This window comes from Ptychodera flava, chromosome 1 (assembly GCF_041260155.1).
Source record: "Ptychodera flava strain L36383 chromosome 1, AS_Pfla_20210202, whole genome shotgun sequence".
In the NCBI taxonomy this organism is placed as follows: domain Eukaryota; kingdom Metazoa; phylum Hemichordata; class Enteropneusta; family Ptychoderidae; genus Ptychodera; species Ptychodera flava.
The window spans coordinates 45,794,108-46,082,465 of record NC_091928.1 but is presented as its reverse complement, the minus strand read 5'-3'; the positions used below and the strand labels follow the sequence as shown (position 1 = coordinate 46,082,465).

Genomic DNA, 288,358 nt, shown 5'->3' with positions numbered 1-288,358 from the left:
TATGTTCTCTTTTAAGATTTTACTACTGAACAAGAGTTTTACAGAGAATTTTGTTCATCTAGTTGGTATACAACAAAGGTGAAAACACCACACCTTCTTTACAGAACAGAGAGCAATATTATATTCAAAATTACAGCGCTTGTCTTTTGAGTTTGGAGTTTCACTGTTTGGCACACATTGGATTTCTAGACTGTAACATACTAGTTGTTTTACTCTGACACACAACATCAAAGGATGTGAAAATTGCCGCACGTTCTCTTATCATGCCAAATGTTTGAAAATAGAAACACTGTAGCAAGAGCTTTTACCTCTCGAAAAAGCGACAGTTACAGTATTTTTCCGATTCAGGCGTTTGATTGGCTCAAAACTTTGCAGCCCGGTCAACCCATGGAGGAAGCTTATAGGGCGTACTACCTCACAATGGTCAACCAATACCTCAAGGTTCAACCATTTTAACAAGGGGCGTTATATTTTTATCGGGAATATCGAAATGTAAAATTGGAGCTAGCCTTTATGGAAATGACCAAAATTACATGTGTATTGAACCCTGAAACGTAGTTCAAGGTGTGCTTCTAATTTGTTGTAAGTTGTGACTGACAGCTCATCAATTTTGATAGCTGCAATAATTGTTGCCGGCCGGGGCTGGTACGTGCTATACACAGCCAACACGACAGAAAAAAACGGCGCACAGCCCGTGGGCGACAATTATTGCAGTTACAGTTTTGATGGCTTCTTATGGATTCAATGTCAATCAACATCAAGTGATACTCATCGTCGACCACTGCAATGCAGTTGTAGTTTCTCAGAGTTTGTTACTGAATCTGGTCCGGCAAAAACATACCGAAATGTTCTTTACTGCTGCCAATCAAAATCTCTTTCTTTGTCATTTCTATGTATGATCGACAAAAACGATCTCTTTTATCACCACCAATGTCTTTGTATTTTGTGAACTATCAATTGCTGGAGGATCACTGTTGTTCGTCTTCTTCCCTTTGTATTATGCATTCTTTCGATGGATTACTCCAAGGCAAATAAATACCGGTATGAGGAGTTTAGCTCTGCGTGGCAAGGCTGTGTGTAGTCCTGCATACAATGCTGTGTGTTCTGGGCGGTATAAGGCTGTGGTGGGAGGCTGTATAACACCGGGAACATACAGCATCATACGCAGGGCTATGATTAGCCCTGCGTACAGGTCTGTGTGTTCCCGGCGTTATACAGAGGCCGTATAATGCCAGGAACACACAGACCTGTACCCAGAGCTAGGCTACGATGTGTGTAACCGGCTACACACACAGCCCTGCCAGGCAGAAATATGAGAAGGTATGACGATAACAGTTAATCAAACATCACAAAGAAATTTTTTATTTTGTCTAAGACTTGCTCAGAGACACACAGAGACATATGCATGGGCTGACCGAGACTGCAAAGTATTGAGCCAATGATACACTTGAATCAGGAAACATTAATTTTTTGAGATTTAAAAGTTCTGCTACTGTAACAGTGTATTTATTTTGTATGATAAGAGAAAGTGTGGCAATGCATGGACACATCCTCTGATGTTGTGTTAGACTAAAACAACTTGTACTTCACAATAAAGAAATCTATGTGTGCCAAATGATGAAACTCAAAACTCAAATGACAAGCGCTGTATAGCATCAATTCCAGCGAATTTTGTGACACCATCCTCCCCAGATTATTACTGATAATGTATCTGATTATCCAGCATTGTGGCCAAAGATGTTTTCTACATCCACAAATTCACAGGCATCTCAAAAAACTATAAAATAATAGCAATGATGTACCCCCTCCAAGCCCATAATGACTCAAGCAAACTTTGCACTCCAGTATGTTGTTCACATTTGCAAGCCAACTGAAATTTATGCAGACGTAAAATAATTGTCCTTTTGGGAACAGATTTATCCACATTTACCAGTACCAGAATATTGGCCTACATAAATTTACTGTCCTTTGTGACCTCTGACCTGTCAAAGTTCAAAATGGTAATTTGAATAATGGCATGCTGTTTCTACTGTTCATGATTTTCCTGTTTTTTTTTATGCATAAGAAGGGCATATATGACACCACTTGCCATTTTAATCATCGAAGAGATCTTCACTATTTATTGGATGAGCATAGGGTATATGTACGACGGCAATGGAAAATAACCAGTGCACGGCATTTTTTGACATCGCTGTTAACCAATGTATAGATCTCTTACATACACTAGCTGCTGTGAATCGAATGACATGGTTTTGCTTGCGGAGCAAAAGTTGGTGGGAAAGATATAGTTCCGTGTAAATGGGATGATAACGACTCACTGGATTGAAAACTTTCGATAATTGTAAACTTTAGTTTCAGATGCCGTTTGTTTTGTGTGAATAGGGTGACTAGTTCAACTTCGATCCATGGCGCGGCGCAGGGCCTGGTCAACTGGGACCAGGGCCGATGTAACGTGTCCACACATGCGGATTTGCATCGGCCTAAATTTTGCGTTGGGCCAGGATCAAACTATGTTGGCCCTAGGCTGACGGAGCATGTCCACATTGGTTATTTTATGTTGGCCCTGGCCCAGCACCGGTGCTACATCGACACAAAGTGGTCAATCTGAACAACACACATAATGTACTTGGCTTCACCTCCTATACGACATGCAAAGTTTGCTTTCATCTATTATGGGCCGGCTGGGGGTTACATTACTGCTTACATACAGTAAGCCAATTGGTCAACGGTTCCAATTATGTTGAGTCTACTCTCCCAATCAGACTAACCAGTCATTGGCATTCCTTAAGGCATGTATACATAGTTGGCAGTTTCATTGTCCTCTGACTGGTGGCTGGATACCATTATCAGCAATTTATCTCACCTGACTTCTGTTCTTTGGCCAGAACCAGCTCAGAATAGCAGAGCATTTACTCAGGAAAGACTGTCATAAGAGGAATATTGTACTTTGGTTTTCCTGGTGGTCAAACTTTACAGGCATAGAAAGTGTATCATCGCCATGTGCTGGCAGCATTTCTGTCTTCTTTATGTTTTTCTTCTTTCTACGGGTACGCACCTTCTCATCAGATTCATCTTTGACAGTTGTCCTGTCTGTAGTCACTTGTGCCATCTTTTTAAGGTGTTTCTTCTTTTTTGAAGTTCCAAGTATCGGCCCAGGCATAGCTGTGTCTTGGTGTACATGTTCTGTGTTTACAGCATGGTTTTCCTTTCTGCAATTCTCTAGTGTCCCATCAGGTACATCTTCAGTTGTTCAGGTCTCATTGTGGGTTATTTGATCCATTTTCTTCATGACATTGTTCAATTATATCAGCCTCGGCTTGCATCACGCTTTGCTCATCTGTACCAGATACTGTGTCCAGTTGAGGTAGCTCTATCACATTGATGCGTTGATTATCAGCAATTAGCATCCTCTGTGGTGTTTCCTTGGTTAATGCTATATCACATGGAAGTTTATCCTTTTTCCAGCGATAATCAACTTTGCATATGAAGTGACCTCCCATCTCAAAGATCTGTATGCAAGTTTGATCACTCACATAGACATGGTTCTTGCTGTCGATGGCGATTAGCTCAGGATAGTTAAGATGACCCTTATGTGTACCTGTGCTACCAAATTCATAAATGAATTCGATGTCTTCATTGAATACCTGGATGCGATGATTATCTCTGTCAGCAACAAAAACTAGGCCTTGGGTATTTACAGCTATGCCGGAAGGATTCCTGAACTCTCCTTGACATTTACCCTCTGACCCAAATGATTTGAGGTATCTACCATCTTTACTATAAACATTGATGGAATGTAAGTCTCTTATGGTTACATAAGCATTTCCACTGACAGGGCTTACTGCCATGCACCTTGCATATTGTAAATCAAGGTCTGTTAATGTCTTGATGACTTTTCCATCATCTTGGTTAACTGAAAGTCTGTACCTGTATGGGTACTTGTTTGTATCAGAACATATGCTGAAGTAAACATTTTCATTTGAAACAGCTACATGTCTTGCTTGCCCAGGTGTGTAAAATGTTTGCTTCAAGGTACCATCTGTACAAATGACATGTACGTTTGATGGAAGTCCACCGCAGGTTACTATGTCACCAGCTCTGTTTACATCAATACTACATGGGCTTACTTCCGATCCTTCAAACCTGACTCGTATTGATTTAACCAATTTCTTTTTTATGTAAGGAATTACAATAGGTGAGCTTGGTATCTCCTCACCACCAACCGTCACAGTTACTTGATAATTACCCATCATGCTCTTGTCAGCAGTAGCCGTGTATGTGCCATCTCCATGGTCTAGTATCTCCATGGTTACCAGTGACCCATCAGGTCGCAACAACTTGGCCTTGACCTCTTGTCCAGAGACAACTTGCCTACCACCAGCATCCCGTGTTGTAACCAAAACCTTAACATGCCTACTGTCTTGCTGGCTCACAGCTGTGCAATGGGATAGACACACATCTTTTCTGAACAAAATGGTGATATCACAGTCATCATTGAACTTCTCACTGATGCAAGATTTTGTGTCAACATTGTCCAGTATCAATTCAGAATCCTTAGCAAGCAGCTCTTTGATGTGTTCAATGTTGTCCCTCTTGATGGCAGAGAGAAGCTGTACACCATTCCCATGATGCATCAGTGTTTCTAGATATCTGCATGTACCTACAATATCACCATTTTTCATTTCCAGTTCATCGACAGCAGCTTGGGCGCATTTCTTTTTCTTTTTGTGTTCATCATTCACCTCTTCAATTAAGGTCATTTCTTCAACTCTGGCTTTATCGATGATCTTCTGAACTTTTCTTTTTACTACCTGAATGTCTTCTTGATGTCTGTCATCGAGTTCTTTCAAAACTGCATTTGTAGTTTGTCTTAGGGCACTTTCCTTGATTTTCAATTTTTCCACTACGTCAGCCAGCTGTTTCATGCACTCCTCGGCAGCTTCTTCCAAGTTTCGATGTGAGTGCCCAGGATCATGATGCTCACTGGCTGCGCAGTCAGCACATACGGCTGTCTCACAGGTGTCACAGAATAGAGTCAGCTGTTTTTCAGGATGGGTGACACAGAGATCACTTCTTTCAGTACCTGCTTCTGCTTTAGAAGGCTCTTCTTGGTCGTGTCGTTGAAGGGAGACAATACGATGAGCCTTCATTGCAGGAAATCTACCATGTGCCTGTACGCAGTCATCACAGTTCAGCTGTTGGCAGTCCAGGCATTTGTGAGTGGCTTTTCCCGCTTTGCAACCACCACATTTCATCTCATTCTGATCTGACCTCTTCTGGAATATCTCAATCAGGTTGCCGATGAAGAAGTTTGTTTTTATGTCCGACACTCCTTTGTTTGAAAGCTGACACGGTGCACTGCAAGTTGGACAGTTCAGGTGTCCTGTCTTTTTGACTAATGCGACCAAACAATGCTGACAGAATGTATGCAGACATGGGAGAGTTTTGGGACACTTAAACTGCTCCAGACAGATAGTGCATGATAGGAAATCATCACCAATCTGATCAAGAATGTCTGTTTCACATGCAGTGGCCATGTTGACGTTCCTGGGTGTGTCCGTTTCAATGCTGAAGTTATTGTGGACAATTTTCGGTTGAGACTAGTCTCGGTTTCCCCAGATTGCTCTAGCTCTGCGGAGCTCTCTCTCTGTCTTTCGCTCTCTTCATCAGCGGCGGCCGGAAGAGAGCGCAGCAGAGCAGTCTGGGTAACCGAGACAAGGTTGGGGGCCTAGGATGAGGCCAGGTATAAGGGTGTTGTGCAAAGGAGCTGCAAGGAAAATATCATTATTTTGTGGGGAGGACAGAGTGGTGTGAGGGACTGCAGAACTGGTGACAGTGGAGTGCATCGATGAACGGAAGACTTGCCGTCCAGGACAACCGTCTAAAGAAGAAACTGTAAAAAATATTTGAATAGTTGTTGTGTGTGTCTGTTTGTTTGTGTTGGTTAGGTTCCCAAAATAGTAATTAGTCAAACTTCGAATTGATTGTACTCGGGCGACTGTACCCAATCTGTGGAGTACTCTGGATCTGATTTTGATCAGATTAGACTGCAGATTTTACACAGCGCGGCGGTTGTCGTTTTCGTCCACGGTAGAATGGCCGAGGGATATGTGGGGGAAAGGGATTGGTATATAATTTTCATAACAATTCCACTGGTGAATAAAAAGAGAACTACCAATGACCTAGCTGTGATATCGCAGCGGTACTTGTGGCGTGTATCGAACACGCTCGGGTCAACGCCACTTTCATCGCCACGATTTCAGAAAAGGTACTGCACACAATTTGATGAGATTTGCTACAGATGTTGATCACACCACAATATATCAGCCTTAAAAGCTAGTGACATGAAAGAGAACTTGCATATGTAATGAACTTTCCGAATTATTGATATATATATCTGAATTGACTTGATCAAAATTAATGACACTTTATGATTTAACATTATTGAAAGCTATTAAGCATTTTACTTCAGCCAACTCCTAATTTGCACACTTTCTGAATCTGAATTGACTCAATCTGAATTGACTCAACCAATGATGAAACTTGTTATGTACATTAATTATACTATGATAGTAATAACATTATTGAAAGTCAATTAGCATTTTTACTTCAGCCACCTCCTAATTTGCATATTTAATGATATTTCCTAAGTAGGGATATATATATGAATTCACACGACCAAAGTTGACGAAACATGCTGTGAACATTGAAAATACTGTGATACAACATTATTGAAAGTTGTTAAACATTTTTACTTCAACCAATTCCTAATTTGCATATTTAATGAATTTTCCTAATTAGGGATAAATATCATGCAATGTGCTACGCACATGGAAGAATCTATGATATGACTATTGTGCATTTTTTCTTCAGCCATTTCCTAATTTGCATATTTAATGAACTTTCGTATTAGGGATATATATTTTGATTGTATACTCCACCAAAGATGATGAAACTTGCTATGTACATCAAAGATAATACAAAATTATTGAAAGTCATTAAGCATTTCAATTCAATCAATTCCTAATTTGCATATTTAATGAACTTTCCTAGTTAAGGAAATATATCTTGATTGACTTGAACAAAGTTTACAAAACTTGATATGTACATTGAAGATACTTCTGTACAACATTATTCAAGGTCATTAAAGCATTTTTACTTCAGTCAATGCCTAATTTGCATATTTAATAAACTTTCCTGGTTTGGGATATATACCTGGATTTCCTTTCTCAAATTTGGCAAATCATGCTATGTACATTGATGATAACAGTCATTTTGCATTTTCATATCAGCTATTTCTTTGGCAATGGGAAGCACTTAAAGCACCAGTACCATGATATTGGTGCAGGTTAGCCTGGAAAAGTTCAAGTACGAGGCATAAAAATCTATAAAAGAATGTCTCTTTATGGGAGGGGATATCACGTGTTCATTTATGATTGTAGACTAATATAAAAACAATATTTCCTACAAAATGAGTGATCAAATTACAGTGCTGTCAGACTTTAAATGAAAATAAGTAAACAAACAAACAAAAACGTACTGATGAGAAAAATGAGAAATAAATACATGATTAAAACTAATACGAGAAAACAAGCATAACTTAAAATACACAAATACACTCACATACAGATTGAGGAAAAAATACATCATAAACATGGACTTTAAATCAACGTGTATAAATACAGTAGAAAATTGACAGGAACCAGTCAATAGCTTTCAATCTTTTGAGTTCCCAGGGATGTCCTCAGTCAAATGAATTAAACTAATCATCAGTGAAAACTTCTTCTTACTCAAGATTCATTTATATTCTATTAATATCTGAAATGACCTGTTACAAGAATCGCCTAAACACTGAGCTATTCTATGTGTCCTCAGGCTCTGATTTAGTTTTTTCACAATGTCGATATTTTTTAGAATATTACTCACCTGTAATTTCAAACAGTCCAAAGTCATGTGGCTTTAATCGTTTTTCATTTTCTTGTTGTAAAATCACAGTAGAGCTATATTGGTTTCAATATTAAATTTTCTATAAAATTAATATTGAATAATGACACAAAACCAATGGGACAAGAGTAAATGGGCATACAATAACTTGGCATTATAAATATAACTATGTGCCTGCTCAGTAAAAATGATGTTAAAGAGCTACATGATAAAACATGCAATCTTCTGCTTTACTGTCTGTGGATAAACTTTATAGCTTTCTAAATTCACCAACTAGTCTTACAGTGGAAGTTTATTATATTCAGAAGAAGATAATAATTTTACATTAGTATCAGAATGTTATTTGATAGTTCTGAATCTACTCTGAATTACAAGTTTACGAAACTGATCTACAGTCAAAACGGGATGACAAGGCAACATACTGTTTCACACATTTCTCAAAATACCTTTTTGGAGGCATTTTATACTTAAAGCCCCAGTAATGCAAACTATTTGATGATATTTTCATTATTTTTATTTTATAAATCAATCCAAAGAATGTTGAAACTACTTTTTTTTACTCCCCAATATTGAACAAAAAGTATGCACAACAAGGAATGAATTTAATAAAATACACTCATATCTTTAAATTTTCAAACAACGGCTTATCCAATCAAATTTTTGATAATCAGTGCATGCTGTCCATTTCCACCTATCAAGTATGCACACAACTTTCTGTGGTAGAAGAAAAGGAATTGTTTTTCTGCCGGAATGTCTCTCAAGGTTGCTCATTAATATTCCTTGTGCAATATAAAGGCACATCGTTCTCTGGCTAATATTAGCAACACCCATTTGATCATTGGCAAATCGGGGCATAGCGCGACAGAAGCCCAAGCCGCCTGGCCCAGCCCCACCAGGGGTACAATTATTGCAGCTAGGTGCTATGTAATATTACAGAGACACTTGCGGATGTCTGTAAGTATTGTCTGTGGTCAAATGCAGTTATCTTTAATAATCGAAACTTGGGCTTTAAATTACACTTACTGTCTGTGACTCCAATACTACTAATAAAAAAATATTTTTAGCATCGTTCAACAGCTCCTGACCTGCACCACTGGGAACAGCAGTCAGTCCCCTGGAGTGGGAGAGGGGTAAGGTTCTTTGTGGAACTGTTTATTTTATTGATTTTGACTATAATATTTCAAATATAGATTTCAACTCCAAACCGTCTGACTGCTTTAATTATTACCTACAAGTCCTTTATCTCCTCTCCAACCTGTGTACATACTTCTGTAATTGCTCTGTAAACATTGCCAACTGGCTATCGGCTGTCCGTATCAGTGGATTAATTGATTGATTCAGCACCAAAGATGTTCCGCTACTCGTGGAACATTAGTAGAAATCAGATTATACTATCCTTGTCCAAAAAAATTATTTAAAAATTGATCAGAAAACTTGAAAATACTCTTTATCCATGAAGGTATATAAACTGCTATAATTTGATGATTTTGGAACATTGCCACATCGTCCCTCTTTGATTGCCAGTTTTATGAGGCTTTCCCCAAACATAATTGCACAGAGGGCGCCCTTTACAATGCTTGTGTACTGGGTAGTTACTGCAATGAATGCATTCATATGATGATCTTTGTAATTAAACAGCTAATTATTTTTTTTGTTTTCAGACAAGACGCATTGTAATTTAAATGCATTCACAGTTATGTAGATTTGTTTTATTTGTGACTATGTGGAAATAAATTTATCTTTTTTCGAAAAAAAAAAAGGAAGTTACTGCAAAGTTTATTCTGTTCATTGTTACCTAGTATTTGAATGAATAAAGTGAACTGAATATTCAGATCTGGACTGTGACATTATAGCTCACTCATTGCCATATTCCATTCACAAGCAAGTTGCCATTTGCATTATTTAGCGCAATGATGAAGCATCACTGGAGGCTCAGGATTGTTCTTATCACAATACATACATGTAGGGGTGGACAAGTAGAATGCTGTAAAGGACAGATCACAGTTCAAACCCTTTTTTTGTTAATTGGTCATCTTTTATTAGTGCTTGTGCAAATTTCCATGATACATTTCATGTTGAGTGACAATCTCTGCTACAAAGCATTTGAAAAAAGAACAAATGTAGACAAAAAATGTAAACTACACTTCATCAGTTATTCTGCTCTTCAACTGTCAATGGTCACCATCACCACTTTTGTCTCTCTCTGAGCACTGACAAGAGATCACACATTTTGCATATCTCCATGACAACAGTGATGACAATCAATATAATAAATGTCTTCAAACAAATATATCACTCAGTTGGCTACTGTAAAACCATTAATTTTCAAAGGGATTTAATTTTTCCTCTTTCAAAGTTTGTACCATATTCAGAGGGAACTTAAATTTACATACACTCATAATTGTAGTGTAGAATCTACTAAGATTAGATGTTTCCACTGACATTTTATTTACTTATCAGGAAAACATAATTAGATCCCAGTAAATATAATGCTTTTGAAGTATGAACTTTGAACTGAGAACCATCAGGCACATTCAATTACACGCTGAAGCCACAAATTCAACATTTTTGGCTGCCTTTTTAAATCTACACACATTATTCCAGTGCAACGTTACTTTATGAATTACCCAAGGCAAGTTGTGAGCACTTCTCATATTCTCAATGACACCAAAAAGTAAAATGTTTTCTAAGTTTCTTTTGAAGTGCAAATCCCTTTAAAGAACTTATTTTGGCCATTACCTTGTCTGCCACCAAACATAATGAATTATTCCCCTGTATACACAAATCATTAGATACATTAGTGTACTACATGATAGATATGTTATTGTCAAAATCAATGTTCACCAGGCGTATCATATTGTCACCTTAGTTTACCTTAATACTTTTCTTTGCCTGAAACCTAATTATCTCCATCATTTCTGACGGGCAGGTTTGTACTGATGTACAAAGGATCAGGTAGTTACTTTGCTGATCATGCAGCAATATGTGACCTCTGACCTTTTAATAAGTACTTCATTGGTTGAAAGTACAAAGGAGCATTTCATGATGTCATTGTCTTAGAGTCTTTTTTTTTTATAGAGATGACCAGTTCTATGAGGACACTACATAAACATACACCAACCAATCAAGTGTTTCATCATCTCACACTATCGGTACAATAAATAAAGTAAGAAAACAATGTATGTGATAGCTGGTAACTTTTTGGAAATAAAAATCAGCAAAATGTCATCTATACTGTTTTAGTTACGGTGGTGAGGATGTTAGTATTAAAGGTATACAGTCACCTGTAATCTAAATATGCCAATATGTGGTCAAAAGGGCATTCCTTGGCATTCAAAATGCCCATATGAGGACGCTGCTTTTAAAAAGCGGCCACCCGCTTAAAATCTATGATTGGTTAGATTTTCTCTTTCCATGGTAACTGTGGCAAAATTGGAACAGGTGACAGCATACCTTTAAATTGTGACTACTATATATATTTGTGACAATCAGCAACGTAGTATTGTAGTTCTATAGACTGATATTTGATAAATCTAATGCATCTAAGTTTATCATACTCAGTGTTTTGACAAAATGAACCTTGGATCGAATTAATACACTATTTGGACAGACTTGTGGTAAAACGAAAATTGCATGAAAAAATATAAATTGCATTTTCAGATGATTTTCTAAAGATATCTGGTGATACAGTAAGCCACCAAAAACATCAACTTTGTCCCTTTGAACATGGAAGAGCAAGTTCAAATATTTCAGCTAGACAGTTTTAAAATGGAAAAGTATTTGTGTCATAATGTATTGATGATTACAAATTGTCAAAAGTGGCACATTGCCCATGAAAACAGTTACTTTGCTTTATCAATCTGCATGACAATGCCCACTTTAAATAGTTCCATAACAGAACTAGGTCACCTGTCTCGTTTGTAGCCAATCACAGATTTCACTTGGAGGCACACAGTAACACAAGCATTACAAATAGTGCACAGTGCTATTGACGTTACCATGGTACCATTGCTGGCAAGCCCCTTTTACCATACATGGTATTAATATGCAAATTTCCAGTAACTGAGTACCTTCAGCAAAAATAGAATGGTGAAAAGTACAAAAAAGTATACAATATGTTTTGCAAATTTAGCAATCTTTTGCAGTGCAATACAATAATGTCATATCAGAGCATAATTTCTTATAATATCACTTAAAAGAAACATCAGACAATGTATGTATACATATACATTGTCCTTTTTTTGTTTCACTGTCATAAACCTATATATTCCCTTAATTATTCATATAATAGAAACTGCCTACATGTAATCAATATTCATTTTTATAATTGTTTTTGTGGCATAAATTAAATTAAATATGACTAAACACATTAATCAGTCAAATATTTTCTATTTATAACAAGTCTTGCCATTTTTATGGTCAAGCAGTACATAACAGAAAGAAAACTTGCTTTGTGCAAGAATATATTCCCTGTACTTTAACAAGAAAATCTCTTTCACCGTCAGATTTTGTCAGACCCTATTGTTCTGAATAGGGTGGTTGGACTCAAGTATTATAAAAGTGGGTGAAAGAGTCAACTTTTTCATATGATCACACTGTGTGATGTTTAGAAAAGTGTACAGGCTCTATGTACAGTGCAAAGCTATTGCTGAAAGGTTTGAGTCTTGGTTCAGCTGAGTTCTGATTCATCTGGACTTAATACAGCAAGTGTGTTGAAGTAGTATTACCAACAGTTTTGGTGTGATGGCGCTTGATGTAAGTGAATCTGAAGTGTTTGATTTGCTGAGTGTAGGCTGGGATTCTTGCGATTCCCAAGACAGATGTTCCGCTTTAGTTGACATTTAGCACCAGTAGGATGTATGGATATCTTCACAAGAAAAAGAAATCTTGGATGTTACAATGTCTAAATTCTCTCAGCTTTGATATGTACGCAGAACAAACACGTTAAGTCCCTACAAGTCACATTAACTCTACTATGTCAAAACACATGCCACTGTAAGGGATATACTAGTAGTCGTCTATATTACTGTGAAGAACAACCATCATAAAGGCACAGAAACCAAACAGGCTTTTTTCCATCATGTGTTACATAGCCACTGGAAACAATATTGTTTACAGTCTGTACGACTCAAGCCATTGAGAAGAGAGTACAAGAATCAGAAAATCAGACACTCAGCTGTCCCACTGAGAAAATACAGAGAAAGTTCTTATTTACGAATCAAGCAGATCAAAGTGTTTTTCAACATTAGCAAAATATCAAAGCACCAATAAATTGGCCAAATATGGCCAAGGTTTCTGCTACTGCTGACTAATTTTAGCAAATCCTTGGACTGGCCCCAAATTTGATATAACCTTTATATGCAGAGTGCCTGGGCTAATTGTTATAAATAAAAATACAAAGATTCAGAAAACATAATGATGTGTTAGTTAAAATGTTGCTTATCCCTTTCACCTCTGCAACCAATGTCATACAAACTCTGCCATCCCTATTTCCTAGTATGTGGGTCCACGCAGTGTATTGAAAACAATGGGGGTGTACCAAAATCTGATGAGGAAAGGGGTTGACCTGTTCACCCCAATTCCCTGTAGGCAGATCTGTAATCATTATAGGTTACAATAGGTTTGGGCCAAACCATTGTGGTGAAAGGGTTAAGCATGCTACCAGGGCAAGTATTTCTTCCCTAGCATTAATCAATTTGTTCAACACCTCCATTCCTGTGGATGGAATAAACACGTCCATACCAGTTTTTGTCTATTACCAAATTAGTATGCAAATCTCATTTCAGTTGGGTAGCCAAGCTTGTCTAGGTTAGGTGTGCAGGCAAAGTTGATCATGGGTGGGGGACCACACATCAGAATCAGGGTGTCATCACCAGGGGGCGGTAGATGCTCCTTGATCATGATGTCGCTCACAAAGCCTTCACTGTATTCCCAACCTGTTGAGAGAAACAGACATCAAGACTATCGTTGGTGGATGTTGTGTCTGTAAAATGGCTGGTGACGGACAGATTGACGTAAAAATGTGCATATGAACAGTGATCTGGAGTCTGAATGAAGACAATACTCAAGAATCCAACTCTGATAGTGTTGGCAACCTCTCTAAAAGTGAATTTATAACTGTGGTCAGTATTATACTATGTATATTTCTTTGCCACAATGTCTACAATAGATAACTACATATCGCACCAAAACTGATATCTGAGTTGAGTTATCCTGTATTCCTTTGCAATAAAATACCAAATGTCATCTTTGGATGATATTTGTAACTCTCTCAGCAACCATTGCTTCGCTGTGTAAATCTGAAATAACCCGAATTTCTTAATTTGAAAATCTTACATTACTCAATCACACTTCATTATGCAAATATTTCACACAGAAAGTCATACGATATTGTAACATACTCCGTGCATATCTCCAAGTACACAGATTTTACCATAATGAATGTACAAAGTATAATACTGACCACAGTTATGAAATCTTTTGTAAAAACAGATATACTGTCCCTAAATGAAACTGAAAAGAATTGAATGTCCCTCAATAAAATCGTAAACTCAACTCCATTGACAGGACTTTCACTGGATCTGATTAAAAACTTTACTCAGGTACTTCCAAAAGATAAAGATGATATGCTAGTCAAACCTGACGCAAAGAGATTTTAGGGGAATCCTAGACTTGCCCAAAGTCTGTGGGCTTAATTATGTTGTAATAAAATAACTACATTTCAGCTAAATTTGTCTTGAGTAAATTTTACTTGAGTGGTGTGATCGCATAACGGTTGTGTGATCGCTTTGAGCACACAAACCAACACAAAATAGTTTGTTCGAATGGGAGACATGGAATGACTGAATAAGCTGAAAATCTTTACTTAAACGTCAAAAGCGAAAACACCAAAGCGACTAGTGGACTTGTCTAGGGAAAATTCATTCCAAACGGTAGCAGGGCGTCCTGCAAACATAGCTGATGAAATCTCACCTTCAGGTGCCTTGTCCAGTGTGTACCATAGCTTGAACTGACTTCTGTTAGCTCTCTGACAGTCTTCAAGCTCCTCACGAACCAGGATATCCTTCTCAGTCTGTGATGACAAACATTTGTTATATACTGTTACAACACTTGATTATACATCCCGTTTATGGATATACATGTATCTGGAACACCACATTTAGTGGTAGAAGTAGCGTATATCATTGTACATTGAAGATATCAATATGTTTATATAGGTAACGTAGATCTTTGCACACCAAGTGTACACTGTACTTGTGCATTTTATTTGTATACATAAGTGAATACTTAGCGTATTTGACAAATGTACACAATCAGTATATACATACGTACATTGTCGTTTATGAAGCATTTTGCCAAGTTCAATCTATGTAAATGCACAGACTCCACACGGTTCATTTTTAGTCATAAAACAACATTAGTCACATTGTGGTCTTGGTACTGAAAGCAAACTCTATAATTCTGGCACACACAACAGTCACTACCACTATCAGTACTCATGTGACCACTATCAAGCAATCTGTGCATGACTCTTTGAAGCATACATGGACAGCTTCTCTTATTAAACGCAATGAACTTCATTGGTCGTGGTCATGTGTTAACCCCAAGTTGTGACCATTTTCACCTAATCAAAATGACAGTTATCTGGCCTGCGATAGGGTCTGCGATAAATACTGATTTTATCTATAGGCACATTTCAGACCTCAATTGTGCTGCTTGTTATACTGATATATAAAGAAACATAATAGAGAAGAAACTCATAAATTTCAAGGTGAATATTACGCACCTGGTTGGCAAAGATGAGGTGGCATTCAGTGTCGTCATCTGGATCTTTGGTGATGTGACGGATTAGTTGTAGCATGGGAGTGATGCCTATGGAGGGACAAGATTTAAAGAGATGAAATACAGTAGATATCTGACACAAAACCATATTGTTTTGTTTTAACCTTTTCATCAGTACCCTCGAGTAAATTTGATGCCTGATGGTGTCAGTACACAAATAAATAAAGGAAGTGGATCCTGAAAGAGTTAAAAATTTACAATGTTGGATAAAAGCATAACAGAACACAAATTATAGCATACCGGAGAGTACCGTATACTGTATGGTTTGATATGGGTATAAACTACAGTGTTAATACTGAAGGAATGCAGTCTTTAGATTTTGACATTAACAGCACATAAGTTTCCTTTACCAAAGTCACTTCTGTTTTCCATCAGTTTAAGTCTTAATCACGGTGAGATTTCACAGTTTACATGGGGCCTACAGAATCGTATGTGCCTACATGTAATTGTGAATGGTTCATGTAACTAGGGTACTATAAATCAAATTTCTTCACTGAAATTTGACATTATTATTACCTGTTCCTCCAGCAATCATTCCTAACTTCTTGGCCTTCTTCGTGACAGCGGGAGACTTCTTGTCAGGTTTGATTGCAAATTCACCTGTGTATAGAACACCAGCATTGATTAGTATCGGAATTTCAGTGACATTCGATAATGGTTTGAGAGGGTGAGGACGCCATGTTAAGGTAGAATGTGCCTAGGGGACAGATACTCTCAAACTTTTACAAAGTTCTTTGGCCTACCACTTGTGGGGGCTTATTTTAAAGCTTACCGCGTTAGTTAGGTTCTCCCTGGCTTACTAAGTGTACATTAGAAATTCATTTCCTTCATAGAGATAACGCAGTGTTTGCAACCATATTGAATTTCAAATATCAGTAAATATTGGGTAATTTGTTTCTCAAGTACCAAATTTGCATGGAGATCCCAGATTTTTATTCTTGATTTTGAAAGACAGTGGTTTAAAGTTTGCTTGAGGAAAGTTTGGGAAAAAGGTTAAGTCTTTCACTTTTGAGGCACTAAATGCCTTAGTGTAGAATGTGCCTAAAGGACAAATGCTCAGACACTCAAATTTTTACAACACTTTCTGGTCTACCCTAACTCCTAACCACTTGAGTAGGCTCTCTTTGAAGCTCAGGAGTAACTAAAGTTTTCATCAGCTTATTTTATGAAAATTGGCCACAGCTACAGTATAGAGTTAAAAAAAGAATGACGACCATTTTGAGTTTCAAATATTGGTAATATTAAATAACTTGTACCAAAATTTGGGTGGTAACCCCCTATTTATTCTTGATTTTGAAAAGGAATGGTTGGAAGTTTCCTTGAGGAAATTTTTGAACAAAAGGTTTATATCTTTCAGTTCCAGTGCATGTACTACCTTAACACTATAATACAACATTCTGCTAAAGCTTTTTCAATTTTCAAAAATGGAAGTCAAATAGGCCTAATCATAATCATTTACAGAATGAGAATCATTTTACACGGACACAGAAGACAGAACAACTGGTGTAGGAGTCAGGTCTGTATCATACCTTGGCCCTGATAGACCAGCAAGCCAGATGGCCCTCTTACATCCATGTAGTCACCTACTTCCATTTCTTCCAAGTACTGGGACATCTTGCCACCGTCAGGGAATTTGGGATGTACGTTCTTGAAGTATACCTGAAAAGCAAATATTACATGCATGGATATAATGAAGCAAACTGATTTAATTTGAATCATATTATACCAGAATATTAATGAGACAAATAAAGTGATTTGATTGGTTGTGATACAAGAGCAACAGCGCTAAAAAGTTGCGATTTTGCATGGTTTGAACATGCAAGAACTCTCAGCTATGGTAAAATTCGTTTTCTGATGTATCAAAAGAGAATTTCAATATACTGTTTGTTATGCTATAATAGCAATAAATCACCTCAGCAATAGGTAAACGGTGAAATTTTGACCAGTTTACAACATATATGCACTTGCTATCGCTCATGCATATATGTCGTAAACTTGCTAAAATCTTGTGGTATACTGTCTTTTGGTGTGGTTTATTGCTTAAATGTTTCACAGATTAAAGGGGAAGATATACCGGTACATGTGATTTCATTTCTTACAAACACTGCCTCTCAAAGACTCTGGAAACTCTAGTAACTATCTCATGTTAAAGCATGGTCTTTCAATACAATTTCTATCATTTGACTGAGCTGTGCATTAACACTGGCTTATAAGGGCATTACTGTTCACATCCTACTTTAAGAAACTTTGGAACATACTAAACTAAAAGGCTGCATCCGGATCTCTCACAGTGATTTATCTATTTCCATCATTTTGGCCACATTGATCAACCCAAAAGGGGTTCTTATTCAACTATCCCTATTGTTTGCCAAGGGCAATGGATTATACCAAATCAAAACTCAGGGGGAGAGCAGACTAATCTATGCTAGAAAATTCCATGTAAAGAAAAGCATCACGCTACAAACCTTGATGACAAGGTCCATGAAACCCTTGTCGTCATCACTGCTAACTGGTGTGTATGGTCTCACTACCAAGCTACCAAGAATCCTTGCACTCAGATATATGTGCTGGCCTGGACGTGTCACCAGTGTTTGTACCAATCAAATAAAACATAGAAAATATAAAAAAGATGGTTTAAAAATATGGTCTCAAATAATTTGAGCAGTCAAATTTTATAGTGTCTGATTAGAAGTTCCATGCTGTTTATGCTTATTTCATCCTTTCAAATTAAAACATTCAAAGTCTGCATAAAGATACCCAGACTATTGCTGTTGTGACAGTGAAAATCACAATGTTGACAATGTATGTCTGGCTCACTGAGACAAGGCAGTCAATATTACAAGATATATGTATGTTGTCAGGGGTCTCATATAAACACCTTATTCAGGTACACTAAATGAGACATTCAAAATCAGTACCAACATATTATGGATTTATGGATTTCATTAAGATACTCTTCAAATCTGTTTTCTTTTACATCAGTTGCCTCTTTTCACTGCCCAGCATTGAGATAAAAACAGTACTGAGGAATAGAATCATCTTGAACTGAATTTTTTGGACTCACCTATTGGTAGACCTAGGATATGTTCCATTGATGGCAAAGCAAATCTGAATCGTCTGGTGTCATGGCTGACAATCTGACAGGAAGAAATACACGTTCAAATGAAAAAACCTTCCACATTACTTAATTCATAAGTTTTACAGGAATATTTTTGCTACACCCTATGATTAAATGGTGTGCTTAGACCAGACATCCACATCTGCTAGTGCCATTGTGACCCTTGTAGATTGCTTTGTGACAATTAGAATTTTGTGCATGCAATACCCTTGCTTCATTTTATAAGTGACAGTAAAACATCTGTGCAGTTGAAATGTTTTGCTGGGCAAAAAGCAAGTTGCTTGTGTCTTTGGCACTTGCCTGTGAGATTGAGGCTCTCGGCTGTGAGGGAAGGCATAAATAATTCATATCAATTTTACAGCACCTTTCCACACTGGCTTTGTAAGTATTTTAGACCAGGATGGCACGAGGGACTGCCAACAGTCTGTGCTTAAACATATACTTAAAGATATATGTGTAAATCGTAGTTAGCGGGTTAAGGGTTAACAATCAGATTGTGGTACATCCCATTGTTTTAAAAAGGTTGAGTGGACCTATACACTGGGAAAAGGGGTGAAATGAAGGATGAAGCATCTGAAGTATTTTGTTTCACATTCACTTTATACGTCAAAACCTGATATCAGTAAAATCTTGGTAAACCAAAGTATAGCATGTTAAAGGAACACGGTCAATGTATATTTGCATATTCCATATATGGTAAAGGGGCGGGGCTAAGCGTACTACCCCCTGACACCTCTAGCTGTTGGTCCTCCATATTTGATACTTCAGAGGACATGCAGACGACACTGCTAAGTATGCCATGGCTGGTCGTGTGGGGGCGCCATTTTTTAGAAGCGGCTACCCGCGTAAAATCTGTGATTGGCTATTAAACCACAGGTGACCGAATACCTTTAAAGTGTCCCACTGTTCCCTTTACAGAATAGTCAATTAAACAATCATTTCTGCATGTTACATATATGCACATTGTAAAGTCACCTTTTTTGATGTCTAAATCTGCATCGAGTTTTTTCAGTGTCAAAAACTGCAAATCACACACTGTATGTTAAGTGTTTGGAACAAAAAAATGAAACAGGCAGATTGACCAATGGGAAAAAAGTATATTGATTTGGAAATGATCAATTTTAGAGTCACTTGCCTCTTTATCCACCAACTTAAGGGGATACTTGGTTTGGTCATCAATCAGTGTCTTAGGTGGTCCCTTCTTGCCACCAAACACTTTCTTGGCCAGGAACGCCGTGATGATAACAACGCCTACTCCAATGAGAACTGGAACACCCTGAATTACAAGCAGAATAAAATAGAACATAATATACAGATGTCTACTTGTGTACTGCATGTTTCTCAAACAACACAATACAATCCTCTGCAAAACTCAATACAATCCTCAGTAAAAACTGTCTCATTTCTTCAAACCAAACTGTGGAATTATTGTACATATTATAAAACATCTGCTAATCCTAGTAATAAATTATTTATTTTGCAAACTGATAAATAAAACAGGATCACACTTAAGCATTCTAACCATATGGTGTGGTAATCCGAACTTTCAAAATGTAATTTGTGATTTTACTTTATTTTCATTAGTTCATTTTAAATATGCAATTTGTTCAAATTTTATAGCTGATTGGAAATGTCAAAACTATCAATAGCAGTTACATGATACATGATTCAGTGGATTTGACAAATTACCATACAGGCATTATGTTAAGCATTGAACGTAATTTGATCTACACTTAGTGTTAAAGTCTATTTTGGTTTCGTGTTTACTCACGCAGTGGGCGAAACCATTGAAATACTGCCATTTACGGAATTTTCCTCTCACATTCATTATTTTTGTTGCCAAAAATTTTCTACATTATATTAAGAAGTCTACATTATTTGGCAGCATTAGAATAGCATGATAATCATTAGTCTCACGATACAAATACCAAGAATGAATGTCATAACGGAGGATATTTAGGATGACGTCACAGCCAAAGAAAAGTTGGTGCAAAACATAAAATGACATGCTTTACACACTGGTGCATGGGTTTCAGAGTTTACACCTCTGTCACATGTTCAATAGAGGCGCCAGGTGGAGAGGACATGACCTTTGAACTTTAGGACTTTAGCCATTGGGCTACAACAAAAACTGCACGTAGGTGTGAGGCCTTTCGTTTCAAAGTCACCAGACTTTGGTAAATGGACTCAGCAGAGAAAAGAATACAATATTGTAGTGCTGTTTGGTTTTTGATGACCTGATGACAAAACAACCTGAATCACATTGTGAGAATGAATAACCCTATTTTCTTATTTGGTAACAATTTTACTACTGTACCTAGCTATCTCTACCAACTAAAATAAGATTTTAAAAGCACTTGTTTTACAGTAAATAGGATTTGGTCTCTAAGGGTGGTACAAATGTCAATGAGAGTGTATTGAAACAATCAAGACAGTACCCGATCAAGCAACTAATGTTAACCCTTTGAGTGCTGTAAATTGTTCCCACCAAAATTTTAGTGCAACATTTTTACCAATTTTTGTGAATTTTTCTGTAATTTTTTTACAATTTTGGACCAAATGGACATCACATTTCATTGGCTACAGTTTGTTATCAATGTTTTGACAAAAATCTGAAAAAATTGACTGAAGTATATTTTCTAAAGGTGACAAAGACAAACTTTGGTGCTTAAAGGGTTAATGTAACCCCATGATAATCACGATTGGCTGGCAATTTTTAAATCATATTCATATACAGTATGACAAAACAACAGCTAAACTCAAAGGTAATGAACCAACTTTTGAACCCACAAAAAGATATTTAACATCCCAAAATACAAATTCCAGTTTTGTTTGTATGTATTTTAATCCTGATGATCTATTACACAAATGGCACCCAGAATAAATGTGATAATCTGGCATCCACACACTAGTGAGCCCTCCAATGTTGACACAGTGCAGGCAAATAAGACATCAAAATATCAACTTTAGCCATAGACCCTCGAGAAAAACTATGCTTTAACACTGCCAAAGAACACAAGTACTACTTGTGAAATAGTGCATACATATGTTGTGGACATAGCGCTACAAAAATGTTAATATTGTATGCACTGTGATTCAATATCACTTGTGTAAACATATTCAGCCTTATGGTGATATTAAATACACATGTGGGTGTGAGCAAACATCACACCAGACTGAATGATTCTATATTATACAGGTACTCTGCTTAGTGCTGGAGTTAGTGGTTCAGTCCAACAACACACCTGTTATCATATATTTAGAACTACTGCGCTACTCTGCAAGCTAGCAGTTTTCTGGCAGTTTAATATTCTAAACATTTGAATATCCACCTAACGTATTGTAATCACTAGATGGTATAACATGTGATCTTTGATTAGATCAATGTACAACCATAGACAAGGAGAATTTTTTCTCCCTGTCTGTGGTACAACCTGTGATACATTGTGTATCAATGTCTATTCTGTAAATTATGTATTCTGTATATGTACACATCATCCCACTGAGAGGCATGATGTGTGCATATACCGGTACAGAATAGGGCAACTTCTCTGTGGCTGTATATCTTGTGCTTTATTCTTTCATAACCATGAGATTTAATGTTGCGTTGCAATTACTCACAACAGATTTACACATGTTGAATTCACAAAGGATTGCGACACAGTCCTTTGCAATTAACATTTTGTCAGGTTTTGAATAATGGATACCCAAGGTTTTCTGTTTCAACATTCCAATTATTTACAACTGATCTGGCACTGGCTACTAGCGAAAGTGAAACAGAGATCTGAAACTGCAAGTGAAAATATGACACAGCAACCAATGGGTGACTCACCATTACTTGGTTGTGCTTCATCAATGAATTTCAAAGAATCAAAATGTTTGTGGACAGTTCACTGAACTTATGAAACATATTAACCCTTTGAGTGCCAGTCATTTTTTGTTGCCTACATCAAAATGTACACCTGTCGATTTTTTTCTAATTTTTGTTTAAAATTTGATAAAAGCCTGAAGCTAATAAAATGTGATGTTCATTTGGTCCAAAATTGTCAAAAAATTACAGAAAAATTCACAAAATCGGTAAAATGTTGTACACTATAATTTTGGTGGGAAAAATTGCAGCGCTCAAAAGGTTAAATTGTGTTTGCAAAGTTTGAGAATACGGGTACATTTATTGTGTAATGGGTCCACTCATTTGATATTGAATGCAGGAACATATTACTCTATCTCAACTGGCACCTGAATATAGTGCAATGCCTAAAATGAAATATTTTCAATATGTACTACATTAAAGAAGTAGTAAAAATAAAAATAAAATTACGCATTCCTGGTAGATATAATCTGCTACTATATTAAATCTAATAGACACGACCCTTTTCCAAATTTAGTCCATTCTTTTTAAATGTATATTTCAACATGGATTTTGTTCTCGTTTTAATAATTTTAAGTTGTTCATTAGCTTTCAAAGTCATCTGTAAAAGCACTGATTTTTTCCTGTTTCGATCTTTTTGAATGAATTCTGACCAAACATGACTGAAATATAATTTTACATTTTAAGATACTTAACTCATTGTATTAATTTGACAAATGAGTCACCATTTTGAGACAAATAAACAAGTGCCATTGTTGTTGTTTCTGTTAATATTTCAATTATTTCATTTTTATTGTCAATATAATCACTTTAGTTATGTACATGCTACCTTGTTACAGTTGCACAGCCTGCCAGGACTTGCGCTATAAACTGCTGCAAATGTTCAACAACACACATCTGTTGATACTGAAGGTTTCTGACTGTGTATTTTACCAGAATAATCCTTTAAAAGATGCCATTAGGGAAATATAATCCATTGTTCCATTGCACCAGCTGATGAAGCTACCTGGCATTGTTGTCTTATTACAATCAATTGTGATGAAGGACTGCTCCATGACCTTTGAACTCACAGCGACCTATCTAGGGTCGTCATCTGTGCTGTATTTGCAACAGACTGCACTGCAACTTGTTTTTGCACAGACCTTAGCAAATAATCACGAATGGCAAATATCAACTTTTTTGACCCGTACAAGCTGTTTCGTAAAAGATTTATGAGTGATCATCACTCTTAATACGTGTTTTGGTTTTCCAATTATATCTGCTAAAATTTATCTAGCATTTATAAATTAAATACAGACACTCAAAGTTAATCAGCAGTTACTTTCATTAGAACGTTCTTCAGTAGAAGCCTTCAACTTTGCATGTACATGTGAGCTAACAATTTTTCTAACGCAGATTTTCACGGATGTTTAAAATTCTACACAGACAAAACAAAGCAATGACTAGACTATGTACTTTTCCACCCTGCAACTTGAACAAATTTCAACAGAACCATGGTTTCATTTCTTCTGAAATTTGGAAAACATGAATTTAATTCTGTCAGGATTTACTGAAGAACAATGTAATGACAAGGGATCAAGGAATGAGAGACTTCACTGCTTTAACCCTTTTCCTGCCAGACAGTAATAGCTGTATCACTTCCCTATCAGCCAAGTCAGTAAAAAGCGGTATTGAGCCAAAACATGACGTATTTTCACCCACTTGGCTTGGTATGTTATAGCATCTTTGTCCCAAAAAAATCAACTTTACAGTATTATGTTTTCAACAGCCTTCAAATGTACAGTATTATGTTAAAATACATCACATGGAATACATTGTGTTTCATTAATTTTAACCATCTTGACCTGGTGGTGAAATATGGACTTGGCAGGAAAAGGGTTAACCTGTTTACCCCCAATTCCCTGTAAACAGGTCCACACTCACCATTGATTACAATGGGTTTGGGACAAACCATGGTGGTAAAAGGGTTAAAAGAAGGGTGTGCCACATGATAATATTTTTAGAACCCTAATTTGCAAATAGTGGCTATTCGGTATGCTGGTACTTGACTTCACACATATTTAAGTACGCATCATGTATCTGAACCATAAAATTTTATGTAGAGAGCCATTCCCATTAACACAGAACTAGCTATCAAATACCATTGTCACAGCTCCATATCAATCTTAAAGTCTCTCAGCTTGAAACCAGCAATGCTGAAATGAGGTCATCAAACAGTATACTACCATCAGTCCTTTTCAATATCTGCAATTCAGGTCACAAGTCTACAGTGTGTGTCATGATGAACTAAAACAAAAGACTAAATTTGACAGTTCTGATTTTTTTTTACCTGCTTTCCTGCGGCAACCCAAGGCCCTTAAAATACCAACAGATTTCTGTCACTCTGGATTCAATCTTACCAGCAGGTCTAAGAAAGCCACTCCCTCACTTTGTTTGGTCTCACTGTGACATGAATACTTTGCAGAAACTTTCAATGCCTGGTAGAAGTAATTGCGTTGAGGCGATGATGTTATATAATAACACCTTACTGGACTGGTTTTCTCTGAATTCAAAAGGCTGATCTGAGGCACTGCACTGTCTAACAGTTTCAAGTTACTAGGTACAACCACTATTTTAACAAAGGTAATGCAGGATATGTTGCCCTTGACCCTGAATATATTTTGAGGTGACGTTGTCACTTTTGATGGCATAGAAAATCTGGTACATCCATCCATGGATACTTAATGTCGGTGGGTAGGCTGAACACTTACAGAATGAGTATGCGTAACACAGAATGTACTCATGAACAGTGGACAAATTTCAGAATTGGGTCAAAGTTGGAGATTTCTGATGCTGACAAAACTCTACCCAAAAACAATACTACATCAGAATTAGCAGTTGTGAACAAAAGAAATGTTAAAATAAACAATTATGAAGATTGGACGAATTAAACTGCCATTTAATCCATAAAAATAATTTTTCAGGTCAGTGTCTGATCTCTAGTTAATCATTCAACAATTTGACCTTTAAACCAAACCTCTCCACCATCCCACCACCAATGAAAGTTTGAAATATAGCAAAAATCTGACTACAAAATATTGATTTGAACTTCTTGAGACCATGATAACTTGCTCAAATCTCCACTGAAACTTTTCATTGCTGAAAGGGTTACTGAACAGTTAACATTTTTATGGTGAAGCCCAGAACAGTGATTGAGTGTCAAGCATACACTCAGCCTCAATGGCATAACTGTGGCATAACTGTTGCTGCAAATTGGCACACAATGAACAATTCAAACAGAACTAAACCCTCTAACCTCTATATGCAAATGAGTTTTGATTGTCATGCAAGTGTTTTAATTATGAACACCCCTCATTAGAGGCGTAGTCTGCAACAATATTGCAGGTGTAGTGTATTTTATTTCTGCACACCAAGAACTTTTGGTCCGCAGAACCTGCTCACATGATGAACGAACTGTAACATAGGCCAAGAAGCAACTCAACATGATACTGTAAAGATTAAGACAGTGCATGAATCAAATTAAAGACTGACTGTAACTCTCGGTTTATGGACACAGTGATGATTAAATGACAGAAAACTGGCGAAGTAGACAGGTACAAGAATGTTCCCTGGGTATGGTTACATCATAGCATGCATAAACAGTCATCACCTTGAGACATGTAGACAAAGCCTACAATAGCCTGTGTGATGTCTTCCTCATTTGTGTTGGTATAAACAGCTTTGAGCCTTTTGGAGTCTGAACAGCTGGCAAACATTTCAGACAGAGAGAATGTTGCTCTGTTATGCTGGCCTGCACAATAATGAAACACTACTGAAAATCTGGGAGCATACCACTTTACAAAAATCCAAACATTTCACATTATTTTATTAAGCTACAAAGTTTTGGGCTTGCATACTCTGGGAAATTAAGATCTATTTATACCAAATTAGTGCTACTTTCCACACATAAAGAGTGAAAAATCATGTCATATTTTTGTTTCACAAGGGTGTTTTCTTTGATACCAGTACTTTTAACAAAGTAAACGCAGCTGACCATGCCGGAAGGAAATGTTCATTGAGGTGACTAGCGTAATAAAAGAACATGGTAATGTAAGACATGAATAAAACATTAAATTTGGCACACATGGCTAATGCCAATTTTGACTTTCGTAAAACTTTTCTGATATCAAAATATTTTTTTCCACTGATATGCAAAAATACATGTTGCCGTGCCACATACGTAAAGTATGAATGGCAACAGGGCAGTTGTCCAGAAGCCGTGGTTGCAGGATTATTTTATCTTACTCAGGAATTAAATGAATGAACAGAAAATAAACACAACTGCAAAAATACAGATATGTTCTTGACTATTGAAGTAACAAGTCCTTGGTGAGTTGTTCATACAACAGCATATACAAAATAATGACAGAATTTTTACCACTTCAAATTCTTGACAGAATTCTGTTAGACATGTAAATCACAAAACAAAAATGTTTGAAATTTTCAAAGTGAATAAATAATCATTCTAATGCATGTTCAAAAATTAAGTAATTCAAGAAAATATTTACAGCTTAAAAATTTAAAATAAAAAATATTGTGCAGATGATATTATGCTACCCACTGCATTTATATTGGAAAAACTATGAACTACAATGTTATAGGTCTCTGTGTCTGATGTCAAAAGGCTCCCCTCCTGACAAAATGGTACCATACCAGCACAATTTTGCATGTGAATTATGGCAATCATGAGCGCTGGGAGACAATAATGGTTCAATATGTCTGCTCAAGCTTGGGCTCTACCTGCTTACAGCATAAAAGCTTCATGTATTTATGATGTTTAGCTAGCATTAGCTTGGAGCCTGCGCATAGCCACGGTCCCTCTACAAGGAGGAACCGTGTCTTTGGCAAACTTACGATATATACATAGCCATTTTTTTCAACACCATGATATCTCTTACAGTTACACTAAAATACGTAAAAATTCACGATGGCATATTGCCAAGTCAATAGGTAGTGCGAGTCAGTACTGCCTTTATGGCAAAACAGAACATGCAAATACCAGCGAGACAGTCTGACAGGCGAGAATACAAAAACCCGGGTGGTTATGGTTGCCCTGCCCACATGCACACTCGCTTGCCCAGCCTTCAAATTTTACAAATTCTAAGTTTGAATACTACTAAAAGCAAACAGACAAAAAAAACAGTGCTGAAATATTATATACCTTGAGCTACCGCGGAAGCCGCAAAGTCCGATGTCGGGTGATTTAAAAGCGAATTCGTTAACATCCCGGTAAAAAAGAATGAAGAAAGAGTACGTATGTGAGGAGAGAATAGTCTATGGTCGACCAGACGACATGACTGGCAGGACTTCGGTCAAACAGAATCGACCGAAATTCTGTCGAGAATTACCATGAAATGGAAGGATGATATGTCTATGAATTTGGATGGTAGGAAAGTCGCTCATTTCCAATGAGATGCATGCAAAAATAGGAAACAAAGGGCAGAAAAGACGACGACAAAAGTTTTTAAATCGAGGATACACTGACCAGGTAGTCGGTGGCAGCCATCTTGCAGACTAGACGACTCGAACGAATATGCGAAGGGTGAATGTACTCGTTCGATATGATGATACCGTTTTGGTTCACCTTTGACCTCGGTGTGAGGGCGCTATACTTACTCACGCGAAACTTTTCCCCCTTTTTTCAACATCATAAATCTCACCTCAAATTTCAAATAACAGTTAATAGGTCAAAAGAAAACTATATGAACCACTGAAGGCAGTGGTTTAGATGTTGTTTAATTTCAAGCATGTATTGCATGACATTGTTATCCGTTGTTACGGATTTTATATCGCTTTAAATGCCTACCTTCTGATACCTATGCAATAATAACCGAATGAAATAAATGAAAATAAAAATGAATCAAATGTTCTATACGTTGGAAGGTGTTTTCTGACATGTAATTGTCATTTAGTATCAACAGTATGATATACACCTACAGGAATTCAATAAGGTGTGGGCGGCCTGGTGTCTATGTCTGCAAATAACAGTATTAAAATAAAAAACTCGATGCTTTTACAAAATGCCGAAATATAATGAAACACCGAGAAAAGCGGTAAATTCTTACTATCAATTAATTACCTGAATAATCGGATTTCTTAAAATGGCAACCGCTGCTGGCCCCATTTCACAGTTATCTTAGGCTTCACTGTTAGCATTTTCAATTTTTAGCGACGAAGTTACGTAACTGAGGAAGCTTATAGAGTTGGGAGAAGCAAAGTTGACGTCACTTCCATCAACAACTTCCGTAAAACTATTTTGTCACACCACGTGATCAGTGTTATCTAACGACTACAGCATACCATTCACGCTGCACACTCACTATCAGCGAAAATAGTATCGTGTTGGATTGACATTATAATTGAACCTAGAGCGTACGTGTGAGTGTATTGGCTTACATGAAAATGCGATAGACAATGATGCATTTACGTTAGAACGTCCATGCTCGATCAAATTGTTTTTGTTCTGTCGGTGTAAATTACGAGATTGGTGGATGTGGATGGACATCTTGCGTGCGTTTGGTCTTTGTCTGACATGCATGTCGTTTCGATCTCCCTTTTACTTTGCAGGGGAGAATGAATTACGTTCCTCATGGGTTTCAAATATGTAAAAAAAATACGAAGTTTTGAGTGGATTTACGATTTCGTTTGCAAAATTACGAGCGAAAATTTCAGCTTCCCATTTCATCGGCGCGACCGTGCAAGAAACCTCAGTCTCCTACTACCTCCATGATCACATGTACTAGCCCTGCGTACGATGCTGTGTGTTCCGCTACAGCTAATCGCCCCACACACCACAGCCCTGCAAAGACCCGTACGTAGGGTCGGTGACTTCAAATCCATTTTGGGACTTGACGTAAAAAGCCAAATTAGTGCCGAAATTCAGCATTCTTGGGCCCAAGTCGTATCCCAGCCTACCTCAGCTACTCGATCGCTTCCAAAAATGCCAGTCTTTTATTCACTTCTCGTAAATAACCGTCGATGCATGTCGGCAACTCTCTCGCTAGCCCTGCGTACGATGCAGTGTGTGAACTACACCTAACAATAAAATGTTGTGAGATGTTGAAACAGTTTACCCTCCTTCCTACAAAGTTGCAATGTATTGAAACACTTTACTCTCCTTTCTACAAAGTTACAAATCCCCTGGTACGTAAAACAAACACTGTTCGATACTACAATACATCATGAACGTAACGTCCATGAATACACTGAGGCCTGCTTTGCCTCTGTGAGTCCTGCAGGGTCGTCCTTGAGTCTATCAAAAGTGTTACCTACTTTGCTGTATCAAAATTTGGCCTGCAACTACTCAGTTTGATAGTAAAAACCATTATTTCAAAGGAAACTTTCACAAATGGAGTCATAATACAAAGGAAAAGGAGAAAAACTGAGGTTATCTGAAAGGTCAAGTCTAGGTCATCTCATCATGTGATGTCAGGCATGAAGACCCCCTAATTACGCAATTATGGTTCACAAGAAACTACCTAGGGTGGTCCAATAGGTGAAAGGTAATTTTGCTGCCTTCCAATTTAAATGGCATTCAGCTTGATTGACTCCCATTCGGCCTACTTTCAAACTGCTATAACTTAAACAAGAAATTATGTGATTCTGAATGATTTTAATATTATTGTAGATTCCACCAGTTTAATGATCTAGAAGTGAACATCACCAGACATTTCTTGATGATATCAAAATATCAAATGAAAATATATCTGGGCTAAAACTTTTGAGACTGAATTTGTAAATTTACCAAGAATTTTCGGAAGCTAGAGGGGAAACAGACATAACAGTGTGATGGGCGGACCAGAAAGTCCATGGAAATCAAGCAGGTTGTTCTTACATGAACATTGCTGTTTGGTGTGTTGATTTGTAACACGTACACTATGCTAACATGTTTCAACACCCAAGGAAACATTTGCAACTTTATAGTCAATGCGACATATTAATAAAATTATTTTAATTTTGTATCGGAATATCACAAACAATGTTGTGATCATCGCAGTCCAGCTGTTATGAGTAAGCATGTGTACTTGGCTGGACCGATCAAGTTTCTGCAAAAAATCATTTCACTGTCATTGACAAGCTAAAGTGACGTCTTTAATAAATGTGTCCAGTCAATATCCAAAGAAAATCAAGGCCATCAATGACACGAAGAAAGTTTGTCAGTCCCCACGGACGAAGTCTGGGGGGACTTATAGATTGGGTCATGTCCGTCTGTGCGTGCGTGCGTGCGTGCGTACGTCCGTCCGTCCGTTCACGCAGACATCAGACTGAGACATGCCCTGGTCAGTTTCTTTCAAACTTTGCACAAGGATAGTACCCTACCCCATACAGATGCACGTCGATTTGTTTCACAATGCGATCAAATTTGGCCGTGTTAGACTTGGAGGACTTTTTAGTTTACACCTCCATAGACTCCCATGTATAAGGCAGTTCTCCATAGACTCCCAGGTATAAGGCAGTCCTCCAAAGACTCCTATGTAAAGGCAGTTCTGCATAGACTCCCATGTATAAGTCAGTTCTCCGTAGACGCCCATGTATAAGGCCAAGAAAAATAAAAATTTAGTTTCTCATCGTATTCTAGTGCAAAAAGGATGCAGTGACACAGTTTTTAGTCCCCACGGATGAAGTCCAGGGGCTTATAGATTGGGTCATGGTGTCCGTGTCATTGTGTCTGTTCGTCCATCCGTTCGTCCATCCTTTCACACAGATATCTCAGACATTTTGACAAAATGTCACGTGACATTGGTGACCTTGACCTCAAATATACATATTTCTCCATAACTCAGTAACCACAAGTGCTACACCCTTCATATATGGTATGATGGGATGACGCCACATATTATACCTCATTAATTATGCACATATCTAATTTTGAGCGAGCCAATAGAGCTAGAGGTCTGATTTTTGGTATATAGGGATAACTTAGCAATACATTTTTTTTGGACATGTCACGTGACCTCAATGACCTTTGACCTCAAATATACATATTTGTCCATAACTCAGTAACCACAAGTGCCACACCCTTCATATCTAGTATGATGGGAGACCTTATGACGCCACATACTGTACCTCATTAATTATGTGCATATCTAATTCTGAGCAAGCCAATAGAGCTGGATGTCTGATTTTTTCGTATATAGGGAAACCTATAGGATAGAAATTTTTTGACAAAATGTCATGTGAACTTGATTATTTACCTAAAATATACGTTTATGTCAATAAATAAGTCCCACAAGTGCTATGTCCTTTATATTTAGTAGGATGGGAGACCTTATGACAACACACGCTTTACCTCATTTATTATGCACATATCTAATTCTGGGCAAGCGAATAGAGGTAGAGGTCTGATTTTTGGCATATAGGGATTTATTAGCAATACATTTTTTTTTCAAAATGTCACGTGACCTCAATGACCTTTGACCTTGATTATACATATATATATATATATATGCATATCTCAGTAAGTTCTATACCCTTCAATTTTGATAGGATATTAGACCTTAAGATGTCACATCTTGTACCTCATTTATTATGCGCATATGTATTTCTTGGCTGGCCAATACAGCTACAGGTCTGATCTTTTTTCCCAATTTAGAACAATAACTTAGACATGCCTCATGTGTTTCAAATTGGGAACAACGACATAGACCTATGTGCCCATAGATCTCAACATATCAATCCAGTGATACTTCTTAATGACCACATTTCCCTGCCCCATCAAGACTAATACTCCTATTACTTTGTCATTGTCAATGACTTGTTTAGAATTATATTTTCGTTTTAAACTACAGTTCTGGCAGTGTGGTCGTCTGGCAATCCATCATCACGGCAGATGTAGTGCATCCAATACACAGTCCACACTGTCCAATCATGCGTGCATGTTTTCCTGTTATAATTCAATAGGGTCAGAATTTTGTAGCAAGGAACATACAAAATCTTGCAGATAAATCAATTTTGATGATCTATGTACATCTATGCAAATTCCAAGTTTGGTGGACATGTGAAAATTATGTGTTTTGCCTTCATGTACAAGATGGCATGTTTACCAAACTGGACGCTCACTGCTAAAAAACCAATAGGTTTTATTACAGTTTCACATTTCAACCCTTTCTTTGCATCTTTCTCAGCAACATTCCCAAAACCTCTCTCCTTGCATCCCTACCGCTAAATGCACTGAGGAGCACAGTGTCATCATTGACGCTATTTTTTATAGATCGACTATATATCAAATTTGAAATTTGGTTTTTCATAATTAGCGCTCGTCATTGTGTATGCTGGACCATATGCTTGTATAACGGTAAAAACGGATAAGAATGGCCAAGTTCACCAAAATGCATGGCAACCACACTAGAATTTCAATGACCTAGGTCTGAAAGCTTTATTGTGAATTTTACCTGAAAATGTATCCGTTCATGTTTTGGCCGGCAACCTGGAGGACATATCATTTCAAGAGATTTATTTCGCTATCGTTTATTTCTTCATCTATTTTCAAATTGCTTTACTAACTCTATTCATGTCAGTGCCGAGCCAGCTTTATACAACAAAATAATGTCAGGATGATGAAGTGGAAGGGACCGGTACAAAAATACCTGATAATCAGAAGTAGGCCGTCTGAGGGCACTCTCACTGGGTGCTGATTCTTGTAAACTCGCTTCCCCAACAGGGTCATATATGTAAAATATATGCACTTGCAGTGCACAACCAATTGTTATATTTATCCATAACGTGTGAAAGTTTTCACGTTTTTGTCATACCTTGCTCAAGGAAGTGCATGCTCTGTCATAATCAAGGATGAGAATAGGGGCATCCTGCAATATTTGGATCGGAGACTGTAAATAGATAAAATTGCCGGTGTTCGAAATTCAAAATAGCCAAGCCCTGGAAAGACATTTTCGATTTTTCATAGTACATGGGTCAAGATAAGCAATAACAACCATAGGCGACCATAGGAATTGTAAGATATTTACTTAATTTGTGATTCCGAAAAATCGGGGCATACAGCACTCGAATCTTGAATGACGATCAGTGCAATGCTATTGCTGTAAGTATATTGACCATATTTCTGAGGGTCTGCCCTACCATTGTATGAATTTGGCATAATTACTGATCATCATTCAGAACTCGAGTGCTGTAGGGTACTTTTGTAACTATGCAATTATGACAGAAATATTAATTTTTTATCAAGAATATTCAGAATCATAAATTTATAAATAACAGGGTTTATACCGCAACTGCATGAATTTGGCATGAAAACTTATCGTCATCCAGGATTCAAGTGCGGTAGGGTACTTTTTAAGTATACAATGATGATAGATATATTAAAATTTAACAACAGTATTCATAATCATAAATTTATTATTTTTTTACATTGTTACTATGACTAACACGCTTTATGCACCTTTGGCACAATTTGCTTAGTTTCATCGCATTGTTCATTGTAATGGTTCATCCCTATCGGTGATACTAGTGTCCCAAACTACAGAGTCAACGGGTGGCTATGTCCATGGGAAAATGTTCCAAATTTATCGTCCTTGATTTGTGATCTGCACATGAGGAATGAAACATGTGACGCGTTATACACCACACACTGAAGTGCATTTGGCACTCACACATTGGTTGAGAGCCAGACACGAATGGTGCTTGTGTGTTGTCTAAAGTTGTGCGGAATCGCTCTGCCGTTTTACACATATAAAAAGTAGTCTGTGCTCACATGCTATTGAATATACAGCCGCAATATCATTCTCGTTTTCTTTTTATTTTCATGATTCAGGTAACCATGACAATACGGCGGTTAATAATATTGTGCTTTGATTTCTACAACGCTCTTCCCAGTTTCGACTACTGTTAGCAACAGTTGCCGTTGAGACAGTATGCTCATACGGTGGAACAAATTATTGCAACATGCACGTTCATGGAGAGAAAATTTACTCCAATATAATTTAGCGTTCGTCTGGTACACTTAAACCGCTGATAATATTCGAGGGGAAGTTTTGTGTGAGTTACATTACATACAATCTAATATTGACGCGTCATTCAACAAACATAACTGAAATCAACATTAGCTTAATGTGCTGGTATACTGTTATTCAAATGAAGACAGGTTACTATTGAGCCCGTAGGTAACCATAGTTACTCGAAAATATGTTTTTCATTAAACCATACTTATTTGTAATAACTGGCCGTATCTGCACGATTCCAGCCCATCGAAAATATTACTTACCACGACATCACGGATCTGTCCAAACAATGCATGCACACAGCACAAATGCATAGTTAAGGGGTACAATCTCCCTTTCACGGTTTGTGCCAGATGTTCCAGATCTGTTAATATATGGTATTGATGCAGGGAGGAGTGCGATGACTGTTTAGAATCTGTACGTACTGTGGCTTCAACGCTGGGCTTCGGTTCCGCGAGTTGAGTTCCTTTGAATTGCAGTAGAAAATGATGACATGTAAGCATTATCTTTCGTCCGCTAAAAAGTCTCCCCTACAGAGAGAGATACGTTACCATGCCATTTACTGAGAGCGTCAAAATGGTCGATACGCCAGTCGTTTGCCATGCAGTTTATATTATGTACACGTATTTTTCAGTTGAATATAAAGAAGGATGCCTTACCTAATTCGTGGTCTTACCCGCATCCTTCGCCAACCAAACATGTACGCTTATGACGTGTACCGTCAGAAAGACAACAGCATTTTCGCCACGTAGCCGTTGGTCGTTCGTGTTCCTGTAAGCTTACACGTGTAAAATTCACTGCAGGAGGGCCATGAGCGAGAGAATGAGGACAATATGCCAGTCGCGTTGCTCAAACCTTATGGGTCGATTATTTTTTGCCGTACGTTCAAGTCATTTATCGATAGTTTTAATAGACTCTTATTATACCCGTGACCTACTACCATACGATGCTGAGTTAATGATACATGAACAATTTAGTTATAAAAACCTAATAATACGGTATAAAAACGAAATCTGGGGGGGCAAAATCATCTATGGGGTTGGTGAGCAGCTTTGTATCTAGTATGCATCGTATTTTTTGTGCATGATATTTCTTTATTCGATTTGTATGACACAGACAACGGATACAAGATCCGTGAGGACCAAATATCACGATTTTCTATGACGTGTTTTTACGATATGTCGTTAAGAGCTCATAAAAAAGTGGGTACCCAAGGAATCATTCTGAATCAGCTGGTGGAGGTAGTGCCTCCTCCGTGCTCAGTCAGAGGAAAGTTACTGCAGAGTACGTCCCCCCAAATGACTTATGGGAGAGAATATGGGGTTTGCAATTCAAAGACACACGGACATTTTCCTCTGAAATATAATACAAGCATAGAGACGGATCGAGATACGCACAATTTTGGAGCTTTGAGCTATTAAAAACGTTAATATTGATATTTGTTCATCGTATTTAATGAATCAATTTACTGTTTGCCGCCGGACCTTGTACCCAAATTGTACTAATTATTCAAAAACAAACCCCCCCAAAAGCAAATAAATAAATAAATAAATAAATAAATACATAAATAAAGAAGCGTCAGGTTTACAATTGTAAATATACAGTATGGAAGAAATAAAATATCTTTCATATGTAAAAGGTTAGGGCAAAAATAGGTGGAGGCGTCTCATGAAATACCAGAATGAATGATTAAATTATAAAGACTTGGGAAATGATTCTTGAAAATCTTACAAATAACACGTGGAGATGATCGATGTTGATCTATGTTGACCATAATTATACTGAGACCTGTGATTTTTGACCATACTCACTTTTAGACCCAAGTTCTGCAAAGACTGCTAAGAGGTCGGGCACTATATCTATTCAATCGACTGGCATGTAGAAATACAATATCGATGTGGAGTCGTCCGACATTTCCTTGATGATTTTCACTAAAGGATTTCCAAGATAAGCCAATTATGTTGAAAATATATAAAAAATAGTTTCATCTTTCTTACTCAAACGAAGATGTTACAAGTGGACCAACGCGGACAGTTGACGAGATATTTTGCCAAACGGTTGAGAAACTTTGCAATTGAAAGCACGGCCTGTGCATGTTTACTTTATGGAAAAAATAAAATTTTCAAATTTCGAAAAACCAAGACAATTAAAAGGTTTTCTTCACCAAAGGCTTTAAAATATCTGTCCTCAAGGCGTGATCTACCCTAGCCTAAGTGGTTGGGTATAATTAGAAAAAAAGACTTGTCGAAAATTCAGGATACGTACTGCAAGAACACATCGATAAACCGAAAAAGGTATAGGTGAACGTCGAGTTAATAAAGCCTTTTCCGGTCTTGTTCTTGACATTTTTGCCCCTTCGTTTACTCAGACGGAAATGTTCAGTAGACAATGAAGTTCGGTTACCTAACGAATGTCATCAGTTTTTCCGTGCCCCTCGGAACAATTTGAACACACGTCCGATGCAAGCCAGGGTATCGCGAGCAATATTCGTCAAGAAGTTATGAATATGATCAATAAATGCCATGTATTCAAGTAACTTATCTGTGTCTAGTGTGTGCCTATTACTTTACTCTAGCTATATCTGTATGGTATTTCAATGAAAGTCCATAAGTTGCCCTCCCTATATAACCCCTTCATTAATTTGTTCTGCCGATCACCAACGTGGGGCTTTAATCGCCCTGAACAACTCGTTAGCAGCTACCTTATGAGCTGCTGACGAGTTATTTGGTCATTTCATAACTTCTGGACGAATATTGCTTCGCGATACCCTGTGATGCACGGTGCGTTGAACACAACTATGCATTCACGGGAGGTCCTTGTTTCCTGTCTGTTCGTTTACATAAGCTAGTTTGTTTTGCCTCCTTTCTGTTTGTTTCTGAATACATAAATGTAAAGTGTCACCAGATTTACGAATGACCTCTGGACATGGCTTGTCAGAGTTTATCCCCTTTCTTCTGTTTAATACTGTGTGTAGTGCCGTTTTATCCCTTGCCGATCTATCTAGGCCTACGTGCGAACGATCCAACCATAGGGGCAGGCTCCGATGATGATGATGATTAAACATTTAAAAATGAAGAAAAATAAAAATATATTTGGACTCAGTAAAGTTAAGTTGTTATTGTTGTTGTTGTTCTAGTTGATAGTGTTTGCAGAAAAGGACAAATTATGCGCTGCAAAATTCAATACAGCCTCACTGTACACATGGAGGTAAGCTACCTCCATGCTATACACATGCGAAAGTTAGGCTGTATTGATTTTGCAGCGCATGTGTATAGCATGGAGGTAGCTTACACATACCTCCATGTGTACAGTGAGGCTGTATTGAATTTTGCAGCGCATAATTTGTCCTTTTCTGCAAATACTATCAACTACAACAACAAAAACAATAACAACAACAACAACAACGTTACTGAGTCCAAATATATTTTTATTTTTCTTCTTTTTTAAATGTTTAATCATCATCATCATCATCTGAGCCTGAGGCCCTAGGATCCAACTTGGTTTCAAATATAGATATGGCCCAGGTACTAGGTATCTACTACCGGAACCTGAAGCCTCTTTCTGTCCGACATCATTTTCTTTATATGATATATGATTCGTATCCACAAGCACTCGTTCGGTGTGTAGTCCGCGCTAGATCTATCGATCCAGTACTCAATCTACCCGCCACTGCAATCTACTGAATCTAAATACTATTTAGGGAGTATTTAGGTCGCAGTGGCGTATACTTCCCCACATCAGCTACGGCCTAGAAGTCTGGGGAAGTACGTACTCTACACGCTTAAACTGTATCTTAGCAGCCCAGAAAATGATTGTTCGCACGATGATGTTCAAATCAACCAAAGACCACTCAGCTCCTTGTTTCACTTCTATGGACAATGACGAATACGTTTCTTGGCGAAGCAAAATCAAAACAGTGCAGAAGTACATGAAGTAGGTCATGGCCTTGGACTCTGTGCACGAACCTGATTGGACACTTCAATACCTTTGACCCAAAGTTATTATTCATCAGCACTTCCATGCCATCAGGCTAGGTAGAGAACGTATTAGCCCTGCGTACGATGCTGTGTGTTTCCGCTACAGCTAATAGCCCCGCTCACCACAGCCTAGCCCTGCGTACGATGCTGTGTGTTCCGCTACAGCTAATAGCCCCGCTCACCACACGGGCTATTAGCTGTAGCGGAACACACAGCATCGTACGCAGGGCTAAGAACGTATGTACTCATTTCTGGCGATCGAGCAGCGAGGGAAACAATCAATTACCAAGGATAAAGCTAATTTGCTAAACGATATTTATCTTGAATAGTGAGTTGAATGAGTAATAAAATATCATATTTTTAATGTTCAATACGAGGTTGAAACACGGAGGGACCGTGGTTGAAACCAGTGCTATCCAGCTGTAGCCAACCTGGACAAGCACATTTCACAGCGCCCTCAAACAGTCGATTGTTTTCACTTGTCATACGCGGCGTAACAGAAAAATTAAAACTTTCATAACTTCATTAATATCCAAGCCACGCCCACCAAAACCTTTTCAGTTCTAGCCATTTGAATTCTGAAGATGTCTACCAAATTTGACTGAAATACGTTCAGCCGTTTTGAGAAAATGGACCAACAGACAGACAGACAGACAGACAGACAGACAGACAGACACACAGACAGACAGACATCGCTGCGACATATGCTCACGTGTTCACACGTGAGCAAAAAAGGGCAACAATTGTCCTAAAAACACAAATATTGAAATTTCACCACATTTTTTGCAAACAGCTTCTCAGCTTGTCGAAAGATGATCTGCAACATTTTGTAAAATCTATCAGCAATATAAATCACTAGCCATATGTATGTTGGGGTTACAGCACACAATCTTATTTGCGCTAGTGATATAGATATACATTGTATCCTCAGACAACGTCGAACTAAAAAAATTATTAATCTGAAAATTTACCCAGAAAAAAAATTAGCACAGCTTTTCTCATTTGGAAAGTTTTTTTTTTCATAAATTTACAATTGTAAAAAAACATGTTCACAATTTCATTGTGACCACCTCCCTCCCAAAATCTAATGGTCCGTCCCTTAGTTTGAGCAGGTCTGTTAATATGTAACAGTTCATAAACAATGACAGGAAATGAGTCAAGATCAGTGGAGTTGGCCTCTTTCTCGGCACACAGTCCATGTAGCCGACAATGAGATGCAAATGATATGCGGTCAAGTTCTCCTCAACTAACTTTCAGCTGGTTCTTCACTTTCTACTATTTTTATAGTATTTTTTACAAAGGCACAGACTTACTCTACCTGCAACTTAAAACTGATAGTGATTTTGTAGCTCATTCTTGACTATTTTTCATAGTTTTTGGTAGCCGGTAACAGACACTTCGTGTTCGTGTCGGCTACATGGACGATCTGCCCATTGACATGCCACCACTCCTGAACATTTGCAGGATTTCACTTTTTCTTGCCTCATTTGCACATTTTTGACACTGATGTGTTCATTTGAACAAATTCACATCTCAACCCCTGCATCTACCTGTACATCAAATACTGAGATGGTAGCTTAAGCGGTATGGGAGCCTTTGAGTGTGTCGGACATACATCCGCACATACATACACACATACATACATACATACATACATACATACATACATACATACAAACGCCACCGACACACCATATAAGCTTTTTGGTATTTATATAAATACCAAGTATGAGCTAAAAAGAACCAAAAGGTCCCCTGTAGGCAGAGAAAAACTTTCAAGTCCCCTTTACTACCCCAAAACTTTCATATCCCCCTGAATTCCTCCAGCCCCCCCCCACCCCACCCCCCCTGTTTTTTTTGTGAACGCAGCCTAGTAGCTGGGGGTAACTTATAGATTGTACTTACAGAAGTTTTTCATATTTGATGTAAAAATATCATACTTCTGACTTGGTAATTGCGTAATCGGAATGCGCGACTTTGGAGTTACGCATTCATACTGTCGGTCGGTCTTATGGATGTCTGTGGACGGCATTTTCTGGTATGTTTAGACTTACAGGCGTCATAGATTGTGTATTTATCTTGCATCTCTTTCTCCTCTATGTTAGAAAAATATCACATTTCGGCAAATAACTATACAAGTAAAGTAAAGTAAAGTAAGCCTTTATTGAAATCGTATCCCAGTTGGGATCTTGATCATAAAGTACAATAAAGGTTTTGCAAAAACAACAATGAAAGAGTATATATAATATATATATAAATATAAATATCTATACATGAGGTCAACATATTAAAGGTTCATAAATAGTTTACTTTGTCTTTTTCATTTTGTCTTGTCTGAGTTTAAAACATGTATGTATGTATTTTCCCAATTCACATAGTGATGCTTTATCTGTCCTTGAAAAGATGCTTACAAGGTCTTGTGTGCCTCTGAATGCGTTTTTACAAATGTTTAGTTTACTGAAAAAATCATGCCTAATGTCTGTGTATCCTTTGCAATGAAAAAGAAAATGTATCTCATCTTCTACTTGTTTGTTTTGGCAAATTGGGCATGCTCTGTCTATGACATCAAGGTTTCTATATCTACCTGTTTCTATGTGTAGTATGTGTGCACTAATGCGTAACTTGCACAGGGCTGACCTGTGATCTGGGTTTTTTATAATATGAAGGTAGCTTTCGAGAGAGAAATCTTTTTTCAACTCTCTGTATGTGCGAAGTTTATTTTTATGGTGCCCTTTACGTATCATCATGAATCAATTCAAATGCACATTTTTCAAATAGCTGTTTAACTTTTACATTAAAATTAGTTTTAAACTGTTTGTCATTTTCTATCTTTACATTCATGGCATCTCCAATATTTACGAGCAGCAACGATTGTTTAATTCCTGACACCCAATTATCTGTATGTGCATTGTCCAGTTGACAACCCAGATCATAAGCCTCACGAGTCAGTGTTGTATCTGCTTTCTTACTTATTTTTAACCAATATTTGACCATTTGTGTTATGCTTGAAACAATTAGAGGATATCTACCCAGTTCCATTAAACATGCTATGTTGGATGCTTTGTTATTCACTTTAAGTATGTGCTTGCAAAATTTAATGTGCAACTTTTCAATTGTGTTTGTTAAGTTTGTGAGTATGGTTTTTGCATTTGTGCATATGTCTGCAGTCCATACTTCTGTACAGTATAGCAGAATAGGTTTTATCATGGCATCAAACATTTGTAAATGGACCTTAATTGGAATATTTGACTCTGCAAAGAGTAACTGTCTCAATTTAAAACATGCCTTCATAGCTCTGTTTTTCAAATCAATTTGTGCTCTGTTTAGTTTTCCTGTAATATTTAACTTTATGCCAAGGTAAGTATATGTTGACACATTTTCCAACTCATTACCATGTATAGTAAATTTAAATTTGTTGAAAATTTTCCCCGATTTGTTGAAAACCATGATTTTTGATTTGAGAATGTTTATGCCTAAATGCCATTTTTCACAATAATGCCCTATTGAATTTATAGCATTCGGTAGCCCTGTAGGTGTCTCAGATAGTAGAAGTAAGTCATCGGCATAAAGTAGACATGATAAAGTACTCCGTAATAAAGTTGGTGGGTCATTGGTGACACAATTAAGCGAATCTTTTATGTCATTAATGTATAGGTTAAAAAGCAGTGGGCTTAAGCCGTCACCTTGCCTTATTCCTCTCTCCATGGGAAACTGTTCAGTGAGTCCCTCTTTCACCCTAATGCAACCCTTCGAATTTAAATAAATTGACTTAATGATGTTATAAAATTTCCCTGTGATACCATACTTCATTAATTTGTGTAGAAGCCCCACATGCCAAATTGAATCAAAGGCTTTCTGAAAGTCTATGAAACAGCCAAAGATATATTTCCCCTTACTCAGTACGTCAAATGACTGAAAATTTTTCAGTCATTAAAAAATCGCGAATAGATATAACAATTGAAACCAAAGACTTCAGTACTGTCTTAGCAAATATCATGTGGTATGCGGTATAGGTCATTTAAGGTCACAGATTAACAAAATTTGTACTGAAATTTCAAAATTGCAAGATTGCCCAAAAACAATTCATGTAGGTCATCCTGAGGGACTTGTTTACCAGCCTGACCATAACTTTTGCAGAAGAAAGATTTGACCAAAAATGACAAAATTGCACTAAGATTGCAAATTTGCATATTTCATCAAAATTTCAACAAATGTCACTTAAGTAATCCCTTTGGACCTGAATACCAAATCTGATGAGCAATTTGGAATAAAAAAAATTTCGAAGACTTTTTCCCTCAAAATAACAAAAATTGCCTTAAAATTACAAATTTGCATATTTCATTAGGATTTCAACAAATCTAAATAAGGGATTCCTTGTGGACATTTACATTAAATATCAAAGCTTTCTGACAAATGCTTTCATAGAAGCAGATGATTAAAGCTTTTTTGACCAAAATAACAAAACTTACCTTAAAAAACAAACAAGCATACTCAATTACAGTTTGACAAACCTGAGTCAGGTCATCCATGGGGATCTGTATACCAAATATTGAAGCTTTCGGATCAGCGGTTATGGAGGAGAACATTTTTTACCAAATATGCATTTGTTTCTGACCTAATTTGCATATTTTTTGACATAATCATTAAAATAAAATAGGTCATCATTGATGACACAGTCCCCAATTGTTAATGGGAACTCTGATTACGAGTTCTTGGCGAGGATAGAGTCCTGTTCATTAATTGGGTCTAAGATTAAGAATGAGTTCCATGGTGATGAAAACGTAAAACCAAAGTGGGCTGCCACCCTTGTTACATAAGGTCATTAAATAAGTCAATTAGTAATTAATCAACAGGATGTTGCCAAACATTTTTGCATTCTATTATAACACTGACAGATTATTACCTGTACCACATTTCATAAACGTGCACAGTCAAGCGCACAAAAAATCATGCAAGGACAAAGTGAGCATTTTCTTACAATTTTCCCAGAAAATCAACAAAAAAACATCATAATCCAGAGTTGGGTTACATCTAGCTCCTCCCTATAGCAGGATGCCTAGGGTACATAGATGTCAATTTTCGTCTCTATTTCGTGACTTTTTCCGACTTTACAACAGCTGCCATGTAAAAGTCTGCCATCTTGGATATTACACTGTTCACCACAGCTGCATATCAAATTTCAATGCAATCGGAAAGCAGTTTCAGAGAAGATTGTTTGACCAAAAACAGCAAGAAAATGCCCCAAAAATACAAATATGCAAATTTCACCATGATTGAACAAACCTAACTTAGGCCACCCCAAGTGAACTGCACATCAAATTTCAAAGCTATTGGAAATGCAGTTTCAGAGGAAAAGACAATTTTTATGTAATTATTTATTCATTAATTCATTTTTTCACCAGAATACAAATGATTCAAAGATACAAATACAATTCTTGATGTATGACAATGGAAAAATTAGCCTATTTCACATTAAAACTCCGCATCCTTGACAGCAGAGCTAAAAAGTTGTCCCAAATCCCCAATATACCTTCACACAAATATCAAAGTAACACATGCAGGATTTTTCAAGATATTGCAGTGGACGGACAGACAAGAAGATATACAGACAGACACAGGAAATGGGCAAATAATACCCACATCTATAATAACATATGATCTACCTTGTCATAAATATATGACAATGGTAGCTCATGAGACACCAAAACATGTGATATCACATAGCAAAATGAAATAAGCAGTACTAATTGTATTGAATGGCCCAGAAGGCATTTATGTGTCAGTTTATAGGTGGGTCACGTTAATTAATTGCAATATGTGAACATTTCAAGCTGCATTGTTTGCACATGGCGAGGTGATACGTGCAACCTCTCCAACAGCATTCTTGGGCATGTATCAAACATGATTTGCATTACATCAGCTATGGTCATTCAAGTGGGCAAATTCTTTTAGAGTTTTACCCTATACACTGTCTCAGACACCAGCTCACAATAGGCTTTAAGTAGACAAGGCCACTTAGGGTACACGACTCAATTGTCACTGAGGTGCATGACCCTACAACTGAGAATCATTTTTATGGACTAAACAATACAGAAATATGCAATATCTTACTGGTTGTGATGACAAATGTGAAGTTTTACAACAATATACAGTGTAAAATTCAAATATCTGATTATAAAATAGTTGGAGCATATATGTCTTTCACTCTTGGTGTTCCAGTTTGCTGAATGCACTAGTGCACTTTGCATAAAAAGGACACTTGAGTCTCACTATTTACAGCCTACGTATAAATCTCTCATGCAAATTTAACCTCATTCAACTTGTTTCAACTTGTCTCACTGTCATTTAATTTCACAACACGAGTGAATGCTAAACAATGCTGTACCTACCGGTACTACAGATATGGGTGTGGATTACCTGGATGGAAACGAGTTTAATTTCGCTCTTCTTATACCATTATCATGTCATATTCTGTCACATTCAAAACCAACACCAGAATGAGAATTGATTTGAAAATCATGGGATGACAATACACAATGTAAGGTAGGTTGTGTTGTGTCTGCTTACCATATAGGAATTAAAATTTGTTAAACTTTACTAACTTGTGTAAGAATTTGTGAAAATAACTGTCCACAGAAGTTTGAAAACAACGGACTGGCAGAATTTAAGACAAACAATGTGTCAATGTCAGACACTCGGCGCACATTTCGGTTCAATGTGGCAGGCCAGAGTGAGTGTATACGACATTTAATAGCTTCTGTGGGCCTTTAATAATTATGTCAAGTGCATTTGAACACATTTTGATGCACTGTCCATCAAATTCCACGGCAAAGTAATATTGCAACTTTTGCAATGGACACACAGATACGCAACCACCATGCAGCCTAGTACATAAAAATTAGTGATACATATCTACCATACCAAGGTAAAGATGTCCTCTCGTAATGTTGTACACCACAGAATTAATATTAACAACGTTTGCTGTAATATTTATGAAAACAACTTATGTTTCTGTACAAATATCACAACAGGGAAAATTCCAACTCACAGTTACTGACATTTTCACAAACTTTACACTTTTGCTGCTCGTTAGGGACTGGTCAGTTTCTTTGGCCGGGGGGGGGGGGGGTCACCCTGTTTTTGACTTGGTGATGGGTGAGGGGGGGGGGGGGGTCACAATGTTTTTGAAATGCCCAATGGTGGGGGTTAGTGTGTTTTGAATTTCAACATGGGCTTATACTTGCCTAAAATGCATCTTGCAAGCCACAAATTTCATCATTCAGTTGCATTTTTTGGCGCGCCCTTCAGGTGCATAACTTTAATAATATGACATATTTTTCAGAGCCCCTTTGGGCCTGTTACTTTAAAATATCAAACATATTTTTCAGCATGCCCTTCAGCCACATGACTTTCATATATCTGATATGTATATATCAGGGATATCTGGATGTTTAATATTTTTCGGTGAGCCCTTTGGGTGCACTACTTAAATATATCAGAGATATATGTCAGAAATATCTTGATGTCTGTAAATTGAAAGTCTGTTTTGCAAAGTGTACTAATCATTATGAAATCTGCAGTTCATATGAAAAGCACGACAAGTTCCTGATACTTTTCTGTTTTCTGTATGAGAATTCAGTATTAGAAAACAGCATGCACTAATATTTCACTATCACATTTTTCTTACAACAGTTCTGGACATCTGCTTATGTATAAAGAGAGTTGGAATGCATACAGCTCATTCAAAATACTTACTCAAACTTTAGAATTGACGCATTTCAGTTCCTATCTTACAACTGACATGACAACAATTTCATTAATACACAGAATGACTGATCAATATTTAAAATATACCCCAAAAATTATATATATATATATATAATATATATATATATATATATAATATATATATATATATATATATATATTATATATATATATATATATATATATATATATATATGTATGTATGTATGTATACATACACACACACTGAATTGAATTTATATTCCACCTTTTGTTTCACCTTTGTCGCCTAGTGGTCATCCTGTTTTCGAAAGTTGGAATGGGGGGAGGGGGGTACCATCCAAAAGTTGGAATAGAGGGGTCAGCCACTTTTTGATGTCCGCAAAAATAATCCACTGCCAACCCCACCCCCCCTCCAGGCTGAAGAAACTGACCAGTCCCTTAGCATACTTTTCACCCATGATGAAACTTCATTCAAACAAATTCCAAATTACAGTTTAGCATGCACCTACACACCAAATACAAACTAGGTGTATTATGCAGCGGTTCTCAAGTTTTGCAATTCGACCACTCAGAATTCAAACAGAGAGATCTGACAGTCTGAGGCCAACCCTATCATGCGTACAAAGTTTCAAAGCAATGGGGCAGAGCAGTTTCAGAGATTTTTTGACCGAAACTGAGAAAAATTGCCCTGAAAGTACAACTGTAGAAATTTCACCACAATTTGAACAAATCTTAATTAACTTAATTAACACAGATTAACCTTAAAGAACCTGCACACCAAGTTTCAACCAAATCTGGCCTGTGGTTATAGAGTTTTAGCAATCAGCTGGATTTTTCTCTTATTTACCTATTTGCATAATTTTGGCAGTGACACGTTCATTTGAACAAATTCATATCTCAACCCCTCATGTACACCAAATACTAAGATGGTAGGTGCTGCGGTTGTCGAGATTTTGATATGGAAGCACATCTGCACATACATACCAGTACATACAGACAAACAGACAGACATACAGACATCGCCAACTTACCATAATAAGCTCTCTTGGTACAGGTATAATTACGTATACCAAATGTGAGCTAAATACTGGTAAGTGTAAAATAAAATATTGTAACGTGAAAGCTCCACAGGCAAATAACTGAAATAATGGCGGTTGATCAATGCTAACCAATATTACACAAAACCTTTACTGGCTGAGCAGGCCAGTAACTTTAAAAGTCACTGGCCTGGAAAGAAACCAACTTGCTTTGACATGTTCTAAATCTGCAACCACTTTATTTGTGCAAAGTACAAAAAATGTTTTTCAGCCAGGAGGTACTTCATTGATTTTTCCTTACATAGATTAGGAGCGATGTCAAAAGTTCAGTGTTGGATAAAAAATTTGATCATTTTAGTTTGGTGAGGTTTAAGGGTGGGGTGGGGATGCGGTAGGAGTTTGACCCAAAAAAGCTTCTATTGACAAATCAATTTAACGTCAATATTGCTGGGAAAATAAATATTTTGAAAAAAAAAAATACAGCAGAAATTTGTACTTTGTTTTGAAGCCAGATTTTTTTCAACATGTGTAAGACCGCTCCGTTGTTGTGTAGATGCAAAAAAAAATCTTCTCTGAAACTGCTCTGCCCCATTGCTTTGAAACTTGGTACGCATGATAGGGTTGGCCTCTGTCAGATCTCTCTGTTTGAATTCTGAGTGGTCGAATTGCAAAACTTGAGAACCGTTGCGCAATACACCTACGTAAACGTAATAACAATGCAAACTATATGTTACACTTGTAACTATATCGACATTTTACATGTTGATGTGATCTGGTTTCTGCAATAGCTCAATATAAGTCAAATACTTAAGTTTTTTTCTCTCTCTCAGATTGTTCCAATTGTGGTGAAATTTTTGTATATGTACCGTATTTTGGGCAATTTTTTGCATTTTTGGTAAAAAAGTCATTTTCTCTGAATTAACTTTTCGCAATCCTTTGAAACTCAAGTTGGTATGCAGGTACCTAGGGTCAACGTTAGTTGAGAGTCTTCAAATTGTGAACTTTTCATATTTGTATGTTTTAGACTTGTGATCAAAAAATCATTTTCTCTGAAATAGCTTGTCAGATTGCTTTGAAACTACGTATGCATGTTCTTACAGATAAACTTAGTTAATATGTTCAAATTATGACAAAACATGCAATATCATATTTTTGTAACAACTTTTGCTGGTTTTGGTTCAAAAACATGCCAAATATCTCATTCTTGAATTCTCCGGGCGAATTGCAAAGCTTGAAAACCACTGCACACTATGCCTTTGTATTTGTGTGTAGGTGCATGCTAACTGTAAATGGGAATTTTTAAAATGATGTTATCATTGGCATAAAGTTTGCTAAATAAACCAAATATGAACTGAAAATGCTCATGTTTCATTATATATTGCAGTTATGTGTGAATTTGAACCTTTGCCACATATTTGCAACTTCATTGAAAGAATTATGATCAACATCATGAACAATATCAATGAAGCCATCAAATGAGTACTTTTGAAAAAAAATTTTTTAACTATAAATGACAAAAATTGCCCAAAAAATATAAAATTGTAGATTTCATCATTATTTGAATACATCATATTTCGATCATCCCTATGAACCTGCATACCAAATATCAAAGCTGTCAGACAAGTGGTTCTGATAAAATAAATTTTGACCAAAAATGACAAAAAAATCCTTAAAAATACCGCAATTATACGGTGTCGCTCACATTTTATCAGAATTGGTACATACCAGTATGGGTACCAAAGATCAACCAGAAAAACAAGAATGACAAAAGCAAGTAAGGTCTGCATTTTAGGTACTGGAGGTAAACTTTTGAAACATGCATACCAACTCTATAGCAATGGGACAAGCAGATCCTACATACATAAGCAAATGTCAACAAAAAATTAGCTAGAGAAGCTTGACAAAAAAAAGGTGGAGAGGGGGGAAAAAGAGTGGGAAAAAATATAAATGGGATCTTTTAAAAGGAATGCTACCTCATCAATCTTCTATCCCCTACCCCCTCCTGAATATCAAATGTTCCACCCCTTGGTTGACCATGTTTACATAAGACCAGCTGGCAGTATATTTACAACTTTGGGGATGTTTTAATTAATGCTATGAGTGCTATCATTCAAATGTAAACAGCACTTAAATCAGTTACAGATAGTGAAATTCCTTCCACTGAAGGGGGGGGGGGGGATATGACATCTGGAATTATCCTGGATCCAAATTTCTCATCAGTTCTTGTGTGTCTTACGTGCAAAAATTGCAAAATTGGTTTGCAATGAAAAAATTTACCTCAGCTTTGTTTTTGGATCAAATTTTACTACAAATTGATATTAAACATGACAAAATTATGTTCACAGCCTTCGAAACTCTCTCACAACAAATCCTTGGTTGGTGTAGGTCATTTAAGGTCACAAAAGAAAATTACCTAAAATATAACTATTGGGGGTTTCTCAACACTTAGAGCAGAAAATTTATCTAATAACATCCCTCGGGACTTTTGTACCAAATTACAAAGCTATCAGACAAGTAATTTTGAGAACAAGTTTTCTTGACCAAATATGACAAAATTGTCTTAAAAATACAAATTTGTATATTTCAGGACAATTTCCACATATCTGACTATTGTCATTGGGTTATCCCTAGGGACCTGTATACCAAATAACAAAGCTGTCTGACCAGTGGTTATGAAGAAGAAAATTTTTTACCAAAAACACCTTTTTTGGCATTAATTTGACTATTTTCAACAATATCAAAAATTAAAAAAAATAGTTTCTCTAAATCATATTTTTCATCTACACAACAATATAAAATCAGTAAGTACTGCGGTTCTCAAGATATTTGAGTGGACGGACGCCTCACAAACGGACATACATACCTACTACATACATACATACATACATACATACAACTACAGACTGACGCCGGATGCCGGACGGATACCCATCCCAATAGCTTCTATAGACTATAGTCTATAGTAGCTAAAAATAAGAAGGGGGAAAAATGTACAAAGTATCTGTAAAAAAGTAATGCTACCTAATCAATCTTCTAGACCCTACCCCCTCCTGAATATCAAATGTTCTACCCCTTGGTAGTTAGCATGTTTACTTTAAAAGAGCTACAATGGCCAGATGGCAGGAAATGTATTTACAACCTTGGGGATTTTTATATAATGCTATTGGTGCTATCATTCGGATGTAAACAGTACTTAAGTTAGTTACAGATAGTGAAAAGCCTTCCACTGTGGGGGTGATTATGACATCTGGAATTATCCTGGATCCAAATTTCTCATCAGTTCTTGTGTGTCTTACATGGAAAAGTTGCAAAAATTGGTCCGCACTGAAAAAATTAACCTCAGCTTTGTTTTCTGGATCAAATTTTACAACAAATTGATACCAAATATGACAAAATTATGTTCACAGCCTTCGAAACTGTATCACAACATATCCTGGGTTGGTGTAGGTCATTTAAGGTCACAAACTGAGAAAATTACCTAAAATATACAAATTTGGGGGTTTCCCAACACTTTGAGCAGAAAATTTATCTAATAACATCCCTTGAGACTTGTATACCAGATTACAAAGCTATTAGACAAGTAATTTTGAGGACAAGTTTTCTTGACCAAAAATGACAAAATTGTCTTAAAAATACAAATTGTATATTTCAAGACAATTTCCACATATCTAACTATTGTCATCCCTGGACATCTGTATACCAAATATAAAAGCTGTCTGTCCAACGGCTTTAAAAAGAAATTATTTTTTAAAATTTTTTGACCAAAAATGAAAAAAATAGTGACAACATCACTGTTCGCTCCCATATAGTTATCAAAACAAGTCAACAATTGTATGAAACATGGACATACATATACAGACAGACTGACATACACAGACTGGCACAGAGTGATGACATTGACCCCAAGTGTGCCTTGGCCCATGGAGAGTGATAAAGACATCTGAATGTAATGATAAAATAGTTAAGTATAGGCCTATACAGGCACTGAGAGTGAATATGTTACAGCAATTTGATTAGTTTCTTTTCCTTTTCTACTTCTGTGATAATATTTAAGACAATCAATCTGCAAGGCAGTTTATGTATTGACAAATATGTTATCTTTTACAAGCACACAGTAAACTGTTCTTGATTTTCATTTACAATATTTGACATAGACTGAAATACATAACATGCAACCGATATTTACACTTTGCCCATACACCAGATACATGGAGAAATTTCAACATACAATCATCAACTCAGAAACCCTACAGGAAAAAGTAAACATTGTTTTCTTCCAGAACTGCTGGTACATCCACATCTGGAACAACTTACAAACTTAACCAATTACACAAGGATGATGACACAAGAGATAAAGTTAAACTGCGGTGAACTTGACTATTCCTTTCAAATCCTTACCTAACTTGACATCTAAAACTAAAATACACTGCATGGTTAATTGTGCACAAAAATACATCGGGTTGGACCATTTGATAAGGAATGGTGTCTGGAAGGTCGATGAGGTACATTATCTTTTTTATCCGATCCATTGTACATTCTTTTTTCCCCACTCTCCCACTTTTTCTCTTTGTCAAACCTTTTCTGGCTGAATTTTTTATTGGCATTTGTTTGGAATTTTTTCAAATCTGCTAGGATTTTTTTACTGCATTTCAACACCAAATACAGTTTACCATATCAAATGCTTACTAAATAACCACATTATATTCTCTTAGTTCCAGTAGGTATAAAATTACCAAAAAAAATCTTAAAAATACAAAATGAAAGATATCCCAGTAAAACTGAAAGTTTAGCAAAGTTGCCCCAAAAATTCAAAATTCCGGATTTCAACTTAATTTCAATATATCTTATTAACAAAAACCCTAAGGACCGGTTTACTAAATATCAAAGCAATCAGACTGGTAAATTTTGAGAAACAAATTTTTTGACCAAAAATGAGAAACATAGGGCCAAAGTCCCTGAAGCTACTATAGACATGGATACAAAATTAAGTATTTCCTGACTGTATGAAATTATCTCACTTAGGTCATCCTAGGGACTTGTAAACCAAATATTAAAGCTGTCTGACCAGCCGTTTTGAAAGAACAAGCAACTCAACAGTTGACAGAGCTCTGCTGTGTTATGTAGAGAATAACCTTTTGTGACACATGTATTGATGAAGAAGGTGGATATCTTTGATTAACATTGTAAGTGAGTTCTGTTGAATAAGTTGAGACTGTACATACTCAGAGAAAGCACACTGAAGAGACAAATGTTTGAAACTTAGAAGTTCAAGGTCATCAAAAGCATTATAAGGAATCATGTAACTTACATTGCACTGTTTACACAGATTGCATAATTGCTATAAATAGCACATGAGGAATCTTACAGCTTTGCTTTACCATAAAAACCCTATCACTTTGACCACTCTTTTAATTGACCACTCTATTTTTTTCCTCAAAAGGTAATTTTATTTTATCCTTACCAAGTCAACCATAAATGGAAATTAGAACTTTCTCTATCTCTATTGACTATTTTGAGCAATTTCTTTTAGATAACATACAGGGCACAATAAATGAATCATTCACTATGAATTGTCAAAAAAAGTTGAACTTTCTGATAATTCTACACTAAAATTATTTTGGCTTTGATGATTTCCTAATTAATTCAATTATTTAAAATCATATTAATTATTTTTTTCTGGGTGAATTGATAGGGTTTATACAGTACAAGAATTAAAGACAATGTAAGTCAAATTTTGACCAAAAATGACAAAAAATTCCTTAAAAATACACATTTGCATATTTCATCACAATTTGAACAAATCTAAGTTGGGTTACCCCTAGGGACCTGTATACCAAATAACAAAGCTGTCTGACCAGCGGTTATGAAGAAGAAGATTTTTTACCAAAAACACCTTTTTTGGCATTAATTTGCCTATTTTCAACAATATCAAAAAATTAAAAAAAATAGTTTCTCAAAATCATATTTTTCATCTACACAACAAATATCAAATCAGTAAGTACTGCGGTTCTCAAGATATTTGAGTGGACGGACGCCTCACAAACGGACATACATACATACATGCATACAGACTGACGCCGGACGGATACCCATCCCAATAGCTTCTATAGACTATAGTCTATAGTAGCTAAAAATTGCCCCCAAAAATACAAAATTACAGATTTCATCCTAATTTTAAATATATCTAATTAACATAAACCCTAGGAACCTGTACACTAGATATCAAAGCTACCAGATCAGAAGTTTAGGAGAAAAATTTTTTGACCAAAAAAGGCAAAAATTGCCCCCCCCCCCCCCAAAAAAAAAAATTGCCAGTTTCAACATACTTTCAATACATTATATTGAGATTAATCTTAGATACCTGTATACCAAATACATGTATCAAAGCTATCAAATCAGCAGTTTTTGGATTAAAAATTTTTTTATCAAAAATTGGGAAAATTGCCCCAAAATTACAAATATGACAATATCAATACAATTTGTACAAGCATGACTGAGGTCATTCTGAGGAACATGAATATTAAGTTTCATAGCAATCAGACGAGCGATTTCAGAGAACAAGATTTTTTGACTAAAAACGGAAAAAATACCCTAAAAATACAAACATGCAAATTTCATCCCAATTTTTGCACACATAATTTAGAATACCTAAAGAAATCTGCATACCAAGTTTCAACCAAATCTAACCAATGCTTACTGAGTTTTAGCCATTTGCAGGATTTTTCCTTTTTTCCCCCTCATTTGCATATTTTTGGCACTGACATGTTCATTTGAACAAATTCACATCTCCACCCCGAGGTGCACCTGTACACCAAATACTAAGACAGTAGGTGCTACTGTTTAGGAGTTTTTGATGTGGACGGACTAACAGACATACATACATACATACATACACACAGACCCCATTTTGCCACCTTATCCGAATACCTCCTATTTGCATATATACATATGCATATATGGAAGCGCAAGTTTCAACCAAATCTGACCAATGCTTACTGAGTTTTAGCCATTTGCAGGATTTTTCCTTTTTCCCCCTCATTTGCATATTTTTGGCACTGACATGTTCATTTGAACAAATTCACATCTCCACCCCTAGGTGCACCTGTACACCAAATACTAAGACAGTAGGTGCTACGGTTTAGGAGTTTTTGATGTGGACGGACTAACAGACATACATACATACATACACACAGACGCCATTTTGCCACCTTATACGAATACCTCCCATTTGCATATATACATATGCATATATGGGAGCGTAAAAATTGTCCCAAAACAGTAATTTTTCCAATTTTGTCGTAATATTTCAACAAACTAGAAGGGTAACACCCTTGCAAATATCCAACCAAAATTTGAGAGCAATTGGGCCACCATTTTTAGAGAAGAACGTTTATTTAAATGAGAAAAATAACAAAAAATTGAACAAAAATACAAAATTCAAGATGTCTTCACAATATTCATAAAACTTGATAATGTTCACCTAAGGTACTTGCATACAAAGTTTCAAAGCAATCAAAACATCTGTACTTGAATTATTAATTCTTGACCATTTCACATTTTTAAAGCTCATTTGCATAATTTTGGCAATGCAAACTTCATTTGAACAAAATCCCATCTATAGCCCATGATGCATCCACACACCAAATACCAAACTAAAAAGTCCAGTAGTTTGCGTGTTTTTGATGTTGATGGACATACTGTACATACATACGGTACATACATACATACATACAGTACATACATACAGACGCCACTGACTTCAGGTTATAAGATAACCTCACATTGGTATACCAAATGTGAGCTAAAAATGGGAAAATATATTAACCAATTCGATTTCTATCAACATTCCAAAAAGTCAAGACTGGAACAGGTGCATGTACCGTATATCAACAATTCCTCAGAACCTTGTTTCACATCTGGATTGAATTTGAATTCAGTAAATATTTTCATGATATAGAAGGAAATATCGGTGGATACAATATGCTGAATATACTACAGTAGTTTATTTCATCTGAAGTACATCATCAAATGACAAAAGATATTTGTTTCATGTATGTTATTAACAGAAATATATTTATTTCATAAATATCAATAACTAAAACAATACACTTAATGATATTTTACGGACATCATGAAATAAACAAAAATGCAAACTTATCACAAAAAAACACTTAAATTATTTAAAAACAGACTGCAATGGTCTACACTAAGTAAAACCTGAAAAGGGCCGGTGAGATGTCATTCTAATAATATTCTGCCTTCATTATCATTTTAATAACAGTAACTTAAGTCAGACAAGTATTTCTTGAATGGGCTGATCACATCTGCTCCTGTTGATATATACGCCCTAATGCTGTGAACAGTCATCAAGTGTCAATGGACTACTTCTGCAAATGAGAAAAAAAACATTATATCAATATCACTTGGAAATATCATAACTTTCACAAAATTTACTGCGTACCATAAAGGCTGTAGCGATCCCCAAAACTCTAAACATGACAACAAAAAACAGGCTGTTTCAACAGGTCTTGATCTTGATTCACATTGTAACCAGCATATATACCGATACGTCTTCAGGAGATGACTACAGTAAAAAATTGCAAACAAACCCTGCTGTCTACCTTTTTGCCCTTTTTGTCAAAATCATCTTCTCTTAAACCACTTGTCTGATTGCTTTGAAACTTAATATGCATATGCATATTTGTGATGAAATTTTGTTTATACTTTTGGGGTCAATTTTGATTAAAAATCTTATCTCCAAAACTGCTTGTTGAATTGCTTAGAAACTTGGTATGCATGATCTTACAGTTGACTTCTGTCAGAGTTGTTGAAATCGTAGGGAAATTTTGATATTTATATTTTTTTGGGGCAATTATTCCCAGTTTTAATAAAAAAAAACATTGTTTCGGAACCACTCGTCTGATTGCTTTGAAATTTGTAATGCGTGTTCCTAGGGACAACCTTGGTAGAATGTCTTCAAATTTTGGTGAAATTTTCATGGGGCAACATTTCCCATTCTTGATCAAAAATCATCTTCTCTGAAATCGCTTGTCCGATTGCTTTTAAACTGGTATGCATGTTCAAAGGGGTAAACTTAGTTAACTTTGTTCAAATTATGTTGAACTTTGCACATTTGTATTTTTAGGTTATTTTTTCCTTTTTTCAGTCAACACATCTTCTCTGAAATTGTTGCGTCTAATTGCCTTGAACATGAAGGTTCTTAGGGCTGGCTATACATACTGTATATTTTTGCTCAAATTTTGACAAAAATTGCATATTGTAATTTTTGGACAATTTTGATGTCTTAACAGTCTAAAACAAAATGCCTAATACCTCATCCTTGAATTCCCTGGTCAAATTTATTGCAAAAACTTATTGAACATTTCACCTTTATATTAGGTGTGAAGATGAACGCGCAACCCTACATGTAAATGGGGATTTGTTTTAACGAAGTAATCATTTACTCAAAGTAATGAAAGTGTGAAAGTCCAAATAACTGCAAGTCTTGTACATATTGGTGATACTTTGTAAAGAAACACAACAAAATACCTCCAAGCCAATGACAACTTGTGTTCTTAAATATTACTGCTTGATGAACTGCAAATTCAGTTTTCATTAATTCCATGCACTATGATATTACAAGAGGAAATGTCTACTTTGGTATGGTAGATTGTGCCATTTAATTCAATGAATGCTGCACATGGTGTTACATATGTGTGTGTGTGTGTGTCCATTGCAAAGGCTGCCAAACATTACATAATTCACCTGGTATTTGATGAATTGTGCATCAAAATCTGTTCAAATGCACGTGACATTATATAGAAGCTATGGAATATTATATGTACTCTCAACAGAGCCTGTCACACCCAACTAAATTGAGCAACAGTGTCATTGCCGCTATTTTTTACAGTACAGGGTAGTGAAATTCGCTCAAAGCCGTTTCATACATGACGAACAGTATGAATCTTATCACCATACCCTTCGAAACTTCATCGTGCTTATCCTCAAACTGTTAACACGACGGATAGGGGGGTCAAAGTTGTCTAATTGTTGACCCTATGTTGAGTGCGTAGTAATCGGACTGCTATCGCAGTAATCAGATGTCGTATTTGGAATGTGATTATAGGGGCTAAATATTGATATTTCGAAACTTCAAACCCCCGATTTTCAATTTCGATGTGTTTAGAAAACTGTTTGTAAAAATTTCGTGATAAATTATTTACGTTTAATCATGGACGATGCAACTATATTTCGACATGTATGACTCTTAGATATCAGACATGGGCTGTCTCTGTGTGTTGCTTTTGCACACCTTGTATCATATGGTGTGGCTTACTTCGCCAAGTTTGCAGCTCCTGAAATAGCTTCTACCGAAAAGAAAACTATCCAAAATGTGACAGCAGCGTCACCTGACTATATATGCTGTCACATGATTTGTAAAACGCTTTCAATACAGAGCAAAGTGAGTACAACGAACAGCATGTCATTAAACGTCCCAAAACTGACGTTGTCTGAAAACTGTCAAACTGAGTGTAAAGAATTTCAGTCTAAGTTGTTGGGAACAGTTATTGTCCATACAACATACCACTAACTTTGGACAGGTACATGAATAGAAGTTTTAATATGAGAATGTTCATAGTCATTGTTGAACAATGTTTGCAAAACACTAAATATTATTGTAGCAAAAGATTTTAAATAATTTTGTTTCCCCTGTTGGTGAATTTGCATATTAATTTGTTTAAATCAAAGTATTCTGCTGGTGTGCACCATGCTTGGATGGTTGTATCTGATTGGTTGATTGTCACTAATCACAGCAACTTGAGAGTCTATTGTGTACCGTATTATTCAATTATAACAGTAAGATTCAGTCAACCAATTGGATAACAGCTTCCGAGATGCTGCACATTAGCCCAAGTTTTCAACTCAAAGTTGACAAATAAAGTTTGATGAACCTCTTAGATATTGCTCACTGAAATATGTATGGGTGAACTGAAAGAAAACTCACTCAAGTAAAAAAATTCAGATTGGCAATTTGGATAAGACAAACTTATACAACACAGGATCTGGGAAGACTATGTGTTGCTGATATATACTGTTCATTACAGAAAGATATGTGTTAGGTTTTCAAAGACATTTTCAAATTTCCTATGTTAAATCCAAGCAACAAGACACAAATAATGCTATACACATCATATGTATTACAATGATAATGAAATTTCAGATAACTGTGCATAAAGATACATTATAAACATATTTACTTGTACACTTGAGTGGTATATCTTTTTTGCAATGGATGTGTGAGAAGATAGCTAAATGTCTGTTTCACAAAGCTGTAGACTGAGGAAGACATCTGTTTGGGCGACTCATAGCCTAAGAAGAAATTACAATCATGTTGTTACACCTCTGGTATTTTAACATTGTCAGTACATGTACTGTATGTGTTGTAATATTACCTAAGTTATAAATCTTCTCACTGAAAAATTACAAGAATATCTCCAGTACCATTCATCTCAGTTTCAGACAACACCATCATCTATTAATTATGAGTGAACAGCAGTTTAAAACTAGTTAGGCTACAGTTGTTTGAACTGTTACCTTCTTGGTTTACAGCTTCAAAAGTGTTAAAATCAAATAAATTTTTGCCCATACATATCAGCTAGTGGCCACAATATGACACCCACCTTGTGACTAGAAATTGAAGACTCACAACAGCATCTTTTAACTGGGTATGTTACAATTTTGTCACGTTGTAGGTAGTCACTCAAAGTAAATTTTAACCCTTTCACCCCCAGTTCCCTGTATACAGGTCCAAGATCACCATTGATAACAATGGGTTTGGGTGGAACCATGGTGGTGAAAGGGATAAGGCATGTAGGGTAAAGAATTCTTGTTCAACTGCTTTGAATGATTCCCAGGCTTTGCTTTTTTCTAACAGGGTGAAAGTATGCCATGGCAACACCTCACAATCACTCGGCATTAGTTATACTGACATCATGGGATATTGAGGCACATGGTACAACTACTGAACCAACACGTTTTACGATTAAACATTTGAGAGAAAGGACACTGCAGTTTCAAAGAGTCTCTCATTTATATTGTACTGTGCTTGACAATATTGTAAGTGAAGAACAACAGAAAGATGCAGAGAAAGCTGTGTCACTTTGATCCCGGCATCAAAGAATAAGTGGTTAGATCCTCATGAGGACCCAAAAGGAGTACACTGGCTTGTCAACTTCAACGTATATTACCCACTACTAGAACAGTTGAAAGACATAAAATATGTGGTTGGATATATTCCGAAGACAAGAAATGCGGCAACTGCAATTTACAGACAGCTTTTCCCACATGCTCAATTCCATCTTATTCACTCACCAGCTGCAGCATTATTTGTGAATGATGACTGGGATTCAAACAACTCTGGCTTGACAGGATTTCACTGTACATTATCCAGGAATTCCGTGCTAGAAAAGCCAAGGTCAAGCAAGCTGTAAGGGTTTATGCCACAATAGCTCATACTGAAGTTAGTGACAAACAAAGAAGAGATGCTGAAAACTGCGGGGTTATCCTGATTCCAGCAAAAAGGAAGGGAAGATCTAAGCCAGCGGAAGATCAACCAGAATTAAAGTGGTTGCTGAATCATGAAATCTATTTTCCTGATCTGAAGAGTTGGATAACATCAAACATGTTGTTGGTTATGCACCAAAAACTGCCTTAGCTGCAGCTGATATCAGAGAAAAAGTTTTCAAAGATGCAGAACTAGTCATGATCAACCATGCTTATGAAAATAAAAATTGTCTTTGGGAAAATGACACAGAAATTTTCGGTGACAACATGCTGAAGGTAGCTAGTGAAGCCAATATAATCTTTTCTCTTGGTCCTAAAATGTACGACTATTTTATAAATGAATATCGGGCAAAGTTTGAAGAAAGAGAACTATCTACAATACCCCATTCAGAGATTTTCCCAAAGCCAAAGAATATTTTCTTCCAAAGAGATCCAGTCTTACCAGAAAGTGAAACTGCTACTCATTGCATACTGACATATGGACAATTAGATACAGCAGAAGCCTTCAGGAGATGTGATGAAGAATTAGCAGCTTCTGTAGGGATCTTGGCAAACAGGAGAAAAGAATTTCACAATATGCCACCAGAATGGTTAATACATGGTGTCTCTCCTTCGGTACAAAGGAGGGAAAAGAGGGTATCAAAGACAAAATTCTGCGTGCTCATGTACAGACAAAGTTCAAACAGGATAGTTCAGTGACTGTCTTACTAAGAGCACTTCATCAATCTCACCTCTGCCTGCCAGCATCCTGCTTCACAGACTACGGCTTCTGTGGTCTAGAGGCTGTGGCAACTGGGATACCAACATTTCCGGCAGAAGATTCAGAACTTGGGTGGCTGATCAGTAAATATTTTCCAAGTTACGCTGACATTTGTGTCATCAAGAATGATCTTGGGCTCACAGAGAAAATTACACAGGTCTCCAAAGACATAAAATCTGCTTTTTTCAGTGCAAAGAAATTAAAGCAAGCATTGAGAGATTGTAGAGATGTTGACAAGAGTTATGCCACTTTTGTCAGTTTGTTGACACCGAAGAAAACGAGCTAAAGAATGATCATGAGAACAAGGAAGGTATGAAAAACATATTTTTCAGAGATCTGCATACCGTATGTTTGTAGTTGAGAAACATAATGCAACAGCAAACTCAAAAATTCAAATCAATCAAGGTAATAAAATTACCAGGTTGCATAAACACAAAAATGACAATTTCAGAATGGACCATCCTGAACCACGGATATAAGAAATACATGATGGTTCCAGGCGTCCAGAATTGGTAATTATAAGCGTACCCTGCCAGCATATGCGACACCTGTCAAGAATGGCCAAGAAAGAGAACATTCTTTGGGGGGGGGGGGGGGGGGGTATGATCAGTGACTGCATGAACAGTATATATGTGACTACATTGATAAAACTATAAAACTGACCCTCCTCCATCCCTTGAGGGAAAAAGAAAAAAAAAAAAAAAAAATAAATAAATAAATAAATAAAATTCGCGTCGCCGCACGATTTTTTAAAGAAAGACCTGACCAGAAACATTTCTTTTTTTTGGCCTTACGACAGTAAGTATGACATTCAACTCTCCTTTTCACACACGTCTGATAATGTCATCCTTTTCTTGGTTTCTTTTCTTAAGAAATCTTTCCGCAATAATGATGAAAGTTGAGAACATTGATGCGATTTTTGCAAACAATGATTGATGCGTATGCGATACGATGTGTATGCAATCGCTGCAATTCATGAATGATGTGATGCTAATGTGACCTATTCATTGTGGAAGCGATATGTAGCCCACGAGATGCAGATGCTACTGTGATACGATGCGGATACAACTGTTCGGCAATGCATGCGATGCAGATGCAATGTGATGCAATTGGTTATGCAATACGCGTACTGTACAGTATGTCTAGATATCTACCATAGAACTTGTTAAATGATCTTGCAAGTCTACTTTCTGAGAAGCCCTGCCTAACTAACTTAAATCGCCAATTATGCAGTCTTTCTGTAAAGTCTTTAAATGAACCGAACCGCAAGCGTTACACACACTAAAACACACTCAAACACACACACACACACACACACACACACACACACACACACACACACATATGGTATATTATATATATATATATATATATATATATATATAATATATATATATATATATATATATATATATATATAATATATATATATATATATAATCAAAGCATACGGCTGTCGTTGTGGGAAATTACAGTGCTCGATGCTAAAGCAGAGCGTTATAAATAATAACACAAAATTACATCCTGCAATCATCCAACAGATGAAGACACATGAATCATCTGTCTGATGATTGCAGGATGCATGAAACTTAATTTAGTAACAGATACCATTACTTTGTACTTGAAGTAATTTTGTGTATTATATATATATATATATATATATATATATATATATATAATATATATTATATATATATATATTATATATATATATATCATACATGCTATGCCTGTATTGCCATTCTTCTATTGTTCAGACGGTACTGATATGAACCCATATTTTAACTAGTGAAAATACGAATTACATTTTCACTGTAACCGAACTACTTACAGCGACGCGTACGCGTGACCTTCGCTGGTATGCATGACCTTCGTTGGTATATGTACATATAAAACAGCTGAGCGAATAAGACAAATGACAATCCGAAACGTCATTATGATTATGGTCAAAAATCTGTTGTTTGCAGTCACTTCATGGGCATTGCCCTTAGGCACAAGTACAGTTGTACCAAAAACATACAAACAAACGTATTGAAAATTTGTATAATTTGCCGACACCTGTCAATTCACAGCCGGTCCCGTGGGTGGCGGTGCACGGTGCAGTGTTTTCGTGTCGTCTACGCTGCTGAAGATTACACCATGGAAGTATCATTACACGTAAAGATATCGGTTGACAGAGCATCATGATAGAACCGCTTTACGACAAGTTTCCTGTTGATGAGCTTAAAGTATCTGGGTGGTGAATTACATCGTTTACAGTTGTAAATGAGCCATGAAATTCCAACCGCACTGAAAATACTCGCGACAGACAAGGTTGAAGGTGCACATGATATTTCCGATTTGTACCTGTCAGTTCACAGGTCATGATCGTGTCTGGTGGCACCTATGCGGTGCGGGTTTCAGATACAATGTACCATCTAGGGAAAGTCAAACTTTCGCTTCGGCTGTTAAAGCGGCACTTTTCAATCCCAGGTTCTCGCATTAGTGGAGTTCTCCTCCCATTCAAACACTTGGCCAGTACGATGTTTGATTTCTATACCATTGATTACACAAACTGATCTCAACCTTTTGTCACATTTTGCTAATCCTGCAAACAGAGTTTATGCAAGCTTTTGATTGACGGTCGGTTCAAATCGCCAACGGTCATTGATTCCCCACCACAAACGCTTGAATTTCCTAAAAATTGTCTTCCAGTCGCGTTAGACTTTGAATATAACCACAGAGTTCGATCGGCAGCATCTTCGCGCTGACCGCTTGGTAGTCTGTCTGTGTTTTTGCGGCCGGGGAAAACTAAAAAGTTGCATTTTCTGGAGCGTGTGCCTGCATGTTGCCTGTTTGGTGTCCACTTACACAATGAACGCCGCCATAACTGGGCGTCCTTTTAAAGGGAGGCTCCGCCTTTAAAGGAAGTTTAGTTCTATTTAGGCAAACAGGAACGAAAATATACGAGCAGACGACGGAAATACCTTTGAAATGTACTTTTATTCGTACAGCAACAAAATCACGAACGAGTTACGACACTACAGCTTACAGTGTACTCACTTCATGTTTTCACTAATCCGCTTACTGAGATGGTAAATTCGGCATATTTGACGTCTGGGAACATGTATAATTCTTCGAGATAAACTGACTGGTACGGGTATTATATCCACTGTATGTGCATTCATAGATGTCGCAGAGCTGCTTGCTCTGTGCTCTCAGCTGTTCATACTCGATAAGAGTTTGAGCGTGGCGCGAGTATTTTGACCCGATTTTGGCGGCCTCATAACTTTCACGCAGGAATGAGGTTATGTGTCAAAACACGAAAACACACCCATTTTGTGAACTCACGCCTATGTTTTACATCCACCGTCATTTTAAACTAAAATAAATCTTCTTCAAATTGTGAAACCTGAGTCGACATCGTAATATTTAAATTGTTTGCTGTAAAAGTGCTCCATAAACCCTCCTTTGCAGTGGAATGGCCCAATAGCGGAATAATATCAAGAAGTGATACGGCTGTCATCACTCCTTAGCAACCAACTTTTTATAAGTACAGCCTGGAGGAAGCAAGGTCAATTTCAAGTTGATTTCGTCGCTAATTTTGGAGCGTCTGTAGGAAAACAGTCATAACCAAAGCATGCATGTATGATAAAGGGGTTATTACACGAAGTTAGGGCGATACCGCGTCGTATTCTCGTGATGTGTCCGTATTTTGACTCGTTGCTGCGCAACTTGTCAAAATACGGACACATCACTCGAATACGACGCGGTATCGCCCAAACTTCGTGTAATAACCCCTAAATATATATATATATATATATATATATATATAATATATATATATATATATATATATATAATATATATATATATATATATATATATATATATATATATATATATATATATATAAAGGTGTGTCTTCAATGGAAACTGATGGAGCTTGATGTAGTCCCACATAGCAATTTAGAGTTAAGTTATAGTCAAGTAATAATGATAAACTTGTTCTTTTGAGACTTAGAGTTTCGAACGCTGTTATGCAATCATATCAGACAGCTTGTGACCTCCTTGTTAGCACAATACGGTTATTTACAGATTGATGGAATACATATCTATTGTTATGTAGGTGAACTCGTGAGGTAGAATCTATTCTCGTGACAGCATTGGGAAGCTATTTCTTTCAGCATTGATTATGCAGATTTTTTCTGTGAGGCACAGGTTGCATTGTTTCGTTTGGTTGGTTGGTATGTGGTGTTGTCTTGGTACATGCATACCAAGTTTAACCCTTTCACCACCATGGTTTGTCCCAAATCCATCGTTTTCTATGGTAAAGTTGGACCTGTAAACAGGGAACTGGGGTGAAAGGGTTAAAAGCAATTGGAATAGAGAAAATGATTTTTTTTTGACCTAAAATGCTAAAAGTTGCCCAAAAAATACAAATAAGTAAATTTCTCCACAATTTTACCAAATCAGAAAGAAGTCAATCCTAAGGTCAAGCATATCAAGTTTCAGAGCAATCCAAGAACTTTGGAAGAAAATGATTTTTTGACCAAAAATGGGAAATATTGCCCCAAAAATAGAACTATAAAAATTACACCAAAATTTGAACACATCTAACAAAAGCCACCTTAAAAGAACCAAATCTGCCTGAGGTTACAAAGTTTTAGCAATTTGCAGGATCTCCCCCTTTTTTATCTCATTTGCATATTTTTGACACTATCATGTCCATTTCACATTTCAACCCCTTGGTATGCACCTATGCTGAAGGACAAAACTAGTGTCAAAATGCAGTCATAATAGAAATTTTACCTAAAAACTCAGTGCTCAAAATTAGTGGTAGCCCCGCATCCACAGACTACCATTTTTTTCTCTCGGACTACCAAAATCCATGAAATGGTAGCCCACACTGACTACCACTGAAAGCCTGATGTGAGACATGAACCGTCAGTTAATACTTGGCAATCGATGTCCGTCACTATGACTTTGTTATGCAAATTACGACGACAGTGCAGTTGAAGTTTTGCAACAAAGTTTTAATGTCTGAACTGATGTACTTAGATGACAAGCACATGAAAATGATAGCCAATAAAAATACATTTTCATTGAATTTTGATCATATAATGTAATATTATAAAGGCTCAGCCCATGGTGTCACGCCAGGGGTTAAGATTAGATTTTATGTTATTTGTATTGATTCATTGTAAAATAGAATTAATTGTTACTTGCTATATATGTTTGTAACAACAATACCCAGTTTACAGACTGATGAAAACAGTTCACATTCACTATGTCAGACCCTGCAGGTATTGATTTCTGTGTAAAAATGTTGGACAAAAATTGGCCAGTTATACCATGATAACTACGTGTTTAATAACGAATGTATTGTGCCATCATTATCGTTGCAATAGTAACTGCACTGCCCAACTTCCATTTGCAAGCTGAAAACTAGCCTTCCGTCTAAAACTGGCAATTTTGATCTAGTTATTGTCACAGAGGGCGCTTTTCTAAAATTCAATTCCAGCATTCTTTGTGTATGTCCTCGTTCATATGCACGACAGTTTTCTCTGTTTTGTTTTTTAAGCGTGATATTAATGATATTTTGTATCAGTGACAAGCTGGAAAATAAAACTTACTTGCTAGTAAAAAAGATATATTTTATTAATATGGCATGTCATAAAGTATCTAAAAATCACGGCGGAGCCCATGAATAAGTAGGCTACACTTCCGATTACTCGCATAGTATATTTTATGAATTTGCGTATGCGCAGTCAGTAAGCCGCTGGCGTGACTATTAATCACAACTACCGGTATGTGAAAATTATACCAACCAAGTACTGGTATGTCTCGATCCTCCACACAGAAAGCCCATGGTCTATTTTTAGCCATGCTACAGTATGTCTTCATGCTGAGTGAAAGTCATGGTTGTCATCATGGCAACTATCAAAATGTTTATACAAACTCAGATTATGAAATGGGTTGTCAATGGGTCACCAGATTTTTGAGTGTCACTGTTATCCATTATACCTGTGTTTCATTTGGGTAAGGTCTGAATTAAAGTGTTCACATCAGATGAATAGAAAATTTACTTCATGGGCAGAATCATGAAAAATAGGCCTTTAATATCTGGTTTAAAATAAAAAATATCCATAAACAACAAATACATGGGCTACCAGACCTTGTCTCTGGCTACCAATTTCAGAAATGGTAACCCAAGTGGACTACCAAGGAAAGAAGTTAATTTCGAGCCCTGAAACTTTACCTACAAACCTGCACCAGAACACTGCATTATCGATATACCGGTACATAACACTTGACCATGTATATATATATATAATATATATATATATATATATATATATATTATATATATATATATATATATACCCCGTATATGAGACACTTTTATTTCACAATTAATCTGTCATCGGATCCAAACTGTAGCCTTAATTTGTGCAATTTCTTATAGTCCCCTCAATCAGAACCCAAACTGCAATTAACCAAGATTATAGCAAAGCAATTATCATCCATTAAAAGTTTCCACCTGTAATTTTTTGTGTTATGATCTGCAGATTCTCAGTCCATTCAAACTATTGGAGTTCATGTTGTATTCAGAGATGACGTATATCAGCAGCAACAGCACAATGTGGGTGATGCATGGCAGCAGATGGTGGATAGTACTTGGAACGAGTGCATGAATGCTTGAAAAGGGAAGCGGAACAGACAGTATGCCATGAAGCAAGCACCAATAAAGTCAGCATGGTTTGTTCTGATCAATTTGGTAATGGTGCAAGAGTAATTGGAATGTCAGTGAAGTCACTGGCAATTTTGGTAGACATTCCTGGAATTGCAAATCTCTATCAACTTGAAAGAAGTTGCAATTCTGGAAGTTTTAGTGAAGCACTGGAACCAATCCTCATAACTGATGATATGAGAGGAAAGGCTGCTAGAGTTGGACTATCACTAAAATTGATAGCTACTTATGACCAAGCAAGGTTTGATGAACTTGAACTGTTTTTTCAGAATGGTAAATCTCGTTGATTTATTCGTAAATATAGTATTATCACATTTGTCACAATGTGTGACACATACCGTACATACCCTTTGAGTGTGTCAGATGTGTGATGTGTCTATATTATCCATTAGTGCATGTATATAATTCTTCTTCTGTAAGACTTAGAGCTTCTGAAGATCAAGTTTGTTGTCTATCTTCCATGTTAATTCTGATGCTAGGGCAGAAATAATTTATAAAATCTATTTACTCCACATAGTAAACTGAAAACAACCTAATGTTATCCCTTGAAGGTACGCTACACCCAACTCAGCGTATTTTGCTGAAAAATCACTTTTTTGCAAATATTCATCAGTTTTAATTAATTTGCTAACCCAAGATTAAAATATTGGTTGGGTTCACCGTTTAACTTGTCAAGCGGTCATAAGTTGCTTGATGAAGAAGTGTTAATATATGCAATTCATCCGATTTCCTGGCTTATCTTTTCTCTCAATTTCAAGATTTCCAAAGAATTTAACATTTAACTCCACTCTGGCTGGGTCAAATTTTCTGAAATTTTCACATTATGTTCTTTAGATACTCTATAACAAAACAACAATTTTGTTGGCAATAAAGTTTTTACATTTTGAATAAGAGGCATTTTATTTTGCTTATCATGTTTTTAATCATGTATTGAGTGTCAGTCTTTCAACCATTGCCATTTTAGAATGACGATAGATAATGCAAAATAAAGAGTTGTTTTTTTCTACATATACATTCTTTCGAGTGAAATATTACATTTCAGAAAATAGTGTCAAGTTTTTGACTTAAATTAATGTTAATCATTAATACCAAAATTGAGGTTTTCATCCCAAATATAGGGTACATCCCCTTCATCCTTCGAGTAAACTATCATACTAAACTTTAGATTCTTTGCTTTTTAGCTCCCATATGGCCATACATGTTTGGGCCAATAGAAGCTATTCTTATAGGTTTGAAAACTTGCCTGTCTGTATGCATGTGTGTAAATGTATGTATGTATGTATGTATGTATGTATGTATGTATGTATGTATGTATGTATGTATGTATGTATGTATGTATGTATGTATGTATGTATGTATGTATGTATGTATGTATGTATGTATGTATGTATGTATGTATGTATGTATATGTATGTATGTATGTATGTATGTATGTGTGTGTATCCGTCTACTGCAAACTCCTAAACCACAGGACCCACCATCTAAGTATTTGGTGTATAGTTGCACCCTGGGAGGGAGATGTGAATTTGTTCAAATGAACATGTCAGTGTCAAAAATATGCAAATGAGGAAAAAAAGGAAAAATCCTGCAAATTGCTAAAACTCTGTAACCCTTGGTCAGATTAGGTTGAAACTTGGTATGCAGGTTCCTTCATATTCTAAATGAGATGTGTACAGATTTGGGTGAAATTTGCATGTTTGTATTTTTGGGGTAATTTTTTCAGTTTTTAGTCAAAAAATCTTCTCTGAAACGGCTTGTCTGATTGCTTTTAAAGTTGGTATCCATGTTCCTCTGGATGACCTCAGTCAAGTTTGTATAAATTGTAGTGAAATTTTCGTATTTGTAATTTTGGGGCAATTTTTCCAATTTTTGGTCAAAATTTTTTTCTCAAAAAACTACTCATCTGATAGCTTTGATATTTGGTATACAGGTTCATAAGGTTGATCAAAATGTGATGTATTCAAATTCTGATGAAATCTGCAATTTTGTATTTTTGGGGCAATTTTTGCCATTTTTGGTCAAAAACTTTGTTTATCAAAAACTACCTGTCTGATAGCTTTGATATATTTTAGTCAGGTCGACCTGAAGTGGCCTATCAAAGATTTCCTCCTTCATCAACTCATGTGTCACAAAAAGATTTCTCTGGCTCTTTTTTGGCTGTGAGTTTGCTCATTTTAAATTTTCAGAGAAATATCTTCAATTTTGTATTTTTGTGAAGTGTTTTCCTAATTTTTGACAGAAAAAAATTACAGAAATAGTCCACTGTATTGATTTGAAATTTGGTTTGTAAATCCCTACAAATGTTCTCATACATATATTGCCATGTCAGAATGAGATGAACAATTGTAATATTTTTTATTTATTTTTCTTTTTTGTTCTTGCTAAAAATATCTTTACAACAGCCATTTCCAATGCTGGTTTGAAATTTGGCATAAAGGTTCCATTGAGTGGTAGTACCATAAATTATTCAGATTGTGTTGATATGAACAAAATTAATATTTAATGAAAAGATTTTCTCATTTTTGGCGATTTTATATGTACAGGAGCATAATCTGGTGTTTTTATCGTAAGCATTTGCTATAGTAAACTGTATTTGGTGTTGAAATACAGTAAAAAAATCATTAGAAAGCATAGCTGAAGGTGATTTTAGCAGGTTTGGTCTCCAACAAATATATTCCAAAATGTTTTCAATGTTTAACCCCTTTCACCCCCAGTTCCCTGTACACAGGTCCAACTTTACCATAGAAAACAATGGATTTGGGACAAACCATGGTGGTGAAAGGGTTAAATGTATCAAGGTTCTAAATAGTTGACACACTTCCTGCCATCTAGTCATATGTAAACATGGTCAATACCAAGGGGTTGGACCATTTGATATCCTTGGGGGTCCATAATGTGTATCAAATTTTGTTCAAATGCATCTGACTATGAATATCATGAGCTAAGGTCCATAGAAGCTATTAAATATCGTACGTACACTCACTCTGGCTTGAAAAATGTAATCAACTGTTGGCAAAGTGTCATGACTCTATATGTTTCATTAATTGTTTTAGATTGTTTTCATAACTATATGGGAGCAAACAGTGATGTTGTCACTATTTTTGAAAATATATGGTATGAGAGGGTTTCCTTGTGATCTTTGATGAGAAATAACTCTGAAAAAATATGTGTTTGCAACATGCAGCTTAATTGTTGTCTTTTCATTACAAATTCTCATAACCTATAGCTCGTGATCCCAGGACAACAATTCAAGTCAGTGTACAGCTTGATGATGATGTTTATCAACGGCATCTACAAGGTAATATGAATGGAGCAAATCAACAGACAGTTGAGACTATATGGAACAACTGCAAAGAGGCGATGAAGACAAAAGTTAGTGAGATAGTCAGTAGTGATGATAGAACTCAGAAAGTCAGGAAAACCTGCGCCAGTGAACTTGGTGATGACATGATAACAACAGTTACTGGTGTGGCAAATGATTTATTACAAGTATCGGTGTATATTCCAAGACTTGCAGCCCTCTATAGACTTGAGGGGTGTTGCCAATCAAGCAGTTTCAGTGAAGCGTTGAAACAATGTTAGTGCCAGAACAAATGAGAAAGCAGGCTGACACAGCTGGAGTACCACTGAAGTTGATAGGCACCTATGACCAAGCCAAGTTTGATGAGCTTGAGCTGATCTTTATCGATCGTAAGTGTCGCCTAATTTGACTCAATATGCAATGATTCATCAAACCTGAAACGCATTTTCTTCAATTGTGGGAAAATCTCCCTTTTATTAACAAAAAACTTTCTTCGTTCTTCATCAATTTCATATCAGGAGATGGTGGGGGAATCCAACCAGTGGAAGCATATGGTAATGCCGAAGAAGAAGATCATGTTGAAGATTTGCAGGTAAATAAACTTGGATTTGTATTGGTTGACAAAATTCTAGGCAGAACAGCTATATTGGATTTTTGTTTGTATCACATCACATGCACCAACAAAATTCTTGTGCCAAACCTTTACCTTACCGGGGAACTGATACATTCCTTGCAGACATTTGTCCAGGTACTTAAAGATTGGCACTGTCTTTCAATGTATCTGGACCAAAATTTCTGACATGAGTGAATACTCAAATCTAAAGCAAGGATAATACACTTTGACCTACACATATTAACATCAATATATTTCACCATAATGATCTAATATGCCTGTCAAGGGCTATTTTTTGACAATTTGGTTTAGAGTGATCAAAAATTGTCAAAGTCCAACGAAGGATTGTTTCGGATATGTTTGGACTGACAAAAATTTTCCTTAGTCTTAGATAGTGTTTTTGGAATATTGTAAGAGTGGTAAGAGTGAAAAGTCCCAGATTGGTGTGTTTTGGTGGGTATGTACAATATGAATTTTTTAAAGTTTGAAATAGGTGTTCAGGTTGGTTTGTATGACAGGAATTTTTCTAAAGCTTAGATTGGTTTTAGGTGTTTTGGAGTATTCACAAAATTAAAAAGTCCAACAGTGGTGTGTTTCAAGTGGAATGATAAAAAAATTTTAAATCCAGAAGTGGTGGGTTTTAGGTGTGTATACTAGTATACCGGTACGGGTGTTTCAGGTTTGTACCGGTAGTAGGTGGTCGAATAGCATTTGGGGTGTTTCTGATGGGTATAGGTGCACCTAACAGGCCATATTTTGGTACGGTATGTGCTATTTGTATGGTCTGAGTTAAACTTAATTATACATGTATTTCTAAACATCCATCAAGCTTCATATATACATGTAACTTGTGAACAACCCAGCAATAAAATAAACTTTGTGTGTATGAGCGTCATTAAAGTGAATTTGTTATAACCTTTACTCTTCTGTTCTCAGTTTTCCTGTTAAGAAAATGTATATATGATTAGTCAACAAACCTCTACGTAACTTAGATAACTTGACTCAGATTATTTGACTTTAGAGTTGTTCATATGAAGGTAAATTTGTACAATGCAAAATTTGGGGTGTTTCTGGTATTACAGAGATAACATTCACTTAAAAGTATAATGGACATGTGTCCCAATGAGTTTGATCTGTAGCTTTCTAGGCAGAGACTTATTATATTTCTTTATTTGCATTTGCAAACTTATGGAAATTTTTTCATTTTGTTTTTCAAATACATCCCTCACTGAAATGACTCTGCAAAAGCTACCACATCCTGTAGGGTGGTTCCTAGGGATGTTAATTCCTTAATCATTTCTATTTCAATGACCAAATTGTTAAGGTTGTAGAGGATAAAGAATGAGTATTTGTCATGTCATATCGATGCTGAATTTGGATGTTTAGATTGTAAGGAAAATTGTCTCATTTTTGTATATTTCTGCAAAATCACTTGTCTGATAATTTTGAAATGTGATTTTGAGTTTCCAGGGATCAGCGTTTAGCCTTTGTTACATATGGGGTACTAAGATCTTTACTTTTTCAGAAGAGCTCTGCAACTTCTTGGATCATTCCTTGGAGAGCATTTTCATATCCATCATAAAACTGGTTTCCAATAGTATCATGCCAAATTTTGAATTCAAAAAGGAATTTCATGTTCAGTCATATAATTCTCATTCTCTACTATAGTTCATTAGATGTAAATATTTAGTGCAAATAAACCCTGCAAAGCCTGTTGAAATAAAGCTGACCACTGCCATCATTATTGCAGATTTATGAGCCAACTGTCAATTTGCATGGAGGAGAAGAAACCACAGTTGTGGATACTGATATGACTTATGAGAGTGAGTAGAAAATATAATGTAATTTTTTTTTAAAAACCCAATACAAAATGCACAGGCTTACATACCCATCAATGATAACTTCATGTAGATCAATTTCATGATGTATTTAGGAGAATAAAAAAAGGACCAAGTGCAGGGCATGCAGACTGTACCGAGTAGTATTTGCATGGGACTTTGTGGGACATCCCACAGTGTGAAATATGGGATTATAAGTGAACATCCTGCGGAGAGTTAAGTATGAAACTCTGCATGACTGGGTGCCCTCAACAATACTGTATGAATGGGACCCAATCATCAAGTATGACTACATTGGTATGGGCTAACCATTCGGACTCAGTCAGAGACCAGCCCTTAAGTTTCATCCAAACAAGTTATTTACAAAATTTCCAGCTACTGATTTATTACCATAGATATGGTGAATGTAAAGGTAAATTAAGAGCTCACTTGGATACATTACTGTACAATTGTGTTGCATGATCAGATGGATCTGCAAGGCTCACCGATTTTCTCATGCAGTGGCTACCCTAAAGAAACTGATGGGCAGTGACTTCTATAGAGCACACGATTAGAATAATCTGCTTGTATTTTACATTTATCGTATTATCAGCTTCACATGAATGAATTTTAGAAAATTATTTACAAGGCCTGATTTACTCTTTGCAGCTGGTAAAAACTACACGTTGTTGCTGGAGATGGAGAAAACCTTGAAATCAGCGATCTCTTGAGAAACATGCACCTGTGATCCTCAACAGTAAAAAATACATTACAAGAAGGGCTCATCAGACTGACTATGTGCTACTCACTGTGGAAATGACAGATAGAGTTCAGCATATCCTTTCCAGCAAATCTGAAATCCTAGAATTGCTTGGTGTTAGCAGATATCTTGTGACAAAGTCAGACAGTGTTGACTTAAGAGACTCAGGTGATAAAATATTATGCATTCTCTAACTACTCTGGATTTAACACATTTGGTGCCTTTACTATCAGTAGACGGTCTGCAGTATTGAAGTAGACGCTCCTTATATCAACAGTGCTAATTTATCAATGAAAACCCTAAACTCTTCATTTCCAAAATCGTTTCCTAATGGGCTAAAGTCTTTCTGCTTGTCATCTACCCATGTCTACCTTTCTCAAATTACTATCGTTTCGCAGCATACATGCAAAATTCAAGTTTCCCCTATTATTCATCCTTTGTTGTCATTTTCCATCATAGTACCATTGTTGTGTGACTTTGAATTAATGACCTTTTGAAAATTATGCATAAGGTTTGGCTCATTGATTATAAGCTAATTTGCACATTTATAGAAAACTAATCCTTAATTGGATAGCAAACTATTATTTAGGAAATTTGCAAATGGTTAAGAGTTTGATATGTACATTGTAATTACCACTTGTATACGGTACTTTGATTTAAACTTTTTAAATCTGATCTGGCGTCTGTCGATCAGCGTGGTGGATGACAATGTGCAAATACAACCAAGAAAGCTACCGGTATCAGTGATAGCATAAATCAATTTCTGACATAATTTGTAATGCACCTGAAGGCATTTTACAATAAACCAATGACTTCAAAAATACTAAATGAAGTGATAATGGCAAGTGACAAATTCAGCATGTGATGTTGAAAACCTGTTGAATTGCAATCTCAGCAAACTTTATAGTGGATTTATCAGTCTCTTGGTACTATGACAATTATTAGTGATTGTGAGTACATCTATAATTTTTTCAGTTTTTTGACCAAAAATAATACATGTCAACAATGTTTTCAATTTTTCCATTATTTTGAACTTTTACAATTAGCTAAAAGTAAGTTTTAATCTCACATGTTGACTGCAATTAAACCTGACTATACGACAATACCCTGTATTTCAGCTTTGAAGGAAGAAATTACAAGACATGGACATGTTACCAACTTATCCATAGCAACTGGCACACACTCCATCAGTTTACAGGCCAGAAGTTTACTTCCTTTTGAAACGTGTAAAAAGGAGTACAGCAAATTTGATATCAGATACCACCTGCAGTTGGCTCAAGGAGGATCATTCCCATGGTCCTCGGAAACAAAAATGTCAAAGCTACAACAAAAGTTAGCTGTAGCTATGCAGGAAAATTCATCGATACTGCAGAGCAACAAAATCCTTATGGAGAAAGAAGCTGATGCCCAACAGAAGAACTCTATGTTAGAAAGACAACGTGAAACTCAAAGCCAGGAGCTTAAAGAGCCGAAGAACTACATGCAAAACAACAACTGCAGCTGAAAGACAAAGACAAGAAATAGCAAACCTTGAGTCTACGCTGTTGAATTTACATGATGTATCTGACAAGAAATCTGACAAAGAGTTGCAGAAAAAACTGCACGAAGCCTTACAGAAAACATATCAAAGATAAAAGCAGGAGAAGGTAAGGGTAAACTGTGCGAGTTCTGCTCTTTATATGCATGTCTATCCACTTATCTATCCATCCATAATCAACCAACCCACACTTGATTCATTGATATGCTTACAGTCAGCGACAAGACCAGCATTGTCGTTCTCATGGCAAACCATAGAAACATAAGCAGGCAGTGGACAGTACAGCCTCCGACATACTGCTGATGATGGTATGTCAACCCAACAAACATGGAAAGTTCAAAGAAAAATTGTGTATGCAGGATGATTGCTTTTGAGCAAGAAACTTGAATGGAGAATGGAAGTACTTGATATGACATTTTGGCACAACTGTGTTCATGTTTTTGACTCTTTATATACTTACAATATAAAACAGTCAAAAAACATGAACACACATACTTGGAAAAGATAGATAGGCTGAAAACATAGCAACTAGTGTTTAAAACACTACTGGTAGTCATACCTGGATAAGCATTGTCTTTTTAGCTTTATTTCTTATGTGTTCTTTCACTGACACATAAGATTGGACTGTTATCTCATTTCTGAGATAACAGCCTCCTGGGTCTTGAACCAGGTCTTGAACTCACCATCCTCTGACATTGAGTCTGTTACCCTAACCACTGGTCCACGGTGCCTCCTTTATAATAAATAGAAGAAGACTTCTTTAATTTAGCTTGAAAATGCCAAGCAATAAAGTTTACAGACAAAAATCAATTTAAACAGGCAAATTACAGGGTTAGAACAGGTTAGAATAACAACAGCAGGCCCGGAAGAGAGGCTAGGATATAATGGTTGTTGCACTCGATCCGTAGACATGATTTTGAAATCTTGCGTGATTTAGCAGTTTGAAATGCATTAACTTTAGCAATTTTCAGGAGAGTTGGCTTTTTCAAAACACAGAACAAGGCTTGTTAAAGTGACTTATATAATCATTTTGAAGTAAATTTCCAACCCTCTTTGGAATAGTGAGAATCCATCATCAGCAAAACCCATTAATTTGAGGTACCAGTAGATAAAATCTGTTATTTCATGCAATCCATGACAAAGTAGTCAAAATGGTGGCCCCCAAAACCAGAAGTGCGCTTTTCAAACTTGTAGGTATGAGGACTCCATTTCCAAAAATCTTGTAATACATTATCCTAAGTGCTCACGTTGTGAGTGGCCTGGGCTTGCTATTATTCATGTCATTTATGCTGCCTCAGACACTTGACTTTGTCTCCAGCTGATGCAGCACAAATGACACCCATGCTGATATGACACAGGAACAAGCAATATTGGATATAATAACCTATAAATACTACTAGTACATCACAATTTACACCTATATACAATGTTTCTAATAATTATGAATAGCACATGTACTGGTAAGTGGTATTAATCCAATGACCACTTCCAATTTTTTACACTCATTACAAAATGCAACAAGTTTGCTGAACCCAAAAACAGCTCTTTTCAGTGGTCAGAAATTTGGAAAAATTGAAAAATCAAAGATATCATGGTCTAGACATGGTTCTCACCAATAAGAGCACTTGGAATAAGCATTCATCTTAGAACGGTGCACTGGTTTCATAGTGTCATAATGAATTTACTGAAACTAGTACTTGTAATGCATGGACATTTTACAAGTCTTATTCATAGCAATCTTTTATTGATATCTCTTCACTGTTTAGTGGTGATATACCATTCACTATGCATTCTTTTATGGTAAATACATTTCTGCTTCACATATTTCTTACTCTGCGTTTATATTTGCTCTTTCAGATAAGTGGACACCAAAGACACTGCAAAGTCGAGGCAATTTACAGCCAGGACAGAAATCCAAAGATATAAGAGGTTAGCCTTTAACAATTATGGTCAACTTGCGGTGTGTGACCATGCAAACAGTACTGTACAGATACTGAACCAAGCTTACACGTGTGATAAGGTGTTGCGTAGCACAAAGGGCCAATTTGCTAAAGCATTTAAGCCAGTGTCTGTAGCTATATCTCATGACAACCTCTACTTCGTTCTTGATGACAATAATCTGCAAATTGTTGTTTATGATCAAAGTGATAAAATTGTCAAAATCATTCCCCTGCCAGTAGGCTCAAAACCCAATTGCATAGCTCTTGTGAAGAGATTTGTGTTGGTTGCAGAGGTAAAAGGCCACCGTATCCTAAAATACACCCAGGATGGAAAGCACATTTCAGAGGTTGGTGGTCGAGGTCATGATCAAACAACATTTATTGAACCTAGCTTCGTGGCTGTCAACAGCAAAGATGAGATCCTGGTGTTGGACAAAGGCAATCAGTGTGTCAAGTGTTTTGACATTGAGTTCAATTACCTGTACCAGTATGGTAGCTCTAACGATGGCAAAGGTAAACTACCTGTCTATGGCAGTATTGCAGTAGATGGTGATGACATGTTTACGTTGGTGACTGGTACAATTGCAGAATTGAAAAGTGGGGTAGCAATGGCAAGTGGATCTGTAATCTACTCGAAAGTGAAAGGATCAGACCTTTTACATAGCCATCACTACTGCTGGTGACAGAATTGCCATTCGGGATATCCCAATGACATGATTAAAGTATTTTCTAAGTAGACTGAAACAGAGATAATATGCATGTTTGCATATCATGGGAATGTGTGCAAAGTTATGATGCACATAAACTTTAACCATCATGCAAACATGATGATAGGTAAACTGAACTTGTGTTTACATCATAATTAATGTACAAATATGGCCAATTGGCAAGTTAAAAGTGACTCAGATGAATTTTCACGCACTATGTTGAGAACTTCTGATACATTATATTCCATGATAAATGGTTGTGATATAGAATATCTCCTTATAACAAACAGCTTACTCGGGATTTGACTACAGTGGAAATTGCGTTTTCATTGTGGTAGCATAACCATAGAGACTGGTAAGTTTCCTAAACCTTGCAGTTGGTGGATTGCTTTTAGTGGGGGGTGGGGGTGGAGGGGTCACAAATGTGAGACTCCCACTTGCAAGTATCCATAACGGGGTGGTTCCAACTTCCAAAAAAACAACTGTTTGGTAGTGGGGCATCTTGCATTGTTATGTGGCTAGTTTGGTCCCAAGCTGCCTAAATCATAAACCATCTCTGTAACAATGAAGAAAAAGTCCAAATATTGTGCTGTACTGTGATATTAGAAATGCCTAAAGATATATTACGGTATAGCAAACTACTAGGCTGTTTCATAGTATTACGATAAGAGCTATTATGGTAAACAAATTTGATAATAGTATTGCAGATGATTGATGTAGACTCAATGGTAAAAGCTCTTAAATGTAGATTAGTACCAAGAATTGTAAATAGTTGTGATGAACTTCTGAAAACAGTTCCTAAATACCCGTAAGTAAATTTAGGGTCTGTGTTCATAGTGATACAGATGAAGTTAGGCTAAAATATAGTAAATACAGGTATGTGGCTAAGTTTACCCGCACTTTTCAAAGAAAGTTTACTTGTAGGGTATGAAGCAATAAAAGTTAAAGACTTAAAGATTTGGGAGTTATTTTAACCTCAAACTTAAGTTTTTCAGATCATATTTCTATTACCGTAAATAAATCTTTAGAATGCTGGGTTTTATAAAACGAAACTCTCACAATTTACTCAGGTTCAAACTTTTAAATCTCTTTATACTTCTCTTGTAAGGAGCTGTCTCGAGTATGGTTCTGTTGTCTGGAACCCTTGGCAAAAATCAGATATGGAATTACTTGAAAATGTTCAACGTAAATTCATAAAATATTTGTGTTTCAAAACACATATTTCATATCATGCTGACCAGTATGAAGCTCTCTGTACCTTGTTTAACTTACCAACTTTGGAGAAACGTCGCTGTTATCTTGATATGATGTTTTTACACAAGTGTGCAACTGGATTTTATAATTTACCAGATGTTTATCAATGCTATGCTTTAATGCACCTGGCAAACTTTTTCGCACCTGTCCCACATTCAGACCACCTTGTAGCCGTATCAATATATTTAATTTTCTCCTCTTAACAGATGTATGAGTAATTTTAATGAATTGGTTCGTAATAACTACAATATTGATATTTTTATAATGACTCATTTAAGTCTGACATTAGACATGCTCTTTTGTAATGGCTGTTCTTGTTGATTTGTTTGCTTTGTTTTTTGTCTGTGTGTGTCCTACACTTGATTTTAGTTTGAAAATACTTTTGTTTGGTGCTGTCTTGTTCAGTGTTTTTTTAACCGTTTTCTTTTGAGCTTTATAGGAACCTGTAAATGGGACTTGATCCCGTAGGATTTCTGAATATATAAATAAATAAATAAATAAATGAATAAATAAATAAATAAAAAGAACAATGTGGTAAAAATTATATTGGGAAACAAAAATTTATTGAAAATTCAAGGAATGCTTTGATCCTAGATAATTTGTCAGAGGTCATAAATAGTGAGATTTTATTCTGCTCGTGAAGTTGACAAGATTTTTAAATATTAAAGAAATTGGACTTCTCAACCTCGAAAAGGGATAAAAATAGTGATTCAGAGGAGGGTCTATGTAAAATGAAAAAAAATAGATGTAATGAAGAAGTTTCAAAATATGTCACATTTGCTTTTTATAGTAATGTTAATTGTTATGAAAAAAACAATATCTTTGCTCTTAGAATTTGGATAAGGTTTAGTGGGAATATGCACACATAAATAAGATCTATTACATGCCTCGTATATCAAACGTCGCGCGCTCCATAGGATTCAATGGTAACTTGTTGATGATGTCGCGGGCCGCATAGTCCCATAGTCATCACTTGACTGAATGTGAACCGGAACTACCGATATTTTCAATGACAACATTTGAATGTAAAAATGTTGAAATTTCATGTTTTGCAAAGGAAATCCAGTTTTTGTGAAAATTTGCATAAAAAATTGATAAACCGCATAACTGTAGTTTACATATCAATGTGGCATTCGATGATGAAAATCATTCCATTTCTTTATGGATTTTTGTCTTAGATGGAAATAAAACATTCGGTTATCATTTGTCAATAAATCTAAATATTTTGAGTGAAAATTGTGTACGAGAGGCATGTAATAAAAACATTATAGCCTAAACAAGGGACTATGTACCCTCAGGGCAGGAGACCATTTGATCTCCTCATGTCAGGCACATAGTCCCATATTTGGGCTATAATATATAATGTCTTTTGAGAATGAAAGAATTGTATGTAAGAAAATGAGAACAATTTATTTTTTTGTTTGACAAATTACTGCATAGGTATAATGTGTGCAACGGAAAATAGCAACAGCATGTTTAAAGACCAGTAACTCAAACTGTTGAAGATTTTTTTCACTAATTGTTTTTAATGTCAATCATAATTTCCGATATGACGCACTCGGTGACCTGACCTGGGAAATGATCCTTTTTTGGGGCCTAAGGGACAACAGTGAATACTAAAAAGTTTGGTGACTATTGACAACTCGTTTCACTCAGAGTTGTACGCAAATTTTGACAGTCGTCATGACAACGACCACGACCTTCTCAGCACGACTAGATATACTGTAGCAGGGCTTAAATAGACCATGGGCTTTCTGTAGGGAGGAGGCATATTGTCTGTGATTGATACATTATGATCAAAATGCAATGAAAATGCGTTTTCATTGGCCATCATTTCCTGTGCCTGTCATCCAAGTACATCAGTTGAGATATTGAAACTTTGTTGCAAAGTTCCACCACACTGTGGTCTTTGTAATTTGCATTAAAAAGTGTCAGTCTGGCCTAATAGGCATGTTACTGTGTTCAACTGCATTTGACTGCAATTTAGCTCGTTCCAAAGTGACGGACCCGACATGGCATGCCAAGTACTGACTGAATTTTGTCCCGGTCTTTGGTAGTCCGTGTGGGCTACCATTTCATGGATTTTGGTAGCCCCAGGGAAAAGTTGGTAGTCTGTGGACGCGGGACTACCGCTAATTTGAGCTCTGTGTATTCTTATTTGATAAATTTCTTGAAAACAAAGTTATTGTTTGTTTCTGTTTGGTGATATACTTACTTGGCATATCATCATAAAATATCGGGTATGATTCGTTAAAAAACTTCCTTGCAGCCTCTCTTGCATTTCAAGAAAATCAACAGAACAATATTGTTCTGGCTTTTGACACACCTGCCATATATTTTATTTTCTGTTAATATTCTTTGCCATTTGACGTTTTGGAAAGTGATGAAATATTAGTGTATCTGGCAAGAGGGAACAGAATCTGCAGCAAAAAACAAATATAATAAATGCTAGTAACCCTGGTTTCCACATACACACAGGACTCTTGTTGTACTACTGAGAATGAAAATTATAATGCAGAGATTCACCTGTATTGTAGAACATCTTTTATATTGGGTGGGCATATTTGCTAATCAAGTGATATTGAAAACAAAATAAACTCATGCAGTTATCAAGAAAATGCAAAAAACATATCACCTTGTTTTATTTATATTTTCAGAGATACAATTTAGGGTGGGTTGGGCTGTTCTGTGTGGTACGCATTTGCAGGGCAGAGTTCTGCATGATCTTTCTTGTTACCTACTACACTATTAAGACTGCATTTCTAAAGCAATTAAGCTGTAAAGATTGACACATGACATTTTAACATAAGCAACTGCACAAGATTCCTGTCGAGGGCACTGAGGTTGGGCTTTCTCACTTTGCTCAGGAAGAGTGTCACCTCACAAGTTTCTGGACAAGAAAAGTTGAATTCACTGCCATTTGAAATGAAAAAAACGACCATATTTTTGGTTAGCTCTATATTTAGGAACACATTAAAAGGTTATCTTTCGACACTCTCCAAAAGAAGATGGTCTTCAATGCAAGCAAACCGGACTGATGCAAACTGTATCTATCTGCATCAGGACGGTGACGGTTTGCCTGCATTGAGTCGATATCCCGGGTCGATATGCCATGCCATGATGGCACTGAAGGCTAAGTTAAATTCCAAAATGAAGTTTCTTTTACATATATACCCTTTTATACTCAAGTGAAAGAAAGTATGGGTGCGGTTTGCAGCTGCGTTTGGTATGAAAACTTACTTTTGTGTCTTCGATGTGTAGCCGGCGATATAAGAATCGTGCAGTGCATGCTCGTGACCGCAGGTGACCCCGGAATGTGACCTGCATGACTGAGAAAAGTAGTAGCGAACGAACATCTGACCTCGTTCTCACATGAAATGCCAAGATGTCGGAGCGATTCAAACTCGATGCTCAGAAAATGGTGAGAAATTCTTCAGATTTTTTATCTTTTAAAAAACATGAGGACAAATGGTATAGTTTCGGATGATGCTTAAAGGACTAATGACCGTTGTCTCTTCGCTCAGTTTGCGGCCAAGCATGTATTTTCGGTGTGCATTTGTTGGTAGCTAATGACGCTATTCGGAAGTCAAGGACCCGGGGCTAGATGTCAAAGTGGCTTGTTAATTTCCTGTTTACAAATGATGTTTATCTTTACCATCTTTGATCACAATCACCCTCCCAGCAAATACATAGAAATTTGCGCAATATACACAGGTATGAGACCGTAAGCCAGTATATCGGTGCCGATCGATCGAGCCATAGTACACGCTGTTATCAGTTCGTGTTCAGTTCAGTTTGCGGGACTAGGGAGCCTCCCATGGTTAATCTCAATAAGGATGTATATTTTACCTCATTTGAACAGAACTGAAGATATTTTCATATTGTTGAGCAGAATATTCGAAATTCCATCCATTCACAATAACTGCAGGGAAAATAATTTTTCCTGATGTCACACTTTGCATAAGTTTAATATATGGTGATAAATGATAGGACAAGACAAGAGAGACACAGCCCCCCCCCCCCCCCCACAACATGACTTGTATAGTATCTTATGTAGGGTTTACAGATCCCCAAATATACCTGACAGGTACTAGACTAACATTATAGCACAGAGGGCCTGTAACTGAAATACAGAAAATAAATAGATGACTTTTTGTAGGCACTGTATATTCATGCTGATACTCCATAAAATATTGAGCTATCTTTTGTAGTGATGTGAATTGCCAGTTTGTTACAGATGTGTATAAATAGAATATAGCCAAATCATAAAGCAGCAATCACTTTAAGTATGATAAACCAATCCCAGTCCACAGGTCAAGGAATAACAGGGTTTACTAGTAAACGACATCAACAATATTCCTCCTCTCAATGCAAGTTCTGTCTTTAATTCACAAACTCTGTATATTTGTTTATTAATATTAGAATAGGCAGCAGGAGGGAGACTGCCTATAACATTCGTTAGTGCAAATTTATGGCTAAACTGTTCAAAAACTCTCGGTCTAAATTTCTAGCTGTATCACATTTGGCAATGGCATAAGATGACATAAGAGAGTAGAAGAATAAGAAACATAGCTGTTAGGAGTTCTTGGGAACTTCTTTTTATCTACTTGACATTGACAATAATTCAGTTTTGATCTGTGTCAACAAATGTTGCTTTATACAGTTGTAATGTCACTCAGGCAAAGCCTCTTTTTGCACTGAAATGTAGATCACTAACTTTGTTAAAACAGACAAAAGAGATTCTTTTTAGATTGTATGCCAATTTTTACAAGGAGAGTAGAAGAGTGTAAAAGTTTGTTAGTTTTAAGGTGTTATCACAGACAAGGAGAATTGTCTGTGGTGTTATGTACATTGCCGTGCTGATGATACACAATTGTGAGAGAAAAGAGAGTACTTACTGTACCTGTCTACAATAAGCCCCTAGTTTGGCAACAAAAAAACTGCGGTTACACTATGGGAGGGGTTTATACTTGAGCCCCCAATGTTATCTGCCATAATTTAATTTATGCTAATTTATATATTATTATTGAACACCACATGAACTTTCAATCACTAACTAAAAAACCAACGTTCATCAAAAGAAATTGTAAAAGACAAAAAGATTACTGACACTTTTTAAAATCTCCTCACTATCTCGTTAACTGGCATTCCATGATCACATTGATACTGACAGACAACCATAGCCAAAGGGGAAAAACTTAGGGACTATTTCTGAACTCGAGTGGCACAGGATTTCATATTACCATGTCAAATATATCTGATTACACTTTCCTTGGATACAGAAGTGACAATTAGTTGAAATTCCTGCTCAAGTTATATCTTATATAAAAAATAAACTTGGAACAAAGACATTATGTATGCTACTGATCAACATCATGGTGTGAACTCTGAACCAGCATGTATTGGCTGCACATAAAGCAACTCAATTTTCCAATATCAAACAGACAAATTCAGTTAGGCAATCAGAAACCAACATAGCAGTTAAAGTTGTAATAGTCAACAGTAAAAATTTTTCATAGAATGAAAAGATAATTGCTTCAAACAATTGGAGGATGAAAACACAACTGTCAGTGTAATGACCTATTATACTCTGCTAACCATTCCTTATATGAGTTAAATTTGGAAAGGGCGTATACATGGATCCACAACATTTCAAAACTCCTCTGAAATAGGTGGAGGGGCTTATACACAAGCCTTTATACTTGGATATGTAATGTATTAGAACTGATCAACCAATGTGAAGAAATAAGTTTTAAGAATAGATGCATGTGTAAGAAAAGAAAATTATCACCTTAACGAGTATGGTCATCTCAGTTGGTTTTTCAGTAATTTTGAAGACGCAGTGCTAGTGTGTTTATTGTGCATCATTCAAGTAGTAGAAATTTGCATTGTATGGCTTGTTGAATCTGCAAGATATTCATGGAGTATAGACTTACAAGATTCTTATCAGTGTTGAACACAAATGTATCCAGATTTATTTCCCTGAACTATGGACAGCCATAGACAGTACAGTTCCTACCCCCCTCGACTATTTATGGTAGTACACAGTTGTCAAGAGAGGTTGTTCTGTGGATCAGTGTAGAACTGTACCATATTTGCACAAATGTGTTAGTTTTAACTGTGAAGAGGGAACATGTTTTGATCCCATGAAGATGGCTGTAGCTTGAAGGTGAATCCAAACTTGTGTACACATACAGCAGAGGTTGCACTTGTAAAATTAAGTTGGTTGGTCAATTTTGACTGCAGCCAACCATTTCTCATCCTAATCTTCAAGTTCAATATCATATATTAATACTGACAGATTGCAGCCCACCAGACTAGGGGGCGACCCACCTCACCGGAAAGCAGCAGCAACTGGGATAGTTCCGAGGCAGACGAAGAAGAAGAAGAAGAAGGTCCCAAAATAGAAGAGACAACTTCATCAGATACTGACGATGATAGGGGGTCTGTGAAAAGATCCCCTATTAACATGAAACCTATACCAACACCAGCATCAAGAGGTGAGTAGGCACTGTCCTAGCATGTATGTGTGATAGTCATTTGGTATAAATTCTTTGAATTATGATGGTGACGGCAGGCTGTTGACGTGGATATCGGGAGGAAGATGAAGCCTATACCAACACCAGCACCATCAAAGGGTGAATTGTTACCACCCTTACCTGTGACAGGTAGGTCTTTGGTTTAACCCCATTGTTTTGAGGCGGCCCTGTACTCTGCATAAACAAACCAACCTACAGTAGTAAGATTTGTGAAGAAAGACTTGGGACAAAAAAGCGAAATACCAAAACGTTTGTCATAAAATATTTTCACATTATGATTGATGGTCACAAATAATTTTTAAATCCAAGGGTAGAAAATGGCAGTAGTATAGTATTTGATGATATGCCTGGTAGTGTAAATGACTTGTAGAATTGTAAATTTGTAGTTGTTCATCTATAGTTGAAGATAGATATTATCCTATGAGAAGCTTGTCTCAATGTAATATTGTCTCATCATGTATTAAACTATATAAATTGTATTTACATGTACATGAGTACTGAAGATTTGCACACAATAATTTCATTTTAACTCCCAACTAAACAGCTGTTCACAGTGGATTTCAACTTTCTTGCCCACAGCCAATGTCAGTAATAATAGGAGTTTAAAACCAGAGTCTGCTAACAAGGGAGGAAGCCGAACACCCCAAGGAGGTCTGACACCTCAGGGAGGAAGAACACCCCAAGGAGGTCTGACACCTCAGGGAGGAAGAACACCAAAGGCATCGCCATCACTCAGTCTTAAAAAGTGAGTTTTTTAACCAGGACCTACATTTCTTAGAGCTCTTTCAGCTGTAACTGGTATCTTTTCCTGGTATTTGCTTGTGCTCTACACCACATATTTTATGCACAGCACTGTGTTTGCAAGGCTAATACTTAGCATTTTAACATACTGTAGGGAGAAAAATGAGAAAATCTACTTGTTTTATAGAACAATTCTCATCAAAATTTACAGCTTGTGTCCTTTTAAGGTAGATCGCACCTCAAAATTAAAAGACCTAAAGTTTTGCTCAAATAAACTTTCAACCATTCTCTTTCAAATAAATAATAAAAATCGGTGGTCACTGTGCAAATTTTGGTACAAGAGAAACACATTACCCAATATTTAATGATATTTGAAATTCAAAATGGCTGTCTTCCCTAAGTTCTCTCTATGGGGAAAATAAAATTCCAACTATTCTCAAAACTAACCAAATGAATATGTTATTTACTCCAAAATCTTCAAAATGAGCCCCCACAAGTGGTAGGCCTACTATAATGTGATAAGCTGTCTACAAAAGTGTCTTGACCTTGAATTAGTAAAAGTGCATGATATCTGGTACATTGAAGTAAAAAATCAGTTTTTCCTGGCACAGTTGTGGAGGAAGAGATGTGTAAAGATTCATTTCAGGGTGGATGGGCTCAATGCTACAAATTTTATCTGCATATCCACTTACTGAACTTATTGAAATGTTCAGTGGTCGACAGTTGAAGATAGACGTTCAGCTTTTGATGTTGATGTTTATTGAAATGACACGATACAACATACAGTTTCTTGGCCAGTGTCAATATCAGATAGAAAACTACTGTGTTGTGTGTGAACTCAGCATTGACACAATGGTCAATACTTTGTTCTCATAGTCTGTTTATTTGTGGGATAGAGTTTGGAATTTAAGTAATGTATATTTTAATGTTTAGCTCTTTGAGACCAGGTGTCAACATGTTTGTGGACAGATCAAGACACAACAGTGATGATGACAGTGACAGTTACGCAAACTCCGTTCCAAAACAGAGAACTTCAAAACATAATGAAATGCCTCCCTATGATTTCCGAGGCGTTGTTAATGGTGAGTTTACATCAAATTTCATTTTACTTTCAATGTTAAACATTTTTACTAACACATGGTCCTAGCCTCTCCCACCACATTATCTACAGTCTCTCTCTCTCTCTCTCTCTCTCTCTCTCTCTCTCTCTCTCTCTCTCTCTCTCTCTCTCACACACACACAGGCACACACACATTCTATCTCTGTACCTCTCACACACACTCTGTCTCACTCACTCACTCTCTCTCTTTCTCACTCTCTCTCTCTCTCTCTCCTCATTCTAACTGAAACTATGCCTGTCTTACTTTTGATCTATCTGACTGTCTGTCTGTCTGTCTGTCTGTCTATCTCTATCTCAATACTACAAGTTATACATCAGTTAATTTGTTTGAAGTTGATCAATTGTGTTACATTCCTAACAGGAGACAGGGACGTAGGCCGAGACATTCAACCCCCTGGTAAAAGTCGGAAAGGTAACAGTTATGATCCAGGTTTCAGGAAGACATCAAGTCCAGAGGTAGAAGGTATGAGTTATTCTCTCCATTAACTTTTATATCCAGTAAATATGTGTTCATGGAAGACACAATGCCAAGGTTTTGTAAGCAATGAGAGATACACAGAGAATGTCGGCTTGTCCCTTTGAATCTCAGATTTCAGAAATAGAAAGTAGATTTTTGGAAGAACATGAAACAATTTTAGCATAGTTGTATAAAATAAAATTTTATCAAGAGGAATTCTGAAGATGGTATTTATGTTCAGTTAGACCGTGTGAGCTGACAGTTTTCCCCAGATAAACAGGCATTGTTTAGCTGAATTTGAGAGAGGATTAGCATGTTTAGTAGACAATACTTGTTTGAATCAGAGAAACTTTTGAACAGTGTAAACTGAGAGGAACCTGTGATTCTAAAGGAGTTGGTGTGAACAGTTCTGTGTCTAAGTAGTCAAAACAGTGTAGAGTAGGGACAGAATTTATCAGTCCTCTTCTTTTCACATAATCATCTAAAAGAAAAGACCATTTTCCTGTGAATTCTGTCACTTCTGATCCATCATTATCTCCAGAGTGTCTCACAATAGATTTCTGTCTTTATTTCAGTGTTTTAAATCCACTAATATCTACAGATTATTATGCCGTGTTCTTTAAAGGGCCAGTCGCTGTAATTTTTAACAATTTTGTCATTGGTCTAGTTCCAACAATACTATTTGTATTTCATTTATAGACACTGTGTATGTGATGTTTCAACATGTTTTGGGGAGTATAACAAGATTTTGCAAATGACATGCAAAACATAAATCGTGAAAAAACAATAAAAACTGACAGCTACTGACCCTTTAATTCACTTGTTGTCATCATAAATCTTCTTCACAGCTATGTCAGCCAAGTTATTAATCCGTATCACAGTTTTTTTACTTCTCAAACATTTTTTCATCATCCAATGTACCTCAGACAGCTACCACAAGAGACTAGAGATGAAGCTTATTGTTGTTACGGTGATTGACACTTGACTACGTGTAGCTTGCACATCTTATCTTGATCTGAACAGTGAAACTGGAGTAAATCAGAAAAGCTTTGAAATTATGCAAATGTCTTGTACAATATTGCAATGTTGGATGCAATGCCTAAGTCATTCAAGAAAGCATGCATTTATGAACTTGGATTTCCGATTAGACTGACACAAAATAGCATATCTCTACCTTGAGTGTGCCAAATTAATATTTATCAGAAATGATCATTAAAATTTTGCAAATTGCATAATAGAATTGTGAAAATGGTGGCAGCAATTTGAGTGCAGTACCATTTCATCATTCACATGAGTGTTTCTTTTCTCAAATCACTGCCACTTATTCTTTGACAGAAATCCAAATATGAATTATCTAAGTCTTAAACGATGAAATGCGTCAAAAATTTTTAGCTAGTAGTTGTCTCCTAAATTCCCCCACTCAGTTAAAATCAACATATACATGCAATAGCTACATTTTTTAACTTGATGACTTTTGATATGAAACCTGTATTGAAATTCTGTCAAAAGTTTTTCAGCAAAATGCAGATATGAAATAAAGTGGAGAAGAGTTGAATGTGTTTCTCAACAAATTCAACTCTGATCCGCCTTCCTTATACGTCCCGATAGAATAGCTATTTTGATTCGCTTGTGGGTAGTTGTCTGAGGTTTCATCAACCTATAGTGTGAAACCTTACAATCTTTATCACCGACTGACTGACCTGTCGTTGACCTCAGATGACTTTTCATGGGCTGACTCTGATGCAGAGGCACGCACTCTGAGAGCACTGAGAGCTGAAATGGACAAAACCAGTCCAAAAGCAAAAGGTAAAATTCGAAGTAGTGGCTTCAAGTTTAGATTTTAGCTCAAAACCCTTGACGTAGACTTTAGCTTGTATCTGTTCAGAGCAAAAATAGAAAAAACACTCCAAAACGAGAATGTGTAGCAGGTTCAAATGGCATAGAAAGTAGAATGTAGAATTTAGTATGTGTCAACTTTGAACTCAAGAGGGCAGTATTGCACATTCAGAGGTCAGGAATTCTCAAAATGAATTAAAATTCATTTCTTGGGCATCTCACTTTGGCAGCATTTTTTTTCTTGGAAATCAGTTTTCTTCAGAAATAACTTGTGTTTATTGTACAGTGTTACAGTACAGTTTTGTATCAGGTATAGGAATTTTAGTGTTAGTCTAGATAATTAACATACATTTGATAAACGAGATGGTTGCAAGGGTAGTAATTCTTGTAAAATTAGATGAAGACGTATTTGTTTTTATTCTTTTCACCTCTCTCTCTCCATGTATATAAGTTCACCCATCCTATGGAGAACAATTGGGATGTACCAAAATCGTGATGCAATGGGGTGATACATTTCACTGATTATCTTCCCACTCTCTGCAATTTACTATACACCATTCTATGTCTACACACATATATTGCATCTCTTGTGTTTACTAATATAAGTCAGCACCATGTTCTCTAATCCTGTCACCATGGTTTTTGGCTCAATCCCAGTGTTTTCAGTGATAATGTGACTTTTATGCTGGTACTAGTAACGAAAAGTGATGTTAAAGTGTCAAACAGGAAGTCTGTAAGTTGATAAAAGGAAGTAAGATAGGATAAAGTTGTAGGGCCTATAGGCACTTGCAGGGACTTGCTCAGAGTATTTTGTTGGCATAAAACTATTTGAAGGTGGAAAGTTTACCATTGTTTTTGTATAATTTGAAAGAAAAAACAAGAAATCAGGAGAAAATATGAAAAATTATTAACTGATGCTCTGAAATGCAGTAAAAGAACAAAATGAGAAAGGAAACTTCACTAAATTCAAAATTTTGTTTACAAAGTATTTACTTCTTATTTTGGTTAAGAAGACTGACATTTTGGACATGAGCTGTGAATTGGTTTCAGGACAGACACTGCTAGGTATGCTGTGGCCAATACAATAGCACTATTTGCTGTTGAAATGTTGAGAAAAAGATTACAAGATTAGTTACATTAATGCAGTATATGCCTCGGGAACAGATATTCAGACTTTCAAACTTTATAATATTCTTTTGGCCTGCCACTTTGAGAGCTCATTTTGAAGCTTATGGAATACATGTAAATAAAGTTTTTACCAGCTTAGTTTTGTGAAAATTGAGAATTCTATTTCCCCCCATGGAGATAAACTGGGGTTGGCAGCCATTTTGAATTTCAAATATGAGCAAACATATGGTAATTTGTTTCTCTAGTACCAAAATTTGCATGGTGACCCCTGATTTTATTCTGGATTTAGTACGAAAAAATGGTTGAGTTTCATTGAGGAAACTTTGTAAGTCTTCAAATTTGAGGCGCTAACTATCATAAGGATAAAGTAGTAATTTTTACTGTGACTGAGAAATGTTGTATTCTTTCAGCGATGAGCAGTGCTGGACCGTCAAAATCTTATCCTGCTGGCCTCTCCGCTGTCGAACTTAGAGAAAAACAAAAACAAGAAAAGGAGAAAAACAAAAGTATGTCTCAGCAGCAGCTGGTGGTGGCGTCCCCTCCCACAAATTTGAATGTCAGTGGAGGGCTGAGCAACCCAGCCTTCCAGGATGAGTTTGTAAATGCAGATACCGAAGACAGGCGAAGCTTTGCTTACTCAGAAAATGAAGGGTAAGTGAAGTTGTTTTTCAGAGTGGTGTAACAAATTGTTGGTGGTTGTTAGAAGGGATTTTTATTTTCAAACCATCTCTTTTGTGCTACAAGACTTGGAGATACACAGCTGATACATGACTGCAAAGAGTAAGACAGTTCTAAATTTTTGTAATTTCACATTGAATGTGGTTTGTACTTTGCAATCAAAAATTTTAGAAAGTTTATGTCACCTTTTAAAGGACAGATTATTGGCATCGGACAGATTATTGGCATCGTTGTTGCATCATTAGTGGTAGATCCACATTCATACATTTACGTCACTGCTGTTTCAAAAATTTCCACACTCGCTGTGTCCATCAATAAAATGCGATGATCAGAAACTTGAAAATTCTAGAAATCAAACACACATCTTTCATTCATGCCTTTATAGTCATAAATGAAATGATTAAATTTGGTGTATTGTGGATAAATTACCCATCAATTTCATTTTGTGTATCACTGGCTTAGAGCACAGCGGTCATATGCAGGAGTTGTACCATGTGATAATGTTAATTTCAAGATTGACATTAGTAGTTTAAAAGTTTTTTTTTATTTGCAAAAGCATCACTGTAGAAAGTTAAAAAACTGTGCAAAAATGTAGTTGCTTCTTTTAATTTGAAATGTTATGTTTCTTTTGTAAAATTGCATTTTTCATGGCACTGCAGCAAAATAACGGAGGTATCAGAAAAACGGTAGGTTTTGCTTGTAGAGAATAGATATAAATGTGAACTTCTACTAGTGTAAAAGTAATTGTGTAACACTCATGTTATGATCAGCTAACCTCTGGTATCAGTAAATACATTGGTATTTCATCTCTGATAATTTATGCATAGAAGGAGGAGATTCGTTCCTCAACATGTTCTTACCTGTTGTAAGGGTTACTATAAGGTGTTTGTAGTTCTTTTCTATACTGTGACCCTGGTTGTCATTGACATCTGCTGCTCATGGTCATTAAAATCTATCATTGGGGTCCTGCTTAACTTATCTATGAAATTTCAGCAACATGTATCACACAAACATGTAACAACATACTGTATCATTGAGTGTTTGCTTAGCTTTTCTATAAAATTAATTTCACCTAATATAGACAGCAACATAGTCTATCATTGGGGTCCTGCCGTGCTTTTCTATGAAATTTCAGCCATCATAGACAGAACATAGTATCTCTATTAATCTAAAGCTGTTTTAGACTGCATTCTTCAGTATTCTGTGAGAAAATAAGATGTATTTATTGGAACACTTTGAGACACAAACACTTTGATGGAACAGTTCATTTCCTAATGATTCCTAGAGCTGTGTGAATACTTCTACAAATTATTTATTGATCAGTTTTTTTGCCATTGATCCATAGGTATCTTTGGCTAACTCCTTTACTGTCAAGTTCACTGCTGGTTCTATTCTTACCAATGGTGGAATCAAATCGTAAATGTGAGACATTATTTAGGAGGGTCCAGTTGTGAGAGTGTGTTCAATATAATGAATGATAGAAGGTAGTGACAACCATGAGAAAATTTCAGTATTTCAGAAGTTACAACCTTGTTGAAATAGCAAATTGGGAGAAGTATGTTTTATACTTTTACTACAAATATCTATAGATCTGATTGTAGAACACACCAATCAAAAACTTGCAAAGTAGCTTTGCCATTTAGGATCACCCTGTCTCTGTTTTAAAATGGACTGTCCTACCGTAATAACGGTAACTGACATATTCTGAAATATGAAGCAAAGGAACGGGCCTACAGCAGATGTCTTGACAACTGTATGGTGTCACTGCTTTTGCATGCTTACTCCTGTCGTTTTCTATACTTTAGTCATAATGTATCAAAGTCTATTGTCACATCACTAGATATCTTCCACAAACTGATACCTGATCAATCTACAGCTAGAACCAGTGACCCTTTTACCCCCATTTCCATGTAAAATGGTACAGCTACCATAGAAAACAATGCGATTAGGCCAAACCATTGTTATGAAAGGGTTTCTATGTACTAAAAATGACAAAATCTACTGTCCAGGTAGTGCATATTTACACATTTGATGGCCACTCCACATTATGCAGAAATTCTTTTTATCACAGACATAATCATGGAAGATATGTAGGTTGTGTTTTTATATTCTCTGTTGGTCGTTTGAGTTGTAAAAGGCACATCAGGAAAGACTTGCCTGTACACACAGACAGCATAACAAATATTTGCTGCTGTACAAATGAAGAAGTCACCAGCTGTCTGTGTTACCTGTGTCAGTATTTTCATCTTTTTGAGTGAGAAGCAAGTTCTTTGACTTTGTTCACTATGGATTGTTTCGGTCAGGGCTTTGTTAGTATTTCAAGCTTGAGATATGATTATGAATGTGTTTCTCCAAAACACTTTTGAAATTTGTAATATCTGTTTATAGAGAATTATTTAAGCCCAAAATCTTTGTTGTTTTCTTGACCATGCTTCTGATGGAAACTCGAAGGAACTATTAAAGGTAGTTTGTGTCAGATTAGTTTCTGATTGGCCTTTCCATGAACAGCGCCACCAAAGTTTGATTCTTAAATTTCATTTCTTTTCTCCCAAACAGGTACATTTACTATTTTGAACATGGAAACAGACGTTACTATGACGGCAGGGGAGCCATGAGTGATGCATACATGGCTGATATCGCTGACAAGTAAGTCAAACTTCTTGGCATTTTTCTCTGCATTTGATCAAAAATTTGTCATGTGAATCTTTGTTATTGTAAGTCTGTCTTTACTGACGATGTATTCCATATGTCTGAGTTAGAATTAAATTATTCAGTATAATTGCAGTTTGTTGAAATGATGACAATTTGAGCATGAACACAAAGTGGTCATACCACCAGGGTTTGCCTGAAGATGGACTGTGTACCAAACTAACCGACTTGTACAGTTGTGTAGGACAGTGCTTAAAGTTTTCAGTAGTCTATGGTTCACCACGCCCAACGACGGTATACCACGAGATTTTGACCAGTCATGACCAGTCATATGTCATGACCAGTCATGACATATGTACACGAGCGATAGCGAGTGCATATATGGAGTGAACTGGTCAAAATCGAGTGGTATGCCTGTTGCTGAGGTAGTTTATTGCTAGTAAATAGAAACTATGGTGTGAACGTCAAAAAGGGAATTTTTCTCTAGCTGAGAGCTCCTGCCTGTTCTAACCCCAGTATGTTGTGAATACAGCACAATTTTCACGTCTCAACCAATCAGCTTGCAGTATTTGCGCCATCAAATTCTGGTATGATGTAATGTTGAATATTGAAGTACTCTAAATATTGAACTGTAAACTATTTTGAACATGAATTTGCAACGTTTGATGAGATGTCTTTGGAAACAAAATTTCATTGAGACTCAATTCAGCCAAAAGAGAATCGACCCTGAAACTAGTATATCTGACAAAAATTGTCCAAGAGGTAGTCATTATTACTTGTTTTACATAAATGAATTTCTGTCATTTTCTAATAATTTCAGATCGGCAAAATATGTGCGGAGAGGTTTACAGGAATTCTTTCATGCTTTGCGTATTATCCTGGAAGCAATCTTACTCCTTGTCCTAGAGACCGCCAGGTTCCTTTTCCAGAACATTTTCCAGTTTTTCCTGAAAGAACTCTTCATCGTGGTCGGTGATCATTTCCTGCGACCAGTACTCTCATCGCTGTACAACCACGTGATGCAACCGTCTGTCGTATTCCTCTATAACTGTGGCTATGGCTTGAAGCGCGTCCTCTTCCCGTGTATCGAGATTCTCCGGGATATCATGAACGTTTTGGCGATCCCACTCCGGGCTTTCCGGCTCTTTGAGTTGAATTGGAGAGTGCCCAGTGATGTGGGGGTCCATCAGTATGCTCAAATACAGCAAGTGTAACTCACTCAACATGCCCTGCAAACAAACAGTCATCCCTCCAATGTAATGGTATCACCCAGCAAGCTTGACAAGAGGCTGGATACCGATTTGTAACAGTGCCTGTGATTGGCTGAGTACACCCACTTCAGGGACAAAGTAACATTTTTTCCGACAATATGACTATTTTATTTCATGTACGTTATATCCATTTCTAACAATGCCTGTGATTGGTCAAGTACACCCACTTAGTAGGTGCTTAGTGCAAGATGCAAGGTTGATGAATATTCATATATGTAAATTACATAAATGCTTTAGTATTCAAATTTTATGTTTATAATTCCTTATCAATGTGGAATATTCATTCACCTTGTGTTGTGCACTGTATGCAAACATAAGGGGTATAGTTACAATTTTCTAACATTGTCTATATTCATTTCATGGTGAAAATGATTGCACATACATCACAAACTGAAACACAGTCAACCATTGACCATAAAAGCCATGTGTGTGCTCACTACCATGCAGACTGATATCAGACACAAATACTTCATTCATGTGCTTTCTTGTATATTGTTAATAGAAATAAAATTATCAAATGACAACACAATAACAAAATAACCAGAGGCCAGATACAGACAGGACATAAATGACATACATAATGTTTTTATATTTATCAAGTGATTGTCTCTTTTATTTGTTGACAACTTAATGCCGTGATTTAATGATCAGCAGTATTGTAATGTAAGCCTGTATTTTAGGGTCCAAGGGTTTTGTAATAAGCTCTGTGACACACTTTATGAATCCAAGACAGATGTAACCATCATATCCCAAAACTTTGGTCTACCCATGGTGTGTCGAATTATCTGAATTGAACTACGGAGACAGAAATAGTGGTAGAATGTCAAACATCAACCGTATGAGTTCAAGACAGATTTAACTCTCAAATCCCAAAACTACCTATGTTGTTTGGAATGATCAGAACAGATCTACAGAGAGACACGAATAGCGAGAGTATGGTTGTAAATCAGCCTTTTACTTTCTGTGCTCCTTAGACATTCTAAGTTTATAACACTCAGTGATGTACAGTATTTTTGAATATTTGATTTTTAGTATTTCAATGAACTTTTACCATTATTTACATATGATTTGGTGCAGTGCCATAAGAATATAGATGAATTCATTAACCATTTAATTGGCAGCTTTGTACGGTACTTCACCGCCAAAAATATAGTTATCAAGAATGAAAGCACATGTTACGTAATTTTCCAGAGTCAAAACTTAAAACTTCTCAACATTTCACGTTATTTATCAAGCTTCACACACCAAAGCTCAGAATTCTCAAGTTTTTAAACTTTTAATCACAAAATTTAGTTATAATGTAATTGTTTATAATGTTTCACATTGTTTGATACATCACCAAGTATTTATTTTTAATGTACCTCTCATTTTTGAGTATTGTATTATTTTTTGTACTTTTTTTTCCACTTTTCTAATATACCGTCCACATTGACATGTCACATGTTGTTATATTTTGTTTCAAATCTTTCATGTAACTGTTGATAGAATACCGTTGATACAGTATTATTTTGTCCTAGACTGATTTTGTTATCAGTAACTCTGACAGAAGTGAACGATAATTATTCGCAGCTTTTTCAATTGATTAGCAGGCTCCAAGTAGAGAAGAAAAGAAAGACAAAATAAAGGACTAAGGTGTTGCAGTAACAATGATTTACGAGTAGTTACAAAATCAAATTTAGTTCTAATCTACTAGTGAAAGTTGAACGGTTTTTGTTACAGTGGATCAACTTGTAAACTCTGATGCTTTTTCCAGCAACATTGATTTGCCTGTCACTGATGCTGTTAATCTTCCCGTCCCACACTGCAGTTCAGTGCCTTCCGATTTGTGCATTACACAGGGGTTTTATATCTGTCCAAATGGTCATGTATCTCATTGTTTCATGATTTGTAAAATCAGTGAATTTATAAAATCAGTTTCACCAAGAGCACAAGATCTGCCAGTAGGTGACATTTTAGAAGGGGATGAAGTCATAACATAGTGCAACTTTATCTATACATATACATGTATTTACTGTATTTCTTTTAGTAACACCAACATGTTTAATCTAATAGAATGAAAGTATGTTCCAATATGTATTTCACAGAATTGACTGGTACAGCGGTAATGCTTTTGCCCTGTTTTTGACAAGAAAAAAATATTTATTTCCTGTAATGTGACCTGGTCTATCCTGAACACACCAACCGTAAATTTTATCATATTTTCTGATAAACACAAGTATTTACCAAATTTTTTAGGCCCCAGCCAGCACAGACCAAAAATTTGAGTTCCTGACCACCCAATTCTAGGACTTTAATATATTACATTAAACATGAATAGTTACAAGGTAGCGACATATTGAAGAGCGCCCTCAATGCCACTGTTGAATTCCTCATTTGTTCACTGTTATTACAGAGAAGTAGAGTATATTGAGGCACAATTTGTACATTATATTTTGACAACTCTGGTTTTGTAATTTTAAATTCTCCTTGTGCGAAAATATAAACTCAGCATAGAATACTACACAACAGAGTTCTGAAATATCAAAGGCAATACCATCGTAGATTCCTAATTGACAACAGTTGTGTAAAGATACGTTACTGTACACCCAGAATTTTGAAACAATTCTTTTACATATGTTTTACTTGCCTATTATGAGAGCCACAGTTAGGGACCATTGACGATTAAGACATGAGCATTACAATTGAAACTCATTTTATTTGACCTCAAATGACCTCAATGTAAGCACTTGTACATGATTTCCATGGAGTATGTTAGACATATACTTTGGAAATTCCCATTTGATAATTAACATAAAACCAAACCTCCTTCCATAAACAGTACATTTTTTCTGTCACGTGCATTCGTGAAAGAGACAGTAGCTGCAACTTCTGAATATTTTTTTCTACTGTATAGTTTATTGTTCTACTCTCAAAAGCATATTGAGATACTCAGGAGTCAGCTTGTCAACTCAGCCTGTCATTGTTGACAAGGGAATTTTTGTCTGCACAAAAATTTAAATGTGAACTATAACAGTTCACTTCACACGTATACAGGCTGTGTTGACAAGCTTTTGGAGCCGGTATTGTTGGAGGTAGAACAAGATCTTGCAGTTGACATAAAATGCAAAACTGTAGTGAAAAAAATTACCAGAGTTAGATCTGTCGCTATCTACTTCTATGATCCCTCAGGTTAACATGATAGCGAGAAGAGTGTCTATTATTAGGAATGATGTTTCAAATCATCCATCAGCTTCATATAAAGAATTTTACTTTAGTATGTCAGTTGTAAATACTGGTTATCTGTAAATTTGTAAATGCATATTTGATGAGAATTGTAAGAGTGCCTTATAGCAGGACTGATTGTGAGGAATGTTATATTTTAATGAAAGTGAATAAAGAATATTTAAAAGTATCGTAATTTTTTTGTCAGTGTCAGGTTTTCGTTAGACTGTTCAGACGAAAATGATTGATATTTTCATCCTGTAACAGTGAGTATCCTGTACAGTCAGAGACTGGAGAACAGGTTTGTGAACAGAGATTTAAATTATTTCGCGATGCCCTGCTGTGTCACGATGATGTCTTCAATGTTTCTATGCATGATCAGGAACTCACCGTCAGGTTTTATTCAAAAATTTGAAATTGAAAGCAAAGACACTAGTTCTGTTTAGCAAAGTTCAGTTCGAAAGAGAGAGAAGACATCTGGTTAGGATAATTAAAATCCCTTTAGGACTGTTGTGTAGGCGGTAATATTGTTTGGCAGGCAGGCTGTTCCATTTGTCCACAATCCTGGATATAAAGAAGTATTTCCTAATGTCCAATTTAACTGTAGGTAAACAAGCTTTAAGTTGTATCCTCATGTTATGGATGAATGAAATAAACCGGGTAACATATATTCATCATCAACTGCACTACCTGGCCTTGATGTAGCTACACGTGAGGACGCCACTCTAGCCCATATCGTACTATGCTTTCGTTTTGAAGCGCGCCCTCACAGCATTTCACGATTTACGCGTTGATCCGGTGTCGTGAACTTCAACATGAGTATCCCTGCGTTTATAGACGTTGGTGAGAGTGACCAGGTACGTCTTTAAAACATTCAGAGCGTCTATCACATTATAGTTTCTATAATCTGTACAAAATTGTGTCGATTAGCCTAAATAAACGTTCACTTGCATGCTTGTCGAAAATTCCCACAACCGGCGTGCTCCAAGATGGCGGCCTCCTTGGTGTCATGCTCGTGAACATATGGAAATATAAGTCAATTTTCATTTGGCAACCATTTCGTGTTAGTGATAAGGGGACTTCAAGCGTGTTTTTTATGGATTTATAGTGTTGGTGAAATATAAAACTAAATGGCCCCGTAAATGTAAAAGGGAATGGATGTCGTGACACCATTTCATACCTCTCGGTCCCTACTACGGTACGGAACACGGTACACTCTGGGTGTATATGGATTCAAATGCTCTCCCATGTCAGGCTAGGCTTGGCTGTTTGTGTGTTCCCACACATCTTCTGAAGTATATGGTCGAGTATTCAACAGTTACTGATCCCTAGTTGTAGACCACGATATACTCCTACCAATCGCATACAAAAAGACCCCTCGAAATAAATCAATCGACCCATGACAATTTAACTTGACATTCAGTACATGTAGTACATTGGGTTTCTAGACGTTTCGGCACCAAGTCGTTTCGGCCCAAGACATTTCGGCCTCCCGATTTCAGGCCCCAAGTCGTTTCGGCACCGCGACCCAAGACGTTTCGACACTGCTCTGGGCTATCTGAGAGAACTAGTGCTGGAGCGTAATGTTGCACATCCAAGCACAAAAAAAGTATAGTGTCAACTAACATTCACGTACATCATGCTTCACTTCGTGAGAACATAGTAAGAGACCGTAAAAAAAAAACTTCATATCATTTTCAAATCTGTGACACATTTTAAGTTTATCGATAGCAATAGCCGCCGATACGGCAAATGTTTGAAAGCGGTGCCAAAACAGCACGGCAAATGTCACACAAATGCACAGAAAAGTACTGGTCAGAACGCAAAGGTCACGCTTACGAATATGACTGGTCAGTCAATTACTAAATAGTTTGAAAACAAATCGAAACAGGGATGCCGAAACGTCTTTGGTTGTGGTGCCGAAATGACTTTGGGACAGAAATTGCGAGGCCGAAACGACTTGAGCCGAAACGACTTGGTGCCGAAATGACCAGTTACCGTATATTGTACATTGAAGATCTGTACTGTGCGTGATCGCGATAAAGGTCTCAGCTTCTGAACACCTTGTTCTGAGCCAATTTTCTACAAGATAGTTTACAACTATGTCGACACAGTATCTTGGCATTGTATACAGTCCATTGTTTGTCTTGCCGGTTATTTTTTTGTTGTTGTACTCCTTTTATAATAGAATTACAATCATATCATGGGGCAGAGTAGCTACAGAGCAAAATAGTAACTCTACGGTGAGGCGGTCGGTGAGTTTTGGTTTTTGCGACCTCACTCACCAGTAGAGCTACAATGCAGCAGCTACATGTACTCTGCCCCTGTAGTGTTCAAAATAAGTGCGTCGCACATGACGCGGCATTTTGATGTGAAATCCCACATATTTACTGCATTTGGTCGTACTGATTTATCACTACTGAAGACTAAACACTATACTACACTAACCTTGTCGTTTATTGGGTTTGGTATTTGTTCAAACACATTGATCGCGTTCCAAAAACATTTCTGGTGGGCAAGTATTTTGAGAAAACCTGCTTTTCAAGTGATGTTTGTCAATAGACCAAAGAAATAAAAAAAACCTAGCTCTATAGATATACTACAACTACTGTTTGGTCCAGTACCAGTATATTTCTCTTCACTCTCCTCAGCCCTGCAAGCCTCTGTGATTTTGTAAAACAGGAAAATAAGTTTTGATGCAAGAAAGTTGTTGGATGAAATTAAAATTAATTATCGATATTGATTTTATGGATTTCTAGACTGCAGAGTTGCGTGGCTACCTGAAGTCGCTAGGTGCAGAGATATCGGAGGAACTGTCTGAAGTTGGTGTCTGGCAGGATGTGTCACACATCATAGAGGCATCTGATGTGATCTGGAAAAATGTACCAGATAGCACAGGTATCAAGCATAGGAAGTACTTAGGTGGGAGAACCTGTACAAAGTGCAGGGGTTTAAGATTATTCTATGTGTGAAAACGCATGCACTTGATGCACCAAAATAAGTTCAAGGGTAATATTTGTGCGATCTATTTTAGCCGTAAAGCATAAACTTTTATCTGTTTGGTAAAACCCTGTCAAACTGCTATTATGTTAGATGTTTGTATTTCTAGTTCAGTGTTAATCTAACTTGTCTTGTGAGTAACTTAACCTCCTGCACCTATCAAGTTTTGTCTGTCTGCCATTCTCAATCTTGAACCCTTTTACCACCATGGTTTGGCCCAAACCCATTGATTTCAATGGTGATTATGGACCAGTCTACTGGGAAATGGTGGTGAGAAGGTTTAAGAAAGTGAGAAAATGTGAGATAACATGTTTCAACCAATAATTGCTGCTCTGACCTTGGGTCACGTTATTTCTTTAGCGTTTGCTTGAAGGACCGTGTGTACTTGATTTGGACCTGTAAGTAGGATAAGTGGGTGTATATATGACTGTCCCATCTGTAACATGACCATCAAGATTGGACTTTTCTAGCTATATTACCTTTACACCACCATGGTTTAGTCCAAACCCATTGTTACCAAATTACCAGTGGTGATTGTGGGTCTGTTTACAGAGACTTCAGGGTAACAGGTTAACACTATGAGTGCCAATTTTTATTTTTGTTCCCTTTATAAAATAAACCCCAGTCAACTTTTCTCAGATTTTTGCCAAAATTTTGAGAAAAAACTGTAGCCAATGAAATGTGATGTCCATTTGATCCAAAATTATCAAAAAATTACAGAAAAATTCATAAAAATTGGTAAAATATTGCACTAAAATTTTGGCGGGAAAAAATTACAGTGCTCAAAGGGTTAAAGAGTACATATCATCACAGAACCTTACGTGAGGATGACCAGCGGATTCTGTGTGACAAAGGAGAGCTTATAGATACAGATACACTGGGGGGATCATTTCTGAAAATCTAGTGAAAGGAAGAAATATTTAAACTTAACTACCAACAAAGAAGGAAATGGTTCTGTTTGTGGTATTTTACTCTGAATATTTAGTAGTGGAACATCGACTAAAATATTGCAATTTTGTATCTTGTCATCAGAGATTGAAGGTATCTTCAACAGTATTCTGTCACTACTGTTGTATGTGCCGCCGGAAAAGATGGACGACCTGGTGATCACACTCTGTGAGAAAATACTGAAAGCGGACAATGAAGGGAGTGGGGAAATGGGAGAACTTAGGCTGAAATTGTGAGTACTCTAACTTTTCACATCTGACCTGACCTTTCACTGTTTACCCTTTCACCTTTGACACAAACGTTCACCATCTTTGGCCCATGTTCCGCTAGGGTGGTACTATGGATCAATGCAGAAATTTTTGCATATGAAGACAACAGGGTATTACCATATGGAGGGGGGGGGTTAAGGGTTAAGTACATATCAACATGCGAAAAATAGGGCTGATTTGAATTATATATGATATCTGGAATATTTATCTTTTTATCTCAAAATGTCTTTGAAAATTGCTGAAAGATCCCTTGAAAATTCTTGAATTTTAAGTGAATTTTAGTGACTTTGTTTGGATTATAAGTTTGTTTCTAAATACATGGCATTGAATTCACGACAAAGGCTGCCTTTGGAAGAAAAGTTTTGAAAAACTTCTGTTATCATGCTTTGTCTGGGTTAGAAATCTTTGAATATTACTTCAACAGTTTCAATCCTAGCATTAGTAGTGACAAGTTCCCACTTTGGCCAACCTTGTAAGTGTCATCCCCAAAATCATGTGAAGATATTCTTTCAAACATTTTTGCGTAGTAATGATATAACTGTGACATCATTGAGAATAAATCATAGGAATTGTTTATTTGTTTTTATTTTCAGACTGACCAATTTATTTCACGGCCTGGATGAGAAGAATCCACTGCGATACAATGTGTACATCAGTATGGTCAAGCTAGCAGGACAAACAGACATTGTGGAACACGTTGAAACAAATCTCAATACAGTGAGTGATGTCTTGCACCCAAGTAGTTGCCAATATCAATGTAACTTTGACAGAAGCATGCACAAATGCTTTCACTAATTATTGATCTAGGCGATATGCACAGTCCATACGCTCCTGGAAAATCCTGGAATTTTAAAGCCTCCTTGAAGGTCCTTGAAAAGTCTTTGAAAATGAAATGATATCATAAATATTATGTGTAAAATCATATTTAAAAGTGATATCTCCTGAAAAATGACCTCTGCAAAATGATGTTTGGACCTAAAACATTACCAAAAAGTCTGCAAAAGTCATTGAATTTTAAGTGACTTTAAGTGTATGGACATTGTAGCTTATATACTAAATGTACTAGGCTGCTGCAAATATTGTCTGCCATTGGCTTATCAAAATACAGAATTTTTAAAACACTGCATCAAAATATGTACATGTAGTAACCAAATAACCTCTTCCAAACGAACGCTCATACATGGCTGTCATTACAGCTATTGTTTCTACCTTCTGTGATGTATGCATGACTGTTACCTCCATGAAAGATGAATACAATGAATACACTGTACAATCACCGTCCGGTGTGAAAATGTTTACAGTACCTGTACATTGAGGGCGCTCAACTGATGAAAATAGCATCCTAGGCTGCAAGGCTAAGTAATGCTGTAGATCTTACCATTACACTACAATTGTTTCTGACAAATGTTTAGATGGATTGCCACGATGGATATGACAAGTGAGCCCTCTAATTCGTCAAATCTTTGAGTCAGTTTCATAATTTCGGGAAATTTCTGGACGTTAGAGCAAAAGTCAGGAAATTAAAAGAGTGCCTCATCTTTCTTTCAGCTTCACCAGTGGATGTCTATGTGGCAGTTGAGTATGGACAAACAGCAACACTTGTTACGACTGCTTCATGATGCTCTACAAGAAACAGACAAGAGGTATGTAAATGAAGGCAGGACTCTCTGATCTGTGCATTGCTGTACTTCCATATTGTATGACCCAGTCAGATAATTGAAAGCCTGCTCATCTTTAACCTGTTCACCCCCAATTCCCTGTATACCGGTCCACAATCACCATTGATACCACAATGGGTTTGGGCCAAACCATGGTGGTGAAAGGGTTAAGTCTTCTCTATTAAATGTTGGAGGACTCTATCTGTGGGTTGGAATTAAAGGTCAATGTTTTACGCCCTTTGCATGGCACTTGTATTCACCTTAAAAATGTTGACGATAGACAAGCCGCACATATTTTTGCAATCTAACATTCTTGTCACTTAAATCAAATCAATCGCGGTGGCCGACAAGAAACTCAATCAATCTGACTGAAAGGGTAAAATAAGTTTTGTATAAGCACAGTCCCTCAACGATCCACAAGATTGAGTAGTAAACCGGTAATTTCATAAATTTCAAAAGGATGGAAGTAGTGACATGATTGTTGATGACATAATGCTGGTCAAATTTCATATTTTTACACTGAGACAGACACACATTCTCACTTTTCATCAAGCAATTGCCAATTGATATCTATACAACGCAGTAAATCGTGAGTGTGACTACATTTGATGTGTTAAAATTTGAATATTGCTATAACCTTAATTATAATATGCTTGGCTGGAATCCGGCAATCTGATTGGCTGGAGCCGGGGTTTATATTCTCAACAAGAAGACCTGCGCGCCGCGTAACATTTTTGAGCTCGCGCAAATTTGGAACGCCAACTTAAGAGTTCAACGCGCCGTAATGTCGAACAAGTCTATGGCTTCAGATTGTTTTTGATCGTTAAATTTTAGGCTAGTGCAGCTTGACGAACCAAAATATGAAGAGTTTCTGTAAGCAGCGGAGTCTGTGTGACAACATCACAATTTTTTAAAGTTTTATAAGCGTTTTTTTTTAAGAAAAATTCTTCAAGTTCGATGTCTAATCGCGATATCGATGCGTTGCGTAACCGTAGTTTATGAATGCAACTGTGCACGCGCGCGCGCGTTCTGAAACGTTCTTTTTTAGAGTTTGTATAAGGCTGGGCGCTCCTGAACTGTTGTTCCAACTTAGGCCCTAAATAACGAAATTGTGCACTTGTTTTTAACTTCAACATATTATAATGAGGTTATAAACAATGCGCTCGGGTATTTGGTTGCGGATATAAGACCTCTGGGCTGAAAATTAGCATATTTGGGTGAAATAATCACCTCGCTTCGCTCGGTGATTATTTCCCGCCAAATATGCTAATTTTCAGCGCTTGCCGTTTATAACCTTAATTTCAAAATACTCTGAAAAAGTCTTAAATTTGCATTACTTAATTTTGCATGATTTGTGATAGTCCTCCTCAATCAGAACCAAATTCCCCCTAAATTTTCAAGCAGGTCGCGACATTCAAAGTTCATATGTCACATAAGGTCAAGGCATTCATGCCAGTGAAGCACAACATGTCCAATATGTTGCATTTTAACCAAAGTTTTGAACATGTGCAAGCCCTGAAAACATAAGTACTGTAAAACATGACTTTGCTGCTGTAAGATACCAAGCCAAGCAGATGACAATTATATATATGGTTTTGGCTCAATACCACTTTTACCTATGTTTTCAGGGCCTGCAAATGTTCAAAACTTTGGTTAAAATGCAACATATTGAACATGCTTTGCTTCACTAGCATAAACGTCTTGAACTTTGCATGATAAGGGTGAAGTGTTTCTCTGACTTTTTGTTGTTCCACCACAGATCTGGTATTCATAGTTCTACAATGTACCCTGTCAAACCTGGAAAGCATCGCTAACTAGTATAGATGTTAACCCTTGGAATGCTCTAATTTTTTCACACCAAAATTTTACAGCCACATTTTACAAATTTTTTATGAATTTTTCTGAAATTATTTGATAATTTTGGACCAAATGGACATCATATTTCATTGGCTAAAGTTTTTTATCAAAATTTTGACAAAATCTGCAAAAAATTGACTAGGTTATACTTTATAAAGCAGACACAAATTGATGTTAGCACTCAAAGGGTGTAATATGTTTGATGGCTTTCCAAGTCTTCACTAAAACTCTGAAAATTTATATTTGTGATGCATTAAGTGCATGCTTGTTAGCTACACAAAGTACATGGAGAGATTAATGTCCTATTTATGGTAAATTTTTAAGAAAATTTTCCTTCTTTTTTTATACAGTGAAGCAGCAACTAAGATAATGGTAGAATTACTGGGTACATACACTGATGACAATGCATCGCAAGCAAGGGACGACGCACACAAATGCATCGTCACATCACTCCGAGATCCAAAATGTTTCCTCCTCGACAATTTACTGGCATTGAAACCAGTCAAGTTCCTAGAAGGGGAGCTTATACATGATGTAAGTGACACTAAGATACTTGTAGCTCATTTTCAGTATGTTTCAGATAACTACCTAATTACAGTACTTCTATTGCTGTTTTGAGATAATAGGTGTTTACACTTGACAAGCTGGTATACAGTTTTGGAAAAAGTTCTATACTTAAAATAAATACTGGAAAAATGTAAATTGGATGGATAATTCTTGCTAAGCATATAGTGGGAAAACATATACATGGCAAAGGTCATGACCTTTCATTGCAAGATTTTAATATCTATATCACACTGTTGACTTGGTAGAGAAATAAAATTATATTGCAGGGCGTAGCGTCCTCTGTATATTTTATTTTTCTTCATGAACATACAATCATTGTAGTTCTCTGTCTCTTTTTACAGCTTTTAACAGTCTTTGTGACCGGAAAATTCACACAGTACATGACCTTCTACGAAACCAACACAGCTTTTATCAAATCCCTCGGTAAGTGAGTTCAGGGGTCAGGGGTCAGGTTGCAAGTTGATATTAATGATGTGTAGACTGCCTACTGCAGGGCTCGAACTTAACGGTTGCCCGCTTGCCCGGGGCAAGTAAAACCTGACATCGGGCTGGTAAAAATAAATTGCACTTGCCCGGTCGGGCAAGTGATAGACTTTGATAAAATTTACATGTTCTGGGAATAAAAAACTCAAGAAATTTTGTTAAACAATGTTCGCTGTTTCAAGTCACTGAAGCGGGTATCACAACCGACAAGCTGGACGTCAACATTCAGCGAGTGATATTCAGCTGTTGTCTTTCCTCCCTCGGGAAGTCTAATCTCACTTGCTTGTCGCTACTGACTCCAAGGGGGTGTTGGTCAGTAATTTCAACAGCCACTTTGCACGCGGTGACCTGACTGAGACAACGCAGACTGTACGTCATAGCGAAGCAAACTACCCTGTTTTCATGTAATTTTTTGAAATCTACGCCTGACAAAGTCACAGATTCCGGAACAGGATCTGTGTCAGGGGATACAATACGTGTTCAACCGGCCGGCCACTCAGAAATCGACGGTGATAAAGCTATAGCGCGGTCGCAGCATCGAGTTCAGTGGAAAGTTAGTGAAGAAGCAGAAGTGCGACATATATGAAACTTTGAAAGGAAATGACAACGGAAGTTTCAAAACTTCTGGAAAAGAAATTTGCTGATGCGAATATCGATTGATGGGCCACCCTTCAACTGTATGACCCCAATCCTGCACTAGAATATTGGTGGACGAGTGGGCAGAGATCACGAAGACCAACACTAATGGATCGTAACAATTAACACGATTATCAATACAGACAAAACGGAACCTGCATTGATATGATGCCGTCAGCCACATTTTGAGATTGCTTGGTCTTCGTGATCTCTGCCCAAACAATGCAAACAGACAAAAAATCGGGCAAGTAAGTTTGTTCCTCGGGCAAGTAAAATTTCTGGAAACTTGCCCGCAGGGCAAGTAGGTAAAAAAGTTAAGTTCGAGCCCTGACTTGTCAGCTCGCATCTACAGAGACACTGGCAATTCGCCAGGAGACATCCTGGCAAAGTTATAAGTACCCGTAATATGCACGCAGGGTCACAGACCCTGGCAGCCGTAGTAGCCTAACTTGGTGGTCCCTTGATGCCAGTGTTTGGCACCCTGGAAAAAAATGCTATTTTCAGCAACTGATATAATGTCCATAGTATACGTGGACTCCCATATTTTATGAACTTTCCTGAAAAAAATTGTCTTCGGTTTATACATTAGGCAAGAAAAGCGTTTATCACTCATGTGATCTGCAAAGAAATATTAATTCCCTCATTTTATGAAGTTTTCTGCAAAAAACACTTTCTAATTTTGTGTGCACAGGTCTGTCACATGAAGACAGTATGCATAAGATGAGGATACTTACCTTAATGAGCATGGCCACTGAGAAAAAGGAAATGACCTTTGACACAATCGAACAGGAGTTAAATCTTTCCTCCAGTGAAGTTGAAGGATTTGTTATTGACGGTAAGTTGACTATGTAAAATGCTGTTTTATGGTGTGTAATGTATAAACATGTGAGAAGAACGAAGGCAGTTTGAATGATATAGCAAGTGTGGATGAGTTTGAATGCAGAACAGTTATGTAGTAATGAACTAATAATTTGGGTGGGGTTTTGTTCCAGAAGCAGTCAAATGTAAGAATGAAATTTGAAATTTTTTGATTCGCCATTTTACGGCCAGGTTTTGTAAAATCAATAAATAAACACTTTAATTCTGAGTTAGAAATATTGGCAGGATGCCAATTGTACCCAAGAGGCATTGCAACACTTTAATTCAGAGACTCATTTTGTCTGCCAAGTTTATCCTGCAGTGTCAGGTCAGGTTGGTTTAGACCAGTAAAGTGTGAACACACCACTGTCACGCACAGTATCAATATTGGGTCAAGTCTATTTGAGTAAAAATCACCAATCATTATATTTCAGGGTCTTCAAACAGGTGTTTCTATTAACATATGTCAAGGTGACATTTCATGCTTCGTAGGATTATTCAACTTGACATGATGGGAACAAATAGACCTGGTAGGAATGTGGGGTTAATGTGTGTATACAAACCATAAGTTAGGTTGCCTGCAAAATGATTTATCTATATGTCATATTTCTATTTTCACAGCTGTCAGAAGTAAGATGCTGCAAGCAACAATTGACCAGATGCAGAAGAAAGTCATCGCATGGTAAGTCTGTCTTTGAAGTGTTTTACTGAGATAACCATCACACAGTGAGAAAATATGTCATGGCTAAATGTGTTCATAAAAGTTTTGATGAAGGTATGTTCAAATGGGAGATTTGAGGGCCGGGATGAGGGCAGCCAGGGGAAGTCAACAGACACAGATTTCTGCAAAAAATGGAATAAAGGAAATAAGATCAGAATGCACAATTATCTCAGCTTGGTCTGCTCTTTCCACTCTGGCTGTTAAAAAATGGTAAGTGTTCAGGAGAACAGTGATCAAGATAAACTATAGGTTAAACCCAGAATTCAAATGGACTCCAGTACAAACCAACCCACTTGAGCAAACGTGCACAGAAATACATGTTTTTCTGTACACGTTTGTACACATGGGTTTGTTTGTACCGGCATCATGTGATCTTTTAGGCATACAGAGTCTGAAGAACTCCTCTCATCCTTTTTATTCCGGAGTAGAACCATTTACATGTAATAAAGTGATTACTAACTATGTTTTACCAGGGATCACATCAACCCCACATTTTCCTCCCATTACTCCGTGTCTTTGGGCTGAATCCTTGCTTTTTGATAAGGAGGGGTTCCATATCAAATAATTGCAATGATAACATTGGAATTTCCTGTAGAGACACTGGCAGTTCCAGTACCAGCTATTACTTAACAAATGTGGAATACTTGTTTTTTCTCCAAATTTAGACTACGTGCATCAAAAACTAACATTGAAATTTCACCTCGGTGGACTCAGATTTGAAACACTTGTACTGAATTTATTTTTGTTGATTTTCTTGCAGTTCAGCAACATATCGTACATTTGGTAGGGCCCAGTGGCAACAACTTAGAGATCGTCTTGAATTATGGAGGCTCAACTTGAACCAAGTCAGGTCCAGTCTGGAATCTTTAGGCCCAGCGTCATGAAATCACAACCCAATTATGACAAATTCAAACCAATGATTGTGTACTTCTACCCCCTAATATCTACATGTTCAAAAGATCCCCATTACATTCTGTATGGAACATTCCATTCTGTAATCAAACAGGGTAGGGTCAGGGTGGGAATATTTACCTGTGAACAGTCACAATGAGGATGAAACAAAGTGGGCATTTTCAGCAGGGATGGGGGAGGGAGGGGGTTGGAAAAATGTTATTTTTCAGAGAGATATTTGTATGTATCTCTGTAGCAAACCAGAAATGTCAAAGGTCAGTTCTGTGGTGCGATAGATCTGATTTTATTTGACAGTCACTGAAAAATGCCTGGCATTTGTTCCATTCACTGGGGAGACACTTTGCCATGACTATACCTTCTCTGTCATCAATTCATGGTTTTCTTTTTCTGGAAAGACTTTATCAAGGGAAACAAGACACGAACTTGACTTTTATCACATCTTCATCAAAATGGCTGAACAAAAGCCACTTCAGGCATAGCCAGAATATGGCGAAATTGTAAAGAACTTTTCTGTTATGGCCATAAGACTGCTTTCTCAGAGGTACAAGATATCCAAGCTTTGTCTAACACCCATGTAGTACCATTCTCACAGATAATGCCTGAATAAGCCCACTTGATACAAAAGGTACAGCATTTCACAATGTTGTTGAGTGAAAGGGTACAGTTCAAGGCATGATAGTACAACAGTATCTGTGACACAATGATTTCTGCAAATCAGAACAATATAATCAGTATTTGCATTATCTGTCTCTGCTTCAGCCTTTTTCAGATCTAGGAAAAAATTTGCAGTCCCACTATTACACAAACTTTATCATTTCTTGTAAAGACTTCTGTGTAAGTAATAAAGTTGTACCGACAGCCTCCTACACATCTGCTGTCCTTGTCTTTTATTACGTATAGGAATGTACCATTAGATCGTGGGGAGGGTTGATCAGAATGATTTGTACATGAGATTTGATAATTGTTTAGAGAAAGAATAGGCAAAAGCATGTACTTGGCTTTCACTGTGAAGTCCAGTTTAGGCTGTTCAAATTATTTTGCCAAGTCCGCAAGTTGCTCAGGAGATTTCCTTTTCTTTTTGATCATCCCTTCCAAACATCAAATGGTACATCTGGTATTTATATTTGCCCATTTTTTGTGAATTGTCAATTCCTGCTGTGTCCTGGTGAGGGCAGTCTATTCAGACTGGTCTACAGACATGGCTTTGGAAGTGTTGCGAACGGAAAGGCGAGTAAATGTACCTCATCTGTCTCCCTAACACATCAAATATTAGAAGTCCATGACTAGAAAGTGGTGGTTTGATGATATCAAAAATTCCATTACATGTACATTATGTATACATGGAAATAAAGTATACATGTACATGCAATACACACAAGCATCATAATCATGTACTGTGGACATCAACATAACTTAATACTAACTTCACAAGTCTATTAGAAATAATTTAACCATCAGAAGTCTTGTGATTGTGATGGGAAGCAAGTGAACAATGTGGTCAGCTGTGGAGATGACACACCGGAAGTTTACGCTGTACTCGTCATAGCAAATGCTTTCAGCTGCTTTGCTGTCAGTGAGTGAATTCCCAACCTACAAAACCAATATTAAACACCTCCCCTCGCCTGGTTCATCTGGTAATTTCGAAATGTCAGGGGCCCTGCTAGACTGGAAGATCCGTCACTTGAGGGCGCTCTCTACGCTCCCCTCTCTTGGAGTGTAGGGAGTGTCCTCGAGCGACAGATCGTTCAGTCTAGGGCCTGCAGATTGTTTCCATGTACATTACCAGCTAAAACCAGTTCTTAATTTCTGGTTCTTTTGTTAGCCTTGGGTGAATATTTATATGGTTCATATTGTTTTTGTAAAAAGCTAATAAACAACCTGTGCTGCTGTTTTTCTGTAACATCCACCAGTATGCTGGGAAAATCTGACATGTAATCTGAATCACATAAAATGCTACTCTATATGCGTCAAAGAACAACAGCAAGTGAACTCAAAGTAGACTGGTTCCAAGCTCCCAGTCAAAACAATTTTCTTTCACCCCTAGGATTAATGCTGATTGGTAAAATAGTACGGTGTGGTTCCAGTGTCCTGCAGTCTTTCTCAAAAGAATGCTGAATGATTGTGAATAAAAGAACACAATTTTATAACTTCAGACTTGTTTTTATTCATCAAACATAGAAAATACCATCTTGTGAAATAATACTGCAGGTGGAAATTGCTACATCCAGCAAGTGAAAATCTACAAAAGAACAAGAATTACAAAAGGTCTGAGGGTGCCTTCTATAATGAATAAATACAGGCATACCCCCTAAGTTGATGTTGAATTATGCGATAGCTTAGCACTCTTTTAATCTTGCGCAGCATGTTTACTGGGGTTTCATTTATAAAGTTTCTCGCCAAAACTTATGATTACCAGGTTGAAATCAGATGGTACAAGAGTCGCATGTTTACACTTTAGGTGTTATACTTGTGTTTAGGTGTAATACTTGTGTAAATTTTACCAGTGCTAAAGCGACAGTAGCTGTAACTTCTGATAATTCACTATTTTTGTTTTGAACCCTTTGAGTGCTGTAATTTTCTTCCGCAAAAATTTTAGTACAAAATGTTACCAATTTTTATGAATTTTTCTGTAAGTCTTCTGATAATTTTGGAGCAAATGGACATCACATTTCATTGGCTACAGTTTTTTCTCAAAATTTTGGCAAAAATCTGAGAAAAGTTGACCGGGGTTTATTTCATAAAGGGACAAAAATCGATTTTGGCATTCAAAGGGTCAACAGGAACTACAGTTTCTTGCTCTACCCCACAAAGCATGTTGCTTTGGAGAGTAGAACAAGAAACGGCTGCCATTAAAGGCAAAAACAGTAAAAAAAAATCAAAGATTACAGCTACTGTCTCTTTAGCACCTTTCACAAGTCATACACGGTGGTTTCAACCTTACAGAATATGAACAAGCTTTGAGAGTTTGTGCTGTGGCTTTACATTTTGTATCCTTCAACAAACAGCTGTCCGAGGAGTGAGCAGTTGTATTGGATAGTATTGTTTGTCCCAACATTTCTTGGAAGTACTCTGAATTGAACATTTTACTCAATAATGACAGTGGAAGAGAGTGCCAGCATCGAAGAGATTAAAAAAATGCCCACCAATATCACATATATAAAACTTTATCTGTGTATATGTCAATCATTTCAAATACATATTACACATACCGAACAACACATAGAATATATCCAAATAGTAACAAGACTTTGTTTAAGTAAAGTAATAAATATAAAACTTGCGTAATAAATATAATTTATTCCAAGTTTCAAGATAAAACTCCACAACACAATACTTTAAACCATTGAATTTTAAAACCTGTCTTCAGTTAAAAGGACTAAACAGTCATCAATATTAGTTTAAAGGTACAACAGAACTTTGTAAACACTCTTCATTATTGCAGTGTCATATTTGAGGTTTTTCAAAGTACAATCACACAAACTCATGAATACTGTTAGGCATTTCATTTGAAAACATATTTACATGGTTCAAACTTTTCATGAAATTTCATTTTTTGTTGCAAAACAAAACTAGTCACAAGACAACTGTAAATACACTTACAGTATTCATACAGTCATTTCATGTTTGACTTAACAAAAGTGGTTCTTCATAATGACCACTGTGGTCAAATCACGGGTTAGCCACTATCACACCACATTGCAATGTTGAATTCTATGTAATGAATCATTTATACAAGAGTTTCTTAAATTTATCTCATTTCCAACTTCACATGAAAGCGGCATTTTCTAAGTATGTACAGCGTGGTTGTCAAAACTTATTATCGTAACAAATAATAATTCACTGGGGTTTATTTTTGCTATTTTCACTGATAGATGAAAGCTACTACATCAAATCACCGCGAAAAAGAATAAATGACATCCTCTTGTTTTCCTGACAAATCTGTGAATTAACTTCAAGTGAAAACGTCAAAATAGTGAAATTAACTATCATTAAAAATTTATACTCTGATAGTAATGTTCTGTTCATCCAGCTCATTTAAGTACAAATATATGCATAGTTTTGTTGACAAAACTAATCTTTTCAATAACATCAACGAAATTAACTGACTTTGATGTTTATCAAAGTCATGAGGTAACCTCATAAATTCCAATAAATGTTCACCATGCATGATATGAGTGTCAAATACATCCTCTAACAATATGCAGAGGTTTGTTGTGTGAGAGAGCAACAAGAAGCTTATTAGCATATGCAACTGGACAGTTGCCAAACAATATTGTTATTACAGAATATTTCAAGAGTGATGATACACATGGCATATCATTGTGCTACAAGTTAACAAAGATAATGCCTAAGGGTTACAAATTTGTTCCTTTAAATGCCGACTTTAGGAGAGAAAGACAACACTTTTGTTGAAAGTTTTTTTTATCAGGAAACACAACCTCAATTATCTCAGCACCCGCAAGTCTTCATATTTACATTGAATGTGTGTGTATGCATGTATGTGTGTAAACTGTGTTGCAGAAAACAAGCTGAAAGGTTTATGTACATAGCATATGAAGGAAACAAATTTCCTTTCTTAGCAACTTCTGATCGAAGAACCAGTATTGCCTGGCTGAGGAAGGTCACTGGATCTAATAGGCATTATCAAGATTTCGGTGAAAAAATGTGGAATCTGAGTTGAGCATTAATTGCCCAATACTGCTTGCTGCAAGTTTAAGAAGGGGAGTGGTTTTCTCAGTGTCTGGTGAATCCTTTGACAACTTTGAACCCAAAGTTCCTTTTCATTTTTTTCTTGCTTATACTTGACAAGCTCATCAATATGCATAGTTCTTTCCCTCACTGTGTGTCTCTGGACATCTCAACCACTCTATGATTGGGACTTGCTAGCAGTACCATATCATCTGAGATGTCTGGAACCACTTGTAAGTCGTCAAAGACGCTGTCCAGGGACTGGTTGGAAACATTTGCTGTTGGCACCTGGTTCATCTCAGAATTTCCAGACAGCTTGATATGGAAATAAAAGGAAAAAATGACATTACTACAGAATATCATGAACAACAGCATTCAGTATCTTTGTGATCAAAAAGAATATGCCAATATGTCAACAATATCATTGACTCATCAGATGATACCTGAACACACTGTACAACTGTACCCAGAACAATTACCTGTACTTGCAAATGACAGTGGTCCTAAGCAAATATTTATGGAAAACTGCCCCTCTAAGGTAATACTTGTAGACAACTGTGCTCCCTAAGCAGTTATACTTCAACGCAACTGTATCCCCTAAGCTCATACTTGTCAACATCTGTACCCAATTTATTGTCAGTATTTAATCTACAAGAAATACTTTTTTTACAGTAAAAACTTTCATTTGAGAAGCATAGCATTAAAGCAGCTAGGTATTTTTTGCTGCAAGCATAGTAGTTTTCAGTGCATGAAAAACTGAAGGACATTTTACTTTAAGTTTGGAAGTTTGCTAAAACCTTACATCACTGTAACTTACCATTGGAGAATATGCATCACTTCTCCATTTTTCCCTCTCGCCTTCCTCCACTTTCAACACCATATCAACGACTGCATCATCCACGTAATCCATGATGTAATCCTCCACCTTCTTGGAATCTGAGTGTTTCACCCAACCATCCCCGAAGATGTTTTCCAACTCTTTCTGGACAAGCCACTGTCCCTGGAGCTCAAAGACTGGAATGTTGGGCACTGCTTCTGGCACCAAGTCATACAGATCATGATTTTCTGTGCTGTTGTCGTTTTGGTCTGGGTCAGGCTTTATTGAGATCACCGAGCTGTCTTGCAGCGGTAGGAATTGGTCTGAGTTGATGTTCATCAGCTCCTCTCTGTCCACATTATAAGTGTCTGCAAGGTCTGACAAAAAGTGATCACTCTCGATTTTAATGGTCTTAGGACGTGCAAAGCCAGTAGACAGATCTGCCTCATTCACACTGTCCATCTGAGCATCACTGGTTTCCATAGCAACCTGTCCTCTGTTCTCCTCACTGGCCATGAGTGCCTGCAGCTTATCACCCAGGTCTGCATCTTTGGCGAAGAATGGTTTATCTTCAACAGGGCTGACCCAAACATCGCGTGCGGAGCTGTCGTAGTCCAGGATGTGTGATTCTTGTGAGAAATTCATCTGAGGGTCAAAGTCGCTGGTTAGCAAAGATGGTGAGGACTGGTAGAGTTGATAACCATCATCACAGGTGTCCAGAACTCTATCCTGGCTCTCGTCAGTTTCTTGGGACAGGATGTCTGAGGGCAGGCTTTCATCAAGACTCTTACCCATTTCTTGAAGTGCCTGGGCCGTCATGATCAGATGAAACTGCTGTTCCTCCTTTAAGTCATTCCACATCTTGGAAATCGTGGACGGGAAAGGCTCTTCCGAGATGTCGCTGTCCGGAAGCAGCTTTTCCAGCTGTTTCTGTACTTGATTGTAGAAAAGCATGAAGCTGTGGAGAGGAAGGGTTATTATAATTAGACACCAAAAACGAAAACCTGATATGACATTATAAAGAACTTCACATATACAATGTGAGGAACAAATTTCACTTTTACTGAAGGTAAGTCTGACATAAAGGTGGAGTTTGATTTTACATTTTTTTTGTTGCCCATCTTTCCAGTACCCTGTTTAACCTTTTCACCACCATGGTTTGTCCCAAATCCATTGTTTTCTATGGTAAAGTTGAACCTGTATACAGGGAACTGGGGTGAAAGGGTTAAATTCTCAGTCTTAATCTGTTCACCCCAATTCTCAGTGAACTGGTTGACAATGCCCATTGGTAGCAATGCATTGGGATCAAACCATGACAGGGTCAAAAGGTGTTGACTACTGCTTGAGTATGTACAAGAAGTGAGCCTCAGTACGAACACTTGTGTGCTGTTGCATTAAAAATAGCAATATTTCATTTTAATAAAGTTCATTTTTTTTGGTAACATGCTTTGAAAAGTGAGGTTTTCAATGCAAATTAGTTACTTTTACGTCACACTGACTGTGAGTGGAAACCACAAATGGCCCACAAAAAACCTCTTTGAAAAAAAAAATTGAACTTGTGCAAATAATGATCAGCAAATTGCCCCTTGACCATTTTACCACCATGGTTTGACCCAACCCCTTTGTTATCAATAGTTTTTGTGGACCATTCTACAGGGAATTAGGGGTGAACAGGTTAACTGAAGTTGATTTCATGTCTGCAACTATCAATTTGTTTACTATTTATGAAATTCACACAAAACGCTGCACTTTAAATCTGAGAGAGAGAGAGAGAGAGAGATAAAATGCATGCTTGGAAAGCACTTGACTCAGAACGACTGTGACCAATGACAAAATCTTCTTACCCATTGGCTTCAGATTCTGTCATGTTGGATCTCAAAGCAGATGGAAATGCAAGCTGAGCAGGATTCGTAGCAGACACTGAACTGGTATACTGCTTGTCTTTGCTTTTGTATCTGCAGAGAAATGTCAAGTTCAACTTACAAACTGAACAAAAATTTGAAAAGTTATCAACCACGCGTGCAAGATCATTTAACACCTTTTTGCCTATGTGCTATTATATGTACCAGAGAACTACGCTGTAAATGTTGGTATGTCTTCACTTGACAACACTACCAGTTGAAGTTTAGACCCTTCATCCCCTGCTCCCCATTTTTGGATCAATCCTCACTACTGAAAACAATTGGGTCGTACCAAAGTCTGAGAGTGAACGGGTGAAAAGCAATTAAAGCCTTTCCTTTTGTTTTTCATGAACCCTACTGGACATGATCGCTGTTACTGCTCACAACTAATAATTAAACCTGTCCAATTACCCAGATACATACTTAAGTCAATAATTTATCTCAGACATGTTTCAGACTGGTTTATACAAGATACTTGGAGTACTTTGTAGAGATAAGGCCTAGTGCTTTGGGCACTGATCAGCTTCTGTACTCCAAGACTGGTTGGTTTGCAAAGTTCAAATTACGGCACATGAAACTTGGTTATGTCATCAGACGTTCATTTTGATTTCCTTCACTGCACAAATTCATGAAATTAAATCCATTTGATAAGTGAAAATTCAGTATCCCTCGATAATTTCACTGCAAAATCTATGAATCAGAGTTAATTCTAGGACGCGCCATTGCGCAATTTGCGCAAAAAAATCTCGAATGGCCCTCATTTCTACCTTTGATGCGCCACCAAGGGCGCAACATTTTATGAATGGGTCGGTCGATCACGCAGAGTTCACTTAGTTCATACATTTACGTAGCTCCCCGAAGGTCATTACCTCAGTCATAGTGTGCCATGTTAAACGATTCAGTTACCCTTCGACCTTTGCCCACTACGGCATATATGGTGGTACATAGGAAGCTGGGTAAAAAGGACTGATGTAGGGGCAATGGTGTATTGGAGCCGTGCGCATGTGGTACGATCGATGAATGTAAACAACGGCTCCGGCCGCGGCCGCCGCGTTATCGTGAAAAGCTAGTCGCCGCTCAGATTTTTAACGCCAGTACTATATAATAGTTGATGAACCCAGGATGATCGGGCAGTCCCTTAAATTGAAGCGTTTGCAACGTCTATCGTCCAGTCAACGGTGTGCTTACTGTCTATGTCCAGCGAAACGTTGAACACTGCAAAGAAAGCATTCATGCTTGGCTGGCCATATGATCGTTTTGAAGAGCAACACAGTTTAGGTCGGACATATCTCGTTATCCAGAGTAGCCAGATCAGAACCAATGATCGTAAATTTGCTAATACATACAAGTTATGTTTAAAAGTTGATGTATCGATCACTTTATGTAGGTCGTACGGGTTACACTCTTGTGTTGTATCATGTGATAGTGTGATAATTGTCGACCAGTACAAATCGGGGCCACTCGGAGAAATCCTACCGGTGCGCTAAGCTTTGATCATGATCGTTTCCAGTCAAAATCACAGTCCGTAGTAATTTGTGCAGTTGTTAAAGTCCGACATCAATAATTCATCACATAAGTTACGTAAACAATTGAATCAAACCAAAACGGTTAGTTTGCTGCTGCCATTGTTGGGCCTGTTGCGTATACGGAGCACAACTTTGCTGTACGCTTCGTTGGTTACAGGTGGCCCGATCTCTAGTACTCTCCTTTTCTTGACTTGATAGACTACAGTATTTTCAGCAGAAAATTCAAGGGTTTTACATGTGTGATCATGACGGCCCCCGATTTTATAAAATGGCCCCCTCGGGACAGGAGTAGGGGCCCAAAGTGGCCCCTTGTTTTTACGTCCTAGAATGAACACTGATGAATGAAGCTGAACACACCTCAAGGAGACAGACTACCTTTTAAACTTTAATTATTTTTGGAGCTTTTGCATATTCATTTCAAAGCTGGACAGACTATAATATTTCCATGCATTGTTTTGTTTTTGTGAATGTTTCAAATCTAAATTTCCCGTCTAAGTTGACAACAGAGAGAAAAGCAATCACGAAATGATTAAGAGAGCTGTCTGCATGATCAGCCTAATTGACACTCCTCACCATGCAGGAAGAAAATTACCATTATAAACTCATGAGGAAGTATTTTGCCAATTGGTTCACCATGACAGAAAGGGGTCACCATACACTTACAAAGAAGCGTCCTTTTTGGGAGACATCTCTGTTTCCAAATCGATATCTTCATTGTCACAGTCAGTTACTTTCACTTTTGGAGTGCTGGTTCTGAGAGGTCTGGTCTGAACCTTCTTGGCACAATCAATCTTCTTACGATGATACTCGTTGAGTCGGAAATCTGGGTCATCGCGCTGACCAGGGCTTGCGTCACATTTCTTCTGCTGTTTCTTGGTGGAATTGAAGGCACTGTACCTGTGGAAAGGGATAAAATAATGCAAGATTTAAACTTTTTGGATTTTTTCATAGTTAACTGCAGATGTTGCCATACTCAGAAAATCTTAGAAATGCTAAACGTAACAGCTGGTCAAGTTTGAAACCACAGAGTTGAAATATTGTACAACTGACAAATCAGTACAAACCCTGTAAAGTTGTGACAGAGGCCATACAAGTATGGTAAAAGTTTACAGGTTACTGCCTAGAAAATAAAAGGTTAATATAACAGATCCCAAAGCTACTTAGTTCTGAAATACATGATAGTTATAAGATCATGTATAAATGGCTCTCACATACACCCTAAAATATAAGCCACATCAACCAATCCTCTGCGTTCTCTTGCCTCTTAAACCCTTTCACCGTAATGGTTTGGCCTAAACCTATTGTTATCAATAGTTAGTGTGGACCTGTTTACAAGGAATCCGGGGTGAGCAGGCCAAGCCTGTCCTGGGAAAGTGAGACAATTGAAGCACAAAGTAAACTCTACATTGCCCGGTGATTCTTACCGAGCTTAGTATCTGAAATATTGGCAGATATTATTAATTGTCACAGATTTAGTTAAAGCCCCTGTAGCTGTAACTCTTGAAATTTGTCGACCTGAAAAAGGCTTTCTTTTTTCTCTGGTTTTCTTTAAATTCTACTAATTTAAAGGATATAGTCTTTTACCACTGAAAAATTGGACAAGCAAATTTAAATTTTAACCGTTATTTTGATTTCCCGCCATTTTTAAAAATTGATAATATTACAAAGAAAACATAGCATATGGTGTCCCAGTGGAAAACATTCGGCACTATGCATTATATTTTGGACTACTCTGTTGTTTCTGTGAAGATTCCAATGCATATATGCATTGCGTACTGTGTTTTTGCTTTATTTGCATGAGGGCGCCATTTTCTGTTTGGGCAAACATTTATTATTTATCATGCTCAAAATTGTACATGTAGTCCAGTGACAGTTTATTCTACCTGTATAAACACCCCTCAATGAGTACATTCCCATGCACTTGTTTTAGTTTGGAAGTAAAATCACAGTAATAATACGAAAAAGATACAGCTATCGGGCCTTTAACTTGGTGAACATGATTGTAGACCTTTATTAGAACAAGATTTCTCACACTTTTAAACTGATCCATATATCAGAAGTATTGTGAGACTATATATAGTCCTAAATTCAGTAAAAGGCTCCCAAAAATGGCATAAACATTGCGCATGATGTATATAACTCCATATTTCATCTTTTCCAGCAAACTTTTCAGAGTTATGAAACGTGTTATCTTTTAAGCCAAAACTTTGATGAATATAATCACAAAGAGAATGAAAGTAGTGCACTTACGGTAAGACAGGACTTTCAACTTTACCAATGGTTGGGTTCCATGGCCTGACACGAGCTGCAGTGGCTCTTTTCTTGTATTGACGCTTCACCTTTCTCCTCAGTCCGTCGCCATCAAGACTCAAATAATCATTGCTATAGACATCCTATCACACAAAAGAAATGTTAGTGTACTGCCTCATATTCTGATGCAACAAACTGAACAGCCATTGCATGCACTATGGGAAGAAGTACTAGCAACAACTTATCTGAATTAACCCTTTGAGCGCCAAGGTCAATTTTTGTCGCCATCATAAAATGCATCCCAAGTCAAATTTTTTTCAGATTTTTGCAAAAACTTCGATGAAAAACTGTAGCCAATGAAATGTGATATTCGTTTGGTCCAAAATTATCAAAAGAATTACAGAAAAATTCATAAAAATTGGTAAATATGTTGCACTAAAATTTTGGTTGGAAAAATGTGAAAATTGGAAATTTGATTTTCCCAACAGATTTAACAAGGGGATGGCGACCGTTTTGAATTGCAAACATTGGTAATTCTTGGGTGATTTGCTTGTCTAGTACCAAAATCTGCATGTTGGCCCTAGATTTTTATTCTTGATTTGGTTTGAGAATGGTCAAAATTGTTTCCTTGAAGAAAGTTTGAGCAAAAGTTTCAATATTTTAATTTGAGACACTACTACCTTTAAGTATATTAGAGGTCAATTTTCATTACAGTTGCAAACTTACCTCAAAGTCTAGATCACTTGACTGCATGTTTTCCCTTTCCTCGGCAACATCTGTGTATGACAGTTTCCTCTTCCGCGAGCTGGTCAATTTACCGCTCTCATAACGGGTACTTTCTGTGATCTGTGTGGATCTGGACTGATCACCATGACGACCTGATTTGTCTTGCCGTTTTGAAAGCACTGGTTTGGGTTTTAGCTGCTCTACAGGAGTGGCATCCTTGACTGGAGTTACAAATGACAAATTTGGCACCATGCTGAAACAAACAAAAATACAAATTGAAGCTGTCATTATTTTATTTCTTTGTATTCTGATCAAGATTTAACAGTAAATCCATGGAATAACTCCCTTTACAGTACCCTGCAGCGGTAAAAGTTGAAAATTGTTAACATCAACAGATTCCTTCGGGATACAAACAGTAGCAAACATGCACATTCAATATGATGCTTACTTTCATATGAAACGTGATTTTAGACTGAATAGTAACACATTCTTGTTATTACACAATGCTAAGAAAAATACAGATATACAGATACAGACATGCTTCTGTTCCCAGTGGTGAGAGAGAGAGAGTGCAAACAGGAGCTGAAAAAAACTATATTGTAGGAGAGATACCCTTCAGAGACTAGTACAACCATATACTCTGATTGGATTTGATTTACACAGAGGGAGAACACTCTTGTTATTTACACCATTCATGCTGTACCCACCCCAGACCACCAATGGCTTTTTAGAACATGGTGTCACAGTCACATATCCAGCTGTAGTTCTGTTAAAGGTAGGGTAGCATGTGCCTCAAAAGTGAAACTTGAACTTTTGCTCAAACTTTCCTCGATAAAACTTTCAAAAATTCTCTCATCAAATCAAGACTAATAATCGGGTATCATCAAGCAATGTTTGGAACTAGAGAAACAAACAACCTATTATTTACCATAATTTGAAATTCAAAATGGCTGCCGTCCCTTCGTTAATTGTATGGGGAAAAATTAAAATTTCAAATTTCACAAAATTATGAGGGCAAAAATTTTTCTCACTCCAAGAGCTTTAAAATGAGCCCCCACAAGTGGTAGATCAGAAAAGAATTGTAAAAAATTTAAAAGTCAATATCTGTCCCTGAGGCACAGTCTACCTTATACCCACCTGTCTTCCTCAGTTGGCAATGATGAATTTGGATCCTCCTGACACAGCAGGTCAGGGGTCACCATCCTCTCCTCCTCAATGTCAAAGTAGTCATCCTGCAGTTTGGCCAGAGCTTCTTCTGCACAAAGAAGGCTGAAATCTTCTGTCTCTTCGTTGACAACCTGAAATACATATGAATTGAAGAAACTTTTTGTTAATTTTCACTGACACAAACCTACTCATTTTCCTGCGTAATATGCAAATATTGAGCCATTACAGCTAAATAACAAGATGTCTGGTTAATGTCATGTACCACAGTCATATCGCCAGTTGCAGGTACTGTAAATTACCCTTCATGTTATCTTTGTAGCATGACACAATGTAGCAGAGTGTCACAGCAGTGTACCACAATTTTTCGAAATGGTATATATATAAGGTTTGGATAATTCTGATTTATTTTTAAGGAATGCCCTACACAACACAGCATTATCTCTAGAACAGACTGTAATTGGTACATCTGAAGTAAAAATGTCCAAGAAACAGAAGCAGGGCAAAAGAAAGCTAGAAACAGAAGCAGGGCAAAAGAAAGCTAGTAAATGGCATTGAAATTTATAAAAGCACCCACTCCCCATTTACCATCTACTTTGTTACTTTCTCCCTCTTAATTTCATGTGTTATGTAACTGCCTTTTCAAGTTGGGTAAATAAACCAATTATTTCAATCATTTCGGTGGGTATTCAACAGAGGTTGCAAGATTCATGTAGGTATGCGGATTGAAGTCATTCTGTATGGACTATGATACTATGGATCAGAGGAAAATGAACAGTGAATTATATCTGAAGATGTTGTTAAATGATGAGTAACATTTTGAAAATTGGTCAAACAACAATCTCTATGTCACAGAAAGAGGTATTTATGTTATGCTAAAATAAAAAGACAAAATAGGAGTGCTAACATGGTTGAGCTTCTTCTCTGATGTTGAATTTCAAATGTTGTCTGAACACATTTTTGACTATCTTATATACTGTACCATTAACACATATCGCGGAAGTTTCAGCCATGCCCATTACACGCTTTGAAAACTTTGATAAAGTTGTATCATCATTACCTGATCAGAGGTGGACTTGATGTCTTCTGTCACTGGAAAGTTGTTGGGTGGTGTCACCAGAAGTCCATAGCTATCCTCACCTGTTGCCATGGTAATATACTGTGTGTTGACCAATTTGGGTTGAATGGGAGGGTGCTTGGAACCATGGGTAATTGTGCTGATGCTAAACGTGTGAGATGGTACGTTTGCGACTGTACTCATTTGCTCAGCTGGTGATGAAGTCCTCTTGTTCCGCTCACTTTTATGGTACCGTGAAAAGTGATATAAAAGATAAATAAAAGTTATTCATGACCGTTCCTGAGCATGTGCACTTGAATGTCTGCCAATCTCTTCTCTGAACATAAAGATATTTTATGTTGGAGTCATTTTCTGTAAATGGCTAAAATTTTCTCATATCAGCCCTATTCCACTTCATCTGATATGAAAAATGTCCAAGATTTAGGAAGAACTCTGTCGAACCACACATGGTATGAAGTTGAGTTAAAAGGCACAAAGATTTCTTAAAATGTCAGTCTCCAAACTTACCTGGTTGTGGCTTTGTTTTTGATATTGTCCCATTTCTTGTAGTATTCATTACAGAATTCTTTCCTAAGGCTGTCCAAACTTCCCAAAGAAGCATCTTCTGAACCTTCTGTGCTATCTCCTTTAGTCAAACAAGCAAACACACACACACACCATTAGAAAATAAACAGAAAAAATGGACCATCATATAAAATTATTACATGGTACACTTCAAAAATGTCAACCCTAGGTGCTTTCTGTTCTAAGTTTTTTTCCAGCTTTCTTTCACACTATTGACTTTTAGCTTCAGACCTTTTGTTTTTGCCAACTATCAATTCTTAGTACACTGAAATTCAAAACAGTACCTGCTCTCTTGTTGAGAAAGTGCACCACGTTTTCCAGATTACTGTACATACTTGACAGTGTTGTGCAAAAACCATCTCCTGCAAAACAAGATGAGCAGTGTACAAGAGAAATCAATATTAAAAAAATTTGATACTCGCTATTCATTCTTCCCCTCATGCACTATATTAACATGAAGACTGAGCAATGTAACCTTGTGTTGACTTTAGAGTACTGTATGCTGTCGACAGAGGCCAGGTTGGTTGTGTCTTATCAGTAACTTAAATTCTTTTATGAATTGAATCTGACCACGTTAGCACCACCTGTACAGCATAATTTTTCAAAAAATCATCCAATCTTAAGCCTAAGAGCTCCGTTTCTCAACATACAGGCCCCAATATATTCAATGGAAAATTGGGAAATGTAATGCCACAGAAATGCCATCTTTTTCAGAGCACATAAACCTTGCAAACTTGCTGCTAATTTCAACATTTCCCGCTGCACAACAGAAGCATCAGTGAAATGCACAGTATTCAGCTTGTCAACTTAGACTGTATATGTGTAAACTGCATTGTTATTGTTGACAAGTGAATGATGCAATTTTGACTGTGAATATTGTTTTCAAGTTGTGACCACTTCTCTCCCAAGATCTAAAGATGAATCTCAAAGGGGAACAACAAAACACACTGTATTATTTTCTACATGAAATAATATGTAGTGAGAGGCAATTTTTCTTTGTTAGCTCACATGAATGTGGCCCTGTAAAGAATTACTTGCTAAATTTCACCGATACATAGTGATGCTAATACAACATACCTTAGAAAGTGGTTTTTTACTTTGTCCTTTCAAACCTTTTGGAAGTCTACATCGCAGTCTGTGGTAACAGTTGGCTAGATTGGCCCTGCATTTGGCATCGCTCTCTCTCCGCTTTTGAACACGTAACTTTTCAGCTTCCACAGCCTTGGCAAGGCTGCTGAAGGTGGGCTTGTGTTTCAGTGGTTGCAATGAGGTCTGTGATGCAGTACTCACTTTGAACATTTTCTGAAAGAGAAATACTTCAAATTTATATAAAGTGTTTTGTCCATCTCATGCTGAAAGGAAAGGCCAAGAAAAATTAAACATACCTACCCTTTGTCTGCTCCTGACAAGCAATCCCTCAGTTTTCTTCTTTATTTTTGCAGATTATGTGTCATTGTTCTTTATTCTCTTTCGATTGTGCGAGCTAACAAATTATAACTGAAAACCCTATACTGATCGACTAAATCTTCAAGAAGCACATCACAGGAAACAGCCATTTTTATGCTGCTGTGTGTCATCAGAAAGTAGCAGCAATAAATGTAAACAGGGATTTTCCACAATTAAGCAAATGTATAAATCTGTTACTGAATACCTTTATCGATATGAGTTCACCGAAAGTACATAATATTATGTTCACTGAAATAACTGAGTTATTATGAAAATGAACAAAATAGAAACAAATGGCAAAGTTTCGGCAAAATTCTTTGTGACGGCCCATGAACTGCTCAGCAAAAAACACTGTTGGGCATTGTTATTTTAATATTTACCGGTACAGTTGCCCTGTTAATTTATGCAGGCAAACGTTTACGCCGAACTTTTCAGGGAAATTGTAACTAAACGTGCCCTTATAAGGACGCTCTTAAAGTAATTTTAGAGTAATTTGTTGCAAATAATTCCGGGGTTCTAACTTTTTAAATACCGGACATCCAGGGTAGCCCTGGTCCATACAAGTCCAGCTGTACATCTAGCCCGAAGCGAATCGGAATGGTGAACGTTATTCCCTAAATGTAAAATACTGCACCTTTACAACAAGGTTGAGAAATACATGAACATCGAACGCCGAATTTTCTCAACCTCGAAGTGGTTCCATTACTCTGTTGATGTTGAATCTTTTAACATTAAAACAAATACTTGTACCATCATTATCAGCAGACTCTATTTTTTCTGCCTTGAAAATACGATATTGCTTGTCCTTAAAGCTAAATTGTACGTCTCCTGAAGCATCTTAACCGTAACAGTAAAGAACGGTTATCAAATTGCGATTACATTAATTTAAGTGCCAACCAGTATTCTATCAGGGTAACATTTTAACAGACTCACTCAGCCCCGGAATTCGTTCACATGTGAATGAATGCGGAATACTATGTACTAAACAGTAAACTTCTTCTCAGAGAGCCGCCTTTTGCTCTCACATGAATGAATTACGGAAGTTTTTAAGCACCCATGGATTACGCTCCTTCCAAAACGGCATGCCTTCTTATGTTCTGTAGTAAATCGAAGACAACATTGCACAACATTCAACAAGATGAACCGTTCTGTCTGCTCGGTGCACCGTCACTCACAACTACACAAGTCTAATGGCCAGGACTAACATCCAATTAAATAAGGCCTCCCTTGAGGACTTATTAAGCTTCATATGGTTAAGATGCTGTTTAAATGTACAATAAAAGTAAAAACTTTCAGAAAAGTTGCATACTCACGGATATACGAAGATTCTGCAGAAAAATTCACACAAGACGTACTATCACATCAGAGTACCGCTGAGTAATTACAGCCGAGCCTGAGTTGAACGTCCCGTTCTGAAGCAGTTACATCACGCATGCTCGAAGCATATGTAAATTAATTGACGCCATGATTGACAGGTCAAAACTTTTGGTCTTACCCTATTGGTTTAAAAGTTTTGGATACACCAGCTTTGTGGGCACACATTGCGTGACGTAAACATGAGACCATCTTGACAGAGGTCGGGAAAACGGGTCAGGAATTTCACCACTGTGAACCAACACCGCGCCTTAATTATTGAAAGCGCTCATCTTTTTAGTTGCATAGCCGAAGGTAAGAAAGATAACTGACACAGTACCCGAACAAGAGAACGGACTTCGAGTAATTGATGTCAGAAATGAATCCGCGAATTTCGGGGGGGGGGGGGGGGGGGGGGGGGGGCACTCGCGTTATGCAACGCTCTATCGAACAAACAGGTAAGTTTGGACGAAATGCAAAATGCAGGGACATACTGCCACTCATGCAGGGGGAAATGACACAATACATGTTTCACTGTTATCATGGTATGATAGTTTTTCTCATATGCTGAAAAGATAACATTTCATCAACATTTGATCGATCGACGTATTTGAATGCCAGCCTACCGTTGCTTCGCATTTAGCATCGCACTTACACGTAATGCCATAGGCAAACTAGGAGTGAATAGTCTAAAAAAATTAAAATATGATATTATTTTCGTAATTATTAAAAACAAGAAATTACAATCATGAAATACATTTATATCACTAAATCCAAGTCAGTATTTTATCAGGGCTGAACTTCCTTTCTGCGTAGGAGCACTCGATAAAATCACTGTGCGTGTATATCATTGTGCGTTGTGTGTGAAAAATTAGGCCGGGCGTCCAACATAGGCAATAAACGTTACCTTCCTAATTTTGCAAATGCAAGAATGACTAACGCACTCAAACGTACGTACGCAGTCAAAGGTAAGTTTTTGACTTGGTGGAAAAATCTCGCTTTTTGAACAAGTGTAATAATCTAGGATGGTCTTTAGAATATCATTCAGGAAGAAATCCAAAGCAGCAGCATTTCGTACATTCCAACGTTAATTTACAAAACTCAATGAAACTTATGGTACATGGTAACTTCAGTCTAACTGAAATACTTGCAAAAAGCAAACAAAATATCTGAGAGATAACGGGTCCCTTAGCTAAACACAGAGGCAGCCAACCAACCTATATCAGCAAAATATGTTTTAAGCTTTTGTAGCTGAATAATAATAGCATTTTAGCTCATATTTGGTAGGTATATAAATACCAAAAAGAGCTTATATGGTGAGTGTTGGTGGCATCTGTATGTCTTTTGTTATTCAGGGCCCAAGGGATGACCTTATGTTAATGTGTTCAAATTTGATTTAAATATGTAAATTTGTATTTTTTAGGCAATTTTTGTCTTTTTTAGTCAAAGATTCTTTAAATATCATCTTAAAAACTGCAGACAGCTTTGATACTTCGAATAACTGTCCCTAGTAGGAATGACCTATTGCAGAGTTGTTCAATTTTTTTGCAGAAATATGCAAATTTGTATTTTTATGGCAATTTTTATCATTTGTGGTCAAACATTTCTTTTTACCAAAAGTGCTCTTCTGATTGCTTTCATATTTGGTATACATGTTTAAAGGGATAATCAAAATGTGATATAATCAAATTATGATGAAATGTACAATTTGTATTTTTAGGGCAGCTTTTACCATTTTTGGTCAAAAAATTTGTTTCTCAAAAACTACTTATCTGACAGCTTTGATATTTGGTGTACAGGTTTCTACAAATTAACTAATTGTAATATATTGAAATTAGGATGAAATCTGCAATTTTGTAGTTTTGGCCAATGTCGCAGCCATTTATAGCTTTGATATTTAGTATACAGGTTCCTAGGCATTATTTTATTTAAAAACTATCTACTGTTGATTGACCAATCAGAGTGCTCAATTCAGGGTGTTTTATCTACTCGTAAAGCCTTGGTCACCAAATTCCAGAAACGAATGACTGCGCCATAGTAAAGTCCAATCAAAAGTGAACATGTCATATTCTGTAGACATCTGGTACGTTTTAATATTCAAATTTGGTAACACAGCGGAAACCAGCTGCAACACAAAATCTGCTGTGGTACAAACATAAACTAATGTGCCCTAGGGCATTTAAACTAATGTGCCCTAGGGCATTTATAGGATGTTCCATTACATTGGAAGGCTATTTCACAAATAAAAGTTTTAATTCATATCCTAAACATGTTACATTGACAAAGGGGACGGTTGACGTAAACACATTGAAAACGAAAATATATCAGTTAGGGGCGATAGTTTTTAAGTCGGATAAAGCCCGAGTACGAGGGCTCTTCTGGTATATAAAGTCCAACCCTACGATAAAATGTCTCGGCCTGCGGCCTCGACATTTTATCATTGGGTTGGACTTTATATACCAGAAGAGCCCTCGTACTCGGACTTATCCTATACATGACATTGAAATATGAAATCTGTAATTTTTTATTTTTTGCGGCGATTTTTCCATTTTTGCTCAATCTTTTTTCTCAAGAAATACTTAAGTCTGATAGCTTTGATATTTGTATACAGGTTCCTAGGGGTTATCCCTAAAGGGGGGGTGGTCATCGGAACTGTGCGTGTGAGACATTCTTGTTTATAAACAATGTATTTCATGCATGATATCTATATGATCACTTCAACATAACTGCAACTTATAAAGTTTACGATATTCATTGTTAACAAGCATGTTTCAACTTTCATCAATCGCCAACGTACCCCAGATACAGTATTTACATCAGTCATAGGGGTCCCTGGCATCCTTTGAGCAGAGTTCCAATGACCACACCCTCTTTAATATGATATATTGTAATAATGATGAAATCTACAATTTTGTATTTTGGGGGCAATTTTGTCATTTTCGGTCAAAAAAATTATTTCTCAAAAACTACCAGTTTTATAACTATGATGTTTGGATAATTTGGTAGACATGTTCCCAGGGATGATCTGAATGTGATACGTTCAAATTATGATGCAATTTAAATTGTGTATTTTTTTGTAGCTTTTCTGCCATTTTTGGAGAGACCATTCTGAAACGAGCTGTCAAAGATTTCTACGTTCTTCATCAACACATGTCAAAAATACTTATTCTCTACATAACTCGGCAATCGACGCTGTATCGGCAGCTAGGTCACTTGTTTAAATTACAAACAGCTTCATTTGCTGGCCCTGTAAATATATCTATGAACAAAGAATGATTTCATCATTTGTATAAGAGAGACAACTATACATGTCATGCTAACCATACATCAAAGAAAAGAAAACTTGCATCAGCAGTGTTGTTGAATTAAAAACAAAACCAGTTTAACACTAATCAAAGGACTTTCCAATATCTTTTCTACAGCATCATAGGTAAATTTATGACTTTCTGTAAAGAGACAACAAAACAGAGAAATTGTTTTCCCATTTTCATGTTTCTATCAAAAAGTCTATTTCAAACAACAGCTATTTTCTCTGTTATTGACAATATTCAATGGTTCTCAAGCTCATGTCAAATAAGACATTTTCATATAAGTTCTATGAGAGACTGTATGGTTTTAGTTCTTATTGATTTTGTAGATCAGATGATTGTGTAACCTTTTCTTGGCATGTCCACTAATGAGGAGTGTAATGTATTGAAGAAATGGAAGCCACTTTTTACGTTCATTCACTGAAAAGAAAAAGAATGAAAACCAGGCAGAGTGAACTACCCAATGTGATAGCAAAGTATCTTTATTTATATATATGTTTAAAGCAATATGAAATCTTAAAAAGCTCAATTTTACCATGATAATAATTGTGGACAAAATACACTGACGAGCTATGACATTAAAAATACAAAATATACATACAACCTATGACATTAAAAATATAAAATATACAGACAACATATGACATTAAAAATATAAAATATACAGACAACCTATGACATTTAAAAATATACACACAACCTATGACATTAAGAATATAGAAATATACAGACAACCTATGACATTAAAAATATGAAATATACAGACAACCTATGACATTAAAAATATAGAATATACAGACAACCTATGACATTAAAATATAAAATATACAGACAACCTATGACATTAAAAATCAACGAAATTATGCATTCACAATTGATGACAAGAATATGAAATAATCTGATAGTATTCTTAGAATATCTATTCAACTGAATGAATTTGTATTTACGAAACCTTACATACAATTTCTCAAGTCTCAGGGAGAAGTTTTTAATTTATACACGATGAATTGACTAACCAGCATTCAAGAAAGTAAAAATTTCTTCCTGTAGTTTGTCCTGTGAAGGGTATACTAACATTTATGACACACACTGATAAAAAGGTACACTTTTTTGCAAACTTCTATTTTTCCAACTCAAAACTACTCCCTCTGCAGAAGCATCTCTGTGGTATCTGTTGGTACAGTAGCTCCTGCAAATAGATAAAATAACACCAGAAATGTGCTGATGATGCTTGTTTTGCTCTGATTAAGTTCAATTAATAGCTGCTTTCCATGCTACTTCATATTACATTTCATACTTACAATACACAAGTTTACTCCAAGATATATTTTAACAGGTGACATTGTGCTTGTAAGTGAAATGTTTGTACAACCAATGTCATGAATGCACATGCCTACTTCAAATCACTTTTTCAGTATTTGGAAATGGTACCTTGATTGGTAACCAAAACAAGCAACCTAACGGCCCATATAGCTCCACTGTGTTTATGTAGAGAATAACTATTTTTGACACATAATGGTGAAGAAGGTGGAAATCTTTGATAGCTCATTTCAGTGGCCAGAAAAAAGTGGCTAAAATAGCTGCAAAAATACACAATTGAAGATTTCATCATAATTTGAATATATCACATTGGATCATCCCTAAGAACATGTCAATCAAAGCTATCTGACAAGTAGTTTTTTGAAAATGAAATTTTCTGACCAAAATTGCAAAAATTGCCCCCCAAAATAAAAATTGCAGATTTCACCATAATTTCTATATATCATATATTAAAATAATCCCTTGGAACCTGTATACCAAATATCAAAGCTATCATCTCGGAGTTTTTGAGAAACAATTTTTTTTACCAAAAATGGCAAAAATTGCCCCCAAAATAAAAAAAAATGCAGATTTCACCATAATTTCAATATATTACATTCAGTTCATCTGTAGGAACCTGCATATAAAATTTCAAATCTATCAGACCAGTACTTTTTGAGAAACACATAAATTGCCCCAAATTACAAAATTGCAGATTTCATCATTATTTAAATACATATCATTAAGATCATCTGTAGGAACCTGTATACCAAATTTCAAAGCTATCAGATGAATAATTTTTGAAATACACATTTTTTTACTAAAAATGGCAAAAATTGCCCCAAAAGTACAGAATTACAGATTTCATCAGAAATTCAATATGCATTACTTAGTTCATCTGTAGAAACCTGTATACAAATTTCAAAGCTATCAGATGGTACTTTTGGAAAACACATTTTTTGACCAAAAATGGAAAAATGAAAAATGCCCAAAAAATTCAAAATTGCAGATTTCATCATAATTTCAATAAATATCATTTAGTTCATCTGTAGGAACCTGTATACCAAATTTCAAAGCTATCAGATGAGTAGTTTTGGAAATACACATTTTTTGACCAAAAATGGCAAAAATTGCCCAAAAAATTCAAAATTGCAGATTTCATCATAATTTCAATAAATATCATTTAGTTCATCTATTGGAACCTGTATACCAAATTTCAAAGCTATCAGATGCGTAGTTTTGGTTTACAAATATGCAAATTTCACCACGATTTGAACAAACTTAAGTGAGGTCACCCCAAGTGAACTGCATATAAAATTTCAATGGCAATCGGACTTGCGGTTTCAGAGGAGAAGGCAATTATTGACAGATGACGGACAACGACAGACGCCGACAGAAAATCAACCTATTTGATAAGTTCTGCGTCGCTGACAGCGGAGCTAAAAAGAAATCATCATTGTCATTGACGACCGCAAAGATCCTTAAGTAACAGCTATTACATTCAACTATACATTTGTTTACATAACTGTGAGAAGGAAATATGAAGTCTTGAATAGTTCATTTTACCATGATTGTGAATTGAAATGGATGGATAACCCTAACCACTCAAAATGAACCATGAAATTAAAAAAAAAGAATATGACAAAATCTCACCACATTTTGTATTATTTAACCAAAATTTATAACTTTGTTTCTAACAATAAGTTACATTAATTTTCTAAAAACAACTCTCCATGCTTAAAATATACACAATTCAATTTTTCCTTAAGTTTGCATTCATAAAATTTACAGTTATTTGTGTGGGTGAAATTTACATCAATATTTGTAACACTCTCAGTCATTTTAATAAAAGTTACCTCTGTGTATCTGTTGTACTTCAAGCTACCTCTCTCTTTGCAATATCTCCTTTTGAGAATCCTAGGTACATGTATGATCTTCTGTAAAAAGACATAGGCGTGAATTTGCTGACTATGCTAATATAGCTTTTATAGGATTAAGTTCAAATCACAGGTTCTTTCCTGAAAGTTCATGACATTAGATTCCTACTACCTTTATATAGCCATTATAAATGAAATAACCTATTTTTTTGGCATTCATCTTGAAAAGATTGCTGCCACTAGTCACCTTAATAGTATTTGAATTTGGAAATAAAAAGCAAGATGATCGCCTAACAAAGCTGCCCAAAATTACTAATGACACTGTTAAAGCCTCTTGGAAAAACTTATAATACATTCATTTGAATAAATTTATGAAATCAGTATTCAATCTTAAAATGCTAAGCCACACCATGGTTGTACTGGCTTTGTAAAAAAACTGTATTTGCTTTTCCAAAACTCAAAATAAAATGCAGTTAATACCTTTGAAAAGGTTTTATCATAATTGAACTGTAAAATGAACTGCCACTGCACCACTTTCCTTAAGATAGAGTACTCTCTGTTATTACATATGTACCACAGTTTACTTGCATCGAAGCGCGCGCGTACTACCTGTATTTGCACTGCAGTGCAATACCGAAAACATTATGCCATTCCTTTATGTTAATGAGTATTTACCAATTTTGACCCGGAACTATTTTTGTTTGTAAACACAAAAAATGTCGTCTACAAGATTTCATTTCACTTTGGTTCGATGCTAGTTATAGTAAAATGCATGACATTACCGATTAAAAACTACGACAAAGAAAATTGCATGTACTTATTATAGTGTGAGGATGATTTTTATTATCCGGAAGAGCAGTTTGTTTGTCAGCGAAGCAAAAACACTGACAACGGGCGACGTCCGTTTCCGGGGTCCGTTTCTAGCTCCATGGATACACAGATACATGGTGGCCGCCGTACCATGGCAGCCATCATACATCGAAACACACGTAAATGCAGGCGCAGCGAAGCCAATTAAACAGTAAACATTTGCAGAGACGTTTTTGCCAGTAGTTTAATCACCGGACATTCCCTTTTTGCAATAGAAAGTCACTTTTGCATGCAGTTATTCTGTGCTTGTGTGTCCTATACGCTATTGATAACAGTGAGCTCTTGTGTGCCACGGTGAACACTCGTTCGACAAGTTACGTTTGCCGTATCTTACTCTTAAATTTCCCGTAAAAATCTTCAAACTGTTATTTGTATCAATCATTTAGAAGAATTTCAAGCTCAAAATGTGAAAAAATCAAAAGCGTTCCATGCTCAAAGCTATGTTGCTACTTATGTGTGAGCGATCACAAGCAGCGTTCGAGCCTTCCGACGTTCCTCTTATGTCATCATTAATAAATAACTAAACAATAGTTTAGCCAATCAAAATAGAGGGTGTGGCGGCGTTGACCAATGAAAAGTGAAAGCTGATTCGATGCCTCATTACAGTGATGTCAATGTTATATAACTCCGCAGGGTCGCCCTGAAGCTTTGACAGACAAGTAGTACGCACGACTAATCGTCGATTCTCTCGATAAATGATGCAAATAAAAGATAGAACATATGTAATAATAACAGAACCCCATGGCCTGTGAGTGCAAGCGCGCCGTACTAGCGGTATTTGCACTCGTGCTGCGGTGTATTCGGCTGTCCTTTCACGAGCAAAGCTCATGAAAGGACTGCCGTCGAATACACCGTAGCAAATTCAATACATATTACTTAGCTCACTGTAGAAACCTGCATACCAAATTTCAAAGCTATCAGACCAGTACTGTTTGAGAAACACATTTTTTGACCAAAAATGGCAAAAATTGCCCCAAAATAAAAAATTGCAGATTTCATCATAATTTCAATATATCATATTTAGTCCATTTGTAGGAACCTGTATACCAAATATGAAAGCCATCAGATGAGTGCTTTTTGAGAAATAATTTTTTTGACAATAAATGACAAAAAATTGCCCCTAAAATACAAAATTGTAGATTTCATCATAATTTGGATATATCATATTTTGATCATCCCTATTAACCTGTATATCAAATATCAAAGCTGTCAGACAAGTGGTTTTGTTGATACAACAATGACCAAAAAATTCCTTAAAAATACAGATTTGCATATTTCATCACAATTTGAACAAATCTAAGTTGGGTTATCCCTAGGGACCTGTATACCAAATATCAAAGCTGTCCGCCCAGAGGTTATGAAGAAAAAGATTTTTACCAAAAACACCTTTTTGCTCTAATTTGTATATTTTTAAAAAATATCAAAAAATAAAAAAAGATAGTTTCTCATAATCATATTTTGCATCTACACAAATATAAAATCTGTAAGTACTGCGGTTCTCAAGATTTTTGAGAGGACGGACATCCTCACAAACAGACATACATACATACAGGCTGACACCGGACGGATACCCATCCCAATATATAGACTGTAGTCTATGGTCGCTAAAAATGAAGACATCATCTTCCATCCGACTGACCAAATTTAAATTTTTTTGGATAAGTGCTCTGAAGAATATGATATTTTGACAAACAATTTAGCCTAAAAACACAATAACACAATATAGATTTCATCACACAGTAATAACACAATATAGATTTCATCGCCATTTAGACATAGGATAGGAAGATTATCTTTAACATGAGAATTAAGTCATTTTTGAAACCAACTGAACAGGTGCATTTATCAACAGAAATGTCCAAAAATAAATATACAAATTTTACATGAATTTGAATCAGGGTATGCTTTAAAACACATACTAGTGTAAAGCAAAAAATCCATCTGAATATTTAGTGTACCTAGACTCGTCACATTTGTTTTCTTACTTTTAGAATTACTGCAATATCGGAACAGCGGGAAAGACTGATATAGTGATAGATAAACACACATATAGACTACGGTAGAAGAGCAATGGCATTTGCTCCCCCCAGTGCTTCAGCAAGCCCAAAATCAAAAGTTGCATCATTGAAATCAGGGCAGAAGGAATGAGCAAAATGAAGAGGAAGATGCATGGTGACTGACACTTTTGAATTCACTTGGTCTTTACGCCACCTGCACCTCTTCCTCTCCTTCGTTGTATCCACTGTCATCTGAAGAGCTTCCATTACAAATTTCTCCTTTAGATTTTTGTCTGTCATAGTTTTTTGTGAGAACTGGTTCACTGAGTGTTTCTGTTGGCAACATCAGATGATCATCAGAATCCTGTTGCCCATATGTTCAGAACATGCTGTATCAACATCCCTAGCATGTGAAGTTTCATTGCATGTTCTGGTATCGTTTTCAGATTTCCCATGACTGGGTAGGTCGTTAATTTTTATAGCATCGTGATCAGTTCCCTGACAATTTTCACTTTCTGATAAGTTGTGTCATTTGCCATGGCGCAAGGTTCGTCATCAGATGTCACACTGTCAATGTCAAAGTCATTTTCATCCTTAGACATTTTTGAATCAGAATCTGAAACATCAACTTTTTGATCTACATTTTGCAGTCGACTTACATCTTTACCCTCTAATTTTAAATTGTTGAATTGCAATTGTAATGACTCTGATGTTGGCACACTATTTTTTCTTGAATTATTAATTTTGGAAGTGTGGCCTCTGATAAGAGAAAAGTATGCAGAATCATTACAAGCATCTGCCTCTCCTTTCTTCTCTTGGCATCCCTGTTCAACATCTGTACCAATATCATGATCATCCTCAAGATCTATTGACGGGGCTTGAATTTCATCTGGCTGTGTTTCCTTGTTTATCTCCTTCCTATCACCGCTTCTGCATGGGTATGCTCTGGTGGTACACTAAGAGACTTGCTAGAAGCACTGCATGCCTGAGGAGGATCATTAACACGTTCAGTAGTAAAACCCTGGGGTGTCAAGTCCTCCCCTTCATATAAGTGGTCACATGGTATTTCTGCATCCTGATCTTGCCGATGATTATGCATTAGTGCTATATTTGTTGTGTTAACCTCTTTTGAATCCCTTTCATTATATGTTGGGAGGCTTTGGTGAACAGTGGTACGTTGAGAAATGTTAGCTGAAGGTTTCTGTGCATCTGAAAGCAGCCAGCGTCGTGCTTCGAGTTCATTATCTCTAACTTCCTGAGAGAAAGTGCGATATGGGTTAGTTCTATCACCATTACCGCCATAGCTACCTATGTAAACTTGATCGTCATTGCTGTCATCCATCCATTGATGCTGATGTTGGTGATGAGATGTGAGATGTTGAGATGAAACATTGTGCATAACCAAGGATTCTTCTTTTGGTCGATCAGCATGAACAAAGGTCTCTTGTTCCATGCCAGATATACGCAATGGTGCATTTCTAGGAAGATGACCAGGTGCATGAACAGATTCGTCATGATGATCTACCAGTTGCAATGGCAATTGGCATGGAGATGAAGATATGGAATGTGCTAGTTCAGTCCTTAACTCTTCAGCTCTGTCGCAAACTGCGACCCCTTGGGAAGTTTGATCGTCTCTATGCAATTGACGGTTGGTTGAAGAGGCTATGCCATCAACTGTGTAGAACCCTTGATTACACATTTGAGCATGTATGTGAGGTCGCACTGCTGTATCTGCATTCTCCAGACCAGCTTGGTCACAAAGGCAATAAAAACTTATCAATTAATTCAACAACATCAGTTCTACCAATACTTTCAAATAGACCTCTAAGATCCAAAATATTCTGAAGAGAGAAACCTCTCCTGGGAAGCTGCCATATGCTCAACAGTGTGTACGTTGGACTTCGGTCTTTGAGTGCTGCTCCAAAAGTTTCCTGTCGGAGTCAATCAGGAATTTGCCATCCCTGGTTATCTTGTCTGCTAAAAGTCTCCAGTCGCGATTACATGGTTCAAGGGGATCCATCAGCTGACATATGGCTATCAAAAGACCTTCTGGTAGGGCAGGAAGGACACGATTACTGCTCGTATACTCACATCTCGATGTATTCAAATGCCTTGCATCAGCAGACTGCAGCAAGATCAGAGACAATATAAGTCAGAACAATACAATGTGAACAAACTAGCATGACAAATAGCTTTAGACACTGTGCTTCCATTTGAATGTGCTGATCTGATACATTTCACTGACTTTATAAATTTGCTGAACAGAATTGATTTACTGATATTACATTTGAAACCTAAAAAATCATTCAGCCTTATTCACATATAAGTTCAAACAAAGTTTTTTGAATGCAAAGTCGAGGTAGATGATAAGGTGTGTTAAATCAGCACTGTGATATGTTACATATCATAAGGAGGAATCATGGTACAAATTGCCACAGTCAATACTTCTGTATATCAATATAGGGGTGGGCATGGCATGGCGTTTTTGTGATTATTTTAAGGAGGATTTGATTAAATAGGGCTGCAGGATTAACACAATCATGCATTTTGTATTATGATGCACACCCAATTTTAGACCTAACGTCTCATTATTTTGGACCCAATTTTAGACCTATATGGCTGGTGAAAGTCATGTGCATATTTTTTGGGCTCTTTCTGCACTGATAGTATGCAATTATATCACAGGGTTTTACATCACTTTTAACTTTTGAGAGTCCCTGGGACTCCTGGTGTTAGAAAATGGGAGTCCTACATCAAAATATGGGGGTCCCAATTTATTTCACAAAAATGTTTTATAGTTTATCAATGCCATGGTCTTCACTGTGTTCAATTAGTATTAATTTGCATACACAGAGACAACAAGGTTCCATATTGTACATGGAGGGGTAACTATTGTGCAACACATGCACACAACTATAGGGCATATTCAACTGACTCTGTATAGTTTGAACCGCCTGTATAACTATAATGAAGAGTTGAAGACAAAAACACATTTCACTAACCTTTTTATCGATTAATTTGGTGTTTGACCCAACTTACATTAGTTTAATTCACGTACGCGTGTGTAACTATCTGTGGCTTATCGAGTCACGGACTCGTACTACCATACATACTAGTCAATCCGTTCGCCAAGTTTGATCACATTTTTTGACAAGCACGCCACAAAATCCGCCACAAAATGGAAAGAAACCACTAAGTATCGAGAAAAAAGTTTCATGTCCGGTTTATTTCAGTTAAAAAAATGCGTAACACGTAGGAAATGTCTCGCAATGTCAACAGTTCGGAACAACTACATTTCATTTACAAACCAGGTCGACTGTCATGGCCGTCTCGCTTCAGGACGGCCGGAGGTCAAATATCAACAGTTTAAAGGGGCTTTTTGGCAGTCAAACGCTTGAAAATTCACAAAATACACTTCAATTTAACCGAATCCTTACAAATTCTCAATCTTGCATGTTTTGGACTTCGAAAACCTTAACCTCGGGTTCCATGTCGAGAGTTAGGCATCACACAGTGCCGCCATCTTGGCCGCCGATACGTTCGAAGTTCACTATCGCGATCGATTTGGTCACCAAATCGCGTCATTTTTCCATAAAATATTCTCAAAAAAACTGTAAAATCTATCATTTCTATCACCCAGAGGGCAGTAGCTTGGCATAATATAGTTGTCTTCCGTGTCTACGGCATGGTAAAGCTTTCAAAACGTACGTACGTGTTTCGTTCAATGCACTGTGGCCGTATCCATATCCGCGTACGGGTGAAACTGCAGACCTGATTAAATATTCATGAAAACCGCTGACCTCTTTTGAAGAAAGTTCGCATAAATTACTGGAATTTTCGATTGTTAGGCTGCATGATGTCATTATTTTAGTCCTTATATGGTACTAAACTGGGTTCAAAGGGTCAGGAATACCCTCCTTCTGGCTGAGTTCGGCAATGCATAGCTAAGTTAGGCATAAGCATAGAACGCAATCACTGTCGGTTTATATACCGACGTGGCGCTGAGAGCGAGAATGCCGTGTCGTTTATAAACCGACGCGGCACTTTAAGGGTTAAAGTACGGGGTCGCTAAGGTTTACTGGGATGTGTTTTACGTGTTCAGCAGCTTCGCAAGGTGTACACCAGCAACAGATATTGCTGCGTCCCAAGGGACGCGTGGTTTAGTTTTGAGGGGTCCTGCGTCCGGTTTTATGCGTAAAGGACGCAGAAATGCGCGTCATGTAAAACCCTGATATCAGATATAATCAGACATTACATAACGCTTAGTCAACAACTTCAGATACCAATAGCTTGGCCGGTACCATTAGGGGACGTTTCCATCTAAAAAACAGTGCATATTCAATGCACATTCACCCCTTGAAATAGGGGTTCAAGGGGTATGGAGCTCCTAATTAAAGTTATTTGCCATCTCGTAAGCTGTTTGCAATATGTGATTAGAGATAGCGATTAAGTGGGTGTACAGGGAAGACATCCTGCCTTACACACTTCACTCATACAGATAATCGTTCGCCTTGAACTTCTTTGAACATTGTACCCTAATTTTCACAGAATAGGACCTATAAATATACTACAAGCCATATGTTAGTTCAAATTAATAAAAGAAGGAACAAATTCTGATGTCCTGAAATGATAATACTGTTGTCAAGGTTTACACAGACTGAGTTTGTGCCGCTTCACTGTACAATACCTTGGCATAAAGTAGTACCGGCTAAGCTATTGGTATCTGAAGTTGTTGACTAAGCAAGTTGTTGACTAAGCGTTATGTAATGTCTGATTATATCTGATATAACTAAGTTAGATTGCATATTATCAGTGCAGAAAGAGCCCAAAAAAGTGTACTGTTTTTTAGATGCGAGCATCCCGTCATGCTACTTTATGCCAAGTAGCTTCAGCTCTTTTCTTTTTAACCTGTCTGCTTGACAGCATTATCATTTCAGGATATCAGACTTTGTTCCTAGTTTTATTAGGCCCCCAAAATAATAGGTTTGTTTCTGGTCATTGACATGCGACAAAAATGATGCGGTGACATGATTTTTGTTTTCAATTTGTTTTAAATTTTTGGTGGAATTTGATACAATTTCCCGTTTTCCATAGGGGCAAATGAAAATCAGAACAAAAAAAAAAGTTGATGCGCACACTTTGAAATGATGCACGCAATGACCAGAAACAAATCAATTTTTGGGGTGGCCTTAATTTGAACTAAATTATGGCTTTCAATATATTTATAGGTCTTATTCTGTGAAAATTAGGGCACAATATTCAAAGAAGTTCAAGGCGAACAATTATCTGTATGAGTGAAGTGTATAAGGCACAGACTCCTGTAATCACTATCTCTAATCACATAATGCAAACAGCTTACAAGATGGCAGACAACTTTAATTAGGATGTAAAAACCCAAACAATCCTTTGTTCTCCTCTGGGTATTTGTGCTCTGTTTTTAGATGGGAGTGTCCCGTCATGTCAGCAAATATCCTAATGCCCGAAAATACAAGTATGCAAATTTCACCATGATTTAATGATTTCTATTTTAGTCATTCTTAGGAACCTGTAAACCAAATTTTAATGCAATAGGATCATTGGTTTTCAATAGGTTTCTGACAAAAATGGAAAAAAATAAGAAAAAAAACCATTTGAAAGAGAACACAACCAATATTGGCATCAGCATCACATCAGTACTGCCAACCCAGTGTGGCCTAAGGTATTTAATAACCAAGTATGATGATGATCAGATTGGCATTTCCTGAAATCTTGATTTTGTCCATTTTTACATTTTTTGCACCTCGAATGTTTACGATGCTGACATGTTCATTCAATGGCACAGCTACATCATATATAGCACCAATACATCAAAAATCAGCTGGACCAATGCAGCTGTTCTCAACATTTTGCTGTGGATGAACATCCGTACATACATATATACATACATTTCATTTCATAAAGGTGCGGGATTGCTGGATAGCCAAAATAGCCAGCTTTGACATATTTAGCAGCTATTCAGCTAAGAGGTTTACAGCAATGACTCAAGGGATAATTAGCGGCTATTCAGCTATTATGTTTGGGACCTAATGACGGAAACTTAATAGCTGCTTCGGGGTTGTTGAGCAGCTATTCAGCTATTCTGCTATGATACCAAAATCCTTGGCTATTCAGCTATTCAAGCTAATAGCCGTTTTTAGCCGCTATTAGCCAATGTTAGCTGGCTATTAGCTGGCTATCAGCTATTTTCTTATCAATCATATTCATGCAAAGTCACTGTCATGTTTTCCCGTATTGATTTTGCCTTGCCTAACACGCCGAATGAGGTGACATACAATTCGTACGTGTATTTTCTGACTTTTTTATTACATTTCACATTTGCTTTAAACTCGAGAAGTCTCCAAATGTCTTACGGTGCGATTACTCTTGCAATGCAGCACCTGTTTGTCGATATCTCTCTTATTTACACCTATTATTCCCACTGCCGATCTTAGTGATCTCGCAACTGCGCTTCCGCTTTTCCACATGAACTTACTGGTCGCAGTTCTTTGTCTGATTTAGAACCTGTGTAATCAGTCATTCATGTTTGTCGCCGGGATTAGTATCTGTTAAAACTGTAAAGTGGGCATAAACATTACCAATTCTCATGTACAGCGTGACTTTTGGCGTGATTGTACCCTTCGCTTATCAGTACCATTTCCTCCGTAGAGCCCCGCTTGACAAGAAATGCACAATGCAATTAGGTATTTCTGAAGTACCGAACATTTGATATTACTTTCTTGGTTCTACCCATATTCTTGCACATCTTTCATTTAATACAGAGGCCAAGCCAAAACAACAGCTTATCGTCCAAACGCTTGTGTACTTGTCAGTTGTGGGAAGTCTTCTACAAACAATTTTTGTGTTCAGCTGCAAACTGACATGCATATTTAATAAGTTTTGAACAAAAGACAATGCAAAACCCGTCACTGGTATTTGATTAGCGTCTGCGTGAATGTCGGTACAATTAATCACATGAAACTTTTTTAGACACAAGCAATCACATGAAACCTTTTCAAACAGAGACTAACTGACCATAACTACTCTACCGCTCAACCAGCCATGTGACTTAATACATTTCTTGGTCCTACAAATTGCAAGATTCCCTGATCATTTCGTTTCATGCCAGTGAATGAAATCCTCAATACGTACAATTTGTGATTTCTTCAGCTCTCAATGCAGAAAAAATGCCATGTGCGGTGGTTAGTAGAAACTTACACTTGCATGAAAAAAATATCTTCCATAAAGAACTCAATACTACGTTCTTGGTTCTACAATATTTATTCAGTATATTTATGAGATGTCTAATTCTTTGTACACCTAAGTGAAAGTCACGCTCGTAACTTCCTTGGTAATAAGTAGTTGTCAGGCTTTTTCAGACAAGTCCACTGCTTAGCTTGTAGCCAGCTAATAGCTAGCTAAGAGTGGCTATTAGCGGCTAAAAACGGCTAATAGCTTGAATAGCTCAATAGCCAGCCCATTTAGGCCGCGGGAGTTGTTAGCTGGTAGCCAGCTAATAGCTAGCTAAGAGTGGCTATTAGCGGCTAAAAACGGCTAATAGCTTGAATAGCTCAATAGCCAGCCCATTCCGACTGCGGGAGTTTTTAGCTGGTAGCCAGCTAATAGCTGGCTAATAACAGCTAATAGCGGCTAAAAACGGCTAATAGCTTGAATAGCTCAATAGCCGGCCCATTTCGGCATCAGGAGTTTGTAGCTGGTAGCCAGCTAATAGTAAGCTAAGAGTGGCTATTAGCGGCTAAAAACGACTAATAGCTTGAATAGCTCTATAACCGGCCCTAAAATAATCATTTATATTTAGCTGAATAGCTACCTACTACGTTTATTAGCAGCTAAAAGTGTCCTGTGGAAATTAATAATAGCTTCAATAGCCACAAACAGCTAAATATAAGCTATTCTTATGGCTAACGTAGCTATTAGCTACCTAGCTATTTAGGGGGCTATTCAGCTATCCAGCAATCCCGCACCCCACTCTTTCATTTTACAGCTTTTAACCTCCAACAGCAGACCAACCTATAAATATCTGCTTGTTCAACTTGATACTGCTGGTTATAATAATATAAACAAGAGTTAATTACATTCTAATTAAAGTAAACATGCCTTGCTTATTAATCTCACATCATAAGTAAAACAGCATGTCTGTCAGGTTATAAAGAAACTTCATCTGTCACTGTAAATCTTTTTTACCTCTATTTTCGTTCTATTAACTGAGAACATTTAAACTTTCAAATTATCATTGCTACTTTTTCACAAATTAAGTCAGTCCTGAATGAGTTGAGACTGTAGGTAGAGAAAAGCACACTAAAGAGAGAAAAATGTTCGCAACCTAAGAAGTTCAAGGTCATGAATCATATACAGAATCATGTAACACTTTGATCACACTGTTTACACAGATTGCATAATTGCTATAAATAGCACACAAGGAATCCTATAGCTCAGATTTACCGTAAAGACCCTATCACTTTGACCTCTCTTTTAATTCAACCACCCTATTTTTTCCTCAAAATGTAATTTTACTTTATCCTCACATTTTGCACAAAGTTTAACAGCAAAAGTTGTTTGGTGTAATAAATTTAATAACACATGAAAGGGTGGGCAAGATCACGATGCCTGCATTCAGTTGGATGCTCATGATGGTAATATTGATGATGCCCGAGCTGAATATTACCACAGGGCAAAGAAAACAGTCCCCTGGGGTGGGGAGGGAGGGGTTTTTGTGCAACGGTTTACCTTATTTGATTTTATTAATTTTGACTGTGATATTTCAAATAAAGAGTTCAACTCCACACCGTCTGACTGCTTTATATATTACCGACAAGTCCTTATCTCCTCTCCAACTTGTGTATACACCACTACAATTGCTCCGAAAACATTGCCAACTTGCTAATCTGCTGTCCGTATCAGCGGCTTAAAGGCAGGGGGAGCCTATAAATACCCCCTATCTCCCTGGGGATTCATAATCCAACATGAGTGGCACATGGTAACAACGTCCACGAATGCTCCCGAAAATCTGGATCTTTCAACAACCATGGTGTAAATTAAAGCACTGTTCCAACATATTACGTTTTGTGAATACTTGTGGCATCACCCTGTTGGCGAAATTCTCTCATTTTTTCCATTTTAAGTTGATTTTTTATGCCAAAACTGCTTCGATGCTGTGTTCGAAGCGTCCAACAAACAATAGATGAAAGCATTCAAACAGCTGCCAATCACGAGGGGACGCGCAAAGGTGCAAACGATCAAACATTTGTTGTGTACATCGGATCGATTACGATGTCAACAATGAATAAACGATTCTTACTACTGAACGAAAAAACTTGACCAACGGTTACTGAACACGCGCCTCAATGAATTCAGACACAAACGGACAACTTCATGGTTTCAAGCAGATTGCCTCTCCCTTTTTGTTCGTTGATATGTGTACCTGTAGGCCTATGAATGGGTGATGTGTGTGTTGACCTGCAGTACGATATTTTACGATAGATCGCTTTTGGAAGTGTGTTGTGGCCTAGCCCTGCGTACGATGACGTGTATTCCCGGCGTTATACGGCCTCCCATCACAGCTCTGCTGATTACCATGGACAAAACCGGCAACATGCGGATCCAATTTGGACGGAGCACGAAAAACTACTTTCTAACTGTTTTCGGCCGAAATCAACTCGATTCCGATCTACATGTATGCAGCCTACCCAAACCACTCAACCGCTCACAGACTGCAAAAAAATGCTCCGTTGTTTGCTCGCGATGCACGGTCAATGGCTCATGCAGTGGACGGGCATTGGATACGTTCATGCCACGATTACATGTATACAGGTGCCCATGAGCTTCATTATTTCCTGTCGGGTCGGGGCGATGAAACTAAATCGTGATTGATTCATCTCTGTCGGATTTGACCAAAAAGAGACACTTGACATAGATTATGGCATCAAATGTTGACCGTTCAGACTGAAACATGATAAAAGGTCTGAAGATCGCCGTGATCGGTGATGTCGTTCTTCTCTATACGTTTTTCTGAGCTAGTTTTTTACAAAATTGTTCGAGTATTAGCTGACGTTTTTTTGAAAACTTAATCAACTTTTCTTTCCCAACCAGGGCACAACATTACCTTTTTTACTTTCATGGTAACCTAGGATGAATTAAATCGCAGATTAATAGACTCTTATGTTCTTCCTCGATTGTCTGTGACTGATTTTGCTATCCCAATATCGATATTGCGTTCGCACTCGGGTGTCTTGAAGCTTACGTCATTCACTGAAATAGTTTTCGGACAAACTCAAGAAATTCGACAACTACTAACGAATAGTCGGCAAAATTTACAGAGACAAGCAATAATAATTATGGTAATTTTACCGTCTTTTTTACCATTTTTGCCGTCTTTAGATAAGCGGACTCGCTTGACGGAAACAGTATATAACGATCTGAGTTCCCATATTTTTACCCTACCGTGCGAGTTTAGTATTCGAATGAGTGAGATCATAATCTTACGCTGTTCCGAGTGCTCTGGAGATTTTTTATAATATACAATAAATTGACCTTATCAAAATTACTCTGTTTTACATTGCTTGGATATTGATATTTTTTCCGTACGTTTTGACTGTTGATTTGAAGTCTTTTGATTCTCCATTGGCAGCAGCACATGTACGGTTACAACCGCCATGTGATGACCAGAGTGTGATTGTAAAGTTGTCGGGAAGTTGTTCAGAAGAAAAATCATTTTGTATTTAGAGGCTTCAGTTCGGGATTTTTCAAGATAAACAAATCATTATACATTTCCTACATCTTTGAAACGGGGATTACGGTAATTTGATGAATGTGACGAAAATTTTGTGAACGTCTTTGCAATGTGCTCCCACGATGAGTGTGAACTGATTCTTTGTCAGTAAAAATCGTCAGAAATGGTCCAGTGACCGTGATAAAATAAACACAGATGTAAAACCATTGCGAGGAAGATAGTAAGAAATTCACATTGCAATATTTGCTGTCGTATTTCTCAGCAGGAATAATAAGTTTTTACACGTTGTGTATAAGAACAGCAAGCAGGTGTTCGGCGGTCAATTGCTTCTATCATAATGATCTTGATCGCAGCTATTTGGCGAGAAGACAGCGGGTACTTATAATCTCGCAAAATTATTGATATCATGTCTTTGTGTTGACAATTTTCGATCGGAGGCAGCTCAAATCAACAGCCGTGATATATTCGGAATCGTGTTCTCACTGGACACCGAACTGCCTGCTATCAACAGTACGTTATGTACCATCGGCGGTAATACATTGGTCGTAATCTTGTCTAATTCTGCCCCGCCGTTTGTACCGTCCAGAAATTTCAAAGCTAGATTTTTTCACCCTGACATATAATACAGCGACCTTGCACACTAATGATCATTCCACTGTTTCTGTTGGGGTTTGTTGGTTTTTTAATTTGCTCCGTGGCCCCGGTAAGATTTTTTCAATACGATACACAGTTTGAAATTTTTTCAACGTAAATTTAGTATATTCCCAGTTTGTGGAGTAAAGTTTTCGAGAGTGAAAGTTTTTGAGTTGACGCTGATTGAGTAGACGTCGAGCCCGGCACAGTTGACTGGGACCCGGTCGGTTTGGGGTCGTTTAGTCCAGAAACCTGCAGCAGAGTTCTGTATGATCACCGTTCGGCATTTGGGTAATTTTTTGGTCAAAGTAATGCAGTAACAATGTACGCCAGATTCTTTGTGTTGTTTTTGTCACAACCGTAATACGCGTATACGGACGGTTTTCGATTAAAAACGGTAGTAATATCCAGTGCTCGTAAATGCGTGCAAAATTTATTCAGTGACTGTTTACGCAGCAGTCGTAAATACGACTAGGATTTACAACCACGTAACAACTGTAAACACCGCATCAACAGTCCATACGAAAATTTTGTGCTGAATCGAGGGATATAACAATTGTGGTAGAAAAGGTCAGTCCATCATCCGTCAAAGTTGTTGATCGGAAAAATCTTCACTGAGCGCCAACTACATGAGTGGCTGTTATAGTTGTACACGTAGTTCTATTGGCTTTCCACTGTCCCTTGTTACGAGTATTTTTCAAAGTGCGTCAAGCTACGAATATTTTCATGTACTGAGTTACAGACATCGGTGAAGTACCGGGTACATTGATTTTGTTCAAAACCACTGCCTGTTTGTTCCTCGTGTTGTTTTTTGTGTCCCTAACGTCGACTGGCTCTATGTGCGTACAAACATAGCAGTCGGGATTAAGATTTCCTGGATAAATAGATTTATTCCGCCTCTGACGCAAAGATACACAATGTTTTACATGTGCCACTCCTAGGCCCTGGGATCGATTTCCATACCTTTAAGTGAATGAGTCAACACCACAGCCATCCAACACGCATTAAAATAAGGAAGGGTTGAAGATCTCGGACACAGTGTCAAAAAAAAAGTCAAAGCTCGAAAGCCATAACCTCAAAATGTCGGGCTAAATTGAACACTTTACAGCCAAGACCTCACGACCGGTCGTTGAGAAAAATTACCTGGGAAAAAAGTCAAAGCTTGAAAGCCTTAACCTCATGACCGATTGTTGAGAAAAATGTTGAGAAAATTCAACACTTTACAGCCACGACCTGGGCGATCGGTTGTGGAGAGAAAATATTGGGAAAAAATCGAAACCTGAAATCTACGACCGTGGACGCTTAAAATATTCTCGTGGAGAGAAATTGAAGCTCCTTGTCTGTGATGAAATCTACTAGGCTACCGTCCGACCGATCAGGAGAAAAAATGTAGAAAAGTTAAAAAAGTCAATAACAACAGCTATGTGGAGAGTCAGCTCAGAAAAAAAAAAAAATAAATCTGGATGGCCTGAAGGAGAACAGCAACGTTACAAAATTTTTGATGACATAGATTAAGTTCCTGACTGCATTTTCCTACCCTAGGACTTTAAAAAGCTAAGTCCATGCTTTTAGCTCATTCATATTATGTGCTGCTGTCGTTGAGTTGTGTGTTTGAAGAATGATAATGGTGGAAAGTGCATAACAATAAAGCGAAAATATATACAAGTCAGCGTGAACCCTTTGTTGTGCCATGCAACAACCTAAACGCAGCCGCTGACGTTTTTACAGACAGAATACATAGACGATGTATCAAATACCATGAAATCGTTTTTATTGAAAAGGCGTGCTTGCAGTACCAGCACCTTAACAAACAAAAAACTGAATAAAAAGTTGATGATTTTATCCATCTAGTTCTCGGAAACTGAAGCAAGGGCTGTCCGTCTATGGATGCGGAACGGAAAAAACACACCCACATTTTAAAACGAGAACAGGAAAGAAAATGTAAGCAAATTCGTAAGCCTGGTAATACTCAGGGGTAATACTCAGGGGTAATACTAGGAAGTCTAAGTCTTGTTTCCTCGCCATCAAGATGTTTTGTTGATACAATGTGCACATGGTGGAGGTTCTTTGGAATACCGGTAGGTGAGAACTTCATTGGTATGGATAGTCGCTGATGTATTAGCGGGGAGGCCGGGCAAACGAGTCGGTCACAGTCGATGACGGTGTGCTACGTTTACGATAGACGCTAGATGTACGGTGACGATGGTGGCATCGAATAATATGGATAGTGTATAATACTGGCATACACGATGACATCAATCTATATTGAGCTGCCTGCAGCGGTGTTCGTTCGGTTGATGCTGTCCGAGCCTCGCTACAAGAGAAAAAAAATTCTCCTTGTCTGTGGCTGAAGAAGCTACCACCTCGATTGATCAAGGAGGTTTGTGTAGATGCATGTGCAGGATGCGAGAGGCAGGAAACGTGATACCTATACCTCACCTTTCATCTCTTTCTATGCAGAATTTTCAGAAGTTTTGTTAATGTTCTCAGACTCATCGTTAGCAGCTTTTTGTGACAAAAAGGATTCAAATTGAATCCTTGTTTTGATTTTGTAGGATTGATTAAAACCAGTCGTGTAGCGTGCTCATATAAAACGTTTGCTCATTTTGAGCATGATGTATGAACTTTGACGTTATATAACATCAAACACATCATGGGAAATATAAACAGGTTTGAGGTCAAAAGGTTCTACTTCCGACTTCCGCTCTCACGGACGACATCAGACCATGACCGACTAAAAATGTAGGTTAATTTTCTGGCTCAAGATGACCATTTTAGACGGCGTACTTTGGCATGTACAGTTCATCGGTATAGCGATGCTTTTGGTAGTCGTTAAATTTCGATTGACTTCTATATCTGCTCAGATTTGCGTTTTTTTGTGACACTGTGTCTGTGATCTTCAACCCTTTCCTTATTTTACTACGTGTGTGACGGCTGTGGTGTTGACTTAATCAATTAATCCGCTGATACGGACAGCGGATTAGCAAGTTGGCAATGTTTTCGGAGCAATTACAGTGGTGTATACACAAGTTGGAGAGGAGATAAGGACTTGTCGGTAATATATAAAGCAGTCAGACGGTGTGGAGTCGAAATCTTTATTTGAAATACCAAAGTCAAAATTAATAAAATTACTCGTAGTAATAAAGAAAGCAGTCAGACGGTTTAGAGTTGAACTCTTTATTTGAAATATCACAGTCAAAATTAATAAAATCAAATAAGGTAAACCGTTGCACAAAAAACCCCTCCCTCCCCACCCCAGGGGACTGTTTTCTTTGCCTGTGGTATTACTGTCAAGAGCACTACCAGTCCTCTTGAGTGGGTGTTATAAATTGTGAGCTTGCCTTTGCAATCATGCATTATTATGTAACTATGGTATAAATAAAAGCTGGTGCTGACTTGCAATGAAATTTATAGTTAATGCAATTTACTTTGGAAACCTACCTGAGGTACTCTTACAGAAGCATTTATGTAAACATGATCACTTTTATCATGCTCCGGTTGAGTTACCCTTACAGTCAATCGTAACCGTCCGCTAGCTTTCTGTCTGGTTATGATTATGGTTTGGTGGCAGGTTTGATGATCCAGTATTCGATTCATTTGAATGCGCTGGAATAAAAAAAATTGAAAAAATTATTGAAAGACTGGCATTATGTGGAATTTGTATTTTATCACAGATGTAATTTGTGAATATGCCTATCTGGCACCCATAGATCTTCACCTTCCCCAAGCCAATCAGCTGTTCTATCTTTGACCTTTACAAATCTGGCCCTGGGCAATCAGCTGACTTTTGCACATGGCACTTTGCATCAATGAACCTATGTCTCGTACCTTTCATTCATTTATTCATTCATTCATTCATTCATTCATTCATTCATTCATTCATTCATTCATTCGTTCATTTGTTCATTCGTTCATTCAGCTGCTGGATTCACGTCACACCAGCTGCAGTCATGCAATCCCACCACAATCCCCTTAAACTCTACTTCCCTTTCTCACCAGTGTCCGGGCCTTAGATTCCATCCTGACTCTCATTTCTTGGGAACACCACTACTTTTCTCACATTTTGGCCCGGCAGGATGGTTACACCCTCAAGGTTGTCACCAGACCTTGACCTAAAGGTCACCAACGACCTCTTGCTTGGTTGCATGACTGAAGGCCCCCTCCCTTATGTCCGTATGTTTGTTAAACATTTTTACTGTAGGTTATTTTGCTGTTAGTATTATTGGACCGTGTTTAGTCTTGTAACTTTCATAGCACTGAGCTTTTTTTTATTTCTTGAGATTTGCCAATTATTTTACCATACCTTGGCAGTGGTGTGTTCACGAAACTATCAAATATTGCAAATATTGTGGTGTTCATGTGTTATATCTTTCTATTGAACATTGTACAGATGTCAGACAGAGGTGAAGTTTGATTTCTGAATTCCTATTTGACACCCTGATTCTGACTTAGATTGTCAATTAAGTGAACATTCATGGTACTCAAGACTGACTTTTGATAAAAAAAAAATTAAGAATATAAATTTGTGCATATTTTGAAACATAGACCTGCCTTAGCCAAGTGGAAACGCAATTTGACAAGTGAAGCTTTCAGAGAAAATGATGCTTTGTCCAAGACTAACTACGAAATGAAAGTTGTTGTAAATATGTGTTCCAGAATTAAATTATTTTTAAGCACTCATTTATTCTGCCTGTAATCTTATGTTTGTTAGGCTTAACATCACAATAGGGGTGCTCGAGCCTTTAGGTTTGCGCAAGGAAAGATTGGAATTGTGTTGATGACCGGCTTCACAGGCTTCATGTATGGTAACTTTTACTGATCAGGGCATAACAAAATTTTTTAGCGTGAAGACAGTGCTTCTTGTAACAAGTCATGATGGCTGCTGGAATACAAGGTTCTATCTAGTTATTATATACAAATGTGAAATTTTACCAGTACTGGTTTCAAAGGCTGCCACTCATTGTTACATTCCACTGTAACTTGTACATCTCCACCTGCCGTATATGCAGTAAACAGATGAGGTGCATCAACTTCTGTTCCACCCAACCGCCTTTCAGTTTCCAGCACTTCCTGTACACAGCACAAATGAACGTAATATGAAACAACTTTTGTGTTGAAACTCTTTTGGGAAAATAAGGTATGAACAGAAAGTGCTCCTGTGTTTCTGTATATATTGCAGTTTGTCGGGAAATTGAAACTTTCACACCAAAATTTCAACTTCATTGAAATTGTTATGATCAGCATTGATCAGCATTGTCTTTCTTCATGAAAAATAAGTTGGCACCCAAACATTTACTACTGTAAAATCCTTATCTTCCAATTTCTTAACCAATTTTGATCATTCAAGTGTCATTTTGCTTCTTTTGCCATTCTCTATCCAACAATTTTTTTGATAATGGAAAGTATTTTGAAAGTGCTATTTTTTTCAGCACATTTCACACACAGTTGACTTTTAAAAATATTTCTGACAAAATCTCTTGTCAGCAGATGCATCAGTGTGTGGTTGTCTGTGTTTTCTTTTGTGATAAACTTTCTACACTCACTGTAGAAAGTTTGGTACCAGAGAAACAAACTACCTAACAATTACCAATAATTATGGTTGATTAGAAAAGAATTGTAAATATTTTAGATTCTGCATATTGGCCCTGAGCTGCATAATACATTCAGGAGCTCTCTATATTGTAATGTTTATAAATCTTTGCATGTTGACAAATCATAGGATAGGTATAACAGGTGTGGTGACTATGATCACATCATGAAAATATACTTTGTTGATGTATTGTTGTTAGAGGATGAACAGCAAACAGCTTTTGCTCTATCAGTTTCCACTTTTCCATTTTATAATTGTGTTACCGGTATATCACTTTTGCAGAAATCAAGGTTTATCAATTATCAAAAGTATGTGCAGACTTATCATGAAAGTAGCTTATATATGTAAACCACTTTGTAATATTTTGCTGCAGATGTAAAATGCAGGTTTATCAGAGGACATAGAGCTCAGCTCACACAAATTTGCCAAAACATGATAAAACGGGCTGAAATGATTCTATAAACCAAAACCATATATCAAATGAAAGTGTTGTTTGCCTAATCAGATGAACCCCTACCTGTTGACTGTAATAATCTAGACACCAGATTCGTATCTTTACTTCTTCTTCATCATGAAGATCTGCAAAGATCATAAACTTTAGTTTTTTAGCAAAGACGCTTTCTCCTTTCACAGTGTAGTCTGAAAAGTGATTTAACAGCATGAGACATCGGCCTTCAGTATATAGGAACATTCCATCTTCAGTATTGGACAAGTCAGTGAATTCGTGAGACTGGCCATCTGTTCTGTCGGAATTTGAAATTAGTGGCTTCAATTTGTAGCCTTGGCCACTGGCAGAATGAGGGAAACTCAACAGAACACTCTTCTTGAAAGAGAGACCATGAGGATGACATGTTACAACTGGACTGACAAGAGACTCCCCTTCTGCCAGTTTAGGAGCACTTTCATGCGTGTAATTTAGCTGAATACTGATCTCCTGCTCTCGTCCCATTTCAATTGCTCCAGGAGGTACAAAGAGTTCCACACTTGTTCCAGGAATGGTTAGATACCCGCCTCTTGAATCAAACATTCCAGTGGTGTAGTTTCCTTTAGAAAAGTTCAGCGGCCATTCATCAGTCAACTTCACTGTCTCAAGGTGAACACCATCAAAGTGGTACTGGGTAGTATTTATGACTCAATTCCACATCCATATGTTCATATTCGTTTGGAGTTGGGGAAGTTTCTGTCTCATTCTTAAGCGAAGGATTTCTTCTTCAAACTGCACTTTTTCAAAGTCACATTCAATTGGAGTTCGGGGAAGTTTCTGTCTCATTCTTGAGCGAAGGATTTCTTCTTTTAACTGCATTTTTTCAAAGGGCTCATCGATCTGGTGAGGGGTAATATTAGAAAAAATTCAGTAAATTCTCCATCTCATTCAAACAAATAATGAACATTACCTATTCACCTAGCAATATCATCAGCTATGATTAAAACAACATGGCTAAATCCCCAACTCAAAAAAGGTTATTCAACAGCTGAACTTAATTATAGGAATTTTCTAATTGTGATCCCTTCGCACACTATGCATTGGCAGAATTAGTGGCCTTGCAGCCAAATAAGGCTGCATTCACAAACGACTCTGGAGGGGGCTGGAGATTCTAAGAAGTGTTTGCAGATTTTTTCAATGCCGCCCCCTAATAAACTCGCTATTCATGCTCCTAATTCGATGTTTGTAACAATTGTTCAGATGTAGTAACACTGACTACAAAAGCGCCATAAATCAATGGCATTTGATGAACCTTAAGGAAAGCCAATGAAGAATTACATTGTGATGCCAAAACAAACAGGCAAGTTCTCGCTATGCTTACATAAATCCGAGTCTACCCCCTGTTGTAGACGACAATATGCGTTGAAACTGTGACTGTATAGCCAGCAATAGAGCTTGCTTAGTAGCTTGTTACATCTTACTGATTCTCTCTGCTTTTTTGTGGTGTCATGTTATCAGTTCGAAGTTGGGTGCCTGATTCAAACACGGTCAGGCAAAAGTAACACAATTATAAGGATTTGGTAATAAACCTGTATGGTACCCGTTTAATGGTTATTTTGTTAATATTTAAATGTAAAGTCATGAACGGAGGTTGATAATATGTTTATGCATACCCAACAGTATTTTTGTCTACATGACCCATCGTACTTTAAAAATAAACTCCTGAAAATAATGTCAAAAGTTACAGCTATTTGGGGTATAGCTGTTTTTTAGTGTGACATGACAAAGATTATGATGGTATTGTCAATCTCATGGCAGTGTGTTAATTGGGGCCGGCAAGGCTGGTATACTTATGTTGAAGGGGTGTAAGGAAGACTGGAGGCAGAGAGTACCGGTACTGTAAATCTAAAATGCTACTGTATTCCACAATACACAACACTACAGTATACCGGTAGAAGCTGCATTATGACTAGCTGAAGTCTAGCTTAAGGTAGTATGCACCTCGAAAGTGAAAGACATAAACTTTTGCTCTAACTTTCCTCAAGGAATCTTTCAATCATTCTCTTTCAAAATCAAGAATAAAAACAGGGGGTCACCATGCAAATTTTGGTACTAGAGAAACAAATTACCCAAGATTTACCGATATTAGAATTCAAAATGGACGCCATCCCTGAGTAAACTCTATGCATGGAGAAAAATAAAATTTTCAAATTTCGAAAAACCAAGCCGGTGAAAAGTCTCCTTTCACAAGAGCTTTAAAATGAACCCCCACATGTGGTATATCAGAAGAGAATTGTACAAGTTTGAGAGTCTGAATGTCTGTCCCCGAGGTGCGTTCTACCTTAAGACTAGCATGAGACTGACCAGTACATGTAGTGCCAAGACAGATATACCTGGCCTCATGAATAATAATAACATAGCATTATATCACATTGCAAAATTCCCTAAAAATTTAATAAGGAAGAGAAAATTCACAAAAAATACAAAATTGAAGATATTTCTATCAATTTTTTGGAATTTACACAACCCTGCCTTATATAACTATTAATTAAAATCAGAGGAATTTGACTAATACACTCCGAGTTCCAACCTTTTACCATTTTCATCTTTTTCACCTTCTCGCATATTTGTGACAATGTTCATTTGAACAAAGTCACTTCATCTGCACACCAAATGCTAAAATGGAAGTGTTTGATTATTGACAGACATACAGACGACAGGTATTTTTTCTAGCCTACATGTACATGAATAACTTCCATACATATGGCTAAATGGCAGCTAAAAACCAATCTGTGACTGGTCCAAGATTACAAAATAATTGCAAACTGTAAACTCTGAGTCCTGAGTTTATGGTCTTAAATTGGCCTTTTAGATACCCGGGCCCTTACCAAATCTGCTGACCGGAAGTGGCCGGTATCTGCCCGGAAAGTGCCCGGTTTTTGCCTGGTATTATTGCCCGGTTTGCGGCCGGTTATGGCCAAAAACGGTCTAAACCGGGCGCCCGTTCAGTGCCCGTGTAAAAAAATAAAGTTTATAATGGTGACTGGAAGATGACCGGTTGTGGCAAAAAAAACGGTCATAAAACGGTCATCCATTTGTTTCTGTGACCAGAAAGTGCCGGTTATGGCCAAAAACGGTCAGAAAACGGGCGCACGGCTTATGCCCGGTTTGGTGTTGGTGACCGGAAAGTGCCTGGTATTGGAAAACAAAAATGGCGCCCGTTTTATGCCCGTTTTTTTTATATGACCGGAAAGTGCCCGGTTATGGCCAAAAACGGTCAGAAAACGGGCGCACGGCTTATGTCCGGTTTTTGCGTTGGTGACCGGAAAGTGCCTGGTATTGAAAAACAAAAATGGTGCCTGTTTTATGCAGTGTTCTCACCAGAAAAAAATTTTGTGGGACATTTTGTCCCGCTGACCAAAAAAAAGCGGGACAACGGATGATTTTTGTGAGACAATATATAAATATGTTAAAAATGTCAAACTGCAAATACGAACCTTATTCTATGCATGGACAAAATAAAGGACTCAACAACTCATTCAACTTAACAACTTTTTTGTAAACATTCGGTAAACATATCAACTGATATTGAATATCAGTGCCTTTTAATGAAAAGTCTATGGGACTTTCGTTCTTTCCAGTGTGAAAGTCCATTTCGGGGCCCTCTACAATAACAGTAGTTGCTAGAGTGTCCAGCCGTTCAGCTCCCAGTTGATTCCTGTCATTAGTTACTTTTTTTTTCGCACACTAAACCCCCTTTCACAACCAGCAGAAGGAACAGGCCAAGTCAGCATTTATTTAGATCAAGAAACATATCCCTATGATGTTTGTAAACAATCATCAACTTTTGACGTGAAATTTTGGTCGCCAGCCAGGCTACAAATTTTGTCAATTGATCGAAGCATGGAAAAAGACGTCTCCATGTTCTCACGTATAAGTTCGCCTGGAATAATATACTTATCACATGCGCAAGCCAAGAATCGATATTTTTTTGCATAATAAGAGAACTTTCCTCCAACTATTCCACATTTAAACCTCGGAACTACTTTTGGAATAATATTATCAATCGGCAGTGGGCCAGTTGTCGATCATTTCCAGTCGTGGGTACTAGGTCGCGTGGGCGAGGAACAGAGCAAATGCCTGATAACATCACAGAACACGTATCTCCCGCGAAGTTTATACATGATTCCAAACATAGCAAAGACCTAAAAATTATCTTAGACAAAGTTGCGTTATTTTTCGAGAACAAAAATTCACTGAATTTCAATGGCATGAACACTATAACGTCGTTCACGTCCAGACCCTGGTTGCCATGCGGAAGTCACAGTATATAATGCTACCAGCTTCGAGTTCGTTGTTTTCGAAAAATGTTCATGTAATTCCTTAGGGATATACAAGCTTTACATTCTTGTGTTTTCGTAGTTCGGATTATTGTTGTCGTAGCCTATGAAAATATTTATCGTGCCCATGACGCCTCCAGCTTCCGCGAATTCCGTGGACATGTACCGGTATGCATGCAAGGCGAACACGTCCAGTGCGTCAGACTACCACAGTCTCGTGTGGTTCAATACACGACGGCTGCTGTGTTGTATACGTAATGCATCCACACATCGGCCATCATGTGTCGAATCACAAGTGACTGTGGCTTAAGTACGCCCTCTGACGGGTATTGCCTCCAGATTGCCTCGGTTTCAACCAGGAAGTGTAATTACTCGTGTCAATCATTTACGTCCATGGTGAAAAGTACTGGCTGCTTGATACGGCCGGCCGGCCGTACGGCTAGCACCACGAAAGTTTATAATTTCAAAGGCGCGCCACTATGGCGCGCACGCCCAAGAAATCCGCGACAAAACAGAAAAATACGCGAGAATGTCGCGGAATCGCGGCCTGGTGAAACGCTGTTTATGCCCGTTTTTTTGACCGGAAAGTGCCTGGTTATGGCCAAAAACGGTCAGAAAACGGGCGCACGGCTTATGCCCGGTTTTGCTTTGGTGACCGGAAAGTGCCTGGTATTGGAAACAAAAATGGTGCCCGTTTTATGCCCGTTTTTATGACCGGAAAGTGCCTGGTTATGGCCAAAAACGGTCATAAAACGGGCGCACGGCTTATGCCCGTTTTTTTTGTTGGTGACCGGAAAGTGCCTGGTAATGGAATAGAAAACTGGTGCCCGTTTTATGCCCGTTTTTTTCCTATGACTGGAAAGCGCCCGGCAAATTATTTTGCATGTTACTGCAACTTTGCTGAAACTACACACGCAAAATTCCTTCATAAGATTAAGTTGGCATGATTCCATAGTAGTCAGCTCCGGAATAAACTTTTACTAATTTCAGCAACAGAAAGAAAACTAAATACATTATTAAATAGATGAGAGATACTGAAAATAAAAGAAGCAACAAAATTAAGCGACAGCAAAATTTCTTGTATTGTACAAGTTTCATCATTTTTATCTTCTGCAACAATATAATAAGTTCAGATCAGTGACAGATATGTACACAGATGTTGTAAAATCACGTGTGTAGACATGGCTAATGTCAGTGACACAGTTAAGAATGAAAACCTGACAAATCTTAAGGCCGATTGTGGACAGCACAAGATGTGTTTTATCCAACTAAGCTCTGAAATACCAGCTTCACAAGAAACAATGGTCAGCGCAAATTAAGTTATTGTTTCATATAAAAAGACAACAGAGAAAAAAAGTTTAAATTTAAATTGTGATATGATTTATTTTATATGCCACGTTCATTTCATGCCACATAAGTGTCTTCAAGAGATTTTCTTTTGACCCAAGAAGTTTCATGTAACATTTACATTACTGTCAAAGGCTGCAATTTGGCTTTCTGTTCTCTGAATTTCTTGTCCCAGCACCGGCAATGCATTCTGAAAAATACAAATCGTTCAGGGAAGAGTGTAAGTCTTTACCGTTTGACCAAACATTGTAAACATCGCAATTTGATGAAATAAATCAATTGTTATTTGAAAATGAGACAAAAAATGTTGAAAAATTGAAGTAGAAAAATGCATAAATATTTATGATTGTTATTAAATTAATAATGATCAAAATGTCCAACAGCTGACAGCTCGCGTATGTTGTTTATTGCATACACGATGGTGACAATCTGCAAAAATCTCAGCACTATACTGTAATAGCTGTGGAAACGAAGCTTTATACTGTTGGTGGGATGGGCTAGCGTGCGTCGCTATGCGGGTCATCAAAGGTCAACACCCCCCCCCCCCCCCCCGCCGGGTTGACGTTTTGATTACCCGCATAGCGACACATGCTACCCACCAACAGATAGCTGCATTTCCACAGCTATCACTGTAAGTATCAGTTGTGAAACGAAAGTGAATTCAGCATGAATCAATACTCAACGAAAATTTATCTGTAGGTAAACATAGCAATACAAGGATAATAGCGACGTACAGACGGACGGTACATTGACTTACATTTGTGAACGGCTCGCAGACGATTCCCGGTAATTGCAGGTCTCTCCGGGCCGTGTGTACATAGAAAATATAGTCGGCATCTTTACTGCTGTTCACGTTCACAAATTTAGAACTTTGTCTGTCCCTGGTACTGTATACACTTTTTGCAACAATATGACATCATTTGACTGGCGATTCCATAGAAAGATCACGAAATTGTCCACTATTGGTGACGCGCCGGCCCAAACGTCGCCCCCAACATGTAATTGGGACAGCAAAACCGGTGGAAGGATGCTCGCTAAAGGTAGTACGTCCTAATCCTCCATTTAAACTGTTTATCACAAGATTTTCTCCGACAACAACTCCCGAAGATGTTAAACATTACATTGAAAGTCACTGCAAGACTGAAGTAAAATGCGAACAGCTCACTACAAAATACGATACGTATAAATCTTTCGTGATTGAAACGACACGGGATTTCGCTGACGCAGTTCGTGATCCTGCTCTGTGGCCAGACGGTATTCTTGTACGTAAATTTTATTAACTATTTCCATGACCCTACGGCTTGCATCCTATAACTGTCGTGGTATAAAATCGTCCATTGATGCTATCAAATCTCTCTGTGACATCCATGATATTGTTTTTCTTCAAGAACATTGGTTGACAAAAGCTGAACTTTCGTTGCTGCCTAACATTCACAAGGAATTCAACGCTTGCGCTGTGTCTGCCATTGACGACACTTCTGGTTTTCGCGTCGGACGCCCATTTGGTGGGGTTGCAATTTTGTGGCGTAAGTCATTGGGACATAATGTAAATGTAAAGTATTTAGATGACACTAGGTTATTGGGTGTTGAAATCATTACATCCTCAGCGAAATTATTCTTTATTTGCGTTTATTTGCCAACTTGTTCACATGATAATTACGATAGTTATATGTCATATTTAGCGAAAATCAGAAACATTGTTACTGATGTAGAAACTTCTAATGTTGCTATTATTGGTGATTTCAATGCCAATTTGGGTACTTTATTTGGTAATGAGCTTGACATTTTTTGTCGTGAAAACAATCTGCATATATCTGATGTTGAGAAGCTAGATAATTCTGCTGATAATTTCACCTTTATAAGTGAAGCACATGGTACTACGTGTTGGTTAGATCATTTTGTGAGTACTCATGCAGTTCATAACTCCATCACTGATATTCGTATCCTTCATGATTTTGTGTCGTCTGATCATTTTCCTCTCTGTGTAAACATACAAACTGGTGGATTAATTCGTTCTGATCCTTGCAAGCATGGTATGCGCAGTTATAATAGCAGTTTTAATTGGAGTAAAGCGACCCCTCAAAATTTATTCATTTATGGAAACGAAACTGGGTTTTTGCTTCGTAATCTTGAAGTGCCAAGTGAAGCTTTTGTGTGCCGTGACCCCAACTGTAAGAATGTTGATCACATACGTGGATTACAGTCATTTTACTCGAATGTTGTTTCATGTTTGAAATTAGCTGCCAATAGTTGTATTCCAACTTCATCATCCGGCAAGTCCGGTTTTAATTCTGTCCCTGGATGGAATGAACATGTGCGTAATTTTCACAACTCTGCGCGGGATGCGTTCAAAATTTGGGTGGTAAATGGTAAGCCAAAATCAGGCCCACTCTTTCATCTTATGAGTAAAACTCGTGCTAAATTTAAGTCTGTCTTGCGATCTTGTAAAAGAAACGAAAACAAAGCTAGGGCGGAGTCCTTGGCCCATAATTTAACACGAGGGGGTACACGCAAGTTTTGGAATTCTGTTCATAATGCAAAGGGTGGCCATGCCGCTATTCCAACCAGTGTGAGCGGTTGTACTGGTCATGATAATATTGTTGATATGTGGAAAAAACATTATGAAAGTTTGCTTAGTTCTGTCAAAACTATTCGTGATAAATCATCTGTTATGTCTTCGATAGACAGAATAGATTTTCATAATCAAATGGTGGTTACTGTCAGTGAGATTAAAGAATGTATAAACAAACTTGAAAAAGGTAAAGCCTGTGGTAACGATGGTATTGCTGCAGAGCATTTGATCTATGCTGATCAAGTCCTGTGTGTCATTTTGAGCCTTTGTTTTACTGGCTTTTTCGTCCATGGTTATTTACCAGATATGTTTATGCATGCAGTTATTTGTCCAATTGTTAAAGACAAATCTAAGATCTTACTTCGGTCGATAATTACAGGCCTGTGGCTTTGGTGACAGCGATTTCTAAACTTTTTGAATTGTGTATCTTATCACGAATTGAAACTTTACTTGTTACTAGTGATCTTCAGTTTGGCTTTAAAAGAAGTCATTCCACAGATATGTGCATTTTCACACTTAAAGAAATTGTAGATTTTTATAAGAGACATAATACACCCATATTTTTGTGCTTCATGGATGCTACTAAGGCATTTGACAGGGTAAATCACTGGACTTTGTTTAGAAAATTGATAAATAGGCGTATACCATTGTTTACAGTCCGTATTTTACAGTATTGGTATTCAAATCAGTTATTTTTTGTACGATGGGCGTCTGCTTTGTCAAACGCATTCAGTGTTATTAATGGCGTACGGCAAGGCAGCAATCTCTCACCTATGCTCTTTGCTGTGTATGTAGACGATCTAAGTACAAAGCTACAATCAGCCTGTGTTGGATGCTGTTTGGTAAACACAGTTGTTAATCACCTATTTTATGCAGATGACTTAGTTTTGATTTGCCCCTCGGCAAAAGCATTACAAAAATTAATTAACATGTGTGAACACTATGGGGACAAGCATGATATTGTTTTTCATCCCACTAAAACAGAATGTATGGCTATTTTCCCGAGGTCTTGGAAATCTAACAGAATTCCTATCGTATTTTTATATGGAAAATCTCTTAAATTTGTTAACACTAAAAAGTATCTCGGATATATTGTTTCTTCGTCGGGGGAAGACAACGCTGATATGCACAGGCAACTTCGATGTGTTTATGCTAGAGCTAATTGGATTGCGCGCAATTTTAGCTGCTGTTCACAGATTGTGAAATGTACCCTTTTTAGAAGCTTTTTATATAGTATGTATTGTCTTAATGTTTGGTGTAACTACAGTGCTAGACAGATGTCAACTCTAAAAGTGGCTTATCATAATGCATTGCGAATAATTTTTGATCTTAAACGTGATGCGAGTATCAGTCACAATTTTGTATCAAGAAATATTTTGAATTTTGCTTCATTGCAACGAAAGTTACTATTGAACTTTTGCAAAAGATTAACAGAAAGCAAGAATTCTGTAATATACAGTTGTGTTAATTCTGATTTTTACTTTAATTCAACTTTCTGGCAGCATTGTAGGAATGTATTGCATTAGTATTTTCAGTAGTTTTTTTATTCTTTTATAAAATTTATTTTTCGCTGTAATGCCTACATTTTAATGTTTTTCTTGGTATGGGCCGATGGCCTGAAATAAAGGTAATACTAATACTAATACTAGATAACTCCCTGATCACAAGTACACAGCCGACGGTACTAAAATCTAACTTCGCGCCGATCAAGCCTCATGACGTTCACGGAAGTGCGATCTATAAATTATTACGCGATTGATAATGTAGTCCCGTTTTGAAACGCTGGAGTTGACTCTACATCTGCACCAATCCGTTATGTTTCATACTTGATATAGAATTTAATTTATAAGTTTAATGAAAATGGATACTTTTACCATAGAAAGACTCAAAAGAGAGTAAAATTTCTTTCAGCACAAAGAATCAATATCAATGCGCGAACTGATCTTGATGAACCGTGACCTCCATGCGTGCGTGACCTCGTGTGTAAACATGTCGGCTGGGGCTGCAGTGCTCACGCTCGCTGCTCATAGCTGGCTTAGGACGCGTTGAAAGTTAGCGAGGTAGCATATTGGATTTTCGTACAGCGGCTCGGGATGGAGTGTAATCCTAAACCTCAAATTTGTGCTCGGCAATCTAACTCTATCGCTGAAAACATGGACAAAAGCCTTCACATCAATGTCATCAGAAGGCGAGATTTTGTTCACGATGACGGGACACAGACTGTACATAGGGCACTGTACGCACGTCGGGACGCACGTACCGTATTCTGCTTGAAGCACGGCCCTGCTCTGAGGTAGTAGTAGCCCTGCGTACAGGTCTGTGTGTTCCCGGCGTTACAGGCCGTGTAACGCCGGAACACACAGACCTGTACGCAGTGCTAAGGTAGTAGCGGGTCCTTGCTTATACCATGGAGGTATGCTAATACCAACATTGACATTTACTTGGGGCATGTTTCTACATTGAAAAGTTCTCATCTCTCGTTACTTTTATGGTACAGATTTGCAGTAACAAAAGTCTACGCGTCCTTACACAGATCATCAGCATGATCAGACGCACTTTCGTTCAAAACTGCTTGCATTTTGGTATCATTCACAGAAAATACAGGGTTTAACTTGCAAGACAGACAAGTCCCTGATTTAAAAATTTGTTTTCCTAAAAGTTCAGTTGTCGATCCAACCATAATTTACCCGACCAGATTGTTGCTTTCACCAGCTTAACTGTGCTTTAAAAGCTGTACATTATCTACCAGTTATTATAATTTATATGTGCATTGTCTGTTATAAAAATACATAAATATAAAATATAAATGAAACGTCAGTTTTGTTTTCTTGAGTATGAACTGTCACAAACTGCAATGGTTCACTGTACTCCCTTGGAATGCAATAGTTGGCAATATGTCCAGCATGTGTTGCTGCATATTTGCAGCAATAATCTTGTTTGCAGCAAATTTGCAGCAACTTAGCCGTTTACTGCAAATTGGCTGCAAATTGATCTAAGGGTTTGCGGGAGGGTCATAGCTAGCTGTAAACTTCTGCAACTCCTTCCTGCAAGCTATGCTTGCTGCGTATTTGCTGCAAACTTGCTATAGAAATAATCTTCAGTAAGGGAAAATATTCAAATTTTATTTTATTTGAAAACCAGGTGCAAAGCAGTCACCTATTAAGAGTCAAATTCCATTTCATTTGCACCAGCCATTCCCAGGCATTCCGAAATGATCAAATTCTATTTCATTCACAAACCAGGCGCAAACTGGTCATAAAAAATACTCAAATTCTGTTTCATTTGCAATCCAGGCATAAACCGGGCATTCCCAAACGGTCAAAATCAATTTCATTCACAAACCAGGCACAAACCGGTCACTTAAAGAGTAAAATTCTGTTTCATTTGCAATCCGGGCATAAATCGGGCATTCCCAAATGGTCAAATTCAATTTCATTCACAAACCAGGCACAAACCGGTCACTTAAAGAGTAAAATTCTGTTTCATTTGCAATCCAGGCATAAATCGGGCATTCCAAATGGTCAAAGTCAATTTCATTCACAAACCAGGCACAAACCGGTCACTTAAAGAGTAAATTCTGTTTCATTTGCAATCCGGGCATAAATCGGGCATTCCCAATGGTCAAATTCAATTTCATTTACAAACCAGGCGCAAACCGGTCATAAAAAATAAAGAAATTCTATTTCATTTGCAATCCAGGCATAAACCGGGCATAAATGTCGGTTAAAAATAGCTAAAGTCATAATGCCGGTCGCTTTCCAGTCATAAAAGTTGGGTAAAAAAAAACTAAGTCCTAATGCCGGTCGCATTCCGGTCAAAAACGTTCAGTTTTACGGTCACTTGTGTTTGCTAAAAAATCAAAGTAAACACTAAAACGGGCACTTTCCAGGCAGTGAAAAGGGCACCAGGCACAAACCGGGCACATACCAGGCACAAACCGGGCACATACCGGGCACTTTCCGGTCAACAGATTTGGTAAGGGCGTTATTGCATAATGTAAATAGTTGATATATAGAAGCTACTTATAGGCTCACAATTACTCTGAAGTCTTACCTTAACGATTTGTTTGTCAAACTCCGTTTCCTTCAATAGACCTTCATTAGATCCATTTACTGATACAACAGCATGTCTTAGGTTTGTCCTGAAGAGTTTCCTTTCTTTCTCATCTGAAGGCCATTTCAGAACAGTATGAAATGATAATGCATATTTAAGGCTTTTAGGTGCTCTTGGGAGAATACCATTGATAGGTTCAGTGAGTATAAAGATGAGTCTAGAAGTATTTTGGTGATCATATCCCTGGCCAGTTCCATGCCTAACTCACAGAGACACCAATAGCTCTGTAAAAACTCTTGTGATACAACAAAAACAACACATGAACTTCGTTCCATGCAATAAACTATATTGTCAATTATGTGTCTTCCAGGGATAAAATCTCGTCGACTACATTTTCTAAATCCGAGTTTGTTAATTTCTGAATCTACTTTGATGGCTAATTTAGAATCTTGTTCAGTATAGCTCACAAAGGCATCAACCTGTACTCCTTTAATTCCAGAGACTGCAATTTTTGACGCAATTTTAGATGCAACTTTAATAGTCTCATTGTATATATAAGGCTAGGGGTATATAAAAACTATTTATAAGAATTATAAGTGAAATACTTATAACAGGAGCTAATATAATTAAATATACTATTTGAGCACTGCATAGGAAGTTTTGAGGAGAACTATCATCTCCATGATGTGGTTGAGAGAGATTCCCGGAAAATAAAGTTACTTTATGTGATGACAAGTTAACTGAAGCTAGTGAGGACATATTTTCAAATATGTGTGAATCCAAATTTTAATGAAATTATTACTGATATCAAGTTGTTTTAACAAGTTAAATCTACTAAACGATTTTGGAGCTACTGCATGTATCTGTGAGAAACTCAAATCTAAGACCTCTGTCACACTTATGAATTCAAAAGTATCTTCCTCTATTGATGAGAAATAGTTTCTGGACAAATTTAAAGTCCTTACTGTAACAACTCCACATGAGAAGATGGAAAAAATAGAAAATCTTGCATGAAATTTTGGCTAAAATCTAAGCTTCTGTACTTTCTGGATGAACATGGTATGGTTGGATATAAAAGTTTGTTATTAGATAGACTTAGTGAGCTTAATGATTTTATAGAACTCAACACCCCAATTTTAATATCTGTAAGATGATTGTAATCCAGGTTGAGGTTTTCAAGAGACTGCAGTCCAGAGAAGGCACCAGATTCTACATTTGATATCATATTGTTACTCAGCCAAAGATCCTTTAATGACCATAATCCCATAAAACCTGCTTTTGTAGCACCGTGATACTATTGAAACTCAAATCAAGTAGTTTCAACTTCTTCATGTGAAGAAAGACAGAATCTTCGATGAAAGTGATCCTATTATGTGATAAGTCAAGATGAAGTAAGTCTGCAAGATTGGATAATGAGTCATCAGTTAACAGCATCTGCAAGTTGTGACTAAAATCCAGGTGGGTGACTTGCATGGATGCCGTCATTGGTAGACTTATCTCTCTAAGCTGCCGTTCGCTACAGTTGACAGAGGTGTCTTCAATGTCACAAACTGTAAAGTCTTCACACTGAACCATGACCAGAGAAGCGGAACAGAACAAACACCACTGGAGGTGCAAGACACCAGAATTTCTCCATTGTGCTAGTTTTCTTGTACAGTCCACTGCCTCTGTAATACAACAAGTAAATCAGTACTTGGAGCTTCAAGGACAATGTCGAGATTTTTGAGTTTTTATAGGGCTCAGATTTTGCACTTGTCTAAATTATTGTAACCAAGAATATGTCTGGCACATCTTGATCAGTGATTTCAGTGCTTGGCTGGCACAAGCGACTGTGTTAAGCTACAGTGCACAATCAGTTAAACTGGTTGTGCGCTTTCTCGACATATACCTTTTTTAACCTGATGATACCGAACATGAAATTACATTGACTCACAAGGATTTAGTGAACTATACATGTAGCATCTATTTTGTGGAAATTTACTTATGTCTTTTTTTAGATTGGTAATTTATATGTATAAGAAAATCTTCATATCAGCCACCAAGGTCATGTGATCAACTGAAGTCAAAGTGAACCATATACACTAGTATAAGTCTCTAAGTGAGATGTTCCATAATGATTCTAGCAAAGGTTTTTGAGATTGGGTCCAACAATGGTACAATCACATGTTTTGCTCATTGCTTTTCTCTCTTCACACAATACCATTTGTTAGAAAAAGTCTTCAAAAGGAGACCAGATATGAACTGAAAATGCTCCCTGCGTGTTTCAATACATACATTGCAGTTGCCAGTGTAATTTGAAAGTCTTGCCACGAGTTTATGTATGACTTTAAATGACTTTAATGAAATTGTTATGGTCAACATCCTGAACAATGTCACCACGGAGTAACTCCATATATATATATATATATATATATATATATATATATATATATATATATATATATATATATATATATATATATATATATATATATATATATATCCCATGGTATTTTTCTCTGTTTGACGTCATCGTATACGAGTGTTTTTCGCTGAGCCGTACAACTTCGGCTCGAAGTTGTATGGCTCCGCGAAAAACACGAGTGTATGATGACGTCAAACAGAGAAAAATACCATGGGATTATATATTTATCACATGAACAGTCTTCTTATTTTTCTTTTGACGTAGAGGAATCAAAATTATTGTAACAAATTGCATGAATTCGTCGCGATTTGTCTTTTATTTACGCGGATCACTTTCATTTAACGGGTAAAGCGGCCCGTCACCCAGCAGATACTTTCATTCATAAATCCCATTAAGTTCAAATTTTGATACATGGAACGGTATTCCTACCAATTAGACATACGGATTCGGTCACGTGAACGTGTCAATCATTGTCTCGCGCTGTCGATGCCAGGCAAGTCGTCTATCGGCGGACATGGCTTTCACCACGCTAGCGACGGATAGCCATAGTATTTAGAATAGTTACGAATAGATTGATGAAGTAAAATGCAACGACACGATCGAAACAGTATTTCTCATTCTAAAAGATGCTGTGGCTTTTGAAAAAATAGCGTCAATGACACTGTAGCTCCCATCCTGGACTATTTAGTGTTTGTTCTCTGGTCAGATATTTGAACATGTGTGAAAGGATAAAGTGCATGAAGTGAAAATACTTACAGCGAACGTCAAAATGAACCGGAGATCAACTTTGATAAGCCCCTATCAATTTCCCTCGCAATCTTCCAATATCCTTTGGAAAACACCGAGGTACTTTAGTTAGTGTTGCCCATAAACAGGCAATAAACATACAAGGCGCCTGCTGTGTTACCGCTATTCGATCTCCCTTCTATTTCTGGCTCCCTTTCCGGAAGAAACCATTTTGAAGCCCAAAGTGGTTGACAAGAAATGAAATAAAGCATGCAATTTTAAGACCTTTAATTGTAATAATAATTTCAAACTCGATTTTTCACAGAACTGGTTTTGCATTGTTACATGCGTTGATCCTGTTATCGTGAAGTATTTCCCGTATGCATTCATGTCACATGACATACTTTGCGGTTACCCAAACTTGAATAGTAAATTCCATTAGCTTGCAAAGTAAACAAATGTCAGTGTAAGAGCATATCATAGGCAATGGCAATGTTTCAAGTACAAGTTGAGTTCCACGGTAAAATTAGAAACATTCACACGGAACAACTGAGATACAGCCAGTATGTAGTATATCTAGTGAAAGACAATGTTGTTGTACTGAGTGAGGCCCTGATTTGACTCTCGGCCGGCCGGTGAACTTCTACTCGTGGAAATGCCCAGTTCTCCGGTATTTCATTATGACATCGTTCACAGTGCTGCCCTGAGCATGCAATGCATTTCTGTGGCGATACTGGTTTGGGAAACGCCTGTCAACCATTTTTCTATGATGCTCTTTCTTGCCTAAAAATCCATTGTAAGGCAAATCGACGTCGACAGAGAAAAAAATATTCTCACGATTTTATGAACTGGCATACCTTGATTACATCAGGGTCTCTCTATACAGGCCCTAATGCAGTGCACATACTGATCGACAACCATAGATAAAAGACAGCAAAACTCAGCCGAAATTTCCGAGATTAACTGACACAGTGTTTTATATCGCTGTTTTAAATCAAACTGATTACACAATCTCTGGATACAGAAATGGCATTTTGGTGAAATTTCAGCATCAAAAAATCCCAAAACTTGACATGAGGACGTCATGTGCCGATCAACAGCATAGTGCACATGTGAACTGGCATTTATTGACTCATGGACTGTAGAGTGTAGAGAAACTGTCTATGATTGACTGCACGGAAAAGCAGTCTGCATCTTGTGAAAACAACAACATAGCAGTGAAAATTGTAATAGTCACCAGTAAAACTCTTCACAGATGAAAGGATAATTGCTTCAAACTAAGAAACGTCATGTTCAGAATGAAAACTAACATCGTGGTCCGTGAATGAAAATAAACAATGGCGGACGTAACTGTGTAATGAACTATACTATTTAGGTGACGGGGGTGGGCAGGGTCAAAGGATCAAGAAAGTACTGGGAAAACATGTCATTTTCCTAACGATACTGTCTCGGGAACTCCAGCTTCCCATTGTTTTGTAACATATAACAAGTGTGCCATGGGCTTCGTTGAATACACTGATATCAAACAGCCATAGCTGTAAACTGGCGCTAAATGGTTTGATCCATGAAGAAGCTTGCATAGGGAGATGGAGATAGCACAGCAGGCAGCACAGCAGGCCAAGTGTATGTTTACTGACCAAAGTACCTAGGTGTTTTCCAAGGGGTATTGGAAGATTGCAAGGGAAATTGATAGGGGCTTATCAAAGTTGATCTCCCGTTCATTTTGACGTTCGCAGTAAATGCGTATTGAAATGTACTGGAGACAGTGAAATATGTTTAATGTAATTATTCAGAATATAAAATGGAAAAAATACAGAATTAGATATATCGAATACTGTGATACAACCATTAACTCAACAAGTCATTTACAATGACATAGTCCCCACTTGTAATAGGAGTATTAGTCTTGATGGGGCAGGAAAATGTGGTCATTAAGAAGTATCACTGGAGTGTATATGTTGAGATCTATGGGCACATAGGTCTATGTTGTAGTTCCCAATTTGAAACACATGAGGCATGTCTAAGTTATGGTTCTAAATCGGGAAAAAAGATCAGACCTCTAGCAGTATTGGCCAGCCAAGAAATACATATGCGCATTATAAATGAGGTACAAGATGTGACATCTTAAGGTCTAATATCCTATCAAAATTGGAGGGTATAGAACTTGTGGTTACTGAGTTATGCATATATATGCATAATCAAGGTCAAAGGTCATCGAGGTCACATGACATTTTGAAAAAAAAAATTATATTGCTAATTAATCCCTATATGCCAAAAAATCAGATCTCTAGCTCTATTCGCTTGCCCAGAATTAGATGTGTACATAATTAATGAGGTAAAGCGTGTGTTGTCATAAGGTCTCCCATCCTACTAAATACAAAGGACATAGCACTTGTGGTTACTTATTTATTGACATAAACATATATTTTAGGTAAAAGGTCATCAAGGTCACATGACATTTGGTCAAAAAATTTCTCTCCTATAGTTATCCCTATATACCAAAAATCAGACATCCAGCTCTATTGGCTCGCTCACAACGAGATATGCGCATAATTATTGAGGTACAGTATGTGGCGTCATAAGGTGTCCAATCATACCAAACATGAAGGGTGTAGCACTTGTGGTTACTGAGTTATGGACAAATATGTATATTTGAGGTCAAAGGTCACCGAGGTCACGTGACATTTTGTCAACAAAATTGTTTTGCTAAGTTATCCCTATATACCAAAAATCAGACCTCTAGCTCTATTGGCTCGCTCAAAATTAGATATGCGCATAATTAATGAGGTACAATATGTGGCGTCATAAGGTGTCCCATCATACCATACATGAAGGCTGTAGCACTTGTGGTTACTGAGTTACGGACAAATATGTATATTTGAGGTCAAAGGTCACCGAGGTCATGTGACATTTTGTCAAAAAATTGTTTTGCTAAGTTATCCCTATATACCAAAAATCAGACCTCTAGCTCTATTGGCTCGCTCAAAATTAGATATGCGCATAATTAATTAGGTACAATATGTGGCGTCATAAGCTGTCCCATCATACCATACATGAAGGCTGTAGCACTTGTGGTTACTGAGTTATGGACAAATATGTACATTCGAGGTCAAAGGTCACCGAGGTCACGTGACATTTTGTCAACAAAATTGTTTTGCTAAGTTATCCCTATATACCAAAATCAGACCTCTAGCTCTATTGGCTCGCTCAAAATTAGATATGCGCATAGTTAATGAGGTACAATATGTGGCGTCATAAGGTGTCCCATCATACCATACATGAAGGCTGTAGCACTTGTGTTTACTGAGTTATGGACAAATATGTATATTTGAGGTCAAAGGTCACCGAGGTCACATGACAGTTTGTCAAAAAATTGTTTTGCTAAGTTATCCCTATATACCAAAAATCAGACCTCTAGCTCTATTGGCTCGCTCAAAATTAGATATGCGCATAATTAATTAGGTACAATATGTGGCGTCATAAGGTGTCCCATCATACCATACATGAAGGCTGTAGCACTTGTGGTTACTGAGTTACGGACAAATATGTATATTTGAGATCAAAGGTCATCAAGGTCACATGACATTTTGTCAAAATATCCGAGATATCTGCGTGAACGGATGGACTCACGGATGGACGAACAGACGGACATGACCCAATCTATAAGCTCACTGGACTTCATCCGTGGGGACTAAAATTGTGTCACTGCATCCTTTTTGCAATATGAATACGATGAGAAACTAAATTTTTATTTTTCGTGGCCTTATACATGAGAGTCTATGGAGATCTGCCTTATACATGGGAGTCTATGCAAATTTCACCACGATTTGCCCAAATTTGGGAAAGGTCACTCCTATGCACTTCCATACCAAGTTTCAAATCAATCGGACTTGTGGTTTCAGAGCAGGATATTTTTTGACCAAAAATGGGAGAAAATTACAAAAAAATTCATGAAAAATAGCAAGTCCAAGATACTGACCCAAGATGTGCACAATCATTTCATGTCAGCCCAAAGTACTTACATGCTAATTTTTCATGTAATCTGCTCAGTGGTTATTGAGTTTTTTCAATTTTCACTGTTTTTACATTTTTTCACTTAATTTGCATATTTTTGGCAATGACAACTTCATTTGAACAAAATCTCATCTACAGCCCATCATCCATGTACACACCAAATATCAAGATGAAATGTACAGCGGTTTTGGAGTTTTTGATGTTGACGGACAGACATACAGACATACAGACATACAGACATACAGACATTTCCCTAGCCTATAAGAATAGCTTCCATTGCCATATATACATATGGCTATGGGAGCTAAAAATCACACAAGTTTTCGACTTTGGCGAGCGCGAAAGATTCAATTCGATGACACAAATAGTAGGCCACATCGCATGTTTGTTTGTGTGCGGCCACAACGCCGGTGTCAAATCGGATCCCGATCTCGGTCGTCAATGTTTTCGTCTGACGGACTTTGATGTTTGCAGTGACACATATCTCGCCCGTAGATACATCCTAATTTTATTACTTGACGGAAACTCCGTTCTGATGTGTGTGTTGTCTGAGTCAACTCTCGAAATACATCGGATTCCACGGCGCTGCACTGAAGAGTTATAGTACAGCTCGACAGCTTATGTCTTCGCTACAGCCTTACGCTGAGGGTTTGATTCCGAGCTACATTACGGAATTTTTTGTGTGATGAAGGACATTTATCGTTGTTAGTCGAATGACTTTATGCTTTTGCCTCCTATGTCGCTTTCCCAAAGATTATACTGTACTCATTTATTCAGTTGAACCTACGTTGAGGTTCAGGTTCACAGGTGTCCGGAGTTGCCGGTGTACATGCCAATCTCTCTCTATGCATGTACACAGGCGACCCAGGCACCTGTGTTCAGGTTTATCGCCAAACGGATCGCCAGGTACTACAGGTGCGACTTCCTTATTGAGCCTTGCCTTTACGACTCGACTGGAGCCTAGCCGCGACGCGACGTTACTGAGCCATTAAAAAACGATCAACGGTATCCCCATTTGATTCTCGGTAATAGCTATAGTTTTCGCGGCTCGAAAGTTCGTTTGACATGCCGTCTATGTTTCCATGTGCAGATTTGTCGGGTCACCTTTTTTGTAAATTGTCATTAGAGCACGGCATCGATCATGACAAATCGGTCTGTGTTCGTCGCGTCGCGACGTGTAGGTATGAACGGTATCATGCAGGAAAAAAGTTCCGGTTGATGACGTACAACAGGGGTAATATGGATTTCTTATCTGTGCTGGTGTACGTCACACAGGTGGAGATACGGGCCAGTTCATAGGATATATATATATATATATATATATATATATATATATATATATATATATAATATATATATATATATATATATATATATATATATATATATATATATATATATATATATATATTGGGGTATATTTAAACATTCAGCTATTCTGTGTTTTAATGAAATTGTTGTCATGCCAGTTGTAAGATAGGAACTTAAAAGTGTCAATTCTAAAGTTTGAATACAGTATTTTGAATGAGTTGTATGTATTCCAACTTTATGCACAACCAGATGTCCAGAACTGTTGTAAGAAAAATTTGATCGTGAAATATTAGCGCATGTTGCTTTCGAATACTGAATTCTCATAGAGGAAACAGAAAAGTATCACGAACTTGTCATGCTTTTCATATGAACTGCAGATTTCATAATGATTAGTACACTTTGCAAAACAGACTTTCAATTTACAGACATCAAGATATTTCTGACATATATCTCTGATATATTTATTCACTGCACCCGAAGGGCACACCGAAAAATATTTAACTTCCAGATATCTCGGATATATCTGATACATTAAAGTTATGCATCTGAAGGGTATGCTGAAAAATATGTTTGATATTTTAAAGAAATACGCCTGAAGGGCATGCCGAAAAATTTTAAACATACAGATATCTCTCTTGATTCATCAACAGCATATTTAAACATACAGATATCTCAGATACATTTGCACTAGGACAGGGCTCTGAAAAATATGTCTTATTATTATTAAAGTTATGCGCCCAAAGGGCGCGCGGAAAAATGCAACTCAATGATGAAATTTGTGGCTGGCACAGTGTATTTTATGCAAGTATGAGCCCTTGTCGAAATTGAAAAACACACTGACCCCCCTATTGGGCATTTCGAAAACATTGTGACCTCCCTATCACCAAAGTCAAAAACAGGTTGAACCCCCCCCCCCCAAAGAATCAACTCCCCCCCCCGGCCGAGGAAACTGACCTGTCCCTTATCATTAGCACAAACATGCTTGCTATGGACTATGGACACAATGTATTGTCTACTAGAACGAAGGAAAGAAAGAGTATGCATATTAGACCTTGCCCTCTGATACACATAATTTTATAATTAATGCAACAATATTTATTTTAAATTCAGTAATGTGATACGTGTAGTCTAACAGTTCGGATATGTCTAAACGGCAATTAGCTGAGTGAAATGATGGATGCACACTTTTTATATCATTAAACTAGATAAGCCATTGTGTTCCGTACGCCTGGAAAGCATACAGATGCTGACATAATATTGATAATTGATGCAAAGATTGTTATTAAGAAGCAAAGTATGTGAAATCTGGGGTTTAGGTAGTCCACCTAAAACCCCTGACGCGAGGTTTTTCTACAGTGTAGGCAAGGTGGGATGGAAGTTGTCTATGGTCGACCATTTTTAGACATCTATGATCAGATCAATAAGTCGAACAACATGAGCAACTGCTCGTTTGCAACAATATTGGTGAAAAAAGGGTCAAAAGATAGCGATAATGTCCCTTTAACCTAAATGTGCATGCACATTATTGCCTCTCATGATGTAAGACCCAGTAATCTAAAATATGTATAAAATGAAAGCCAAATACGTAATTCGTCACTTACCTCGTCACAGTATATATTCAACACACAAATGTAGGCAGAGCGTGACCAGGGAGAGGCGAGAGACACCTTCCACCATTCGCGATATGAGACTGGACGTCCCAACTCCAATATCTCGGTAATCTGGCCACTCTCGAATCACGGAACTTGACAGTGTTTGTTAAGCTAATCTCAAAACTTCATAATAATCACACCTAGACGTCGCTTAAATCGTGTTTTCAAAGGATCTGGACATATACATGCACTACAGGCTTCACAGCTAAGCTCCAAGAATTTGTACCGCCGAGGCGTAAATAGGCTGTGAAACTTACAAGATTTAACGTTTATATTTGTACAGGTAATATCACTCTGATAATATCCAAGTCCTTATAATAAAGAAAAAAACATCTTTCTTCTGAGCAACCAAAGTTAAGATTCGTTTCTTGTAAGACAATGGGTGACGGGAAGGTAACGGCGGAAACATGCAGGGAATAAATTTTAACTGTGTGAAATCACACAGAGCCATGTTGTTTCTTAAGTCATGACGATGGAATGCGGGATTTACCGTGAGGGTTTTCCCCGATGACGCGGCCGAACAGGAAAGCATCATAAGGGGAGAACCATTCGATTTTGGGAGGGCTAGAGGATTTTGGGGGGGATTGTTGGCAGGTGAAGAAGAAGAAAAAAATTGATCCAGTAATGTTTTTAGAATAAAAATTGATCATAGCAGACCGACCAAAGGAAAAACACTTTGTCACAGAATTTGGCAAGTCTCTCGACCCATGCTTAGGGATTTTTATGTGAAAAAGTGACCCATCCGGGCAGCACTTACCCGTACACCATTTCTATCGGAGTACCCCCCCCCCCCCCGTGAGCTACACACAAAGTCTCAGTTCAGTGCGCCCAAAGGACAGATTTTCGACTGTCAAATTTATAATATTTTGCCGGTTACAGGTATGCTACACAGCGTGGACTCGTTTTACTTTTTTCTTAGTTCATCAACAGCATATCTTTCAAATGATGAGTTGACCGTTATATAGAGATATCATCATAGGGAATTCAGTAGTCATGAATGATAATGAATAAATATGAAAATTATTATTATTGTTGTTATTATTATTATTATTATTATTGTTATTGTTATTATTATTATTAAGAAATATGGAACATATGAAAATTATTAAAGAAATATGAAAAATATGAAAATTGTTGTTGTTGTTGTTTGTTGTTCTTGTCATCATTATCATCATTATTAAGCACCATTGGCAATGTTGAATTCCTACCAAAGTTCGCCAGCCTAGCGAAAAGTACTCCGAGGGTATGTGAATGGAGTACTTAATTTTCGCTTGGGCTGGCGAACTTTTGTGTTTACGATCATTACAGCTAGCGTACATTGTTAAAATTCGTATACTTGAAGGGCATTACTCTCCACGGGTTACACCACGGTCCCTCCACCGTGGTTAGGGACTGGTCAGTTTCTTCGGCCCGGGGGGGGGCGGTGGATTCATGGGGGGGTCACCCTGTTTTTGACTTTGGTAGTAGGGGGGTCACCATGTTTTGAAATGCCCAATAGGGGGGGGGGGTCAGTGCGTTTTCGAATTTCGACACAGGCTAATCATTGCCTAAAATGCATCGTGTCAGCCACAAATTTCATCCAGTTGCATTTTTCGGCGCGCCCTTCGGGTGCGTAACTTTAATAATCAGACATATTTTTCAGCACGCCCGACTTTAACATATCAGGCATACATATATCAGAGATATATGTATGTTCAGCGTGCTCTTCGCGAGCATTACTTTAATATATCAGAAATTTTTCAGCACACCCTTCCTGTGCATGACTTAAATATATAAGCCTGAGATATATATCAGAGATATCAGGATGTTTCATATTTTTCTCCGCGCCCTTCGGGCGCCATACATTAATAAATCAGAGATATATGCTAAGTGAAAGTGTACTACTATGAAATTTGCATTCATATGAAAAGCATGACAAATTCCTGATATTTTCTGTTCTCTCTATGAAAATTCAGTATGAGAAAGCAACATGCACAATTATCAATGTTACAAGAAAAGGTCATCTCAGACTCTGCACACATCAGATTTGGCGAAAATGCCTCTCTATGGTTCCTCAGGAGATTTAATTGGATATCTGCGAAGTCTTAACACCCATCAAAGTTTTTGATTTACTGCTTTTTCCTGTTTGATATTAATGATTGACATCCATTTCTGTACAACAGTTCAGGACATGTGGTTAAGCATAGAAAGTGTGAAATACATTCACAGCTCATTCAAAATGTACTGTATTCAAACTTTAAGATTGACACTTTGAAATTCCTATCTTACAACTGACATGCCAACAATTTCATTAAAACACAGAATGACTGTTAAAATAGGAATGTATAGGAATGTATGTAAAATTTATATATATATATATATATATATATATATATATATATATATATATATATATATATATATATATATATATATATATTCAATTCAATTCAATTCAATAGAACTTTATTTATCCCAAACACGGGCAATTAAAAAGCGTGGCTCAAATTAATACAACATCAAAAATATATAATACAAATTTACAGAATGGTAGCACTAAGGACTATACAAAAAACAGTTTAGGAATCATTTAAAAGCCGCACAGCGGTTGGAATGAATGACAACTTGCGCCGGTTTGACCTGCAAGCCGGGTATCTAAAACGCCGACCAGAGGGAAGTGTGTCGAACTCTGCTGATAAATGTGATCACTAGACAAAAGAATTGAGCGGGCTTTCCTGAGTACTTGCTGATTATAAAACGTAGAAAGACTTCTCTGGGGTATACCAATTAGTTTTGAGCTAAGTGTAACAATTCTATCAAGTGAAGTTTTGTTTTTAACAGACAGATTTTGATACCAACAAATGAATGAAAATGAGATAACGCTTTCAATGTAAGATTTATAAAAAAGAGATAAAATTTGTCTATCAACCATGAATGAACGCAGTTTCCTTAAAAAGTACAATCTTTGCTGCCCCTTCTTCAGTATAGCATCGGTGTTATGAACCCATTTCAATTGTTGTCAAATATTGAACCAAGGTATGTATACTTCGAAACAATCTCGACTTCTTGATCGTGAACAATGGACGTAGGAGGGTTGCGTTCTTGCCTCCTAAAATCAATTATCATTTCCTTAGTTTCTTAACATTTAAGTTTAGATACGAATTATCACACCACTCAACAAACTCACTAAGAGCGGGACCATGATGACATTCTGATCCCTGTAGAAGTGTAAGCAGAGCACTATCGTCAGCAAACTTAACAAGATGGCTACCTTCATGTGTACTTCTACAATCGTCAGTATAAAGGATGTACAACAGAGGAGACAGAACGCAACCCTGAGGAGAACCTGTATTTGTTTGAATGATACTTGACAAAATACCATTGACAAACACCATTTGTGATCTATTTGTCAATAATCCAAAGTACAAGTTGATTGCTAAAATTAAATTTTAAGAGTTTTTCTGCAAGGATGTGGGGTTGGATTGTGTTGAAAGCACTGGAGAAATCTGCGAAAAGGATTCTTGCATGAGCACCTGTTTTTTCTAAGTGTTTGTACAGTGTATTGAGAATGAAAAGCTTAGCATCTTCAACACCTTTTCCCGGTCGATATGCAAATTGTAGGGGGTCTAGTTTGTTGCCAACCTTTGTCAGAATAATGGACTTAATTATTTTCTCAAATGTTTTCATTACCAGGGAAGTAAGAGCAACAGGTCGAAAATCATTGGGTTCTTTAGGGCTAGCTTTCTTTGGGACTGGTACTACTATAGAATTTTTCCATATGGCAGGAATACTAACTGTATCAAGAGAAACTTGGAAAAGGTGTTGTAAGATAACACTAAGCTGATCAGCACAGAACTTCAGGGTGCGACCACAAATACAATCAGGACCTGGACTTTTGTTCACATTTAATGATTTTAAAGTTTTAGCTACTTTCTCTGTCTCAATAGACATCCCTAACTCAGGAGATAATGACTGTTTTAGATTTGAGATTTGAGATGAAAAATCCTCTGTTTCAAAACGAGTGAAGAATGTGTTCATATATATATATATATTATATATATATATATATATATATATTTATATATATATATATATATATATATATATATATATATATATATATTGGCTTGATAAAGATATGCAAGTCATATCGAAACGTTGCCAATCAGCCTAAAATTTTACTTGGGATTGGAGGTGAGATCGACTTGGAACAAAACACCAGTTCAGCAAGTCACTAGAGTTATATATATATAAATATATATATATATATATATATATATATATATATATATATATATATATATATATATATATATATATATATATATATATATATATATATATGTATTACAGTATTATATTATTACATATTACAGTTGTCGCGTGCGGGGGGGTCACCCTGTTTTCAAAATTTGGAATAGGGGGGTCACCCTGTTTTCAAAATTTGGAATAGGGGGGTCAGCCACTTTTTGACGTCGGCAAAAAATAATCCACCGGCCCCCCCCCAGGCCGAAGAAACTGACCAGTCCCTTACACCTATTGGTCTGTGTACTTATCTAATGCGTAACTTGTGAACCTTTGTTTTCCAATGAATCCTTTGGAGAAGTTTAATCTCCCCTGGAACATGTTTCTTTAGTCAAATATTCTTCGTGAATTTGCGTTTCTGCATGGCTTCACTGTTTGATCATCCGTGTAAGTCAAAAGTTCCTAGCTTCACAAAGCATGCATTTATTGATGCTTTCCTGTTAACTTTTAGTAAATATTTACCCAAAAATTAATCTGCATTGTATCACATATGTCCTTTCAAACTGTGCTCGTATCGTTGTTGTTGTTGTTGTTGTTGTTGTTGTTGTTGTTCTCGTTACCTGATGGGAATAGCAAAGAACAAGCTATTGAGGGGAAACATTGCCACCTGAACATTTGAGATCAGATCGATTACAATGCATCTTCGACTAATACGTTTTATTCGAATACTCTCTGTCAACGATACATTGTTTGCTTCAGCAACAGAGGTGTTTCCTGATATGGCATTGCTCCTGTATATCAAATGCCCATGAGCTGCAATTCTGGGACATTTCTCCCCACTCTCAAGGTACCTCCAATTTCCTCAGATATTCATTGCAATCTGCAAATTGAACAATATAGTCATTAACTATGCCTCAACAACGTTTGCTTGTGGCAGAATAGGCAAGAAATTGAACAGATTTTTGTTCATTTTAATTCCCGCCATTTTCAAAATCTTGCCATGTTATGTGAAAAACGGAGAATTTTTTTGTCAAAGTGGAGTGAATCCCTTTCCCGTCCTTTCAGTGGGTTGCACCATGTTGTATTTGTAAAGATTCAAATGTGTACATGCACCATTACGCTGTTTTAGTGCGTCACCCGTTTATTATTTGTCTTACTGAAACCTCCCCATGCAGTTCCACTCAGTGGATAATTATACTTGAGTAAACATCTTTGAGTAAGAACATTTCTATGAACTAATTATACTCTAAATATAAAGTCATATGGAAATAATGCCAAAAGTTGCAGCTCATGTGCCTTTAATGTTATGATTAACTTAATGTTCCTTTTCTGTATTAGACAGTCTTACCTAAAAGATGCAATAAAAGAGGACTTATCGTAAAACTTTCAGGCGTCGCCAACGGAGCGGTCTGTGCAAAAAGGTACTATGATTCTTGCGCAGATTTTCAGCGGGCGGGCATATTTTGAAAACAAATCAGCGGGGGGGGGGGGGGGAGAGAAAAATCAACGTTTACTGTGGATGGGAAGAAATTTAAGTTTTTACTTTGGGCAGTGAAAAAAAATTATGGCAGTGGGTACAGGAATATAGGCAGAGGGATGGGAATTCCGTGGTTGATAGAACTCCAGGGAAGATTTTATATGTGCTAAACTTCGAGGGGAGAAAATGTCTAAAATATGAAATGACAAGTTCGGTAGCTTTAGGCCTACACTGAACACGATTGTATACATCCATGCACGGGACGAACCCACACTGCATGGGTGATAGAGAGACAAATAGTTGCATAAATGAAATGTACAAGTGGGAATACGTACACCCCCCCCCCCCCTATAGTGGGCAATTGTGAACTTTCAGTAGTGGGGAGAGGGCAGACGGGAGCTTGAACTGTTGTGGGGAGTGGGGAGCTGGCAGACCATGGAGACTGATGGTCAGTGGGCATCACAATTCAGTGGGAGGGAATGTTTTCGGAGATGCTAGTAGGAATTTTTAACTGCTCTTCTTTCCCCTCAAAATTTTAATGTCAAGGTCAAAAATATGTAAAATCAGTATATCAGCCTAAGAAACATATTTGTGATGACTTGTAAACTGACAGAATTTAAAAGTTCGCTGCACCCGAATCATTTAAAGAGACAGCAGCTGTAACATTTAACCTGTTCACCCCCCATTCCCTGTAAACAGGTCCACAAATGCCATTGATAACAATGGGTTTGGGCCAAACCATGCATGGTGAAAGGGTTAAAAAGTATTTTTGTTGTGTTGGTTGCGCAAATGAAGAGCAAACGCAGGTTATAGGCCTAGCATGCAACAATAGATATAAAAGCTAGTGTCCCTTTCAGATGTCACCAATGAAAATAAACATATCGTACGGGCTATGTTCGACAGGGTAAATACATTGGCAATTCGGCATGGCTTGTGAGTAAAATATTCTTAAAATATACAACTGTTCCAAAGAACAGGGTGTCATCTGCTGTAAACATCTTTAAAATCCCAGAGAAAACTAAAAGCGAAATATACTAAAAAGGTTAATAAATGTTACTGAAAAGTCACCACAATTTTAGTCTAATAATGCTGGCTTAATAAATGTTTGGATATGTAATAGAGGGGGATTTGATCATTTTTTTTTATCATAGACAGGGATGGGATCTAAAACGGATCAAGATTTTAATTGATATTTCTCCAGCCGCCTACCTAGTGCAGCCTTGGTGCGGTCGTGGTCAAATACGTGAGATTCCTGAATGCCCGGGGCATCGATCGCTGATTGTGTTCGTTGGGCACAATGGAAGTTTCTTTTCTTGTGTTAAAACTTATTACAGTACAGTATGGCTAAATAGGGTTGTTTGGGGAGACCACAGGTCAACTGAAGACCAACGTTCGCATGCATATTGGACTCCAAGCCCTGATTTACAGGAGTGTCGTACAAAATACACCGTATTGTATGGTTCGACTCCCTTCAGTGGCTGTAGGGTAAAAAGGCGCTGTTATAGTGATGGCAGTGTAACAGCTGCCATCATGTTACTGACCACGTCACTCGTTGTGTCGACTGTAAAGGTTGGCGATGAATAATAGTCGATTAATAGCTCTTTTATTGATAATCTGGACACTTTCAAACATATGTCCACATGCAGTCAAATCAAGTCATTCAGTTTCCAGAAAAGCCAACAAAAGTACATGCATTCCCGGACAGACCTCAGTCCATATTTATCTGACGGTTGTTTCGCGTTCTTTAACTTTAATATTACGAGAAATCACAACAGCGTATAAAAACGCCAGAAATGTTACCGGGCTTCAAAATCATTTTATCAATGTAACCCTTACCTTGCAAAAACACTGCATAATTTCAACTCGACATTGCAGACATTTCAAATTGCCAAAAGTTTTTGCGATTTGATAAATTAATTTTGATGAAGAATTTCCTTCGCTGTTCCCCACTCTGACAGCTTTGGCATACCAAGGGAGACCCTGTTACATGACTGGGAAAACCTGCTAATAGAATAATCTGTTTAGATGTGTCAAACTTATGATTCATACGCCACAATGAAATACAGTTAACAATGCAGTATTTGTTGTGACTGGCCGACCAATATTATTGACAGACATAAGCTATAGCCCCTTGAGAAGCACCAGAAAATTTGTTCAGCAGATCTTTTAGCGCTATTTACCATCAGCTAAGGCCAATTAAAAATATTTCTCCGGGTACCTGACCGACCCTAGACATTTTGTTTCACATTTTCAAAATAAAATCGAGTAAATTCTCCGAATTTTACAGTATTTTATTGGTCTCCATGAACAAGAAAAATAAGAAAAAAATTCTTCCGTCTTACCCAGCCTAATTTTCGGAGGTTACCAGGACACACTGTCATGTTTTTTTTTTCACTTGGCTTAAAGTAATCGGCGGGACAGTACCAGGTATACCTTAAGAATAGTAGGCGAAATCATAATATTTGCTGGTAACATGCCTGGGGTCGTGTAAAGACGCAAATGAGCTTAGCGAATGGAACTCATTAAGTGTCATTTAACTCGGTCCCAATCCCTACAAAGAAAGTCTGGAAATGCCAAACCCCAACAGTGAAATTATGATTCTAACTTCTCCTAAAATACTTCCGACAGGGTCAAAAACATTTTATAACCTAAACGGTGACTTACTATCACGCACTGTTTCCACATTCCCCGGGTGTAAGCTGGGAATACAGTTTGTGCGAATTTTTATACGACACTCGAAATAGAGCTGAACCCCCTCCTTAAACCATGCAATGGTTTCGTTTCACTCCCGTCCTTTACTCATCCAAGGCGCCCTATAGGGTACATGTCTTTCAAGATCAAAGACAAAAACATGGTACCTAGATACCTGACCGTTGTACGTTTGACAGAACTTTCCAATATTGAGCCCAATGTAAGCCGTATTAAAATCAAACGTCCCCTGTAAGCTTGGGACGTTTAAATTTGATTTTAAACCGCTTATATTGGGCTCAAAATTCGAAAGTTCTGCCAAACGTACAACGGTCAGATATCTAGAGGCAACGCGCTTTTTTATAGCAAGAAAATACAACTGTCATATCAACGACAAGTCTTAACTGCGTGGCGGAAAGCTTTTCAAAATATGGCGAGGAATATTTTTTTAAAAGGCATTGACAAATGCCACGTTACATTACGCCTACCAATTATTGTAGCTCGTTTGCATAGACGGATGCCTAGCTCCTACTGCTGTCTAGATCTGTTATCTAAACTAAATATACTTCTTTTGACCAATACAACCCGCTGCTGACGCACTTCAAAACCCAATATCATCTTTGCTGCCACATTTCGCGGTTCTTGATATGTCGATGAGAAATACACAAAGAATAAGTGAGATAATGTATAACACGATTGGAACTAATTTGGGATAATTGGATCTTTATATTTTTCAAATTTCTCAAAAGTGTTAGGTACCTTATAGCTGAATGCTGCAATATTACAAATTACTCATAAAAACAAGTATGTAATTTAAAAGAACAGCAGACGAGATTACATTTGTAGATTAAATCGACATCACTTCACCATCCAATTATCCCAAATTAGTTCCAATCGCGTTGTATACAGTTTTCGTTGTTCTGTCAGAAATATGATCAGAATTTTCTTAGACAACTGCTTGATGGTAAAACTAATAGTTGGCCGAAAAGAATGTCGACATTTTACGCTTGCATTGATTTCTTCCTTTGTTGCCTGTGAAAATTATTCTAATAAGTGTCTGATGTAACTTTTCTATGGTCAGTACTATATACAACGAACTCAATTGTCCCAAAATAGTTCCTATAACGTTCGAATTAAAAGTTTCAGTTAGAAAAAGAAAGACCTGTCGCGATCATAAAATATATTTGTCGTCATACATAGTTAAGAGTTCTGTGATGGTGAAAAAGGGAAATTAATCGCCATGTTTAGGCTAAATTTTCTTTATTGTAGAATGACCCCTTAGCTTAGTGTAAGGCATGTAGATCAGCTTTAACCCTTAAACGATAACTTACCGACATCAAAATTTTGAGTGGGAGTACAAATTAGGAAAGACTCAGTGACATAGCAAGTGCCGAGATGCTTTACACCTAAGCAATGCAGCGAATGTTTAATTAATTGGACCCTGCGATGTAGAAGACTTTGTGATCTGCAATTCAAAGTTTAGGTTTTATATAATCCTTAAAGGAGTACGTTTGAATACATTTTACTGCATAATTTACTATCATTTCTTCACTAGGGTACTGCCTTACTTGAGCTCAAAATTGATTGAGAATTTTCTGAATACATACACAACACATACACATAGATACATAGCCGTGCATACAGATACTAGATAGAAAGACATACATACATACATACATACATACATACATACATACATACATACATACATACATACATACATACATACATACATACATACATACATACATACATACATACATACATACATACATACATACATACATACATACATTATGTGCTCTTTGAACAAGTTTACAGAGGCCAAGTAGCTCTGTATCAACACGGGACACGCGTACCTTTGGTCTTTCAACTTTAACCGGTCCGGCCCAGAAATTGATGACAAAAGTAAGACATTAGGCGATGCGTTAAATATTAAAATTATTTTATTTCCAACATTTTCAGGCTTTTTGTGTACACAAATCTTCACCAAACTGAAAACATTATCGATATCATATTACTGCTTTCTCATGAAGATTATCTGTCAACCTTACCAATCTGTCCTGAATCGTTTACACTGTAGACAAATAAATCAATGAAAAAACCTTTTAATGCATTACAAATGTGCAGTGAATTAACATTCTCGTAAGTAGATTGCGGCTCACAGGTAAACACATATATAATCATGTGTAAATCTGTTGCTGAAAACAAATCTATGCATCTCTGAAGCGGCAAAAAGTGATCCTTTTATCTAATAAATGACCAGAAAAATTGGTTTATCCCTTAACCCCATACGCGCCATTGCGAACTTATTTACAAGTTTCTTCAACTCTCCTAAAGGTATACAGGCATCTGTAATCTAAATATGCCCATATATGGTCAAATGGGCGTTCCTTGGTATACAAAATGCCCGTGTGAGGGCGCTGTTTTTAAAAAGCGGCCACCCGCTTAAAATCTGTGATTGGTCAGATTTTCTCTTTCCATGGTAACTGTAGCAAAATTGGAACAGATGACAGTATAGTTTTAAGTTCAGCCTGTGAAGACCAATGAAGTTCTCTGTCGCTTCGGTTTGTGTTTTGAAATGATGTGGTCACGATTGTAAAATATGTTTAGAAACTAAACATTGACTTTTAAATATTTGTTTCACTACATTTGCAAAACAATGACGATGATAGGGTTAATACGATCGCATGGTCGAGTTTGATGATTTAAATTTGCATATCTGCCAGACCGTATTGTCAGTATAAAAATATGAAATAGATGAATTTTCTTTCTTAATTTTATACTTTGCAATCGTAAAATGTATGCATCTTTCGATTCCGTGTCTAGGCAAAAGAAGAAATTTTACCTTGTTTAAAACAAGGACATTACTAATGGAATTTCCACGTGTCTAACATTTCTTGCAGTACCCTATGCAAACGATCTGTAACAATATAAAGCGAATCAAATTGACTGCATGTGTAGTTGTGGGTGAATTAATTAAAGTGATTTCATATAAACTTTTTGTCGGAAATCTATGTGTGAGTTATCACTTTGAAGAAATGGTGGCAAAGCGATAATTACGATGTCTACGTCTTTCTCCTCACGTAAAGAAGATCTCTATATTTCGAACACCATTACCTGACGACGTTCTGGGTAATTTTTCAAAATTTGTAATAATTACTCCCCTGTGTTTCGCAAAAACAGTCATTTAAATACCATTTAGACTTTCGATACAAAACGCGGAAGATAAGTCGGTAATTTCCGAACAGGATCTCCAGCGAGCAGTTTCATTCTAGTGGCTGTATATTTTTACCCAACATACTGTGTGAAGATGGCAACGATGATATATTACACAGTTCACGTTCCTAACCGCAGACAACACTTGGTTTAATATCCCTGCAATACTAATGGTTTCGCCCCAGATATTTCTGTTCTCACTGTCAGCTGTCGCCATACCACAGTGGATTTCGTTATGAATATGAATATCAATCAATACAGTCAACGTGTCATACTATAAACACACGATTGGAACTAATTTGGGAGAATATTTTATTGTAGGCTAGTCATGTTGGTTTAATCAGTAAATTTGAGCTCATCAACTTTTCTTTCTTTGCTATACACTACTTCTCACGGGTAATTTGTAATAGTGCAACTTTCAGCTATAGGGCACCTAACACGTTTGATAAATTTGAGCAATTAAAAAATCCCATTCTCCCAAATTTGATCCCATCGTGTTTATAGTGAATTCGGCAGCACAAGGAGGACATTTTCACCAAGGCACTCTTCTATCTGCCGAGCGAACTCACTGAGGAACATCAGAAATAACAATTACTCTATAAGAAATTAAAACCGACAGCGCTGACAGAGGAGGAAAGCCCTTACATGCGAGTTGTTTGCAAATAACACCGGCATGGAGAAGCCATCCACATGCGACAGAGGACAAGTGTACGAAACACGTGATCAAACCCCAAATGAGCTGAAAAGTCAATCATTTTAAAATCCCATTTTTTTCAATTTTCTTTGAAATTTTATAAGCATCGCATGATGACTGACAACTGTAATCACACCGTACTGTCATCATGACAGAATAAAATATCTCATTTCAAGAAACTTGAAAAAAGTGGTCACAATTTTCAAAAATTTACGAATTCGAACTTAGAGAGATGCTATTTTGAGAGTATTGTGACTCCGATAGTACCGACAGATATGAAAGTTCGGACTCGTAAGGCACTGCTGGCTTCTTCGTTGCAGGGTTATGCGACTTTCTCCATTTCTTGACGTTTCAGTTCAGTCTCCATCTCTTCCTCTAGTTCTTTCAGCTCTTTTTCAAGTTCTGGGTTTTGTATACTGCTCTCCGCTTCGCTTTCCCCCTCCCCCTCGCTCTCCTCCTCTTCATCAAAAGTCTTGCTGGGCTCTTCGGGGATTTCTTGCTCTTGCAGGGGTGCGAGTTCCTTCTCCTCTTGGTCGATTTGTTCCAGCGCTTTAAGTTTGTCGAGTATCTCGCCCGTTGGCGCGCCTTGTCCTTCTTCTGCCCCGGGTAACAGTTGCTCTCCAGCCTGGGCTTCTGCGTCGGCCAGCTGTTCCATTGACTGCTTCTGACCCCAGGTGAGATCCTGCTTGAAGTAATCTTGCAATGTGCGATCGAAGGGCTCGAAGAATTCATACAAACGCTGTTTGACTTCGTCATCGACCTTTGGCCTGGGGGCAAAGTTAGAGGTAGATCTGGGACAGACGTTTTGTGGGTAGGCCAGACAGAAAGCATCAATCCTTTCGTTGAAGGCGAAGTGAGACTCCTGGTAAAAGTTCGGGAGGCCAAGGAAATCTTCAAGTCGGCGGAATTCGTTGTAGGTTCTATGTTTAAGATTTTTACCGTCTACCACATAGATTTGAGATGTTGGGAAGTAGCGCATCCAACTTAGGAGGTGCTTGAAGTAGATACTGTTATCAATTAACATATTGAGGTGGGCTACATTTGTCTGCTTGTCCTCAAAAACGGATTTTTCAAATGTTTTCTTGATGTGATTTTGGATTTCGTCGATGCCCTGCGCCTTCGAACTCCATCGGGCGTACTCGGCGACCGCCCTTCTGACGGGATCGCACACGACGGCGATTAGCTTGGTGTCGGGAGATATGCCGAAACGGACCTGTCTGGGCGCGTCTTCGGGAAATACGAAGTAGTTCGGGAGTTTATCGAGGGTGATTTGCGCGTCGTTGGTGTATGGCATCTGTTTAGCGTACCATTCGAATCCCTTTTCGTAGATATCGGAATAGTCAATAGGAACATCGTTACGCACCTCAACCGACGGATGGAATCGGAGGTAGCGGACAATCCGGTCACTGCCACATTGCTTCATCCCGATGATGAGCGCGTGCGGCAACTGCTGCTGGCATCCCCTCTTTTCCAGGTCCTTGGGGTTCCTCAAAGACCTCTGAGTGAAATCGTCCCGCCGCTTCGCCTGGTAGCACGAATTCCCGAACTTGGCGTGCAGGTAGTCGTTCAACTCGTGCTTGGCCGCTTCCGGAATCTCCTCAAAATTTCGCTTCGGCAAGGGCGGGACGTTCGGGAAGAAAATGTCCCTGGGCGAGGATAAATTTTTCGGCACCGCTGCGAAGAGGAAAGTGATGAGGAGCCATGCTCCCACGATCAAGGCGACCAACGAGACGCACTTGAGATAGCGACGGGAGACGATGGTCAGCACGCTCGCCATGCTGGTTACGGAATGACAGCACGACAGGGGAAAACCTCTCCTGTCCTAACAGACTGCGGAGCCACACTCACTCGCGCAGCAAGCCACGTCATGGGAGGCTAAATAACGCACCAAGCTTCATCACAGCTGTCAGTGCCCCATTCAAATCGCGACTCATAACCGGCTTAAAAAGCTCAACTATTCTTCTACGTTGAAAAATCATCGCCAGACTGCCACATGCGGGAACAATTGAATAAATCTGTGCACACAAATCGCCGATTTTTCAATAGTGGACGTGTACATCCAAGCCTTTGAAATAAACAAAAACTGTCAGTTTTTATGTTCTTTGATGCACAGCACCTTCCATAAGTCTATTCATTGAGCTTTTTTCTCCTCCAGTTCCCAAATTTGCAAGTCTCTCCTTTTGCAAATATAACATTTTGCAAAATAGAAGTATTCCATACACGTATCATTTTTCAAAAATAAAATCATGAATATGCAAAGTAAACTGTCTAATGTGTTTGAAATAATTCAAAATCAGTGACGATAATACTCCCAGCTGTCGAGTCACTCATTTATCAAAAGTCTATTTAAATGCTCGGTTTACTGAAAACGGATCTTGTGCTCATCAAAATTCTACTTAAATGCTCGATTTTCTGAAAACGGATTCTGGGCTTACCCTTACAATGACCATGGCGTGAAACACTGGCAATAAACCTGTACAATGTAAGCAGTGCCATGACAACCAATGACTAGGAACTATAGCCATTTGATGTCGTTTTATCTCGATGTAAAATAACGGTGTATTTGGCAGACACGATGGGCCGGCTGGCGCCCCAAAACAAAACAAAACAAAACAAAGGTAAACAAACATAGTTGACTGAGAATCTTTGCTTGCCAAGGTCTCTTGTCCGGGTCGCTTGATGCTCCCCGAAATCATGCATTGTAGTCGAACTGACGACAAGTGCGAGCGAACAATGTTAATTGAGTGGTCATGGGTCCAGGACCACCGTGTTTTTCGGAATGGAGAATCGCCAATTCTCCGGCCCGGGTTGGACCAACCAGTGTTTAATACGACACCACAGTCGAAGTTATGCAGGACTATACTGGTCCGACACCCACCAGATACTGAATGAATTTAATCACATCTCTAGTGAAGTGTCATCTTAAAGGCACATCTGTATACGTTTATGATATATCCCAATCTTATTGCCGATAATTATATATAAATCAACATTTTCTTCCGCACCTTGCTGAAGTATGTTAAAACAAAAGCCCTATCAACACAGCACATAGTGTGTAATTAGCAATATTGATGGTGACAAACTTTCAGTCTTTAAAGATGGCGTTGGATATTTATAATCATGGAGGCCGTGTTGGGAGGTTTAACACAATGCAAGGGATTTCGACATATTTTTCCAGAGGGAGTCAACAAGCATGACTGCACCGACAGAACAGAAATATCGGAAAATATATCGATAGTTACGGATAACGTAGCTTTATATTAATGGGAAGACGTTCTCCTTTGACGTCAAAACATTTTCCGTTCAATATTATAGATCAAATGGGGAGAGAAATAATCCAGTGAGAGAAATAATCCAGTGGCATTCACCGGAAAAGTGGGCACTCATTACCTCGTCGGAACTGCGCCTGTGCGAGTTTCCTGTTTACAAACAATGCATTTTGTGCACGATATATATAGATGCACCTCACCATCATATCTGCAACATTTAAATTATACGATGTAGATTATGACAGACATGTTTTAACTTTCATAAGTCACTATCGTACCTTGGATACAATGTTTATATTGGTCGTATGGGTCCCATACGACCTTTGAGCGCAGTTCCGACGACTGTATCCCTTTAAAGTAAACTTGTTTTGTTACAAATCCGTCCATGAAATATGAAAAAAACCCCCGAAATATACGCTTTTCGTTAAAAAGCTTTCATGAGAGAACCATTAAACTGTCATCGGTAAAGGGAGTTACGGGAAGACTGCTTTGTACATCAAATAACACATCCATGTCAGGGTGAAGACTGTGTGATATTTGCTGTGTGAATTTCTGACTGAAGTATAGGCACACAACCGAACACCCATATGCATCACCAACATGTTCACCTTGCGCCACCTCACACACATAATAGCCACGTTCAACAAGCGTAACATGTGTTCTAAAAACTGGCTTCTCCGAAATCCTGGGCATGTAACATTTGTCACCAAAGGTCAGCACAACTGCTGCACATTAGTATTCAAACAACAAATCCGGCGGATAACTCTCTTATTAGGCAAACAATTTTATTGTATGCCCTTGGATTACGCTGAAACGTTGGCGTTTAACTTCTAACAGTTGTCTACATAGCGTAAAGGTATTTCTCAGGACAACGCATGTTCTTTCAAAATAGAGAATCAAAATCGGGGATTGTCCTGTATACTTTGGAACAAGGGAAACGTTGCATAAAATTTAATTGATATTTGGAATTAAAAGAGGCCACTTTACTTTCTCTGCAAGAGAAAATTAAATATTCAATTTTCACGATACAAGACAATGAAATCTTCATTGACTCTGCTAGCTTCAGAATGGCGCCACACAAGCAGTAAAACTACAATAGTGTTGAACAAATTTGATAGTCCAAATGTCCGCGAGGTTCTCTCTTTCTTTAACAGTAATCTGAGTTTGTGTCAGGAAAGATTTCTTACACATCACATAATCACGTTTCCAGAAGGATGATGATTTTTTATGACGTCGCAGAAAAGGATATCTTGAAATTTCGGGATCGAATTAATACGGGTACACAGCATTTTGTGATCAACACTACCGGCATTCTGTAAGTGTATGTGCATATGTGCATAAGCGATTGTGAGTGCATATATGTCATCAACTGGTCAAAATATCGTGGTATACCCATTACTGAGGTGATTTATTGCTAATATATCATAACAAAATATTGAAATTCTGTCATGAAATGTCAGAAAAGGAATTTTACTCCAGCTGAGAGCTTGGGCGTGTTACAACCGTGCTGTATCATGGATATAGCATGGTAATTTTCACAACTTGACTGATGACATCACTATATTTTTGCTATCCATATACTGGTATGATATAATTTTCATTATAAGTTGAAAAGGACCGACAAAATTTGTATCAGGAACCAGTTGCACAGGTTTTGTAAATGGGAGCTCATTATGTGTTTAGCTGTGGTTGTGTAACTATACCACATGCAACATTTGAGTCCAAATATTAGTTTGTCGTCGACATGAGGCCATTAAAAGCTCTTTGGGCCGAAGTTCCATATGTGGAACCCGCGTAAAACTACATGACATCTGTGGATAATGTTTACTAAATTATGTAGTTCAATCAAACTCATTCCTAAACGAGAGGTTTACAGTTGTACTTTTTTAATGAATTACTGTTATAAATTAAGGTGGCATGTGTCTTTGGGCAAATATATCGATTTCTCAAATTTTTACAATTCTTTGCTAGTATACTGCTTCTGTGGGCTGATTTGCAGCCGAGTCAGTAAAATTTTAAAGTCTTTTTTCCTGAAAATCAGAAATTTTTAAGTCCCCCCCCCCCCCCCGCATAATTAAACACAGGAGTAACGGCCATTTTGAATTTTAAATATTGGTAAATATTGGGCAATGTTTCTCTGGTACCAAAATTTGCACGGTGACCCCCAATTTTTATTCATGATTCTGAAAAAGAATAATTTTGAGTTTCCTGGAGGAAAATTTGAACAAAAATGTACATCCTTCAATTGCAAGGTGTGTATTACCTTAACCCTTTCAGGCCTGACTTTCTATATACCAGAGCTACCTTATATATAGGGGTTTACGACTGAAAAAAAAAAGAGTTTCCTGGAGGAAAATTTGAACAAATTGTACATCCTTCAATTGTGAGGTGCGTATTACCTTAATGTGAAATACAACCTTGGGAGCGCAGGCTCCAGAATATACCAGACATGAATCCAGTTTGACACATCTACAGATTGATCATTTTCAGTTTGAAATTACACAGCGCTACCAGCTGCAAATGATATATCACAGTCACAGACATTCTCATTGTTCTTTTCAACATTTTTTTTATTATAAATTGTAGCAATAACGGTTATAAGGTCACAGAAATCAGAATAAAACTCTAATCTGTCATTTCAAACAAAAGAATGCTGATTTAAGGATTTCCACGACTGCAGAAACAATAATTCATATTTGGAGGCCTTGTTAGACTGACTGTAATTGTAGGGAGAGACATCTACCTGTATACAACCACATGTTGGTTTGACCCATCATTGTGTCCTATGGTGGTTTCAGACCAGTACACTGTGGATGGGGGTTGCAGGCTGAAATTTGAATTTTGGTTTTGACAGCTGTGGTGCAACATTGAAGAGGCTTGGAGAGGAGAGGCCTGAAATTAACCCCAGAGTTAAAGGTCAAAGGTCATCTACAGGTCATATGTGATTAAATAGCTGTGCATGCGATTCTATGTACATGATCGATCAGCTGAAGCTGTCAAAGGAATTAGCATCATATGGTGGGAATAACATTTCACTTGGTACATCTCTCACTCATGAAACAAAATAAAGTTAAATAAATACATTTGACTTTTTAAACAATTCATGGTTTCATTTTAATTTCAGGGAGAAATGCTTTGATGCCTGTTCATACCTGTACAGAGAGAACCTATTTTCATACGGGCAGGTCAAACACGACTAGATTTTACGAAATGTCAAGATTTCAACCAACTTGCATTGACATATGTGATGTCAATTCATGATTGGCTAGCTGGCTGGCTGGACTCCTAACTTGAGTATTTACACAGATGGCCAATAGGTGTTAAGCTAACAGGAGGTGATGATTTACAGGAGAAATGATTACACAACTAGGAAAAGCTTGAGAACTAAGATTCCCTGAAGAAAGCTGCACACAGTTAAGTTTTATTTGCACTCTCCATTCCAAAACCACATTGTGACGCAATTCCTGTTTTATCAAATGGTGAATTTTGGTGAGATGTGGGTTTTCGTTCACAGAAAATTTCCTCCACCTTGAAAGAATGAAGTCAGTCATTGTCTATTTTGCTGCGAATTAACGCTGACGGACTTGGAAACCATCAAAAGTCCGATTTCTTTGGTTTATATTGAAACTTGAGTTGAAACAGATGTACACAAGGCTTTTTAAGTTCTAAAATGAAAATATTCAAGCAAAAAAGTTGTCGGAAAAGCATGCAAAGTTGTGCTTGTATTTGGATATTTGCCTTTCAAAAGCATAAAAAGCGTAACAAAATGACAACAGTGATGTCTACAATTGTAGGATCCTCACCAGACACAGCAACGTGGGTGCCATGCCAAACAGGCCGCAGCTGACAAATATACAGACAATTTTTTTTCAGATTTAGTACCAGTATTTGTAGCTGCATTCCTGAACCCCCAAACCAGATTTTCAGTCTTCCTCGACACATTTGTAATTATGATTTCACTTTCATTTTCTTGTACCAGTAATTTCTTCAGCGTTGAGGCAAATTTCAGATAACTTTTTTTTTGTTACATTCTCTCTGACATACATCAATTGTGCAATGAAAAACTGCCGACGAATGACGAATGAAAGATATTTGCACTAAAATACCAAACACAATGTAATAACGGCGATATATCCTTCCCTTAAATCTTGCATTGTATAAGAACGCAAAAAAATCTGACCAAGAAAATTCACCACAATGGAGAAACTGACTGAACTATCAACCAGCTTTCGAAAACACAATGACTAGCTATCACCTGTTCAGTAATTCTCTGTTCAGTAATTCTTTATTTCATGTATTTTTATCATCACACTGTACTTTCAACATGGTTGCTTCTCTGCAATGGAGAAAGTGGACCAGAATATGGCCACACTTTATTATTCCCTTAGCAACCAAGATTAGATGATTTCATAACGACCATTACCTTGAGGGGCTACTTACCCTTTCACCCCCTTCTCCTGAATATAGGTCTATCTATCTTACAGTAAACAATAGCGACATACCATTGCCTAACAAAGAAAAGGTTAGGCTGGCCCTGAATCACCAAGAGTACAAAATAAAGGGGAAAGTTTTGACATTTGTAAATAAAAACTACCGGTAAGGCATCAACTTTATGTTTCTTTAGAACAGCGAGTAACTTTGAAATACTTGAGAATATCACCCCCCCTGGTCTATGTATGGAATTGCACGACGTAAAGGGGTTTAGCAGAAGTGAAATACTGTTACAGCCAATCAGAAACAACTTCTCAGAATGTAAATGGATCAAGGCTGGCAGGTCTGAAATATTGACTCTGATTGGCTATCACATGCCTTGACACAAAAATGCTGGTTACCATAAACAAATGAAAAGCACTATACTATCAGTACATTCTAAAGCTACAGATCACCTGAATGGATAGTCTAGTTGCTTTTGCTGTTGGCATGAATACACTGGCCTAAAAAAGTATGGAAGAATGAGAAACATTTAGCTAAGAAAAGTACAAGTCAGGGCCACAACATGTTTGAAATACAAAAAAGAATTTATTATCGTATATCAATGGCAGATTTCGAGCTTTCAGAATGGATTTCTCAAGACAGACAATATACAATTTCTCAAATTTTTTTCCTGTTTTTCTTTTTTCCAAATATGCCAAGCTTTAAATTGAGTATGAGGCCACATGATATACATATAATGTGTTTTTCCAATAATTAATTTTTTCACATGAACAGTCCGTTTTGAAAATTTCTGAAAGAATTTTATTCTGATTTTACATCTAACTTAATATTAAACAAGACTTGTCTATCAATGAAAGCTAGAGAGCCTATTTATCTACATATTTTAATTTACAAAATAGTTCGTTGGAAGAAAACTGAGATAAAAAAGTCTTAAAAGATGTCCTGGTTTCCGGATTCCTCACTATATCAACCAATTGTTTTTGCTGTCTCACCCCTATAACATATAATGGCACAGTCTTTTCTCATTCCAACTGGGCAAGGTAAATCTCTGTAAAGGGGTTGGTTAAGCTTGACTTCCGAGGGACTCTCCTACTGCTGTGGAGGAGGCATTCCAAACTGGAATGCTGTAGGCACGGCCGTCTGCGTAAACTGGTAACCACCAACTTCCTGAATTTTCTTGGACTCTGAGCGAAACAAAGCAGAATAAAATGAAAATGTTATCAAAATTGTACTTCACATTATAGTTTATCAGTCCATCATCCGACGGGCGTTAGCCCAATTACAGGATGAGGTACGCATAACCCACCAAACCCCAAATGGAGCACTGAGGAGTAAAGTGAATTGCTCAAGGGCACAAAACCGCACATAGTCTCGAACTCACCGTCCTCTGACAGTGAGTCCATAACTCAGGACTTAGTGGGTCTTGAATTCACTATCCTCTGATAGTGAGTCCGTTATGCTAACCGCTGGTCCATGATGCCTCCCTTATTGAAATCACCCAAACTTTCCCATGAACTCATTCCTTTGTGCAAGGAGGTAAATCTCTGACTGTCAGAAGTAACCAGGTGGTCACGGTTTAACACCCTTGATACCCTGTTGACAGGTCCACACTCTTCATTAATAATAATAGTTTTGGGCCAAACCGTGTTGGTCAAGGGGTCAAGGGTGGCACATGATGTCTCTCTTCTCCTCAAGCCGCCTAGGTATCCTGTTTCTGTTTTCACCATATTTGTTGTACATGTGTGTTTTATGTGTGTGTGTAACATCCGCTTTTTGTTTTCCAACCTACTTCATCATCAATCATTGTGGTTGACGAGAGTATTCGTCTCTGTCTAAAATGTCACACTGACTATGAACTGATGATGTTGTGTGCTTGTCTATAGAAAAAATCATAGAGACCTCAATCATTTTTATCCGGTAAACCCTTTGAGTGCTGTAATTTTCTTCTGTCTAAATTTTAGTGCAAAGTTTTATCAATTTTTATGAATTTTTCTGTAATTTTTCGTTAATTTTGGACCAAATAGACATCACATTTCATTTGCTACAGTTTTTTTCTCAAAATTTTGGCAACAATCTTTGTAAAATTGACTGGGGTTTATTTTATAAAGGGACAAAAACAGACTTTGGCACTCAAAGGGTTAATCTAAAAATATTGAGCCATAGGCTGTTACACAGTCATAGGTTATCAATCAGCATATTGTTAGTCAACAGCTGCTGAGAATGGATCAAGGATCATTTAGGTCAAAGGTGAAAAGGTTGACACTCACCAGCTAAGGCTCTCCTCTGGTCTGCTAGTTTAACAATCTCCTGAATTTCTGACTGTTGTTCTTGGGTGATCCCACTTGTCAGGGCATTGTACCAACTGGGATCTTGCACTTGTAAACCTACGAGAAATTGTAAAAAAACCCCGAAACTGTGATTCATATGAACTTGCATACTTGTAATCTGACACGCTGACTCAATTTAACTTTTTTGTTGTTGCAGTAAAACAATTCAAAACTACGCTGGGCTAGAAATGTGGATGACATTACTTAGTGTAGCCTCATTGCATATTGCTAGGTTGTGTTGTCATCCCTGATAAAATGCTACGTCATAACTTTTAACTGGAACAGTGGTATAAAAAGAGTTTCTCTCTAGTGACGGTACAGTATGAAAATTGTTGTCTGCACATACGGATAGGATACATTTTCAATGACACCAAAAATCATTTATCATTTTATGTTACCATCTGAAACGTTTTATTCTTACCTTGTAAAACTTCTTTAAAGATCATGTATTCATCAATGGGGCAGTTGTCATCATCCAGGATGGTATTATAACTTTCCAGAGCAGTTTCTTCGTACCCTTCCTCGTCATCATCATCAGCGTTCATTTTACCTCCCGACTGTGTTAACAAGGAAATAAATGATAAGATAGATAATGATATCAAATGACAGTTCAAAGTGAAGGACACACACCGCCAATGATTAGAGAATGTTGAGATATCAACATAAAATGAGCCGTTGATGATCATGAATCGCTGCTCACAGTTTTCAAAATCCAGATTTGATTAAGTCTAGCTGATGAGACCAATGCCTGTATTGATGTAAAGTCATAAATGGCATTAGTCATGATTCATGAAAGCTTATAACTAGGGTATGGTAAAATGTCCAATGACAGCTATGCTTTCCATAACCCATACCTGACCTAGCAGCAGAATGACAGCAGGTAACATCAATTATGACTAGAGCACTCTGTGGGGTGGTTTTCAACAGCGCCCTCTAGTGGGCAAAACGTAAAAAACTCACCCTCTTTGCCAGCATGTCCAAATATTCCTGTGATGTTTCATCTATTTCATCTTCATCACTTTCAAGCACCTCTTCATAATCTTCATCCTCATCATCATCCTCTTCATCGCTATCCTCTTCCTCAGCTTGTGCTCGACCTGTCATGGAAAACCAGGGTTACAATTTTCTGCCTTTCACAAGGAGCAAAGTCGAAAATTCACAGAATGATAGTTCAAATATCTCAGAGGACTACAGAGATGAAAGTTCAATGATGAGTTTTTCAAATCTTCAAACGTCAATAATTCTTCTTTTTTTCTTTACAAATATAAATAACAATACTAAAGAAACTGTCGATTGTTAAGCCGCTCTGAAGTTTTCACTGTACATTGTTCAATGTGATTGAATCATTCACTTTTACCCTCTATTTTATGGCATTTCTCTGCCTTCTCTGAGCCTACAGATTGGCCACGATAAGGAGACAAAATATAATAACCTATATTTGACATAATTACTCCAAAATGACATTAAATACAGCAAAAAATAAATACAAAACAAACAAACAAAATAACTAAATGACAATAAATGAATCAATCAATCAATCAATCAATGTTTACTTACTTTCATATGCTCTGTTAAGTCCTTTAAATATCATGATAAGTGCTGGCAGGAACTGAGAAGCAAAGTTGTTGACACTTTCTGGTCTAGAAGGCAAGCTCATTAATGTACAAAGTCCGAGGGCACAGATTTTACGATCGTGTAAACTGCAAAATTAAAAAGACGACATAGATCCTTATTTTCCGCCTAACAATGATCTCTTTCTGCATCAGTGTCTTTCCTTTGAGTTGCACTAAAAGGTATCTTTACAATAAACTGCCATTTTTATGACCCTTGAATGACCTTCCATCTTGGTATTTTTAGTGCGTGGTGTATGGCATGAATTCTGCTTTTAATGTCTTCTGTTGACAGTAAAGGGAATGACTTGCTGTGATATCCACAGGCTGTAAGTTCATTTGAAACTAATCTGAAAGCAGTGTACAGAAGCTGGCGATTCCATGTTGTCGTGGGAAGTATCCAAAATGCAGAAATGGGCAGCAGTAACTGACATACAGCCATCTTCTCCAGAAAGTATAAAGCCGAGGCAAAGATACAACGACTCAAATTTTAAAAATATTTCACTGGTCTGTAGCTTATGTGGACTTAGTCTGAACCCTGTTGAGTACATGGAGTTTTCAGAATCTTGTGTTTTATAAAAATCAAAAAATCAATTTTTCCAAACAGGATAGTGGCCATTTTGAATTTCAAATATCAGTAAATTTTAGGAAAGTTGTTTCTCTAGTACCAAATTTACAAAGTGACTCCGAATTTTCATTCTTGATTTTGAAAGACAATGCTTTTCTTCAGGAATGTTGATTTAAAAGTCTGAGTATTTCAGTTTCGGGGTACATACTACCTTAAGACCCATTCACTCACCCTAGGAAACAGTCAGTATCGTGAAACCACTGCTTGAGGAACTGTTCTGTGATTGACTGGTCTGAGTTGGGAAGCCTCATTTTTTCTAAAATTTCTAGAAGTAACACGGGATTGTAATAGAGTGCAGCTACCACCACCTGTAAACACATGGTTCGGAGTTCACTGGTCTTCACCTCCCTGGTCAGACGCTCTAAAACTAATTCAATGAATGACGGTATCACCTGCAGGGAAAGGACACACATTTAGCCACATTAATACAAAATCGTTATGTTAAATGGTTCCTGATTGGCTATCATTTGACCCTAATGAGTAAACTGAGCTATGATTGGTCACTATGCAAATGCTGTGTATTGGATGCACATCAATACTATTGCCCTGTAGCCACAGCTGATAGGGTAACAGTACTTCAACATCACCTACACAACAAGAGCCTAAAGAACCCCCAATCCTTATTATGAAAATGATAACATTTTCTTAGGGGGTACTCTCATAGCTTTTGAAGCATCTGGAACCCCTAGATTTATGTTAATTTGCAAAATTGCTCAGTGTGGGACCAGTGTGCTTCAGTTTTGTCAAATATTCAGTTTCCAGACCTTACACTGGTGATCATGAATTGAAAATGTAAGGAACTTGCCCTGTGTCTCTCTTACCATACCTGATCTATACTTCCTTTGTATTGTAATAAAATAACTTCTAACAACTTAGCAGCATGGCACTCGGAGTCCTCTCCAGCATCGCCTTTGAACACCTGAGGAGTTTAAAAAAGACAATCGGCAGTTTGAAATTTGAAACAATATCGTGAAATGTCAAAAACAACATCATTACTTAGATATTGTAGTTCTTGGAGGTCAGATATGCTGTGGACATTTTCAATCTACCAGTTCTGGGGGCAAGGGTTAAGAATAAGGTTAGATTACCCTTTGAGTGCCAAAGTTAATTTTTGTAACCTTTAGAAAACATACTCAAGTCAATTTTTTCAGATTTTTGTTAAAGTTTTGATAACAAACTGTAGCCAATGAGATGTGATGTCCATTTGGTCCAAAATTATCAAAAAATTACATAAAATTCATAAAAATTAGTAAAAATGTTGCACTAAAATTTTGGTGGGAACAATTACAGCACTCAAAGGGCTAATGTCAAAATTTTTATTGTAACCTTGGCTAGCTAATTTCACTAGAGTCATTTGACAATATCGCTACAGAGACAGTGATGGTAGCAGTTTTAAAATTAACTGTCCGTATTCTTTATTTTTTTAAACTATTGATATGAAAGACTCACCCTTTTACAGATGTTGTATATGACTTCAATGTGTTTGGGATCTGATATAAATGCAACAGGGTCCACAATGATATAATTGTGAAGTGCTGGCATCATTTCTGTGGAGACAAAACATGAGATACATCATTAGGCAAGCATTTTTTTTCACATACTGTACGTCGTATGTGGGGATAAGAGCTGTGTGTGAATGTGTGTGGAAAATGCAACAGGTCACAAAGGAGAAATAGTATCATTTTGCTTTTATACACCTCACTACTGCATGTGTTCATTCAGATTCACTTTTTAGGGTGTCCTTATGAGTTGGTTTTCTGTGAACATTTAGCAGGGCTAGACTTTCATGTGTGTGAATCAGAACAAATGATATCTGTATCAAATGCTGTAACATGATTTGCATACTGCTGACTTGTAGCATCCCTTACAAGGGTGAACTTCAGCTGAAAAGTTATTGACAAAATTTCAAAAGTTGACGACAGAGTCAAGTGGAGTGGGAGGGATAAAAGGAAGTGCTCCTTTTTGAGGAAAAGTCGGCAAGGAGTGGGTTGTTAGTGCTGGCTACAAGCTCATTTCTACATCCCTGCCCTGGATCAAGTAGGACAAGACTACAGCCATAAATGTGTATAAATTGCACAAATATTAAATGGTGAGCACTGTATGAATATGCAACCTGACTTGCTGAAGGAATGCTGAAGATTAGCAATCTGTGTGCAATGATGTAAAGTAAGTCCAATTTTCCACCATAAAACAGTGGGGCACTTTGCTTGTATAAGGATGTACATTGACATCATACAGACCTCGGACAGCGAAGTACTTACCCAGAAAGAAATCAAAGCCATCTTTTTGGAACATGTCATACAGCATAAAGAAGACTTGCCAAAGATGAGGTGATATGTGACTACATGTAAGACTAAATACCAACGACAAAACTTCCTCATAGAAATCTGAAAAAGAACCAAAAAATATTGTAATTAGTGCACACCCATGAATATGACTATTAATTGCCAGTTGCATGGCATCATACAGTTCAAAGGTTGAGAACGTAAGACAGTGGTTCTGCATCTTATTAGCAGTTATTTTGCGTGACATAGAGATTTTGCCAATTTGTAGAAACTACATCAGAAAATTCAGCTTTACAGTTCATTTTTAACAAGTGACAGTAAATATTTCAGTGTGATTTACCTTGAGCAACAATGAAAATTTGAACTATTTTATAACAAACTGTTGGTGTCTTGGCTTAGACAACTGACAACAAGAACGGCAGACAACTTGTAACTCACCCATGACATTTTGTTGTAGTATAGTTCCTATCACACCTAACACAATTTCTTCTATCCGCATCATTATCTGAGGGAGAAAAGTCATCACTCAATCTTTTGTCAAATTTAGGTTTCAACAGCTGATTCAGTGAATTCAAGATATTTAAATAAATTTCACGATTTTTACAATTTTAAAAATATCATCCTCATGGTTGGAATTCTGTTCTTATTTTGGGGAATAATTGAAAGACTTTCAGCCATTTCATGTGTCTAAGTTATCAATGACTGTATTCAAAATGGCCACCACGGTTTCCAGAGGATCATCAAAGCTGGTGGTCTTAGTTACCATGGGGATATTCAAAATGACTGTCAAAAGTGATTTCCAGGTGAGCTCTGTTACAAACCATACACTAATGCAATATATATAAAAATATGAGCTAAAAATACTGTAGAAGAAAAACTATCAAAGAAATGTGGGAACTTGATGGAGAAAACAGGAAAACTCAGGAATCCTGGACCAAAGATACGCTGTAGTACAATTCAACATTATCTTAATGGGTATGTTTGTATTTATTCATCATGAATAGCACCCCAAAGCAAGCACTGACTGATACCAGGTTGGGAGACAGGCCTATTGTTTTTTAGGCATGCCAAGAAAACCTACCTCTTTGTGATCTTCCATGACTGTAAGTATTGTTTCTATGGTGTTGAGGATTCCCATCGCAGTGATGGCTTTGTCATCTGTCTGATCCTCAGCATCTATCACTTGATTAAATGTCATTGCCTGTCAAAAACAAAAACTTTGCAATGTCAAGCAATATCATCATCAGTAGCACTTCCCCATCAGCCAACTCAGTGGAAAGCGGTATTGAGCCAAAACCATATGTATTTCCACCCATTTGACTTGGTCTGTTCCAACAGCTTTAGTCCATAAAAATCATGTTTACAGTATCTGTGGTTTCAGGGGCTTTCAAATGTTCAATCTATTTGTTAAAATGCACCAAATGGGACATAGTGTGCTTCACTAGTTTTACTGAACTTGACCTGATGGTGAAATATGAACTTGGCAGGAAAAGGGGTATACTATCTGGACTATTTACAAGCAGTAAAAATTACAGTCTGAAGTAGTTGTCAAATGTCATCAACTTAGGGGCTCCATTCTAAACTTTATTTGCAGAGTTGGGGTTGCTACTTTTAGGTCATAATGTTGCCATACTCCTCAATAATAAATAGCTTTGTCAAACCCAGTATCCTGGAGCCTTTTTTATCATTTCAAATGTCTGCCCACTTTTAAAAGTCAATAGATATTTGATAATATACAACACCTTGGATTACTGGATAATATCTTACAACTCTATAATATCTTACCAAATGTTGGGTAATCTCAACAGCTATTGGGATGATGTACTCGCCGTATGTGCAGATAAGTTTTTGCATCACATTGGTCAAGTCGTCATTTTCAGTTTCTCTGATGACGTAGAGCAGTTCTACAAGATGAGGACAAAAATCAAGAAAATCTCAAGTTAGCTTTTGTTTGAGCTTCTGCTACTTTTTACCATTGATGACTTTCTTTCCAACTGAATGCTAACTCATGTAAAGTCGTTTTTGATTGGCTGAGCTGCATGTTACCACATGTGAAGTAATTTTGGATTGGCTAAAAATGTGAAAAGTTGTGTGGGCAAATATGAGACGTACATTGCCATGAGCATGTTATTTGAAATTTCACTTTGTTTAATCATGCAAAGAATTTAAGAAATCTCTGTCTTGCAGAACAACAAAGGAAAAACACACTTTGTTGTTTTACATTTGAGGACAATTGTAACCTTAAGAATGTCTGGATGTCTGAGAAACAATTTGCAGGTTAACTGATGACAGAATGGCAAAATAGTTTTCTATCTCGACTGTGTTATTGCAATTTGCAGAAAAATTGACACGACTTTGCCGAACAGAATTCACTGAAGAAAAGCAAATGCAATGAAATGTGTCCCTCTATCAGCCCATATTTTTTTAGTACAGCGCCCTCTTGAGTTTATAGCTATAAGGTGCCTTTTGCTTACATGCCCAGGAGTACTATTATGCACAGAATAAAAATTGATTAACATGACTTGTTGTGTGCAAAAGTTGTCACTTATGAGACAAAATCATACAAGAGAAAGAAACCACTGAACCCTTCTGATGCAAGACAAGATCGACTTCAAGAAAGAACAGAATAACAATTGTGTTCAGCTTTGTGAAGAAACTGAAATGGTTCTCGCTGGAAATGTACTTCTTAACTGAGCGTGACAGTGTGGCAGTGATGTCATTTAGTTTTCCATGTGAACAGGCACCTACAGAGCATGGAAACTCACATTTCACACAAATTACTGGGGAGATAAAGTTCAGACTTTCAAGTATGATGAAGACTGCAAAAGATCTTTTTATTACGAGTTAAATGTGAGCAATGACAGAATTGCCAATTACCTTGAATTATGTTCTTGACATGGGCTTGTAAATATTCCTTGGCATTGTCCTGGTTGGTTATCAACATCTGAAGTGCAATGGCCGCCTCCACCTTGACCGGCATTTCTTTCTCTTCACAGAGACACTTTCTGCTGAGTTCCAATGCCTGCATCAGGTTCTTCTTGTCCTTGAAGTTGATCTCACTGAAGTAGTGCAGCACCCAGTTTGCCTGTGTGGAAATACAATGACAGATGCTGAATGAGACTGTAATCAGTCCGGGTTATGTCCATATAGAGGATAGTAGGGAAGAGCCAATGGCGTACTGTATATGTAACAAGGGTCAAAGGTTACGTTGGTTCACTTTGTTCAGATCGCGATATGACCTGACAGATCCACCGATCGAGTGAGACTGTTGGCTACCCGGAAGTATCTTAGCTCCAGTCGATTGGCAACGTTCTACCGTGTTAAAAATTGTAAGATTTCTTCAGGAATAGTTTTCTGAGTTTCTTTACCCTTGACCATATTCGACAAAGAGTTATTGGACGTTTTTCGTTCTCTTTTCCAGCTTTTGGTTAACTTCTCGGCGATTGATCCGCGCGCGCGTTTTTCTGAGCGAAGGGTCAATCGTACCGGGAAACGCATGGTGATCGAAAAAATCGTGCTCCATCGTGGTCCGATGACCGACTAAAACAGTTGACCCATCTTTGTAAAGCTTGAAAAATTCTGCATACTGCAGATGGCAAGGTTAAATTGAAATTTGACCAAAAATAGGCGATATTTGGCGACAAATAACTTACTGTAGATTTACAAGGGTCAAATGCTGATTTCTAGGAGCCGTACCCGGCCAGGAAATTCATCCAAATAAGTAATTTTCAATGTACTAACCACTTGTGTCGGTCACAATCTCGGCCGCACTGAACATTGTGCGTAACGTCTACATCTAAAAACTACCCAGTGCTAAAAATAAAGGGCGAAATCAAGCCGAAAAGTTCCAAACTCGTTGCAATGTACGAGCCAAGGTTTGCATGGTTAAGTATTCATGACGTTGGCGGCGGCAGGTTCGCTGATTGGTCAATCGTACTATCCTCTCTATGGACATATAACCCGGACTGGTAATGATTTGACATACATTGTCTACTGCTGACAGAAATTTGGACAAATTGTATATGTATTGTGCGGTTGTAGTGTAACTTTTATCAGGAAGATGAACAAGATATCTTAATTGAGTTGCCATGGCTACCTGAAAAACAGGACCCCAAACAGCAAGAATGAGGAATACTGGACTATCTCACAAATCACAACAATCCTAGGGAGTCCAAATGCTTCATTAGACTAGGTAACCCCCTTCAGAAAACCTGATTGTTTTCATAATGAAAATGAGGCCCAATTTTTTTTCAGGTACACCACATGCTATTTTCAATGTTTGGCATATACTCCTGCAATACAGCACAACAATGTATAAAAATAGCGTCAATGACACTGTAGCTCCCATCCTGGACTATTTAGTGTTTGTTCTCTGGTCAGATATTTGAACATGTGTGAAAGGGATAAAGTGCATGAAGTGAAAATACTTAAATGAAATGTACTGGAGACAGTGAAATATGTTTAATGTAATTATTCAGAATATAAAATGGAAAAAATACAGAATTAGATATATCGAATACTGTGATACAACCATTAATCAACAAGTCATTTACAATGACATAGTACCCACTTGTAAAAGGAGTATTAGTCTTGATGGGGCAGGAAAATGTGGTCATTAAGAAGTATCACTGGAGTGTATATGTTGAGATCTATGGGCACATAGGTCTATGTCGTTGTTCCCAATTGAAACACATGAGGCATGTCTAAGTTATGGTTCTAAATCGGGAAAAAAGATCAGACCTCTAGCAGTATTGGCCAGCCAAGAAATACATATGTGCATTATAAATGAGGTACAAGATGTGACATCTTAAGGTTTAATATCCTATCAAAATTGGAGGGTATAGAACTTGTGGTTACTGAGATATGCATATATATGTATAATCAAGGTCAAAGGTCATCGAGGTCACATGACATTTTGAAAAAAAAAATTATATTGCTAATTAATCCCTATATGCCAAAAAATCAGATCTCTAGCTCTATTCGCTTGCCCAGAATTAGATGTGTACATAATTAATGAGGTAAAGCATGTGTTGTCATAAGGTCTCCCATCCTACTAAATACAAAGGACATAGCACTTGTGGTTACTTATTTATTGACATAAACATATATTTTAGGTAAAAGGTCGTTGAGGTCACATGACATTTAGTCAAAAAATTTCTCTCCTATAGTTATCCCTATATACCAAAAATCAGACATCCAGCTCTATTGGCTCGCTCAGAATGAGATATGCGCATAATTATTGAGGTACAGTATGTGGCGTCATAAGGTGTCCAATCATACCAAACATGAAGGGTGTAGCACTTGTGGTTACCGAGTTACGGAAAAATATGTATATTTGAGGTCAAAGGTCACTGAGGTCACGTGACATTTTGTCAAAAAAATTGTTTTGCTAAGTTATCCCTATATACCAAAAATCAGACCTCTAGCTCTATTGGCTCGCTCAAAATTAGATATGTGCATAATTAATGAGGTACAATATGTGGCCTCATAAACTGTCCCATCATACCATACATGAAGGCTGTAGCACTTGTGGTTACTGAGTTATGGACAAATATGTATATTTGAGGTCAAAGGTCACCGAGGTCACGTGACATTTTGTCAAAAAAATTGTATTGCTAAGTTATCCCTATATACCAAAAATCAGACCTCTAGCTCTATTGGCTCGCTCAAAATTAGATATGCGCATAATTAATGAGGTACAATATGTGGCGTCATAAGGTGTCCCAACATACCATACATGAAGGCTGTAGCACTTGTGGTTACTGAGTTATGGACAAATATGTATATTTGAGGTCAAAGGTCACAGAGGTCACGTGACATTTTGTCAAAAAAATTGTATTGCTAAGTTATCCCTATATACTAAAAATCAGACCTCTAGCTCTATTGGCTCGCTCAAAATTAGATATGCGCATAAGTAATGAGGTACAATATGTGGCGTCATTAGGTGTCCCATCATACAATACATGAAGGCTGTAGCACTTGTGGGTACTGAGTTATGGACAAATATGTATATTTCAGGTCAAAGGTCACCGAGGTCACGTGACATTTTGTCAAAAAAATTGTTTTGCTAAGTTATCCCTATATACCAAAAATCAGACCTCTAGCTCTATTGGCTCGCTCAAAATTAGATATGCGCATAATTAATGAGGTACAATATGTGGCGTCATAAGGTGTCCCATCATACCATACATGAAGGCTGTAGCACTTGTGGTTACTGAGTTATGGACAAATATGTATATTTGAGGTCAAAGGTCACCGAGGTCACGTGACATTTTGTCAAAAAAATTGTTTTGCTAAGTCATCCCTATATACCAAAAATCAGACCTCTAGCTCTATTGGCTCGCTCAAAATTAGATATGTGCATAATTAATGAGGTACAATATGTGGCGTCATAAGGTGTCCCATCATACCATACATGAAGGCTGTAGCACTTGTGGTTACTGAGTTATGGACAAATATGTATATTTGAGGTCAAAGGTCACCGAGGTCACATGACATTTTGTCAAAATATCCGAGATATCTGCGTGAACGGATGGACTCACGGATGGACGAACAGACGGACATGACCCAATCTATAAGCTCACTGGACTTCATCCGTGGGGACTAAAAATTGTGTCACTGCATCCTTTTTGCAATATGAATACGATGAGAAACTAAATTTTTATTTTTCCTGGCCTTATACATGGGAGTCTATGGAGATCTGCCTTATACATGGGAGTCTATGGACGTGTAAACTAAAAATATGCAAATTTCACCACGATTTGCCCAAATTTGGGAAAGGTCACTCCTATGCACTTCCATACCAAGTTTCAAATCAATCGGACTGGTGGTTTCAGAGCAGGAGATTTTTTGACCAAAAATGGGAGAAAATTACAAAAAAATTCATGAAAAATAGCAAGTCCAAGATACTGACCCAACATGCGCACAATCACTTCATGTCAGCCCAAAGTACTTACATGCTAATTTTTCATGTAATCTGCTCAGTGGTTATTGAGTTTTTTCAATTTTGACTGTTTTTACATTTTTTCACTTAATTTGCATATTTTTGGCAATGACAACTTCATTTGAACAAAATCTCATCTACAGCCCACCATCCATGTACACACCAAATATCAAGATGAAATGTACAGCGGTTTTGGAGTTTTTGATGTTGACGGACAGACATACAGACATACAGACATACAGACATACATACAGACATTTTCCTAGCCTATAAGAATAGCTTCCATTGCCATATATACATATGGCTATGGGAGCTAAAAACTACATAATGCTGATATATGGAATTTCATTTATACCAACAAAACATGTTTAATCAAAATGGATACTCACCCTGGCTCTCATGTATCCTAATTCACTTTGGAATTCTGGGAAGACATGCAATGTCAGCAGCAATTCCATCTGTTCTTTGTATTTCTTTTTCTGTGATGGGAACAAACACATTAAAGTTTATTAACGAGTGAGACAAAACATCCAATTTATGTGACTACCGTCATGACACGTTCAAAATGTTGGTGTCAACTAATGATAAAGAGATAGTATAGGCTGTTATAAATGCATTGACAATTCTGCCTGAAAATGAAATTTTTATTTTTGACAATATTGTCAAGTGGGCGTACAAGGAACAGATGAGTTGATTGTTGGTACACACACCACAGCCATTGAGCCAAGTAATACTAGTTTTCTAACTAAGTGCTGGACCAATTGGAAGAATATTGTGTGTCATAAACAATAGGCAACAGTACATTTCTGCAAAGTCTTAATTAATATGAATATTCATGACAACGGCACATACATATGAATATTCATGACCATAGCATACATAATTAATATTCACGACAATGGTAGGCATTAAAATGTATCCTGATTTCACCTGAACTGTTACAGAAATTGTAGGACAGTAAGATGTATCCACATTCATATACAAACAACAAAGTTTATAACCTACAATTTTGGGTCAATGTCACTGATACAATTAAAATGGCTTTGACACATAAAACAATGAAGGGTGGAACAATAAAATTTATCTAAATTTCTGTTTGGATTGGCCATGGTCATGTAATTCTTCACAACTTGTGTTAAATTTTGATCAACTGTAGCAGAAGATATAGTTTAACCTTTGAGTGCCAAAATCAATTTTTGTCACCTTTATAAAATATAAACAGACCATTTTTTTGAGGTCCAAACATTTTATTCAGATTTTCCCCAAAGTTTTGACCAAAAACAGGAGTCTATGAAAAGTGCTCTCCATTTGATCCAAAAGTTCCATAAGAATTACAGAAAAATTTCATAAAATAGGTAAAATGTCGCACTTAAGTTTTTGTGGGAAAATTACAGCACTCAACCGGTTAATAAGATGTCAAATTTCACCAGGACAACGTGAAATGGCTGTGTTTGTGTAATCAACCCCTTACCTTCAGCAAGATGTCTGCCAGTGTACCAACCATATGAAGGGCGCCATCTTTCTTCCTGGCATCGATATCTTTGGTTGTCAGAATCTCTCGGCAGAATCCCATTGTCATTTCCAGCATCTGTTTTCTGTTTTTCACAATGGTATGTAGCATGGTCTGGGCGGCTGTCACTGGCGATATGAAGTCTTCAAACACATCTATGACAAAGAGAATCATATGCAATTACTACACCGCATTCAAATTAAATGACACAATGAGTTAAAGATACTTCTACACTCAATGCTCATTCACTCAATAACAGAAATAATACAAATCTTGCTTTGCTAGAAATTTGCTTTGGCAATTTTTATCATTTCTAAAACTGGATTAATGGTTTAGTGGTGATTACTTTATAATCTTTGACAAAACCATAATAGAGAATTGAAATCAAATCATAATATTCACCCTTTTCCGGCAAAGTTCAAATTTCACCATCAGGTCAAGTTGGTTAAAACTCCATAGTGAAGCAAAACATGCCCCATACAGTGCATTTTAACAAAAAATTGAAGATTTGAAGGCCCCTGAAGACACAGATACTATAAACATGATTTTTACAGACTAAATCTGCTCTAACATACCAAGACAAGTAGGTGAAAATACATATGATTTTGGCTCAATAATGCTTTTTACTGCCTTGGTAGATGAGGAAGTGATATTGTCTGGCAGAAAAAGGGTTCATGCTATCATTTTGAAAACAATTTTCTTGTTTTCAAATGAGAATGCTAATGTGACCATTTATCTCTTTTATAAGTAAAATGAGACTTGTAACTTTTATAAGTTGTTAAGTGCCACAAAGGATTTTAAATTCCTTTGACGCTTTTCTTTCCATTCTCAACTACTCCAGTGAAAATAATTATGTCGAACCAACTCTTGGTGGCTGTAGGGGATCTCCTTTGTAGAGTCACTGCAAAATATTGGTGAAAACCCTGTTGCTTTCTGTGTGAAAATGAGTCTTATGAAAGAAATCACCCAACCATTTCAATGCACATATTCTGAAAAGTATGAATGTAGCACATATGCATAATGTACAGTGAAACATGTTATAATCTATCCTCTTTAATCAGTAATTTTCTATCCCAGACAGATTTTTAATAATTTACACATAATTTTACTGGCATATAAGTTTGGGACATCTGCCTTTTGAGGGAAAAGATTTTGGGCAGAAATTTACCTATAGGTAGTTTTGGTTTTCTGAAAGGTGCTGTTAACGATAAGTTTTATTGTATTTTTTCTCTCATGTCTTTCTTAACCTGTTCACCCCTAATTCCCATTAGAGAAGTCCACAAACACTATTGATAACAATAGCTTTAGGCCAAACCATGGTGGTGAAAGGGTTAACACTAAGAACAAGTGTGAATACCGTACCGAATTTCAGTCGGATATATTCATAGGGATCTTCATTCCACAGTTCGTCGTCTTCATCTTTGTAACACATCAGTGGGAAGAGAATGTCCTTGACGATGACTCCTATGTGAGGCTTCATAAACTTCCATGAAATTGCATGGCTGACACTGGAGAAAATAAATAAACAAACATAATATAGAATGCATGGATTACAGGTAATACATTTATTTAACTTTTTCCCCCCTAAATTTTGTAGTCCTCTGATGTCGAAAACATGATGACTTAATATCAGTGTTTTATTACAGTGTTTGTGAATTATAATTGCATTCAATATTTGTGAATAAATCGTAAAAACACAGTTTTGCAAATACAATCTACAAATCAACAGCAACAAGGTGCAACAAGTAAGGGCAAATCCAGGTTAGGATTATTTGCTCAAGACAAAGACAAATTCAAAATAAGAATTGTTTAAAAACTTTTTCATGGTTGAGCAAATCAATTGTGCGTCTGATAGTCACTACAAATGGTATCAAGGCAAATAGGTTGCAATGTTTTTGCCGCGGTTTGTATATTCAGACTTACCCCGTATTCAAATAGTTGAGAGTCTGTTGAAGAACTCTTGATGATAAGAATACTCCCTGTCTGTATTGGTCCAAGTTTTTCAACAACACGTGTAAAATCTCACCTATCAAGGTTTAAAATAAACAGATATGATATGGTGACATGTTGATTGTTACTGTTTCTGCCAGGTATAACATGTACCATGTCATATATTTTGAAAGACTTTATCAGATAAAGTACCTTTCTGTTTTAACATTTTGAGAATGAAATGAAATTGACCTTTATCCTTCAAAGTTCATTATGCACCATCAGGTCAAGTTGGCTAAAACTAGTGAAACAAGACATGTCCCATACGGTGCATTTTAACCAAAAATGATCATTCGAAGGTCCCTGATAGAAGAATGTAAGCATGATTTTTATGGACTACAGCTGCTATCACAGATCAAGCCAAATGGGTGAAAATACATATGGTTTTGGCTCAATGCCGCTTTTTACTGACTTTACCGACAGGGAAGTGATACTGTCTTGCAGACAAAGGATTAACACTTTCACAAGTTGCCACATTTTTTGACGAATTTTTTGTTTTCAAGTTAAACTTATACATGGTGGAATTGGCACGGGGTGGAGGTGGGGGTGGGGGGTGTTAGGCTGTTCCCAGAATCCAGGGATCATGGAATACCAGGATAATTGAACTACTTACCGGAAAATGATTTCAGATACCAGTCAGCGAACTGCTCGTATTCCTTTGTTACATTGCCTGGACTACCATACCTAGGAAATAATTGGAGGAAAGAAACATCTTAGTACATTAAAAGAAATGTTTTTACATGGGTAGTTCAAATAGAGCGCCCTCTCTGTCAAATAATGTAAAGGTTTATTGAAAGTCTCACGCCAATGCATGGTATTATTTAGTTGTTCACACAATACACAAGGAGGTAATACAACTAATTACAGAAACAAATTTCCCCCTGAAAACAATGAACTTCCACAAAATTTAGTGGTGACTGGATTTAAGAATAAACTTTTCCTTGAAGAGAAGGATTGTCAATGCAATGGCATGTATCTTATATACCTGACATCAAAGTCTTAATTATACTGTGGTATAAAACTTAGTTTTACTTTTACAACATTTTTTCCAAAGAATTATCATGAAAAGACCACACAATGCTAGACTTGTTTTGAGTACGTAGGTTGTCATAGTTTCGTACAGTTGTCATTTTATACTGAGTATCAAACCAGAAATTTAACTGTGTTCACAAATCAGAACTGTACTTCTCAGGAGAATCCTCTCTTCCATCCATCATTATGAGTTGATTCCCTAGCAAGCTCTTGGTTAGTGTGAAAGGCGGAAAATGGAATATTGACAGGCTGTCCCCCAGTGTCAAAATGACAAAGACATTTGTCCTTTGCCCCTTTTAACCCTTTCACAACAATGGTTCAGCCACAGTCCCTCCTCCTGGGTTGAGGGACTGCGGTTCAGCCCAATCTTACTGATTTCTATAGCAAAGTTTGACCTCTGCACAGGAAAATGTGAGTGTAAGGGTTAATACAACATCGTATCATATCATTATCATGCCGCTTTATCCCAGTTTCTGCTCCTGGCGACAGACAGCCTCTTACCTTTCAAAGACTCTAGCCAGGATATGCATTGCCCATTTCTTACACTTCCACCAAATCAGTTCTGGCTTTTCATCATTGTCCACTTGTTGTGTTTCCTACAATACAGAAACAAGATTTTTTCATTGTCAGTTTCTGAAGTAATCCAAAGCAAGTAAAGTTCAACCTTGTTGATCACCTTACTGTATCTCAGAAAACTCCAAAGACTATAAAAAATTTAAGGTTAAATGATTATGACAACAATCCTGTGTTTTTTTCTCTGACTTGCATCCTGCATAGCCATTATATTATGTTATTTTGTAACATTCTGATTCAATAAGCAAAATGTAATGTGTGTATTGTTTGTCTGCTGAATGAAGTTGCACTATCTTGACTGTTATGAGAACTGTTTTGCCCATGGTGCAAGGGAAGGTGGGAGACTGATGACAGATCTAGACAGGTTGTGAAGCACCAGTCTAAGCTTCTTACTGTTTTCCTATGGAGACAGAAACAGTGCAAGGGATATTGATAGGGACTTATCATAATTGCTATGTTAAACATTTTGTCTTCTGCTGAGAGCCACAATTCCATCTTGTGTTAAGGAAACCTTGAGACCCTTCTCAAGGGAAATTTCATGGATTAGGACAAAATGTTTCAAGCAAGTGCTGTTAATTTGATCAGAACTTCACATTTGTATTGAGAATATCTCTGCAGAGAATCTATCTGTGCATGTATGTCTGTCAATGACAGGGGAAAAGTGATTTAATTCTCCCCACCTCTGGAACAGGCCTTTCCACAATGACTTTGATAAGTTTCATCCAGCCGACAAACATCTCCTTGGTAACCAACTCCAATGGTAGATTATACTGTAGCAGAGTGGAAATGCAATGTATTAACAAACAAAGAACTCTCTTTACGGTAGGGATGCCGTGTCTGCGTTTTCTGTGATGAGATTGTCAGAGGTTGGCCACCATTTCTGAGTGGTGATATTTTATTCAGACATTACTCCAACGAAAGAACTATTGTGATCATCTATCATTGTATTTATTTGCTGTGAAATTCTTGTAGGAACAACACACTCACATGATGCATGATAACATATGAAACCTAGAAGACGTCAAAATCAAGGAGCCAAACTTTCATCAATTTTTTTTCTGTATTTCTGTATTTTTTCTCCATTGACGAATAGCATTTTTAGGTGAACTCATCAAAGCTCCCTTCACATTGGTGGGTGATGAACACTGTGCATCTGGAGTTGGCTCCATCTTCCAATGAGAATGCTTGTAGCATGTGCCTTCTCTTACCTGAACGAGAGCAAAGAATATTTTGAGGATTTGCTTTTGCATGAGGACTGACAGTTCTGAGGCGTCCGGCAACAGCTGTTCACATCGCTGATGTACAATTGGTAAGATGTGTTGCATAGCAGCGTTCAGAGGGCCACGCTCTTCAGGTTTTTTGTATCTGAGGAAGGAGCAAGAGAAACTCATGAGCATTGGCCGGTGAAACCACACTCTAAGGTATCTTTTAAATTTTCAGCCAATCAACAACCAGATAACAAATGCCCATGATCTAATATGGGATTTGTTGCTTGAGCTCAACCGAAATGTGTCACTGGGGAAAAAGTGAAGGAAAATCTTGAAAAATAATAAAATACATTTGAGAATAAATATTTTTTTGTTGTATGTGTAAACAGTCAAGACTGCTGCCATGGCTTGTACATAATTTTTACTGAAGTCACATTTACAAATCCTATCAAAGGCCAGTGGCTTGTGACATGAAATAAACTTCCACTTTACGGTTGATACAGCATAAATACACATCACAAAAATAGTTCCAATATATTTATTGTTTGGATAAACTTGTGAAAAGGAGCCAAATGCTGGGTATCTTGCAGAAGTCTGCTTTGAAACTGGAGGTGCACTGTGCCTGAGGAACACCTTTTTGATTTCTCAATTTTTTTACAACACTTGGCTGTTCTGCTATTTGTATAGACTCATTACAAAGTCTGTTGAGTAAATAAAGTTGTCACAGTCTTGTCTTTGTGAAAATTGAAAATATAATTTTTCCCCAAAGAAGTTCAACAGGGCAAGTAGCCATTTGGAGATTTCACATATTGATAAATATTTTAGTAATTTGTTTCTTTAACTTGGTGACCCCTGATTTTTACTCTTGACTATAAGAGTTAATGGTTTAAAGTTTCCTTGAGGAAAGTTTGAGCAGAAGTTGAAAATTTTCTGTGTTGTGGCTCATATTAGCGACCTTTTGGTTTGGTCCAGAAATAGATTTGGAAAATTAATGTGGCACAACTGTATGCAGGGCATATGAATTAATGCTAGATGGGTCACGGTTGTGGAAGAGGGAAAATCTAGAATTTCATAAGATGTAGAAAATTTTGGTTACATGTTGCAAAAATTAAAGTATTGGCGGTTGCAAGTGGTGTGTGAGTGCACAAACTTTGTGTAAAATGTCTTGATTTTTTACTAAAAACTAAATTTTCACAGCCGGCAAATTTTAGCTAACAGCCGGTTGTTTTTGCCGGCTGCCGGCTATTTTCTACATCCCTGTAATGGGCCAAAAATAGTGATACAACACAGTGATGACATTGAAGACTTACTCAAAATTCTTGACAAGTTGATACACTGCCACCAGAGCACCGTACCAGGCCCCCGTGTTATCTGAATTTAAATAGTTTACAACTTTATCCACCACACCGGTCCACCGTCCTGGGTAGTCTGATTTCAATATCTGGTAGAGACACACTCCGAGCTGTACCCTGGAAAAATTGACGGAAAACCCAAAGTGGTGAGATACCAATGAATACATACAACATGGTCTTCCATAGCTACAGCTTAAGTTACACATAGTCCACCGAGGAACTATGCTATGACTTAGCCATGTACAGTATCAGATTTTTCTATGTGCCTAATATACAATTTGCAATCCTTTGTTCTACAGTGACAGGGTTTGCTCTGGCTACTCAAGCTGATTACCGTAAAATTCCCAATTGAAGCCGCGGCTTGTATTAGAAACATTTTTGAGGGACCCCTGGGATCACGCACTGAAGTCCCGGTGCGGCTTCAATTACGTACATTTCCTGTGTTTCGATATTTTTCTCAATGCTCACCAAGCATTGCAGGGGCAATCGCTATTGTTATGCAAATTAGTACCAATGAATTCTGCGTGAATAAATTACCCACATAAAAAGCCCCTACCCTAGTGTAACTCCAATATAGAAACGTTAGGAGAGTGTATTTGGTCGTTAAACTTGGTAAAATTCCTTTTAGATAATAAGGAAACTATTAAAAGATGTTAAAACAATGGGAAACTGGAGTTCCCTTGACAGAATCGTAAGGAAAATGACACGTTTTTCCAGTACTTTCTTGATTCTCTGACCCTGCTGACCCCCGTCCCCTAAATAGAATAGTCTCACTAAGGTCGGCCATGTTGACCAGCATGCATGATATCTTTGTTTCAAGTTTAGGGGTTTTTGGACGCTGAAATTTCACAAAAAATGTCACTGCTGTATTCAGAGATTGTACAATCAATTTCTTTGGACGTGTAAGTCGATTTTGAGAGCAATAGAAGATCAAATGGTGTTGAAAAAAATCGTGCATAAAATTAGCATAAATTAAGCGTCCATGGCAGACAGGTCCCCTTGATTTACAGCTGTCTGTTGCCGAACCGGTGGCTCATACTCGGATAGTGCAACAAAGGCAAGTGAATGACCTCTGGTAACTTTACTGGCATGTTTTTGTGAACTGTTTTGTGGTCAAATTTTATTTTCTCGTGATCAAAACCGGAACGTGTACAAGCTTATATGCACCCACCATGGTCATTCAGTACAGTATATAGGCAGTTCATTATGTCAATATGATGCAGGTGGTGTTGTTGTACGTCAGGCATCGGCAAGGGTACGTGGGTATTGAATGAAAACTACGAATTTGAAACATGGTATCTCAATCTCTCAACTATTTTAACTTGTACACAAACACTGTTGCTTCAAAATTGTTGCATCAGGTAATTGACTATGGCGGTGACCACACTGACAAAAACTTCGGCCGTGTTCAAACATACACACAAACGTGCCGATACATGGGGCATTGTTTGTACTTTTGTTACTATCAATGACAAAATGCACAATGGTAGTAGTGTTAAAAAGGAACTTTTTATTGGGTATTTTTTCTGTAAGAAAGACACCTGTCAATCATTAGCACAAGTCAATGACGCAAGGCAAGCCAGCTGGTGTGAATTTCAGTATGCATTGTTTCATGATGGGCTCAGAGAAGGGGTGCGGCTTCTATAATGGTACAATTCAAAAACCCAAAATGGGCAAACAATGAGCCAAGACAATGTTTCAAAGTCAGGGTGCGGCTTCAATTAGAGGTGCGGCCTCAATTGGGAATTTTACGGTAGCCTTTTTGGCTAATACAGTGTGAACGCAAGTAGCCAGATTTTTCTTTTGAGAGGTGAGGTCAAGGGTCACACACATTCATCTCGAAGGGTCAAAGGTGATATCATTAAATACTCAAGAGTAATGATAACCAAATATTTCAGGTCTGCCACTTTCTCATCATCATATGTATCCTCACTGCTGCTTTAATAGTTCAATAAAAAGAATGCTTCGTATCAAAACTCATGCATGACTATTGAACACCACTTGAACTTTCAAACGTCATCCAAAGAAATTGTGAAGTACAAAAAAATACAGAAAAGAGTAACATCCTCAAGATCTTCATGAACGTGGCATGGCATGCCATGATCACACTGATATTGATACACGTCCGTGCATGGCCAAAAGACAGCAAAACTCAGTAACAATTTCCAAGCTAAGTAAACAGTGTTTTACAAAGCTGTTTTAAATCAAACTGGTTTGCACAATCCCTCGATACAGAAGTGACATTTTGGTGACATTTCAGCTTGATTCATACCTTGAGATAAAATATAAACGTGAAACAAAGACATCATGTGTGCTGCCATTCACGTTCAAGAGCATGGTGTGAACCCGTGAACTGGCATGTGCATTGGCTGCACGTAAAAGCAACTCTACTTTCCAAGATCAAACGGTCCGTGTCTTGTTAAAACAACGGCATAGCAGTGAAAATTGTAATGGTCACCGGTAAAACCGCTCTTCACAGATGAAAGGATGATCGCTGAAAACAACTGAAATTGCATGTTTAGACTTGGACTATGACAACCTCCCGGGAAAACAGGACAGCGTGAACGTGAACAATGGCAGACGTAACTAGAGTGGGACTATTCTATTTAGGTAACGGGGGACATTTCGGAGGGCACAAATACATGTATTGGGTATACGTGCCATTTTGCTCACGATACTATCACGGGAACTTTGATGTCCCATTAGCTTCTTTTATCTGAAAAGTAATTTTACCAACTTGTACGACCCATTATACTCTGAAAACAGTGGCAGGGCTTATACTTAGATGAGTACGATAGTACTATGGCGGAAGACTTCCCAAGAAGTAAAACAAAACACTGCAATGCAACAGAACATCGTAGAACAAAGTGACCGAACGTACAAATTTTGAGTCGCCAGTCTGGCGATTGTTCTGACCGTCTGAGTCGCCAATGAGTGAATCAATTCGCCATTTTGCCGTCTGGCGAGCGGTAGCGCGAACACTGCAGTGAATTTCAAATCTGTGAAAAGAAGTCCTTTCTGTTAAGTTACACATAGTCCACCGAGGAACTATGCTATGACTGAGAATATTCCTTCAACAGATAAAACATACCTGATCAGCTCTGGAGTGGCTATCATTGCTTCGATGATGTTGTCTCGGATGGCTTGTCGGTCTTGTTCATGGACACTGTATGGAATTGGATCTCCGACATTCTCCGCTTCCTTCTCATTCCAACACTGTATCACCATGTTTTTTAAGTAAATCACACCTAGGAATAAAATGCAACCAAAACATTGTGAAAGAGTTGTTTTTGCTTTCATCACTGCTCCTGAATTGAACCAATGATTGCAAGAGTTGACACACAGACAGGTAGCCATTCTGACATTCAAGCTGTTATAAATTTGAGGCAATTTATTGATTTAACAAGCCAAAATTTGTAATGTGTCCTCCCTGATTTTCACTCTTGATTATGAATGACAGTATTTTTGCTAAGGTTGGGGAATGTTGGGTAAATGATTAAGGAACGTGGTAACATTTCTGCTGTCCCCTAATCTGATTGCATTGATGCACCAAGGGGAACCCTGGAAAAAGGAATGTGGAACCCAAGCAACATTTACTGTTGTACAGCCGTTTGCAAAAACACTGGATGAAAAAACTCAAAAACTTTTATTAATTAATGTATAATGACTGAAAACGTTCATGGGGCTTAAAGGAAGTAATGGGCTGCTTTTCTCAGACAGAAATACTGTTAAATACAAGAATGAAAATTTAATTGATTGTTCTTTTGAAATATGAAGAATGTACCTACCGGCTTGTCGAATTGGCATCTGAAGTTGATCACTCATCACAACTTGCAACAGTGTCGGAGCAAATCCAATAATTTTATGGACCTGCAAAGAAAGTTGTAAAAGTTAGGTGTATGAAAATTAGACATAGTTCCATTAATTCATACAAGTTCCCCCAGTTTTTGTTATCTGGGGACCAACTTTAGCTGATAGTCGTTTTAACTTCAGCATAATTTCTGCAGGTTAAAGCTAGTTTTGTCATTTTATTGTAGCTGGGCAGATAGTGGACTATATCAACTGTAGGTTTATGATATATATAATATGATGTTACATCAAAGGCAGTAATCAAATGCCACTATTGATACTCTGTGTACATCAGTATCTCCAGATCTCAATGTAGAGGGCACATGGCCTGAGCATGTGTTAATGGGGATTTGTGCAATGTGCACTCTGGAAAACCTTTGCAGTATCATTATCATTATCAATAGCATGGAGATAAGGATTTGTGCATATTACTACAGTAAATATCTTGTATAATATAGCATCATGAATGTTGAATGCTCAGTTAAACACTGTGAAGACAAACTATCTTACAGAAGAAATCAAGAAAATAAATTATTATGCAAATTTATGCAAATGACCATATTGTGCTTTTCATAGTTTTCACATGGAGTTCTAGCAGAACAAATATACTTTTTTATCCAAAATGAAAACTTGACTTGAAATCCTCATCAAAAGGATGAAAAGATGTTAAATAATCAAAACTTCTGTACACGCCATGAATACAATAGTTTTATATCACATTTCTATTTACACACATCCTGCTTATTACACTGCAAGAAAAGTGACTTAGTAGCAAGGTTATCTATAAGACCTTGCTGAGTAGTTTTATTGACATGCAATGACCCCTACTTGCGGTTAAGAAGTCTGACCTTGCCAGTGTGAACAATAGGGCTTAGCTGAAGGTCCGTAAAACTTGGATGCTCAAGGTTATTCAAATAATTTGATGATAGAGTTGAGAAAACTAGCCGTGACTCAACAGATGTCCAGCCTCCCTTGTTGAAAAAGATATTATTGGTTCAATATTTTGAGTCTGAGAGAATAAAGTTTGGAACACCAGTTACATTTTGTGTTTCCTATCTTAGACTCATTCACCATCAAGTTCTTGGTGCAAACATTGTGTTATATGGAAGAGCCCACCTCTGGGGGAAACGGGGGTGGAAGGTTTACATTGGTATGGGCAGATGCAGAGAAAACTACCATTGTTCTCAATTTACATAATAAATATGGATTATTATATCAGAATTTTCCCCATGAATATGACACAAAAAACATTCAATCATACCTGCAAATTACTGATCTCTCCACACGTGAGAACTTACTATATTTTGTTGTCTTTTGCATGAGAAATTGTTCTACAATGCAATGCCCGCTAAATCATTGAATTAGTTTTGATGTTGTGTGCATCTAAGACTGAAGTACGTAACTTTTTTCTATTTTGATCCATATGTCCCCTGTACATGTAAATGATGCTGAGGGGGTTGGGGTGGGAAGGGGTCTTTCAGATACAGTATTCAGCTTTGTCACGAAAGGCTGCAGATCTGGCATTTTTGAAATGTTCTAGCACAGAAGGGTACACATTTTAACATTCATTTTCTCCTACAATGAATTTTTTTGTAAAGACCAACCATCTTATGCTGAATTTCTTCATTTAGGCTTATTGCTAAGTTTTACACTGTAAGAACTATCCGAGTGTGTAAACTGATATAGAGCCATTATCAATGAAGATATATTCATTGGCGTGAAATCATACACTATCTACATGTATAAAAAAGCCTGCAGAGGCTAGAAGCAAATTCATCTTAAATACGAGTTATGATTTTTTTTTTCAGAATCACTTTAACCAGTTCAACCCTATTTCCTGTAAACAAGTCAACAAACACTATTGATAACAATGGATTAGGGCAAAACCATGCAATGCACGGGTTAAAATTTTGTCCACCATATAGTCATGTACATTTCAACCTTCATTGTAAGAGACTTTTCCCCATGTGACTGATTGTTGTTTATAAATATCTAGAGATGTTGGTAATTGTGTTCTGAAAATTTATCTTGAACCGAAGTTGACTTGACCAAGTTATTTACTGAGAATCTATCTCCTGTCAGTGAGTGGAATCACTGCCATGCACAAATTGTGAAATAAAAATTTCAAAATAATGTTTATACTGTCGCCGTTTGCATGACACTCTGGAGCAATTTGCACAATAAACATGCATGTAATTCCACACAACTTGCTGGTTTCATGTAGTTCAGTTCTTCACTGTTACTTTATCAGTTGCTAAGAGCTTTTCAGATTCATCTGACTTTGTAATGAAATGAGTATCAGGTATGATAAGTGCTGTGTAGACTAGTATAAACAAATATTGTGGCTTTGTTTATTTCCAATTTCAGGGACAAAACTAAGCAGTATAATTTCACTAAAAACTTTTCTCACAGATATGCACAGAATATACTAATCACAAGGAGCAGAAGAAAAAAAATTGTTCGCACTCTTGAAAGCAAAGACATGTTATTTTTGTTCCTCTGTTGAACCCTACTGCTAAATATGTAGCTAGATGGAGTATGTGTGCTGACATACACCGTGCTTCTATGTTGTCTGTGACACAGTAGCTCATCTACCTGTAAAAAGCTGCCTACAATTAAAATAATTGACCACAGAATATGTTATTTTGAAGTAACTTTCGAAAATTTACTCCGATATTGTCATAATTTTTACAGTTTTGTAAATTCTGAATCCCGTTCTGAAAGCTGGGATTGAACAATTTTTGACGAGCATTTCCATGTAACTGTAGCATTCCACACATGCACGTTGTGTTATCTCTTGCTCTGCGGTCTCAGTGTTTCACGTTCAATCGTTCTTGTATCTCTGCAGAATGATCTGACTCATGCAGTTCCCACATTCAGCGGCGTGATCTGACTGCCTAGAGTTGCTAATAAACGCGTCATTGATGTTATTTTCAATACACTATACATATACAGACTGGAACTGCGACTGTGTGAACACGTGTGTCGAAACAGACCCTACCATTGTGCATAAGCATGACATGTATTTAGGGAATAAAAACATAAACCATCAACATAATCTTAGGAAGTTTGTACCCATGTGTTACCATTACCGATGTTTTGTTAGACTTTGTCTGTAAGGAGAGAATCATTTAGGAGCAATGATCGCGGGAAATTGACATGTCGCAAATTCCGCCATGTTGGATATTTCTTTACCACATGTTTCTGGTGTACTTTACCTGGTTGAGCTCTTGTTCTGCACTTTCCCTAGTGTCGGGATGAATGGTCCTCTGCAGCATGTCAACCAACTTCTGCCCGTCCATTTTTATGCTTGAAACGCAAAAGTTCTGGTAAAAAATAACGTCGGCTTACAACATACGAAGCCAATGACGTGAGAGAAACCGGGCGCCAAATGTCTTGTCATGCGCAGCGTCAAACCCCTTTTGCGACAATGATGTAATTGTGTCGTAAAGCAGATTTGAGATTGCGACAATTTGAGAGGGGCGGTGCTAAACTGCAGGCACATGCATCATGTGCATACGGCCTACCTAGTACCTGCGGGTCTACAGATCAGACTGGTGGTGGTACAGCGGATTTCTGGGCCAAAGTTTCCGGATGTGGTCATGTGTTTCTTCAGTGTACTTTGGTACAGACACGACAGACCATCCCAATAGCGTCATACATCGCTAAGTTGAGAGTAAGATTCGTCTCTCCTGAAACCTAGCAATATGTAAGTATTTTACCAAGCACTGCAGAACTGGCAGCGCTTGTCAGACTTCAAAACTTACGCAAATCCATTCTATGTATATACCTACCAGCAACACTCCAAACATTATCATTTATTTGTTCATTTCTATTTCAGCTGAGTATACTATCATTCAGAAAGAAGGCATCATAATCTAGACATCCCGTGAATTTGGAAATTTTAACATTTTTTTAAACTTCGGAGCGTTCTTCTATTCATTGATCACGGATCACATGTGACATGTCTCATCGCTGGGCTTTTCTGACCCTAGAGATTGCCAATATTACATTAAACTGCTGTCTGGTTGTCAAATCGTCCCATTAATTGTGTCAAAGTCTGCCCGCGCATACTTTATTCCATTTTGTTGACACAAAGTCACCCATCCCATTTTGTGCAATGATGGAATCTGCAGGCCAGGGCGAGGGTCCAGTCACTGTGCATCCTCAACCTATAATTTCACCACCAAAGAATTTGCAACAATATTGCGCAGTTGCCTGTCTGACAAAGTATCAATATTAAAATTACTCATCAAATAATAAGGCAAAGCATTAACATTTTAACAATAGTATGTTGTCCTTCAAAATAAACAATTTGCCAAATCAAATTGACTAAAGACTTACTTTCTTTGTTATGTGGAATTATAAAATATCCAATAATCTAGCTATTATCAAGGCCACGTTTCAGAATTATTTTCATCAAATACTTTGCCAAATTTTTTCTTAAGCATGTAGAAAACCATTTTAATATGTTTAGGCTTTTTTGTATTTCCCCCTGAAATTGAATTTCCATCACCTTTATGAATCTTCCCCTCTAATAAAATTCAATAACCATGTTCAATACTAATTACCAACCATTTGCCAAAAAATGCATTTTGCACAGTTAAAAAAGTGAGTTACCTTTTGTACCCATTTTGTCCAGCCTCCATTATATCAAACGGTTTATTTTTATAACCTTTGGTGACGTTAAAAGTGATACAAATATAACATTTGCTAGATACTAAGACCCAGGACAACCTGTTGGCCTGGTGCAAGATTGTTGCATTAAAAAAAAAAAAAACATTTGGTCCACATTCACACTGTATTTGAAACTCCCACCTTGAGTCGCTTGACGACCTTGGTCTCGGGACGTCAGCTGTTAGGGCATCAACTGGGCCCTGGACTGACCTAAATTGTTCCCACACACAATTTGGGCCATAAGTCTCAAGCGTGTTTCACCTCTGAATCCATGCACCCATCAGATCCAACATACGGTAAATTAAACTGGTTCAGGGCCAACACTAGAGTGTTCACATTGATTTTTTTGAATCCTTCTTAGGTCTGACTCTAAGGTGACCTAAACTTTGTATTTTAGCATAATAACTGACCTACTAAGAAAATTAATTCAAAATATTATTCTCGAATGTACTGTTTTTACAGCAACCTACAATGATAATAATCATTTTGCAATATTACAGGTGGTCTCGTAAAATTTTGAAAAAATCTATTTTTGAGTATTCTTTGTGCTGGTTTAGTGGTCACACTGCAGTCTAGTCTTTGATAGGCAGTTTGCATAGGGGATTATGCAATCAAAATACCAAAACTGGCCAGTAATTTCAAATTTGCGTACATTAATCACCACTTTCGTTCATGACAAAAATGCAGCCGTTTGTGAGTTTAAAAATCAATTTATCCAAGGCACACTGAAAACAATATAAAGACATTTTTATTCCTGGTTTTCCTGTGGTTTTAGTATATATATAATATTTTTTCTGTAGTTTTAGTGTATATATATACACTACAGAAAAAAAATAGATATATGTGTGTGTGTGTGTGTGTGTGTGTGTATGTGTGTGTATGTGAATATACAGGGCTCGAAATTAACTTTTTTCCCTGGTAGTCCACTTTGGCTTCCATTGTCTGAAGTTGGTAGCTCGGTAACAATGGCTGGTAGCCGCATGCATATTTTAGTTCAGGGGTATCTTTTTTCGTTAACCAGACAAGAAAAGGCTATTTTTAAAGATTCTGCCCATGAAGTGATTTTCTAGTCTTTTGATGTGAATACTTGCACACCTTTAATACCCACGGGAAACAGGTATAATGGAGGATAGTGATACTCAAAAGTATGGCGACCTACTCTCAATGTTGTATGCAAATTTTGATAGTCGTCATGACAACAACATGACCTTCTCAGCGCTGTGACATACTGTAGCAGGGCTAAAAATAGACCATGGCCCATCTGTAGGGAGGAGGCATAATTTCTATGTGATTGTGATTCATACATCATCAAAATGCAACGAAAATGCATTTTCATTGGGCCATCATTTCCTTTGCCTGTCATTCAAGTATGTCAGTTCAGATATTGAAACTTTGTTGCAAAGTTCCACTGCATGGCCAGTTGTCTTCGTAATTTGCATAACAAAGTCATGTATGGCCTTTCTGTGTCCAGCTGGGTTTGACTGCATTTAGCTCATCCCCAAAGTGACGGACCAGACATGGCATGCCAAGTAGTGACTGAATTTCAGGTCCCAGGCTTTGGTAGTCCGTGTGGGCTACCATTTCATGGATTTTGTAGCCCAAGAGAAAATTTGGTAGTCTGTAGACGCGGGACTATCGTTAATTTCGAGCCTTGATATTGATACATAGATAGATAGATAAACACACATACTGACTTACGTATATGTAAAGTGTAGAAATAAAGGGTGCTGCCCTGACCATTAACGTTTATTATATTACCATGCCCTGCCAGTCGCATTTTGATTGGTCGAGCTGAACCACGTGACTGACCACAAATACACAGTAATGGTTTGTTTACATGCCCGTGAATATGAATAATAAGATTAACAACTCAAAGTATCGTAACTTTACAGCTCAAACGTAAATCATAATCAATCACAAAATAAAATGGAGCCCTTGTAGGTCAAGTTGAGATACTTTTTTCTGAAAACATCTCCGGATTTGCCAATTTTTTACAGCGCGCGTGGCAGTGCGTCGCGTATTGCTCAGTTTCTGGGGCCCAGTTGTCGTTTGCTCCTGAAATTTTTGGAAATTTTGACGGTTTCTTGGGTTCGCTGATAATATAATGGAAATAACAGACTCCGCTCTGACCATTAACGTTAATTTGTGGGCGCGGGCTCGAGGAAAGCCAAATTAACGGGCTCGGCAAGCCTCGCCCGTTAATTTTTGGCTTTCCTCTCCCCCTTGCCCACAAATAAACGTTAATGGTCAGGGCGTCGCCCGTTATTTCTATATTTATGGGCAAGGGCAAGAGGAAAGCCAAAAATTTTCGGCATAGGTTTGCCGAGTTTGTTAATTTTGGCTTTCTACTTGCCCGCATATATGTATATGTATTAACATATTATAGAAATTAAGGGCGATGCCCTGACCATTTATGTTTATTTATGGGCAAGGGTGAGAGGAAAGCCAAAAATTAACAGCCGAGGTTTGCCAAGCTTGTCAACTTTGGCTTTCTTCTTATCTGCGCCCATAAAAATGTTAATGGTCAGGGCAGGTGAGTCTGTTATTACCATTATACCGGTATTATTAACCAACCCAAGAAAACTGTCAAAATCTTTGAAAATTTCCAACATGAAAGACAACGGTGCCCCAGAACTTATTACATGAAGGTTGTATTGAACAGTGACGTGCTGTGCTATATGCGAGCTCAGTGAGTAGTGCACTGTGTGACGCACTGTAACGTGGGCTGTAAAAATTTTGCAAATATGGAGATTTTTTGGAAAAAGTGTCTACACTTGGCCCATAGATGCTCCATTCTATTTTGTTATTGCTTATGATCTTTGTACAATTCACAGTTTACATTTTAGCTGTAAAGTTACGATGGTTATAATACTATGAGTTATATTATTATTATTCATATTCATTGGCATGTAAATAACTATTACTGTGTATTTTTAGTCAGTCACATGGTTCAGCTCTACCAATTAAATATAATATATGGTAGAAAAAATGTATATTGTACATGTATCTATTATCTGTGTATCTGTCTTCCTACAAATATACATACAGTATAGACATACAAAATGTATATAGTTCAGTTTAAATAATGCTGCTTAGGTACTGCTCTACACTGTTGGCTTTACATGTAATTCTTGGCCGGTGAGATACTCGTAAGTCAGATATAGTGGAATGCATATTGTATATCTTCTTTTTACAACTTATACATGTGTGTGTGTGTGTGTGGGTGTGAGTGTGTGTGTGTGTTACAGTGCTCTATTTTCTTACTTTTAGCTTGGCTTGTTCGATAGGTTGGAGGGAATTCCAGTGAAAGTATGTTTCACTAGCATGTTTCTTGTATACAATTCTTTATTCTCTACTCACAGACATCATTCATCATGTCAATATCACCAGAAATCATCATCAGGTCATGTCATGTCAAAGGTGGCAAACATCCCATAATACTGGTGAGTTCATGGTTCATAGTTCAACAAATCTTGTGCTGCAGTTTCTCTCTGTTCTTTCAGACTTTGTCTTGTTTTTTTTAAAACTCTATCTGAATGACTATTCAAGCATGAGCAATATCACGACTTAGTAAGTAGAATGCATTGACCCTCTCCACTTGGTCAACAAACTTTGTCTCGTCCAAAAAGATTGCAAGCAGTTTCTTTGATTTTGACGTGTTGGTACCACGGTAAAACCAATTTAAGATTCACCTGAATGGCTGCTAGATTTTTGTCTCCTTGAAAACGCAAAATTTGATATAAATTTATATGCAAATATTCACTCTAAAGACACCATGATCTCCCTCCAACCAGGCGTTCTTCAGAAAATATCCATACAAAGGTTTATCCTGTAACTGATCCCTGACATATCATTTGAAGATTGATTTTCCTATCTAAGCGCAGATTGGACAAAATCTAGCTTGTATAGGCTTCTCCAATGACAGGTGATATGAAGTGTGCTAAGATGATTCAACAGACGGGTCCCCTTTCCACCATAAAAGTCATAAGCATATTTCCTGTTCTAGTTTAAAAGCAGGCAATATGCAGCCACTTTCTTTATTAAATGGAATTTATGGAACAGAGAGAGGAATTACATTTTGAATAGAAGGATATACTCAGTGAATTCCAAATTTTTTAAAGCAGATTCAATTCCGAACACGGTCATGCAGGCTGCTCATCCTCTCACAACGTTTGACCCTTTTTGAAATTGTAGAACATTGCTGTGCGACCTTTTGATTGTGAAACATCACCAAAAGTTTTCCGTCGATATGTTTCCAGGGCGACAGGGACATCTGCAGGGTCCTCCAACAAACAGAACCAGAACCTAGACAAACTTCAGAGTGATGTTGATGAGGTTGCTGAGTTACTGAAGGATAACATTGATAAAGTGTTGGACAGGGGAGATAAACTAGATGACATGATGGACAGAACAGGTGAGAAAGTTTTTCGTTAAAGGTACCGGTATATGGTCACCTGTAATCTAAATATGCCCATATATAGTCAAAGGAGCGTTCCTTAGTATTCAAAATGCCCATGTGAGGGTGCTGTTTTTAAAAAGCGGCCAGCCGCTTAAAATCTGTGATTGCTTAGATTTTCTCTTTCCATGGTAACTGTGGCAAAATTGGAACAGGTGACAGTATACCTTTAAGGCAGTATGCATCTTGAAAGTGAAAGATTTTACACCTTTGCACAAACTGAATCAATTTAACCATTCTCTTTCGAAATCAAGAACAGAATTCAGGGGTCACTGTGGAAAGTGTAGTACAAGAGAAACAAACTACCTTACATTTTACCAACATTTTAAATTCAAAATGGCCACCATCCCTGTGTTACAGTGAGGAACAATAAATTTTCGATTTTGAAAAATGAAGATAATGAAAAGTTTTCTTACACTGAGAGCTTTACAATGAGCACCCACAAGCAGTGGACCAGAAAAGCACTGAAAGTTTTGAAATGTATTAAAAAATTTGAGAGGCACATTATACCTTAAGGTGAAGGGCGACGAATTCGGACGCGCACACGCTTTAGAACAGTTCTGCGCAGATTTAACTCCAGCCTGCCGCAAATGGGTTATTTTGTAGCGCATGTATTTAACATCACCTGTCATTGTTGAAATTGCGCTTTTACCTAATTTTTTGACCCAGTCTCTTAGAAATACATGTGACCTTTAACCTTGTCATATTTTGACCCCCTAGGAAGCTGGTTTTTATTCATTATGAGCGCAAAATTAACATTTCTCTCCAATTTACATGGCGCATATTACCCATTCACCTGGAGATATTGTAAAAAGTAGCGTGGTGACACCCTTTTATTAAAAGTGTAAACTAAATGGTATTATGTCAGGATTTTATTCGCCAAGTTTGGTCAAAATGACACCAGTCAAAGCGACAGGAAGAAAGTTCGAAATTATGTAGTGATATAATTTCGATATCGTCATTTTGTAATCGATACTTATGTTAAAATTTCTTTACAAACATTATGAAAACTATACATTCGATAGATATGGATCTTAATTCTTGGTATTTATTAAAATTAACTCATTTGCTAAGCGTTTTATAATTGCTTTCTTTAGTTTAAGTGAATTATATCATTTTTATTTATTTCTAACGACGCCATTTTAACGTCCGTTTCCATGGAAACGAGCTTGGTGACCCCCATTTTTTATTTCATTTTTGCACTTGCACAACTTCCAAGAATATTTGTGCAAAGTTTCAAGAAAATGACACAACAACTTAATTTTGACGTAATTCGTACTACTTAACCTTAATTCTTGTTCACTGTTTTAAGATTTGTTGAGCACTATATTTAGATTGTACAAACTACAATAGACACCAGAGAAATGCTAGAGTCTATGAATTGAAGTTGTGGAAGATATTGTTTGATTTGCAAGTTTATCAAATTTCATTTCATATTCTTTCATCTACATTCAGTCTGGTCATTGCAAACTGTTCCCCTGTGTAATCAAAACTTTTGTGTTGGTTTAAATTGTAAACAACAAACAATTAAAAAACAAGTAGGTGCAATGTGCAAAGTTTTGGCACTTTAATTACATGGAAACCTGTGACATTCTTAATTTTACCATTATTGCAAAAAATCATTGGGCAATGAATAATTCTTTTCAAAGAAACTAATTTAAAAATACTTGTTTGCTATTGGTGTTATATTATACTAGCAGACAAGTTATTTCTTTTCAAGATTAGTGTGTTTTTTTCTCATTTTGTTAATGAGTCTTTTATGTTATTGTACAACTCTCCAAAAGTATGGACTTTGTTATATTCCAAGTACCATTTAAATTTTGCTTTTCAACTTTTTTTCCAACTTCTTAGATAATGTATGTGGTAACATCCCTAATTTCAGTGGGAATTTTCGAGTAGACTTCTTGATTGAGACAAAATGATGTCTTTCTTTTAATTTTTAAATATATTTTTACGCGTACTGTCCCTTTCCTATACGGTATATATCTGTTTGTTGATCTCCAGTTCTTGACAGGAATGTACCGGTACACCTGAACCTAAATTTCTGAGCTAAGATTTTATTTTTTTCCCCAAACCAGAGGATCTGTCGGCTGGTGCAGAACAATTCCAAAAAACGTCAAAGAAAGTGAAGAGGAAGTATTGTATGAATAATGCCAAGGTAAAAATGAGAACCTATTGTTTTATCTGTAATTTCCGTTTTGAATGCCCCATGACTGGTGTTAAAAACTTTTGTGTGATACGTGAGAAATGAATGCAGTAAGTGCTCAACTGTGTTCAGTGAAGTGAGAGATACTGTATGAGACACTGATGGACCTACAAGAATAGATGTACAGGATTAGCGACATCTTCATCAGTTATCCAACAAACCATAAGTTTGGATATGTCAGTAGCTTTACCTGAAGAATTTACTGTGCCCATGAGACTGAAGTTGAACCGCTATCAGAGAATGCAACAATTAATCAAAAGATATCACCATCCATTTGGTACATTTACTTCTGATCAATGTGGTATCTTGAAGTTCGAGTAATAACCTCTGTATGACAACAAGAGAGGCCATTAGACCTGACTTGGACGGTTGTAAAATTGGTGTGGGTTCAATGTAGAAGTGAATTTCACCAGAATGAAAAGTAAATTTGTTCCAATTCAGTGTTTATATTTCTTTGTATTGCAGATGACCTGTATTCTCATCATAGTTGGTATCTGTATTGTTCTCGTCATTGTCTTGGTTGTTGTCTGTAAGTATCACCTTCCTCTTGTCAGCTTTAAGGCATTTGATAATTACATCATTTCCATTTGAAATACAAGGTCTGCATGAAGGGATTTTCAGCTCTTTGTCAACAAGATCAAAATAAAATTTCCCTGCTGTACTTTCATACTACCGTTAATTATCCATTTTCTCGGAATTTTTCATCATTTATAGGCAATATCTATCTCACTTAAATAGTATTAAGTTCATCTGGAACTAGAAAATATAAATTACCTGCTACCTCACCAGATGTTTGTGGAACAGCGCCCTCTATCTAGCAGAATAATGGCATCTTACTGTTAGGGTAGTATGCGCCTTGAAAGTGAAAGACTTAAACTTTTGCTCACAATTTCTTAAACAAAACTTTCAACAATGCCCTTAAAAAATCAACAATAAAAATCTCTCAATGTTAAGTTTGGAACTAGATTACCAAACTACCCAGCTTTTCTTTTGATGGCTGCCATCCCTGTGTCAACTCTATTGAAAAAAATAAATTTTGGATTTTCGAAAAAGTTTATTTTCTCCAAGAGCTTTAAAATGAACCGCCACAAGTGGTATATCAGAAAAGAATTGTAGAAATTTGAGAGTCCAAATGTCTGTCCTTGAGGTGCACTCTACTTTAGGTTCAGTTAATTATCCTCTGCCTCAGTATTTGCTTAGAACAGTGCTGTCAGTGGATACTGTCTGTCTGTTTGTCTATATATCTATCTGTGAATAAATACATACATGCATAGATAAACACACGTATAAATCGCTTTTTCCCATATTCCTAAATCATGCTGCTTACTTTCAATATGGATGGGACAGTGTACCAGGCAAGTCTCTACTTATAGTCATGCATTCCACTTAACCATTACTATTTTACACAAAAAAGTGTACAGAGAAAAAGCACTGTTCAACAAAGAAAGTGTAGCATGTTTGTAAACCTATACAAAAGAAGAGTCTATAAGCCATTAATGGCAATTGAGAAAATTTAAATATTCATGAAGTTGACATCAAGGGTTTAATGGAATGATGATTTAGTGACACATAGAACGTACCAATAAATATACACTATTGTCACAAGTTGGCCAAGAAGTAGGCTTTGTAGATTTATCAAAGAACATACAAGCCAGACACAAGTGATGGGAAGATTGAGTATTGTGCGTGTTTCCTCTGGGCTCTAAAATCTAGCAAATTTTGTGTTGAAACCTCAAAAATTAATTAGAAAACGAAGAGAAACTTTAATCATTTGTTAGGGCAGTAAGCAGGTAAATGATAGAGGTTCCCCAGTCAATGTACCGTGGTTTCCCTTGCTATATAAATACAATCAGATCAAAGGACAACAGAAACGCTACTAAGGTTTCTACTGGGTAAATCATTTACCAATTTTCCCAACCATAGCAGACATACTGGAATAAAAGTAACTGGGATGAAGAGATGAGCAACTTTAAAAATGCTATGTCAAATGAGCATTGTACAAGGCAAAAATTATACTGAAAATATGATTTACTATTCTTGCCATCTCAAGAACCTGTGGACTGGCATCACACGTAAAAACTGTTGTCAAAAATGCACCCCTTTAAAAATCAAAGTTTGTCTTGCAATAAGCTAACAAATATAGATAACCTTTTATATTCTATTTTTGGCTTTGCAAGTTTGGCTGATTTAAGCAAAAATCTTCCTGCAGAGAGGAACTTGTTCCACACGATTTATGGTTTGCATTGAGGGGCAGCAGAAACTCTCTGCCTGTATTGATGGACTGATGTATGTGTGTCTATGGTGGCTATGTTTTTGATTCACATTTGCACTTTACAGTGTAAAGTCCACAGTGTACTTACAGCGGTATGACTGTTCTTCTGTTGCTCGTGTCTTCGCACAATGTACAATTGTCACACTGGTCTTTGAACTGCGCCCTCTATTGCCAATATAGGCATGAAAGTTAATACAGTTGTTTTTACTAAGAGTATGAGTGTCATCTTGAATTCTAAAATATTAAAGTAAATTCAGGGGCATCATTTTCTTCTGTCATAATGGCTGCAGCTCATGTTTTTGGAAGTAAATAGAGAAAACGTTGATCGGGCAAAAAATGCTTAACACAAAAGAAGGTATTTTCTGATTGGTTACTACTATCTTTTTGTTTTCTCAGTGGTGACCAAACCATGGCAAGGTGGTGATAGTGGTGGTGGAAATGGCACCATTACATTTGGACATGACTGAGGGATGATGACATCGCAGCAACATTAATTTTTTTATAAATGGTCATATTGAATATTTGCTGAGGAAGACCTATGATCCCAAGATCCTATGGTTAGAAGTAAAGTTTACTTTAAATAACATGCAGAAAAACAGTTTTGATACAAATATTTCATAGTATACTATAGATATAATTTTTGTGAAATATTATATTTTGGTTCAAATGTAGTTCTGCCTGCATAAAGTAAGACTTGCAGGTTGATATACCAGGTAAACATGACGGTTGTGTTCTCCGTCATGACAGTGAAATGGACAATGATCAAGTTGTCTTTTCAGAGTCTTTATCAAAGTAGATCTATCTCTATTTTTAGTCTTTGACACTAACAAATACAAACTTACCTCTTGTCATGAACTCATTGTAAACTTGTATTTTGCATTCCCAAAATAATTAGTTCATTGTATGATGTTACATTTCTTTGATATGTACGTATCTAGTTTCATGCAGACCATGACAGTCCATGAGTTCAGAAGTGACAACATTCAACGTTAAGCACTTCAAGGACAGGTTTCCTTGCTTCTTTAATATCAGACTGTGTTTCTGGCCTTCAGATTGTGTGGATTTATTTTATTGTTTGAAGAGAAAAGCTTTCAAATATGTCAGTTTTTTTGAAAATCAAAACTTTAAACTTTCCAATAAAAGGGAGTGGTCAGTTTCGTGGGGGTGGGGGCAGGGAGGGGGGTAGGGGTGGGCGTGGATTATTTTTTGCAGACATCAAAAAGTGACTGACCCCTATTCCAACTTTAGAAAACAGGGTGACCCCTCCTTGCGCAACGAAATATATATATATATATATACATATATATATATATATATATATATATATATATATATATATATATATATATATATATATATATATATATATATTTTTTTAAACATTCATTTATTCTGTGTCATAATGAAATTTTTGTCATGTCAGTTTTGAGACAGGGATTTCAAAGTGTCAACATTTTGAATGAGCTGGCTGTGAATGTATTCCACACTTTCTCTGCATAACCTGATGTCCTGAACTGTTGTACATACATGGATGTCAATCATTAATTCATTAATATCAAAGAGACAAAGGTAGTAAATCAAAGACTTTGTTGGGTTTTTAGACTTGCCAGCCATCCAATTACATCTCCTGAGATGCAATAGAGGGCATTTTTGTAAGTTTTAGCCAAATCTAATGTTTGCAGTGTCTAAGAGGACTTTTTCTCTTAAACCATGAAAGCACACATAATAATGACAAAAACTGCCTTTTGTTAACTATTGCTTTAGTCATGAAAAACAGCACCTTTCTATAGTAAACATGTGTAAACATTAATGTGAATAAAAATATCTTGTCATTTTTCTCTTTAGAAAGTATGTAACTGTATCAAACATATTGAGAAATATTACTGCATGTTGCTTTCTTACACTGATTCTCATAGCGAAAACGGAAAAGAATCAGGAACAGATTTCATAATGATTAATACACTTTGCAAAACAGACTTTTGATTGCAAACATCCAGATATCTCTGACATATATCTCTGATATATTAAAGTACTGTGTCTGAACGGCACGCTGAAAAATATTAGACATCCAGATATCTCTGATATATTTCTGATATATGAAAGTCATGCAGCTTAAGGGCATGCTAAAAACGTCTCAGATTTCAAAGTAACACATCCAAAGATCATGCTGAAAAACGCAACTGATTGATGAAATTCGTGGCTTGCACAATACATTTTGGGCAAGTATGAGCCCGTCTTGAAATTCAAAAACACACTGACCCCACTCACTGGGCATGTCAAAAACATGGTGTACCCCAACCCCAACCCCATCACCAAGTTCAAAAACAGGGTGACCCCCCATGAATCTACCGGCCCATCCCCCATCAGGCTAAATTAAGAAACTGACCAGTCCCTAAGGATAAATGAGAGGATACCATCAATCTGAATTTCAGTCCATTGCAAATTGTTTTGTCGTCAGAAAAAAGTGTAAAATTGTATGAAATCTATCAGGAGATGAGAAATGTTCAGCATTCACTAAAACAGCATCATGTAAACTTCTGTACAAGCATGAAACACTGACAAGACACTGTCCACGTCAAGAATGCCTACTTGTTATTAATTGTGATTTTTGAAGCAGTGTCTTTTGTTGCCATACAAATGCAAATTTCTTTCATTGTTATTTAAATGTTTAACAATGCTTTACAAGAGGGTATATGCAATAGCTTTTATTTGCTGCACAGAATTTGTGAAATATTATTTTACTGTTTAAGTAATAATCCCCTTTCGTCCAAAATGCAAAGTTTGCACTAAGTAATATACTCAGCTGGTGATACATTAAGTCATGCAAACTTCACATTCTTCCATTATGGACCAGGAAGGGATACATTTTTTCTATTAGTGAATTTGTAGATGCAGAAAATATCTTTGGCCACAATGCTAGATAATGGACTTCATTATCAGTAATGATCTTGCATATCACAAAATTCAGTGGTATTGACAAAGCTATAATATAATATATAATATGGAAAGATTTAGATTAATGACTATTAATTAATTAACAATTCTATCATGTCGAGTATATTCACATTGATTTCATGTCTAAATTCATATAATGCCCGTGTCATAGCAAATGTTCAAAGTCATTGGATGAGTTGTCAAAATGATCATGGTGAGTGATAACTTAATTAACTATAGAGAAATACGATGTAAGTAATAGAGGGATTGTTTCCATATGTATTCCATATTGTGATGATTTGGTAGCTGTAAGCATGTACTTGTACTGATACGTACGCATCTTTGCATACATATGTACATGCGTTCATCAATTGTGTACATATGTAACAGTGTATGCACATATATACACAGTATTCGCGGTGACTTTTTTCTCCTCGCGTACGGCATACGCATTAGTCTGCTAAAATTGCGTAATGGCTGGATTTGAGTGCGTAATTTCACTTCCGCACTCGATTGATGAAAAAACTGACTGCAAAATACAATGTGCCGTTGAATAAACCTACACTACATATTCGGATTGTACGATGTAACATTATTTTAATGAAAACAGTTTAACGAACAACTTGAACAATGTTGAAACGTAACAGCGAAGGGTATACATGCAACCGTCACAACACATTGGGCAACCCAAAAGTTAGAGTTAATGGCAGCTTATCCAGACGGTTTCTGGACGTTTCAGCACCAAGTCGTTTCGGCCTTCCAATTTCAGGCCCCCAGTCCGAGTCGTTTCGGCACCGCAACCCAACACGTTTCGACACCGCTGAAGGCTACCTGTGGGAACTAGTGCTGGAGCGTAATGTTACAAATCAAATTACTAAAAAGTATAGTGTCAACTAACATTCACGTACATGCTTAATCTTTGTGAGAACATGGGAAGAGACCGTAAGAAAAAACTTCATATCATTTTCAAATCTGTGACACAAGTTATCAATAGCCGCCGACACGGCAAAAGTTTGAAAGCAGTGACGAAACAGCACGGCAAAATTCACACAAAATGCACATAAAGTACTGGTCAGAACGCAAAGGTCACGCTTACGAATATGACGGATCAGTCAATTACTAAATAGTTTGAAAAAAAATCGAAACACAGATGTCGAAACGTCTTGGGTTGCGGTGCCGAAGTGACTTGGGACCGGAAATTGAGAGGCCGAAACGACTTGGGCCGAAACGACTTGGTGCCTGAACGACCAGTTACCATCCAGACACTTCTGCAGTGTTCAAAATTTATCGGGATTCCGACGAGCTCTACCAATGAATCATTTTTTTTACGGACTCGTAGGCGAGCAAAGTTGAAAGAAATTAAAACAGATTTGTCTGCTTCGACGCCATGCTGCATGTGTGTTTGATCAAAATTTGGGAACAGCGAGACATCGTGCACGGTTGGCATTTATATAATTTGTCGCAACATTTCTGTCAATCACTCACTTTCAGAAACTATCGCTCGCCTGAAAATTAGCAACGTAATTCATAGGCACAGCTGACATGATAACGTGCCTAACGTGATAACGTGTGGAATACGATGCCGATTTTTCAGACAACGCCCAGAGAATCCGAAACTTTCCACACAAAATGAGTGATTGACAGAAATGTGTTGCAACAAATTTCGTCTGGTTGTCGCCTAAGCTCAGTCGTGGGGAGTGCTTTCGGTGTTATCCTTTGCGTACAGAAAACGCATAACGATGAAAAAAATGCGTAGAGAGTCAATTTCAATGCGTAAATACGCACGATTTTTGCGTAAACGCGAACTCTGATACATATACATAAATATATATATATATATATATATATATATATATATATATATATTTATATATATATATATTATAGATAGATTCTTTCACACACTTTTATATGTACAGACTTATGTACATAAATAAGTACATGCATACATACATACATACATACGTACATACATATATACATACAATCATATATACATACATACATATACGCATGCGTGAATGCATCCATCCGTCCGTTCACACACACACAAACACACACCATACATACATACATACATAAAGATACATACATACATGCATGCATGCATGCATGCATGCATGCTATCCATCCATCCATCCACACACACACATATATATACATCACACACACCATACATACATACATACAGACTCATACACACATACATATATATCCATGCATGGATTACATCTAAGCGTCCTTTTCTTTCTTTCCCAGTAAATGTTTCAGGAAACAAAACATTTGGATGTTCAATAATAAAACTGTAATGATGTGCAAGGAGTCGTCACAGTGTTGTAAAACATCTGGGATGTAGGTAGATTAGTAGATGTTACACTGAAACCCTTGATACAAACAGTCAGTTGCAGTGATACAATTGCATGGTACACATACACAGGCTGTGTTAGCAGGCTTAATACTGGACAGTAAAACATGCTATACAGGGAGTAGAACAAGAACACAATTGTATAAATTGAAAAAAAATATTGTCAAAATCATTGAAGTTAATACAGGTACTCCCTGCGGGCAGTGTCACTATCAGGTACTGCCCTGCTACTGCTGTGTCAGTGTCACTGCATACCTGAGCAGTGGTAGAGATAGCTCTGCATGACTCTGATGTACGTAGTAGTTGAAGAAGAGTTTGTGTCAAATGACGCTCATGACAGTGAAACATACTTGTACACAAGATCAGGCCAGAGAGCAACACATGGAAGACCATGAGACTTTAAAAGTTATCGGGGATTTTTGATGTCGGACATATGAGAATAATCAAATATTAAAGAAAAAAGATAGGGTCACCGTGCTTGATTTTCTAAATTTTCACATTCTCATCATAATACACAAGCAAAACTTCAAACAGTGTCGCATAAATGAAAAAATATGCGTCTAAATGGAATTATTTATTTTTTAACCAAATTTGCCATTATTAGACCCAAAATTTCACAGAAGAAAACATCTATTTGATGGAATTTTTAAATTTCCAGTATAGTCAATTTTGAGTAGCATCTAATTCATATATGTATTGTACTTTTGAAACAATAAATTGGGCATTTTTGATCAGTTTTTTACAATATGACAATTAGCCAGAATTCACGATTTGCCCACTCTCTCATGATCGTCATTTTGTGTGCTCTTCAGCAGGAGCAATTGACCTTGCCAGAGTTTGCTTAGACTGATAAATCCAAAAAGTTCACTGATGCGTTTAAAAATGAATCAATTTAAGAACTTGCCTTAGGAACATGATGTTACAAACTGCTAATAACAGGTAGTGTTGAACATCTGCGAGCGGAACGGGGCGATATGTGTTTTTTCTGCGCGCACATCCTTTACTGATATACAGCCTTGTGATAGTTGGGGGACTTGAAAAATTTCGATCATATAGAGGGGGGATTTGAAATTTTTAGGGTATTAAGGGGGGATCTGAAAAAAAATAAGACTTCAATTGTGATTCCTCCAGCCCTCCCCTAATCGTTATTTGTGACTGCAACCTAACAGATTTGAAACTATTTAGTGAGTCAGGGGCTGTGAGACTCACCATATTCAAACAAAATCAAGAAAGAGTTTGTAGTATCCTTATACAATATCAACTTTAATCAGATGTGCAAACTACAGCTAAACCTTGTTTCTTCAGATTTTGAAATTTTTCTATTAAGAAAATGATATCAATATGAAATAACTGAAAATTCAAAAGCTTACATTTTTGAAAAACTTGCACAAAGCTTGAGATGAAATTGGTGTGTGTATTTCCAAGCATGACATCATAACCTACATGTAGTTAACTACAGAAATGTTTTGACACGTATGATATACAATTCTAGTTGAATAGCACAAGTTGACAAATTACTTCAATAATTATCATCCATATTCAAATAACATAACCGGCTTTTCTTGTATTCTTCTTACCTCCCATAAAATTAAAAACCCAAACTGAGTCATGCAAATGATTGTACCATGGTATCAAAATTATGTAAGTTATATCTCAAGTCATCTTGGTTCCACTTCAAATGTAAAACAAAAGTGTTTTAAGAGCTAATGTCGAGGGCGCTATTCATAGCATCCCTTCTCTGGCTTTATTGCAAAATTAAAAAAAATCTTGTATTTCACAATATCTGGTCATGCAAATTACTGTAAATTCTGGTCTTAATCACTGTTCTCATCCTGGCAAATATGTCACTATTGATGAGCTTCTACTTAAAGGGACATTATTTGTGTCTTTTGACTTTTTTTTCATTTTTTCGATGACTGAAATCCTCGGTCAAATCAATGGGAGATCTAAATTGTGACTATGGACGGCTTCAAAGATATGTAAAACCACCTTCTTGCTCTTTACGGCAAGGTTCAGTGTTGGTAAGGGCGTCCGCGCGATTTGAACCAACCGCCATGATTGAACCCCTGCACATGACCAATATTACTACGCATACGTCAACCATCAAAGTACAGCTGGAGCGTGAAAGGCCTGTGACCTACACGCTAACTTCAGCACATCGGATATCGAGGAGTACACGGCGCATTAACAAATGCACGTATCACAAACTACTGTCAAGTAGTGAAACTGAGCAGGGCATTTGCTTGTAAGTTTGATTTTAGTATTGATGACACGGACTGTGAAACAAATAAAACCATAGACGCAATTGGGTCAATGGTAAAACTAAAACGATGTCAGATTGCTGTGGTGATAGTGAAACAGGTACAGAGTAATACATTTCCTGTGCATTTTTGATCGATAGCAAACCTTCGTCAACTTTTAAGATTTTTAGGGCATTTTCTTGCCACTACGTTGGTTCGTTTTACAAACACGACATGATCACTTGTTGAACCTGGAAACACTTGAAACACTGCACGGTGTGTAGCATCGGTGACATATTGTGACACCGCGCCGGGCGAGTACTGTCATTGATCAGATCACAGCCCCTCTATAGAGAGGATAGAGGGACTGTGATCAGATTGATACTGCTCGCGATTGGAGTCACCTCTCGACTCACAAGATCTGTTTGAATGTTGTTATTCTCTGTGCATCGTGTAATTATCTGTATCAGTTGAATCGCATTTCGAACCAAAAGTGAGTACATCGCAATGACAGTTGCCCAGACGACTCGTTCGCTTACGGCCTGACGGCCTCTGTGCCTCCGACCCACTCCCAAAAGTGGGCTTTATACGTAAGAAGCGCAGCTGAGCACATCGTGTACCTAAAGCCCTGCGTACGGCCTCCACGCCGTATAACGCCGGGAACACACAGACCTGTACACAGGGCTAATCGTGTACCCAGGCGAGGTGGGTGTGCTTGAAAACGAAACTCAATGCAAGTTTAGGATTAAAAATGGGTTGTTTTTGGTGGAGAAACTGCACGCCGCAACCGAGGTGCTGCCATCGGTTTGGCACAGGCCTGCCACGCAGAGTTAAAAGCTTTAGCTTTCACCCAACAATGTACATCGCCAAAGTACATTGCTCAATTTCGCGATCACCTCGACAATAACGTGACTGTCTACTGAAGTTAAATATCCCTTCATTTTACTCTGTTTTCACATTTCTATGCCCAAAGACTTTGGGCAAGTCTACATATGCATACGGAGGAACAAACGAGATGAAAAAGATCCGCAATTATAGGCCTTGTCGTCGTCAGCTGGTATTGGTAGGCATTTGAAATGTCCATTCTAAAATGTGCTCTGTAGCAGCAAAGAATGGTGTATCTAAGAGCACGATTGGCTGTCAAGATCTCCATGAAAAACTGACCGTCAAAATGTAACTGAGCAAACGGCATCGGTAATATGGAATCCCGAAACTGCAATACTGCGCTTTCGACTGTCACTTCGCGTGGTTTATTTTTTTACACGCGGATGCTTACAGCGGCCCAGATAGCAGTTAGCAGTGTGGTCTGATCGCAGGTCAACCTGCCAACTCTGAGGTTAACAGTACCCTCCATAAACCTCAGACCCAAGGTTTTTCTATACGGTGTACGCAAACGGGATGGAAGTTGTCTATGGTCGACCGTTTTTTAGACATCTTTCAGTAAGTCGAATAACATTATCAACTGCTTGTTTGCAACAATATGAGGTCAAAAGATACAAATAATGTCCCTTTAACTCTGTCAAAAGATAACAGCATTATTTACTGAAAAAAGTACATGCAATGTGTATTCTGTTGTGTTCATATAGCATGGTGAGAGAAAATGGAGTTTAGAGATCACTTCATTGGATTAAATTATACCAATAGATCTACATCACAAAACACACAAAAATCTTTATAAACAAACAAATAAAAAAAATGAAATACAGTATGATAAAATAAAATGAATGAAAACTTTGTGAAGCGGACCATTTTTCATAAAATCTAAATCAGGCGATTAAGGGGCATTTTTTTCTAATCAGAGTCCTCTGTAGATTAGTGCAGACCCTCAATCTGAGGCCTGAGATACAAACAATTGGCAGGAGTGGCATGTTATGCTTGTTTTCCAACATATTGATATTACAATAATTGTTTATTTCACAGAAACCACTCAAACAGTGAGCATAGATAAATTTAGTGCTAAATAATGTGCTAATATAAATACAGCAAACACATTTTGGCAACTTGATTATTGGCCTCTTAACTGTTTTATAAAAGTGAAATTTGCATGATACAAAAACAATGAAAAATTAAAGCTGAAAGCAGCATTACCAGGGCCAAGAATGATGGTTACTGAGAACAAAAGTATTTTGTTGTCCAATTTTTTAGCTGAGAATGTTTGGTCAATAAGGCTCCATATAGAAACAGAACAAGTTGTCCAGACATATTTGCCAGCCTTAAATTTGGTGTGCACATAATTGATAAGGTGTATTTGTTCTGAAAGTCATTAGCTAGAGTAGGTACCTAAGTCTATTAATACTATACATGTAATTGTTGCAGTTGTTGAGATACAAGAAAGTAGGTCAAATGTAATTGGGAATATATTTAACTGCAGATTGGTTAATACACAAAGTTTGTCTGAGGTTAATATAAACAAGAAACCAAAATAACCTAGTCCTTTTAGTTGCTGGGATACATGAAGTTGATCAAAGTTCATCAAAGGTCATAACATTTTTGTGAGAATTTTCATCTAGTACTGATCATCATCCAGACAAAACCCAAAAATTCCCTAGCCCTCAAAATTTCTGAGAAAAAGTGAAAATAGGTCAAAGGTCATCCAAAGTAATCCCTTATATGGAAGAGAAAATGTCCATATTGGTCAATATCCAACGAAACCCAAAACTCAAGTCCTTATATTTGCTGTGATTTGGAAAAAGTAGGTCAAAGGTCATCTTAATTTATTATGCACAATCCAGAACTATTTTGGATACATATTGGTCGGTACACAAAAGAAATCAATATCCTAGCTCTTGTAGTTGCCTAAATATCTGAAAGAAGGTCAAAGGTGATCCCCAAAATATGGGAAAATTTTGATGGCATACTGGTCAATACCAACAGACACAAAACCTCTGGTCCTTGTATATCTTTTGATGCTGTACTAAAGCTGAATTGTTCTGATTGTTCTGAGGATGTTCATTATATTATTTCGTGGTTATCAAAAGCCTTCAAGGAATACAAGTATGGCTGCCAAACTGTGCAAGTGAATAAAGCACTTCTAACAAACTTGCAAGCAGTTCCACTAATGATTACACGAGCAAAATTTCAGTCCCTATGGTCCTTGGTTATCAAGACAATGTTCATAGATAAAGGTTGGAATTTTTCAAAATATGATGTCCATGGTCACACACCACTCTATGTTCTATAATGCAAATTTTAGCTGACCAAGAGGAAGCATTCTGTACAAGAAATTTGAGGGAATTTGCCCTGTAGTTTTTGAGAAGTTATCATTTTGCCGATTGTCTTATTCTGATATGACCACCAGGTCATGAAGTACAAGCTATATTGTACTATGCACCAATACTACCTACCCTCAAATCAGGTGTGAAGATGTGTAATGATACGGGTGGCAGTTTCTGAAAGTTTTAGCAACAAGAATTTTTGGAAGAAGAATTCAAGAAGAGGATGAAGAAGAATTCGAACAAAACCAACCAAAATAGGCCCATGCCCAGCAGGCTTGGGCTCCAAACTCGCAACGAGGTGATGAAGTGTACTGGACTCCTCACATCATGAACTAAATACCGGTAGATGTTTCCATCTACGGAGAAAACACTTTGATGTCACTGCCGTACAAGCCTCTAACAGCAATGCGATCACCAGAGGTACTTGCTGCCATAAAGAAAGGCACGATCCGTTCACTTTGGAATAGATTACAGATCCACTGTCCATCACGACTCCATTTCACAATCCTACCATTGCCTAGATCAGAAACATAAACATTATCATTGCCATCGACAGAAATGCTGTATATGAACTTTAGTTGACTATCAGCAATACCATACTGACCAAATTTGCCAAGATAATGAAACTCAATATCAAAACACTTGATGCAGTGGTGGCCCCAGTCGGACACCATGACAACATCTTTACTGTTTACAGCGACAAAGCCAGGCCAACCAAACTGAACTTCCTCATCATCACAGCCACCACCACCAACCTCTTTACAATATTGACCTTGCTGGGTATACTTGAGGACACGGTTACCTCTGATATCAGTTATGAAAACATATTCCTTCGAAACAGCAATACACCAGGGTTGTACATTTTTTGCTAGAGGAAACATCCTAAGTATTTTCCCATCCTGATCACAAACAACAACTTGCACATTGTTGTAATCAAGGATGAAGTAGAGCTTGCCTTGAGAGATGGCCACCGACTGTGGTTGAAATGGCTTAGGAAACTCTAAGAAACTCAATTCCTTTTCACAAGTGTAGTCTTTGTTCAGTATTCGTACAACATTGTTGTCCTTGTCGCACACCAGAAGTTTATCATCATGGAACACTAGACCAGCAGGATTTTTGAACAGCATTTCTTGATTCAATGGGCGATCAAGTTTGATCGTCTTTGCCCATGCCACTGAAACATAAAAGTGACAAGTAAGATTAAGTGTGAATGTTTTGGCGGTACATATGACTTGGAAGTCAGCTAAGATGTCAGTACAAATTCAACAGTATATGTCAGGCTGATGCTGCTAAACTATATGAAGTATTAAATTTCCTTTTTCCATAAAAGGTCTATACTATACTTCACGCCGTTAAAAGTATGTAGTATTAGGGTATAATTCTATAGATTTTGTTAAAAATACTACTAATGCTAAAGTTTTTTATACTGAGAAAGACATTATCAGTGTGCATGATTTCCTCATCGACAACATATTTGAAGAATTTGGAGGACACATTTTCCAATAATGTATAGGAATTCCTATGGGTACTAACTGTGCTCCCTTGCTTGCTGACTTATATCTGCCCTGATACAAGGCAGAATTTATCCAGAACTTAATCAAACAGAAAAAGGTCTCATTGGATAGAACTTTCAACCTAACATTAAGATACATAGACGATGTTATTTCAATGAATAACTCCAAATTCAGTGACTATCTCGCTTTGATCTATCCTCCAGAATTGGAAATTAAAGAAACTACAGAAACGGCCTCTTCTGCTTCATATCTGGATATTTTCCTTGAATTTCACTCTAATGGTCATCTTTCTAGTAGGTTATATGACAGGAGAGATGATTTTAACTTTAGAATTAATTATCAATTTCCCACACCTAGTCAGTAATATTCCACTCTCACCAATTTATTGGGTATACATTTCCCAGCTTATTCAATATGCAAGAGCATGCACTTTATATGGTGATTTGTAGAGAGGCATAGTCATCTCTCTTACAAACTGTTAAAAAAAGGTTACACCAGAGCAAGACTTGTCTCTACATTCAAACGCTTTTTTGGCAGGTATCGCAAGCTGGTAGATAAATACAGAATCTCTCTTGTTTCCCAGTGTTTACACAAACTGTTATGAGGTAGAAGGTCAAATAGCGTCCATTAACACCTAAATTTATTGTATTGTATTATTGTATTCAATATTATTGAACTTATATATACTTATATTTTCTGTTACATTCCCTGGTTGTTATACTGCCTATGTAGCCTTCTACTAATTGAAGCTGGATTCAGCTAAAAATCTATGTTCCGCCTCAAACATCATTATGGACACTTACATATGTTGTGGCAAATCACTTGAAACATCCCTGATTTTGAATTCAACAAGGATTGCTACTATTAATTTTGATGATACTCTAGCGACACAGAGTAAAGCTACTGCAAAAAAGTGTTTAATTCTGCATAACCAAAAAACTGATTTGTACTTATTATTGAAGCTTTTAACAACCTTTAGTGCAATTTTTGGCTCATGCAATTATTTGTAGATTACCATTATTGTAGATTGCACACAATTTTGCTGCAATTTTCGCATCAATCAAATTCTTCCTCACCTCACATCACCCAGCGTTGAACCATAGTCAATGGCTAACACACACACACACACACACACATGTATATAATATATATAATATATATATATATATATATATATATATATATATATATATATATATAGATAATATATATAATATATATATCTATATATATATATAATATATATAATATATATATATATATATATATATATATATATATATATATATATGATTGTGCGAGATCAGGAAATTGTTTGCATATGCAAATTACTTTGACCGTAAATTAGTGATGTTACAGTAAGCCTCAAACAAATGTTGTGATGAATGTATTTTGATCAGTGATAGCAAAAGAATTATCTTGAACATTATTGCAACAACTATTCTAGTGGCATTCAGACTTATGTCTACATGCCATCTGCTGATAGAGTTCAGTTTAAAAAATTTTCCGTAATAAATAATATTGGTTACATTGTAAACAATTATTTTCAATTCAACAACAATATCGAGTGGGAGGGGCATCAAAGTCTTTGATGCCTCCCTTTGACTTACAAACACACTCATATCTACTCACCGTTCTTCTCTGTAAAGTCTTCTGCGAATTTAAGAATTTCTTTAAGTTGTTTCCTCAGTGTTGGATCAGATGTCTCATCCATGACTTTTGACAACACGTCCTTAATTTGTACCATTACTCTTTCTTTTCGTTCAGTCTTGTTTTCTTCTCTTTCAGTGTATTGTGATTGCACTACACTCCATTTACCTTTGACCAATTCAATCTTTTCTTTAACAATTTCAAGTCTCTTCTCGTGATCACTGTATTGCTTTTGTAAAGGTAATGTTTCCGCTTCTACCATTTTAAAGATCACTGATTTACTTGCTAGCTCTGTCCTAAGTTTTAAGTTGTTTTTCAGAGCTTCATCTAGCTTTTGCTCTAACAGTATCAATTTTGTTTTAGTATTTGCCAGTTGTGCCACGTCTACTGTTTCAGCACTTTCTTGCTTCAAACATGGTTCCCTACCCAGCTCTTCTAAAGCTGACTCTGCCTCTTCTACTACTGATATATGATCCTCGAGAGCTTTTTTGATTGTCTGTAATTCGATGTTCTCTATGTCAGTGTTTTTTGATCTCACGTCATCCAATTTACGCTTAAGGGTTTCAATCTCTTGTTCTAAGCATTCTAGTCGCTTCCTATGATCGTTGCATTTTTTTTCTAAGACCAACTTTTCCTCTTTTACCGATTTATTTTCTGTTTGTAACATTTCGGATTTCTTACTATCTGTAAGCAATGCTACTGCTACTTTTTCATCATTTTCTTTTTTCTGATTTAGTTCCTTATACATCTCTTGTAAAGATGATCTTTCCTGCTCTAATTTTGCTAATCGATCCTCGAGAGCCTTTTTGTTTGTCTTAAAATCCTGGGCTTCAGTCAGTGCCAAATCAAAGATGTATCTGCATGTATTGCGACATTTGGTCACTCTTAGAAAAGCTTCATAGGGGAGTAAACTTCTGGCTTGTAAACTAATAGTGTTAGTGGTTACTGTCATAGGCAAAATGGGATTACAGGGTCTGTTGATTCTTCTCTCTAGCTCTGAAATGCGGAAATTGTATTTTGGTCAAAACATAATTAAATTAGCGTTATACAGACAAATAGAAGTTGCAAATTCAGCGGTGTTTTCGGATTAAATGATCAAATGTTCACAGAGATATAAATAACTTAATTCATCAAGTTTGCAATATCTGTAAAAGTTTTTTAAATATTAGTCTTACGATCTGAAATAGTCACTTTAGATGATCATCTTGCATTGCCTTATAAACATAGCCAGTGCATGTTCATCACAGCCAATCATTGCAATTGCTACGGTAACTCTCGTGTTAAATGGTGCTATTAATCAACCGGACTTATCTATAACAACCTTGATGAACCATGATTATATAAACTAATTCTTTGTCATCTTACCGAAGACAATAATTGGACATGTGCACTACAATAAACATACGCAAATGTTTTTCTGAATTTTACTTTATGTGTATTAAATGCTTGTATGCCAATATCGAAGTTTACAGTGGAAAGAGTACAAAAGAAGTTATAAAGTGCAAATGAAGAAGGGGGCAAAATGTGATCAACCATTTGTTTTACAACTCTACCATAAATAAGTTCAGCAAGGTACAGAAAGATGTATGGTCTAGATTACTTGATATTCGTTTGTCGATCACAGTAAATTAAACTTTCAGAATACATGCTTGAATGTAATGTGTTATTATATATCATAAACACTGTTTACCTGAATTTTTGCGAGTCCACCATTTGTTAACACAGTAAATCGCTACTGCAGCCACAAAGACAACAAGAAACACTCCACCAACCACGCTGCCGATTAAAGCAATTGATGACTCTGATTGAGGACCTATGATCGAAAAATGAATGCAAGTCATTGCATAACGAAGAACACTCTGACTTGCAAAAATTATATTGATTTTCCCAATTGTCAGCCTTATTTCTGATATTCATCTGTTTCCAAAACTGCGAGACAGTATGGTCAAGATTTGATCTGGCTAATAGACCTAAAGAAAATTTCGAGTCCGAAAATTAGAAACTCGAAAAATGCAAAGGTGGAAAAGGATCATAGGCATGAATACAACTAATGTGAAGCTTTTGGATGATATGTGTACACATCCTCAGGGCAACTTCAAATTGACAAATCTTACCGATTGAACAGGGTTGCAAATTAAAATATTTTGCATCGTTTTCAGTTTCGCCCACGGCTTTTGAAACATCACAGACATATTTGCCACTGAACGTTTCATCGACAACGGTCACATCGACACCACTGGTAACCATTTCCCAATCTTCTAGTGTTAATTTTCTGCTTTCCTCACTGCCGCGGATTTCATCGTCATGTAGGTCATACCATGTCACAGTCGGCACATCAGCTGTTTTCTTGAGTGTGACTGACTCTCCTTGCTCCACTTTCAATTTAGAAGCATCCTTTCCTACTAGCTCTGGTGATTCTGACAAACAGAAAATATATCGCTGCAGAAGTGACATTGACCAAGCAAGTTGCCGTGAATATATTAATTGTCACAATATTTATCATTCGATAATTCAATATTTGATCACTATATAGGTTATAAATGAACACTTATTCGAGATAAGATATTGGCATAGTGATTTAGAGAACGGTAGAAATAGTATGGCTGTTTACAAGATATTGTATGTCATCGATATTGGTATGCTATAAAAATGTCCACGAATAAACCTATAACTCTTTAGTCAATAGCCATTCCCTAACACCCCTATCATACTTGGGAGTTAATTGACTGTTAATAATTTATTTATCACATTTCTCTGAGTAATGATTTTCAATCATTTAACGAGGAAGATATCCAAGAGTGTCCTTTAAGAGGTAAGCTCAAATGCAAGGGCTGTATTTGAAATAAGGCAATTTTACTCACCTTTGAACTGATGAATGTGTCTGCTGTAACTGTCTCCAATATGGCACGTTCCTGTTTCAGGCAACTTGGGGTCTGTTGTTTTATCCTTTGAAATACAATATACACAAATGCACTAATTTGATTAAAGAAGTGTTGTTTCTTAATAACCTACTTAGCTGTACGTCATTGTGTGGAAAGCTTCGAAGAAACCCGCATGTCTCTTTTTATTGTGGTTAACTAGTAGTACATTGCTCAGAAACAAACTAATATAGACGTACCTGGTCTGGTATCCCTTCAACACTATCATCTGATATACCTTTATCAGATATATCCATTGGCTTTATTCCCGCGCCGTCTCCTGAAAATGTGGTAGTTTAAAGGTAAAGCATAATGATATACGTTTATGAAATTATGAAAAATGGCGTGCCATGAAATACTAAGTTATTTTCAAAGAAGACTTACTGTTTAGGAAGAACAGCTGAAGTTCATTAAACCTGGCTTGGTCATAAGTAATATTTAAATTCAGAGGTATTCCAACAGTAGCAGCTTCCTCTCTCATTTCTGCGGTTATCAGGATAGGTTCCATTGCTTCAGCTAGGCTCAAGGATGTGCAGGCTGCTTCCAATCTGTAGTGATTAAGAAGTCTAGGAATTTTCAGTGTGACTGATAAACATCCAGTTGTTGGCCTGGTTGGTTCTACATCGCCAAGATTATCAGAGATTGTATCCTGCAATTGCTTGAATTCCTCATCATTGTTTATCAGTTCCTTTATTCGTTTTTCAAAACCCTGTTGAGAATTTTTCCATGCAGTGTACATTTTTTTCTGCCATGCACCATCAGTCCCATTTTCAATCACTGTCTGTTGAACTTTTCTTCATCAAGCTTTATTTTCAGCTGTATAGCAGTGTCAGGATATGCATCTGCATATTGTACGGCACAAAGAAAGTTAATAAATTTCAGTAAAGTGCAATTGGAAGATAAAGCAATCAATGAGACGATTAGATTACCTGATGAACATTTATTATCAGAAACTGATGCAAGTAGAATTATAGTCAACCCCTGGCGAATAGATAATTGTAGAGGTGTAGAGGTACTAAACTTAGTAAGTTATAATAGCGTTATGGAAATGGAATAATTGGCGAGTATAGCAGGTTGTACTGGAAGGAAAGTAACTTTAACAGCAAACCTCTTGCGAATAGAATATGATATGATATTCACTTTCTCGTATATAATCCTGATTCGATTGCTGATTGTTGAAAATTTAAGATAAACGACATTATGAAGCAGGAAGCATAGCTGAGTGATGGGAAACAAAAAACTGGAAACGAAAGGGTCTTATATCTGCTATACTAGATAATATGATCGCATGCTTGATTTTGCCTAAAAAAGTCAGTGTAATGATTGTTGACATATAAGATTTCATATGAGATTTCATTATTATGATGCACCTATATTGGATCGGGTCATAAAAAGAATAACCATGCCTACTTATGCAAGATGTTGTACATATTGCTTTTGCAAAATTTGACTCAAATTAGGTAAGGTATCAGTGTAATGAGCATTTATGCGACATATTTTGCAATACAGCAGCTAATCGGATCATATGAAAGTGTATTTGTGATATTTATATCTTGTTTTGAAAGCTGAGTCCGTGAGTCCGATAGAGTACTTTGTATCATTGCTTGTATTTACGGTGGCTTTGTATACTACTGAGGGCGTGAGGCAGTTTCCGGACAATGGGCAATCTTCTTTTTTGCGGCAGTTACATGACTTGGTTGGTTTGTTGTAATTCACAACATCAAACGCAAAGACAAGTTTAGCAGTAAAGGCAGTGCTTTATTCAAAGCTTATTAAAGTAGAAATGGTAAACAAAGCACTACACTAAAACATGTAACACGGAAAATGGAGAAAATGGGAAAGAACAAAGGAAAATGGATATGAACAAACGCAAAAAAGGGGGGATGTGGTGGGTGGGAAAAACACCATGAACAGAAGGAGAAGGCGGGATGCCAGAGTGAGGCTACTAACCGCCGCTCATAGAGGGCGCCAGACAAGCTGTCTAGCTTGTGAGTGGACAGAAATACAGAACAAAGTTGTAAATTATACAAAATTATCAAATGCTAATTTATACCACAATTCACAACATCAAACGCAAAGACAAGTTTGGCAGCAAAGGCAGTGCTTTATTCAATGCTTATTAAACTAGAAATGGTAAACAAAGCACTACATCAAGGCGAAGCAACTGCCAAACAACAAGAAATAAACAAACGATAACAGTCACAAAAATGAAAAGGAGGGAAAAAAGAAGACAAGCAAGCAAGACAAGGGAATGAGAAAAGGTGAAAAGTAGGAGAGAAAGATGCAACAATGAAAAATCTCGGAAAGTGAAAAATAAATATAATTATCAAAGTCAAAATAAATAAATAAATAAATAAATAAAATACGATAAATTTGTCAGTCAGGGAAAGAGAAAAAAAATCTCCAAGAACAACTAACAGAATTGAAAGGAAGCAAACGAAAATGATGGGAGAAAATGCTTCCAGTAAAAATGACAAAGGCAACTAGTGCAACTTCAAACAGTAAAAAATTAATAAACAGTTTGGGAAGTCAGGAACTTGGGAGAAAAAGCTTCCATGCAAAAAAAAAAAAAAAAATATCAAAGGCAACTATTGAAACTACAAACAATAAACAGTAACACACTATCTGTGAAGCCAGAAACTTCCCAAAGTCAGTAGGGTTGAGTAAAACAAACAAACCCTGAACTTGAACAGCTTTAAGTAAGGCAAAAAATTAAGCGACTAAATGATTGGCATATATGGACTTGCAATCAGTAATCAACAGTGGCTCTGCCGATTTAGAGCTTGATCAATAAACATCTGAAAGCAATTGAATACAATGTAAAAAGAAATCAACAGTGAAACTGAATGGTAAAGACTTGGACTTCTCATGGGAAAGTGCATTTAAGGCAAGTTGTTGGCCATTGTGTGGGTGATATAAAAACGTTCTGAAACTGGAATAGCAATATAATCTCTGTAAACGGCAGATCTCCAGTCTCCTTGGAATTTGATTAAATGGCCAGGAACACCACACATAGCAGCAAAGGTGGCTCCGCCCCTGCGAAAACTGTGGGGAGTGTAATCCTGCGTGGAAAGTCCAATGTCCGTGATGACTTGGCTGAACAACTTGGCCACCAAATGTTGGGTAAGTGGAACCATACGTCCGCCCTGATAAAACACAAAGGCTGGAGCATTTGAAGATGCAGGAATATGATCTAGCATGGCGCAGTAAGCAGAAACTGGGCACAAATGAGAATTTGGAATTCTGGCGAAAGGAATTGAATGTAAGACATCATGCTTTTGACAGGTTTTAGACCACAGTACCTATCTATTGTACAGTATCCTAACTTTTTCATTTTTAGGTTGGTTCGGGGGTTTAAGTGTGAATTGTAAAAATGTTTTAGGCAGAGTTGTTCATGTGTGTAGTAAAGTCGTCGGTAAAAAGCAAACAAGCCTACATGAATTATACACCTGTAGGATCAGAAAGAAAGCCAACACAATAATAGATGACAAGCGTCACATTTTATCTGGATTTTTTGAATTACTTCCATCTGGTCGCCGGTTTCGTGTACGAAAGTCGAAAACAAAGAGAACAAAAAACAGTTTTATACACAGTGCAATTAACATTTTAAACAATACAAAGTGAGAACTTTTAAACTTGTCATGTGTTAAATGTATTTTTACATATCATAAATGTCCTTGTTGTGTGGCTGTCATTCGTGTATGTATATGTATTTGTATAGTTTTCCTTTTTATCAGTCTTGTAATTACTTTTATGTATTTTTATAACCACGTTTTAATTTCTCTGTACAGAGATAATAAAGTTGTCTTGAATCTTGAATCTTGAAAAGAATCATGCCTTGTGAAGTAAATACAACATCATAACGGCTAAGATGCTCCGATGTAGAAAACTTATGACGCGAGACAGGAACTAGATTTGATTTGCGCAGAAAGGAAAAGAAACTGATGCACAAAAAGGCCCAGAATGTGATGTCAAATTCATTGTCCATGTTGAGCTTGTCCCGAATTTGAATCAAGTGCTCTGGGAGCAGGGGAAGATGTGGCCGCGGAAGAGTTGTAGAAGATTTATCAAGTCCTTGGAGGGTGAGACGTAGACCAACACACTAAAAACCATCTGTGTTGAAACCGTCGTATATGATGCCATGTGGAGATTCCACTGATATAATTCCGTATTGATATGGTGTTCTTGAAGGTATGTGAAAGAACACAAGCATAAATGCATAATACTTTGCCGTAAACCGGGAAAGGTGTGAATCCCATGCTGCAACAAAATGCCAGATAAGAATTTAATTGGCACCTGAGGTTCCGGTGGGTTCCTGGCCTGAAGGAGAATTTCTGAATCGCCTGTACTTCTTCCTTAAGTGACATCAAAGTGTTACTCAAATCTGAAATAACAAAATATTCAGATGTCTTAAGCTAGTTGAAAATGCTGATTGGTAACCTGTGTCTCATGGGTTTGGTACGACGAAGTTAGTTTACGAAATTGTTCTTTACTATTGTCATGCAGACGCCAACGAGAAAGGACATCTGCAATTCTATTATCCGAGCCTGGTAGGTGCACTGTTTTAAGTTGAATATTGGCTGAGGAAGCTTCCAGCCAAATGTTTCTGGCTATGGTTAAAAGAGACTGGTCTTTGCATGAATTAGAGTTCAGTACTTGAACACATGCCATGTTGTCACATTGTATCTGAATTCTATGGCCTTCAAGACGATTTTTCCAAAGTCTAAGTGCCACAAGGATAGCAAGCATCTTAAGGGCGGAAATATGGGAAGTGGCGCAGATTGTGGGGAATGTGCTGTGGTAGAAGAAAGCTGCGTTATCGGGTAAAATCAGCCAACCGCCGCATCCAGACTGACAGGCATCTGTGGACAGGATTTCATCCGGCTGAGACCAGCGATCATGTGGAATCAGGCTAACTCCATTTTACAATCTCATAAAAGCAAGCCACCATCTGATGTCCTCCCGAAATGGTTTGGTCAGTCGAATTCTTGCAGAGCGTACGCATTCAGCGATGAAAACAAGCTTGCCTATCAAGGATTGCAATTGTCTCTGAGTGCACTTCTTCTTATGTAGGAATTCCCTGAGAAGCACGTCAGTCTCTGACAATTTGTTCTCTGGAATTGTAATCTGCATATCAATAGTGTCAAACTGTTTTCCCAAAAAGACGAGCCGTGTTTTAGCGGGAATGCATTTGTCCGCTGCAAGGGTGAAGCCATGCTGTGTAATTACTGAAATAGGGAAGGAGCAAGGTAAGCTTGCATAGCAATGTCTGGATGTGCCGCCCCTGCAAAATCATCTATATAATTGATTGCTCTATATCCTTGGCGTTGATATATGTAAATGAGAGCATGTGTTGTTCGTTGACATGCCATTGCTGCAGTACGCAAGCCAAACGGGAGTTTAGTATAGAAGAAGAAGGTATCATGCCAAGACAGACCGAGGAGGTGGTAGTCGCCGGGGTCTACTGGGATCCAACGATAACAACGGCGAATGTCGCATTTGAAAATATGACAACCAGGACCATATTCGTTTATAATGCTGACGAAGTCATCAATAGATGGGTAGGACAGCTTGTAAGTAGTACCGAGATAGTCATCACATGGAATGCCATCATTTACCGATTCATATAAGGGAAAGGAGAGATCCATCACTGTTCTTCTTTCTGAGGAGTCTTTTTTAGGCACTGATAGTAGCGGTGAGAATGTTGCATCAACTGGAAAGGGCTTGGTATCAAATGGTCCAATGAGGGCACCATACTGGATTTCCTGTTGAATATATGTTTGTGTGTGGTTTGCAAATGCATAAGCTGATGGGTGATTGTGCATAGTTGGAGTAGGCAAAGTGTCCTTTGTATAGCCAATTGGCCAGCCAAATTATAAGTAATCTGATACAACACTGTCATGGTACTCATGGAGGTTGCTGCGCCATAATTCTATATTAAAGGTAGATGGTACAGGAGTGCGGCACCCGCTGAAGTTGGGACGATTTGAGATGAAAACGGCATCATGAGCAGCAATCAGAGAATCAATGTCCAAAGGAGAAGATGGCCATGTGGGCCAGCTGTGATTTTGCAATGACTCTATAGTGACATCTTGCTGGTTATTAGTGTAATTTGTGGCAACCTGAGGATGATGGGTTATTTTCTGCTGATCTGTGCTGTGCTCAAATGTGCATGCACCATCAATGTTACACAGGAAGGGTGACTCTGTGTTATAACGCTGACTGCAAATGGGAATGTGTGCGCTGGAATGACTGTCTCTTGCACATTAGAGAGAACTGGCAGGAGAAACTGCCCGTTGTGGAGAGCTGGCTGTCACATCAAGGCCAGGTCTACAATGTGTGCTAGGCTGAATATGGGTGGTGCACAGAAAGAGTGACTCTGTAACATGGTAACAATCACATATGGGAATGTGTGCAGTGGAAGGCTGGGATATAAAACTGTCAATGGAAGATAAATTCTGGTTGCTGCCCTGAGATGACATGCTCAACTGTGGTGCCTGGCTATTTTTACTATTTTGTCAGTCCTGGTCACGCTGAGGTCTGTGCGGACAGGAGGTGGCTGGGGGGTTCGCTTGCAATTTCCGAATATAGAGGCATGGACGGCAAACATGGAACTCCATCTCCCGTTCTGATTTTGTTGCTCTTTAGGATGCTTACATTTGCCAGATTGGTAGTAGTATTGGTAACAGATTTGCCTATCTTTGTATGTAGGCATCTAGCCTTTAAACGTGAAAATCTGAGTTCCATGCAAACTGCCCTCTCTCGATTGCCTGGAGCACTTCACAATGATACTGTCTAATGTCTGACCAGGTGTAAATCCCTGCTAAGTGGAGTAGATCAATGAGGTGCTCTGCTCTGACTTGCTTGTATCTCTCTGGCTCTCCATGAAATATAATTGACAATTCACCTCGAACAAGAGCAGTGAGCGATAACTTTGATAACTATTTCACCAACTCCACTTACAGACAATCAATGTTCAACAAATCTGAAATTTTGGCAAATCATAAGTCATTCATGGATAATTTTAATATTACAACAAAGGATGACCATAATAAGTTGCCTAGCTTATACTTGATACCAAAGCTCCACAAAACACCTTACAAAGCTAGGTTTATCGCAGGATCTTCAAAATGTTCAACAACAGAGTTATCGAAGATACTGACTTCTGTTCTTTGTACTGTTAAACGGGAACTTCAAGCTTACTGTGATGTTGTCTTTTCTCGGAGTGGTATAAATCAAGTGTGGATATTAAAAATTCAAAGGAACTCATGGAAAATTTGAAATCAAGATCTGTTTCAAAAATAACAGCTATTAAAACTTTCGATTTTTCCACATTGTATACCACAATACCACATGATAAATTGAAAGAACGCTTGAAAAACATCATCAACCAAGCATTTTTCTACAAAAACGGTTCACGCCGTTACAAATATGTGGTATTGGGGTATAATTCTACATATTTTGTTAAAAATATTACTAACGCTAAAGTGTTTTATACCGAGAAAGACATTATCAGTATGCTTGATTTCCTCATTGACAACATATTTGTTGAATTTGGAGGACACATTTTCCAACAGTGTATAGGAATTCCTATGGACACTAACTGTGCTCCCTTACTTGCCGACTTATTTCTGTTCTCATACGAGGCAGAATTTATCCAGAACCTTATCAAGCAGAAAAAGGTCTCTGTAGCTCGAACTTTCAACCTTACATTTAGATACATAGACGATGTTATTTCATTGAATAACTCTGAATTCAGTAAATATCTTGCTATGATTTATCCTCCAGAATTTGAGATAAAAGAAACTACAGAAACGGCCTCTTCTGCTTCATATCTGGACATTTTACTTGAATTTGACTCTAATGGTCACCTTTCTACTAGGCTATATGACAAGAGAGGTTATTTCAACTTTAGTATAATCAATGTTCCACACCTCATCAGTAATATTCCACTCTCACTTGCTTATGGAGTATACATTTCCCAGCTTATTCGATATTCAAGAGCATGCAGTTCATATGGTGATTTTGTAGAGAGACATGGCCATCTCTCTTACAAACTGTTAAATCAAGGTTACACCAGAGCAAGACTTGTCTCTACATTCAAACGCTTTTTTGGCAGGTATTGCAAGCTGGTAGATAAATACAATATCTCTCTTCGACAAATGATCACTGATGGCATCGGTGACATGGGGCCTTAGTTAGTGACCACTACCTATCTGACTTACAGATTGATATATGGCGGGTGCCACATGTTGGGCAGGATGCGCTTACTATTTTCGAAACACATGACATCACTTCTTGGTCTTTTGGCCAGAGGTCCATATATCTTTCTTTCATGAATTTGACTTTGCATGTGTACCGTCTATTTACTGTCTGTTCTGTGCTGTTTTGTGTCTATGTTTACAACTATTGTCTTACAAATTCTGACCTAGTGTTATTGGATTATGGATTGGTATGATTGCGATTATTTGAATAGTCAAGGTCATCAACATTTCCAGCTGTGGATTCGGATCGTGTGGCCAGGGGACCATATACAACACCTGATCTGCTGCTTTCCTTGAAGCACCTGATTTTGGCTTTTTCTTTTTTGTCTTTACTTTGAAAGCTGTGTACTCTAATGGCCTACCTTTCTGTTTTTAGCTCTTGGGAGCGCTATCAGATTCGCTGGAGTCCGAATCTGAGCTCGATGAGCTGGATGTTGATGAATACACACCGAGTTTCTTCTTTTCTTTCTTTATTGCAGCCGCCACTGTTTGTCTTTTTTCATGGAAGCGATTGCAGTCTCAGAAGCCTGGCGAGATGTGCTGTCTTTTATTTTCTGCTTGAGACGGGAGTTCTGGGTCATGGCTTCATGAAGTTGTTATGTAGGTCATTTCCCCCACACTCATCATGACCTGAGTTCAATTAGTCTAGAACATTCTCAAGGTCACTGCCCTTGATGACCTCACAACCTTGAATTCAATTAGTCATGTTTGGAATGTTCTGGAAAGTTGATTAGTTGTGTAAGGGAGATAATTTTAGAACAGTAATTAGCATGTCAATAAAAGTTCTAGATTGTTCTACATGCCTTTATAAAAGGGACGTGCACAGCTTCCAGTCAGACTTTTGGGATCGTGTCTCTTGTGTGTTACTAAACTCCAGCAGTAGTCATTCTCAAGACTTTTCAAGACCTTCACTGTCAACGCTGGATTTATACTGTGGTCTTTGTGCAGCTTCAAGCCTGCAAGCCAAAGGACTGTTCATTCATCCACTGACTGTTACAACTCTGAGACTGGAGCTTTGCCGTCCCAGCTGAGATAAGTAGTCTGTACACTTTTAAAGCTTGTACTCTGTCCCTAACTTAGCAATTAGTTTTGTTTTCGTAATAAATTTTGTTTAAACGGAAACTGCTGAGTTCACCCTTTTGTTCGTTTTCTCTGCACGTAACAAATTGGGGGCTCGTCCGGGAGACGAATATTTTGAGCCGTTTGACAACATTTTGACAGCCTTTTCAAAACTACTGTATACTTTGAACTCAGCGAAATTTAATCATGGCGGAATTTAAACCAGAGGAAATGGATGACCTTGATCAGGACACATTTGATTCCCTCAGAAAAGACGACCTCATAACACTGGCCAATTTCCTTAAAGTAGAAGTCAAAAGATCTATGCGCAAGAGGGAAATACAGTACCGTATTGCCAAACATCTAGTTGATTTAGGCCAATTTGAGGAATCCACCCTGAAAGATTATGAGCCCGAGTCTACCTCTGAACTCAGAAAATTAGAATTAGAAATGCAGACAAATTTGGAGATCAAGAAACTAGAATTACAAATGGAAAAGAGAGACAGGCATTAGAAAAAGAAAAAATACAAATGCAATTAGAAATGGAAGAAAGACAGAGAGAGAAAGATAGGCAGGAAAGATTAGAAATGAACGTTTGGAGCTTGGACAGTCAGGAAAATTCTTCCCTTCAGACAAGTTTGACATCACTAAGCATTTCAGGTTAGTTCCCCCTTTCCAAGAAAAGGATGTTGATAAATATTTCCTTCATTTTGAGAAAATTGCTCAGAGTCTGAATTGGCCTAAGGAGTCCTGGTCTATGCTTTTGCAGAGTGCTTTGGTGGGTAAAGCCAGAGAAATTTACATTCAGTTGTCAGTAGAGCAGGCTTCAAATTATGATTCTGTGAAGGAATTAATTCTCAAGGGCTATGAGTTGGTGCCTGAAGCTTACCGTCAGAAATTTAGGGATTGTGAGAAGGTGAAGGATCAAACTTATGTTGAATTTGCTCGAACAAAAGAACAACTGTTTGATCGTTGGTGTTCTTCTGAAAAGGTCAGTCAGAATTATGACAAATTACGACAACTTGTTTTGATTGAGGAATTTAAAAGGTGCATCCGGAGTGACATCAAGACGTTTATCAATGAACAAAAGGCAGATACATTAGAGGTTGCTGCACGTTTGGCCGATGATTATTCATTGACCCACAAATCTTCATTTCTCAGCAAACCATCCCAGTCCTTTTCCTACAGAAACAATGCAGGTAAATTTAACTCGTCCTTTTCATCCAAGAATTTTTCAAAGGACAGTAGAAAATCAAATGACAACAGTTCACAGAGTTCAAGTAACACTCCCACATCATCAGATCCCAAGTCTCAATCTCCTTCTGACAAACAGTTCGGTACACTTTCTTGTAATTATTGTAAGAAAGACGGCCATTTAATGTCAGAGTGTTTCAAATTGAAAAGAAAACGTGAAGGTCAAAGTGGTCAATCTAAGCCAACCGGCTTTATTTCTTCATCAACTCAATTAGAGTCTAATAATGTGTGCAACACATTTTCTGAGGTTAAACCCCTCTTATCCCCAATTAATGAGGTCAAGGTCAATTCTTCTCAAGATAGCATTATGGGTATTTTCGAACCATTTATTCATGATGGTTTTATATCACTTTCTAGTGATTTTTCTTCCGCTACCCCTGTCAAAATTTTAAGAGATACCGGGCTTCCCAGTCTCTTTTGTTGGCAGATACCCTGCCGTTTTCTGAAAAGTCATTTTCAGGTTCTAAAGTTCTTATTAAGGGGTAGATTGCAATGACTTCATTCCTGTTCCTCTCCATAATGTCTATTTGTCTTCGGACTTTGTTTCTGGACCTGTGACTTTAGGTATTAGGCCTTTTTTGCCTTTTGAAGGGATTCACCTTCTTCTTGGAAACGACCTTGCTGGGGACAAGGTCATTACTAATCCACTTGTGACTGATAATCCTAGTTTTAGATCAGGATCCAGAGCCAATTGAACAAGAGATACCCGATTTATTTCCTTCATGTGCCATTACTCGAGCCATGTCAAAGAAAACTTCCGAGAATCAAAATACTCTCAAAAATAATGTCACAGATGTTGACTTAAATGACACCTTTCTCAGTCAGGTGTTTGACACGGATCATTCCGTTATCCCTCGTGGATTTGAAACTTCCAGTAAAACTTCTGCTGACCAAAGTCAGACATTTTCTAGATCAAATCTCATTGCAGAACAACACAAAGACCCAGATATTTTGTCTTTGTTTGACAGGGTAGATGATGAAGGTAAAACTTCAGATAGCTCTGTTTCCTATTATACAAAATCTGGTATTCTCATGCGTAAATGGAGACCTCCAGATGTCTTGGTTGATGACGATTGGGCTATAAAACATCAAATTGTGGTTCCAAAGCCCTATCGTGCTGAAATATTGCGCCTGGCCCATGAAACGCCCTGGGCTGGTCACTTAGGAGTCAGGAAAACTTATCATAAAATTCTCAGTCACTTTTATTGGCCTAATCTCAGGCAGGATGTAACACATTTCTGTAAAACTTGTCACACATGTCAAATGGTAGGAAAGCCAATCAGACCATTCCAAAGGCCCCTTTACAGCCAATTCCTGCATTTCAAGAACCATTTAGTAGGATACTAATAGACTGTGTTGGGCCCCTACCAAAAACAAGATCAGGAAATGAGTACATGTTGACAATTATGTGTACATCAACTCGGTTCCCAGAAGCCATACCACTGAGAAACATAAAGACAAAGACTATAGTGAGAGCTTTAGTCAAATTTTTCACTTTATTTGGCCTCCCTAAATGTGTCCAGTCCGATCAAGGCTCCAACTTTATGTCTGGTATTTTTCAACAAGTAATGGATCAGCTAGGCATTAAACAGTATAGGTCATCCGCCTATCATCCAGAAAGTCAGGGTGCTCTTGAGCGATTTCATCAAACTTTGAAAAACATGATTAGGACCTACTGTTTTGACACAGAGAAGCAGTGGGATGAAGGAATTCATTTTCTGCTCTTTGCTGTTAGAGAGTCATTCAAGAGTCTCTTGGTTTTTAGCCCATTTGAGCTTGTATTTGGACATACAGTCCGTGGCCCACTTAAGCTCGTTAAAGAGAAATTCCTGTCTGACGACGATGATTGTCTGAATATTTTGCAATATGTGTCAGATTTTCGTACAAAACTCTCTAAAGCATGTGAATTAGCCAGAGAAAATCTTGAGTCATCTCAGCAGTCAATGAAAACCAGATATGATAAAAGCACCTCAAAACGGAAGTTTGAACCAGGTCAAAAGGTTCTTGTTCTACTTCCGGTTCCTGGCAAACCACTCCATGCTCGTTACTTTGGGCCATACCTAATTGATAAGAAATTGAGTGATTTAAATTACATCATAATAACACCTGACAGGCGAAAACAAAAACAGCTATGTCACATAAATATGCTTAAGCCATATTTGGATAGGGATAATCCTACTATAACTCAGCCTGTCAGTGCAGTCAGTTCAAACCATTATGAAGATAGTGATACTGAAACTGACTTGAGTGAAAATACTCTAAACTCAAAGCTGGGCTCGGTCAAGCTTCAGAACTCAGAAATCCTGGAGAAGCTGGAGTCTACAAAGTTGGCACACCTCCAGCCAGAACAACAACAACAGGTGAAAGAACTGCTCCACGAATATAAACACCTGTTTCAAGATGTTCCAACGAGGACAAACGTCATCTATCACGACGTTGATGTTGGGGACAGTAAGCCTGTAAAACAACATCCATACAGACTGAATCCAACAAAGCGAAATATCTCCAGGAAGAAGTCAAATACCTGCTGGACAATGACTTTATTGAACCCAGTAAAAGTAACTGGAGTTCGCCGTGCATACTTGTTCCCAAATCAGATCACAGTTATCGTATGTGCACGGACTTTAGGAAGGTCAACACTTTAACAAAGACAGACACTTTCCCAATCCCGAGGATTGATGACTGCATCGACCGAGTGGGAAAAGCCAAGTATGTGACGAAATTTGACCTACTGAAGGGATTTTGGCAAGTCCCTCTGACGGATCGTGCTCGTGAAATATCCGCCTTTGTTACACCAGACGGATTGTTCCAGTACAAGGTGATGCCATTCGGAATGAAGAACTCTCCGGCAACGTTCCAACGGATGATCAACGACGTCATATCCGGGCTAGATGGGTGTGCAGCCTACGTTGACGACGTTGTTCTGTATAGTGACACCTGGGAGGAACACATCAAGCTCATGCGGAAGTTCTTTGAGAGACTGAGCAAAGCAATGTTGACTGTCAACCTTGCCAAATCTGAGTTTGGCTGGGCGAGGGTGACTTACCTCGGACACACTGTAGGACAGGGTGAGGTAAAACCTGTTGATGCCAAAATCAGTGCCATTTCAAGTTTTCCCATACCAAACTGCAAACGACAACTGATGCGCTTTCTCGGTATGGCTGGTTACTACAGAAAATTCTGTCCAAATTTCTCCACAATTACTGAGCCTTTGACTAACTTACTTAAAAAGAAAGTAAAGTTTGTTTGGTCAGAGCAATGCCAACAGGCATTTGATACACTTAAAGCCATACTGCAAAGTGCCCCAGTGTTGTCTGCACCAGATTTCACTTTGCCATTCAAATTAGCTGTAGATGCTAGTGATACAGCTGCTGGTGCTGTTTTATTGCAAGAGGATAGTCATGGTGTAGATCATCCTGTTTGCTATTTTTCACGCAAATTTAACAAATCCCAGAGAAACTACTCTACAATTGAAAAAGAGTGTTTATCTTTGATATTAGCTTTACAGCATTTTGAAGTTTATGTTACTTCTTCAAATCAGCCAATAGTGGTTTATATTGATCACAACCCTCTTGTTTTTCTGCAGAAATTTAAAGGCAAAAATCAGAGATTGCTAAGATGGAGTTTAATGTTACAGGAGTTTAATCTTGACATTAGACATATCAAAGGCAGAGACAATTTAATTGCAGACTGTCTCTCTCTCGTATTTAGAAATTATTGTTGTTCACTTTCAAGAAATTTTATTGTTGTTCACTTTCAAGAAATTTTACTTTAGAGTAAAACAAAATTTGAGTACTTAAATCCTTTTCAAGATACATTTGTAAAAGAAAGATTTTTCTTTGAAAAATTTTCTTTTTTTGAAGAGGGGGTGTGTTATGTAGGTCATTTCCCCACACTCATCATGACCTGAGTTCAATTAGTCTAGAACATTCTCAAGGTCACTGCCCTTGATGACCTAACAACCTTGAATTCAATTAGTCATGTTTGGAATGTTCTGGAAAGTTGATTAGTTGTGTAAGGGAGATAATTTTAGAACAGTAATTAGCATGTCAATAAAAGTTCTAGATTGTTCCTACATGCCTTTATAAAAGGGACGTGCACAGCTTCCAGTCAGACTTTTGGGATCGTGTCTCTTGTGTGTTACTAAACTCCAGCAGTAGTCATTCTCAAGACTTTTCAAGACCTTCACTGTCAACGCTGGATTTATACTGTGGTCTTTGTGCAGCTTCAAGCCTGCAAGCCAAAGGACTGTTCATTCATCCAACTGACTGTTACAACTCTGAGACTGGAGCTTTGCCGTCCCAGCTGAGATAAGTAGTCTGTACACTTTTAAAGCTTGTACTCTGTCCCTAACTTAGCAATTAGTTTTGTTTTCGTAATAAATTTTGTTTAAAACGGAAACTGCTGAGTTCACCCTTTTGTTCGTTTTCTCTGCACGTAACAAGTTCAACTTCTAAGGCCAATTGTTCGTTCTCCTGTTTGATTGAGTCCAATAACTGTGACCTCTTGGTATTTCCGGCTGTTGGCGTCATGTCACTTGCCCAAGACTGTATTACTCGTTTGGTCTCGGGCAAATACTCGACTGGGGTCAATCTGACACTGGTTGAACCACCCGTCCGACTTTTGCTACTGCTCTTCTTCGATGTGCTTGCAAAATGTACTTCGGCTGTTGGTGATGGATCTCTGTCAGCCATATTGGTAGGTGAGTTGGCAAATCGGAAAGGATTATGAACATTTAACAAACAGTCTAGACCTGATTGACCAATGTGTTCGTGGACTGGAATTTTGCAAATTCTGCACGATCTCTTCGGACCGGATAACATCTAAGGAATGGCAAAAACGGTAAGTAGAATATGAGCCGTGTGGGAAAACACCATGAACAGGAGGAGAAGGCGGGAAGCCAGAGTGAGGCTACTAACCGCCGCTCATTGAGGGCGCCAGACAAGCTGTCTAGCTTGTGAGTGGACAGAAATACAGAGGTGGTAGTTATGGGCTCTGATGATGTTGCCCATACTTCTTTTACAGCTGTAGCTGACTTTCACATTGTTTTTATTGAAGATCTTGTGCAATGGAAGTCCTTGCGGGAAGTAATTTAATGAGATTGAGGAATCTTCTGCCAGTGTTGGTTTTTACTGCTTTGTTGAATGGTGGGTTATACGAAATTATCTGCCTGCTTCGTGATCTTTTGGTGGCGCTGCCGGTCGGTGATTGATTATATTTGATGTTGTGCTGATGGCCACTCCTCTTGAGTGCCGTTTCGTATTCAGGGGCAGCCTTTTTGAATGTAAAGGTAGCTTCACAGTCGGATATGCTCGATATTCTTTTGTTGACGGAGATTGGAATTTGCTTTAGGATAGGTCGGGTGGTGGATGGTCGGATCTTTTATCTATGTAAAGCAGCTGGTTATTTGCCTTGCTGTAAGATTGGAATGTTCCATTTTGCAGGTTGAGTGTTACGTCAAGAAAATTTGTGGTCTTGATTTTTACTTGTATGGTGATGTTGAGGTCAAATGAATGGAACATGGAAATGATTTCTTTCTTCATTTTGTCGCACTGCCTTGGTGATCTGATGTTTGTGACTGCAAGGCCATCGTCTTGGTAGAGGCCGGCGTTGGATTTTCCAAGTATTTGGCTGAGTGATGAGAGGATGTATGCTCCGACCAGTTCGCATATTTCGGCCCTGTCAAAACTACCCGTTGTCACATCGAATATGTCGCTGGTGGAGCTTTTCTTGGACCATGCTGATTCTTTGTTGTGTAGGATGGACTTTCTTGAATGCATAATGATGTTCAACTCTTCGTCTGTGATGCTGGTATATTTTTGTGTGTGGTGGATTGCGTCTGCTAGCAATTTTTTGGAGATTGAGGGGTAAAAGTCTATAATGTCAAAGGCGATGAATGTTCTGTGTTCTCTCCGATTGATGCATTTGAACCAGTTTGTGACGTCATTTGTGTTCTTCCATTGATTTAGGTGCGTCTTAAGCAGTATATCTCGTTTACACGGTCCAGAATGGTTTTGCTTATGATGTCTATATCTGATTTTGATGGGTTGATGAGCCTGCAGGTAGGTTTGTTTGCAAACTTTTCTTTTTGGTCTTTGAAAGTTACGAAAGCTTCTTTTTCTGCCATGGTTTCCACCCTGTCATCGATCTTCAGTTTTTCGGTGATCAATTTAGCCTCTCTGTTGATGTCGTTAATGCTGCTGTCATTCTCTTCTTGTAAGATTTGGTGATGTTCTCGTAGAGGAGTTTGTCATAATGTCCTTTGCTTACTTTGTAGAAGTTTGTTGTCTTGTCGGCCGGGATAATGAGCTTGTCAGCTTTCTTGATTGTGTTGGAATCATGCTTGAGTTTGCTTTGGAAGGTGCATTGGACGTTTCTGAATTCTATCATTTCCACCATTTTCGGCATGTCGTCCTCAAAATGTTTCAGCTCGTCGAGTTGTGGGATATATATATATATATATATATATATATATATATATATATATATATATATATATATATATATATATAATATATATATATATATATATATATAGTATATATAAGTATACAGCAGATGTCCTTGTGGGAAAGTACAGTAGGCCATATTAAAGCAGAGCATTATAAATAAGAGCACAAATATGTCAAGTACAAAATAATGATATCTGTTATTATGTTTCATGCATCTTGTAATCTTCAGACAGACAACGTGAAAGGATCCTTAGCTCTACACTCTAATTTTTAAGTTCGGGATGTATAAGTAATATTTTTTTTTTGGTGGCAACATTTTGTAACCAACTCAGAGCATTTCATTGGTTAACGGCGTAGATTTGTCAGCATCGATAATGTGTAGCTTTTCTGATATACAAACATAACGTCGCTTACTTACATTAGAGTAACTCGATGATTTGTCAATAATTGACCATGAGATGTCAAAGACGTGGTTCTTTTCTTTTAAGGACCAGACGAATTTGGAGAGCTCTGTGCAGTCCCGATACCTTTCGTAACCGAACCATTGCATGTGGTTAGCTAGTTTACTGCTAATCGGCAAGAAATTCCTACAATTTGCTGACAAACACTTTCCAAAAGGGTCAAAGCTTCACAAGCTCATCAATAATAACACAATTAGAGTGAGTGACAGCTGTATGAAGAATATGGCTAGTATAATGTTGACGCATAATAAGAGGGTAATCAATGGAGTAAAGATCGACCAGCTGATTGTAATTGCCGGGACAAGTCTAAGGGAGCCTTCAGTAATTACACGGGGTGGGCTGGGGGGAATTGGGGAGGGTCACTTTTTAGAAAACTGTTCAAGGGGGAGGGTCACTTTTTATAAACTTGTCTTCCATCAATCAATCAATCAAAGGCATTTATATAGCGCCAAAATCCATTATGAGGTAATGTTCTAAGGTGCTGAAACAAGAACACAAAAATCAAAAAGCTCTCTCAAAGAGATGCGATTTCAAGCCCTTTTTAAAGGTGATCGACGTGGGCGACTGGCGAAGTTCCAACGGAAGACTGTTCCACAAATCGGGAGCACATCTTGAGAAGGAGCGTTTCCCATACGTTTGCAGGTTACACCGTGGCACATGAAGAAGACTTTTCTCATTTGATCGAAGTAAGCGAGGTGAAGGTTTGATGTGAAGCAGATCTGATAAGTACACAGGAGCAGTGCCATTTAATGCCTTGTATGTAATCAGAAGAATTTTGTAATGGATCCTGTATTGTACCGGTAACCAATGAAGTTCCTTAAGTGTAGAGGTGATGTGGTCAGATTTCCTTATCCTTGACACAATCCTAGCTGCAGTGTTTTGGGCATGTTGGAGTGGCTTGATGTCCTTTGAAGGTAGTCCAAACAGGAGAGCGTTACAGTATTCTAATTTAGATGAGATGAAGGCATGCATAACTATCTGACAGGTTTCTTTTGTGAGATATTGACGGATGTGACCAATTTTCCTGAGATGATAGTAGATTGCTGTGCATGTGGTGGCAATATGCTTCCTGAAGGTGAGTCGATCATCAAAAGTCACTCTGGTATTACGGGCTGAACTTACAAGCTGAACGACTGATGATCCAATGTTAATAGAGTCGATAGGATGAAGTGTTTGGGCAAATTGGGAACGAATTGGTATGACATCTGTTTTACCATCATTTAGTTGAAGTTTGTTTTGAGTCATCCACGATTTAATTTCCTGAATGGCTATTTCCATCTTCCTCACTGCTGCTGATGTGTCGGGCCATGAGAAGAATTGGTATAACTGGTTGTCATTGGTGTATTGGTGAAAATCCAGATTGTGATGTCTGATGAGCTTAGCAAGTGGAGAAATATAGATGCAGAATAACAGTGCCCTGCGGTACTCCAAAATTCAGGTGTTGAGGTCCTGAAGTGCTGCCAAGTATGGATATTGATTGGTATTGGTCTTGGGGGGAAGGGTCCCTTTAAACAGAAGCTGATTTTATGGCCTAACCTTTCATTGTCTATATGATATTTTCTGAATAGGAAATCACTAACGAATTCACCGATTCTTTCAAATACATGCACGAGCAGTAAGAATTAGTTCCTACCTGTGACAAGAGGGAAATTTCCCTCCCTGCTGCCCTTTAAAATACCTACCCCTTCGGAATGCCTTCAGAACGGCACTGACGTGTCTATACCCTACAGAGTCCCTTTGGAATGACGCAGCTGACCTTTATATGAACTCAAAACCCATTACAGAATTAGAACCATACTCCGTGACCCCATTACACGCATGAGCACCTTCTGTTCCACTAGGGTTCTGTTCCGGTTCTGTACACATGCGTATTAAGACACGTTCACAGCTGACCTATATATGAGCTCATGTATTAAAGCCCCAGTGCTGCTAACTTTAAATGGTTTTTTCATTATTTTTATTTCATAAATCAATTGCAACTTCTTATTCTACTCCCCAAAGAATGTTGAAACACCCACTATTTAGCTTGTCAACTTAACATCTATATGTGTAAAATGCATGAATATTGTTTACATTTGAATTCTAGTCCGGACCAGAAGTCAACAATAACAATGCACTTTACAACCATAGCGGCTGAGTTGACAAACTGGATACTGTGTATATCAACATTCTTTGGGGAGAAGAACAAGGAATTATGGTTCACATTCAAAATAAAAATGGTGAAATTATCATCAAAAGTTAGCAGCACTGGGGCTTTAAATTAAATGAAAATTTCCCTCCACGCTGTGCACATACGTGTTGAGACACGTCGCTGTCACGTGAGCACAGCTGACCTATATATGACTACGTAGGGATTCCATAGGTGGCAGATAGTCAAAGGTCACGGAGATGTTCTACATTGCTGTAATTTTAGAAATTTCCTCTGAGCTCAAAATGTGAGGGAAGACCATTATTTCAAGCAAAATGAGTCGCTTTGGGCGAATGGTAATGATATCCAAAGTGTAAGTGATTGAATCTTTTTTAACAAATGAAATGTTACTATTTTCTATACTACTATGAGCAACAATATCTAAATCCTTTTTGTCTCTATCTATGGTTATTATAATAGTGCAAGGTGTTCAGAATCTGTTTTTATAGACATACTTCCAACTAAATCGTGAAACACGTCTGCTGTACCTAATTTAATGCATCTAATAGAAACTGTACCATGCTGAAGTTATTTTCATATTGTCTGTCATCTGTTGATTGGCTGTCTGTAAAGTTAATACAGCTGACTAATCTCCCACACTCTTCAGACTCAGTTTCTGCAAAGTTGTGTCCCAAAAGAACCTACTGGAACCCCACTAGCCGTATATGAGCAATATTTTTTCCCAGACTTTATCTATCTCCCTAGTGTATTATCTGATTTCATTATTGTAGTATGGGGATTGATCTCAAGGTGAATTGGTATACCGAGTAGTACGATGTATGTGTTATTAGGCTTAAGCCATTGGCGAAAATATAGCAACTTATACTTGTTATCATTACTGTCAAAATAAATCACATTTGGAGTCCCTGGCAGTTCAGCAACCCCACCTGAAATTTCACCATCCAATATATCCAAGATGTTACGTGGTACATTATAAGGCCTAAATCTAAATTTCTGACTAGACCCATCCCTTGTCAGAGCAAAGGGAGTAGGATCATTTGCAGCCTTTGTAGTGTCTATAATTTCATCTACATCTTTCAGTTTGGAAAACTCTAGAGAGTGCTCATGTTTTTGAACAGCAACAGCGGCCAAGACAAATTGCTTTCCTCTACCTTAATATCAGAGGACGTAATCCTTATTATGGTTACCGGCGATCTTGGTATTATTGTTAACTTTAACATCACGCAGATCTTCGAGCTCAAGATTTAGTCCAAAATTTACACCTAGACCGTAGTTACTAGTGCCTGACATGATTGATGTATATATAGTGAAAAATTCAATAATACCTTGTAATAATATACAACGCTTACGGATGATCATTTGGATTTAAAACAAGACGGGCGAACCCGTTACTGTTAATTTTAACCCTAGTATTGACATAACACGGTTTACCAAAATAAGACTGCTAGAATGCACACTATACAATTTGTGGCATAACATAACAGAGTCGAATAATGTAATAAAATCAAGAAGGCGGCCAACAGAAGAAGACTAAATCAATACGTTCAGGTAACTACAATATCGATACCCTCAACTAAGCGATTTGCATGCAGCAGAAAATCAATTCGAGAAAAAATCTGCCGACAAGCCATGTTTATCTAACACTGGCTAAAGATAATCGCGATCATACCAGTCCATAATCCAATAACACTAGGTCAGAATTGGTAAGACAATAGTTGTAAACATAGACACAAAACAGCACAGAACAGACAGTAATAGACAGTACATTAAAGTCTATTTTAATGCCACAGGTAGCTTTGCCAACCTCGTTGGTTTTTCAGATAGCTAGGCCAGAGGACAATCCCATGATAAAAAGTACTATGAGTCAGAGGAGAGCAGATTTCATTACAGTCACCGAACACATAGTTCATTCAGATGTCGTTGATGTGACTGGATATTATGTTACAAACACAAGCACACAAGCAACTTGGGTGGGAGCTTGTACAAACAGGCGAAAACCTCGGACTGTTTACAAATACTTCCCGTCCAGGATACAAAAGAAATAAGTGAAAATGTTATCTATGACTTAAAAAGTGGCAACTCTGCTATCACCATGCCATTGCAAAAGGGCTCAGGATACATGAGTCCAATGCGTATTTGGATAACAGATCAGGACTGAAAGGGAGTCGATTTCATTAACTGCCCAACTGGCTTTTGTATCGAATTGTTGTTGTTAGCGCACCAGCATAAACCATCCTATGACCAATCCTCCAGCAATATAGATCATTTCATATTTTTGTTGCTCAGGACTTGGCTGATAATAATCTGTGAATTGAACTGACTCCTCCCCTTTGGAACGCGCCGCCACTTCTTCCACTATTTCCACATCTGTATTTCTTAATTCGGCCGCAGCATGTACCGGTATATCTTTAGCATGATTTTCTCTTTCCCAATCAGCCTGGAGTAATCTTTTTTATGACCAGACATTGCGGTCAAGTTCAAATTTTTCTAATGCCTTATCATGCCAGACTTTTTCTTCAATCAGAGCACTGCTGTTCCCAGTAAGCTTTTGACCGATTATGTCTCCGCCTGTGAATGCCGTTGCCTTTAATACAGCACCAAGAACTGTTATTCCTACTGCTGCAGCCATACTTATTGCCTCTCTATACATTACAAAGTATAAGGTTCGGCAGGAATAATATTTTTCTCTTCAAGGCAGTCTTTAGTCACAACCGCAGCAGCAGTCGCTCCCCCTAATTTAGGTAATCGAGTGAGATTTGGCCGGCTTGGATCACCCATCTCCATCTTTAGAAATTTGCTGGAGATCATTAGATATCCCATCGTAAGTCCTGCGATTACAATACCATCATACATTGTGTTTACAACTGTTTTAGTATCTATGATTGCTGTGTGCATATAAAATAGAAAAATAAAATAATTCTCTACGGAGTCGTTGCATGTATTAATCCGTCTCATACAATGTAGAGGGACCATGACCTGGTTTGACATCCGACGCTGCAGGAGTGGGTAAGGTAGTGCTCTGAAGGGGCTCACACATAAGCGGATGCGTACTCGGTCGCGTAAGCAGACAAATATGCCGAACATGTCCCCAATATAGCCCTAGAGCAGTCAATGAAACTCCTATAATCCCTAAAACAAGATAACAATTATTATACCATCTGTAACACTGTTTGGGTGTATCCGGCAGGGCTGACTTAGGTCTGCGGTCTGTCATACTGCTAGTCATCACTAGTCTACCTCAGTCATTGCTATGATTCCCTGCACTATTGCTTGGCGTTTCTTCTCTTGTTCTGTCTGTTTCATTCTGCCAATCTCTTCCCTGCAGCAACTCTCCCTGGATGCTTCATTGGGAGGGTAATTTTCTCTATGTTGCGCTGCTGTGGGGTCCCTTCTGTTCTGATAGGGGAATGCGGTGGTGGAGCTGGAGGAACTGTTTTTGTTTGCTGGGTCAGTGGTGAAACCCTTTGTGGTGCTTGTGAAGTTGAATCCGTTTATCTCAGGTATTACATGAAGCTCGATTTAAAAAAAAATCTACATGTTTACCCGTTATTCAACCGGTTGAAACTAGAGCAAGTAAGGGCCCCGTGTGTAGGCTATGCATCCTGATATATGCTTTCTTTCACTTTTTAGAATGAAATCCTGTTTAAGATCAGAGGCATAGTTTTCTTGGTCATCGATTTGAACTAGCTGACTGATTGCATGGGCTCCTAGATCAATGAAACTTTGAGTGACGGTTCCACTTATAAGGGAACTGTATTTCACTTCATAGACTTTGAAAGGCTTTATTTACCGTATCATCATTCCATTTTTCCGCACTTTCGATTGAAAGCTCCTTGCAAAAAAATAACTTGCTTTGACCTCTTGCAACAATATAGAGTTTTTTTCCTGCTTCATCTCTATTGTGGATCAGGCGTCCGAGGCCCCTGACGGTAGTGACGCTGCTTGGGCCGGTGTAGACACTGCATTAGCCACTGCCGCTGATTTAATGTAATTCTCCATTGTTTGCGATATGTTATCTATTCTTAGTAAAAAATAAAATATACGTTTAAACCTATACCCGAAATACAGTATCAGAACAGTCGGGAATGTGAGGAGAAGAAGCGTTCCGAAGGGCCCTATCGGAACACTTCCAAAGAAAATATTCTCCTCCATTAAAATTTATCTGTATGTAGAGACACATATTACAGACATGAGTACTGGACAGAGTGCATTCCCGATTGCCTTTCAGCTGAATAAAATACATATGCCATCAGTACAACATGCGGATATTCCTCCCAAACAGAACGACATAAAACCTCTTCTCATGGACTTAGAAATATATGTAACGCCGCCAGATAAGTTTTCTTTCCATCAGGGGGATATATTCAAAGATAACGTAATCACTCATCGATCAGTGAGAGAAAGTAATGTCTGGTTGGGCGGTCCGCAACTGAATTTCGCCATATGGTGCAGCACCACTGGCTGTGGTATTTCATTGCCTATCTCATTGATAACAAATTTCCTCCGCAAATACGATCATTCTGTCGTTTTCATGTATACTTTGCAGCACGTCGCATCCTTCCTCAAATGGAGGTTGTACTTCCAGATGATACCTGGGGAATCTTCAAAGCCGGCGATAATCCATACAATCTCTTGAGAACTGAAGACGAGAGTGGCTCACTAATTATCAAACATAGAAGTCTGTAGTCATCAAAAATTTCTAAGAAAGTGGGTAGGAACCGCTTATGTACATTTTCCAGTTTTCATAAGACGTACTCGGTTATTTCATATGGTCTGGCCCCAGTCAGAATATTCCACCTGCAATATTCCCAAGGCATATCTTTGCATATGATAATGAAAATGTGTAAATGGAGGAATGCCGATGAAACGATCTTTTTTTCTTGCGACCGCATGGAAACACCTTTCATTCGACAAAAAGTTAGGTGTTGAATTATACTTGAGTCAGAAATGACCCTCAGGTTTGCAGGAACAGCCCCCTTTGCCGACAGGCGGCTTTCAGCAGAGGCCGCGTATTGTAAACTAAGAGTATGTTCTATAAACTGGTCACTTTTCCATTATAAAAGTCAGCAATGGTGCTAGAAAAAATGGCATCAAATTCTGGTACATGTAAGAGTGCCTTCGGGTAACCATGAGTCGCCTCTGGGTCCCTTCCGTTCTGCGAGGGGAATGCGTCGCCTACGATCAAAGTTGCTGCATCATAACTCTTACCACTTCCAGTTGGACCATTTATGAATATGGATGTCATTTTGTGATACTATATCATAGAAAATTTCCTTTAAAAAAATTTTGTAAAGATATATTAGGATATGACGATGGATATCCTTTCCATTTCAGATGCGATAGAAATACTGGAAAGAGGCGACGACATTAGATTTAGTAAAAAAGGTTGTAAATATGAATATCCTGTTATAGATGTAGAGAATCTAGAATTAATTTTTCCAAGCAAACTTAAATTTGGTTACCAAGATCCTGGTACATGTGATGAAATGTGTGTATCTTGGCTACCAACTCTTCAACAGTTTACCGATCTATTATTATCCCGAAGTTTAGGTAAAAGCTACGATGCAAGCTCTGCCGAAAGCTTGGATGCAAGCCTAGGCGCCCACTCCAAAACATCATTATTCCATCCTTCTAAAGTGTATAGTAAAAAGGGAGCAATAAACAAACAAAAATTTTTAAATTCGAACGGATTCAACTGGTTGATATTATGGTTAAAGAATAAGCATTGTGTGAGCAATCTTCTTCTGCCTTGCCGTAGCAAGAAATGCTTCCAGTATGCAGTCATGGCAAGTATAAAATTAGGTGAGGACGAGTTTTGTAAGAAGAAGGGTGGTCAGACTAGAAGGGAGTGGAAGACGTATGCTCCATTTATGGCCGATTACTGTTGGGGTGGAATTCCATTTCCTACACCCGCTGATCTGACCATATACAAGCTCTTTGAGCGGCAAAATAGGGGCATCAAACGTCAAGTATAGCAGATTTATGAAAGTGATACTGACCCGTCTGGTATAACTATCTTATATAGTGGTGGTTCTAGCAGAGCCAGTTCCAGTTCTGAAGGCATAGGAGTTCCTTGATAGCCAATATCTTACTGATAATTGATGAAGGCACCTCACATGATGTCGCGTCCCGAAGGGTCCACTATGTACCAATTACTAAATTAAATTGTCTTCTTAATTCTAATAATAATCGTAAGAATAAGCACAGGCAGAAGTGAATTTGTACGGGTTGTAAGCAAGGTTATGCGTCAACAGAAGAATTGGAAATACACCTAATGTACTGTGGGACAGACATGGCTCAGCCACTTTTTCCTAAATAGGTGTGCCAATTCGATGGACATAGGAAGAAGGTGGTTTGCCCCTATGTCATCTATGCAGATACTGAGGCAATCATTGATAAGGACACCAGCCTGCACATTCCAATTTGCATTTTGTATATTATGATTGAATGATGGCCGGGCCTGAACGAGGCAAAAATTTACAATAAAAGAACAATCACGGGCCTCTCCTGTGTTACAGAATTTCTAAAGGATATGAAGAAAAGGGCTGAGATCTATTTGGAATCATACTATTGGAAAATCATACCGATGAAAGATCCTTCTAAATACAGGAGTCCAGACTGTACTGCATGTGGCAAAAGTGCCACACACTGAATTGCAAAGGATGAAACTACTTATTGTGAAGGGTGCTGCCCATCGAAAATCATTCCTACCTACTTTCACAACCTTAAGGGGTATGATGTTCTTTTATTTTGAATAAGTTACATGAAGTAGATGCTGGTGGCCCAGAGCCCAAATCATAGCTAAGATGGGCAATGGAGGAATTATGTGTCTTATGAAAACATTTATCTTTAGTGCCTCAATTGTTGACCCTTCGGCACGCGGTGTAGTGGCAGAGAGTGAAACTTTTTTTTTCTATAAAGTTTATGGACAGTGCCCAACTAATGTCCGGATCGCTTGCAAAGTTGGGAAAGACAGTGTCAGATGATGGCTGGATAGTGCCACTTACGCATCCAGAGATTCAAGGGGCGAAAGGTGTCTTCCCGTATGAATATTTAGACTCGGTTGACAGACTGGAAGAGGAGCTCCCACCAAGAAAGAAATTTGGTTGTGAACTAACGGAAGAAGGGGTTTCGGAGTCCGAATATGAACACGCACTGCGAGTATGGAACAAAGTGGGATTTCAGATGATTGAAGATTATATGGAATTCTACTGCCTGACCGATGTCCTCCTTCTTGTGAATATATTCGAAAATTTTCGCAGCACATGTTTAGATGGATATAAGCTGGATCCGCGCAATATATGTCAGCACCCGGCCTGAGATGGGATGCTATGTTACTTTACACAGGCAATAAGTTTAAGCTCATTCAGGACCCGGAGCAGATGACTTTCATTCAGAGGGGGATTCGAGGTGGTATCAGTCAGTGTTATTATTCATTACTTACAGACAAATTATCCAGCTTACGATGATGCGAATTGGGATCCAGAGAAACCACCATCCGAAACAAAATATCTTGTTGCCAATAAGGAACCTCTATGGATGGGCAATGAGTCAGTCAATGCCAGTGGGCGGACTTCATTGGATGACGAGGGAAGAGTGATTCGCTCGAACGACTGACTTGGATTAGAACAGAGTCCCACCCTATTTTCTAGAAGTAGACCTAGAATATCCGGCTGAATTACATGAAGAACATTCCGATCTACCTCTTGCGCCGCATCACTATGAATTTCCGAGGCACGGCACTCGACTGATCACGAATGTCATGGACAGAGAGAGGTACGTCTTACATTACAAGTTACTTGAATTCTATCTGCAGATTGGGATGCGACTGAAAAAGATCCATCAAGCGCTTGCTTTCGAAGAGGAGAAGTGTCTTGAGAAATATATGGGATTTAATACAAAAGAGAGAGCAAAAGGAGAACCGACTTCGAAAAGAATTTCTATAAACTGATGAATAATGCAATGTTTAGCAAGACAATAGAAGATGTCCAAAAGAAGAGAGACTTTAACTTTGTGGCGGGTCCTCACGGTCATAAAAAAATTCAGAAGAATAATACAAAGAAGAAACATAACTCTCATAACTAGTGAAGAGGATGGTGATTTCTGTGACAGTGCCCTACCGGAACTGAAAACGGATGATATGTATGATGATATGTAAAGCCAGTCTTCATTGATGCGGCCGTACTCGAACTTTCTAAGTGGCTTATGTATTACACACATTACAATTACTTTCGAAAGCAGTTTCCTGGAATACGATTAGCCTACATATATACTGATAGTTTCATATACAGTGTGCCTCTCCCCTCTCCTGATATAACTTTCAATGACATAGTCCGAGAAGATGTAGAACAAATGGTAAGAAATCGATATATGATACTAGTGGGATGGACTCCGCGATAGTCCCTGATTTTCCAAAGATTAACAAAAAGGAGCTAGGCAAATTTAAAGATTAATTGAATTGAATGGAATAACTATTCTTGATTTTGTCGGCATTCGTTCGAAAGTGTATGCTTTTCGGACTCCAACTTCAGAGATGAAAAAAATAACTGTTCGTAAACATCTAAACTTTGTAGACTATAAGGATCTGTTTGAAACTGGGGAGGAGCCCGAGCGGGCACAATTTGTGCAGTTTGTAGAGAAAAAACCCTATGAAATCCGAAGTGAAAAGCGTAGTAAAATCATGATGGCGGCCAGTGATATCAAACATGTGCAGTAATATGTTAAAGACACGGGCAAATGAATGGCAGAAACATGGCTGATAGGGCGGATGCCTTCAGGTGACTGGCCTTCGGCTCGTTAGGGGGTTCCTAGCCGCTGCCTACGGCGTTAACTTTATTTTATTTTATTTACTTTATTTAACTTTATTTACTGTCGATAACATTTTCGGCCAATGAGGCCGATCTTCCACAAGGTCTACATTAAAAATTTACAGAATGACAGAGGAAAAAAAAAATACAAGTACTAATACAAGCAACAAACCAGTAAAAAATCAGGTCAAGAAAAAAAAACAGCAATTAGGACAATAAGACAACTAACACTACAACATAAGGCAATAACATATCACATCCGATCCATGAGAAATTTATACAATTGCAACTTGAAAGATCTCAGATTTGGGCTGTTTTTCAAACATGAGGGGAGTTCATTCCAAAGGACAGCACCAGAATAAGAAAGGCTTTTTTCTCATTATTTCCGTTCTAATTTTTGGCAAGTACAAATTGTTTGTTGAAGTTGAGCGCAGAGACCTGGATGAATGAACGTTAGCAGGCTGGAAAAGATTACTCAAATAATTTGGACACAAGCCATTGACAATTTGGAACATCTGGACCCCTTTTTGATAAATCAAGCGACTACCAAGTGGAAGTAGGCCCGAAGTTTAAACAATGGACCAGTTGGTTGATCCCATTTAGCCCCACAAACTAAACGAATGGCTTGTTTTTGCAACTGAAAAAGTTTGTTACAGTAGGATTGATCACAATTTCCCCAAACAACCGAACAGTAGTCGAAGGTTGATTCAATATAACATGTATAGAACAATCTCTGTGCCCGTAAGGGCAAGAGATGTCGTATTCGTCGTAACAAAGCCAATTGACTAGATAGTTTACCACGCAAGGAATTCACATGAGCGCTCCATGAAAGATTACAATTCAGAATTACTCCTAGGAGTTTTTCGTCGCTAACATTTGACAATGGATCATTATTTATTATAAATCCAGGTATGATTTGGGTAAGCGTGATTGTTTCTGATGAGAAGTAATCAACATAGTTTTTGTTTTTGCTGAGTTAACCAGCATCCTGTTTGAATTACACCAAGATGACAAATGAGCAAGGTCGGCTGTTAAAGCAGACTCAAGCTCGATGATTGTTTCCCTTGACGTGTGCAAGGTCGAGTCATCTGCATACATGTCAATATTGTTCTGCAAATATAATGGCAAGTCATTAACAAAGATAAGAAAGAACAAGGGCCCTAATATTTCATAACCATGTCAACCTTACAGCCTCATGTATCGCTCGAATAGGGGACTAAATCCTCCTTGTTTTTGTATTACTAATGCCTGATGAAATATGCTCCTCATAAGGTCTGGGGCCCCCGGCGAAATGTCAACTGTGATGTACCATGGTCAACAAGGTATTTGATGGTTTTTGATGTTTGACCATGAACTACCATGGTTGGCCATGATATAAGACCACAGTAGGCATTCCAATACTATGGTCTACTACAGTAAACCATGGTCTACCACCGTTAACCATGGTCTATCATGGCTGACCTGTATAATGGATATCGGCTACCATGGTTGACCATGGTATTTGATGACTCATGCTATTTTAATTTTGATGCCCAATTTCTTGATGATCATATTGATAATAGGCTGTATGTATATACACTCCTATATTTAGATAGTTGAGTCTCTTGACATCATTCACAGTTGTTAGAGAGAATTTATGTTGTTGCCCGGGAAGCTTAGACCAATTTGCTGTATTCTTGTTCTGTCAGATCATGTAGAAGACTGTGGACACATATCGAGCTGAATTTCATGGAATTATTGACATGGAGGGCATGAAAGCACAGTTGCAATGGCAGGAAGTTAAGACTATCTCAGTCTCACTCAATCTTTGCCACAAAACATGATATCAACATAGGCAAGGTCATAGGTCCATTGTCATTGGACCTTTGACCCTTTACCATGATGTCACATGTCATAAAGCAATGCATTTGATTGGCTCATTTGAAGCAGCCATCTTCAAAATTCACTTCAAACGGATTGTCTGTTCAGTGAACAACTGGAAAAGTAGCAGTGTTTTTAACATCAATTTTGGGAGAAAGTTTGGACTATTTTGCTCATCGAACATTCAGGGAAACACTCAGAAGATGTTGGAGTATGATCTAAGATATAATCTGAAGGGCTTGGCTGTTATTGCAGTGGACACTATAATGGAGGCTAAGTTTGCTGATCCTGAAGCAAGTCTGTCAAGTTATAATGACACCAGTCAGGGATCACTGGTGTTTTGCAGAGTTTTGGTGAGGTTTATACCAAGATTTTTCCGTTCTGACAATTTTCAACCCAAGGTTTTGTTCAAAACCATCAAATACCATTGGTCGGTGATCATGGTTGACCAAGGTTAATAACATGGTCAACCACGTTCGGTGCCCATGGTCAACCATGGTTAACCATGGTTAACAACCTTGGTTTACCGTGGTTGACCATGGTTGGTGACCATGGACAACCATGGTAATTTGTGCCATTTAACAACCATGGTCGACCATGAACTATCAAGGTTGACCATGGTCATATGACCATGAACTAACATGGTAGTCCATGGTAGACCACAGACACTTTCGCCGGGGGCGTTTTCTGTTGTTGCGGCTTTTTCTTGTATTTGTGTAAGTAATTGTTTATACTGAACACAGTAATGTTTATACTTCTCCCGCCTCTTTGCTACACCCGTTTTCCCTTAAACTTAATGATATAATTTTATGAATGAAAGTATCTCCTGGGTGATTATTTGTAAAATTCAAAAAGGATTCTTTGAAAGTTCAAAGGTCAAATTGAAATTATAAGACAACTAAGATATTATTGATATGGACTGTGACATCTGGGGGAGAGTCTCTGTTTTTTGTAAATGGAAATTGGGTTGGGTTACTCTTTTTCTCGTAAACACTTTTGAAGGGCCTAATTTTCAGCCCAGGGCCATAGGGTGCGAAGGGTTAATGAATCAAATCTGATGAATTTTTTTTTTGGGGGGGGAGTGAAATTCCAAGATCATGTTGGTTTTTCTGATCTGCTCTTTCAAATATAATATTTTCGTCACATACATTTATATCAATTGTCAAAATTTTTAAGGCAAAGATTTTAATAGCCAGTTTTGTATTGTAAAAAAATATTCAAAGTTTCTCTATGGACCACAATGTATAGAGAATCAACATTTTTGGTTAAATTCCAAAATCACATTTCTTGCACAAAAATGAACTTGTAATCGCCCTAGACTAGTCTAATCAAGTACACTAATATGAATAATCAAGAGTACATAAATACACAGATTTATCTAGTTCTGTATCGGAAAAATATTATTCATAGTTTTCTCATAGACAAGATAGTGAATCAACATTTCAGTGAAATTGCAAAATCAAATTACTTGCTCATATATGCACCGGTAACTACCCTAGTCTGATCAAGTACATTAATATCAATAACCAAGAGTCTTAAAATGCACAGATTTAACTAGTTTTGTATTTAAATAAGAATATTCATAGTTTCCTCGTAGAGTACTCTTAGATTATGTATGGAGGATCAAGTAACATTTCGGTGAAATTCCAAAGTCATTTTTTTTCAATAACCCCATACAAACCTTTATAAAAGTTGACCCCCCTTCCAATCATTGATCGTAAAATTTGACCCACCCTAAAACAGTTTCGTAAAGGTCAACCCCCCCTGATTTCCACCGACCTCCCTTCCCTGTAAAAAACGAATGCTCCCAAAGCTTAGTACCACATTGCATGTTTTTGGCCACAACGCTACTGTCACCTGTCTCCACTGGTGCCAACTCGTCAATCCCGATCTCGGTCATCAATGTGTTCGTCTAACGGACTTTGATGTTTGCAGTGATACATATTTCGCCCGTAGATACATCCTAATTTTGTTACTTGGCGGAAAATCTGTTCTGTTGTAAGTGTTGTCCGAGTCAACTTTCTAAATACATTAGATTCCACAGTGCTGCACTGCAGAATCCAGGGGTAGAATACAACCAACGGGAATGTACAGGTGTGAAAAAAGGACAATAGGGTGTGAACGGAGTTCACTGTTAGGAGCAGATAACAGGAACAATAGTAAAAGATGGAACTGGGATTGTTGATACTTGATCGTGTCAAGTGCGCGGCTAGCAGTGTTTCCGTGTTTAGTCCATCTGGGAAGGAAGTGCGCAGTTTCTTGATCCAAAACTTTTCTCCGGTATCTAAGTTGACCAGATCTTTGATCATTTGTTTGATCGCAACAATTGTGAAGTTATTTTCTAAGTGTCCGGGACTGTTATATTGAGGTGCAACTGGTGGACTTGTACTGTATTGCTGTCTTCTGATACAGCTACGATGACCACTGATGCGCTGTTTGATCGTCTCTGCGACGTACATTTTTTTACATTTACTGCATATTGTGCAATTAACTACCCATGATGACTTGCAGGTAAGATCGCCTCTGATTTTGAAGTGTTCTTCTGTGGTAGTGCTGGTGATGGTGTCCATAGTCAACATAAATTTGCAATTGACTCATCGTGTAGCGTTGCATGGATGGGACGTGTTGAATCAATGGCTTACTTTCTGTTTGTTGTGTACAAGGAGATCACGGAGGTTTTCACATCGTCTTTATGAAATCAATGGAATTGTAGGCATGGCGTCCTTCGTAGTATCTGACTGCATAAATATATGATGGTGATCGGATACAATCTTTTAAACATCGGGACCCAATGGGTTGTAATTGGTGACATATTTCAGTCTTGTTTCAGGTGATTTGGTTTTATACTGCAGTAAGTCTCTGCGACTAAGTGTTCGAACTTTGTTAATTATTGGGGCGATGTGCTTCGTCATGTATCCAGATTTAACAAGTTTACTGGCGAATGTGTGAAGTCGAAGTTCCATCAAAGTATCTAACAAACATATCTGGCGGATACGGATAGCTCCACTATACGGTTCTGAGCGGAATATGTCGGGTTGGGGAGATGTAGGATCCGGAGTCTGTTAGTTTGGTGTGTAGGTCAGTTTCCAGTTTATCACTATGTCGTATGATGTTTACATCAACATGACGGGACGCTTGCATCTAAAAAACAGTGCACTTTTTGGGCTCTTTCTGCACTGATAATATGCAATCTAAAGTAGTTATATCAGGTATAATCAGACATTACATAACGCTTAGTCAACAATGTCAGATACCAATAGCTTGGCCGGTACTACTTTATGCCAAGCTATTGTACAGTAAAGCGGCACAAACTCAGTCTCGTGTAAACCTTGACAACAGTATTATCATTTCAGGACATCGGAATTTGTTCCTACTTTTATTTATTTGAATTAACATATAGCTTGTAGTATATTTATAGGTCCTATTCTGTGAAAATTAGGGTACAATGTTCAAAGAAGTTCAAGGCGAACGATTATCTGTATGAGTGAAGTGTGTAAGGCAGATATATATGTCTTCCCTGTACACCCACTTAATCGCTATCTCTAATCACATATTGCAAACAGCTTACGAGATGGCAAATAACTTTAATTAGGAGCTCCATACCCCTTGAAACCCCTATTTCAAGGGGTGAATGTGCATTGAATATGCATTGTTTTTTAGATGGAAACGTCCCCTAATGAGGAATGTTCTGCTAGATTTGTTATTTTCAACATCGAACTTGATTGTGGGATGGACACTGTTGATATAGTGTACTTATTGTTGCAATTCGACTTTGGTGATAGTGAATAGATCAATTAAGTCATCAACAAATCTTTTGTGCCACAGAGAATGAACTGCTGTAGCGAGTATAAACGACGTATGAAACCAAGTCATGTAGATATTGGCATACTTGACAGCAAATGGAATCCCTATTGTGGGCCCATAACTTGACGAAAATACTCATCTTTAAACGAGAAATGGTCATTTGTCAAGATAAACTGAACAAGTTTTATAATGTCTTCAATTTGTGTCATGGTGTATCTGGAATGAAAGCGTAGAGCAGTTTCCATGGCGACGAGTCCTTCTTGATGTGGTCTGTTGGTATACAGGCTGCGTACATCCATGGTAACAAGAAGTATATCTCTCGGTAGTGGGACATGTGTATTGTTAAAGCAAGCTTGAAATTATCGGCCGTGTAATGGCTTCTCAAAATGTACGCACACTGCCAAGATTTTCTGTACACAAAAACACTGGGTCTGATGGTCTGATGAGAGAAACGCCCAAAGACAATAGAAACATGTTTCTGACTTTCAATTTAATCAATGATAAATAGAAATGTTGCTGCACTATACTGGAGTTGAGGTAGCCGACGCATTTGAAAAACTGTCAGACACCTTTGACGACTACAAAACAGCTGATGACAAGTAACATGATTTCTTCTCTCCCGAACGCAAAGTTGAGTACGAGTGATTTGTATTTACAGAAACAATGTAAGAATAGGGTGACAGTATTGACAATAAAACACTATGCAGCGGATAGCTGCCACTTGTGATTTTCATGACAAGGATCAAGAGGT

The 288,358-nt window shown here is 37.4% G+C and overlaps 9 protein-coding genes and 1 long non-coding RNA gene across 15 annotated transcripts; 4 read left to right on the top strand and 6 right to left on the bottom strand.

Moving 5' to 3' along the window:
* Positions 1-3,257: 3,257 nt before the first annotated feature.
* LOC139145167 (tripartite motif-containing protein 3-like) lies at positions 3,258-5,537 on the bottom strand. The gene has a single exon (XM_070716152.1). The coding sequence runs from the start codon at positions 5,535-5,537 to the stop codon at positions 3,258-3,260; it is 2,280 nt and encodes a 759-aa protein (XP_070572253.1).
* A 4,420-nt stretch (positions 5,538-9,957) lies between these two features.
* Positions 9,958-35,226, bottom strand: LOC139139130 (NADH-cytochrome b5 reductase 3-like). Of its 2 annotated transcripts, none has more exons than XM_070707933.1 (9): positions 35,029-35,226; positions 20,040-20,180; positions 18,851-18,923; positions 18,252-18,358; positions 17,316-17,445; positions 16,303-16,386; positions 15,731-15,816; positions 14,917-15,016; positions 9,958-13,880 (listed from the first exon to the last, which is right to left on the bottom strand). In XM_070707933.1, the coding sequence occupies exons 1-9, from the start codon at positions 35,077-35,079 to the stop codon at positions 13,708-13,710; spliced, it is 945 nt and encodes a 314-aa protein (XP_070564034.1). In that variant the 5' UTR covers positions 35,080-35,226; the 3' UTR covers positions 9,958-13,707. The 2 variants fall into 2 exon arrangements, with proteins under 2 accessions (XP_070564034.1, XP_070564043.1); XM_070707942.1 differs by lacking the exon at positions 35,029-35,226 and adding an exon at positions 28,297-28,391.
* Positions 35,227-45,123: 9,897 nt separating this feature from the next.
* On the top strand, positions 45,124-80,864 carry LOC139139118 (uncharacterized). The gene is made up of 9 exons (XM_070707912.1): positions 45,124-45,285; positions 59,464-61,162; positions 67,404-67,858; positions 70,812-71,275; positions 71,405-71,478; positions 73,250-73,322; positions 73,986-74,244; positions 75,195-75,722; positions 77,471-80,864. Exons 4-7 carry the CDS (start codon positions 71,161-71,163, stop codon positions 74,045-74,047), a joined length of 324 nt encoding a protein of 107 aa, XP_070564013.1. The 5' UTR covers positions 45,124-45,285; positions 59,464-61,162; positions 67,404-67,858; positions 70,812-71,160; the 3' UTR covers positions 74,048-74,244; positions 75,195-75,722; positions 77,471-80,864.
* On the bottom strand, positions 54,991-82,840 carry LOC139139125 (uncharacterized). The gene is made up of 3 exons (XR_011553727.1): positions 82,755-82,840; positions 76,173-76,346; positions 54,991-55,915 (listed from the first exon to the last, which is right to left on the bottom strand). It is a non-coding gene; the product is annotated as an uncharacterized lncRNA (long non-coding RNA).
* A 4-nt stretch (positions 82,841-82,844) lies between these two features.
* LOC139139090 (BUD13 homolog) lies at positions 82,845-99,330 on the top strand. 4 transcript variants are annotated; one of them, XM_070707880.1, is made up of 11 exons: positions 82,845-82,935; positions 85,816-86,014; positions 86,633-86,713; positions 86,750-86,798; positions 87,728-87,876; positions 88,276-88,377; positions 90,088-90,177; positions 91,746-91,986; positions 92,673-92,699; positions 94,570-94,659; positions 95,483-99,330. In XM_070707880.1, the coding sequence occupies exons 1-11, from the start codon at positions 82,900-82,902 to the stop codon at positions 95,874-95,876; spliced, it is 1,458 nt and encodes a 485-aa protein (XP_070563981.1). In that variant the 5' UTR covers positions 82,845-82,899; the 3' UTR covers positions 95,877-99,330. The 4 variants fall into 4 exon arrangements, with proteins under 4 accessions (XP_070563981.1, XP_070563962.1, XP_070563987.1 ...); XM_070707861.1 differs by having other exon boundaries at positions 86,633-86,798; XM_070707886.1 differs by lacking the exon at positions 90,088-90,177 and having other exon boundaries at positions 86,633-86,798.
* Positions 99,331-99,880: 550 nt separating this feature from the next.
* LOC139139081 (eukaryotic translation initiation factor 3 subunit M-like) lies at positions 99,881-111,911 on the top strand. 2 transcript variants are annotated; one of them, XM_070707833.1, is made up of 10 exons: positions 99,881-99,991; positions 101,894-102,032; positions 103,167-103,314; positions 103,945-104,068; positions 104,900-104,994; positions 107,217-107,400; positions 107,775-107,856; positions 109,244-109,387; positions 110,032-110,092; positions 110,892-111,911. In XM_070707833.1, exons 1-10 carry the CDS (start codon positions 99,950-99,952, stop codon positions 111,013-111,015), a joined length of 1,143 nt encoding a protein of 380 aa, XP_070563934.1. In that variant the 5' UTR covers positions 99,881-99,949; the 3' UTR covers positions 111,016-111,911. The 2 variants fall into 2 exon arrangements, with proteins under 2 accessions (XP_070563934.1, XP_070563923.1); XM_070707822.1 differs by having other exon boundaries at positions 101,894-102,056.
* Positions 111,912-113,188: 1,277 nt separating this feature from the next.
* Positions 113,189-138,758, bottom strand: LOC139145157 (uncharacterized). The gene is made up of 13 exons (XM_070716140.1): positions 138,699-138,758; positions 138,107-138,241; positions 126,871-127,060; positions 126,043-126,120; positions 125,702-125,819; positions 125,177-125,414; positions 124,090-124,250; positions 122,953-123,205; positions 122,227-122,369; positions 120,640-120,873; positions 118,394-118,504; positions 116,550-117,507; positions 113,189-116,047 (listed from the first exon to the last, which is right to left on the bottom strand). Exons 1-13 carry the CDS (start codon positions 138,756-138,758, stop codon positions 115,880-115,882), a joined length of 2,847 nt encoding a protein of 948 aa, XP_070572241.1. The 3' UTR covers positions 113,189-115,879.
* On the bottom strand, positions 137,500-177,956 carry LOC139139073 (netrin receptor UNC5B-like). The gene is made up of 6 exons (XM_070707810.1): positions 177,689-177,956; positions 167,633-169,299; positions 155,414-156,220; positions 154,239-154,376; positions 152,748-152,912; positions 137,500-140,033 (listed from the first exon to the last, which is right to left on the bottom strand). Exons 3-6 carry the CDS (start codon positions 155,921-155,923, stop codon positions 139,788-139,790), a joined length of 1,059 nt encoding a protein of 352 aa, XP_070563911.1. The 5' UTR covers positions 155,924-156,220; positions 167,633-169,299; positions 177,689-177,956; the 3' UTR covers positions 137,500-139,787.
* A 17,897-nt stretch (positions 177,957-195,853) lies between these two features.
* LOC139139084 (importin-7-like) lies at positions 195,854-226,466 on the bottom strand. Its single transcript, XM_070707849.1, has 25 exons — positions 226,269-226,466; positions 222,990-223,071; positions 222,293-222,449; positions 219,160-219,318; positions 217,850-218,006; positions 217,322-217,411; positions 216,570-216,664; positions 215,650-215,720; positions 214,971-215,073; positions 214,410-214,555; positions 213,009-213,202; positions 211,927-212,016; positions 207,472-207,679; positions 206,380-206,498; positions 205,676-205,795; positions 205,033-205,099; positions 204,571-204,696; positions 203,759-203,856; positions 203,136-203,228; positions 202,481-202,701; positions 201,629-201,771; positions 201,032-201,168; positions 200,493-200,628; positions 200,012-200,128; positions 195,854-198,928 (listed from the first exon to the last, which is right to left on the bottom strand). Exons 1-25 carry the CDS (start codon positions 226,350-226,352, stop codon positions 198,834-198,836), a joined length of 3,108 nt encoding a protein of 1,035 aa, XP_070563950.1. The 5' UTR covers positions 226,353-226,466; the 3' UTR covers positions 195,854-198,833.
* A 97-nt stretch (positions 226,467-226,563) lies between these two features.
* LOC139139113 (vesicle-associated membrane protein 3-like) lies at positions 226,564-237,819 on the top strand. Its single transcript, XM_070707898.1, has 5 exons — positions 226,564-226,759; positions 231,987-232,141; positions 234,262-234,341; positions 234,855-234,918; positions 237,058-237,819. Coding segments are annotated over exons 1-5 (372 nt in total). The 5' UTR covers positions 226,564-226,757; the 3' UTR covers positions 237,129-237,819.
* The last annotated feature ends 50,539 nt before the right edge of the window (positions 237,820-288,358 follow it).

Excerpts from the sequence above, each read along its gene's own strand:
- LOC139145167 (XM_070716152.1), bottom strand. The coding sequence starts at position 5,537 with ATGGCCACTGCATGTGAAACAGACATTCTTGATCAGATTGGTGATGAT.
- LOC139139081 (XM_070707822.1), top strand. The coding sequence starts at position 99,950 with ATGAGTATCCCTGCGTTTATAGACGTTGGTGAGAGTGACCAG. Across the intron at positions 99,992-101,893 it reads ACGTTGGTGAGAGTGACCAG|ACTGCAGAGTTGCGTGGCTA; the intron begins GTACGTCTTTAA and ends ATGGATTTCTAG. Across the intron at positions 104,995-107,216 it reads CTACAAGAAACAGACAAGAG|TGAAGCAGCAACTAAGATAA; the intron begins GTATGTAAATGA and ends TTTTTTATACAG.
- LOC139139118 (XM_070707912.1), top strand. The coding sequence starts at position 71,161 with ATGTTAGTGCCAGAACAAATGAGAAAGCAGGCTGACACAGCTGGAGTA. Across the intron at positions 71,479-73,249 it reads ATCATGTTGAAGATTTGCAG|ATTTATGAGCCAACTGTCAA; the intron begins GTAAATAAACTT and ends TCATTATTGCAG. Across the intron at positions 73,323-73,985 it reads TACTGATATGACTTATGAGA|CTGGTAAAAACTACACGTTG; the intron begins GTGAGTAGAAAA and ends TACTCTTTGCAG.
- LOC139139130 (XM_070707933.1), bottom strand. The coding sequence starts at position 35,079 with ATGCATTTGTGCTGTGTGCATGCATTGTTTGGACAGATCCGTGATGTC. Across the intron at positions 17,446-18,251 it reads TCATGGACCTTGTCATCAAG|GTATACTTCAAGAACGTACA; the intron begins GTTTGTAGCGTG and ends TTTGCTTTTCAG. Across the intron at positions 15,817-16,302 it reads AATGATTGCTGGAGGAACAG|GCATCACTCCCATGCTACAA; the intron begins GTAATAATAATG and ends GTCCCTCCATAG.
- LOC139139084 (XM_070707849.1), bottom strand. The coding sequence starts at position 226,352 with ATGGACGGGCAGAAGTTGGTTGACATGCTGCAGAGGACCATTCATCCC. Across the intron at positions 214,556-214,970 it reads CTCAACTATTTGAATACGGG|TGTCAGCCATGCAATTTCAT; the intron begins GTAAGTCTGAAT and ends TATTTTCTCCAG. Across the intron at positions 202,702-203,135 it reads ACAAAGGAAGTATAGATCAG|GTGATACCGTCATTCATTGA; the intron begins GTATGGTAAGAG and ends CTTTCCCTGCAG.
- LOC139139113 (XM_070707898.1), top strand. Across the intron at positions 234,342-234,854 it reads ATTGTATGAATAATGCCAAG|ATGACCTGTATTCTCATCAT; the intron begins GTAAAAATGAGA and ends TTTGTATTGCAG. Across the intron at positions 234,919-237,057 it reads CATTGTCTTGGTTGTTGTCT|TGGTGACCAAACCATGGCAA; the intron begins GTAAGTATCACC and ends TTGTTTTCTCAG.
- LOC139145157 (XM_070716140.1), bottom strand. The coding sequence starts at position 138,758 with ATGATATTGGTACAGATGTTGAACAGGGATGCCAAGAGAAGAAAGGAG. Across the intron at positions 127,061-138,106 it reads GCAGGTGGCGTAAAGACCAA|AAAATGTTCAAAGTGAGTAC; the intron begins GTGAATTCAAAA and ends TTTCTCTTTCAG. Across the intron at positions 125,820-126,042 it reads CTTTCTCAACAAGAGAGCAG|GAGATAGCACAGAAGGTTCA; the intron begins GTACTGTTTTGA and ends GTTTGACTAAAG.
- LOC139139090 (XM_070707861.1), top strand. The coding sequence starts at position 82,900 with ATGTCGGAGCGATTCAAACTCGATGCTCAGAAAATG. Across the intron at positions 86,799-87,727 it reads CCATCACTCAGTCTTAAAAA|CTCTTTGAGACCAGGTGTCA; the intron begins GTGAGTTTTTTA and ends TTTAATGTTTAG. Across the intron at positions 92,700-94,569 it reads ACGGAGGTATCAGAAAAACG|GTACATTTACTATTTTGAAC; the intron begins GTAGGTTTTGCT and ends TCTCCCAAACAG.
- LOC139139073 (XM_070707810.1), bottom strand. The coding sequence starts at position 155,923 with ATGTTTGATTCAAGAGGCGGGTATCTAACCATTCCTGGAACAAGTGTG. Across the intron at positions 154,377-155,413 it reads TAGATTATTACAGTCAACAG|GAAGTGCTGGAAACTGAAAG; the intron begins GTAGGGGTTCAT and ends TGCTGTGTACAG. Across the intron at positions 152,913-154,238 it reads AGCCTTTGAAACCAGTACTG|CGCATTCAAATGAATCGAAT; the intron begins GTAAAATTTCAC and ends TTTTTATTCCAG.